This window comes from Plecotus auritus (genome assembly GCF_963455305.1).
Source record: "Plecotus auritus genome assembly, chromosome: 8".
Lineage (NCBI taxonomy): Eukaryota > Metazoa > Chordata > Mammalia > Chiroptera > Vespertilionidae > Plecotus > Plecotus auritus.
This window is the reverse complement of record NC_137782.1, coordinates 172,651,545-172,932,746: the sequence shown is the minus strand read 5'-3', so window position 1 is coordinate 172,932,746 and position 281,202 is coordinate 172,651,545. Positions and strand designations below refer to the sequence as shown.

The window sequence follows — 281,202 nt, the reverse complement described above, 5'->3', positions numbered from 1 at the left end:
GCTGAGGTCGGTTCCTCTTGAAAAGCCCCGGACGAGACCGCCGTCAGCCACACGCAGGAGATGGCAGCATGATGCAGACTGCCTACCGCCCGTCCCCAAACGTGTCCTGAGCGCGTTCCCACAGGACACACGCTCGGACTCCACCTCTGCCCTCCCCTGTTCTGGATCACCATTTCTCTCCCTCCACATGACTGGGCTTTGTCCCCATTTCCAGTCCCTTTCACAGGGACTTAAACACATCATAACCTCCGGGAAGCTGGATGAAGGGGCAGGGCAAGCTTACTGAAATGATGGCTGAACCAGGAGCCAACAGAGCCCAGGGTCAGCTCCGCTCCAGGACACACGGCCTGGCGTTGGCCAGGTTATGACCTTAGTCCCTTAGTCCCTACACATGAAAAACAAGTCCTGGCTGAAGGACAGGTCCTCTGCTCCATTTTCCAGTCTGTATTCTTCCCTACTGTGCGTCTGATACCAGTTCTACCTGCATACAACGATTATGTTCATTGTTCTTACAAACTTACTTTACTGTTGTCTAACCCAATGCCTGGCCTGAGTAACAGCTGCTCTTTTCTTCTCCATGCTTAACGAAAATAAAGACAGGAGACTGCTACCACCGTTTTCTCCTTGCTGGTGTTCAACCTGATCCGCTTTAGTGATTCAGAACACAAACGATATTCACCCCCCGTTAATGGCTGTTTAATGTTATTTAGAAAACACGTTCAAATTAGAATTCAATCTGCATTTCCATACTATCGAGAGAAAAAAACAACACACACCTCCTTTATAAACCCCTTTCCTCCAATAACCTTTGATTACTCAGTCCTTTTACGGCCTTCGTTGGTAGCTTCATTTGCCTGAAAGGCCTCCATGTACTTGCATGCTGGGACTGTTTCCTGCTGCATGCTTAGGACTCGTTCCCAAACCCCTTGTCTATGTAAGCCTACCAGCTTTCTCCTGACGTGCATGTGTAGCCCCGCTCCAACATACACCCAAGTCCACCCACATCTATGTTGTACGGTCCTCCTTCATGTGCTCCTTCCTCATCACAGGTTACCTTTAGCAACTGCCTTTCCGGCATTAAGTCCGCCCTTTCCCACTGAGCGCCAGGAGTTTCTAAGTGTGATCCATTCACTGCCTATCCGCATCATGCTCGGGGGCGGGGGGGGGGGGGGGGGGGAGGGTGCTGACACTCTCCTCCAGAACAGCGATCACAGCCCTGGGCTCCCAGTGTCTGTTACACTATACGCAAGAACCACTGTGTTAGACTCACCTGACTCCCCCTGATATGAGTCATCAATATGAACTAAAGAGATACTTTGAAAAGTATCTTAAAACCAATCATATTCCATTTAACTAATCCATAATATCCTACTGTCTATGACTCTTAAGTAGGAAAAAACAGCTATAAATTTTGTGGGACAATGTAAAAAGATTTTATAGAATGCCTCTTCTAACAGGAGTCAAGTTTTCTTTCACGAAACACTGCTAATATCCAGTTTGTTTTAAGCATGGCATTGTCACCTAATGAGAAGGAAAAAAGCCATGAGAAGTTTGAAGCCAACTCACATCCATCGAATGTGGTTCTTAGACTTTTTTTCGACCAGGTCGATCCCGTCTAAGACATTGGTGATGTCATACACTCTTCGCTTCCGCACTCCCAGTTTTGTTGCAACCTTGTTTAAGTCAAGAATACCCCCAGGAGCATTTCTGACAAGATCCATAAATTTCCGAGTTAAATAAACCAGTGATACATCAAACCGAGGTGTCTTCACTTTTAGAGTTTCTGGGAAACAAAACAAACCCATTTGTAAAATTTTCAATATCATTTCTTTCTAAACTCATTAAAAATAATGTCTTTCCTCTTGGTTAGTAAGCACAGACACCTACAGAGAAATTCTATACACTGATCAAATCAGAGCTAATTTTTATGAAAGATTTATGAAACAGATTTCTCAAACTGGATAAAAATTAGCCTATCCCAGGTAACAAAAGGCTTTAGACCAAGCATGTCAAACTCGCGGCCCACAATGAATATTTTTGCGGTCCAGCCAATATAATGGTATGTAAGAAACGTCTTAATAAAAATTTCGTAACTTTGTTTTTTCAATAATGCCAATTATTTTCAATAAAACTGGAAAAGTGTATTTTCTACTAATGACTGATGACTATAACCGTGTTGCATTCATTTCCCTTACGCGCCTTACGCGCAGGGGCACCATTTCTCTCCACTAACACCAGCAGCGAGTATTTCAGCAGCCGATGGCCACGTCACTAGTCTTGGACTGACTTGTTTGGTGTGCACAACAAGAAATATTTCGCTTTCGGCCAGAACCGGTTTGGCTCAGTGGATAGAGCATCAGCCTGTGGACTGAAAGGTCCTAGGTTCGATTCCGGTCAAGGGCATGTAACTTGGTTGCGGGCACATCCCCAGTGGGGGGTGTGCAGGAGGCAGCTGGTCGATGTTTCTCTCTCATCGATGTTTCTGACTATCTATCACTCTTCCTTCCTCTCTGTAAAAAATCAATAAAATATATTAAAAAAAAAAAAAAAAAAGAAATATTTCGCTTTCGAAGAACAAGAAAAATAGGTTTATTTGCGTGACGCTTATTAATCTGTGCAGTTATCCAGTATCTGGTAAGTTAATGTTCAAGAAAAAATACTAATTTTTATTAAAATGTTCTATTATTTTATGTTAATGATGACTCATTTATCTCAGCCCTTTATACTCTGCATGTCTCTATAGAAATAAACGTACGTTTCTATGAAAATTAAAGCTTTTGTTTTTTTGCGGCCCACAGACACTCAAGCCTTGTTTATTTGGCCCATGTGAGCCTTTGCGTTGGACATGCTTGCTGTACACGTAAAGGAGTATTTGAAGCATGCAACCCGTTCCCACTGGACATGTGAATTGTTAGAGGCTACTGCCACGGTGGCGAGTCTGCATTTGTACCCACGCCACTCTAAGCAAGGAAATCAGAAAGGATTTGTGAATTAATTTTCTCATTTGGCCTTCAAGTTACGGGATTCTTTATAAAGCAAAGGCAGGGACTTGGCATTTTTTACCTGTTTCACAAGATTCTGCACATGCTACGGTGGAACCCTGTCTGCTGAAGTTTTTGAAAGAGCTCAAAAATTAGACTTCTATTAGGATAATTATGCTATACCTTGAGGGAAAGTGGCATACCATCTTTTTTTATATTCACTGCCCTATACTAACAGGTAAGTAAAGGGGGGGGGGATCTCTTTAATTCTCTCACTTACCTACCTAATGTTTTTAGTCTTTTATACACACCTGTCCTTCCACATACCTACATATACGAGTGTGCCAATATAATATAGTTCCTAGAACAAATACAGGCACACAGTTTTCTAGCATGCTCTCTGAACTCAATCCGTGACCCCGACTGGGGGCCGATGCATTTCTGCCCGAAGGCCGTGCGCAGCATGAGGATTGGGGCACCTGTGGGACTCCCACAAGTCAGCTGTGAGAGTGACCCTCGGAGTTCTCATCACAAGGAGAGGTATTTTCTTTTCTTTTAATCACATCCCTGTGAGATGGTGCATGTTAAATAACCCTACTGCACAATCATTTCAATGCAGGTACATCCAACCATCATGCTCTACACTTTAAACTGATGCAGTGACGACGCCAATTGTTTTCAATAAAACTTGAAAAGGGTATTTTCTATTATTGAATGCATGGTATTTCATTCTTTATGGCTGCATCATATTTAATTGCATGGAATATTCGCTTACTAATCCCAACACCGGAAATTCAGATTGTCTACAACTTGATGATTTTGCACAATATCTCCCTGTAGCTAAACTTTTAGACGCATCTTTCCTTTAGATAAGTTACAAGATGTGAAACTGCTGCATAAGAGGGCGTTTTTAAAGGAATTTGATTGTCCTGATAAACCTGCCAGGCAGGCTGTGGATTTTCCCCACTGGAGGCAGTGTGTGAGGCCTTGCCAGAACTGAATGTTATTATTCTCTTCATCTTTCCCAATTTGATACTGAAAAAAAGTCCTTATGGTTTGGTGTGCAGAGGAAATACATTTACAAATCACGAAGCTGTTCTAGTGTGGAGTCTATGAGTTTTCTTTTTCTCTCCTTCCATAGCATACCAGTCAGCGTGCCTCAAAAGAAATATTCATACCACCTCAATCAGAAGCGCCCCATCAGAACCGCTGCAATGGCGCACGCAGCTTAAAGATCACGCGGTTATTCCAAGAACAAAAGCACCTATTTTGTAACATAAATGTCTCCTTTGTGCAGGCCATGCCTATACTTGAGATTAAACAGGCTTAAAAAGAAATTTTAAAAAAAATTTTAAGTATAACTAGAAGGAAGTCACAATTCTACAGCGAACCTTGGAAGATTACAAATTAGAAATTCTAACTTTAAAAAGCATACATTTAGCCCTGGCCGGCTGTGGGTACACTCACTAAAAGGTTGTGGGTTCGATCCTCAGGGGGCATACAAGAGGCAACTGATCAATGTTTCTCTCTCACATGGATGTTTCTCTCTCTATCTCCCCCTCTCCATTCCTCTTTCTCTAAAGTCAATAAAAAATAAACGAAAACAAAATAAAAACCATGCATTTAATTAAACTAGATTACTAGCAAGACATAGTGTTATAAGCTCAGGACAGGTTTCCTATCGTGTTAGTCCTTTTATAGAGAGCAGACCTTAGTTAACACCTCTAAGTTGATCGTGGCTGAAGGGAGATATGGTTAAAAGATCTCCACGCGGAAAGCTCTCCGCCGTGCCGTCTAGTAAAGCACTGGACTGCAATGCCGTGAGCAAGTGCTAGCGAGGTATCCGGTTACTGGAGATGACATAAAGCCGTACCGGGAGGGGGGCTGGGAAGCCTCCTAACAGGGAGGTGCTGGGAACAGAGACTAGAAAGACGAGGGAGGTGCCCTCCCCCTCTGACGGGGACACCGCGACAGAGGACACAGCGCGTTTGGGGACACAGGGAGTCCACCGCAGTGGCGTTAGCGATGGGCGATGGGCGAGCCGCAGGTGCTGGCGCAGGGAAGCGGGAGGCGACCTTCCAGGGCCTTGCCGTTCCCTGCCCATCCCCTACTGCCTTGTTCCTTCCAGGGCTGTGCGGTGGCTTATAACCCTAACACAAGTAGGTAAAACCAAGAGATGGGGAGTCGGGGCCTTCTCTGGAGGTAACAGCATCACTGAGGAGTCAGGCTGAGTGACATCGCAGTCCCATTTCCGTCCTGGAAAAATCCCACGGCGGCAGAGGCTGAGCCTGGGGGCGGGGCCTGCAGAGGCGGCGGTGCCCCCACGTCAGTTTGGGAGAACCTGAACTGCGGGCAGCAGTGCAGCGCGGGGGTTAAGACGGTGGGCTTAAGCCAGAGAGGCCCCCGGGGGGCTGAGCCCTGACTGAGCGAGTTACTTGACCTCTCTGGGCCTCAGGTTCCGCGTCTACACAATGAGTAACAACCCACATCTACGTTCTGAGGGCGGCTGGGACCATCCATGCAAAGAGCTCACTGGGGCCAGGTCTGGTGAGAGCTCAACGAGTGCCAGACAGTTCACGAAGCTGGCGGTGTGGGGCAGAGGGACGAGCACCCCCCAGGGAAAACCCGAAGACCAAGACGGCGAGATGACGGGGCTGAGGAAGACGTCAGGGCTGGCGTTAAGGTTCCTGCCCGGGCGTCATGTATGCATGTGCACCCAATGAGAACAGCACACGTGAAGGGGCAGCGAGGGGTGGGCACTCTATAACCGTTTCCAGGATGGGAGTGAGGGCACCCGGCAGCCCTCCCCTTCCACTGACGGACTGCCCCGGGCAGGAGTCGGAGGCAGAGGCAGGAAGTCCCAGGAGCCAGGAGGAAGGGCCGGCTCCTGCTTCCCGGCCATCGGCTCCTGCTTCCCGGCCATCGCGGGTTCTGCCCCCCGGCCTTTGGGGAAGCGCAGCAGAGCCACGCACCGTGCACAGCACTCAGCCCACATCCTCAGGAAACGCCAAGGGTTACATTTCAGTGCACAGATAATACATCTTATTTAAGGCTCTCATCAACTCATGTACATTTAAAAATAAGTCACTTAAATCATAGTTCAAACTTCAAAACCTAAAAGCTATTCAAGAATCAACTTACTTCTCATGGACACATACTGTACATTATCTTCTAAATTAATCATTATTTTTGATGGCTGGAAAAAAGAAACAAAGAGAAATTTAACTCAGTAACTTAAAGACAACAATGCACACAAACCGCATTTTACTGGAAAACAGATTTTTTTTTCACTCTGGGGTAATAATTTGGGTGTGAGAAAACCGGTCCTTCTTCTAAATTACATCTAGTCTAACTGTAACCACATCTGCCAGTGTCATCGACTTAAATTTCTAAGTAGCTCAAGAGAGAGAGGGAGGAGAAATGATGAGGGAGAGAGGAAATAGATCTGAGAACACGTTACTGAATGCACATCCATTTGTGGTCTCATCAGACACTGAGGAAGAAGCAACAGCAGAACCATCAGGATGCTGCTCTGACTCCGGAAGGCTAGTCGAGGTCAAGGTATGTCTAAGTCAGGAAGCGCTCCCTGGAAGGGGCTCCCACAGGTGGGCCCCGGCCGTTCCCAGGCAGCCGTGCGGTCCTCTCGGTCCGCGTACAAGGAGCAGCACCTCTCCCGACGGGCGACACTGCCCGCACAGCAGCAACGCGGTGTTCAGACGAACAAAGGCTTCCTGTGGGTTCCTGGACAGCCAGGAAGTGGTGGCTCCACATCCACGCGTCGCGGCTTTATCGCTATTTAGAGACCATGGGAGTTTACATAAACCTTCAGACAACGCCGGGCGCACACAGGAGCCCACGTAAGCTGCATGCTTAGAAGGCAGTACAATGAGGTGGCTCCAGGCAGGCTGTGACCAACCAGGGTTAGCTCTTGTCTAAGTGGGAAAACTGGCCCCCAATAGGCGCAGCGAAGCGGAGGTAGTTCTACGAGGTGCTCCCCGAGAAGGGTCAACAGGCTATAATGGATGCACCCCAAGGGACAGGATTCCCAGGGAAGGGGACCCCTGAAGGGCATGCTAGCACCAGACTCAACATGGAAGACCAGGAGAGCACGCTAAGGCGTTTCGACTTTCCGTTATAACCAGTGGAGACTCATCACAGATTTGTGAACAATGAGAAGACAGATTCAAGCTCACGGTTTGGGAACATAAGTATGGGAGGAAAAGCACAAAGGCTGGGGCCGGGGAGCCTGAAGGTGAGCAGCTACAAAGCTCTTAGTTGATGTGTCACAAATTCTTGGCATCACGGCTTCCACATTGTCTGTGACATGATGGCAGCCTCTATTAACAAGTTAACTTGATATGGAGTAATCCCACTGAAATAGGATTATGCTGTAAAATTAACTGAGTGGTAGGATTTAAAGAAAAATGTACACCTGCTGGGGTGTGCAAAATCCATCATCACAAGTCACTTAGCCCCCAGAGCACAGCATGCACCTCACCCCGGGAGACTGGCGCTCTACACCCCGAAAGGCCCCTGTAAGGAAGAAAAAATGGTGACAAGGCGGAGTGGGAGGGGCTGCCACTTGAGCTGAGGAATAACAGAGGCCCCTCTGGGTCACCTGTTTCCTTTTTATTTTGAAACAATCTCGGCCTTCAGAAAAGGTGCCGCAATAGTGCCAAGAACTGCCACCTCCCGCCTTGGCCCGTGTCGCTCAGGGGTACAGCGTCAGCCCAAGCATTGAATGGTCGAGGGCTCAATTCCCAGTCAGGGGCACGTACTTGGGTTCAGGTTCAATCCTGGCTCCAGTCCAGGTTTGACTGGGAGGCAACCCATCGATGTGTCTCTCTCACATCAATGTCTCTCTCTCTCTCTCCCCACCCCTAAAAATCAATGGAAAAAGTATTCTCAGGTGAGGATTGACCCCCCAAAAAATAAGTAAATAAAAAATAAAAAGCCACATCCCTTTCACCCAAATATTCCTTTTTTACACTGACTTTATCCGGTTTTGTCCTGCGTACATGTTTTTTTCTCGGATCATCCGAGGGGAAACTGCAGATGCCGGAAGAATTCCGTGTGCAGCTCCGGGGCATTCCCTTACACACCCACAGTGTAATCACCCACAGTCTGCTCAAGACTAAGCCGTCTGGGAAAAGGGCGTCAGTAGAACCTGGCCTCGGGACACTCGCTGCACTGCGGGAGGAGCATGCGGCTGGCGGCGGGCGGCGGGCATCCTGGCTGTGTGAGCCAGAGCCTCCGCACCGTCACTGCAGCCGTGTGGACGGCGGATGATCACGGTCATCTCTAAGGAGACTGCCGTGCAAAGGTGGACGGTGGCACCTGGTTTTCCCTCGCAGTTCACAGTAAAATGTACTGAGGAAAGGCCTGTTAAACTAAAAAGGAGTGACTTTAGCCCTGACCGGTTTGGCTCAGTGGATAGAGCGTCGGCCTGCGGACTGAAGGGTCCCAGGTTCGATTCCGGTCAAGGGCACGTACCTTGGTTGCGGGCACATCCCCAGTGGGAGGTGTGCAGGAGGCAGCTGATCGATGTTTCTCTCTCATCGATGTTTCTAACTCTCTCTCCCTCTTCTCCCTTCCTCTCTGTAAAAAAATCAATAAAATATATTTAAAAAAAAAAAAAAAAGTAGTGACTTTAAAAATTTTGAGCGTCTCCAGAAGCTAAAAATTCATGACTTCCGAGAAAGACTGAATCTAAGGCGCTGCCAGAACAGCCTAAAGAGGAAGGCGCGGGCATGCCTGCACGCCTTCTGGTTAACACCCCAGGGCGCACCTGTCACACTAAGGTTTTTGAGAGTTCCAGGGGGCCTCACAGACCGCCCCCCCGAAAAGTAGGTGGTTTGTCTTGAAGAAATCTGTGGGTGGGACGCTGATCTACTGAGTGAACCACCAGTTTCCGTTTTTGACAGAATTATGTCAGCCAAAACACTGCCCGCGGGGACTGGAAAGGACAGAGATGGTTCACATTAAAACTGGACACCCACAACTCTTGACAGGAGGCGGCTGAAAAGCTACTCAGCTGCAGGAAGCCTCCGAGGGTGGCACCGAGAGGCCAGAGGTGGAGCAGGGAGCATGACTCCCAGGCCCCGAGACCTAATCAAGAACTCTCCAACATTGAGCGGCTGGGATCAGGAATCGCTCGGACCGGTTCCTGCTCTGTGACTCCCATCTTCCTTATGAACGGGAGGCTGAGCCGCTGTCCTATGTCTGGAGTGTGGGTCAGATGCCTGTGACTTGCGTTTCACGGGCCGAAGAATCTGGAGGGACGACACTTGAGGACCTGCACTGGAAGAACTACACCTGCGGAGCGTGATTCTTAGTCTGCTTCTAGGAGTCTAAAATCGGCTATGTTTTACCTTTCCAGGATCTTTAGAAGGCAGCCCCCAGAGGAATGCTCCCTCACATCTCCATGGAACCTGCCCAGGTGCCACCACAGGTGTTGCTTCTTCCAGTCCTGGCAACCCACCACTGTGGGGGCAGCATCCCTGTTTCTACTCTTTTAAGAAAGTCCCACTGAGAGGTTATTCCGAGGTAACCCCCAGAGGGGATGCCAAGGGAGAGCCAGTGGCAGTCAAACTTCATGACTGGACTACCTAAGAGCTGTCCCTCCCAACCCTCCGATCCCTCTCGCATCTGTCCGGGTCTATCACCTCGCCTGTGAGTGTCCTAGTGGGAACTGAACGGAGGAGGCAGAGGCCTCCAACCGGAAAATCACTAAGGATGACGGTGCACACAGCTCTCCAGGAACCCGCACCTCCTGGGGGGCAAGCCTGCCCATTCCAAGCTGTTTTACTACGGCCCAAGTCCCACATCCAAAGACCTACACTTGTAAATCTGAGATCTCAAAGAAGAAAAAAAACAAATAAAAGGTGAGTTTTAGGGGCTAAAATCTTAAGCATTGCCTCTAAATTGGTTAAAAGTTTCTTTAGACAGATTTTTCTTTGCACCGGTTGTCTGTCTGGGGAATCATGTCCCTTTAAGAGCCCTTTGAAAAATGCCTTTAGCCAAGGCAACTGTGTTCTCCTCCCTCACTTAAATTTCCCTTGTTTTTCAATGTGTGGGCTAAGTTCCACCTCCAACAACACTATTTTCTCCCTTCTCAAAATCCAGTGCCCAAGCCATTTACCCGGAGCGCATCAAACACTCAGCCAGACACATCGCTAACCTTTGCATAGCAATACACTTCTATGCGTTTAATTATTAAATACTTCCGGTCATTAGCCAGCTAAAAAGCACTGAGATAGGTGTGTGCATCAGCATCTTACAGACAGGAACATAAACACTCATACATCAAGCATTTGCCATTTACAGAGTACCTGCTGCACTCTCTCAATGGCTATTTACCGAACCCGTCTGTGAGAGGCACCAATGTGCTGGACGTGTGACAATGAAATGGACAGTCACCCAGGGCCGAGAGCACACGTTTCAAGGGGGAAGCACGCAGGGGGTGCGTGGGGCACACCAGGAGTCGCGCTCACCCAGTGCTGAGCTGTCAGAGAAGCCTTCAGACAAGTACCTATAAATCTAGACCCAAAGAACGGTGGGACATAACAAGAAAAAGTGTGTTAGGAAGAAAAAAACCCAGCTCTTTTGGAAGGGGGAATGTGGCTATGCAAGGGTCCAAAAGAATGAGGAGATGGATAGAAAAACTGGGCAACGCAAACAGGAACGCTGGTTAGGAAGGCGTCGCAACCATCTGAAAAACAGATGATGGCCCGAGTGGCAAGTATTGGTGATTAATTTTAACTAGACTGGAAGACGGAGGGCCTCAGTCTGGAAAAGGCAAGGACGATGCTTCGGTTAGGAGCGTGGGCCATACGGCGAGTGTGTTACCATTTACTTATTCGATGGGATTAGATGGGATATAGCAAACCTGTTGCTTGCCTAGCAAGAAGACAGTGAGTTAAATGTTAGATATATGAGTTTCAAATCTAAGCAGAGATCTCTAGGAGACAGCTGAAAAGCCGTGAGCTGGCTCTGTAGGTCCAGGAGTTACCATGACATGGTAACGGAAATGAACAGTGGGTAAGAACATCTAAGACTTCGAGGGGTGTGCGTCCCTTCTGATATTAAATGCAAAATCGAGTGGTTTATCTACAGTGAGAGCAAAGAGCTTTTATCAGAGTCTCAAAGACGAAGACCAACACTATACAGACGTCATGAGAGTGGTGGCGAATGACTTTCCACGCGAAGAGTGCGTAGGGAGGGTAGAAGACAGCCCTGAACAACACCAACACGGGAGGAATGAGCAGGGCAGTTTGCAAAGGAACACGGGAGAGGCCAGTGGAGCCGATGGGGCACCGAGGTACATGGTGTTCAAGAAGCCATTCCACAGTGAGAGTTTCCAACAGAAACAAGCCGTCAATCATGTCAAAACTGCAGATAAGGAGGGCAACATCCTCTGGAACTAACAATGCTGTCTGCAACCTTGGTTAGAACAGCCCGAGAGCCGGGCGGAGGGCGGAGGGCAGAGGGCAGAGCCCCCCACCCCCACCCCGCCCCGGCAGCTGGTGAAGGTGGTAATGAGAGTTGAGCGGGGTGGGCACAGTGAATGCAAATAATTTTTTTCCAGAAAGTTTGGCTATGAAGGGGAAGAGATGCAGAAGATGGGAGGATAGATCGAATTATGGGAAGGATCTCTAAAGAAGCAGTCAGGAGTTTAGCATCTGGAATCAGACACAGTGAGGTCAAATCCTGGCTTTCCTTCCTACTACCTTACCCTGGGCAAGCCACTTCACACCTCCAGGTCTATTCTGGCAACTGTAAAACAAGAATCACCATCTCTTAGGGCTGCTGCGAGAAACAAAGTAAGACCGTGTCATTACACCACTTGCGTGCACTGAGTCCCCCTTGGGGACTGGGCCTACTGACCAGTTCTGGGAAGGAATCAGCAGAGAAATAGAAAACATGGGGAGAAATGGAAAATGAAGACTTCACCCCAACCCTGAGAACCACGGAGAAAAAAACAACACATCGCATCCAGTCTAGGGCAAGAAGAAAGGAAATTAACCTTTTGCAGGAAAGGAGCCCATTTTTCTCGGCCTGACAGGACGCGAGAGAATTCACTTGCTGAAAGTGGGGTGGGAAAGGTGAGAGTTTCCAACAGAAACAAGTCGTCAAGCTTTTCAATGGTTGCAGTCAGGCAGGAGAAGGGGAGAGGCGGCGGGAGAGAAACACGAGAGCTTGCAGAGGTACCACCGAGGCTGCGGGGCATGCAGGCAAACAGGGCTTTCTAACGCAAAGTTGAGCCATTGTCCCCGCCACCGCTCTGTAGCCCCAAAGGAAATGCCAAGAAGGCCGAGAACACTTGCGGGAGTCCGTGCTCAAAGGAGGCGAGAGGGTTTGGCGAAGGACCGGTTTGGTGTACAGTCTGTCATGGGCGGGAAGCAGAGGGGACCGGGGTGCAGCCGCGGGCCCGGCCCGGGGGGGAAGGGGGGGGGTCCCAATCCAGGAGACGCTCAGACCAGCTTCCCCGCGGAGGGACGGAGGCGGTCGAGCCTGGGACCCGACGACCCCCCCCTCCCCGCTACCCGCGCGGAGCCCCAGGAGCTCGGGACTCGGCCGTCCCGCGGACTCACCAGCAGGCCCTCCACGTTGATGGGGTCTCGGCACCGGCGGCGCACCGTCTCCTCTGCCGGGTCCACGAGCTCGCTGGGCAGCTTGCGCGCCGGCCGCTGCTGACTCATGCTGCCCCGCGGCCGCCCCTCGCCCTCGCCCCCCGCGAGTCTCCCGCCTTCTCCGGGTCGGGCCGCCCGCCGCCCCCCACCCGCGCCGGCCCCAGAGCCAAGCTGGAGCAGCGCCGCGGACTGTTCCGAGGCGCGCCGGGCCGGGCCGCGGTCGGACACGCACTGCCCACGGCCGCGGGGTTACAACGCGGGTTGGAGGAGAGCAGGGTCACCCACGACTCCCTGGGCGCCCAGCCGCCATCTCCCCGCATGCGCAGTGCGCCGCCCCCACTGCGCAGGCGCGCCGCCGCCGGAACGCCCCGCGCGCCAATCCTCTCCCAGATGCCGGAGCCCGCGAAAACCCGGCGGCGGAATCCAGGAGAGGATGGCGAGGGCAAAGGAAGAGGTGGAGCTGGGATCCAGGGGAAGGGAACTGGGCAGGGGGGTGAAGGGTGGGGTTGGAGGGTGAAAGAGGTGGGATTGGGGGGAGCACACAGAAAACAGGGGCCGGGAAACAGCAGTTGTTCCTTGGAATTATTTTATTTTTTTGTTAATCCTCATCTGAGGATATTTTTCCATTGATTTTTAGAGAGTGTGGAAGGGAGGGGGAGACACACAGACAAACATCGATATGAGAGAGACACATCAATTGGTTGCCTCCCAGATGGAGCCTGCAACCGAAGTATGTATGCCCTTGACCTTGACTGGAATCGAACCTGGGACCCTTCAATCTGTAGGCCAATGCTCTATCCATTGAGCCACACTGGCTAGGGAAGTTCCTTGGGATTCTTGACACTAAGGACAATAGGAACTGAAAGTTCTGAGTGGGGCAGAGATGTTAATTTATTATTATTGCTAGAGCCCTGGTGCACGAAATTCGTGCACAGGTAGGGTCCCTAGGCCTGGCCAGCAATCAGGGCCAATCTGTGGGGCCACTGGCAGGGTGATCAGGGAACCCCTGCTGGCAACCAACTTGGCTGGCCTGGGGCCTTGCGGGCAGGGGCAGCTCCTGCATCGAGCGTCTGCCCCCTTGTGGTAAGTTTGCATCATAGCGACAGGTCGTTGCACTGGTCGTTCCGCTGTTCGGTTGATTTGCATATTAGGTTTTGATTGTATAGGATTTAAAAAAAATTGTTTGTATTGTTGAATGTCCCCCATCCCCCGCCCCCACCTTAACCCACCTCCACCCAGCACAGGAGATATTTATCTGAAGTTGGCACAATTTGACTCAATCTCAAATTCCAGGGGAGGAGATGGGTCAAGAGAAACCTTGAGATGTGTTTTCACATCCTGGCTCCTTCTAAATGTACAAGACCTGAAGCAAGTTACTTAATTGCCCTGTGCCTCAGTTTCCTCTTCTGCTAAATGGGAATAATGACAGTACTTACCTCATAGGGTTGTTGTGAGGATTACATGGATTAATGACTATAGGTTACTTAGAGCAGGAACCAGCACACATTTGAAACAGAAAGGCATGGGATGTGGTAGGTACAGGGTGGAGGACAGCATCTGAGCCAGGGGATTCGCTCAGAGCTTTCACTCATGTCGCCTGGGGTGGGGCAGGGGAGCTTCTGGGGGAAGCCGTCTCCCCACTAGACCATAAACTTCTTGAGGTCAGAGGCATTCTCTAATTTTCACTTCTCCAGCATGTAGCACAGTATCTGGCAAATAAAAGTAAATGTTAGCTAAATGAATGACTTGAAATAAAGGATACCCTAGGGCAGTGGTCGGCAAACTCATTCGTCAACAGAGCCAAATATCAACAGTACCACGATTGAAATTTCTTTGGAGAGCCACATTTTTTAAACTTAAACTTCTTCTAACGCCACTTCTTCAACATAGACTCGCCCAGGCCGTGGTATTTTGTGGAAGAGCCACACTCAAGGGGCCAAAGAGCTGCATGTGGCTTGTGAGCCACAGTTTGCCGACCACGGCCCTAGGGGAAGTCTCTAGAAGGTTGGGTTTTGTTGCAGAATGGAGACTTTCCCAGAGCAGTTAAAAGATGCTTTTAGCCCTAACCGGTTTGGCCCAATGGATAGAGTGTTGGCCTGCGGACTGAAGGGTTCCGGGTTCGGTTCTGGTCAAGGGCATGTACCTTGGTTGTGGGCACATCCTCAGTGGGAGGTGTGCAGGAGGCAGCTGATCAATGTTTCTCTCCCATTGATGTTTCTAACTCTCTGTCCCTCTCCCTTCCTCTCTATAAAGAATCAATAAAATATATATTTTTTTTAAAAAAAGAAAAAGATGCTTTTACCACCCGGCCAGCGTGACTCAGCAGTTGAGAATCAGCTTGGTCAGGGCACATGCCTGGGTTGGGGCTCAATCCCTAGTGAGGAGTGTGCAGGAGGTAGCCAATCAATGATTCTCTCTCATCATTGATTTTTCTATCTCTCTCTCTCCCTCTCCTTACCTCTCTGAAAATTCAATAAAAATATATTTAAGGAAAAAAAAAAAAAAGAAGAAGATGCTTTTACCAACCAGAGTTTGGGAGAAGGCAAGCTCTGTAGACCAGGAATGGCTACTTGGAATAAGTGAGGTGTGAATTCAGCATCCGGATTCTGCTAAATGTTCTGCGTGCATTTTTCTCATTCAATTCTTATATCAGAACTGAAAGAGGGGGGTGGGGTTTTTTTGACCAATTTACAGATCAGGAAGATTACAAAAATTATTCCAAGTCCTGGCCAGGAAGTGGCAGAGGCAAGATTTGACACCGAAACGGATTGATTTGCTATGCCGATCCTTGAGAAGGCTCCCGAGAGGTGACTAGATTTTGTGCAGCCAGAAACGGAGTCGGGTGAGTGAAAGTGGGGTGTGGGTCAGGATGGGGGTGGCAGTGGGGAGTCAGGGCACTTACAATACCTGTGACTTGGCAGGAAGTTGATGTGAGTTCACGCCCTGTAAAGCCACGGCTACCTGCTGAGAGGAAGGGGGCGTGGTAGAGTGCAAGATCTGGGAGACCTAGCAGGCACTCAGCAAATATGTATACAGCGATGGTGGTATGGATGGGGGACCGCAGAGGAGACTGACTTGGGAAACGTAAGATTGAGGGGTCACACTGGACATTCATTGCCTGTCTGGCCCATGGCCGTCTCACAGTGGCTGCAGCACACACATCCTCCCACAAGAGCTGGAGGAAGAAGAGGCGTGTGTGGAGGATGGCCGAGGAGAAGGGGTGGCAGAAGGACGGTTCCCCATTAGTTTCCTGTGGGGAGCTGTCTGGGTCATGGAACGTTGGGGCAGGAAGAGATCCTGGAGGCCATTTAGTCAAACCCAGAAGGGAAGGAGGTGACTCGCCTAAGATAGAAAAGATGGTCTTTTCCTTGCCGGATCCGTACACTTTAAAAAAAACACACACACGTATATTTGTATTGATTTCAGAGAGGAAGGGAGAGGGGGAGAGAGAGAGAGAGAGAGAAACATCCATGATGAGAGAGAATCATTGATCTGCTGCCTCCTGCACGCCCCCCACTGGAGATCGAGCCCACACCCCGGGGCGTGTGCCCTTGACCAGAATGGAACCTGGGACCCTTGAGTCCACAGGCCGACGCTCTATCCACTGAGCCAGACCAGGTAGGACCGGATCAGCACACTTTTTATGAAACTGAGAGGACAAGCACTAGCGGGAGAGGAGTGCTGGGGAGAGGGAGGATGCTGAAAGAGGAGGGGGCCTGGATAAAGGAAGAGACAAACCCCGCGGGAGCCAGGCCTGCGTCCACACCGGCCAGTGTCTTCACCTTCAGGACCCCCGGGGTCTGTGTTTGTGAACACGCACATGTGTGTGTTAGAGACAAGGCACGTCCCGTCTGGTGTACCGTCCATCTTCCATGGCGGGAACGGCACGATTTCACGGCGGCTGTTTCCTTCCCACGTCTCAAAGCTCCTGACTCCGCTCCGGCTCCGGTGACTGCAAATGGTTGTAAAATGACATCAAACGGAACAAAGCCGGGCAGTTCACCCTTTGTTCCGAGGTTTTGTTCAGAACCCGACTAGCTTTACGGAGCTGGCGGGAGGATGCTCGCCCGGAAGTTTTCATGGGTCCAGGCGCACGGACCCAGGCTCTCCACTCAGCAACAGGATTTGCCTCCTGCTTGGGATGAAACAAACAAACAAAAAGTGCTCCTGCGGCCACAGGCCCCGCCAGGGCAAACCCCCGGGCAAGCTGTCCCCGACGGCCTGTGGGAGAGCTGCGATGCCCGCCTCAGTGAACCCCAAAGCCACGCCACAAAGGCTGTCAGCTCCATTTCCAGAAGGGCTTTCAGCCCTCCCCCTCCTGGGTCCCATTGTTCCCGGACTGTTTCCACTGCTTCCTAATTCCTTCCTCCTGCATCTCTCCGCCTGCCAGTCACTGTCGAGGGACTCTACGCTGTCACTGTCAAAGGAAACGTTTGGGTAACTTTTTTTTTTTTTAATCCTCACCTGAGGATATTTTTTCCATTGATTTTTAGAGAGAGTGGAAGGGAGGGAGGAGGCGGGAGAGAGAGAGAGAGAGAGAGAGAGAGAGAGAGAGAGAGAGAGAGAGAGATCAGAGAGACACATCCATTGGTTGCCCTGACCGGGGCTGGGGATCGAATCTACAACCAAAGTACATGCCTTTGACCAGGAATCGAACCCGAGACCCTTCCATCTGTGGGCCGACGCTCTGAGCACTGAGCAAACCCGGCTAGGGCTTGAGTAACTCTAAAGCACAGATGTGACCTCATTGCTCCTCCGCTTACGAGTAAAATCTGTCCGGGTACTTTGTAGTCTACCCCCCTGGACACTGGTCACTTGCCTGCCGGGCTGCCGCCCCATCACACTTCTGGAGGTCAGGGGTTGAGTCCCCAGCCCTCAGGAGCCCCTGACCACCTTCTCAGGGGACACGGGTCAGGCCATTCTCCCTGGTCCAGTCACACGAATCTTCCTTCCATCCCTTAAAACCTTTGCTTCACTGCAGTCTTCTCACATGCTGTTTTCTTTGCCCAGAACATTCTTCTTTGGATGTTTCCTCTAGCAAACTCCCCGCTTTAGCCCCCGCCCCCCCCCCCCCAGCCTCCTCCCCGTGGGGTCTGCTAAGCCCCTGGATGGATGTCCTCAATAACATTTCATCGTCAATAGCTATGTTACATTATACATAACAAAACAGAATTCGAAAAAAAAAAAAAAAAAAAAGAACATCTCTACTACGGCTAACCTTGCCATTTAAAGTCTAGGGCAGAACCTGACAGCACAAGATAAAAAGGCAACATTTTGTATCAAGGCTTCTCAGCATACCCTGCCATGGATTCTGTTTTGATTCAGCGTTATCAAATTACTGCTAAGTTTAGCAACTTCTATTTTTCTTTCTGCTTGCATTTTAGGCTGGATGATACTCATTTTTTTTAGTTGTTTTTGTGTGTGTGTTTTGTTTTCTTTTAAATAGTGTAGGGTTGCCGAAACCGGTTTGGCTCTGTGGATAGAGCGTCGGCCTGCGGACTGAAGGGTCCCGGGTTCGATTCCGGTCAAGGGCACATACCTTGGTGGCGGGCACATCCCCAGTAGGAGGTGTGCAGGAGGCAGCTGATCGATGTTTCTCTCTCATCGATGTTTCTAGCTCTCTATCCCTCTCCCTTCCTCTCTGTGGAAAATCAATAAAATATATTTAAAAAAAAACAGTGTAGGGTTTAAAGTCCTTTTATCTGGGAGGAGGGGTACTCTAGAGCCAGCACTGGGAATTCCCAGGAGTTCCGTTGATGGGGGACACACTTCGGAAAACTTGCGCTCAGAGATGCTTGCCCGTCCATCTGACACAGACCCTCAGGGCTCGAGTTTAATTTGTTAAAGATTTTATCACAGCAAAGCGCCATTCGTCATAATTCAGATGAGCCGTTGGAATATTTTCTTTTGTATTTTCTGTATGTAGGGGTATGATTAAAATTCATTTGAATTGTGTTGGGAAAAAAAAGAGAAATAGTCAGCAAACTTGAAATCTTCTGTTTGGTTAGCTAGTTAAACATATCATTTACTTAAATGTGAAGTTAAACTGCCATACCCTCCCCTAAAAGAAAAGAAAGTGGCCAAGTGTTAGACAAGAATCACATTGGTTTCAGACTTAGACTTTTAAAAAGTTTAATGTTTTTACACCTTTGAGAAATGTTGGTCAAAGAAAAGGATACAAACAAAAGCATTTTAATTCATTGTTTGAATAGATAGATTTACATAAACATTGAAAAGTCCCCCATCTCATCCCCATCTTTCAGCATAGAAACATGGATGGGATGTTTTGGGAAAATACTGGGGATTTATTTCTGTACACATAATAAATATGAACAGAGCATCTTCCCAATCAAACTTTTACATACCTTTCATCTTTTCTCATTGGGGTGGGGGCAGTGCTAAACAGTCAGGGTGTGACTATGTTACAACTATATAAACATATATAGAATATATATATATAATGTTTATTTTATTTTTCCATCACCATCTATCCTCTCTATCAACTATATTGTTAAAGAGTTCCATCAAAGTTGAATTCTCACATTCCGTCCGCTTGAATTCTATACAAGCACAATTTAGTCTGTTCGCTCATGTCCTGTTGATTGTTGAATGTTCGACTTATATGTTCACCTCCCATGAACTGCCCCCGTGAAATCTACCTGTTGCACTAACTTTGTTTTGCCCTCCGGCCCTTGCCCTTGTGTATCTGCTCCAGTATTTGATACCCGCCAAGGTGGCATCAGCAGGGCAGGTACAAGCCGGTCTCTCATTGGCTGAAGTAATAGTGCCTGGACTCCCCACCAGGTGGAGCAGTTTCACTTCAGGGAGGCCCTCACAGGGAGCAGCTGGATTTTGGGTGGCCAGTATTCCTTCCTGGTAGAGTGGAGGTGGATTGGGTGCACAGGGGGTGCAGTCAGATTTCAGCGTAAGGTTCCAGGTGAGGAGTCCCCGCATCCTTAGCCACGGAGTTGCTGTTGATCAAGGTGGAGTTTAGTGTCTAGTCCACACAAGCCTAGATACCTCAGCTACGAGGCCTTAGCTTGGGCTCCGGTCCGGTGCAACTGGTATGCTCTTAAGAAGAGGAACCTTGGTCACAGGTACGCTCAGAGGGAAGGCGATGGATGGGAAGCGACACGGGGAGAAGACAGCCGCCTACCACTCAAGGGAAGGAAGAAGCCTGGACAGACCTTCCCTCGCGGCCGCAGGTGGACCCCACCCTGCTGACCTTTGGGCTGGGGGCCCCTAGCCTGCAGACCTCAGAGACAATAGAAGTCAGCTGTTCTAGCCACCCAGTTGGTGGTTCTTTATAACAGCAGCCGGAGCAAGCTGATACACGCACACACGCACCTTTCGGGGTGACTTAAGCCAGCCGGGTTCAAGCATGTACTGTGCCGGGGGAACATCCTCCCCACGGAAAGTGACCGTTACCATAAACTGGGTTACAGTCTGGAGCTATAGCCCTGAGAGAGAATACGCTTTACTCTTAAGCCACTCAGAAGCCCCCTTTTAGAAAAACTCGGGTCATCCTGATAACAAGTGATTCTAATCTACTTGATGTACACAAACGAGGCACCTCAAGGCTTCATCCCAGGCCACCCTGGGACATGTTAGGTGGGTGGTTGTGATGCATGTGACTGCCGGAGGACACGGTCTGTGCCCGGGAAGGAAAGGAAGGAGACTGTGCACATGTAGGTACATGTGTGACTGGGTAAAGCAAACATAGATACATATGCAAACGTGGGAGAGGCGTTTGTATCTGGGTGCAGACGTGTGAAAAATGCGTGCATGTTACGAAGAAAACAGTAGGAGTAGAGTTGTGCCTGCCAGAAACAGAAACACGGGTGCAAGGGGCATGCATATGTGAAGGGGAGAAATGTTGATGTGACAAAGTGTGTGTGTGAAGCACACACATAGACACGGAAGGGGGACACGTGTATGAGGACAAGGGCACGTGTGTGAGTCTTTAGAATCATGCCGGCCCTGACCGGTTTGGCTCAGTGGATAGAGCATCGGCCTGTGGACTGAAAGGTCCCGGGTTTGATTCCGGTCAAGGGCATGTACCTTGGTTGTGGGCACATCCCCAGTGGGGAGTGTGCAGGAGGCAGCTAATCAATGTTTCTCTCTCATCGATGTTTTTAACTCTCTATCCCTCTCCCTTCCTCTCTGTAAAAAATCAATAAAATATATTTTTTAAAAAAATTTATAGAATCATGCCGGTCAAAGACGCAAACGCGCCCAGGAGCCATGTCTGATCGCCTGCCTGCCCCGGGGCCCCTTCGGGAGCCCTGGCATCCTGAGTGAGTGGGTGGAGAGCCACAGCGCCTGCTACGTCCAGGTTGGCCACAGAGGTTTCAGTTTGCTCCCATTCTTGTCAACATTTAAACTAGCTTGATTTTCCTCACTTAAGAACATATCTTGAAGTTACTTTTTCAAGTTTTGGTTCAAGTTCAGTTGAGACATGAAATAAGCCCTCGCTGGTTTGGCTCAGTGGATAGAGCATCCCGGGTTCGATTCCGGTCAAAGGCACATGCCGGGGTGTGGGCTCGATCCCCAGTAGGGGGCATGCAGGAGGCAGCCAATCAATGATTCTCTCTCATCATTGATGTTTCTCTCTCTCTCTCCCTCTCCCTTCCTCTCTGAAACCAATAAAAATGAATAAAAAAATCTTAAAAAACAAAAGACATAAAATTAGTGGGTCAGCTTCAGTGCAGGAAAAGCAAATCTAATCGTTATATATGTGTCCTCATGCTTAAATCAATGGCTAGAAGCAAAAGGATGATTCATTAAGCAGGAAAACATACACAACTTTTAGAAATTGAATCTCATTTCTTGTCTAGTTAATGCTTAATTGGTAGGAGTCTATTCATTTCTAAGATTTGTTATAGATATTAAAAAACAGAATTAAATGGCTTCCCCAAAGCCATTGTATTAAGTAGCTAAGGTAGAGGGCATCTTTCTAGAATTGTTTTCCTAGTAGTAACATTATACTCACTTTGATTCTTAGGTTGAGCCCAATTACATTTTTGTGTTTATTAACAGTGACTTCCTTTTTAGTGTTGGTTTCAAGGAAAGAAATAACCCATGTTCTGTAGAATTTTATAATTTGATAAAATGTCCGCTGTCAAAATGTGAGGGGGGGCGGGTAAGAGCATTTCTTACAGTGAATACTGGTATAGCAGTTGCACGAACTTAAACCACAGAACAAACAGATTGGTGACTGTTAACTCAACATAGCTACCTCTACATGAGTGCACAGGAGTCGTTGAAAAAAAAATGGGCTATGCCCTAGAAACACGAATGCAGTTTCAGGAGTGTTCGCTGCAGCCATGTTTATAACCATGAGAAACTGGATCAACTCAAATGTCCATCAGATGAAGGTACCTAGAAATGGGGCCATACTCACCCCATTGGAATACTAGCTGGTAGTGAGAATGAATAAAGGGGAGCTCTGTGTATGATTAGATGGATATTACATTGTACTGAGCGAAACAGAAGGACTGGTTGCAGAACAAAACACCAGGATGATAACACACAGAAAGTTGTAAAGCTGGTAACAACGCTGTACGTAGTCTATGAACACGTTATGTAGTCATGGCATCAAAACATGGATGGGATGTTTTGGAAGAATACTGTGGGTGGGGGGTGGGGGAGGGCGGGGAACAAAGCATTGGGATCAGGGAGGGCTGTCTAGGGACTGTGACTGTATTGCGATTTATTTCTCACACGAACATCTCAAGCAAGCATGGCTGCGTGTCAGGACCGGCTGGTTCGTAGGCACACATGGGCTCATGCTGTGACCCTCCCTGCTTAGGTGTGTTTGGAGTCTTTCCTTAGGAGAAAAGGAAAATGCTGGTGTTGCCCATCATAGCACGGGAGACGTGCAGAGATTGGTTCGGGCACTGTTTGCCCCGAGGACTTGTGCCTTGGCACTTGCTGGGGGCTATACCCTCATTCAACCTTGACGGTCTCCAGGGACACTGTTAGGTCCATGGCCACCCCGGGGGTCGTGGGAGGGAGTGGCTGCGAGGGACAGGGTTGGCTAACTGACTAGTTCTGCACCTCCTGCAGGTTCCTGAAACCATCACTTTCCTTAGAGAGAAAGAAAGCCGTCTCTGAGTTTTACTGCTGCCCCGTGCCCACGGCTCGGGACCACCTCAGCACCAGTGACCAGCGAGGTCTGCAAACACTTCTTTGAGGTGGGTCCTTCTTCGTTCCTTCCTTCGTTCGTTCTTCTGATCAACACGAGGTCTAGGGATATTTGCCTGGGTCCCATACCCAGGTGCCCGTGTTTCCGGAATCTTCCTCCTTCTCTGCTAGCCTCACGCAGGCCCCTTCGCGGGCCGCTCCCGGACCTGGGCAGTTTGGGGACCCGGTTTCCCAGCCCGCGCCCTTGGAGCCGGTCCTCAGCCGGGAGGGAGTGGGCGCGGGCTGCCAGGGTCCTGCGGGGCGCCCCGCACGGCGAGCGGCCGGGACCTTTGGCGTGGGGTCGGTGGGAGGCTTGGGCTCCTCTCCGGTGCCTCCCAGACCTGCGTGTCCCCTCTGGGCGTGTGGGTCCCAATGGCAAAAGGACCTCTGTTCTCCGAGGTTCTTCCAACTTCTGCCCACACTCCCTCCGCCGCTAAGTCCCTGCGGCTGGAGGGGCTCCCAGCTGCGCCCCGCGGGAATGTCTGGGGGGTGTGCACGGGGGCGACACGGGGCTCCGGGGGAGGGGACGGAAGAGGGGCCCGGGGGGGGGTGCGGAAGAGGGGCCCTTGGCGCAGAACCGGGAAGGAAAGGACACCTGGCACCTCGGGTGCGGAGTTGGGCATTTCCTCGAGGTGGGCGCACGGACAGCGCCAGGGGGCCGCCAGCTGACCGCAGACCGGCCTTGGCTGGGGCGCGGAGACCCGGGGACAGGGTGGGGCCAGCGCGGGCCAGAGTCACCCTGGGGCGCCACCCCAGGGAGAGGGCGTGGGGGCTCGGCGCCGCCCGCGTTACCCCCACCCCCCACCCCCTTCGCCCGCCCCCGGCCCCTCCCCCCGCCTGGGTCCCGGGCCCGCGCCGCCACCACCACCCAGATCGGTCCCCGACGCTGGTCCCGGGCGGCCGAGCCCCCCGCCCCTCCTCCGCCGCGGAGCCCCCCGCCCCTCCTCCGCGGCCATCCCGAAGACCCGGAGAGGCGGACTTCGGGGCGGCGGTGTCAGGGGTCGGTTCCTGGCGCGGGCGCGCTCCGCAGATCCGGGTTTGCCGGGCGCCCCCCTCGGCCGAGCCTGGAGCCGAGGTGTGCGGGCGGCGAGGCTGGGCGGGCCTCCCCCTCCGACGGCGCGGGGCGCACGCAGCGGGCAGCGCGCTAGGACAAAGGGCCCAGGTAGGTGCGGAGCCGCCGGCGGGCGGGGGCGCGGGGCTGCTCCGGGGGCGCTGGGCGTGCTTGGCGGCCGGCTCCGGAGCGGGGCCCGGGGGGAACTCGCCCTGCCCAGCCCGCCGGCCTGCGGAGCCCGAACGCGGGGCGCGCGGGACGTGAGCACTTCCCGGGCCGGACCCGTGAGGGAGGCGCGCAAGTTTCAGGGTTCAGCCCCGTGGATACCTGCGGACCTGGGTGCTGCTGCCTCGTGTGTGTGTGTGTGTGTGTGTGTGTGTGTGTGTGCGCGCGCGCGCGCGCGTGAGAAAGGGGAGAGAGAGGGGGAGAGAGAGAGGAGCGCTTGGCACATGGGAAGCAGCGCTCCACCGGTGAGAGCTAATACAAATGACAATGACAGCAATGATCACTATTTGGAGGATGCGCGTGCACGCGTGCGCCTCGGTGTGTTCTGAAGCCCGAGGTGGCAGCTCCATCTCCTAGCCTTTGGGGCCCGGGAGGACACGGGCTTCTTCCCAGGGCGCCCCGGGGACCGTCCTGGAGGGGCGCCTTCCTTTGGACCGGCGGCTGCAGGGCGGTGGGAGCTTAGGAACTGCATCCCGGGGTTGGGTCTTGGGAACAAAGGCTCTTCCCTCCAGTCCTAGAGGGAGCGCGCGCGCGCGGCCGCCGGGCGCCGGGTTCCTGACGGCTGCTGGGCCCTGGCGCTGTCAGCCCTGCGTCTGAGCGCCCGCCGGAGAGAGGACGGCTGGCTGGCGCGCTGACCCTTTTCCTTAATAAACTTTTATTGGGAAAAGGTACGTGTACTTCGGAGCTTGAGAGGTTTCTTGGTATCTCTGTGAAGCAAGAAATGTGTACGTGGAACTTGAATAAAAACTTGTATTCCCGGTGAGATCGTTCTGATTTGGGCATTTCATACTGGGGATTAGTCGTGGGGGGAGGAGGAGGGCCCCTGAGCTTCCTCTTATCCAGGGTGTCCCCAAAAATGTATACACACTTTGAATAGTGATTAATTCCAAGGGGTTAAATCTGAGAAGAAAGAACCATCCATCCAGCTGTCAGCTCTAAAGTGTGTATACATTTGGGGGGAAGACACCCTAGATAAATGTTGTGATAATGTGTCCTGGCGAGCACCACTTTGTAGGAAACAGGTTTTGGAAGTTTTAAAGGCCAATTCAAATTCCACCTCTATTATTATTATTTTTTTTAAATTTCACTCTGGAATATAAAGCTCTGTTTAAAGTATAATTGGCGCTAACTATCTTCTTAGAAAAATCTTAAATCTCTGGGGAGCTTTGAAGGGTTCTTGCTCGCCAAGCTATTGCTTCCAGAGGACCGTTTTTCGGGCTTTTCCAGAAAAGTTTGTTTCTAGGAAACAAAAACCAAATTTCAAATGTGAAACCACTAATCTAAGCACCACCGGCGAGGAGACGTACCTACAGGTCCTTTCAGGCCTAAATCCGGGTTCTCTAGCGTTGACAGTGTGGAATGGGGTGTTTTCCGTTCCGCACAGCCAAGGATGAGGTCTTGTGCTGTTTCTGCCAGAACCAGTATTCTTTATGGAGTAAGAAGTAAGCTCGGGTTAAGCCGAAATTCCATCCTGGCCTTTCTGGTTATTCCAGATGGTTTAGGCGACTTATCTGTGGCTTAAAATGGTTTTAGTTGATGAAAATAGCCAGTTGGACCAATACCTGTAATCTTTTACTGGGTGGGTACTTTGCAGCTACACTTTAAATATCTGAATTTTTGTCGTGTCATTTTTTTTTTTTGTAGGAAAGTTTATAATCTGTCCAAAAAATTCATGCTTAGTATGAAGCTGATCACTCTTTCATGTCGCAAGCGATTTACTGGCCTCTGGCATTGTAGATGGGCACTCCCGTATACCACTTTACTTGACGATGTACTGGCCTCTGGCATTGTAGATGGGCACTCCCGTATACCACTTTACTTGACGCTAGAAACGCCCCTTTAAAGAAATCTGTGTCGGTTCGTGGATTCGATATTTGAATGAGAGAATCCAGGGTGTTCTTTACCCCGCCAGATTATGGGATTCTTGAGGACAGAAATTTGTGCCTTAATTTTGTCTGAATTCCACTAGGGCTCAGCCGAGGCTTGGCACGTCACAGATGTTTAAAATCTTCTTTTTTTGGGGGGGGGGGGGCAGCCTATTTCCAGGACTGTGTGGGAAAGCCGAGTCCTCTCAGAGACGTGCATGACAAACTTGATCCAACAGGTTCCTACTCATTTATTATGGAAAACTGTGGGGACATCCACCAAAGTAGAAAAATATAATGAACTTCTTTGCCACCGTCACTCAGCTTCAGAAATTGTCAACGTTTTGTCAGTTTTGTTTCTTCTAACTTCTCTCTCTCCACGCTGCAGCTCTACTGGGTTTCTTTGTAAGTTCAAGACATGGTATTCCATACCCCTTAGTTTTTGACCATGAGTTTACCTCGCAATCGATGAAAAGGGTGTGTCTTGGGGGGGCTCAGCAGGAGGTGGGTTTGCCTGGAGGCTGTGTGACCTGAGAGTGAGTTAGGGAACCTGCCTCACGCAGCCTCTGTTTTGACCTTGAGAGGCTTCAGCCGTGGGCTGGATCCGCCCGTTTGGCTGTTCTATCCGGCCGCGGAGCCGAAAGAGTGGAGGGTTCTCTTGCTCTCCCCTCCGCTCCTTTACTTTGAATTTATATTAGTTCACACAAACACTCCATCCATGCTTTTGTTCCGGCCCTCCGGTCCAGTTTAAGAACCCATTGTGCCCCTCGAGTCAAAAAGTTTGCCCACCCCTGGGCTAGGTTCTCACCTCTGGGCTCAGGTTGTCATCTGTCCACCCGAGAGGGTGGCCTAGGTAAGCGATTAGCTTCCTTCTTACTTTAACTTTGTTCAAGCATAAGGTCTACCGTTCCGTCTAGGGCGGCCGTTCTCCGATGAGAGCTCCTGGACCCCCACCGTCAGCATCACCAGGAAACTTGTACCAAGTGCAGATTCTCAGGCTCCTTCCAGCCTGACCCAGCAGCTTGCGGGGAGGGGTGGCCAGGACTCTGCCGTTGAACCCGCCCTCCAGGTAACTCTGATGAGCAGCCGTGCTTGAGAACCACTAACCTGTGAGGGTAGCCAGGAGGTCTATAAACTCTCAAAACAAACACAGAAACGAAAGCCTGCTGGAAATGGTGTGTTTACCTGTTTACCGACGCCCAGGTCTGTAAATCTTGATCAATGGCAGACTTCTTCCCTGTGTGCAGGCTGGTATTAACCGTGGAGTGACTGGGATCTTTGCTTGACCAGGAACCCTGATGACTAGTTACATGTTCTAGACCAGGGGTGGGCAAACTCATTAGTCCACAGAGCCAGATATCAACAGGACAACGATTGAAATGTCTTTTGAGAACCAAATTTTTTAAGCTTAAACTTCTTCTAACGCCACTTCTTCAAAATAGACTCACCCAGGCCGTGGTATTTTGTGGAAGAGCCACACTCAAGGGGCCAAAGAGCCGCATGTGGCTCGCGAGCCGCAGTTTGCCGACCACGGTTCTAGACTCAAACAGATCTTACCATTTGTCACAGCGTGGATGGACCTAGAGGGTATTAAGCTAAGTGAAATACACTGAGTGGCCAGATTATGATGATCTCTGAACGCATAATCATCTGGCCACTCAGTGTACGTCTCTTGAGTACCTCATTTATTTGATATCAAAGACACTATAAATCGTGCACCTGATCAGTTTTCCCCTTGGCGCTGGCTGATAGAAAGCTCAGGGCAAAGAGGTGGTTGATCTCCAGCCAACGTCTAGAATACTTTTGGTACCCATTTGAGATACAAACACACTGAGTGGCCAGATTATTATGTGTTCAGAGATCATCATAATCTGGCCACTCCGTGTAAGTCAGACAGAGAATGACAAACGCCGTATGATTTCACTTATATGTGGAATCTAAAGAACAAAATAAACCAACAAACGAAATAGAAACAGATTCGTAGATACAGGGAACAGACTGGCAGCTGTTGGGGCTGGGGTGGGGGTGGCTGAAAAAGATGTATGGAAAGACATTGTGAGATGAACTATTTCTGAATAGGGAGCGATATGGAGAGGGAATTTTCATTGGAGAGGTCGGTGGAGAACCCCTTTGGGTGATACGCCGCAGTTGTCACTACATGTTTATTTGTTGGAAGTCTGATCTGCCCCTGGAGCATGGCAGGGGCTGGAGGGATCCAGGGCTTTTGTTCACCATTGAGCCTCCCCTCCCTCCCACCCAGCACCATGGCTGGCCCATAGTACGTGCTCAGTAAATATCTGAGGGATGAAGGAGCTTTGGTTCTTCAGGGAACCGACAGAACTCTGGGTAGAGAGCCACGCCTCACCATTAGAGGACAATGAAGGGTTCTATTTTGAGGTCTTGACGCCAAATGTGGGAGACGCCGAGCCAAGAGGTCAGCTAGTTGTATATCTGTCCAATAAAAGCATCTGTTTCGCGCTTAGCCATGCCTCAGACTCCGGGGGGAAGTAGGGAAGGAAATGCAAGAGGAGAATAAAGCAAGGCGCGCAACCGGGCGCGTTTTCCGTGGATTCACACCTGCCGTTCATTCCACTGTCTTCAGGTCCAAGCGATCGCCGCGTAAGAGTGATCACAGCTATCACTGCTTGGGCCTTTACCGCATGGTCTCTCTGTGCATCGGTGCTGGGTGCAGCCTGTCCTCTGCTTTTCACGGTGGCGCTGTGATGCACGGAACGGTGGCCCCGTTTTACAGACTAGTGTCGCCAACGGGGTCTTCTGTCCACGATTTGGTCACCGTGGAAGGGAACAAAAATGCCTTGTTAGGCCCTAGTCGGCTTGGCTCAGCGGATAGAGCGTCGGCCTGTGGACTGAAAGGTCCCTGGTTCGATTCCGGTCAAGGGCACATACGGTACCTGGGTTGTGGGCTCGATCCCCAGAAGGGGGTGTGCAGGAGGCAGCCAATCCATGATTCCCTCTCATTATTGATGTTTCTCTCTCTCTCTCCCTCTCCCTTCCTCTCTGTAAATCAATAAAGTATATATTAAAAAAAAAAGATGAACTTAAAAAAAAAAAAACTAAATAAAAAAAGCCTCATTGGAATTTTTATTTTTATTTTTGTTCATCTTCACCCGAGGATATTTTCTCATTGGTTTTTAGGGAGAGTGGAAGAGGGAGGGACAGACAGAGAGAAACATATTCATTGGTTGCCTCCTGCACGTGCCCTGACCAGGGCCCGGGCCCGGGAGGAGTCTGCATCCAAGGTACGTGTTCTTGACCGGAATCGAACCCGAGACCCTTTGGTCTGCAGGCCGACGCTCTATCCACTGAGTGGAACCGGCCAGGGCCTCGTTGGGATTTTTAACCCCTCGGTTTATATTGATCTGAGGTCATTTACGTGGAACAGGCTCAGACCAGGCCCTTGGGTGCTCCCTGCCAATCTCCGTTAATGTCGTATGAAGCTGGCCAGTTCCCAGGGGCTTTCTCCTGGGAGACAAGGGCAAGGGGGCAGCAGCGAGCCTTCCCCAGCCCTGTCCCCGCTCGGATGCCTGGTGAACAAAGCGAGGAGCACCTAGCTCGCGAACATTTTCAGCTGTGTGTGTTCTTTCTGGAAAGTTTTGTAGTGTTATGTTTTGCGTTTGAGTCTGGGATCCATTTGGAGTTGACTGTTGTATAAAGTGTACAATTTAAGTCACGGTCCGTTTCTTCGCCTGTGGGTGTTCAATTGTTCCAGCACCAAGAAGGCGACCCTCCCTCCATCGAATTGCTTTTGCATTGATTTCTTATAAGATGTTAAGAATTGGTGCTTTTTATTAACAAGGATGAAACAAGGAGCTCATGCGTGTGAGTCAAATATATTGGGCCATAAAAGTGCCTAAGGCCTAGCCGGTGTGGCTCAGTGGACAGAGCGTCGGCCTCCAGACCGAAGGGTCCTGGGTTCGATTCCGGTCAAGGGCACGTACTTCGGTTTCAGGCTCCTCCCCGGCCTGGGCCCTGGTCAGGGTGCGTGCAGGAGACAACCCATCCATGTGTTTCTCTCACATCAGCATTCCTCTCTTCTTTCCCTCTCTCTTCCACTCTCTAAAAATCAATGGGAACATATCCTTCAGTAAACTGGAGTTGCTATGTAGCCAATTCTAGGCATCTGGAGGCCCATAGCCTGTTCAGCTGCCGATGCTGAAGGTCAGGACCTGGTGGCAGCTAGGTGGGGGTGCAGGCCAGGGCTCAGGGGATCTGAGGGGGGTGGGCGGTGGGAGGCCGAGCACCTGTGGCCTTTTCCTGCTGCTCTGCAGCGGGGCAGCCTTCCTCTCCAGGCAGGGGTGGTGACAGTGGGCGCCTGGGTCAAGCTGGGGCACACTGACCTTGGGTGGCGTTGACCTTGTGGTGGGCATAGGCATGACCTGGTCAGGCTCCCACTTTGTCTCCGGACAGCTGCGGCCCTGCTGACCTCTGGCTGATGGCAGCTGTCAGCTCCTGTGAGGCCCCCGCCCCATCCCCCACCGCTCGGCTTTCAGTGTCCGGCCGGTTGGGTTAAAATCTGTGCACAGAACACACAGGACTCCAGCGCAATTTTGGAAGCGTGGGCTTACGTTTTTAGAAATCATCGTTATTTTAAAAGGTGTTTATTTTACACAAACGTGTTTCTTGGAGAAAAAGTAGATAGCACCGTTACATTGACCTGGAATCCCCGTAGCCTGAGATAATCCCTGTAAACACTTCATTCTCACTTGAGCTGGGCCGGGAAGACCCAAAGCTGGTTTGAAAAAAAAATAAAAAAGGTCCTCTCATTGGCCGAGTGTGGATTGAGGCTCTGGCCCCGCTGACCGCTGACCGGGCGGCCCATGAGGCCCGGGGCCGTGTGGGTGCGGAGGTCAGCCTGGGAACCCCGCAGGGCCACACGATGGGCGGCTGGGCCAGGCCTGCCCGGACGAGCTTTTGTTTCCCCTCCTGCAGTCCAGGCTGAGGGCTGAGGACATCAAAGACGTGTCCAAACACTGTTATCTGGCCCTGTCCTTTGCCCCGACTGTGTCCGGGTCTCCCCACAGGGAACACTGGAGAGCAGAACTCCCATCATGCTGTTCACGCCGGGCAAGAGCCAGTCAATAACATTTGCGTTAACCATTTCCACCAGGCCCCTGTCTTCTTCTGGGGAAAATGTATTCACTTATCTGATAAAAAAGATTAGAAAGCATTTTTTTTTTTCCGAGTTAAAACATTATATGTGTTAACTGCAGAAAACACACAACACAGAAAAATTCAAAACAAAAGACTATAATTCCTCTCCCTAGAAATAACCATTGAAGCATTTGGGGGAAGTTCTTGACTTATAAAAAAATACTATCATCCTGGCACACTGTTTCCCTGTAGGTGTGCTAGGAACCTTTATCCATGCCATTACTCTAAAAATTGGACTATGCGAAGTTTGATACCTGCAGAATATTCTATCTTATATCTTCCCAGGGGTCCTCAAACTTTTTAAACAGGGGGCCAGTTCACTGTCCCTCAGACCGTTGGAGGGCCGGACTATAGTTTAAAAAAACAACTATGAACAAATTCCTATGCGCACTGCGGGCCCGGGACGCGTCGGCTGCTAAGCAGGACAGGCAGCGGCACCCGGCGGGCCGGATCAATGTCCTCGGGCCGCATGTGGCCCTCGGGCCGTAGTTTGAGGACGCCTGCTACGCAATTTCTTTACAATATAGAATTGTTAACCTTTTTTAAAAAAATTCTCACCTGAGGACACGCTTTCATGGACTGCTAGAGAGAGAGAAACTTCAAAGTGAGAGAGAAACATTGATCGGTTGCCTTCTGTATGTGCCCCAACTGGGGTGGAACCCACAACCTAGTTATGTGCCCTGACCAGAAATCAAACCCACAACCTTCTGGTGTACTAGACCACTCTCTAACCAGCTGAGCCACATGGCCAGGGCACAGCTGTTTCCTTTTAAAAAATCAAAATGGTATTGTTGCCCTTCCTGGTTAGTAAAGACATTTTTTTTTGTTGTTTTGTTTTTTGCTGCAAAAGCTTTATTGTTTCACTTGGTCCAATGCAGGGGTCCTCAAACTTTTTAAACAGGGGGCCAGTTCACTGTCCCTCAGACAGTTGGAGGGCCGGACTATAGTTTAAAAAAAAAACTATGAACAAATTCCTATGCGCACTGCAGGCCCGGGACGCGTCGGCTGCTAAGCAGGACAGGCAGCGGCACCCGGCGGGCCGGATCAATGTCCTCGGCGGGCCGCCTGTGGCCCGCGGGCCGTAGTTTGAGGACCCCTGGTCCAATGCATGGGAGGGGGCTTCAGGGGTGCAGAGGGGCCTCTCAGGCCTGGGGCTCCACAGGCTCCTGGTGGCGCTGGAGGGCGAGCCTTTCGAAGAGACACGGGCCCCCGCCCAGCCGGGGCCCCAGCCTGCGGAGCTGAGGCCGGTGTCGCCCATCTTCTTGATGAGTTTCACCTCCTCGCCCCGGAAGTGGTTCCCCAGGAAGTCACTGGGCTGAGGGTCTGCGCCGGTGGAACCCGGGCCTGCAGCTCCACAAGGGCCTGGGTCAGGCTCCTCTCCAAGGCCAGGGCGGCCTCCACGGCATCCTGAGCTTTGCCCACCCATCTTGGGAGGCTCAGCGCGCCCCGGAGAGAATGCGGTTTTAAGAGACGCTCAGCGCCCTCACGCTTCTCTGCCACCTCGCGAGGCAGCGGCCCACGCCGGCCCCGGAGAGCCACGTCGTCCCGGTGGAGATAGAAGCCCAGGGAGAGGTAGGCGTGGAGCCCCAGAGGCAGGTGGCCCGGCGGTGACCGCAGCCTCCACCTGGGGGATGATTCTGACGGATTTGGGAGCTCATGGCTGTTCGGCAAAAAGGCGTTAAGGCAGGAAAAAAGGCGTGTTGGCTGGCCCCGGAGGTGGTCCTGCAGGTGGGGACTGGGTGCCGCGCAGGACAGGGGCCCGAGGCAAAACACGGTTGAAGCAAGAGACAGACCCGGGACCGCTGAGGGCATGGCCAAGAGTTCTGACCGTACCAACTAAAGACGTTGTCAATAAAGTCACCGGCCTGCTAGCAGGAACCTTTCAAAAGTATCGGTGAAGTCAGAGACTGTTACTTCCTGGCCTGAACCTGAACTGAGGATGAGTTGGTGGGAGCTGCAAGGCCGTGGGGGAGGGAGGTTTGCCCCGACCGGGTCCCCGCCTGAGCATCGTGGGCTCAGCGCGTGTGGCGAGCGCCTTTGGGAGTGGGGGTCTGGAGGTGTGTGGGCTGGTGGGCAGCAGTTGGAGGGGGGTGTGGGGTGGGAGTGGGGTGTGGTCAGGTCAGCGGGCTGCCTCCCAACTCCGTCTTTTCAAGGTGCCTCTGAAAACGTGCTGTTTCTGCGACGCTGCCTTCAGCCTCTGAATGCAAAAGCGGGTGGAGCTGGCGGGCAGGACCGTGGCCTCCAGCTCCCTCTGGGGCCTCCAGCTTCCTCCGCGGGCGCTCAGGTGCCCTCCGGGGCCTCCAGCTCCCTCCGGGGCCTCCAGCTCCCTCCTGCGCTCAGTGCCCTCCGGGGCCTCCAGCTTCCTCCGCGGGCGCTCAGTGCCCTCCGGGGCCTCCGGTCCAGATGCACCCCGAGGACTGGGCGCGAGTTGTGCGCTTTTCCAGGCAGCAGCCGTGATTGGTATCGCCATGGTGCCTTCCCTAAAGCAACTCGTTGTCTTGCAAGAATTTGAGGTGCTGAGGACCAGGGATGGGGCGACCTCCCTCCTCTCCCCTCTCCACACCCTGCCCCCTGGGAAGTCCGGCAGAGGGAGCCCTGGCCTTCTAAGAATCCTCTCTCTGTCCACATTGTTCTCTGACCCCTGCCCTCTCCCCTGTGTGAAACTCACTGTCCACGCTGCAACACTGCGGGGAGAGAGAGCGTTAAGTGTGAGCACCATGGACGCAGGCAGGCCCTAAGGCCTTGATGGCAGAGTGGGGGGGACGCACTCCGCGCCCCAGCGCTGCGCACGGTGGCCCGAAGCACCTGATAGGCGCCTGCTGCGTTCCATGGCAGCTGGACAGAGACCAGCGCCGCCTCTTCCTTTGCTGTGGGGACCCCCAGGGCTCTGCTGTGGGGACCCCCAGGGCTCTGGCTCCAGCTCCGTCCACGAGTCAAGGGACCAAGCGAGAGGGTCGGGCATTCACAGGGGCTGCAACGCAGTGGAGATTTTTCTGGTTCTCCATTCATTCGCCGGAAGAGCCCCGTCTTCTTCTTCCCTCTGCCTGTGGGTGCGTGTGCATGTATGTGTGTGCGGTGGGCGGGTGGAGGTGGCGGCCACCTTCTCGGCCCCTGAGAGAGGGCAGAGGTGAGTGACGGGCTTGGTCTCTGGGCACCGGGGTCTTCTCAAGGCAGTCAGGTGGATGTATACTAGTAGTTCACGACCCGTGTCCGTGCCCTCACCTCCGGGGCCACTTGGGAGATGAAATTCATTGAATCCTGCATGTCACGCGGGGAGGCGTGTGTGCCCACACGAGCCTGGGTTGCCTGTGGTATGCTTAAAAAGAAATAAGCACCGAAACCGGTGTGGCTCAGTGGATAGAGCGTCGGCCTGCGGACTGAAAGGTCCCAGGTTCGATTCCGGTCAAGGGCACGTACCTTGGTTGCGGGCACATCCCCAGTGGGAGGTGTGCAAGAGGCAGCTGGTCGATGTTTCTCTCTCATCGATGTTTCTAGCTCTCTATCCCTCTCCTCTCTCTTCCTCTCTGTGAAAAATTAATAATAAAATATATTAAAAAAAAAAAAAAGAAAGAAGCGCCCTAACCGGTTTGGCTCAGTGGATAGAGCGTCGGCCTGCGAACTCAAGGGTCCCAGGTTCGATTCCGGCCAAGGGCATGTACCTTGGTTGCGGGCACATCCCCAGTGGGAGGTGTGCAGGAGGCAGCTGATCGATGTTTCTCTCTCATCGATGTTTCTAGCTCTCTATCCTTCTCCCTTCCTCTCTGTTAAAAATCAATGACATATATTAAAAAAAAAAAAAAAAGAAAGAAAGAAGCATTTCCCTGTGGCCACGGACGTGCGCAGTGCATCATGGACGTGTCAGGACACGTGTTTGGAGAATAGAACGTGACTGTGTGCCGTGGGTTTTCTCAGAGTTTTGGTCCCTGTGGTTGGCAGGATGGAAGCGGGATTCCGTCACCGCGGTCCACGGGCTGCCCCAGGAGCCTCGCTCCCAGTGGGGTTTCCTCACCTGGAGAAAGGGGGGACGAGACTGGTCCCCGTTCAGCGAGACCCTTCTCTGTAGCCCAGCAGGAATGTCGCAGCCACGCTGGGCCATCCGCATGCTTCCCTCGGTGCTCGCTCTCTTGCTCGCTCGCTCGGAGTCGGTGCTGGGGTGTCCTGGCCCTGAGGCGCGAGGTTGGGGAAGGGGGAGGGTGTGTACTACGCAGGCGCTTAGCACCCAGCGGAGCCAGGGCGGGACCGGCCAGGCTGTGCACACAGCTCCTGGGGATGGGGCCTGTGTGCGTGGCCCAAGGGCACCCAGCCACTTTGTCATCAGGGGGGCCGGTTATGAGAGCCTGGGCCCGCGCATCAAAGCCCCTCTCCCCGCCATCGCTCTCCTTGGCAGCCTTTCCGCACCCCTCCCCGGACCAGCGGCGTCCTGTGAATTAGATGATGAGAGACGCGCTGTGGCAAATGGAGAACATGAGAGGTGTGGCTGGTGTAGTTGTTCTTTTTCGTTAGACCAGATGCCTCTGCGGTTGGTGAGGAATTGGAGGTGGCTCTTCCCGAAGGTGGTAGAGCCCTCCCGCTCTCTCCTTCTCTCGTTTGGTAAACGTTGGTTAAGCTTCGACGTTGTGATGTGTGCTGGGGAGGAGGGAAGGGTAGGGCCTGGGCTGGCAGTTTGCGTGGCTCTGGAAGGGGTCCACGCACCGTCACTGCAGGGGTGAGGAGGAACCCCCTTGGGTGGCAGGGACCCAGAGAGCTTCCTGCGTGGAGGTCCCTCTTGACAGGGACACAGTTTGGGCAGAGTCTCCTTTTCAAACTTTAATGGTGAAAAACTGTGTTCGGTATTTTAAGAACAGCAACACGTGGACAGTTTTATCTATTACTCCTTCCCCTCCGCCCCTCGCCCCCAACAGTTTTCTTTTCCCTGATGGATTATTTTATTTTATTTATTTATTTAAAAAATATATTTTATTGGTTTTTTACAGAGAGGAAGGGAGAGGGATAGAGCGTTAGAAACATCGATGAGAGAGAAACACCGATCAGCTGCCTCCTGCACACTCCCTACTGGGTATGTGCCTGCAACCATGGTACATGCCCTTGACTGGAATCAAACCTGGGACCATTGAGTCTGCAGGCCGATGCTCGGACCACTGAGCCAAACCGGTTAGGGCGCTGATGGATTATTTTAAAGCAAATTTCTGATACACTGCTTCATCCTAACACTTGGTGTGTATCTCCTTTCGGGCATCCCCTTTTAAGAAACATAGTAACAATACCATCATCACGTTCAAATAGAACATTCATAACGATTCCTTTAAAAAAATATTTATATTGATTTCAGAGAGGGAGAGAGAGATAGAAACATTAATGATGAGAGAGAATCATTGATTAGCTGCCTCCTGCATGCCCCCTATTGGGGATCGAGCCCACAACCCGGGCATGTGCCCTTGACCGGAATTGAACCCTGAACCCTTCAGTCCGCAGTCCAACGCTTTATGCACTGAGCCAAACCAGCTAGGGCCATAATAATTCCTTTTTATCCCAAATATCCAGTTAGTGTTCAGTTTTCCCTGATCAAGCATGTCAGACTTGTGGCCCGCAGGCCGCATGCGGCCCACAATGAATATTTTTGCGGCCCAGCCAATATAATGGTATGTAAGAAACATTTTAATAAAAATTTTGTAACTTAATTTTTACAATATAGTGTTATACATAATCCTATCTAATAAAAGAGTAATATGCAAATTAACCATCACTCCGCTACACCCACAAGTCACGCCCACCAGCCAATCAGGAGCAAGTATGGAAATTAATCCAACCAAGATGACTGCGGCCACAGAGCGAGCAGGAGGCTTGGGTTTCCCTGGCAATGGAGGAAGCCAAGCTTTCCGCACACCCTGGCCGGCCCAGGCCTCCACTCAAGGCTACAAAGTTTTAATTATAGAAGATAAATAAATCCCAACAAAACTGGCAGCAGCCACGGAGCTGGAGAGAGCAGGAGGCTTGGGTTTCCCCGGCGATGGAGGAAGCCAAACTTCCTGGCTTGCCTTGGCCTGTGCTCAAGGCTACAAAGTTTCAATTATAGAAGATAAATAAATCCCAACAAAAATGGCTGCAGCCATGGAGCAAGCAGGAGGCTTGGCTCTGCTCAAGGCTACAAAGTTTCAATTGTGGAAGATAAATAAATCCCAGATACCAGGGCCTCTGCTTCGGTCGCCGGGGGCGGGGGGGAGTGGCCGGCCTGCAAACCACCACAGGCCCCTCGCCCAGGCCGCCCCACACCCCAAGGGAACCCCCACCCTGATCCGGGACACCCTTCAGGGCAAACCAGCTGGCCCCACCTGTGCACCAGGCCTCTATCCTATCTAATAAAAGAGTAATATGCAAATTTACCATCACTCCAACACACAAGATGGCTGCCCCCATGTGGTCAAAGATGGCTGCCCCCATGTGGACACAAGATGGTCACCACAAGATGGCCAGCAGGGGAGGGCAGTTGGGAGGGACCAGGCCTGCAGGGGAGGGCAGTTAGGGGTGACCAGGCCTGCAGGGGAGGGCAGTTAGGGGAAAACAGGCTGGCAGGGGAGCAGTTAGACATCAATCAGGCTGGCAGGGGAGTGGTTAGGGGGTGATCAGGCTGGCAGGTAGAAGTGGTTAGGGGCAATCAGGAAGGCAGGCAGGCAAGCAGTTGGGAGCCAGCAGTCCTGGATTGTGAGAGGGATGTCCGACTGCCCGTTTAGGCCCAATCCTATCATGGCTGGTTTATTTGCGTGACACACACCCCCGTGCACGAATTTCGTGCACCGGGCCTCTAGTTATTAATAATGAACTACAACGTTCACCAATGACTGATTACTATAATCATGTTGCATTCATCTCCCTTACGTGCCTTACCTGCAGGCGCACCAATTTCTCTCCACTAATACCAGCAGCGAATATTATAGCAGCCGATGGCCACGTCATTAGTCTTGGACTGACTTGTTTGGTGTGCGCAGCAGACAATATTTTCCTTTCAGAGGAAAAATAGGTTTATTTGGGTGACGCTTATTAATTTGTGCAGTTATACAGTGTCTGGTAAGTTAATGATCAATAAAAATATTAATTTTTATTAAAATGTTCTATTTTATGTTAACAATTACTCATTTATTTCAGCCCTTTGCATTCAGCATGTGTCTACTGAAATAAACCTACGTTTCTATGAAAATTGAAGCTTTGGTTTTTTGTGCGGCCCACAGACACTCAAGCCTGTGTATTCGGCCCGTGTGAGCCTTTGAGTTGGACACGCTTGCCCCTGCCCCGGATTCTTCATTAGCGTGTTTTTGCGGTTGGGTTGTTTGTTGGAGTCAGGATCCAAACAAGGTCTGCGTGTTGCATTTTATTGCTACATCTCTTACAGCATTTTGGGTTTTTGGATCCACAACAGTCCCCCCTCTCTGCCCCCCATTTATTTGTTGAAAACACCAGGTCATTGGTCTCCTGCTGTTTCCAGCCTTCTGGATTGCACCCCTGGGCTGTGTTTGCCGTTGTCAGCCAGTCGGGAGTTTGCTGTAGAGCAGGGGTGGGCAAACTTTTTGACTCGAGGGCCACAATGGGTTCTTAAACTGGACCGGAGGGCCGGAACAAAAGCATGGATGGAGTGTTTGTGTGAACTAATATAAATTCAAAGTAAAGGAGTGGAGGGGAGAGCAAGAGAACCGGATAGAACAGCCGGATCCGGCCCGCGGGCCGTAGTTTGCCCAAGGCTGGTGTAGACACAACAGACAGCCACTGCCGCGATCCCTGAATTCACCTGGATGGCGGGGTCCGCCCCATCAGCTGCCCCGGAGCCTCTTTGTCATCCTTCAAGGTCCACTTCCTTCGGGAAGCCCTCCCTGATCTCCTTAGCTGACAGGATTTCTTCCATTTTCTAAGCTTCTGTAACCCTGGGTTGGAGTTTTATTCGGACTCAGCAGAAACTTAAATGGACCGGATCACTCCCTTTCCTGATCATTCTAGTTAATCGAGGGTTCTCAGTCTTGTTTTTTAAAAAAATAACAGCTAGCCAGCTGGTGTGGCTCAGTGATTGAGCATTGCGACCTATGAACCAGGAGGTCATAGTTTGATTCTCGGTCAGGGCACATTCCCGGGTTGTGGGCTGGATCCTCAGTAGGGGGCGTGCAGGAGGCAGCCGACCCATGATTCTCTCTCATCACTGATGTTTCTATCTCTCTCTCCCTTTCCCTTCTTCTCTGAAATCAATAAAAAATATATTAAAAAAACAAAACAAAACAGCGGTGTCCTTACAATAATTCCCACGTAGCCAGTACCCAGTGTTTATGGAGTGCTTTCCCAGGCCTGGCCTCCCTGCATGCTGCGAGGGGCGTGTTGACCTGGCTTGGCGTGTCCAGTTGCACTCACGTGCCTGCGGTAGGACTGGTGGCGGCAGCATAATTTCTGGTTTCATTCCACTATTGTTTCCTGAATAATATGGCCTGTGCCAGGGGCTGTCGGGCTGCCAGGTCCCCGTTACTGCCCTTAGGAGAGCAGATAGCGAGGGGAGGAGGCATCTCCCACTCACTGCAACAGAACGGGAGCTGGATGAGTGGGGATGGTGGGATGGGTGGGGATGGTGGGATGGGTGGGGATGAGTGGGGATGGGTGGGGATGGGTGGGGATGGTGGGATGGGTGGGGATGGGTGGGGATGGGTGGGGATGAGTGGGGATGGGTGGGATGGGTGGGATGGGTGGGATGGTTGGGATGAGTGGGGATGGGTGGGATGGGTGGGATGGGTGGGATGAGTGGGGATGGGTGGGATGGGTGGGATGGGTGGGGATGGGTGGGATGGGTGGGGATGAGTGGGGATGGTGGGATGGGTGGGGATGGGTGGGGATGGGTGGGATGGGTGGGATGGGTGGGATGGTTGGGATGAGTGGGGATGGGTGGGATGGGTGGGATGGGTGGGATGAGTGGGGATGAGTGGGGATGGGTGGGATGGGTGGGATGGGTGGGATGGTTGGGATGAGTGGGGATGGGTGGGATGGGTGGGATGGGTGGGATGAGTGGGGATGAGTGGGGATGGGTGGGATGGGTGGGATGGTTGGGATGAGTGGGGATGGGTGGGATGGGTGGGATGGGTGGGATGAGTGGGGATGGGTGGGATGGGTGGGGATGGTGGGATGGGTGGGATGGGTGGGGATGGGTGGGATGGTGGGGATGGGTGGGGATGGGTGGGATGGGTGGGGATGGGTGGGATGGTAGGGATGGGTGGGGATGGGTGGGATGGGTGGGGACGGGTGGGGACGGGTGGGGACGGGTGGGGATGGGTGGGGATGAGTGGGGATGGTGGGATGGGTGGGATGAGTGGGGATGAGTGGGGATGGGTGGGATGGGTGGGGATGAGTGGGGATGGGTGGGGATGGGTGGGGATGAGTGGGGATGGGTGGGGATGGGTGGGGATGAGTGGGGATGGTGGGATGGGTGGGGATGAGTGGGGATGAGTGGGGATGGTGGGATGGGTGGGGATGAGTGGGGATGAGTGGGGATGGTGGGATGGGTGGGGATGAGTGGGGATGAGTGGGGATGGGTGGGATGGGTGGGACGGGTGGGGATGGTGGGATGGGTGGGGATGAGTGGGGATGAGTGGGGATGAGTGAGGATGAGTGGTGATGAGTGGGGATGGGTGGGATGGGTGGGGATGGGTGGGGATGAGTGGGGATGGGTGGGATGAGTGGGGATGGGTGGGATGAGTGAGGATGGGTGGGGATGAGTGGGGATGGGTGGGATGGGTGGGGATGGGTGGGATGAGTGGGGATGGGTGGGGATGAGTGGGGATGGGTGGGGATGGGTGGGATGGGTGGGGATGGGTGGGATGAGTGGGGATGGGTGGGACGGGTGGGGAGGGATGGGTGGGATGAGTGAGGATGGGTGGGGATGGGTGGGGATGGGTGGGGATGGGTGGGGACGGGTGGGATGAGTGAGGATGGGTGGGATGGGTGGGATGGGTGGGGACCAGTGGGTAGAGAGTTGGGTTTATCCAACAGAAAATGATGGGAAGTGGCTGGTGTCCCCAGGCCCCAGGGGTTGGGAGGCGAGCGATCCCCACTGAAGGCGGGATGTCTGTGGGCCAGAGACCGTGGGAGGCGTGTTCGCCTGCAGTTCTCATTTAACCCAAATGCTTCTCTTGTGTGGATGTTCCCGTGTTCCCGTTTATATACGGGCGAACCAGGGCTCAGTGAAAACAGGCGCTTTCCCAGCTTAGCGACTGTGTTGTTGAACTTGGAATTCCCCTGTCGGGCACTGTGACTCCAAACCTACCCCCGTCTCACTACACGGCCTTGCTAACGTGCACCACGGGCCACCTCCTTATTTCTGTTATCTGCTGTGAGTGTTGTGTCTTCCGGCGCTACTGCTACCTACCCACTCCGGGGGCGGGGAGGGGATGGGCCCCCAGCAATGCTTGTCTAGGAAGAGGGGGCGGTGCTGACTGCAGAGGGCCCCTGGAGGGAAAGAACTGGAATGAACTCTGGAGATGCCACGGGGCTACAGGAATGCCACTCAGGTGTGGGAGGTCACACGCTGAGTCCAGGGACCAGGGGACCCTCGGGAGTCTTTGATGAGCCAGTCTGTACAGCCCCTCTCTATGCGGAGCTCATGGCTGCCTCCCCTTTGTTATGGTTCTTACCATGGGTTGACTTGGTGATTGGCACTTTGCCCTGCTAGACTGTGAGTTCCTCTGAAGCTGAGAGCAGGTGCCCTCCAGCTCTGTATCCCCAGTGCCTAGCACGGTGCTTGGCACAGAGTGGGTACTTAAGAGATGTTGGTTGAATCCATCCATCTACCTGCCCAACCACCTACCAGTCCATCCGACCATCCATTTATTCACCATCCATCCATCCATTTATCTGTCCATCTGTCCATCCATCCATTTATCCACCATCTGTCTGTCTATCCATCTATCCATCTATCCATCTATCCATCTACCCATCCAAACCTTCATCCATCCATTTATCCACCATCCATCCACCCACCCATCTGTCCCCCCACTCATCCACCTACCCACACATCCATCCATCCATCCATCCATCCATCCATCCATCCATCCACCCACCTGCCTGCTCATCTGTCCTTCTCCCCATCTGCTCACTCAGGCCTCCGAGCGGCACCGAGGGCCTGGTGTTAGGGCCAGTGCTGCAGACACAGAGATCGAGTCAGATGCAGATCTGGCTCCTGACAGCTCCGAAGCTAGGAGCAATGAGAAGAAAATGTGGCAAATAAAAAAAAAAATAACGGAATGAAAAATTACTGTTCCCAAGCCCGTGACTCTAAGAAGATATTTTTTTCTTTATCTTAAACGAAGTGGATCTGAACGAGGCCACCTCGCACTGTGGCGCTTCCCTGGGTCTTGGCCCCTCTGAGATTCCCTGGCACCATCTGGCGCTTCCTCTGCGGGGAGCCCTTTGAGGGGGGATGCTCCCCACGGGGCTGCGTGCGGAGGGCAGGGCAGGGGGCACTGACCTGGCGGCTTCCAGGTGAACGCTGCCTGAAAGGACCCAGCAGATGTTCTCCGGGCACAGCGATCCTCCACCAGCCCCTCCTCTGGGAGCAGGGGTGACGGCACATTGACCTGCGAGCGGAGGCTAATTCCGTTGACATTATTCTCGATTCAGTTTTGTGACACGCTTCAGACCCCTGAGGGGCAGCGTTCACTCATTCACCTTCTCCAGCCGCCGTGGTGACTTCCTTTTGCGAGAATTTATCCTACGAATAGAAATCTATGCATGGACCCAATATATTTTTATTGATTTCAGAGAGGAAGGGAGAGGGGGAGAGAGAGAGGAACATCCATGATGAGAGAGAATCATGCATTGGCTGCCTCCTGCACGTCCCCCCACACTGGGGATTGAGCCTGCAACCCTGGCGTGTGCCCTGACTGGGAATCGAACCCTGACCTCCTGGTTCCTAGGTCGGCGCTCAGCCACGGGGCCACAGGGCCAGGCTGGTGCTTGCGTTCTTAAGCATTCAGCCTGTCCCCTCCTCTGTGAGTAGCTGAGCTGAGTGCTGGGTGTACCGTGGAGCCCCCACACTAACCCAGCGAGGGGTGAGTTCATGTGGATTCTTCTTAGAAGAGAACTGATTCTATTCAAGGGGAAGAAAAGTTTGGCATATCAGAGTCCCTACAATTTGGGAAGATGAAGCCATTGTGTCCTAATCAGCCCTCTGTCTTTGCATGTTTACCTTGATTTGAAACGCTTTCTCGCGACAGACTCAAATATTTCACGTCTGTTCAGAGTTTCTCCTTAAAGAAGCGAGGGCAAGGAAAGCAACCGCAGCTACAGGAGGCCCTGCTTTCATTGTCTTCCTAAGATGGAACTTGAGCTTATTCAAAATAAATGGTAACCTGTAAGCAAGCCTCCTTGCAAATTTATTGGACAATCGTATAAAATGCACATAACGCGGACCGCGTCTCGTCCGCTGCTTTGTGCCGTCTGTCCAAGTTTTCCGTGTCCTGTTACTTTGAAAACGAAGAGCTGCTTGGCCTTGGGATGGCACAGCGGAAGCGGAACGTGGGTCGCTGGGAGCCTTCACGCATGTGGGCTTCTGGAATGAGTGTTTTCCTCCGGCACAGCCAGCAGCATCTTTTCCGTGACTCAGAGATCGTAACCGTCCTTGGGGCCTGAGGGACATTCCTCCGCGTGTTTGGCGGGCGTGTCCCAGGCAGGGATCCCAAGGTGCTGATTCACACTCAGGCCAGAAGGACCGAGGACCCGGAATAGCCCTGGAGCGGCAGCGGGTCACTCTCCCTCCTGCTTCTTATCCCAGAGGACTCACCGGGGCGCCACCTCCACACGCCCCCAGGAGGCCCCGCTGCTGCTTCGCCCCTGGCGGGCTGTGCACGACCTCACTGTGTTTTGGGGTCTCTGTCACTCGCCCCGGTCCCACCTCGTCTGGTTCAAAGTGCCTGGCACAGATTGGAGGCTCTCTGAGTAGATATTCGGGCAAGTCTTTTCTTGGGGTTCATGCAGGCTCAGCCCAGGAACTCTTTATTCACAGAAAAGGAGAGCAATTTAGTGCATCCGAGGAACCCCACCACACACACACACACACACACACACACACACACACACACAAACACACACCCCGGTAACATTGCATTTAAATTTGCCAGTGGAGCCCTAGCCAGTTTGGCTCAGTGGATAGAGCGTTGGCCTGTGGACTGAAGGGTCCTGGGTTCGATTCCGGTGAAGGGCAGGTACCTTCATTGCATGCTCCTCCCCGGCCTGGGCCCTGGTCAGGGCTTGTGCAGGAGGCAACCAATCGATGTATTTCTCTCACATCGCTATTTCTTTTTTTTGATGTATTTTATTGATTTTTTTACAGAGATGAAGGGAGAGGGATAGAGAGTTAGAAACATCGATGAGAGAGAAACATCGATGAGCTGCCCCCTGCACACCCTCTACTGGGGATGTGCCCACAACCAAGGTACATGCCCTTGACCGGAATCGAACCCGGGACCCTTGAGTCCACAGGCTGATGCTCTATCCACTGAACCAAACTGATTAGGGCACACATCGACATTTCTTTCTCTGTCTTTCTCTCTTCCACTCTCTCTAAAAATCAATGGAAGAAAATCCCCGGGTGAGGGTTAAAAAAAAAAAAAATTGCCAATGGAAATTTGTACTCCTAATGAGTAAACACCCAAATATGAAATTCACCCTTCTCTCTTCTCCATCTTCTCAGTAGAAGGTGTTAGCTGTGGAAGGCAATTCGGGCGTGACTGACGAGGCGTGGTGAAGACTCACAGAAGGAAAGAGCTTGTTGCGGGGTGTGTAGGGGGTGGGCTGGTCAGGGTCAGGGTCAGAGGCGGGTGTCACAGCCCAGCAGCCTGAGCGGCGTCAGCAACAGATGACAGGAGGCCGGGTGGCAGCACAGGCAGAGCGGAGGCTCTGGCTCTTGAGGACAAAGCCAAGGTCAGCCTGTGGGTCCGGCAGACATCTCAGAGGGAGGTGGCTGTGACATGCAGGTCTGGTCTGGCTCAGGAGCCAGGGGTCTGGGTCGAGCAGGACAGAGGCCACCTTGCCCATGTCAGGCCAGTGTCCAGCGTCCAGAAGACTAGACGGGACATGAAGACAGGTGGAGAGGTCCCAGGCGTGGGGTCCTGATAGCTTTTAGCCTCGCGGGCGGGCATGTGCCACCCTTCCCCGGGAGAGCGCGCCCTCCGAGGGCTGTAAAACAGCACGTTGGTATTTTTGCATCTGCCTCTCCGTGTACCATGTCCGGTCTGAACATCCTCTTCTCCCCAGAAGGTCAGCATGACCTCGCCGTCTGGGGCGGATTTGGCCTTGGTGTGTTTTGGTCTTATCATCACTTTTCGTGCTGTGCTTTCCAGAGCACGTCCCTCATCTCGGCACTGGCTGAACCGACCCCGCACTCGGTGCGGCCCCTGCTTGACCCCTGACTGACGGAACCCGGCTCTGGTTCAGGAGAGCAACGTGCCAGGCGGAGCCCTCCATTTCCCGGGCTCCTCTGGAGTGGAGGGAGCCCTCCGACCACGTTCTGGCCAGTGTTTTGTAAGCAGAAGTCATTTGGGGGGGGGCGGGGGGGCTTCTGGGAAAACAGTTGCCCAGCCACACATGGCCCCCTGGTAGAGAGGGGCCATGACCCGTTGGCCTCTGCCATCTGCCTCCTCCAGTCGGGAGTAGGGACTGCCATTGCCCCTTCGAGGCAGAAGCAGCTTGGGTCCTGGATGTCAAGCTCAGGTTGCCTGCCGGGCCCTGGGCTCCTCCCTGCAAGCTTGTTACCCGGGAGGGATGAGTCCCTGTCGGGCTCAAGCACAGGGCTGGGTTTCTGTAACACGCAACCACAGGTGATTGTCGATGAACGAGGTGAGCTCACACCGACACGGCTCCGTCCGTTCACACGGGACCCTCTCGCCGGGGGAAACTTGGGAAGCTGGTGGGCTGGATGCTTGGCACGACTCTGCCTGGGCTTTTCTGTGGCTCATTCATTCAGGCCGGAAGTGACAGTGGAGACAGTGGCTCGGGCCCTCAGCTGGAGTGCAGCTCGGGGGACACTGGCTCCCCGTTCGGCCCCCAGTGGGGTTTTCATTCCCCCCCCGCCCCCCGGGAGTGTTCACCTGCAGTAGCTGAGGGCTGCTGAAGAGCCTACCTCGCCCTGACCCGGGTTGGATGGGTGCCCTGCCCGCCAGGGCGTGGCGGAGTCGGTCTGTGCGACTCCTGTGCTCTGCTCCTCCCATCTGTTCTGTATCACGCTGCCCCGAATGGACTCGAGTTCGATGGAATGTCATGATTATAACCCCACCCCCCCATTCATTCCTACAAATTGCATGTGCCCATTTAAAAAAAAAATTTTTTTTTTTAATTGATTTCAGAGAGAAAGGGAGAGGGAGAGACAGAAACATCAAGGATGAGAGACAATCATTGATTGGCTGCCTCCTGCACGCCCCACACTGGGGATCGAGGCCGCATGTGGCCTGACAGGAATCGAACCGTGATCTCCTGGTTCATAGGTGGACACTCAACCCCTGAGCCACACCGGCTGGGCTGCAGGTGACCACTTGTAAAAATACATAGAAAAATACAGAAACTTAGAAAGAAAAAAAAAGTCTCTAATTCCATTTCCCCAAACACCACTGTTCACATTTGAGTGTATTTCCTTCCAGTCTTTTTTCAATGCAGCTACAGAAGTTACAATTATGTCAGGTGCTGAGGATGTGAGGGACCCAGCTTTCTGTCCCCGCTTCCCCTGATATTGGCCGTGCGCTTTGCTGTTTGAACGGGTCGTACTAAATATGTGGAAACTGTCCTGGGGAATGAGTCAGCCTTGGCAGGAGTAAAGTCAGGAATGCTCATTTATTCCCGGAGAGCTTAGCACAGCCCGGTGATGCTGGGTCATTCCTTCTCTTTAATCTCTTACTTCTTGAAAATGAACCTGACCCGCGAGCACTCTGTCGATAAACACCCTCATGCTACTTATTTTTGTACGAGGTCGAGGTCCCCGGGGGCAGCAGATGGCGAGAGAGGCTTCTGGGAGCTCGGTCTTGGGGGTGAGCACGAAAACCCCGCCGCCGTGTCTCGTAAATGAGAGACGGGACGGGGCGCTCAGGGCCTCCTGGAGAGCCTTGCTTCTGAAGGGCAGAGCTGATAACGGCCTCGCTCTGGGCAGGAGCCACGGTCCTTATCTTCTCCGAAGCCTTTGTTTTTGTTTTAAGGTTCACCGCAAACGTTAGCAGCGCAAAGGAAAAAAAAAAAAAAAAAAAAAAGCAGGAACTGGGTCATTCTGACCCAGAAACCAACCAAAATACTTCTAATTACCGTAGCGGCCAGCGATGAATCATACTGGGCGAGCTCGCTGCCTTGCCCTCAGATGTGTTTGTAACCAGACTCATTGTGCGGTCGCCAGCGAAGCGTTTGCTCAGCGTGTTTGGGTTTGGAGGAGGAGGGGGCGGGTAGGGTCTGCGGGGCTGTGCCAGCGCCGTGGGAAGGGGGGCTTCGTGTTGTCGGGGGGGAGGGGGCTCACGCCTCCTTGGAGCAGGGCTGGGGCTCCGTCATTGCCAGCACGAGGCGGGTACCCGTAAAACCTGCCCTTGGCTGAGGGCCTGCCGTGGGCCAGGTGTCTGTCTGTAAGCCTCCCTGCAGCCTTGTGAGATCGGCATTATTATCTGCCTTCTGCTGAGGAGAGGCTCTGGGCAGCTCCGTTGCTCACATACTGGGTGTGCGGAGGGCACCAGCAAACGCTGAGTGAGCGAGGGAGCGCCAACCCCAAGCCAAGGGCCGGGGGAGACAGCAGGAGGGAACCTGGCCGGGGGAGCCACCAGCGTGGGTCCCAAAAGGAAGAGGTGTTGTGTTTCCCGGTTGTGCAGTTTTGTGATTTTTGTTGCTGTCAATCCTCACCTGAGGACATGTTCCCACTGCTTTTCCCAGAGCGTGGCAGGGAGGGCGGGGGAGAGAGGAACACGGATGTGTCTTAAGAGAGACACGTGGCACGCGCCCCAGTGCGGGGCAGGGAGCAAACCCACAACCCGGATGTGCGCTTTGCACCGGGAATTGAACCTGGGATCCTTCGGTGCATGGGCTGGCGCTCTAACCACTGAGCAACACCAGCCAGGGCTCACGTTTGCAGTTTTTAAGCTCCAAATTCACATGGCAGTCAGGGAGGGGATGTCAATGTAGGCACATAACACAAGACTCAGCCGAGGGAGTAGGTGTCTGAATAGCATAGAGATCAGCCTGACTGGTCCTCAAAAAAAAAAAAGAAAGAAAGGCCCTGACCGGTTTGGCTCAGTGGATGGAGCGTCGGCCTGTGGACTGAAAGGTCCCAGGTTCGATTCCGGTCAAGGGCATGTACCTTGGTTGCGGGCACATCCCCAGTAGGAGGTGTGCAGGAGGCAGCTGATGGATGTTTCTAACTCTCTATCCCTCTCCCTTCCTCTCTGTAAAAAAGAAATAAAATACATTATGAAAAAAAGAAGAAGAAGAAGAAAAAGGTAAATGGAAAATATATATGAAGTGCTAGCTACTGTGCTAACGGCTCCGCTACCTTATCTCATTTCATTGTCACACACCCCCCTCGAGAAAGCCTTGCTATCTCTGTTTATGGAGGAGGAGGCTGAAGCTCCAAGAGTCAGGGTGCCTGACCCAGGGTCCCCCAGCCGACAGGTGGGTGCGGGGCCGGGGTGGTACGCCGGGCACCAGCCCCTCGGCCTCCCTAGGCCTCCGCCGCTTTCTAGTAAAGAAAAGCCGGGGATGGAGATTTCATTATTTACCAACTGGCCCTGCCCCCGAAGGAGAGTCCGGCTCAGCCAGTGCAGCGAGAAGGCCAAGCAGGAGATGCAAATTGGGGGGGGGGGTCACTAGAAAGAACATTCTTGGGGTGACTGAGGTGCTCTGTCGGGCCTCTCGGCTTCTTCTGGGCCCTTCGCCCGCATTTGTCACAAGTTCTCCCTCGGGTCCTGCTTTGCCAATTTTCTCCTCCGGCTGAGGACAACCTGTGTCAGTTTAAAAAGTCAGCCAATTACAGGGAAGATAAGAGAAGCAGGAACAGAATCCTGAATTCTTCTGCTTAGAGGCCATCACCATAGACAGCGTTTCCATCTCCTTTAGACGATGTATTTGTTGATGTGCAGGTTGGACGTTTAGTAGTGATGGTTGTTACTCTTATCGTGACCCATGTAGTAAAGACTGTGTCTGTGCCGTTCACTGGTCCAAGCACCCTAGGTATAGTAATTCATGGAATTCACACAACAACCCTTAGAAACAGATCCTTGGACCGCTTTTTAACAGACTGGGGAAACTGAGGCACATCAAGATTTTTAAATAAGTTGCCGAAGGTCGGACGTCCAGTAAGCCAGAATTCGAACCCAAGCCTGGGTCCGGAGCCCGTTCTCTTAAAAACTCTGCTGCTTTCTCTCCCCGCTCTCTCTCTGTATGTACATCTATGTACTGTATAATAAAGCATCATATATCACATCACATATCCGTATATTTGTGTATTTTTAGCTCTATAGTTCCATAATAATTTACAATCTTTTCCCAGCTGAATGTTATAGCCTAAGTCTGGGTCATTTAAAAGCTGTTGGTGGCCCATCCGGCGGGGCTCAGTGGTTGAGCGTCAACCGATGAACCAGGAGGTCACGGTTCGATTCCGGTCAGGACACGTGCCTGGGTTGCGAGCTCGATCCCCAGTGTGGGGCGTGCAGGAGGCAGCCGATCCATGATTCTCTCTCATCATTGATGTTTTAATCCAGGGGTCCTCAAACTACGGCCCGCGGGCCACATGCAGCCCGCCGAGGACATTGATCCGGCCCGCCGGGTGCCGCTGCCTGTCCTGCTTAGCAGCCGACTCGTCCCGGGCCCACAGTGCACATAGGAATTTGTTCATAGTTTTTTTTTTTTTTTTTTTTTAATAATTTTATTGATTTGTTACAGAGAGGAAGGAAGAGGGATAGAGAGTTAGAAACATCGATGGGAGAGAAACATTGATCAGCTGCCTCCTGCACACCCCCTACTGGGGACATGCCCGCAACCAAGGTACATGCCCTTGACCGGAATCGAACCTGGGACCCTTCAGTCCGCAGGCCGACGCTCTATCCACTGAGCCAAACCGGTCAGGGCCATAGTTTTTTTTTTTTAACTATACTCCGGCCCTCCAACGGTCTGAGGGACAGTGAACTGGCCCCCTGTTTAAAAAGTTTGAGGAATCTCTCTCTCTCTCTCCCTTCCTCTCTGGAAAAAAAATAAAATAAAAAGAATAACCCAGTCGTTGACTTTTGTCACAAGGGGTGGATGACATGGAACCCCTGGGTCCTAACCACGTCATCTCTGCAGGCAAAGGCAAGACCCTGGCGAGAAGGTGCCAATCAGAGGGGAAGGTCTCCAGCTCCAGGGGGCTCCTGTTATTTTCTTTCCTTTTCCCACTGGGATTTGAGCAGGATCCCTGGATTTGTAAGCGCTCACGGCAACAGGAACGAGTCGGACGCTCTGGACCACGCCGTGTCTGCCTGATTTAAGTGAAAGGCGTGTAGGAACGGGCATCTGTGGCTCTCAGGGGTGTTTCCCTGGGCATTCACAGAGGGGGATCCCTTTAGGGGGCACGCTGCCCCCCCCACACACACACCCGGTCAGCCGCACGCCTGCGGTCCTCCGGGGGCAGCCGAGCGGGCTGCCCGTGTCCGGTGGCAAAGCCCCGCTCTTGCCTGGCCCTTTGTTCTCCGCTCAGGAGTACACAGCCGCCTCCGAGCACAGAACTTTCCCGTTTGCAAAGACTCGCTGTAACTGCTGGCGGGGAGGCCGACAGACCGCAATGTACCTGCGTGGGGAGCACTCTGACCCAGCAAAGCGCTTCGGTGCGAACAGGATGGGAACCGTGGCATTGGCCATCTGACCTGCGGGAGCCCGAGGCGGATGCAGCTCGACGTGGAAGGTCCGCTGCTGACCTTTTTTTTTTTTTTGCTTTTTTCTCTCCTGGCTGTCGTAGCCTCGGTTGCAGACACGGGCTTTGAAGCCTTTCGCCAGGCGGCTTGGCTGCCTCTGCTTCCCCGGGCACGGGCTGGGCAGCCGGGGTGCCAGGGCAGCCGAGCACTCGGCACCTTTCTCCGTGTGATGGAGGGTCACCTCTGCCCACGCTCCCACGCCGCCGGCTCGTGGCTGGCAGGGGCATGGGCTGCCTGAAGTGACCAGGTACCGTGCATGGGACTGGGCAGCGGGGCACCCGTGTCGGGGGTGGAGAGGTTTGTGCTGGCTTTTTGCTTCGTGATAAGGACGGCGTCGGCCTGCGCGAAGCGGAATAACCGCAAAGCGTCTGCTTTTGGGAAGGTGCCGGGGGCAGCAAGCCGAGGGGATCCACTTAGTGAGTTAGTTTCCGTACGTCTCGGGGTTGCAATGTATCCGAGGGGGTTGGGAAGGGCGTGTTTTGCACACAGCGAACACGTGCGGCCATGGCATGGTCATACGTGATGTGCGGAGAAGGGCAGCACGCGGGGTCCTGCCTGGTTGGTTCCGGAGGGAAGTTTCTCAGGAGGTGTTTCTCCCCCGAACGTCTTCCCTGGCTTCCTCCCTTCGCTCACTGTCTCACCCGGTGAGGCTGCCATGGGGAGAGGTGACCAAGACACGCTTTGTAGTTCTGTCCAGAGACCCGAGGGCACTCGCAGGAAGTGCAGCTCCGTGCTGGGAACAGCTGTCTGGGGGTGACCCCAGGCCGGGCCCGCTCCGTTGGAGAGATAAGCGGTTGGACAGAAGTCCAGCCTTCGGCCTGGCTGTCCGTCCGTCCCTCCTTACTTCCTTCCCTCCTTTCCTCCCTCCCTCCTTCCTCCTTCCCTCCCTCCCTCCCCCCTCCTGTGAGTTTATGAGCTCCTGGGGGGAACCTGGGAGGAATCTACATAAAAAGCCGCTTCCTGCCCAGGGGCCATCACAGGGTTTATAGGAGACCCTCCTGCCGTGGATGTGTTTATGGCCACGTCATATATTCAGGCTCAGGCCCACCGCCCTGCTGGCCCAGCGGCTGCTGAAGCTGAGGAGGAGGCAGAAAACGCTGCCTTCAGCCGGTGTGGCTTTTGTTTTCTGAAACTCTGGACTCCTCCTCAGAAATCCGCCTCCCTCTGTTCTTCGGTGCTGGCTGGAGGGTCCTTGGGTTGCGCTGTAGGGACTGAGGGGGAAGGAACGGGGTTAGTGGCGGCTCCGATCGGAGGGAGTTTGGGGTGTCCGGGTGGGGCTGTGTGGCCTTGGCCGTGGCCGGGAAGGTCAGGTACCTGCCTGTGAGGCCCTGGAAGGTGAGGGCGACCCGGGAAGGGACGTCTTCCAGGGGTGGGGGGTGGGTGGGGGGCTCGGAGGATGCGAGGACAGGGGTGTTTTGGACGGGATTCAGGAGGCAGATGGCAAACGGGAGGGGAGGGTTTTCTCTCTCATGAACTTGAACTCCCGCCTTTGACTCCGGAGTCCCCCCCTTTCTTCTCTGCATGGCCACGTCTCCAGGCGAGGGGGAGAGGACAGAGGATAAGACCAGTGGGGACCCGAGCGAGCGAGCAAGGCGAGGCGTCGCGCCCAGGAGAGCTCAGCCAGAGCTGGTGGCTGGAGGGGCGGATGCTGTGCCCGGAGCTCCTCGGCCAGCCGCTGTGTCAGACCTTCATTCTGGGCTGCTGTGTCCCCTTGGGTCGCATGCCCTGCAGGACAGGCCCTCCTTCGGAAGTTAGGTGACCTGCTCTGTACCAGGCCTGCTCCAAGCCCTCCTGGCTCCACGGGGAGTCTGAACTGGCGCCATCCCCGCTCCCCCACATCCACCTGTGCTCTGTGCTCCCATCCCATAATGGGTGCCACTCTGGGGCAAGCCGGGGTGCTCCGTCCCCCTTCTGCCCCGAAGACCCTTTCTTCTTTCCAGCTGCAAACTCCCAGATTCACCTCCTCCTGGAGGCCCTCCGAGATTGCCTGGAGGCAGGACCTCCGCCCTGCCCTCCCCGCCCCCTCCAACTCCTGTCTCTACTGGAGGCTGCCTCTTGCCGGCTCAGACAGTGACCACACTTTACTTGGCGCTGCCTCGTTCACCTGCCTTCCTACCTGCCTGCGGGTTTCTTCGGCTCAGGGACCCTGTCTGTCTCACTCTCACCCTTAGCTCCAAGCAGGAACGAAATCTCTGCCGTGCGTCCAAACTAGATTCCTTAACTTTGTTTAAGGCGAAACCAGGAACCTGGAGGGGGAAGTCTCTGTTTTTCACAGAGGAGGCACAGTACAGGCCAGAAGGGATCTACCTGTGGCTCGGGGCAGACCCCACTGGGTGAACTTGGCCCTGAGACCCTGAAGGCTCAGGTGCGTCTTCTCTTCCAGCCTGGCGTAGCCCAGGGGTGGTCAGTGGGAGGTCATTGGCGGGGTCCTTGGCCGTCCCCGCCAGATCCGCTGTCCATGAGGAACCGTCCTGGGCTCTGTGGGGAATGGAGGTGGGAGACACAGACACGGTCTGTGGCCTTAGGGTGGACAAGGCAGAGCCCAGTGAGGTGCCAGCGTGGTGCTGGGGTTCGGGGCGAAGAGGGGGCATGAATTTTCCTTAAGGTCAGGCAGGAGAGGGACAGGCACCCGTGGGCCATGGTGGAGCAGGTGTCCATGGAGAAAGAGCGCAGGGCACATCTTGTACCCCGATGCTTGTAGGAAGGGCTCCCCTCTGCTCCCCCCGCAGACCTTGGGGAGTTCAGGGGGTCCCGGGGCAGGGTGGCATCCGCGAATCCGCTTTCTGGTGCACTCCTTAAGGCAGCTGGGAATGTAGTTATTTCCACTGGAGTACAATGCCTGGCATTCAGTCACGACCTCTGGCTCGCATTTAGAAGTTGGAATTAGGATCAGGTAGTCCCACTTTTTGAGAGGGGAGGCTAGGGGTGATGGACGTCTCTGCGTGCCAGCCGCCCTCCATGTGTCCCTCCCTTTACCCCTCACTGCAGCTCCGGAAGGCGGTGCTTACTAGTGTGGTTTTACAGATGAGGAAACGGCAGCACAGAGAGGTTAGGTCACTTGCCTAAGGCCACACAGCTTGAGAGAAGGATAGCCCTGAGTTCAGCCCCTCTTGGCCTCCTTCACAGTCCATGCAGTTTACCACCTAGCAGGGGGACTGTGGAGGAAATGGGGTGCTGGTGACAGACCGGGGCCTTGTCTTAGACAGAGGTGCCTCCCTGCCTGACTGATAAAAGGACAGGAAAAGAGTCGCGGCTCAGAGTGACCTGGACACATCGCCGCTGTGAGTGTCTGCGAGCCTTTTAAGATAAGGGGGATCTCGGGCGACCCTTTTGATATTCTAGTCTTTAGAAAAGAAAGACAGAAGAAGGGCGGGGGAGTCACTTCAAGGAGAGGCGGGAGCTCGGATATCTCCGGGAATGGGCTGGCAGCGGAGTCTCCTCTTTAATCTCGGGGGGAGGGGGAGGGGGTGGGCTGTGGGGCTGATGGGGGGACACTGTCCAGGCCGGCCTGGCCCAGCCCCTGCCTGTGTGTTTGCCGGCTCCCTCCTCCCCTCCCTCTGGCTGACGGCTCTTCAGGCGACATTCTCAGCACGCGCTTGGCGTTCTCTGTTGTCTGGAAATGTCCTTTCCCATGGGCCAGCCTTCGGCAAACTACGGCCCGCGGGCCGGATCCGGCTGTTCTATCCGGTTCTCTTGCTCTCCCCTCCGCTCCTTTACTTTGAATTTGTATTAGTTCACACAAACACTCCATCCATGCTTTCGTTCCGGCCCTCCGGTCCAGTTTAAGAACCCATGGTGGCCCTCGAGTCAAAAAGTTTGCCCACCCCTGCCATGGGCTCTTCCTTTATTTCCCGAGGCTTCACGTTCTCATCCCCGCAGCCCCCCTTTCTGTAAGGCACCGCTAAGAAAGAAGCGAAGACAATCCTTTTTCTAAGCAAAGGTTCTAGCGTGGCCAGGCAAGCGGACATCGTGCAGACAACCGCCACCTTAACGCATGCTCCCTTTCCGAAGCCAGCGGCTTCCCCGAGGGCAAAGGTCCCCCTGCCTCAGGGTCATCCCTGGACGTTCTAAAAAACGGCACCCCAAGGTGCGACCTCGGGCAGGCCCCCCGGCCTCTCGGTTCCCCAGGGTGCGGAAGGAGAACCGTGCCGTTGCTGTGTTAGTGCTGTGATGGAAACGAAATGAAATGACAAACAGCCACAGTCCGAGAGGCGTGGGCACACGGCGGCCCTCCGGAATGGGAGCTGTTATCTTGACGGTCACGTCACGTGCCCCGCGCGCTCTGTCGCTAAAGGAAGTAATAAAGATGTGAGACAGCCCTAGCCAGTGTGGCTCAGTGGATAGAGCGTCGGCCTGCGGACTGAAGGGTCCCGGGTTCAATTCCGGTCAAGGGCATGTACCTTGGTTGCGGGCACATCCCCAGTGGGGAGTGTGCAGGAGGCAGCTGATCGATGTTTCTCTCTCATCGATGTTTCTGACTCTCTATCCCTCTCCCTTCCTCTCTGTGAAATATCAATAAAATATATTAAAAAAAAAAAAAAAAAAAGATGTGAAGCAAGCGCTTTGACATCCCAGGCTCGGCTCTTCGCCTGCCGTCACCGGGAAGTTGGCGCATAGTAAGTACCAAGCAATTACCGGGGTTCTTAGCTTCCTGTGCAAGCTCAGGTCTTCTCTATCTGTGTATATTTATTTATTTACTTTAAAAAATATATTAACTTCAGAGAGGAAGGGAGAGGGAGAGAGAAACATCAATGACGAGATGCCCCCAACTGGGGATGGAGTCCACAACCGGGGCGTGTGCCCTTGACTGGAATCGAACCCGTGACCCTTCAGTCCACAGGCTGATGCTCTAGCCCAGGGGGTGGGCAAACTTTTTGACTCGAGGGCCACAATGGGTTCTTAAACTGGACCGGAGGGCCGGAACAAAAGTATGGATGGAGTGTTTGTGTGAACTAATATAAATTCAAAGTAAACATCATTACATAAAAGGGTACGGTCTTTTTTTTTGTTTTTATTTCAATAGTTTTATTCATTTCAAACATTTTAACAAGAAGAATATAAACACTAATTATTATAATTTGAAACTTCAAAAAATGGAGGAATCATAGCACAATAACATACCTTATATTGAAGATGGCAAAGGCAAAATAAAATTGCCTAACAAAGGAAAGGTACAAAAGCCTTTCAAATTAAACTTAAATATAATAAAATAACTTAAAACTAAACAAATAGAAAAGGACAAAATGTGTAAACAGTAAATTAAACATTTTCTTTAGTGCAACTTCCAAATTACGCCCGGGACGTAGATGTAGATGGCAATGTAGACTGGGTTGAAAGGTTTTTGGTCTTTAAAACATCCACTTCAGTGGGAACAGTGTTGTTGGTCTCCTTTTCAGCTAATGCTCTGATCCTGTGCTCTCCAGGGGCGTGTCTCCCTCCATCACCACGATAACGTGTCTCCGCATTCCCAGGGTGATGTCGGGGGACGCGTCCGCGGGCATTACAAGGAGCCTCTGGAAGATGGAGAGGTTGTTCCTTCTACTGAATGGGGATATAAATCCGCCCACTCAGAAGAAGGAGCTGCGGCCGTGTTTCCCGACGTTGCCATGTGAACACTGCTGCTGGTGAAGGAGCGGAGGGGAGAGCAAGAGAACCCTCCGCTCTCTCGGCTCCGCGGGCCGGATAGAACAGCCCAACGGGCCGGATCCGGCCCGCGGGCCGTAGTTTGCCCACGGCTGCTCTAGCCACTGAGCCAAAACAGCCGGGGCTCTGTATGTTTATTGATTTGTAAATGGTACACAGGGACCACAGTGTGTAGACTATACGTCTTTACATTATAAAACATACCCTGAAAAATAATTAAAATGGTTCGCGAACGTAGATATGAACAGAGGTTTTGCTGCTTGCTCTTTGGGGCTCCCTTTGGCTGGATGCTGTGCTGTGTGAGTCCTGGAGTCGGTCTGCCGGGGGATGTGGTTCTGTGAGTCCAGGCAGAACCTTCCACAGCGATTGCAGGATTTTCGGGGCTCCCCGAGAAACGACGAGGACTCTGCCCACGAGGCAGGCCCGTGGCGGCTGTGTGCGCCTGCTCGGGCTCAGAGGCAGCTTCGGGGACGCTGCCTTTCGGAAGGTTAACGCCCCACGTTCTGTGAGATGGCAGTGCCCCGTCCAGGAGAAGGGAACGGGGATACCGATTTATAAACCTTCACCGGGGGCGTCTGAGCGGTTATATCTGCCAGTGTAAGCTTCCCAACATCACCTTTCAGGGGAGATTCTTTGGGGATGGGCTTTCTGTGCCAGACCAGGCACCAGCGGTGTGCCATTCGGGAGGCCCACAGCCCCTCTGAGCTTTGGTTTCTTCTTCCAATACATAGGGGTAACGGCGGGACAGAAATCACGCAGACAGGACTGCTGCAGGGTTAAGGGAGAGGAGGTGTGGGGATGCCCCGCAGGGGCCGTCCTGTGCTCTGAGGCTGAGGTTCTCCAAGACCTCCGGTCGCTGTGCTCCTGAGATTCTGTCTGTCCATCGTTCGTTTTTATCCTGCATTTCATTTATTTTAAACCATAACCTTCAGTTCTTAATAAATGTAACTATGCACTGTCTAAAAAGACATGCTATTGTATTCTATTCCATTCCATTCTATTCCATTCCATTCCATTCTATTCCATTCCATTCCATTCTATGCTATTCCATTCCATTCTATGCTATTCCATTCCATGCTATTCTATTCCATTCCGTGCTATGCTATTCCATTCCATTCTATGCTATTCCATTCCATTCCATTCCATTCGATGCTATTCCATTCCATTCTATGCTATTCCATTCCATTCTATGCTATTCCATTCCATTCTGTGCTATTCTATTCCATTCCATTCTATGCTATTTCATTCCATTCCATTCCATTCTATGCTATTCCATTCCATTCCACTCCATTCCATTCCATTCCATTCCATTCCATTCCTTCCATTCCATGCTATTCTATGTTATTGTATGCTGTGCTATTCTATGATTTAAGATGAAAAGCAGCAGCCCCTTCTGTCAGCTGTGAGGTGCTGGGCAGCTGGCCTCTCTCGGGAGCACCTCCTTTCTGTTGGGGCTCATTCCTGGAGCGATCCTCCCACAGCGTGGTCCCCCAGGCTGTGCGGGGGGAGGGGAGGGCCGACCGGGGCTGAGCTCGGGGCTGAGCTCGGGAATGACCGTGCCGGCCCGGCCGGAAGCGTCTCATGGTTCCCACTGGCTTTAGCTGGAAGAGGGAAGGCTCGGGTGCAATAGAGGCAGAGAATCCCGGGGAGGGAGGGAGGCCAGCCCTTGCACCTCCAGGAGGGACGCAGCGCTCTGGGAGGGCGCCGGCCGCCCCTGTCCTGAAATTGCTCTGCCCCCAACCGAACCAGGACCGGGGAATTTCTCCCCTGCGCCTTGAGTCCAAGGGACGTGCGAGAGAGCGCCTGGCTCGCGATGCTCGCAACCTGTGCTGCGGCGCCTGGCTCGCTGTCAACGAACCGGAAGCTTCTCTCCGGTGATCACATCGGAGCTGGTCTCCTGGGCGGCTGCTGTTTAAGGCCAATGCTGCTTTGAAAGTCAGCCGTCAAGTAGACAAGAAATATACAAGGACTGTTCATTTCCCCCAGGAGATTTGAATAATGTAGCTGCTTTCATCCTCGAAGAGGGTTGATACATCTCTTTTCTATTTTTCTATATATTTATTTATTTATTGAAATACATGTTTATTGATCTCAGAGAGGAAGGGAGAGGGAGAGAGAGATAGAAGCATCCATGATGAGAGAGCGTCATGGGTTGGCTGCCACCTGCATGCCTTCTGCTGGGGATGGAGCCCGCCACCCCGGCATGTGCCCTGACCGGGAATCGAACAGGGGCCTCTTGGTGCGTGGGTCAATGCTTAGCCCCTGAGCCACGCCCCTAGGCTCTTTTCTCCTATCGGTAGTATATTTGTAAAAACCCATCACGTGTCCTCCTAAAAGAACCCCTTGGCACACTTAAAGAATTCCTAAGACTACAATCCTGATTATAAGCCAATACAAATTAGAGAGAAACAGTACGAGGCTGACCCCCTCCTCCCCATGTCGTGACTGCTCAGAAATGGAATATATGCTCTGGATCATGATCAGATCAAAGAGGGAATCGGAACGGAGGTCACAGTGCCGGAGAAGAAGGGGAAAGGAGAGGACTTCGCACTAACCCTCCATGCCATAGCAAAACGCGTCCCCCGGGGAAATGGGCGGCTGTGAACGCCTTCATGACTAAAGAAGGACGATGGGAAATGAAGACGACGCTCAAGTCATCATTGTAAGAAGTTTGCAGCCCTAACCGGTTTGGCTCAGTGGATAGAGCGTCGGCCTGCGGACTGAAGGGTCCCAGGTTCGATTCCGGTCAAGGGCATGTACCTTGGTTGCGGTCACATCCCCAGTGGGAGGTGTGCAGGAGGCAGCTGATCGATGTTTCTCTCTCGTCGATGTTTCTAACTGTCTCTCCCTCTCCCTTCCTCTCTGTAAAAAATCAATAAAATATATTAAAAAAAAAAAAAGAAGTTTGCAAAAAGCACAAGAAATTCAACCCAAAGGAATTGGAGAGAGGGTAAGGGACACAACAGCTGGATTCCACGACACGGGATTTCCCCACACGGGAAACGTGAGGGAGGAACGTAGATTTCAGTGGCGGTTCTGGGCCAGGACCGACAGTTAGAGCTTTATCCGCACGCATGGCCCCGGAGAAATGTGTGAGCGAAAACCTGCCCCTCACGCATGGACTCGGATGCAGCCGTTCAAGCGGTTTTCCAGGCGGCTGGTAAGAGGATGGGGCGAGATGCTTACGTCCAGTGAAGAAAGCACCAGACATTGTGGTGTGGGACGACCAGGGCCGTGTGAGCACCAGCGAAGGCCCACCGCCCTCGCCTCCCCCAGTTCCGAAGGGAATTCAGTCCGGGGAGAACACATCGGGATAGGAACGACATACTGACGCTGGCCGCAAGGCAGGGGACCCCGACTACACGGTGCTGACCGGGAGAAGCCCCTCACGGAAGACCACGCACTCTCCAGAGCAGGCACGTCTACGGAGACAGAGAGTAAAGCAGCCGTCGCCTGGGGCTGCAGGGGTGCGGTTCGGGGAGTTTGGGAGTGACAGTAAAGGGTACGAGGTTTCTTTTCGGAGCGATGAAATGGTCTAAAATGGATGACGCGGCCCTGGCCGGTTCGGCTCGGCGGATAGAACGTCGGCCTGCGGACCAAAGGGTCCTGGGTTCGATTCCCGTCAAGGGCACCTATCTTGGTTGCAGGCTCCTCCCCAGCCCGGGCCCTGCTTGGTGCTCATGCAGGAGACAACCAATGATGTGTTTCTCTCACATCGATGTTTCTCTCTGTCTTGCCTTCTCTCTTCCACTCTCCCTAAACACCAGTGGGAAAATATCCTCGGGTGAGGATTAAATAAATAAATAAGGAGATAAAATGGATGATGTGATGGCTGCACTGAGAACACGCCATGGACCTGTGACTTGTGCCCATGCAGGGGTGAAGGGCATGATATGTGAATTATATCTGAACTAAGCCGCTACCCAAAATAAAAAAAAAAAAACAACCACCCGCAGATCACAGTGCTTGTCTCGGGAAGTGGAAATACCTGTGACTTTCCTTGCTTCCCACCCTCCTTTGTGACTTCCGGATTTCCAGATAGAATCCTGCGTCACTTGTGTAATAAACCATAAACCAAACACCCAAAACCATTTTAGAGGAGGAACGTGATTCATCGGCCCCCGTTAGCCGCCAAGACAATGCCAGGAAGCCTGTGGCCATCTCCTGGGCAGCCAGGGTGGGCTGAGTCACCCCGCCGGGGCCGGTGGTCACGGATCACCGGTGGTCACCGGTGGTCACCGATGGTCAGCCGCCGTCACACACGGTGGCACGGGCCTTTCCTCTGCGAGTCCAGGAAAATAAAGCCTCATTGATCTGGGGTCCCTCAGGGGCAGGGTCACAACTCGGGGGGAAATGCTGGGGTCTGGGAACCCCGAAGGGCTGGGAGCCCACTTCCAGGCAAATCCTCTAAGAGGTGTTGGAGGCTGCCCCCCGCCCCCCCGCTCCCGCCCCACCCCACCCAGCGCTAAATTACCGAGAGCTGTGGCTTATATAACTTCCTGTAATTGCCCCAGGGCTGGCGGTGGCTGAGGCCCCAGACCCATCCCCTCCTCCTCTTTGCTGAGCAGGGGGTGGGATGGGGTGGGGAGGTAGGGGGGTTGCCTTCTGCTTTGGGGCTTGGTGGGCCCGGTCCGTGTTTCTAACCGAAACTGCACACATGCCGTTTTGAACAGAAGCCGCCAGCGTCCTCTCCCGGGAAGATGGGGAACGCGTACGCGGGGCAGCCGAAGAGCATGCGGTTCGAGGAGGTGCTGCACAACTCCATCGAGGCCTCGCTGCGCTCCAGCAGCCTGGTGCCCCGGCCCGTCTTCTCGCAGCTCTACCTGGAGGCGGAGCAGCAGCTTTCCGCCCTGGAAGGTACGGTCTCCGGTCTCCTCCTGGCTGTGGTCTCCGGGCTGTGCGAGCCCCGCGCCCTCTCCCCTCCGCTCCCTGTGAGTCCGGCAGAAAAGACTTGTTGGGAGGGGGACGTGGCACGTGCGTTCTCACTCCGCTCACGCCGAGGGGAGGTTGCGGCCGGAGGTTGCAGCGAGTGAAATCAGGGCTGAGCGGAGGGAGGGCGAGGGCACGTTCGAGTTGGGGTGACTTAGGAAAAGGGTTGGGTCAGAAATGTTCACGTGCTTCTGACCCTCAGCCGCCCTCCCCGCTTTGTCCCGGTGAGGCGTAGCCATCTCTTGGCAAAGCCGTCCGGGCAGTTTCTGGGGCGGCAGCAGGGAGGAGTGAGTCCGCTGGAAACGTTAAAAACCGAGAGGACACCTTTGTGGGTGTCACGTGTGGCAGGAATAACGACATGATCTCCAGGCCCGCCCCCGACAACGTTGCCCAGAGGATAAAGGGGTGGCATTTTCCCGTCGTGAGTTTGCATTTTGACAGCTGGGTGGTGTTGTGGCAAAAGAGACCCCACAGCAATCCGTAGCAGGAGACAGTCCCTGTAATGAAAGTTCTTTCTGCCATTTATGTCCTTCACCTGAAGTTACCTGCAGACTTCCCTGAGCGACTGAAGTGACCCGGGGCTGTGGTTTAAAACCACCGTCAGTGAGCTAATGGGATAAGAAAGCGTGCCGTGTGCCAGGTCCTGCGTTGGGCTGGTCATGACGTGTGTGTGTGTGTCAGTGTGCATGTGGACATGTGTGTGAATGTGTGCGTGTGTGTGCACGTGGACGTGTGTGTGTGTCAGTGTGCATGTGAACATGTGTGTGAATGTGTGCGTGTGTGTGCACGTGGACGTGTGTGTGTGTCAGTGTGCATGTGGACCTGTGTGTGAATGTGTGTGTGTGCACGTGGACGTGTGTATGTGTCAGTGTGCATGTGAACCTGTGTGTGAATGTGTGCGTGTGTGTGCACGTGGACGTGTGTGTGTGTCAGTGTGCATGTGGACCTGTGTGTGAATGTGTGTGTGTGTGTGCACGTGGACGTGTGTATGTGTCAGTGTGCATGTGAACCTGTGTGTGAATGTGTGCGTGTGTGTGCATGCAGACGTGTGTGTGTGTGGGGGGGAGGGGGCGGGATCAGGCAGGTGGAGGGCTGCATGTAGGGAACAGTGGGGCACGGGTCTGCTGTGATCCCTGAGGCCTCCTTAGCCCAGCGGGAGGGGTCCCCGTGTCCCCCTTTAACACGTCCTCACTGGATTCGCCTTGTGGGGAGCAGCTAAGCGCCTGAGGGAACTGGACCTGGGTCTGAGAGAAACCAGATTGCGGTCAGAAGCATGAAGTAGGAGGACCGTGAGTTCCCTTGTGTTCACATGGGAAGTACGGCCAGCGTCTGGCAGGGGACGCGTTCCTGAGACACATGGGAGACGAGACATCACGGGAGAATGTCTTACAGACTGTGTTTGCCCAGCGGAAAGGCTTGGGACGCACACACGCGGGAGACGGTCGCCCTTAGCTTCTCGCAGCCGCGGAAGGCTTTGCTGCTCATGGTGACCTGATGAGAGCCATAATGACCAATACTGTGGTACCTTGGAAGGGCGCCTTCACCTCCACCGGCGGAAGGAATTGAATCCCGGGATTTGGGAAGACGGACGGATGGTTTGCTTGATGTTTTGGAGGATGCTCACGTGGGGAGAGAGAGGAGGGTCCCCTCAGCTTCCTTTATGTCTAAGACCTCCACCGACCCTCGTGGCCTCTGACGGGAGGCCGCCCCCCGAACGTTCTAACTGCTCGGGGTGCCCCATTTGCCCACTGGGTGCTGGGCAGGTGACACTGTCCAGGGACGGTTACGAGCCCCCCCCACGCCCCTCAGTGCCCCGTGTTGAGTGCTGAAGGCTCCCACCAGCTGTTGGCCCCTGGTTCTGCCCTCCCGTTGGCATGAAGACCAGAGCGGCCTCCGGCTCTTCCCATCTGCCCGGCCGGTGGGAGAGATGCCTGTCTCCCCGTCAGGGCCTCTTATCTTGTCGCCGGCCTTCCTCAGGCGACAGCATTATGACCCCCCACCCCCTTGCTCAGGCAGCGTCTCCTGTTTATGCCGGTGATTTGGTGGGTACTTGGTTCTCCAGTGAGGGGTCTTACCGCCTCCTTCTAGGGGAAACCCCCTTGATGTGTTACTTATTTATTTTTATCTTTTAATATTATTATTAATGTCAGAGAGAAAGGGGGAGAGAGAGGGAGATAGAAATATCAATGATGAGAATCATTGATCAGCTGCCTCTTACACGTAGCCCCTACTGGGGAGCGAGCCCACAACCCGGGCATGTGCCCCTGGCCGGAATCGAACCCGGGACCCTTCAGGCGAGGCTCCATCCACTGAGCCAAACCAGCTAGGGCGTTATTTATTTTTTAAAAAGAAAGACCAACCCAACTAAAGACACACCACCCCAGCATTTTGAGGAACGTATTTGTTAAAGAAAATGCAGGTACATTTCTGTTGGCCCCCCGCCCTGAAGGTCACGCAGGTTTTCTCGTGGGAAGAGAATAGTATTGGGGTGCTCACCGGAACAGCAGCGGCCCCCGGAGCCCAGGGCGGCCTGGGGACCTCTGGCTCCTGTCACAGTTCCCGTGCGAAGGTCCCCTCCCCTTGGCTGCGTCTGGCGCCATTCGAGCTCCCCTCCGCCCCCCTGCTCCCGGAGACCTGGGTAAACAGTCTGGGTTCTCCCTCCCGCTTCCGCTTCCGCTTCCGAGGTCTCCTCGGCTGGTCCCTGGCTGACTCATCCCATCAAAGGCCCCCCGGATGCCTCGCGTGGACCTTTGACCCTTAATCCCGCTCCCTTGGAGACTGGATTTGGAGCGCTTTCTTTGGCCTTCTGCGGCTTAAGACCCTCCTCTCCCTTGCTTTCTGAGGGTCTGAATTCCTGTGCTTTCTGGCTGAGCAGAATAATGTGCAGACTCCTGGGCATGCCCTCGCGCTCCCGAGACGTTCTCCCCTTTTCACCCCGGTCCTCAGCTCCGTGCCAGCCCCGCCCCCCGCCTCTGGGTCACCGGCTCAGCGCGGTCTGGATTTTGCACTAGAGCGTGCGTTCTCTGCCACCCGCGCTGTAGGTGGCGAAGGCCTGTGTGAGTGCCCACGGTGGGCTGTGCCGTGTGGCTGGCGCCTGGGGCCTGGGGTCTGGGTGTGACGCTATACCTTCTGCTCAGACATCCCCCCACTTTCCTCCCCCTCCCCCTCCCCCCGCCTGCATTTAATGGCAGGAAGGAAACGTCAGTGAGTGCTGCCCCCTGCGTCCGCCCCCCTCCCGCCCCCCCCCCCCCCCCGTCAGCTTTCCACGCTCTTCCCGCCACCTCCGTGTCCTCTCAGCGACACCAGGGATCTTGCTTCCCTCCTGCTGGGACCGTTCCAAGGCCATGGGTCGGAGCTGGCTTGCCTCTCGTCCCTCAGGCACCTTTGAAATGGTGGCCAGCCCTAGCTGGTGTGGCTCAATGGGTAGAGCGTCAGCCTGCGGACTGAAGGGTCCCAGGTTCGATTCTGGGTTGCAGGCTCGGTCCCCAGTAAGGGGCGTGCAGGGGGCAGCCAATCAATGATTCTCTCTCATCATTGATGTTTCTTTCTTTTTTTAAAAAAAATATATTTTATTGAATTTTTTACAGAGAGGAAGGGAGAGGGATAGAGAGCCAGAAACATCGATGAGAGAGAAACATCAATCAGCTGCCTCCTGCACACCTCCCACTGGGGATGTGCCCGCAACCAAGGTATATGCCCCTGACCGGAATCGAACCTGGGACCCTCCAGTCCCCAGGCCGACGCTCTATCCACTGAGCCAAACCGGTCAGGGCCATCATTGATGTTTCCATCTCTCTCTCCCTTTTTCTCTAAAATCAATAAAATGTATTTAAAAAATAAAAAAAATAGTGGCCACGGGGAGGCGCTGTTGCCTGTACCTGTGCAAGTACATCACATCTCGAGTATTCCGAGGGCCTCATTTCCCCCACGGAGCCGCTCCCAGCTCCGAGGGACCTCGCTTTAGGGTCGCAGGCTCCGACGCCTAGAGTGGTTAAGTCACTTTCCCGCAGCCACTCGGACGGTGGCAAACCCAAGTCCCATACCTGGAGTTTCCCGATTCCCAGCCCCATCTCTTCCCGCGGCACACGCTTTCATCACTGACCTAGATCCGCTGAACCCCCGGCTGGCTGCAGGGCGTGAGAGCCGAGCAGAGAAAAGCAGGAGGAACGGCCGCCGAGAAGCCAGCAGGAAGAGAGGACGGGAAACCGTGAAGGAGAAACCGCCGTCTCCTGGTGGAGGGCACTGAAGGGCATTTGCAGGGACCCCGCTTCAGGAACCGTCGGCGTGCTCTTTATTAAGTGACGTTTAAAGACAAGTCGGGAAACATTTGTTTTACCCAAAATATCTGTTAAGTGAGAAGGACTGTATTTCAACGGTCCTTCATGGACTTGAACGCACCCCTTTCTTTAGCGACGCTTTGGTAAGTGAGGCGTCGCTGTGCACGCTCAGAGCAGGTGGAGGTGCCGCCTGAGGCTGGGCGCCCACCCCCGCCCGGATAACAGAGGTGAGGGAGGGTGCCCCCTGCCCTCCAGGAGCTGAGAGTCCGCGGGGAGTGACAAGCTCACGCGCAGGGAGCCGGGAGCCGGGGCATTTCCGTGGCTAATTCCTGGCTCGCCGGCAGTTCCTCCGCTGACATTCCTCCCCCAAATACTAGCTCCCTACACAGAGCCGCCTGCTCCCGGCGGGCTGTCCTGAACCGATGGCACCGTGTGGGTGTGGCCAGTTGGTGTTTGTATTTCTAGTGATGATGCCTGCGCTCGCCCTGGGTAAATACTAACACCTGTCACCCGCTCCTGCTGTGCGGGCGGGTCACGCCGGCCTGCATCCCGCCCGCCCGAGTGCAGCTGCTGGGAAGCTCCCGAGGGCGCCTGACTCCGGGGACAGCTGCCTGGCTCCTTAGCATGTCACTGAGCAGCTGTGGGCCAGTGTGGGTCTCCGCAGTGGCCTTGTCTGTAAAATGGTCTGTTTGTGTGGCTTTTTAAAAAAATATTTTTATTGATTTCAGAGAGAAAGGGGGGGGGGAGAGAGAGAGAGAGAGAGAGAGAATCATTGATTGGCTAGCAGGGGTGGGCAAACTTTTTGACTCGAGGGCCACCATGGGTTCTTAAACTGGACCGGAGGGCCGGAACAAAAGCATGGATGGAGTGTTTGTGTGAACTAATATAAATTCAAAGTAAAGGAGCGGAGGGGAGAGCAAGAGAACCGTCGCTCTTTCGGCTCCGCGGGCCGGATAGAACAGCCGAACGGGCTGGATCTGGCCCGTGGGCCGTAGTTTGCCCACGGCTGGGCTATATAGGCTGCCTTGCACACCCTCCACTGGGGTGTGCCCTGACCTGGAATCAAACCTTAACCTCCTGGTTCATAGGTTGATGCTCAGCCACAGAGCCACGCCGGCCGGGCTAAAATGGTCTGTTTTAACACCACTGCGCCTCCCACTCGGATATTCTTGGGGTGCCCGCCGTGTACAGGTTTCACGCTCTGTCCTTTTCAACCCTTTATATACGGGCTGAACCCCGGTGCGTGTGCAGACGCGTGCAACCCTCGTGGGTGGGAAGAGACGTGACCCTGAATCGGAGGTCACGAGACCGGGCCCCGGGCCTGAGTCTGTGACCCTGGGACCGTCATGGGCCTGAGCGAGCCTCCGCCTTCCCTCTGAAGACAGCGGCCATCCCGGCCCACGGCGCGGTGTGAGGACTGGGCAGTTACTCAGTAGCGACACCTGCTGGATACTCACCTCTGCCTGTCCCCCTCCCCTCTCCCCTTCCAGGTGGTAGCCGAGCTGACAATGAGGAAGAAGAAGAAGAGGGGGATGGGGGCCTGGAGCCGAGCTGTCCCCCAAACCCCTACCAGATCCACCCTCCTCCCGAAGGATGCTGCACCACGGACGGTGAGCTGCCAGCCCTGCCCGGCGGTGCCCCGCGTCCGCGGCTGTCCCCGTGCCCACGGCCCCCAGCGGGCAGTGGCTGGGTGCTCTCCCTCCGGTACCTGCAGGCCCTGTGGGCTCGGCCACGCTCACAGCCTCTCAGCCGCTATTGGGACGTTACGAGTGGATTCAGATCCCGGAGGTCATTTTTCTACATTAGTTTTTTTAAAAAATGAACATATATTTCCCCCACTCAGGTGCTTAGCTCGGCACTGATTGGTAGGAATAAACTCACATCTATCGGTATTTTACTGTTGAAAAAGCAGACATTGCGTCATCTGAGGAGCCCTGTAAACTCCTCAGTGACGCGAATCCCTGCCGCTGTGAGGCGCTGCGGCTCGGGGGTGCCGGGTGGGGGACCGCTTGGGGCTCAGGGACACCCGGATAAGCTCCCGGCTCTGGCGCTGGCCAGACCCCCTGTGAGCTCATCCGTCCTAGCCTCAGACAGTTACGAGGTGTCACCGGTTAGTGATTAGTCAGTTAATTCGTTACAACCGCTGAGCTCTGCTCTGCAAATACGGAACTGAAGGTACGAGAGCTCCCTTGTTGATGGAGCGTCCCAGGAGGCAGCCACTTCACACATGATGTGGAAGGTGCTGGTAGGGTGGGCTGGGCAAGCAGGGGTGGGGTGCGTGGGAGCAGAGGAGAGGTTCCTGACACAGGCAGGGAGGGCTTCCTGGAGGAGGTGGCCCCCCATCTGGGTTTTGGAGAATTCGCAGGAGTTAGCCGGGAGGCTGTAATAGGTGTGGGGGCATCGGGGACCTTCCAGGCAGAGGAACAGCATGTGCAAAGGCCCAGCAGGGTGAGCAGATAGCCAACTCGGGGCACTGCTAGCAGTGTATTTGCGTAGGAGCCTGAGGGCAGGCAGGGCTGGAGGAGTGATTGGGTGGGTGATTGGGCCCTGCACAGCCTGCCTGTGGGCCTGTGGGTGCAGGATGGCCCACGGGGGCGGGAATCGGCCCTCCCAGGGGCAGCTCCTCCAGGGAAAGGGAGGCCAACCCCGTGGCTCTTTGAGAAGTAGTACGTCCAGCGTCCAGGTGCTCACAGGCCAGCGAGTAAGGAAGAAAACGGTGGACTCTCCATTGGAGGTCATGAGAGCGATTTTCAGAGCATTTCCAAGAACATGCAGTGAACACACCGACTGCCCACAGCCGGTCCCCCAGCTCTTCAGGAGCCAGGGGCCCCTCCACACAGCAGGACGGGCCCAGGGCCTGGGGGTGAAGACCCCGCTGGGCGCTCGGCCTCAGTCTCAGGGCTTCCCCACGAGGATGAAGGGGAGCTGATCCAGCCCCATGGCCCACCTCCCAGCAGCCTTGAGCCAACCATGTACGCTCCCTGAGCCTCGATGTCCATCTTGTCACACTGGGGCAGAAGCACTTCCCCACAGGGGCCCACGGCCTCTTTGCCGCTTACCGGCCGGGTGCCACACACAGTAGGCCCGCAGATGTCCCGACGCTGCCTCCCGCCCGGGGCAGAGGGAGCCCTCGGAGACGGTGCGTTGTAAACGGTGAAGCAGGTGCGCCGGGGAGAGTCTTCTCAGGGTGCTGCGAAGGCCGTGGCATCGTCGGGGTTCACATACTCTCATGGTCTCGCTCGGAAACCAGCGATAGAAGCAGCGTCTGGGATCAGGGTGAACAAGCTAAGCAAGGACGACCCTGGAAGGGGCCCCTCCAGAAAACTCAGCTGGTTCCTTCTCCTTCCTTTTGCCCCAGACAATTTTGGACACTTATTTATTAAACTAGAGGCCCGGTGCACGGATTCGTGCACCGGTGGGATCCCTCAGCCTGGCCTGCTCCCTCTTGCAAATCTGAAACCCGTAGTCTGACATCCCCCAAGGGATGTAGTAGTGCTCGAAGCGGCAGGCGGCTCCCCACTCATCCTGGCCTTGCTGCGCCTGCCTCCGCTCAGTAGCACTGCCCCGGAGGCGGAAGAGGCTCGTGCTGCCCCAGCTGCACTCGCCAGCCATGAGCCCCACTTCTGGCACCCTTGGGTCAGCTGAGCTGCACCCCTGCTGTGGGAGCACACTGACCCCCAGGGGGCAACTCCTATATCGAGCGCCTGCCCCCTGGTGGTCAGGGCGCGTCATAGCGACCAGTTGGTCGGTCGCTTAGGATTTTATATATATAGATAGGAGCGATGCAGGGATGGGCAGAAGTAGGTTTCCAGTTGTGAGAATGTGAAACAGTTGATTTTTGTGTTACTGATTAATTCTTGCCTTACCACCGTGGTCAGCAAACTGTGGCTTGCGAGCCACATGCGGCTCTTTGGCCCCTTGAATGTGGCTCTTCCACAAAGTACCACGGCCTGGGCGTGTCTATTTTGAAGAAGCGGCGTTAGAAGAAGTTTAAGTTTAAAAAATGTGGCTCTCAAAAGAAATTTCAATCGTTGTGCTGTTGATATTTGGCTCTGTTGACGAATGAGTTTGCCGACCACTGCCATACCACTGTAAATCTACTTCTGCCCTCCCCTATATTTAGAAGCTCTTAAGTACAAGATGTTCCAAGGGTATAGAGTAAAAGTCTATGCTGAGTGTCCCCTGAGCCCCGGGCCCCCGGATCTGTCCCCCCGAGGCCACCACTGTCCCCAGGACCTCACCCCTTATTCCTGCCTCTCACCTGTCCTCACACACGTAAAATGCAGGGTGTGAAAATATCAGATCACTTGCCATTTCTTGCGGGTTTATCTTGTATATATTGAAAAAATAATACTATCCCATCTGGGTGCATCTGACACCGTTTTATTTTATTTTTTGTTGTTAATCCTCACCCGAGGACATTTTTTTTCATTAATTTTCAGAGAGAGTGGAAGGGACGGGGAGAGACAGAGAGAGAAACATCGATGTGAGAGAGACACATCGATTGGTTGCCGGGGATGGAGCCTACAACCCAGGTACGTGCCCTTGACTGGAATCGAACCTGAGGCCCTTCCGTCTGCAGGCCGACACTCTGTCCACGGAGCCAAACCTGCTCTTGTATACACTCTAATTTACCATCGTTTGTCTGCAGTGTTTCCTATCGAGCTTCCCTTGTGCGGTAATTATATGGTGACACCGACCATCCTAAGAGCGTGGGGCTAAGGGGCATCCGTAACCACGGGGGTGATTCCATCTCTCGGGGTTGATCTCAAAGCCGACCACCCCCAGAGGTGGAGGTTGGTCCCGACAAGGCCCAGGATGCCCTCCTCCCTCTGTCCGGGCGGTCCTGGCCCCGGAGCCCTCGGCACACCTGTCCCTTCCCCCTAGGGTTCTGCCAGGCGGGGAAGGACCTGCGTCTCGTCTCCATCTGCAGCGAGCCCATCGACGTCCCTGCTGGCTTCCTCCTCGTGGGGGCCAAGGCCCCCAGCCTGCCCGGCCACCTGCTGGTGTGCGCCGTGGACAGAAGGTTCCTGCCGGACGACAACGGCCACAATGCGCTCCTCGGTAAGCTTCTCCTCTGCCCTCCTCCTCGCTCCGGCTCCGTCCGCACGGCGGGCGGGCACGGGGGGTCTTGGTGGGGCGGATGGACCACCTCTGGGGACTCGTCAGCATGTCACACACCTGCTTATGTCTTCCAGTGGACGATCTCTTTGTGGAATGGAGTGGAAATGAGATTTGTTTTATTTATGTATTATTTATTTTCATTGATTTCAGAGAGAGTAGAAGGGGGAGAGAGAGACATAGAACCATCAATGATGAGAGAGAATCATGGATCGGCTGCCTCCCGCACGGCCCCCACCAAGGATCGAGCCCAAAACCCGGGCATGTGCCCTGACTGGGAGTTGAACCATGGCCTCCTGGTTCATAGGGTGATGCTCAACCACTGAGCCACCCTGGGGACATTTTTTTTTAAAATATATTTTATTGATTTTTTACAGAGAGGAAGGGAGAGGGATAGAGAGTCAGAAACATCGATGAGGGAGAAACATCGATCAGCTGCCTCCTGCACACCTCCCACTGGGGATGTGCCTGCAACCAAGGTACATGCCCCCGACCAGAATCCAACCCGGGACCTTTCAGTCCGCAGGCCGACGCTCTATCCACTGAGCCAAACCGGTTTCGGCCCTGGGGACATTTTTGATGGTGTCTCAGATTTAATATATGACTACCTTGTTTTAAAATATGACTACCTTCCTGTAGAAACTTCATCATTTCGTTTCCTTTTTTTTTTTTTTTTAAAACCTGTATTCGTGAAACCTCGCCTGAGTGCCTACCTATGTCAGGAATGGGACCCAAACTCTGTCCCAGGCCCTCCCAGAAGCGATCGGCGTGAGGCAGGGGAACAAGGCTGAGTGTGTGCTCCTGCCTCCAGAACCTACATATCCGGGCACCCTCCGCCCATCTCTCCTCTGGCCTGCCTCCTCTGGCACCTCTCGACAGGTGTCCCTCTCCTCCTGGTTTTGGAGGTCGGCTTGGACCTGTTAATGAACTTGCCCCAGGGCACATGAGAAAAGCAACAGGGGCAGGATTCGAACTCGCTCTTCCTGCCTCCAAATTCTACACTTTTGTGAACGACCACACCTCCCGGTCCCGTCTCCCGGTCCCGTCTCCTGGTCTAGGTCAGCAGGGGGGACACTGGGGCTTTGATCTTTCAACCAACCACTGGCTCACGGAGGCCCCGACGCCCGGGCAGAGTTGAGGCCCAGCTTACCGAGCCTGGCTCTCCTGGTTCCCACATTTACCGAGCTCTTACGGTGTGCCAGGCTCTGCGCTCAGCACACTCCCCCATCAGGGGAGACCGGGCCCAGGGAGCTGGGTTCCAGTCCTGCGTGTGACCACAGTGTCCTCCCCCACAAGGGGAGAGGAGATGCCCGCTCCTCTCCTGACCCCTCCCTCCGCAGCGTGACCCCTTCGCCCGGCCCTGGGTTTTCCCGGGAGGAGAAGCTGGGTAATGATCTATCTATTCCAGACATAGCCTCGGGGACAGCTTCACTGTAGGAGCCAGCTGGATTGTGGGAGTTTATGGGAAACTGTCTGGGTTCATTCCCTTCCCAATTTCTCGTGTACCTTCCGTGTGCACAGTATTTAAACGTCCCGTTTGTGCTGGGCGGGTGAGCGCACTTCGGGGGATATCGGCTGAGCACATTTTCTGTGTGAGGCCTGTGCTGCGGAGGAAAGGGTCAGGAGGGAAGAGGGAGGATCGACCCAGAGAAGGAAACGGAATGACTCCCGCCCGGAGGGTGGGGGCGGGGGGACACGGCCACCTGTGAACGCTGAAGCCAGGCCCATGAATGCTGACTGGAGGGACAGACGGCCCTGGGACAGTGGACGCCAGGGAGAGAGAAAGTGGAATCCAACTCTCTCCTTGGGCAGGTTCATGGGCTTGTGGTAACTAGTTCTCGGAAACGAGAAAAACCCCAGGAAATTCACTCTTCCAAAGCCGTTCCGGGGTGGTGGATGGTGTCTCAGATTTAATTGCTTCTGAGGCCACTGGGGATGGAACGTGCGGGGAGCCCCGTGGTGTGTGTGTGGGGGGGCAGCGTTGGATCAGGCGGTGGCAGCCGCCCGGACCCCACCCGTCTGCAACCGGAAAGGAATTGTGAGGGCAGTAAACCCCCGAGGGTCTGCGAGGTGGAGACCAGGATCTTTCAGTCCGTTCACCACCAGCCCCGGAACAGCTCCTGCCCCTCAGGCGGCGGGCGAGCGGAGGAAGTGGTGTCTTTGTTAATTGCTCGCCAAAAAGCCCTCGGCGGTGGGTCCCAGGGGCCGGTGGGTAGTAACCTCGGCTTTCTTCTTTTAGAGGAACTTTATGCTCTCAGCTTGCACACTCCACACTGTGCAGGTTTCCTGCAATTAGCCCTGATGTCTGCACAGGGCCGGCGGCCCAGCCCTCCGGGGCGCGGCTCCAGGCTTTGTAGTGGCCATAAAACGGAACTGCAGGTCATCTTGGGGGAAGCAATAGCTCGGCACCCCTCTCCCGCCCATAATTGATAATGGAGAGAGTCTGTTTCAGGGACCGAATCAACAGGGATTTTTGTCTGAGAAAGTGGAGAGGTTACAATCCAGGTGTGTATTTCAGTTTTTGTTGGTTTGTTTTTTTTTTGACGGTAATTCATCTAAATTGGCTGATGGCTGAGGCAGTGTAGCAGGGGTCCTCAAACTTTTTAAACAGGGGGCCGGTTCACTGTCCCTCAGACCGTTGGAGGGCCGGACTATAGTTTAAAAAAAAAACTATGAACAAATTCCTATGCGCACTGCGGGCCCGGGATGAGTCGGCTGCTAAGCAGGACAGGCAGCGGTACCCGGCGGGCCGGATAAATGTCCTCGGCGGGCCGCATGTGGCCCGCGGGCCGTAGTTTGAGGATGCCTGGTGTAGAGAGAAGAAAACTGTAAGTGGAATGTTCATTTTTTAGATGGGGGGAAGTGGTTTTTTGTTCATTCAGCAGGCAGGTATTTACGCATTTTTGGAATGTGTAACCCGAACGGAAGGTGGGCCGGACGTTCAGCCTGGGCCGCAGAGACAAGTCAGACCCGGTCCTTCTCCGGGGTCCTTCTCTGGGGGCTCGGCGTCTGCTGGGAGACGCCAGGCAGCCGGACTCAGAGGCCCGCTCCCACCACGGAGGCACAGCTCACACAGATCTCTGCAGCCAGGGTTGCAGCGTGGCGGGGATTGCTAAGGGCGCACAGCTCCCTGTGATGGGAAAGCCGTCTCGGGGATGTGGTGTTGGAGTTGGGCCCTGAGAAATGAGTCACATTTTGCCCGATTAGTGTGGCTCAGCAGTTAGAGCGTCAACCCAGAAACCAAGAGGTCTCGGGTTCGATTCCCGGTCAGAGCACATGCCCGGGTTGTGGGCTTGATCCCCATCAGGGGGCGTGCAGAAGGCAGCCGGTAGATGATTCTCTCTTATCATTGATGTTTCTATCTCCCTCTCCCTTTCTCTAAAAACTCAATAAAAACGTATTTTAAAAAAAGAGAATCAGATTTTGCCAACTGGAGAAGAATACTAACAGCAGCTACTTGATGGAGACTTACCCTGTATGGAACCCAGCGGGTGGGTGCGCTCTTATCCAGCCTGTATTTGTGAGGAAACAAAGGCGCAGAGAGGTTAACCGATTTGCTCAGGGTCACCCAGCTAGTAAACGGCTGCCCCGAATTTGAACCCAGATGACCTTGCTTCTGGAGGTTTAAGCAGGTCCTAGAGGGCAAAGGGCACGTCAGGCAGAGGGACGCGGTGCGTGAAGGAGCGTGGCTGCTGGAGAGGTGGGGAGGACTCGGGTGGCCCCAGCAGGGGCTGCAGCGTGGGGCCAGCGGGGTCCTGCGAGGAGAGGTACCCAGGCAGCCGTTTTCAAACTACAGGGTTGGACGGGAGAGGGAGCAGTCGAATGTGTCTGTCTCTCGTCGTTAGCAGCTTCTCGCACGTGGCCAGCCCTGTTTCACGTATTACTCTTCCTTCCGCTCGACTTTCCAAGCTGTTCGGAGGCAAATCCCAGACACCGTGCCAGTCCATCTGTACACGGTTCAAAAGGGACCTCTAACAGATAAGGGCTTTTTTTGTTGGAACTCCAATGACATCATCGGACCCCCCCTCACTCCCAAGTTCGACACTGATTCCTTAGTAATCTCAAATCACCAGCGTGCTCGGATTTCGTGTTATAACATTTTCACAGTTTGGTTTTCAACACTGAGATCCAAAGGAGAGTGTCCCAAAGCACGTGGTGGCTCTGTCTCCCAGGTCCCTCTGGTTTATTTTCTCTCTTCATTTACACACCCGTCCTTCCTCGTTTCCCCCTCACAGTTTATATTGTGAAGAAACATCGGGAGGGTTCGAATCGGGCGATGACCACGTTTCAATCTGCATTTGAGAAAGATCTCTTGGAGGTCACACGAATAGTTGGTTTTCATGAAAAGAGAAACGGAGGCAGGGGTATCATTGGTCGTGAGCCTGTCGCAGGATTCCAGGTCATTCCTGATGGTTGGAACCTCCGAGTGTGGTACCGTCAAGCTCTCTGGGTTTGTCCCAGGCGGGCCTCCTGCCGTTAGCCGTGTGCTCAGAGACCACCCTCCCTGTCAGAAGGAAGCCGCTGTGGATGCTTCAAAGAAGAATCCTGTAACTGTCGTTCTGGAAGGAAGCATAGGGTTCGTGGAGCCCTCACCTTCCCTTTCATGGCTGGGAAATTGGGACCTGGAGAGAGTGAGCCACTTCCCCCGTATCTCTCGGCACTGTGAGGGCCTGGGGCGGGTCAGACTTGAGTCTCCTGACCTGACCCATCTGAGCTCTGCTCTCTAATACAGCTGTGCCTGTCCAAGGGAGAGGAAGAAGAAATGACACTTTGCTGAGCACCTACTATGTGCTGAACACATAGTAGGCACTTTGCCCTCCTCATGCCCTTCAAGATGGATTTTTGTGGGGACATGCCATAGCAGAATGGTTCAGTCCTAACTCTCACACTGTCCTACTCCTCCCCGCCATGGGTGAGTTAACTTTCTCTCTCTGCTGGATTTCCTCATCTGTAAACTGGGCAGTCTGAGAATCGTTTTATAGTGCTTCTGGAGGTGTAAGTGAGAACATTCATCATGCCAAATGCTTGGCTCAGTGCGTGGCGCCTGGTCAGCGTGCAATCAATGTTTGCTGTTCTCCTCTTGCTTACAGACGAGAAACCCAATGTGCAGAGACGTTAACCTGCCCAGAGTCACAGGCGTAGGGAGTCAGGATTTGCACCCTGGCTCATGCTCCACAGCAGGGAAGGGGGAGAGGACGGACGCTTTCTCTCCAGCAGAAGGGAGAGCCTGGCTTGGTGGCCGCACACACAGGCACCCGTTCAGGATCTGCCTGTTCAACAGATGCCGCCCACCGCTGCTCAACACAGCACCACCGGACCCGCGGGGAAGATCGCGGCGGGCCGCCGTGTGTGGTCAAGAGCGGTTCGTCGTTCTGGGCTGTTTCCCGTGCACAGTACACGGAAGGACTGAGTTCTCTCGGCCTGGGTATTTGTGCCGGGCAGGAATTTGGGGATTCGTGTTCTACGGCGTGCTTTCTAGGGTAGGCCTGTCTTCTAAGGTTATCCTAGGCTTCCGGGTCCGAAGGGAGAGTTCCAAAGAGAGGGCGTGCTGTATTCTCCCTCATGAGAACGTTTATTGCCTTTCAGACAATTCCTTGAAAGAGTAGAATGCTGGTATGTGTTCAGCTGGGGTGGTTGAAGCCATGTCCCGTCTCCCGGGCCCGGTTGGTAAGCCGGCCTGTGGTTCTCTTGGTTGGCCCTCCCCGGCCCAGGGTCAGCAGATTCTCCTGACCAGAAAGCGCCTGCCAGCGCCGGGGGGTCACCGCCCTGCCGCCTCCCTAGACGCTTCCTGTACCAGGAAGACCGAGGCTGCCACTTTCATTTCGGGACCGCAGAGGGGCGTGCTTGTGGCCTGCGGTTCCATCCCTGCTTCCGAAATGGCCCACGGCCCACAGTGCTCCTGGGACCGAGGCCTCCAGTCTGTTTCTGGACAGGAAGGCAGTGCTGGCCTCGGCAAATGGCTCTTCGCATCCTCCGTCTCTCGGCTCTGTTTCTCGTTCCCCCATCATTTCAGCACTCGGGTCAGAATCCCTTCCAGGGAGCGTGGGAGGTTTGGAAGGTTTCTCAGGGCCTTCATCTTCGATGGCAGCTGAGCTGTGTGTCTCAGGGTTCCCACATCGGAGACAAAAGGCTCAATACACGTGTTTGACGATCACGTTAGAGTGTGTGCGGAAATGGTCCAGGGTTCGCTCGTATGGTTACCTTGTTTCCAGTCTCCTTGCTTCCTCCAGTATTTACTGACGATCTGCCACACGCCGAGCACGCGTCTGTGCACATACACTTATGTACGCAGATGCAGCTCACACCCCCACGCCTTCACGCTGTGACCCTTGGGGTAGTTATGGGGAAAAGACAGGGATCGCAATAACTATACCACTGCGGAAGGCGTCGCAAGGCTGAGCATACAAAGAGCCTGTGGGGTCCGGAGAGCGGGGAGGCAGCCCTGTGGGACAGGGGCGATGCCTGGAGGAGTGGGCGTTGGAGCGGAGTGTTGAGTGATGGGCAGAGGGCACGCAGGTGGGGCTTACCGGAGGAAGAGCAGGTGGCCGGAGGCAGGTGCGTGGGGGGGGGGGGGAGCGGGCAGGGGGAGTCCGTCGGAGTGGGGCCAGCCCAAGATGACGGGGACCTTCACCCCTCATGAGGGATGCGCTGGTGGCTGGTCAGAGTTTCCGGGAACGGTGTGTGATGTGAGGACTTTGCAGGGCCGTGGGCGGGGGGCGGGGGGGGGGGAGGTTCACCGTGTGTCTCCCTCCAGGATTCTCTGGGAATTGTGTTGGCTGTGGCAAGAAAGGCTTCTGCTACTTCACGGAATTCTCCAACCACATCAACCTGAAGCTGACCACGCAGCCCAAGAAGCAGAAGCACTTGAAGTGTTACCTGGTCCGCAACGCGCAGGGGGCGCTGACCCAGGGACCCCTCATCTGCTGGAAAGGCTCAGGTGAGCGAGGGTTCGGCTCCGAGGGGTGGGGTGGCGGGCCTCGGTGCCTGTCAGTGGCAGGCACGATCGCGGGCCAGAGGTTGGATTGTGGAATTAAAACGCCACTTAGCACGACGGGTAGTCAGTGTATAGCAGGCGTCCTCAAACGACGGCCCGCGGGCCACATGCGGCCCGCCGAGGACATGTATCCGGCCCACCGGGTGCCGCTGCCTGTCCTGCTTAGCAGCCGACGCGTCCCGGGCCCGCAGTGCGCATAGGAATTTGTACATAGTTTTTTTTTTATTTTTTTTATTTTTATTTTTTAAATATATTTTTGATTGATATTTCACAGAGAGGAAGGGAGAGGGATAGAGAGCCAGAAACATCGATGAGAGAGAAACACCGATCAGCTGCCTCCTGCACACCTCCCACTGGGGATGTGCCCGCAACCAAGGTACATGCCCTTGACCGGAATCGAACCCGGGACCTTTCAGTCTGCAGGCCGACGCTCTATCCACTGAGCCAAACCGGTTTCGGCCATAGTTTTTTTTTTTTAAACTACAGTCCGGCCCTCCCACGGTCTGAGGGACAGTGAACTGGCCCCCTGTTTAAAAAGTTTGAGGACCCCTGGACAGTGTCGGCCTAACAGTGTGGGCCGTTTATAGTACATCTAAAAAACAGGTTTGTGTTGACTAGAGAGGACCTGGGTCATGTCTCTCTCTTCCCCAAACGCTCACCCTTGTCCTCCCCGCTGACAGTCGGTGTCCCTCAGCTGGGGGTCACGGCCCTGTCTTGTCCCGTAGAGTTCCGAGGCCGGCAGACTCCCGCCGGCCCTTGCTCCAGCTCCCTCTTCCCGCCGCTGCCGGACAGCTCCGGGCCCCCGGCTGCCTTCTCCAGCGAGCCCAGTCCTGGGACGAACCCCAGCGCCCCTGTGGGGGCACAGCCGGCAGGTGAGACGACGGAGCGGCCCGAGGAGCCCCCCCCCACCGTGTGGCTGCCTGGTTATGCAGCCAGCCCTTCAGGGTGCATCGGGGCTGCTGTGTTCCCTTTCTCTGCAACGCCTTTGCCGTTCACCTTGAACTTGGAATCGTTTTCAGCACGGACTGCTCTGCGTTTCACTGGGAAAGGCGTTCTGCGTGCCTGTCAGCCACGTCACCTGACCCCTTGTTGGTGGGTGGAGGGACCCCTCTGCACCCCGTTTGCAGCATAGACTTGCTGTGTCCGGGCACTGAGTCGGGGCTGGACCTGGGAGGGGCAGGCGAGACCAGACAGCGCCCTTTGGCGTGTGCCCAGTGTGCCCCCCGCCCTGTGCGTAGCTCCTCGAACCCCAGCCAGCCCCTGCACGCAGGCTTCCCCGTTCCCCGCTGTGCTGACTGGGCAGTCGAGGCTCCTCGGTGCTGGCCTAGGACCTCCCGGGCAGCAGGGGGCAGAGTGAGGTGAGGCCTGACAGCAGGTGGACCTGGTTGGGTTGGGCATCGAACACCCCGTGTCAGAGCCAGGCAGCTCCCTCCTCACTGGGCGATTGGGGGCGACTCGTTTCAAGTCGTGGCGTCTCTGTTTCCTCATCTGCGAAGTCAGGGGAGTCTTTGCCGTCTCATTCGCAGGGTGGCTGTGAGAATTAGCCAGATTGCAGGGACAGCAGATTCAGACGCGATGTCTGTAAACTCACGTCACCCTCACACGGCTCTGCTGTGACCCCCATCTTACCCATGGGGGAGTTGACACCAGGCAGGTTGAGGAGGGCTCCCGGGTAGTGCCGTGAGCCTCGGGGAGCAGGACCCACGACGGCCCCCGGAATTGTCCTCACACCCGGGAGCCCCAGCCCCTGAGCCCCCGGACCTCGGCGCCCGCAGGCCTGACGCTGGAGGGTGAAGGAGAGGGTAGAGGAAGCTGGACAGCCTCAGGCCCAGCTCTGGATTCACGGAGCCCCACGGGCCACCCCTGTCCCTCCGGCCCTTCCAGCAGGGAGTGCTCACTGCAGGAGCGTGTGCATGTGTGTGCACGTGTGTGCACATGTACATGTGTGTGTTTTCTCAGAGGGACAGAATCACTGTGTCAGGAGTCATACCTCCCGAGGGGGCTCGCCAGTGAAAAGCTAGTTTGAGAAAATGGAAGGACAGTGTGATTTCCAGCTCGCTGGGGGCGCCGAGCGTGGGTGGGCTGACCTGTGCTCTTCTCTCTCTCTCTCTCTCTCTCTCTCTCTCTCTCTCTCTCTCTCTCTCTCTCTCTCACAGGCCCGGGCTCCGACGCCCCCTCCCTGCCCGCAGCGGCGGGCCCCGTGGTGTTCAATGGCAAGGACTCCCCACAGCAGCAGCAGCAGCAGCAGCTGGCGAAGGGCAAGCTGCCGGCCGGGCCCCGGCCCTCGGCACTAGGTAGCGGTGCCCGCCCAGGGGTCTGCCCTTCTCTGGGTCAGGGCTTTGCGGGGGGATGAAGAACTGTGTCACCCAGAATGCCAAGTTACACCCCGCCCCCCCCGGAGACACTGAGTACCAGGGGACAGCTGCTGGGGACATCCCTGGGGAGACTGCATGGGCTGGAGGCATTGGGTGTGAGGCCCAAGGGGGAGTGTCTGCAGCTCCTCCGCCCGGAGCCCGAGCCCAGCCCTTCGCTGTTGGGGGCAGGCCTTCCTGTGGTTGGGTTAACCCTCGCCAGAGGGTGTTATTTCCCGGTGATTTTTAGAAAGGGTGGAAGGGAGAGGGAGACTGAGGGAAACATGGATGCGAGAGAGACACATGGATGGGTTGCCTCCCACATGCACCCTGATGGGGGCCCGGGGATCGAGTCTGCAACTGAGGTTCATGACCTTGATCGGACTCGAACCTGGGACCCTTCTTCGGTCCTTGGGCCGACGCTCCAACCACTGAGCCAAACCGGCCAGGGCTCAGTGCCGTTTTTAGAGGCGCTGGCTCCTGGGTCTTTGCGGGAGCTCTGTCCTTGACACGGGAGGACAGAGGTCGGGGAGTCGGCGCTGCGGCCTCAACACAGCGAGACCCGGAGCTGCCTCGGAGGCTGCAGTGTGCACGGAGCCCCCTGTTTGAAAGCTCCTTGTAAACAGAGGACTTTATGTTTTTAACTCTTTATTCACTTTTTAAGAAATGTTTTCTTGATTTTTAGAGAGAGAGGCAGGGAGAAAGAGAGAGAGAATCACCGATTGGCTGCCTCCTGCACCCTCCTAATGGGGATTGAGCCCGAGCCCCGACCGGGAATGGAACCGTGGCCTCCTGGTTCACGGGCCGACCCTCAGCTGCTGAGCCACAGCAGCTGGGCTTTTTACCCACTTTTTACAAATGCATTTCCTGTCCGTCTAAAGAAGGGGTGAGAGGCATTTCAGATCCCTTTCCTGAGACTGTAAGGCAGTCCGTCTCCAGCTGCCGTGAGCTTGGGCGGCCGCTTGTGAAGGAGGCGTTTTCTCACTCTCCGGAGATCTTTCGAGACGGGATTCTCCGCGGGGGCCCAGGCGCGGCCCTAGCAGGGCCCAGGCGTGGGCAGGTGGATCAGGCCCCAGCTGGCTCTGCCCGCTCCTCCTCAGGCCACGCGTAGAGGAACGGCACTCTGAACAGCGGTTCATCTCCTCTGGAGATGCCTTAGCGTCCTCAAACTACGGCCCGCGGGCCACATGCGGCCCGCCGAGGACATTGATCCGGCCCGCCGGGTGCCGCTGCCTGTCCTGCTTAGCAGCCGACGCGTCCCGGGCCCGCAGTGCGCATAGGAATTTGTTCATAGTTTTTTTTTTTAAACTATAGTCCAGCCCTCCAACGGTCTGAGGGACAGTGAACTGGCCCCCTGTTTAAAAAGTTTGAGGACGCCTGGAGCCTTAGACTCACCAGGACCTGCCCCCGCCCCCCTCCAGGTGCCAGGGTCTGGTTTCCTTGGGATGGGGCTGCAACAGGTGTGGAGGGTTCTAGAAGTTTCCCAGGTGTGTTTATGCAGTCAGGACTGAATGTATAGCTCTAAAGGTAGGCGGAATTTTGCATCCGAAAATTCTTGATGTTGTGACTAACCCACGAACAGAGCGTGAGTCACGGACATGCTGTCACCAAGGGCGGGCAGGGTGACTCATTGCCAGCAGTGGGTACCAGCCGCTGCGGCCCTTGATTTTTTTTAGTCTGAAATTAGCTTTCAAGACTGGGCGGGGGAGAGGAGCACCGGTGGATCGGTACCGCCCCCAAGTGGTGAAGTGCGGTGGTGGCCTGAATGTGTGGCCGCTCCTCGTGTGAGAGGCTGCGAAGTGGGTCTCCGAGGCACCACTGATGGGGCCCCGACTCTGTGCCTTACATATATTCTCTTTCTCAAAAAAATGTATTTTTATTGCTTTCAGAGTGGAAGGGAGAGGGAGAGAGAGATAAGAAACATCAATGATGGGAGAGAATCGTTAATGGGTTGCCTCCTGCTTGATTGGGGATTGAGCCCACAACTTGGCACGTGCCCTGATTAGAAATCGAACTGTGACCTCCTGGTTCATAGGTCGACGCTCAACCCCTGAGCCACCACGGCTGGGCCACATAGATCCTCTTTAGTCCTGATCAAAGCACCTTGCAAGGGTAGGTTTTTTCCCCCCTTTTAAAGGCGAAGGAGCTACGGCTCCCGGTTACAGTTCACGCCCCCGCACAGCTTTGGAGTGAAACATTCACAGGATGCGTCCTGAGGCCTAGTGATGTCAATAGATGCCGAAACCCATTGCAAACTGTGACTTTAAAAAATATAAGTGAGTGTTCTGTGAGTCAGGGGGGCTGTTTTATTGAAGCCCCCCCACCTCTGCCCGTGACAGCCTAACCCTCCCTCTGAATGTTGTCTAGGTATCTTCTCAAACTCAGGGCCCCCCAAAAAGCGCCACAAGGGGTGGTCTCCGGAGTCTCCCTCAGCTGCGGACGGCGGCTACCCCCAGGGTGGGGGGAACAGAGCTAAGTACGGTGAGTGACAGGAGCCTTGCCCCAAATCAAGGCTCGGGCACCAGCTGGTGGCGTGTGAGTGCGTGTGGGTCTGTGGTTTGTGTGCTGGTGAGGGATTCTAGGGAGGCTGACTTGGGTCCAGCCAAAGGCTCTCCTGCCGAGTATCTGAGTCGCTAACAAAGCCTAGGATCGGATCCCTGCACGTAGTGAGTCCCCTGACCCCAAAGGAATTTACAAAGGAGCTCGCCTGTCACCTGTGAGGGCTATCGAAGAGGAGATGGGGTCATTTGGCGGGAAAGGTTGGACCAAGTGACCTTAAAGGTGCTTTTGGCCCCAGAAATTTGGGATTTCAAGACTCGGGTGCTCCCGTGGGTGGAGGGGGGTGGTAAGGGTCAGGTTGTAGCAGATGTGGTGGCCGGCCTGACCTTGGTCTGGGGGGGGTGGTGTGGATGCCTTGTCTGTGTCTTCCTAATACTCGGTGTGCTTCCAGAGAGCGCGGGCGTGGCCTGCATGCCCCCGGTCGGCTTGGTGGGACCAGCCTCCGTCACCTTTCCCGTCGTGACCTCCGGGGAGCCGGTGTCCGTTCCCGAGAACTTGCTGAAAATATGCAAGGCCAAGCCGGTGATATTTAAAGGCAAGTGCGGCGTGCGGCGTGCAGCGTGCGGCGGGGGTGGGGCGGCTGGAGGGAGGCACGAGGAACAGGCCACATCCGGGCCGCGCTGCGGGCCGCCTCCCAGGATGTCCTCCCGAGAGCACGCGGACACTCCTGCCAGGCGCCAGCCGGGAGAGAGCCTCAGTTTCCCCCACAGGCCAGCGCCCTGCTCCGCTCCGCTCCGGGGGTCCACTTGCTTGTCCACTTGTCCTTTCCTCCCTTCACTCCCTCGGCCTCCCTGAGCTCCTGCCGCATGATGAGCGTCCAGTTAGAGGTGGACCCTCAGCCTCTGCTGATGGAAGGGGCCAGGGGCCCGGTCTGGGATGGTCTGTGGGTGCCGAGGCTGTTGGTGTTTCTGACGGTGAAGTCTGACTCGGGCTGGGCAAGGACAGCCATGGTCACCACGGGGAAGCATGACACCACACTAGATTTCATCTCTGTTTTGTGTCTCTGGGCTAATGGATGGCTGCTACGTGGAGGTCGATTTGGGGCGCACCCGAAGAGACCACTTTTTCTAATGAAGTGGGAGGCCTTGAAGTGTGAGGACTTGTTTGATGGTGGCACCCACTGCTGGCATCTATGAACACATGCATGCACATCCACACATGTCCACACATACCCCCCCACACACGCATTCACATGTGCACAGTCAGGTCCTTCTTCAGTGCATGAATACTGTGTTTGGTGTCATGCTTGCAGGAATAGAGGAGAGGGGGTGGTAGGAAAGTGGGAGGGGTATCTTACTGCTAAGAAATAAGAGCGGGCATTCTGTTCATTCTCCTGAAAACTGAAAGTGGCCAGGGTATTCAGGAAGAAGAGGGCACGTGTGGGTTTTGAACGGGGCCCCGTTGGCCAACCAAATGCAGGCCAGCATTTTGTCGCCTGGCTGTGTTCTCTGCCTGGCCGTGTTCTCTGCATGGCTGTGTTCTCTGCCTGGCCGTGTTCTGTGCCTGGCCGTGTTCTCTGCCTGGCCGTGTTCTGTGCATGGCCGTGTTCTCTGCATGGCCGTGTTCTGTGCCTGGCCGTGTTCTGTGCCTGGCCGTGTTCTGTGCATGGCCGTGTTCTCTGCCTGGCCGTGTTCTCCGCATGGCCGTGTTCTCCGCATGGCCGTGTTCTCTGCATGGCCGTGTTCTGTGCCTGGCTGTGTTCTCTGCACGGCTGTGTTCTTTGCCTGGCTGTGTTCTCTGCATAGCCGTGTTCTCTGCCTGGCCGTGTTCTCCACATGGCCGTGTTCTGTGCCTGGCCGTGTTCTCTGCATGGCTGTGTTCACTGCATGGCCATGTGTGTCTGTGGTGGCCCCGAGGACACCCTGACAGGGAAATGGAGCAAGGCAGGCGCGGGGCGTGTTGGTGTGGGCAGGGCTGGGGGGTGGGGGGCCTGGCTGTGCCCGAGGCCCGCTGACCGGCCGGAGCTGCTGTTCCTCCACAGGCCACGGGAACTTCCCCTACCTCTGCGGGAACCTGAACGACGTGGTGGTGAGCCCGCTCCTGTACACGTGCTACCAGAACTCCCAGTCCATCTCCAGAGCCTACGAGCAGTACGGGGCCCCCGCCATGCAGCCCATCTCGGAGGAGATGCAGCTGCTGCTCACTGTCTACTACCTGGTCCAGCTGGGTGAGTCCCTCCCCGCCCGGCCCGCGGGGACCTCTGAGGAGCGATCGCTGCAGGGGGGATGCGCCCACGCCCGCATCGCTGACCTCCCTGGCGCCCTCCCTGGCTGGTGGAGGTGGAATCCAGGGAAGGTGCTGCAGATGCGACCAGGGACTGCAGTCGTCACTGCCCTGGGGGCTGGGAACGGCTTGAAATAGGTCAAAATCTACGGCGATAATTAGAAAAGATTTACCTGCCGAGCGGAGTGGAGTGAAGACTAATGATGACCGTTGGGTGTGGGCACCCTTGAGGGGCGGAGTCTGACCGTGGGGACCGACACCATACTGGGGCGGGTGAGAGAAGCGTGGCAGGGTGGCCTCACCCTAACCTTGCTGGTGGAGGAGTGTGGGGGGGGGGGAGTGATTCTGGAAGGGATGGGGGCTCGGGAGATCCAACAGCTAATCCAAGGAAATGTTGCCACAGCCCAGCGAGTGGGTGGCGGGACCCCCATTGTTTCAGATCCGGAATCTCGGTTGTAGGGGAGCTCAGGGCTCCGCAGCCGCGGCTGGATGGGGACGGGTCTTCTCAGTAGAAACGTGGTGTTCTTCCCCCCCCCCCCTCCGCTCACCCAGACATGAAACTTGGACATGTAAACCAGAAAATACCGGTAGGAAACCAGTGTTGAGTGTAGTCAATCTCACTGGTCACCCAAGAGATGCAAGTGAATGAATCAGACAAGTAAAATGTTTCTCCATTAAATGATGGACAACAACTCGAGTGATGGCGCCCCTGGAGCTCAGGGGGCAGTGAAACGGGTGTTGCCCTGCGCCAGGAGCCTGGCGGTGAGCTGACACAGTGAGACCATCTCCAGCCTGGCGGCCTGCAGTAATCCTATACGCTCACGTCTGAGGATTTAGGCTGAAGACGTCAGCTCTATAGCAGTGGGTCCCACAGGGGGGCAATGTGATTAAAAAAAAATATTTTTATTGATCTCAGAGAGGAAAGGAGAGGGTGATAGAAACATCAATGATGAGAGAGAATCATTGATCGGCTGCCTCCTGCACGACCCCTACTGGGGATCGAGCCTGGAACCCAGGCATGTGCTCTTGACTGGAATCGAACCCGGGACCCTTCAGGCTGCAGGCCGACGCTCTATCCACTGAGCCAAACCACTTAGGGCGGCAATTTGCTTTTTAAGGGGGGCAATTTGAGAATGAGTTACTATGAGTGATTTTTTTTGCATTTCTTATGGTTCTAGGGGCCTCATATACAGTATATAAATATATATTGTGACTTATTTATGCATTTCAGTTCTCTATACGTTCTGAAACTTTATTTGCTATTTTTTTATCACTTCATATTATTATTATTTTTTTAAACAATTTTCTAGTGATGTCTTCCTCAGCACTTCCACTGTCCTTTCGTTCTTTATTTTTCTCTCTCATGGATGCCATGCTCTTTGGAAGCGTGTTTAGACCAAGTTCACGGCCTGTTAGGCTTCCTCCACGTGAATAGGAGTCACTTTTTGAATAATGAGAGTTAGGTGTCTCAGAGGGGGGCATCCGGATGTTAGAGATGCTCAGGAGGGGCTTGGCCAGAAGAAGGCTGGGAACCACTGCTCTGTGCAGACAGGTGCGCACTGCAGATTTGTTTGTGAAGGCGATTCTCTGGAGGCAATGACAGGATGGACAGTAGAGGCATTGCTAAGTAGGTGCAGGTGCCTCCCTGTCATGGAACAGCACCTGCCCACTGTCACCTGCCTACTGTCACCTACACATTGTCACCTGCCCAGTCAGCTGCCCACTGTCACCTACACATTGTCACCTGCCCAGTCAGCTCCCCACTGTCAGCTGCCCACTGTCACCTGCCCACTAGCACCTGCCCACTGTCAGCTGCCTCTGTCAGCTGCCCACTGTCACCTGCCTACTGTCACCTGCCCACTGTCACCTGCCCACTGTTAGCTGCCCACTGTCACCTGCCCACTGTCAGCTGCCCACTGTCACCTGCCCACTGTCACCTGCCCACTGTTAGCTGCCCACTGTCACCTGCCCACGGTCACCTGCCCACTGTCAGTGCTCTTTTTGAAGATGGTCAGCAGCGTGGACATGATTACGGTGGGCTGGGAGGGAGAGGGGACTAGCTCTGAGGTTGTACACCCACAGCCCTCACAGCTGTTAAACCTGCCCGAGGAGGGAACACCCTGAGAAACATACAAAAAGCTGTGGTTCTGTTAGGGCGGTGAGGTTATGGCTGCCCTTCTCGCCTCCCTGTTTCCCAGCCGTCTGCCATAGGAGGCAACATAAATAATTCAGGTTAAGTTGTTTTTAAATGAGCTTAGGCACATTTCCCCAGAATTGCCCTTGTATTTGTATGAAACCTCCACGTGGGGCGTGTGGGGTGGTGCTGAACGAGGCCTCCACGTGGGGCGTGTGGGGTGGTGCTGAACGAGGCCTCCACGTGGGGCGTGTGGGGGTGGGCGCTGAACGAGGCCTCCACGTGGGGCGTGTGGGACGGGCGCTGAACAGGACCTCCACGTGGGGCGTGTGGGGGCGGGAGCTGAATGAGGCCTCCACGTGGGGCGTGTGGGGGCGGGAGCTGAACAGGACCTCCACGTGGGGCGTGTGGGGGCGGGCGCTGAATGAGGCCTCCACGTGGGGCGTGTGGGGGCGGGAGCTGAATAAGACCTCCACGTGGGGTGTGTGGGGGCGGGAGCTGAACGAGGCCTCCACGTGGGGCGTGTGGGATGGGAGCTGAACGAGGCCTCCACGTGGGGCGTGTGGGGGCGGGAGCTGAACAGGACCTCCACGTGGGGCGTGTGGGGGCGGGCGCTGAATGAGGCCTCCACGTGGGGCGTGTGGGGGCGGGAGCTGAATAAGACCTCCACGTGGGGTGTGTGGGGGCGGGAGCTGAACGAGGCCTCCACGTGGGGCGTGTGGGATGGGAGCTGAACGAGGCCTCCACGTGGGGCGTGTGGGGGCGGGAGCTGAACGAGGCCTCCACGTGGGACACGTGGGGCGGGAGCTGAACGAGGCCTCCACGTGGGGCGTGTGGGGGCGGGAGCTGAACAAGACCTCCACGTGGGGTGTGTGGGGGCGGGAGCTGAACGAGGCCTCCACGTGGGGCGTGTGGGATGGGAGCTGAACGAGGCCTCCACGTGGGGCGTGTGGGGGCGGGAGCTGAACGAGGCCTCCACGTGGGACACGTGGGGCGGGAGCTGAACGAGGCCTCCACGTGGGGTGTGTGGGGGGTGGGTGCTGAACAAGACCTCCACGTGGGGCGTGTGGGGGTGGGCGCTGAATGAGGCCTCCACGTGGGGCGTGTGGGGGCGGGAGCTGAACGAGGCCTCCACGTGGGGCGTGTGGGGGCGGGAGCTGAACGAGGCCTCCACGTGGGGTGGGCGCTGAAGCCTCTTCCGCCCGCCCGGTGTTGCCAGCTGCGGACCAGGTGCCCCTGATGGAGGACCTGGAGCAGATCTTCCTGCGCTCGTGGCGCGAGTCACACCTGATGGAGATCCGACAGTACCAGCCGGCGCCGCCGCAGCCCTGCCCGCCCGCGCCCGGCCCCGCGGCGCCCGTCACCTCGGCGCAGCTGCCCTGGCTGGCCGGCCTGGCCGCCAGCTCCTGCAACGACAGCGTGCACATCATCGAGTGCACCTACTCCCTGGCCGAGGGCCTCTCCGAGATGTTCCGGCTGCTGGTCGAGGGCAAGCTGGCCAAGACCAACTACGTGGTGATCATCTGCGCCTGCCGGAGCGCCGCCATCGACTCCTGCATCGCCGTCACCGGTGAGGCCCTCCCGCCCTCTGTGCCGCCCTGGCCCGGACGCCGCAGCGGCTGGGCAGGAACAGGGGCTCTTAGCCGGGCGGGCTGGGGGTCGAGGGATAGAGACACAGGCCCAGACCCGCCCCGGGACCTCCCGTGCCGATGCGAAGCGGAGGGGCCACGAGAGCTGCTGTTTTCCAGGGAAGTACCAAGCCCGGGTGCTGTCCGAGAGCCTCCTCACCCCGGCCGAGTACCAGAAGGAGGTCAGCTACGAGCTGGTCACCGGGAAGGTGGACTCCCTGGGGGCCTTCTTCAGCACCCTCTGTCCAGGTGGGCTTGTGGGGAGGCAGCTGCAAGGCACGAGGGGATCAGACAGATTAAACAAAGATGCGGGTGGGGGGGGGTCATCGGGGAGCCCGCCCCTCCTGACCTGCCGGGGCATCCCTTGATCCAGACGTGGGGCGGGGCCTCTGGCTTGTGCATCAACACTTCTGGCCTCGGCTGGCAGGGTTCCTGGCGTGGTCCTGGCCGGCATCTTGCTCACTGGCTGTGGGTTCTCCTGGGCATTGCGGTTTCTGTCTTTTGGGGCCCAGGAGGGCGTTGAGCCTGTAGCTCTCTACCTGTCTCTGCAGGGCTCCTACTTGGCTGCCCCCCCCCCCCCCCATTGCTGCAGCCTCTCCCAGGAGCCGGTGTCCCCTGTGCCACACGCGGCGGGTTCTGTGCGTGCGTGCCCTTCTCTGTCCTTTACTTGGCTGCTCCCCCTTGCGCCCCCCCAGAGTCCCGGAATCCTTCACGGGCCCCTCCTCCGGATGGGCTGGGCCCCTTCCCTCTGTCCTTCCGTCGTAGTCCCTCTGTCCTGGCACCTGCCTGTTCCCGTGTAATTTCCTTTCTAGGCTTGCCTTCTCCCTGCTCCCCTGGGCCCCCTTTTTATAACTTTAAAACCTCACTGAGGATATTTTCCCATTGATTTTGAGAGAGAGGGACAGAGAGAAACACTGGCTTTCACTAGAGACACGCCTCCGTGAGGGCCCCCCAGGGACAGAGAGTGAGGGCCCCCCAGGGGCGGGGAGCGAGGGCCCCCCAGGACAGAACACTGAGCCAAACCGGTCAGGTCTCCTTGAATCTGGGTGTTGGCTAAGTGTCCCGAGGTGGAAAGCCCATGCCTGCTGTTCCTTCTGTTTTGGGCAGAGGGCGACATTGACATTTTGCTGGACAAATTTCATCAGGAGCATCAAGGCCGCATTTCTTCCTCGCCCACGGCCGCCTCTGTCACCAAATCCATGTCCCTGGATGTCGGCGGGGTCCCGGCATGCACGAGTGAGTGTGGGAGGGGGAGCTGGCGGCCAGGGCCCCCCTTCTCCCCCGCCCCCCCCCCCCCCCCCCCCCGCCATCTCCCAGGCAACAATCAAGTGACGTTAGAAGCACACCCAGAGGGCTGGGCTTCCCCTTAGCATCCAAGTAGACCTAATACCAAGCTTTAATGTTAGTCTTCAGTGATGGAGGCCACGTACCCCGAAAGGTGCACTTCCTGACTCTTCCTGAGACGGCCCCTTTCTCTGTGTTGAGCCTCACCTTATCCACGATTGCTAAGATATTTATTCTTGTTACGTCCCGGGGAGCCGCCATCCTTCCTTCCTGCACACTTGCAGCCTCTTCCAAAGCCCAAACTCGGCGCCGCTTCCCTAGGTGCCACTCCCGCCCTCTGGGTAGAGAGGTCACGGCCTCGGGGCTCCGGGCTGTTGGTCCTGGGACGAGGAAGCCGGGGCAGGTGTGTGCAGTGCCCCTGGTGGTGAACGGCCCTGTGACCCTGCGCTCCGGACGGGCGCGCTGTCCGCTCCCTGGCGGCGGTCCCGGGCCGTGGCCACGGGCCCCCAGGCCCCTCACCTTTGCGGGCTCGGGCTCCAGGTTCCAGGCGGGAGCCGCAGCACATCCGGCCCTTCCAGCTGGCCGTGGCCCAGAAGCTCCTCTCGCACGTGTGCTCCATCGCGGATTCCAGCACCCAGAACCTGGACCTGGGGTCCTTTGAGAAGGTGGACTTCCTGATCTGCATCCCGCCCTCGGAGGTGACCTACCAGCAGACCCTGTTCCACGTCTGGCACTCGGGTACGGGGCCTCTCGGGGTGGGGGGAGGGGGGCGCGGGTGGAGCTGGGTGTCTGCGTGGGGAAGCTTCAACCTGCGAAAGTTCAGGTTGGGGTTTGAACACCGGTCTTTGTGTCTAAAGCGGACGGGGCAGGAAGTGTCACCCCCGTTTTGTAGGTCATGTAACCGAGGCTGAGAGAGAGAGACTCGCCCGGGAGTTTATACTCGGGGAAAGGGAGAAGCGTGACGGGCTTTCACCCTGCCCCACGCAGGCCTGTGACCTGCGTGTCCGTGTCCTGCCTGAATGTGCTTCCCCTGTGCTTTCGAGGGAACGGAGCACGAAATACACGGAGAGTCACGGTGGTGGCCCTAGGGCCCGAGGCAGGCGGGGGGAGCTGGTTTTGCTGTGGTGGGGCCTTCTCTTCCCCTCCCTCCTGCTACTGTGACTGGTGCCTGGAGCCGCTGCGCCAGGAAGCAGCTCTGCCGGGGGGGCCCCCCGGGCGGGCTGCTGGGGACACCGGGCTGTCAGCAGGCTGCCTCTGGGCCCGCCCTGCACAGGCATTCGTGGAGGAGCCAGCCCCCCATGTCTCGGGCACCCCTGTGGCCTCGGGGCCGAGCACAGTGCCGGCGGCGCTCACGGCTCTCTGCTGAGGGGGTGAAGCCTGGGACGGCGCTGGTGACCCGCTTGCTGGCGTGTGCTCGCCGTGTGCAGGGGTTCTGCTGGAGCTCGGCTTGGACAAGGAGCACGTGACCAGGCAGCGGGTGGAGCAGTACGTCCTGAAGCTGGACGCCGAGGCGCAGGCGCGGTTCAAGGTCTTCCTGCAAAACTCCTTCCAGAACCCGCACACGCTCTTCGTCCTCATCCATGACCACGCCCACTGGGACCTCGTGAGGTGAGGGGGGCTCTGGGCTGACGCGTTCCTCCTCTGGGGTGACCCACGTGGCTGACACTTGGGACGGGGGGCACGGCCTTCCGAAGATGAGCGCCGCCGGGGCTCGGCGCCCGGAGGCAGATGCGTGGATGTCTCAGAACCTTAGAGGTGGACGTTAGCCCCGGGGCATGCCGTGTAGCCTCCGAAAGGGGCCATTATGGAAACTGAGGCTAGAGAGGGGAGCATCCGCTCAGCGTCCAGGGCCCGGGGGGCGGCGGGCGGTGCTTGCGGCAGAGCCGGCCTGGAACGAAGGCCCTCGCGCGACAGTCATTTAAAACATTTATTGCCTGGTCATGGCGGAGCCATACGCTTCGATGGTCGGCAGCGTTGGGGGGCTAGTTATAAATTCACCCAACGGCTCCATCCTGGTACAATTACGGGTCAGCCTCAGCCGTTGCGCTTACTGCCCCGTCTTCTCCCTCAGTAGCGCCGTCCATAATCTCTACTCCCCGAGCGACCCGTCGGTGGGACTGGTGGACAGACTGCTCAACTGCCGGGAGGTGAAGGAGGCCCCCAACATCGTGACCCTGCACGTGACTTCCTTCCCGTACGCGCTGCAGACGCAGCACACCCTCATCAGCCCCTACAACGAGATCCACTGGCCGGCCTCCTGCAGCGCCGTGAGTGCCGGCCGCGGCCCGGGGTCGCTTGCGGGGACCCTGGCGTTGGGAGGACGTCTCTTCAGTAAAGATCTTGATTAACTAGGCTGCCTGGGTCACGTGGATCCCAGCTCCTTCAATCTTTTTTAAAAAAAATATTTTATTGATTTCTTACAGAGAGGAAAGGGAGAGGCTAGATAGAAACATCGATGAGAGAGAAACGTCGATCAGCTGCCTCCTGCACACCTCCCACTGGGGATGTGCCTGCAACCCAGGTACATGCCCTTGACCGGAATCGAACCCGGGACCCTTCGGTCCGCAGGCCGACGCTCTATCCACCGAGCCAAACCGGTCAGGGCTCCTTGAATCTTTTTTAAAAAATGTCTTAATTGATATCGGAGAGGAAGAGCGAGAGAAACATGAGAGAGAACCACCTCTCTGTGGCCTCCTGCATGCCCCCTGCTGGGGATCGAGCCCACAACCCGGGCATGTGCCCTGACTGGGAATTGAACGGTGACCTCCTGGTTCACGGGTCGATGCTCAACCGGGTCGGCTACTTTGTCGTTTTAACAAAGCTCTCCCCAGCGTTGCTCTGCTCTGAAGTTGGAGAAGCTCTGATGTTAGTTTGGGGGAGTTTTATGCCAGTGCGAGTAAAAGTGGTTAGATAAGTACCTTTCTTCCGTTGACTTCAGTAGCAGTGGAAAGGAGAGTTGACTTGGCTGTTCCCAAAACCAGTTTGAATTGTGGGAAAGAAGCAGTCTTAAGCATGAGAGTTGCATGTTACACAGTAAGGCTGGATTCCTTCTTGACACGCACGCTGGGGCCGAATGAATGGAAGGTTCCGAGCGACGGGGCCGCTCCGTCCTTCAGGCGGGGAGTGCCCTGGGCTCCGGTGTGCAGGGGAAGCAATGACGTCTCACCCGGGGGCTGCGGGTGAGCCCCGGGGAGGGAGGTCCAGGTGACCGGCCAGGCGGTCTGTGCTCTCAGCCCGTGACCCCTCCGTCTTACACGTGTGATGTCTGCGTGACGGCTCCTCTCCGTTGCAGGGCGCGGACTTGTATCCTGAGGACAGGAAGTACTTCGGGCTGTCAGAGTTCATCGAGTCGACCCTGTCGGGGCACAGCCTGCCCTTGCTGCGATACGACAGCTCCTTCGAGGCCATGGTCACCGCCCTGGGGAAAAGGTACCGTCTCCACGTTCCTCAGACGCCCGGTCGGCAAGGGCGCGTGGAGGCGGGAGCAGCTAGGGTGTTCCAGGGAGGGGTCCGCCTCCCGCCCTCCCCAGTGACCCAGTGTCTCCGGCAAAGGGCCCTGGGTTACGTCTTGTCCTGCGTTCGGGGCCAGTGGTGTGTCTGTCTCGCTAAGGAGAAAGGAGGAGGAAAAGGGGAGCGATGGGCAGGGAGGCCGTCAGCGATGCCGCTGCAGGCGAGCTGCCCCCCCCCCCTCCCGTGGGCGCGTGGCGTGGCGAGGAGCCTGACTCTGTGGGTCGGGAAGTTACTTTATCTTTGCTCCCAAGGCCCTCCGTCAGGGGGCTCAGTCCAGCTAAGTGGACTCGTACGCGCATCCGTGTAAACTGTGTGTCCGTCGCTGCTCCTGCTGAGACGGGGACGGGTTCTGGGGTGTGTTTCGTTGTGGGGGAGGGCTCACCTTCTTTGGGTGGAGACTCACGTGGTAACCGTGGCTTCTGACGCAAGACTGGCATTCCTGGTCTGACGGGATGTGTTCTGATTTGTGTGTTTTTGTGTGTGTGTGGTTTATTTTTTATGTTTTATTTTTAGAGAGAGGAGAGGGAGAGAGAGATGGAAGTATCAAAGAGAAAGAATCATGGATTGGCTGCCTCCCGCCCCACACTGGGGATCGAGCCTGCGACCTGGGCATGTGCCCTGACCGGAAATCGAACCGGGGACCTCTGGGTTCATGGGTCGATGCTCCACCACTGAGCCACACCAGCCGGGCGTAGGAGCTGATTTGTAACTCCCTCTCTAACTGATCCTGTTTTGTTGCATCTCTGTGAACCGTGGACTTACTGTACTTGAAGGGAACGTACTGACGTGCCTTCAGGACGATCCCCCCAAATCGGGGCACTGGGAGCGGCGCTCACACACGGTTTTTTTTGTTTTTTTTTAAAATATATTTTATTGATTTTTTACAGAGAGGAAGGAAGAGTGATAGTCAGAAACATCGATGAGAGAGAAACATCGACCAGCTGCCTCACATCGATCAGCTGCCTCCTGCACACCCCCCACTGGGGATGTGCCCGCAACCAAATTACATGCCCTTGACCGGAATCGAACCCGGGACCTTTCAGTCCGCAGGCCGACGCTCTATCCACTGAGCCAAACCGGTTTTGGCGTCACACACGGGTTTGATGGCTGGTGCTTCTCCCACTTCCAGGGGGAGCCTGGGGCAAGCGCCCTGACTGAGGAGACTTAGAGCTCGCTGACGTGAGGCGAAGTGGGCATCTATGTTATCCCTCCCCTGAGCCCGTGTTCCCTGAGCAGCCAGAGAGCACCCGCAGCGGCCACCTGTCCTGTGTCCCCAGCTGGACACGCAGAGCAGCTCACGATCTCGCCCCTAAGCAAGGCCGCTGGGCCAGGCTCCGCAGCAGCCGCACAGGGACGCCCGCACGTTTGAAGCCTGGGCGCTGCGGGTGGTGCGGGGTGCTAGTGTGCCGAGCGAAGGTGTCCCAGCCCCGAGCCACCTGGCCGCCCCGAGTGGCCGGTGTTCGCTGCGCCCTGCGTGGCCGGTGGCGGCTGCGGGCGGCTCACGCGGGTGCGTCTCCGCAGGTTCCCGCGCCTGCACAGCGCCGTGATCCGCACCTTCGTCCTGGTGCAGCACTACGCGGCCGCCATGATGGCCGTGCGCGGCCTCTCGCAGATGAAGAACTACACGTCGGTGGAGACGCTGGAGATCACCCAGAACCTCATCAACGCGCCCCAGCAGTGCCCCTGCGGCCACGGGCTCATGGTCCTGCTGCGCGTGCCCTGCTCGCCGCTGGCGGCCGTGGCCTACGAGCGCCTGGCCCACGTGCGGGCGCGGCTGGCGCTGGAGCAGCGCTTCGAGATCATCCTGGGCAGCCCCAGCTCGGGCCTCACCGTCGGGAAGCACTTCGTGAAGCAGCTCAAGGTGGCGCTGTGTCGGGACGGAGGGGCGACGAGGCTGGGGTCGCGGGGGGCGGGGCCTGGTGTCTGAGGGGCGGGAGGCTGGGTGGGGACCAGCTCCTTAGCGCGAGCCCATCGGGCCTCTCCGCACCTGCCTCCCCTCCAGCTCCCTCCCTCCCTGCATCCTTCAGTCCAGAGGCACCGGATTATCGGGCCACCCCTCCCTGCTCCCCCAAAACACAGTCTCGCTGTTTTAAGCTTCCAAACTGTGGCCCGCTCTTCTTTCTTCTGGTGGCATTTCTTCTTTGCTTAGCTAGTGTCTGTCGCCGGCCGGACTCAATCAGCATCTTTTCCGCCCTCCCCCCATACCTGGGGCCCACCCTCATACCTGGGGCCCTCCCCCCATACCTGGAACCCTCCCCCCTCTCCCACACCTGGGGCCCTCCCCCACACCTGGGGCCCTCCCCCCATACCTGGAACCCTCCCCCTCCCCCACACCTGGGGCCCTCCCCCATACCTGGGGCCCTCCCCCATACCTGGGGCCCTCCCCCCATACCTGGGGCCCTCCCCCCATACCTGGAACCCTCCCCCTCCCCCACACCTGGGGCCCTCCCCCACACCTGGGGCCCTCCCCCACACCTGGGGCCCTCCCCCCATACCTGGGGCCCTCCCCCCATACCTGGGGCCCTCCCCCCATACCTGGGACCCTCCCCCCTTCCCCACACCTGGGGCTCTCCCCCATACCTGGGGCCCTCCCCCCTCCCCCCCTCCCCCTCTTCCCCACACTTGGGGCCCTCTCCCCCCTCCCCCACACCTGGGGCCGGCTTGGTGTTCCCTGTCTGTCACCTGGCTCTTCCCCCAGGCGATGGAGGGCAGGAACTACCCCCAGAGGCCGCAGTCTCCCAAACCTAGCACAGTGTCGGGCTTATGGTAGCTTCTCGCTGAACCGACAGGCGATGGAAATGGCAGAACAAGCGTTAGACTACGGGGACAGGAGCAGGCGGGGACCAGGAATGAGAGGCACAGCCCCAGGCTGAGAACCAGTAGTGACAGTAGACACACAGGGTCGTGCCGCCTCCCAAGGACCCGGAGCAGGTGTCCTCGGCAGCTCACGTGCGTGCCAGGCAGCGCGCCGTGGCGGGAGCACGGTGGAGGAGCAGTGACCTTCCGCTTTGCAGTACCGGGAGCGTCCCTCCCCACCCAAGGACCCGTGCAGGGCTTCACGTCCGCAGCAGGCCATCGGGGTGCCCCTAGGCTGGGCCGTGGGGGTCAGGGTCTCAGTTCCCGTTTCTGCCGAACGGTCTGCAGGTGTGGCAGAACATCGAGGATGCCGAGTGGCGGCCTCAGACTTACCTGGAGTTGGAGGGCCTGCCTTGCATCCTCATCTTCAGTGGAATGGACCCGCACGGGGAGTCCTTACCCAGGTGAGTGGGGGAGCCTTGCAATGTGTCTGGGCCCTGGGACGCTCTCCCTGGTTCTCTGACAGACACCGTTTGTGCCTGTGGGGGCGGGGCGGGGGCGCTGGGTGGGGCCCTGCAGCTGGAGACAGGATTTAATGCCTCTTGGTCTCTCCCCATGGCAGGGGGAGGGCGGTCACCGTCTGTTAGGGGTGGCCGGTCCATTGAGGGCAGTATGGGGTCATCTCGGGGGCCTGGTCACTCCTCCCCTTTCCCACTGTGTCTAGGCTGCAGGGGTAGCGGTCCCTCCTGATTCAGGAGGTGCCCTGGGAAAGGGGAGGAGCCGTTCTTCCAGCCCCCAGGGCTGACTGTCTCAGGCTGTGGTGCCCGGCCATCGCCGCCCCCACTGGGCGTCTCCCGGGTCTCCACACAGACGGGCAGGCACTCGGGGCAGAGGGCACCGCCTTCAGGAAGGCAGTTGCTGGAATGGGTGGTGACAGGCTGGCTGGCTTCCCCCCCCCCCCCTGCAAATATATGTTTATTGATTTCAGAGAGGAAGAGAGAGAAAAACATCACTGATGAGAGAGAATCATGGATCGGCTGCCTCCTGCACGCCCCCTACCGGGGATAGAGCCCACAACTCAGGCATTTGCCCTTGACCAGAATCGAGCCCGGGACCCTTCCGTCCGCAGGCCGGTGCTCTATCCACTGAGCCACACCAGCCAGGGCCAGGTTGGCTTTTAAAGACGTGCTTCACACCCACAGGGCAAGGCAGGGGGTCGTGCTCGGGCCTTGCACATCTTTGCTTGTGTGACAGCAGTGGGAGCTGCAGCCTGGGCCGCTGCACAGCAGGTGCCCCGGACACTTGCAGCTGCACCGGCCGCGCCGTCGTGGCGGCGAAGGCTCGCAGGAATGCCATGCTTTTCCGTGTGCCCCCGTGCTGGCCCCGGGGAAGGCAGGCGCTGGTCCCGTGCGCCGATTCCCTTCGAGGCGCCTGCCTGCGGAGGCCCTGCATGGACCCCTCGTGTTGCCTCTAGGTCTCTCAGGTACTGTGACCTGCGCCTGATCAACTCCTCCTGCTTGGTGCGCACGGCGCTGGAGCAGGAGCTGGGCCTGGCCGCGTACTTTGTGAGCAGCGAGGGGCCCCCGGAGAGGGGGCCGCGGAGCGAGGGCTTGGAGAGCGACGCAGAGAAGCCAAGCAGCACGGACAACGAGGATGAGGAGCTGGTGACGGAAGGTCGGCCTCTGCGTCTACCCTTGGGGGCGGCCTGCGCTGGTCTTAGACAGCTGCCCCCATTCCACGTGGCCCTGGGGCCGGTCTGCTGGCCAGCAGCCCTGCGGGAGAGCTATCTAGAGAAGGAAATGAATTCAGCTTCCCCCCACTTTTTTGGTGGTGTAAGAAAATAGAAGTCCAAATAGGTTCTTCCTAGCTCTAGAATTGTTTTTGTTTTTTTTTTAAAGAAGTTCACACCCTGGCCAGTTTGGCTCAGTGGATAGAGCGTCAGCCTGGGGAGCGAAGGGTCCCCGGTTCGATTCTGATCAAGGGCACATGCCTGGGTCGCATGCTTGATCCCCACTAGGGGGCGTGCAGGAGGCAGCCGATCAATGATTCTCTCTCATCGATGTTTCTATCTCCCTCCCTCTCCCTTCCTCTCTGAAATCAATAAAAATATATTAAAAAAAAAAGTTCACTCCTTTAAAAATATATTTATTTTAGAGAGAAAGGGAGAGGGAGAGAGAGATCAATGATGAGAGAGAATCATGGATCGGCTGCCTCCTGCATGCCCCACACTGGGGATTGAGTCTGCCACCCAGGCATGTGGCCTGACTGGGAATCGAATTGTGACCTCCTGGTTCTTAGGGCGATGCTCAACCACTTAGCCACACTGGCCTGGCCCTAGCCCTAGCTTTAGAATTGTTAATGTGTAGGAAGAAGAATTGCGGTGTCGTAGGGTTCAAGTTCACGCTCTGTCTGAATTGCTGCCTGGGATAAGGTTCACTTGCTTATTTCCTCTGTGGGCCAACCTGACAGCATGGGTCCATGACAGATTTACGAATGCAGGCCAGTGTCCTGGCCAGACGTGAACATCTGACCCCAGCATTTCAGAGGACACAGAGCAGGGCATTCGGCTGCAGCCCACGGGATCCCGAGAACAAGCACAAAGCTGTTCATAAGAAATGCAGAGCGCTGGCGGGTGTGGTGTCGGGGCGGGACGGGGCGGGGTCGGAGACCGGGGCTCCTGGTCCTCCTCCACCTGCGACCTGCGTGACCTTGGACAGGGCCTGTGGCCAGTCCTCGCCTGCGAGTGCTCGTCGGTAAGATGGGCTTTAGGGGCCGGCCCGGCAGCCCGCCTCCCTGTGCTGTGGCAGACTCACACGCAGGAGCGTGACCCTCTACGGCGGTGCCTCGACCTCCCTGCGATGCGTCCCTGGCATCCCACCACGCCCAGCGTCAGTCCCACTGCTCCCTCCTCGCCACCCTCCAGCCCACGCGCCACACCCAGCCTTCGGGGCTCCCCAGCCGAGCTCGGCTCTTGTCCCCCCAGGCCCCACGGGCGCTTTTCCGGCTGCTCAGAGTTCCTCCCCTCTGCTTTCCCCGGAGACCCTGCTGGCCCTGCAGGACTCGGGGCGGGGTCACCTCTCCCTTCCTCTCCCCTCCTGCCTCTGTCCTGCGTGGGAGCCTGGCCGGGGCTCCCAGCCCCTCTCCCTGCCCGTCTAGGCCAGTGGTCGGCAAACTCATTAGTCAGCAGAGCCAAATATCAACAGGACAACGATTGAAATTTCTTTGGAGAGCCAAATTTTTTAAACGTAAACTTCTTCTAACGCCTCTTCTTCAAAATAGACTCGCCCAGGCCGTGGTATTTTGTGGAAGAGCCACACTCAAGGGGCCAAAGAGCCGCATGTGGCTCTCGAGCCGCGGTTTGCCGACCACTGGTCTAGGCCATCTTGTAGCTGCCCGCCCTGCCCCTCCCGCCTCCTGTCCTGTCCGCGCAGTCAGAGGCGGCGGGGAAGGTGGTGGGTGGACGGGTGGATGGATAGTGGGTGGGGAGAGAGGAGAGGTGTGAATGGACTTTGCGAAGCGCTGGGGACCGTGTGGGCTGACGATGACGGGCGTTTTCCGTGTGTGTGTGTGTGTGTGTGTGTGTGTGTGGACACAGGCTCCACCGCGGAGAAGAGGAGCCCCGTGAAGAGGGAGCGGTCCGGCTCCCGGGACTCGGCCTCCTCCGGCTGCTCTTCCAAGGCGTCCGGTAGGTCCCGGCGGGAGAGCCCGCCGCTGGGCTGTTTGGAGATTTCAGACATGGATGGCGAGAGCCTGGATCTCCCCTAGAACTGGGAAGGGGAGACTTGGAAGAACCGGGCTTTCGGGGGGGGGGGAGGGGGCCCTGGGGCTGGGAGGAGTTGGGCAGGACCCGAGGCTCGGTGGCTCCAGGAGGTGGCTCCTTGCCCGGACGCCGTGGGCCTGTCCCCAGCGAGGGGCCTGTGTGGGTGGTGGCAGAGGGCCCCGCCCTCGGGCTCCAGGTTTGGAGAATCGGGAGAGAGGAGCAAGGTGGCGTGTTCTCGTGGAGTCCGGAGTGCGGGGAGGGAGACGCGGACTCGCTGGGGAGAAGCCGGCCGGCCCAGGGCTTCTCAGACCGAGGGGGCCAGATGCACACGGGCGGAGGGAGGGGAGTGTGGATAAAACCCCCAGAGTCTCTGCCCTCAGGGTCGTCTGAGTCTCTGGGAGCAGGCGGGACCCACACACAGTAGCACAAGCGTTTCCCGAGAGCCTGCTGATGTCTGAATCGGGGTATTAAAAATAGGTTATGCTAGTACATAGGTGCTCCCGAAGAATCCCCGGTTCCTGTCAGCCATGCTGTGCTTTTTAGAGAGGGAGGGAGGGAGGGAGGGAGGGAGGGAGGGAGGGAGGGAGAGAGAGAGAGAGAGAGAGAGAGAGAGAGAGAGAACCTGCTGAGTCCCGTGCGGCTCGCTGCCACTCCAGCTGGAAGCAGCCGTGTGGTGCATGGACCTGGGTTGAGCGTTGAGGGTGAGGGCTTTGCAGCTGGACCGGGCGAGGCAGGGGATGCAAAGGCCTCTGAGATGGGGGGGCGGGCTGGGGGCTGCGGGCCAGCTCCCACCCTGTCTCTCTGCAGATCTTGGGTTTGTTGAGGACAGAAGGGTTATGTCTAACCGGACACGGAGTTTCATTGACAAAAATTCCCCGTGATTGTCAAGTGAAGGGAGGGAGTGCCGCAGCCACAGGCGGCCGGCAGGTCTCGGGAAGGGTCATTTCCTGTGTGGCCGACGGGGTCATCTCTCCCCAGGCTCGGCGCTCGGTGGCGAGACCTCGGCTCCGCCCGGGGGGGCCCTTCAGGGGGAGCAGGCCCGATCCCCGCAGCCCTGCGGCCCTTCAGAGGACACACAGAGGCTCTGGGCCACCCAGGGGCCGGCCCCCCAGCCCGACTCCGGCCGGCAGACCAGCCAGAGGAGCGTCCAGGTGGCGGTCCCCTCGCCGCGCCAGCTCCCCGCCGCGGGCGCGTCCTCCTCGCCCCCGGGGCCGGCCGCGGGCGCGTCCTCCTCGCCCCCGGGGCCGGCCGCGGGCGTGCTGGTGCGACAGGCCTCCCAGTGCTCCCTGGCCAAGGCCCGCCGGCAGCCGCCCGTCGTCTTCCTGCCCAAGCTGGTGTACGACATGGTCACGTCCACCGACAGCAGCGGCCTGCCCAAGGCCGCCTCGCTCCTGCCCTCCCCCTCGGTCGTGTGGGCCAGCTCCTTCCGGCCCCTGCTCAGCAAGACCATGACGTCCACGGAGCAGTCCCTGTACTACCGGCAGTGGACGGTGCCGCGGCCCAGCCACATGGACTACGGGAACCGCGCCGAGGGCTGCGTGGACGGCTTCCACCCGCGCAGGCTGCTGCTCAGCGGGCCCCCGCAGGTGAGGGCCCCCGCAGGTGAGGGCACCCACCTCGGCCTGGACCCGGGGCGTGGGGGTCTGTGCTCAGGCCCAGCGGCAGCGTAGGGCGGATAGCACCCCCTTATGCACATCTTGCCATCCTCACGGCGGAAGCTTCTGTGAGGGCCCCACGGGGGCAGTGGACGGGGGTCAGGGCCCGGCGACTTCCGTCCTCTCACCTCCGTTTCCTCCACAGGATGCGGGGGGTGGACGGGTCCTCGGGGTGCCTCTCGGGCCTTCCAACCGCGGTTCGGCATTTCCCACGTCCCTTCCCTGGGCCCTGTGGCCCGTCTGTGGGATCTGCGCTCTCACACGGGAGGATGTGGGGGGCACCGAACCGGGAGGCAGGAGGTTGTCAGGGTCCCAGCCTTGTAGGGGACCTGGCAGGCACCCCTTGAACCAGCTGTGACCCACATAAACCCACGACCAATTGTGCACTCGCCTGGCGCTCGCCTGAGGGGCAGGGACTCTGTGATGCAACAAGAAGGAGAAGGAAGGAGAGGAGACTTTCTTTCTTTCTCTTTCCGGGCTCAGGGGAGATGCGAACTTGCTAGGTCTCGCGGGACGGATTCTGTTTTCTTGCCATAGACCAGGGGTGGGCAAACTTTTTTTTTTTTAATTCATTTATTTATTTTACAGAGAGGAAGGGAGAGAAATAGAGAGTTAGAAACATCGATGAGAGAGAAACATCGATCAGCTGCCTTCTGCACACCTCCTACTGGGGATGTGCCCGCAACCCAGGTTTATGCCCTTGACCGGAATCGAACCTGGGACCTTTCAGTCCGCAGGCTGACGCTCTATCCACTGAGCCAAACCAGTTAGGGCGGTGGGCAAACTTTGACTCGAGGGCCACAATGGGTTCTTAAACTGGACCGGAGGGCTGGAACAAAAGCATGGATGGAGTGTTTGTGTGAACTAATAGAAATTCAAAGTAAAGGAGCGGAGGGGAGAGCAAGAGAACCGGATAGAACAGCCGGATCCGGCCCGCGGGCCGTAGTTCGCCCACGGCTGCCATAGACGTATCGATGAAGACAAGACTAGCGTTTGCAGTTGTGCGAGACTGAAGAAATGATGCTTTATATTGGCAGTTTCTTTTCTCTGAAGCAGCCTTTCTTCAGCTTATGCCCAAGTCCTATTGCCAGCGGCTTAAACAAATGCCGCCGTTAAAGCCGGAGACCCCTTTGCCATGGTTTATACCCAGGCAGGCCCCCTTCGTTAGCCCCATTGCCCCTCGACTGTCTCTGCACCCGCCCTTCTCTTGCTTTAATTAGGCGAGACCTTTAAAAGGGGGAGGTGCCTCCTCGGCCAGTGTGGCTCAGTGGATAGAGCGTTGGCCTACGGATTGAAGGGTCCCGGGTTCGATTCCGGTCAAGGGCATATACCTCGGTTGCAGGCTCCTCCCCGGGCTGGACCCTGGTTGGGGCGCGTGCCGGAGGCAGCCAGTCGATGTGTTTCTCTCACATGGATGTTTCTCTCTGTCTTTCCCTCTCTCAAAATCAATGGGAAAATATCCCCAGTGAGAATTTAAAAAAAGTTATAAAAAAGGGAGGTGCCTGCCCTAACCAGTTTGGCTCAGTGGATAGAGCGTTGGCCTGCGGACTGAGGGGTCCCGGGTTCGATTCCGGTCAAGGGCATGTACCTTGGTTGCGGGCACATCCCAGGTGGAGGTGTGCAGGAGGCAGCTGATCAATGTGTCTCTCTCATCGATGTTTCTAACTCTCTATCCCTCTCCCTTCCTCTCTGTAAAAAAATCAATAAAATACATTAAAAAAAAAAGGGAGGTGCCATGAGGCGTGGCGGGTGCTCCTGGCGCGGAGACGGGGTGCACTGACTGGGGCGCCAACCCCCTCGTGCTCGCAGATCGGGAAGACGGGCGCTTACCTGCAGTTCCTCAGCATCCTGTCCCGGATGCTCATCCGGCTGACGGAGGTGGACGTGTACGACGAGGAAGAGATCAATGTCGGTGAGTGTCAGCCTCGCGCCGTCATGGGCGGGACGCTCCGGTCCTCCGTGGGTCCGGGCGGAGCTGGGGGGCCTGGGACGCAGATGGGATGCAGGCGGGCGATCGGGGCCTTCAGCACAGTTTCCGTTCCTACGTGGTCTGACTCCTGGTGTCCAGCTGGCTTTTCCCCCGCTGGACTTTGTTCCCCTGTGGCGGGAAGCTGACAAGTGGCCGTTAGGGGTCCGATGGCCCGGTGGTCCTAACAGGTGCAGTCGAGGATCAGTCATCCTTAGGAGAGGGGGTCCCCCGTGTCCTCACGCAGCACTGCTGCGGATGCTCTCGACCAGGGGTGGGCAAACTTTTTGACTCGAGGGCCACAATGGGTTCTTAAACTGGACCGGAGGGCCGGAACAAAAGCATGGATGGAGTGTTTGTGTGAACTAATATAAATTCAAAGTAAAGGAGCGGAGGGGAGAGCAAGAGAACCGGATAGAACAGCCGGATCCGGCCCGTGGGCCGTAGTTTGCCCACGGCTGCTCTCGACCGTGCTTCCGTGTGGGGGGGCGTTCGGAACCACAGAAGCCCAGGCAGCCGGGTCTCTCCTTCGCCTCTGGGTTTCCCGCCGTCCCCATAGGGTGGACCGTGGTTCCCGTGAAAACCCGCCGTGTTTCAGGTGTGTTTCTGCCGCCGCCTTTCTTGGAGAGAACGAGAACGAAGCCGGGACTTGACGCCGCTCTCTGTCCCCGTCTGGTCACGTGTCCCCCGTGTCTCTCCCGACCCCCTAGACCTCCGAGAGGAATCCGAGTGGCGCTACCTCCAGCGCAGCGACCCCTGGCCGGACCTGGAGCTCTTCAGGAAGCTGCCTTTCGACTACACGGTCCATGACCCCAAGTACGAAGACGCCAGCCTCATCTGCTCACACCACCAGAGCGCCAAGAGCGAAGGTCGGGCTCCATGTGTCTCCCGGGGCCTGGACGTGGCCTCTGAAAGGGAGAGGCCGCACACGTGAGGGATGCGCTCAGTTGCCTAGCACAGCGTGGAGGCCGCACCTCCCGCGGCAGGGAGGCCTCTTAGGGGACCAGGAAGGACGACGGACGCTCAGCGAGCGCTGGGAACGCTGAGGACATGGGCTGGGCTGTGTCCCGGTCAGGATGTCCTGAAGCTCTTGGTTAAGAGCGGATAAAAGACGTGTATCTTTCTGTGGTTAATCCTCACCTGAGGATATTTTTCCATTAGTTTTAGAATGGAAGGGAGAGGGAGAGAGAGAGAGAGAAACATCAACATGAGAGAGAGACATCGATGGGTTGTCTCCTGCAGGCACCCTGACCAGGGCCGGGCATCGAACCTGCAACCGAGGTACGTGCCCTTGCCCGGAATCGAACCCCGGACCCTTCAGTCTGTACAGTCTGTAGGCCGATGCTCCATCCACTGAGCCAGACTGGCTGGGGTGACACGTATCTTTATGGGATTGGGATTGTGGTGACAAAATGCTCGCCTTCCCTCTGCTCCCTCGGTCTCTTGTTCTCCCCCTCCTGCCGCAGGGACCTCTGACCGTCACCGTGTTGTCACCTGTGGTGGTTCAGTGTGGAGAGCGGCCACAGTGTTTGGACAGGTTCAAGCCTCGGACTGATGAGAGGGCACAGTCCTCTCCTGGCAAAGCCACGGGCAGGTCCCAGTGTGGAGGGCAGAGCCTCCCAGCACCATGACAGCCAACAGCTGGAGCTGTCAGCTTGACCCTGTGGTCCGAACACGTGGCCCCACGTGCCTGAGTGACGTGGGCTTGATAGAGTTCAGGTGCACGTAGTTGAGTAGGATCGAAACCCACGAGAATGTTGTAAACCTCCTGACCACGCCCTTCCTTTGCCTCGTGGCATCTGCTGTGAAATAAAGACACGGCTTGTCGTCCGCGGCGCCGTCGCTAGCTCTCCGTCAGAGAGGACAGCGTCCCCCCCAGACCCAGCTTCATTCTGTCTGTCTTTTCTCAATCCCTCACCGCCCCTTCAGGCTCACCGAACCTGGCTGAGCTGGCGCGGCCCATAAGGTGCCCTGGGGCTGAGGAGGCCATGGCCGTGCCAGCTCGCCACAGTTCAGGGTCCCCATCAGCTGACACAGTGTTAGTGGCCGGTGTGATTGTAGACACGGACGGGAAAGCCTGGGGAATGCAGTGGGAGGAGAATCGTCACCAGAGGCCATCAGACGAGAATGTTCTCTCCATGGTTCTCAGGCAGACCACTCTCTGTCCCTGGGGGGCCTCCCTCTCTGTCCCTGGGGGGCCCTCACTCTGTCCCTGGGGGGCCCTCCCACTCTGTCCCTGGGGGCCCTCCCTCTCAGTCCCTGGGGGGCCCTCCCACTCTGTCCCTGGGGGGCCCTCCCACTCTGTCCCGGGGGGGCCCTCCCACTCTGTCCCGGGGGGGCCCTCCCACTCTGTCCCGGGGGGCCCTCCCACTCTGTCCCGGGGGGCCCTCCCACTCTGTCCCTGGGGGGCCCTCCCACTCTGTCCCTGGGGGCCCTCCCACTCTGTCCCTGGGGGCCCTCACTCTCTGTCCCTGGGGGCCCTCACTCTCTGTCCCTGGGGGCCCTCACTCTCTGTCCCTGGGGGCCCTCACTCTCAGTCCCGGGGGGCCCTCTCTGTCCCTGGGGGCCCTCACTCTCTGTCCCTGGGGGGCTCTCCCTCTCTGTCCCTGGGGGCCCCTCCAACTCTGTCCCTGGGGGGCCCTCCCTCTCAGTCCCTGGGGGGCCCTCCAACTCTGTCCCTGGGGGGCCCTCCAACTCTGTCCCTGGGGGGCCCTCACTCTCTGTCCCTGGGGGCCCTCACTCTCTGTCCCTGGGGGGCCCTCACTCTCTGTCCCTGGGGGCTCTCAGTCCCTGGGGGGCCCTCTCTGTCCCTGGGGGCCCTCACTCTCTGTCCCTGGGGGCCCTCTCTGTCCCTGGGGGCCCTCACTCTCTGTCCCTGGGGGGCCCTCACTCTCTGTCCCTGGGGGGCCCTCACTCTCTGTCCCTGGGGGCCCTCACTCTCTGTCCCTGGGGGCCCTCACTCTCTGTCCCTGGGGGCCCTCACTCTCTGTCCCTGGGGGCCCTCCCTCTCTGTCCCTGGGGGGCCCTCCCTCTCTGTCCCTGGGGGGCCCTCCCTCTCTGTCCCTGGGGGGCCCTCACTCTCTGTCCCTGGGGGGCCCTCCCAGAGGCGTGTCTCTAATGAAAGCCAGTGCTGGCCTCTTACTCCTGCTAAGTCACTGGAAAGATGGGGCGCTTCCCCGCATTGCAGTCTTTGCGTGTTGCGCTGGCAATCAGTTGTCAGGTAGCGAGTCCTTGAGTAAACGTTGATCCGACATTCACAGGCTCACGTGTAACATGACGAGTGGACAGTCTGTCGTGTGACCCACGGAGACTGTCGTGTCTGAGCCGCCGAGTCCCCTCGGGTCCCGCCGTCTCCCATCCCACAGTAGCGTTTCGGCTCTTGTCCGTGTGAGGGGCGGGGGGGCTCACCTGCCCGTGCGGCTCCGTGACGCTGGGCTTCCCTGCAGACAGGGGGCCGCCCAGGAAGCCCGAGGACCTGTTCGTGCGGCGCCACACGGCACGGATGCGGCTGTCCAAGTATGCGGCCCACAACACCTACCACCACTGCGAGCAGTGCCACCAGTACATGGGCTTCCACCCCCGCTACCAGGTAGGCGCGGGCGCCGGGCACGCCCTGCTTCCCCCGGGCTCGCGCCGTTGTTTCCCTGGTTATGTTTCCATTCCGGAGCGGGAGGTGGAAAGTTCTGGAAGCCTTGCTTCCTGGTCTGCTGGCGTCCTCAGTTCCCATCTGTAATCTGTGACGTGGCTGCCGACCCCGCGGAACGGGCGTTCTCCAGGCTGCACGGGTTCTCGCGGCAAGGCGAGCTGGCTGCAGGGATCCGAATCTGCCTGCGTCCCAGCAGCTTCCGCCGCTCAGGGCAGCCGACTCCCTGAGTGCGTCCTGTGTGCCCGACGCAGACGTGAACGCACTGTCTCCATACGCAAGACTCGGGGTGTGGGACAGAGATGCACATGAGCAACACTGAGCAGCGGGAAGCCGGCAAGGAGAGCGGTGTGGTCAAAACACAGAAATTATGTAGAGAGGAACATGCACGTCACGAGCACCTACTGTGCGCCAGGCAATCTGCAGGGCATTGTTATATCTCAGTACTGCCCAACCTTTTATTTTACTTTATTTTTTTTTTTAATTCTCACCCGAGGATATGTTTTTATTGGTTTTAGAGAGAGAGGAAGGGAGAGACAGAGAGAGAGGAAGGGAGAGACAGAGAGAGAGAGAAACACTGATGAGAGAGAAACATCGATCTGTTGCCTCCCATATGCACCCCGTGTAGTGATGGGACCCACAGCCTAGGTATGCGCCCTGATCAGGAATTGAACCCGCAACCTTTTGGTGTGTGGGATGATGCTCCAGTCATAACTGAGCCACCTGGCCAGGGCCTTCCCAACCTTTCCATGTGGTAGAAAATGTCCTTTGTCCTGGACACTGGGTATATGGATAGGGCCACTGGCCCAGGCCCTGGCTGGCCACCTAAATGGATACACGCCACACCTGTCCATTCAAGGTGCGCGGGTTAGGGAAATGTCCTGTCTAGCTTATTTTTTAAAAAAAATATATATTTTTATTGATTTCAGAGAGGAAGGGCGAGGGAGAGAGAGATAGAAACATCAATGATGAGAGAGAATCATTGAGCACTGCCTCCTGCACGCCCCCTACCGGGGACCGAGCCCACAACCCAGGCATGTGCCCTTGACCGGAATCGAACCCGAGGCCCTTCAGTCCGCAGGCTTACGCTCTACCCATTGAGCAACACCGGCGAGGGCCAGCTTCTTACTTAATCCTCACTGAAACCCCGGAGGCAGTATCTCACGGTTCTATAAGCCAGCGGTCGCCAACCTTTCGACCTCATGGACCACCAGTGGTCCACGCACCACGGTTGCCGACCGCTGCTATCCTAGTGAATGAAGCTCCTGTCCTTGCTCACGGGGAGGAAGAGGAAGGGCTGCCGAGGGCCAGGCAGGCAGGAGGCACGGACACTGGCCCCCTCTGCTCTTTCGCTCGCCTCTCACAGCTCCCCGGGCCCTTTCCTGAAATTTCCTCAGGTGCCTCCCTCCGTGCTCCCTCCCAGGCCACAGTCTCTCCCTCTTCTCTGCTCCCAGAGGGCTCTGTGGTTCTAGACCCGTGGTCGGCAAACTCATTCGTCCACAGAGCCAAATATCAACCGTACAACGATGGACATTTCTTTGGAGAGCCCAATGTTTTAAACTTAAACTTCTTCTAATGCCACTTCTTCCAAATAGACTCGCCCAGGCCGTGCTATTTTGTGGAAGAGCCACCCTCAAGGGGCCAAAGAGCCGCATGTGGCTCGCGAGCCGCGGTTTGCCGACCACGGCCCTAGAGGAACCCCAGGAGGAGTCGAGAGCTGGTGTGCCCGGCCTGCGTCCGCCCTCCCAGCCCGTCATTGCCGGGGGTGCACAGCGCACACTGGCGGGCAGGGCGAGGGGTCCGGGAGGCCCCTCTGGGTGCCGGAGCTGAGGCCCGAGGAGGCATCGCATGGGTTGGGCAGAGCCGGGCTGGGAGGGGTCAGGGTCAGGCCAGCTGTGGCGTGAGGGGAGGGCTCTTTGGCCGAAGTGACTAGAGGCGAGACTGGACTTGGGCCTGGGAGTGAGCCTAAGACCTCCGAATGCCAGTTTTCACAGCCCTGAGGTGGGCCTGCTTCCTACGATCGTTTATGACGGTACAGAGAGGCCGAGGGGTGGGCATAGCGAGACCGGGGTGTACAGGTGTGCGCAGTTCTTACTTTTTTTTTTTTAAATATATTTTATTGATATTTTACAGAGAGGAGGGGAGAGGGATAGAGAGCTAGAAACATCGATGAGAGAGAAACATCGATCAGCTGCCTCCTGCACACCCCCCACTGGGGATGTGCCCACAACCAAGGTACATGCCCTTGACCGGAATCGAACCCAGGACCCTTCAGTCCACAGACCGACGCTCTATCCACTGAGCACACTGGTTTCGGCAATTCTTACTGTTTTATGAACACTCGATGACACGTGCAGTTACATAGGATGGAAAAACACGTTTGTTAGCACAGAACATGGGTCTCCAGGGGGACTGCTTAGCAGATAACCTAGCACCCTGGGTCAGATCCAGAGTCCGGAGGGGTTGGCGCCACGCCCCTGGGTGAAGCGTGCCCAGAATTAGCGACGGGGTCCGGCTTCGGCCGAGCGGGCGTGGCCTCCGGCAGCAAGACCCGGGTGTCCACACCTTGTACGGGCGGCACCCGGCCGTGGGCTCCCCGTGCTGTGGGGCAGAGGTGGCTGTGACCCGCGTTGTCGCAGCCCGGCGGGTCGGGGGTCTTCGGGGAGGTTCCGCCGGACGCTGACGCCGGGCTCTGTCCTCTCCCCCGCACCTCAGCTCTATGAGTCCACCCTGCACGCCTTTGCCTTCTCTTACTCCATGTTAGGAGAGGAGATCCAGCTGCACTTCATCATCCCCAAGTCCAAGGAGCACCACTTCGTCTTCAGCCAGCCCGGAGGCCAGCTGGAGAGCATGCGGCTGCCCCTCGTCACCGACAAGGTACTGGCCTCGGGCCCGGGCGGGGGGGTCCGATCGGTGTGGCTGCCGGGGACCGCGGAGCAGGAGACCCAGAGACCGTAGTTGCCCGATGAGCCCAGGGCAGGTGGGGCCTGGTGGAGGGACCGGGGCGGTCACTGGCCTTGGAGGAGGAGGAGGCTGGGAACGTCAGGGCCTCGGGGTCCCCTGGCGTCAAGTTGGAGCCTTGCTCTGCTGTTTCCGGGCTATTTGAATGTGTCCAGGTCTCTGAGCCTCCGCTTCCCCATCCATTCACCCAGGCCAGTGGTTGGCAAACTGCGGCTCGCGAGCCACATGCGGCTCTTGGGCCCCTTGAGTGTGGCTCTTCCACAAAATACCACGGCCTGGGCGAGTCTATTTTGAAGAAGTGGCGTTAGAAGAAGTTTAAGTTTAAAAAATGTGGCTCTCCAAAGAAATTTCAGTCGTTGTCCTGTGGATATTTGGCTCGGTTGACTCATGAGTTTGCCGACCCCTGGCCCAGGCGATCGTAGCTCTTGCAAAAGCTTGCGGGGAGAGTTACAGGCGTCAGGGACATAAGGCGCCGGCCCAGCTGGAAGAGGTGCTGAGCGGACGGTCGTGGCGCCCACTCTGCTCTTGGGTGCTCTCCGCTAGGAAGCACCCAGCCAGGCCAGGTGGTAGGAGAGCATGGCCCCATTACCAACTCCAACAGTTACTGACTCGTGGCCGGTCCCGTTTCGCCATCTGTCCTCCTCTCCTCCTCCGCCTTCCTGTGTTATCGGGAAGCCAAGCGCAGACATCACGTCCTTTCACCCATAACCCTTCAGTGTGTATCTCTGAAGCCTGCGTTGCCTCTTGGGACGCGATGGCTCTTACCCGCCCATCATCTCTGGGACCGCCCTCCTGGAGACGCTCCTCCAGGGGTGATTGGCCAGTTCCAGCTGTCAATCTCAGCAGCCCTGCTGCCCTTTCACCGCCCGGTCACTGCAAGCTGGGTGTGGATGCCGAGGGCCGGAAGCCGGGCGGGGGGGGGGGGGGGGGGGGCTGTACCCAGCCTTCCGACCCTCATATCAAGCACTGAAAGCATCTGTAAAGCACCCAAGAGGCCTTCATTGCGTGGAGTCTCCCGCCCCGTGGGCTGGGGTCGGGTGCGCAGTGGGCAAGGATTTATTTTCACCCCCGTTTCCACCGACTTACGTCCGTGAGCACAGCCGTGAGCACAGCGCCGTCACAGCTCAGTGGCTGCCGTCACAGCTCCGTGGCTGTGCTTAGAGGAAGGACTTCTGCGGGAGCAGAGCTCCTGCGAGGGAAAGGCGGAGACCCCGGGTTCTCTGTAGCAAGATGCACAGCCGAGGGTGTAACTCGCCAGGCGGTGTGGGTCGGTGATGGGGACTGAGGTCACACAGGAACAGCCTGGGCTCCAAGCACCAGATGCGCTGCTCCGGGGAAAGGGGAAGGAATGGAGGCAGCTGACAGATGCCAGTCAGGTTGGGTTGCTTAACTGTTTCCAAACCACGTTTACTTACCAGCAGCTGTGAGCCCGTGGGCTGGGAATCTGGACTTCGTGCAGGTTCAGCTGGGCTGAGCGCACTCGTGTGTCTACCGTTGGCTCCCAGGAGGGCTGGGGCTGGCCGGCGAGGGTGGCCTCTGTGGGCGGCCCTCTGCTCCACGTGGTCGCTGCCCCTGCAGCAGGCTGGCCCTGGCTTGTTCCTGGGAGGGTTCAGAGAGAGGGCGGAATGTGCCCGCCTTGGCAGCCAGGCTCAGAACTGGTGCCCCATCACTTAAAAAAAAATTCATTTTTTCATTGATTTCAGAGAGGAAGGGAAGCGGGAGAGAGACATAGAAACATCAATGATGAGAGAGAACCATTGATCGGCTGCCTCCTGCACGCCCCCTACTGGTGACTGAGCCCACAACCTAGGCCTGTGCCCTGCCTGGAAATCGAACCGTGACCTCCTGGTTCAAAGGTTGCCGGTCCACCACTGAGTCACACCAACGGGGCTGGTGCAACCATCATTTTTACTGCGTTTTATCCGTAAAAGCAAGTCCCAGGGCTGAGCTGGATTCAAGGAGGACGGGATGGACGTTTCAAAGGGAGGGGGAATGACGGTGACCACGTTTAGAAACACGTTCCCTCCTTCTGCTTCTACGCCCCAGAGCCACGAGTATATAAAAAGCCCGACCTTCACCCCGACCACCGGCCGTCACGAGCACGGACTCTTCAACCTGTACCACGCGATGGATGGCGCCAGCCACTTGCACGTGCTGGTCGTCAAGGAGTATGAGATGCCCGTTTATAAGAAGTACTGGCCCAACCACATCATGCTGGTGCTGCCGAGCATCTTCAACAGCGCTGGCGTGGGTAGGCTCCTCTCGCGCCCCCCTCGGTGGCGTCCCGGGAACCGAGACCCAAGAAAATGTTCTAGAACTGGCAGAGTTCAGCATTTGTCACCAAGCTTGTTGGCTTAAAAAAATGAATTTTTTATATGTGTGTGTGTGTGTGTGTGTATAAAATATATGTGTGCGTATATATATATATATATACATATATAATAAAAAATTAATTATATATATATATATATATATATATATATAGATAGATTGACTTCAGAGCGGTGGGGAGAGGGAGAGAGAGACACATCAATGATGAGAGAGAATCATTGATCGGCTGTGGGGTGCTGAGGGCCTGGGGCGGGGGTGGGGGTGGGCTGGATGGGGTCGATGAGGGATAAAAGAGCACATATTTAATACTTTCGACAATAAAGATTTAAAAAGAGAAAGAGCCCTAGCCGGTTTGGCTCAGTGGATAGAGTGTAGGCCTGTGGACTGAAGGGTCCCAGGTTCGATTCTGGTCAAGGGCACATGCCCAGATTTTGGGCTCATCAACAATTCTCTCTCATCACTGATGTTTCTGTCTCTCTCTTTCCTTTCCTCTCTGAAATAAAAGCATATTAAAAAATAAATACAAAAATAAAGTAAAAAAAAAAAAAAGAAAAGCAAGGATAAACAGACAGATGTATATGCAAATGGGAAAGGTGTGTTTTCTCCCCTAGAATTTCCTCTCCCAAATCAACAGCGAGGAGGGAGTGGACGAGGGATGCAGGCGAGGGCCGTGGGGACTGGCTGGTCTGGGGGTGGGGCCTCGGTGAGCAGTGCTCCCTCCGCCCAGGCCTGTGCTGGGGGGGTGTCCGGCGGGACCGGGGGTCAGCGGTGGCTTTGCCGTTGCAGGCGCCGCCCACTTCCTGATCAAGGAGCTGTCCTACCACAACCTGGAGCTGGAGCGGAACCGGCAGGAGGAGCTGGGGATCAAGCCGCAGGACATCTGGCCCTTCATCGTGATTTCCGACGACTCCTGCGTCATGTGGAACGTGGTGGACGTGGACGGTGGCGGGGAGAGAAGCAGGTGAGCGCCTCCCACACCTATAGCGAGACAGATGCGCGCTCTCTCCAGCGGGGACCCCCTCCACCCCGCGAGGACCCGGAGGGCACAGAGAGCCTGGCATGTAGGGGACAGAGCCCTGGACGCAGCCGACTCCCGCTCTAAGCTTTACTTTGAGTTCAGAAAGTTTGTAAAAAGCGTCATTGACGTATAATACACACAGGAAACCACACCATATACAGTATATTCAATATAAAATGTGAACAGAAAGAAGAATATACACGTGCAGACATTTTCACAAGCTGAACACCTGCGTTGAACCAACTCCCTTGTGAGCAAGGGGACCCTCTCCGGCCCCAGAACTCCTCCGGGGGTCTCCAGGCCCTCCTCCCTCCCCCAGCCTAACTCCTCACGCCCGTAATATTTTTAAAAATACATTTTAATTGATTTTAGAGAGGAAGAGAGAGGGAGAGGGAGATAGAAACATCCACGATGAGTGAGAATCATTGATTGGCTGCCTCCTCCCCCCCCCCCCCCACACTGCCACACACACACACTGGGGATCAAGCCCATAACCCGGGCACGTGCCCTGACCAGAATTGAACCCGGGACCATCCGCAGGCCGACGCTCTGCCCACTGAGCCAAACCGGCTAGAGCACTTCTGATGATTTTTGGCCAACATTAGGTCAGTTCACCTCCTTCGTGTGACATCCTGATGCAGGGGTCCTCAAACTTTTTAAACAGGGGGCCAGTTCCCTGTCCCTCAGACTGTTGGAGGGCCGGACCATAGTTTAAAAAAAAAACTATGAACAAATTCCTATGCGCACTGTGGGCCCGGGACGCGTCGGCTGCTAAGCAGGACAGGCAGCGGCACCCGGCGGGCCGGATCCATGTCCTCGGCGGGCCGCATGTGGCCCGCGGGCCATAGTTTGAGGACACCCGTGACCTAATGGAACGCCTTCAATCACTGTTTCCTGGAACAGCGTCGCCAACCGGAGGCCCGTGGACCCCTGGTGGTCCGTGAGGTCTGAAGGGTTGGCGACCACTGTTCTGGAAGAAACGTTCTCTGTGTGACGGGGCGGCATGGGACCTAGGAGAATGGTGATGTGCTTTGCTTTCCACATTCTCGCCCTCCCTCTCCCGCGGCACGAGCTGGGCCGGGGGCCGGGATGGGGAGAGCCGAGCGTTCCTTCTGTCCTCCTGGGTTTCACTCCGTCGCCGCCGCAGTTCACGTCCCAGAGCGGCAGACCCAGCGGGGCCCTTAGCGAGATCAGTGTAAGCCCCGCAGGTGGGGAGTAGGAAGCGGAGGCGCAGAAAGTTGGGCAACTCGCCTGGGTCCTTGTGGGCATGACCTGCGTCCCTGACTCTCAGCCCTGGAGCCCCCCCCTCCCCCCCCCACCCCGGGCATCAGTGCCTCTCACTGCCCTCACAGGCCTCGGATACGCCCTGGGGCTGGGAGGTGGACAGGTTGCCACTCTCTCTCGTGCAACCACAGTGGAACCCGCTCTTTCCCACCATCTTCCCTTCACACCTGCAAACCGGGAGGCGAGGTGGTTCGCAGGATGGGGACGTGTGGGCTTTGGAGGAGCCGTTAAAGCCAGGCTCCGTGGAGTGACCCCGTGTCCGTCGCTCGGAGCCTCCTTGTCCTCCTCTGTGAAATGGGCGGGGGCTTGCCCAGGCCACAGGGGGGCTGCTGGGAGGATGGGAGATGAGGAAGGTGGTGCTTAGCCTGGCGCTGGCCCTCCGCGCGGCCCTGGTGGGTCCCGCCGCCCGGGGTGTCGGCCGCGGGAGAGCACGTCCTGGCTGGCCCGTCCAGAGGGCCTTGCCCGTGTTTGCACGTCAGCCCCGGGATGTCCCTGTCCGTCCCGAGCAGAGAGTTCTCCTGGTCGGAAAGGAACGTCTCTCTGAAGCACATCATGCAGCACATCGAGGCGGCCCCCAACATCACCCACTACGCCCTCATCGGCATGCGCAAGTGGTCCAGCAAGGCCGGCGGCCGCGCCGTGCGCGAGCCCTTCTCCCGCTGCCACGTCCACGACTTCATCGTCCTGAACGTGGACCTGACCCAGAACGTGCAGTACAACCAGAACCGGTGAGCGCCTGCCCCACTGCCGCCCAGCTCCACCCCCAGCCCTCCAGCCCTCCCCCCTCCTCCCTCCCCCTCCTCCCTCCTCCCTCCTCCCTCCTCCCTCCTCCCTCCTCCCTCTTCCCCCTTCCCCTCCCCCCTCCCCCTCCCCCCTCCTCCCTCCCCCCTCCTCCCTCCCCCCTCCTCCCACCTCCCTCCTCCCTCCTCCCTCCTCCCTCTTCCCCCTTCCCCTCCCCCCTCCCCCTCCCCCCTCCCCCCTCCCCCCTCCTCCCTCCTTCCTTCCTCCCTCCTCCCTCCTCCCTCCTCCCTCCTCCCTCCTCCCTCCTGGAGGGGCAGCCAGGCCTGGCCGATAGCCACTCCTCGGCTGCCCTGTAGGCCACGGAGCCAGAGGCCTCCCACCCATAGCACCAGCCTGGCCCCTGCTGTCAGCTTTAACATAGGTATTTTTATTGATTTCAGAGAGGAAGGGAGAGGGGGAGAGAGAGAGAGGAACATCAATGAGCCCCACACTGGGGATCCAGCCTGCAACCCGGGCATGTGCCCTGACCAGGAATCAAACCGGGACCACCTGGTTCCTAGGTTGACGCTCATTCTTCCTTCCTTCCTTCCTTCCTTCCTTCCTTCCTTCCTTCCTTCCTTCCTTCCTTCCTTCCTCCCTCCCTCCCTCCCTCCCTCCCTCCCTCCCTCCCTCCCATCCATCCTTCCTTCCTTCCTTCCTTCCTTCCTTCCTCCCTCCCTCCCTCCCTCCCCCCCTCCCTCCCATCCTTCCTTCCTTTCTTCCTTCCTTCCTCCCTCCCTCCCTCCCTCCCTCCCTCCCTCCCTTCCTCCCTTCCTCCCTCCCTCCCTCCCTCCCATCCTTCCTTCCTTCCTTCCTCCCTCCCTCCCTCCCTCCCTCCCTCCCTCCCTCCCTCCCTCCCTCCCTCCCGTCGTATAATCCTGTGGTGGGGAGACTTGCATACGCCATTCAGCTTCCTCCGTGGATTCCCATGGCGCTTTACGTAGGGACTGGCCGTGTGCAGCGTGTCCTTCCTCCTGCTGTTTGGCCTCCTTGGTCACAGCTCTCGGGACCCTTCGCACCGAAGGACGCCGTGAAGTCCTTTCCTTACGTGGCTTCCACGTGTCCCGCCACAGAGGCGCTCAGCGGAGCCCGGTGGCCGACGCCCTGGCCCAGTCACCCAATCACCGCGTCGCGTGTCCCTGGGCCAGGCGGGGGCACACCTGAGGCGCCCGTGTGGGAGGGGCTTGGGGGCCAGGCGCCCTGCCAGGGGTCTGCGTTCTGCCACTTGCCGGCTTTGCAGGAGCCGCGTTTTCCTCAGCTGAACCAGTGGCTGATTTTTTTTTTTTTTTTTTTTTTTGGTCGAGGGAGGTTTGTTCTTTTCAACAGACGGACGGACGGACGGAAGGGTTTGCCAGGTGCTCCCAGGGGCCCGTGCGTGCGCAGGTGGCAGTCCTCCTGCCGGGTGCGCCTGCGGGACGCCCGCCGCTCCTGGGCCCGCACGTGGCAGCCGGCGGGCCCGTTTGCTGGCCTCTGCCCTCCGGGAGGGGGGTCCGTAGGGGGGGCCGCGCCTGCCCCTCCCCGTCGCCCCGGTGGCAGGCACACATGCCACAGCCTGGGGGGGTGAGGGCCCCCCCTCCCGTGCGACCGGCCCCCTCCTCTGGCTCCGACAGGTTCCTGTGCGACGACGTGGACTTCAACCTGCGGGTGCACAGCGCCGGCCTGCTGCTGTGCCGCTTCAACCGCTTCAGCGTCATGAAGAAGCAGATGGCGGTGGGCGGCCACCGGGCCTTCCACATCACCGCCAAGGTGCGTGGCCGTGGGCCGTGGCCGTGGGCCGGGCGCTTTGGAAACCAGCTTTTCCTTCCATTCCCTCGGGAGCATTCTTTATTAGGTGTTTTATCTTTAGTCCTCGTCTGAGCGCAGTCTTATTTTCCCGCGTTAGGGATCATATGGTGCATTGGTTATAGAGAGGAAAGCTAATGAAATACTCGTGTTTTTTTTTTGTTTTTTTTTTAATATATTTTATTGATATTTTACAGAGAGGAAGGGAGAGGGATAGAGAGTTAGAAACATCGATGAGAGAGAAACATCGATCAGCTGCCTCCTGCACACCTCCCACTGGGGATGTGCCCGCAACCAAGGCACACGCCCTTGACCGGAATCGAACCCGGGACCCCTCCGTCCGCAGGCCGACGCTCTATCCACTGAGCCAAACCGGTTTCGGCGAAATACTCGTTTTCACGGTTTACTCCCTCAGTGTTGGCTGGGCGCGCAGTCCTTCCCCCGGGAGCCGGGCGCCTCGCGCCGAGAGGGATGTTAAGTAAATACGGGGCGAAGTGCCCAGGTGATGAGCACCCCGGGGCGACGCCTGTGTCACGGGGAGACCTCACCTCGCCGGGGGCGGGGGTGGCATCTGTGTGCGTGTCCCCGGGGAGGGGACGTTAAGGTGGAGACCTGGAAAAGGAGCGAGCGGTGTGTCCCGGCTCAGGGAGAGCCCGGGTGACGAGGCTGCGGGGGGAGCAAGGAGGTCAGCGCGGAGGAAGCGCCAAGGCCGGAGGGGAGCGTGGCGGAGACGAGCTGGAGACGTGGGCAGGGCCTCACTGCCGCGGGAACCTCCAGACTCCCCTGTAGGGGCAGTGACAGCTCATCGTCGGGTGTCCAGCAGTGACCCAATGGTTTTCTTGCTGTCCCCGGCCTCTCAGGCAGGGAGGACCTGCTGGCGAGGGAGGAAGACATGGTGGGCTCGACGGGGCGGTCGGGAGGAAGGGCAGTGGGGGCGGGTGGGATCTGGGGGTCTGGGGAGGCTGGCCGTGCCCCGGGTTTGATCCCTGGATTTGGAAAAATGTCCCCAAGGCCCATGGATTCTCTGTACTTTTTTTTTTTTTTTAAATATATTTTATTGATTTTTTACAGAGAGGAAGAGAGAGGGATAGAGAGTTAGAAACATCGATGAGAGAGAAACATCGATCAGCTGCCTCCTGCACACCTCCTACTGGGGATGTGCCTGCAACCAAGGTACATGCCCTTGACCGGAATCGAACCTGGGACCTTTCAGTCCGCAGACCAACCCTCTATCCACTGAGCCAAACCGGTTAGGGCTCTCTGTACTTTTTCCCCGACCAGACGGCCAACGTCCTACGTGGCAAGGTCAATGTCGACGATTTTTTACTGATCACGTCGATCGGTTGTCACCTGCCCCCTTGGGTAGAACCTGATGTTTCTTTTTCTTTTTTTTAAAAAATATATTTTATTGATATTTTACAGAGAGGAAGGGAGAGGGATAGAGAGCCAGAAACATCGATGAGAGAGAAACATCCATTAGCTGCCTCCTACACACCCCCAACCGGGGACGTGCCTGCAACCACGGTACATGCCCTTGACTGGAATCGAACCCGGGACCCTTCAGTCTGCAGGCCGACGCTCTATCCACTGAGCCACACCGGCTAGGGCGAACCTGATGTTTCTTTCTTACAGAGAACCTGATTGTCCACGTCGGTGGGCTCTCGGCTCGCGGCACTGCCGTGGGGCCCCTCTTCCATGGCGGGGCCGCCGGCCCGGGTCCCCCCAGCCTGGCAGCCTCGGGAGGGCCTTCTCGGCCGGGGCGGCCGGGCGTGCTGACGCCCCTCCTCCCCACGCAGGTGTCTGACAGCCCCGTGGCCGTCGTGCCCGCCCAGTACATCTGCGCGCCCGACAGCAAGCACCCGGCGCTGGCGGCCCCCGCGCAGCTCCTGCTGGAGCGGTTCCTGCAGCACCACAGCCACCGCTTCTTCCCGCTGTCCCTGCGGAACCACGGCCACCCCGTGCTGCTGGTCGACTGCTACCTGAACCTCGGGTCCCAGGTAACCCTCGGCGCGCCCGCTGCCCCGTCCCCCCGGGAAGCGCCTCTGACAGAGGCTCCAGGGCTCGGGATGCACTCGGCACCTGCGTCTCGGGTGTACCCCCTTCACAGCTGGTGAAACAGGCTGAGAGGGTGTTTTCTTCATAACCCAATAAAAGTTTATCTTATTAGAATCAGGAGCGTCCTTTCCCCCCGGGCAGCCTGACCAGTCCCATCGCAATAAGAACAGTGTGTGCACAGCACAGGGGCCTCTGCACCAGGTTCCGGCATCAGGAACCTTCCATCGGTTTTGCACGCGGGTTGTCCCGCCAGCCCGCTCCTCCCGTCTTCCGGGCCCTCTGCACCCAGGATTTGCAGCTGAAGGAATGGGTCCTGTCGAGTACTTCTCTCGCTTGCACCAAGTTTCAGGTCCTCCAGTGCTGACCCGTGTTTTACACTGCAGGTGCAGCCGTTTCAAATCAAGCCCGTCCGTCTCAGATCTGGTATACGTGTGTTCATGTATCCACAGGAGAGCATGTGAATGGTTTGCCCCAGTATAATACGCTAGGAATCAAGCCCAACGCTGATGCCAACACATTTCTTTAAAAAAAATATATGCATGTATTTTTTTTACTGATTTCAGAGAGGGAGAGAGAGAAACAGGAGTGATGAGAGAGAATCATTGATCAGCTGCCTCCTGCATGCCCTCTGCTGGGTGTCAAACCCATAACCCGTGCCTGTGCCCTGACTGGGAATCCAACCATGACCTCCTGGTCGATGCTCAACCACTGAGCCGTACTGGCTGGGTGCCAAAACATTCCCGATTCTCCGATGAGTTAATGCATAGATAAATCCGGATAAATCTCTTGGAATTGAGTTTGAGGCTGTAGGTTTGGAAATAACACAAACGATATTGTTTCTGATCCCCCAAAACCTTGAGCTTGGCCGAGTGGTTGGCGTGTCAGCTGCGAAGCCGTGGCGTGACGTGGCTGAGCAGGTCACGGAGAGCAGTGTCCCCTTGGCTGTTTTCCAGATCTCCGTGTGCTACGTAAGCTCCAGGCCCCACTCCCTGAACGTCAGCTGCTCCGACTCCACGTTCAGCGGGCTCCTGCTCTACCTCTGTGACTCCTTCGTGGGGGCCAGCTTTCTGAAAAAGTTCCATTTCCTGAAAGGTAAGCTCCCATCCCCTGCTTACCCAGACCCTGACTTGAATGCTTGTCACCTGCTGCCTCTGAGGATGGTCGTAGTCCTTCCCCAGTGGGTGCACGGAGGCTCAGAGAGGGACTGAAACCGCCAGGAACATCCAGGAAGGTGGGGGCGGGGTTCCGGGCCGTGCTCCCCCCTCCCCCCCCCCCCCCCCCGCTGCACCCCCTGACCTGTTTGGGTGGAGATGAGATGCATCCTTTTTTTTAGGCAAAAGGCAGAAATGTGTTCCTTTTCAATGTATATTCTTTTTTAAAAAGATGTTTTTTTATTGATTTCAGAGAGGAAGGGAGAGGGAGAGAGAGACACATCAATGATGAGAGAGAATCATGGATCGGCTGCCTCCTGCACGCCCCCTACTGGGGATCAAGCCCACAACCCGGGCATGTGCCCTGACTGGGAATCGAACCGTGACCTCCTGGTTCATAGGGCGACGCTGAACCACGGAGCCACATGGCCGGGCACAGTGCAGATCCCTAACACCCGCCCCAGGTCCCCACAGATGTCTGTTCCTCTGGGAAGGCGAGTTCCTCTTCCTCGTCTTGGGACACGGATGCTTCTGACGCGAATCTTTCTCCTGCTGCAGTTGGTTTCTTGCGAGAGCGTTCAGAGCGGCAGCCGTTCATGCCGTCTGACTTTAAAACGACATCCCGCCCAGCCGAGGGCCCTGACCGATGTGCTTTTCCTCGGTTGCCCTTCACGCTGACCTTGTCCAGCAGGTGTTCCCTGAGCCCTGGGTAGCGAGGGGCTTACAGCCATATCTGCCCTTGGCAGTCTCTGCCCTTGGGGAACAGTTTGTCTACGGGAGGGCAGGCCATGTAGGAGGCAGGTAGGCAGGTAGGTGGCAGAGAGACAGCCAGAGCTACGGAGTGAATGGACATGCATGATGTCTTGATTGTGCTCGGATTCGAGAGGAGGGAAAACGCACCTGGTGGGCGGGTGGGGACAGGTGGGAGCTGGTCGCCTCGAGTGGGAGAAGAAGGTGGTAGGGAGGCCGCTGAGAGCTTGGTTTGCATCCGGCCAGTCTCTGTCCAGTTCTCCTTCTCTCTTCCCCTCGTCGCCAGCATTCCCTCCGCCTCCATGTTATCTCACCGGCCGATCGCCTCGCCGTGGGTGTCTTGCTGAGATTGGGAGGCATTCCCAAAGAAACGAGGCCCTTGCACATCTGCCCCCCCACCTTCCAAGCGCAGCCTCTTTCTGCGAGCCGGCAGGGTCCAGACCAGCCGTGGGCAAACTACGGCCCGCGGGCCGGATCCGGCTGTTCTATCCGGTTCTCTTGCTCTCCCCTCCGCTCCTTTACTTTGAATTTATATTAGTTCACACAAACACTCCATCCATGCTTTTGTTCCGGCCCTCCGGTCCAGTTGAAGAACCCATGGTGGCCCTCGAGTCAAAAAGTTTGCCCACCCCTGGTCCAGACGGTAGGTTTCCGCGGGATAAACTCACCGTTCGTCTTCACACGCCTCCCTCTGCCGTTCCGTGCAGGGGCGACCTTGTGCGTGATCTGTCAGGACCGCAACTCGCTGCGCCAGACCGTGGTCCGCCTGGAGCTGGAAGACGAGTGGCAGTTCCGCCTGCGCGACGAGTTCCAGACCGCCAACGCCAAGGAGGACCGGCCGCTCTTCTTTCTGACGGGGCGACACATCTGAGGGAGACGCCCGCAGGGTTTCTGGCAAGAGGGGAGCCTTCGGAACCTCGTGCTGTTTGAGGCTAAAGGGAGAATTAGTGCCACGGGGTGTTTGAACAGAAACGGGCCCCCCGACACTGTCTGGCAAGTCCCCCGTGGCGCCCCCAAAGCCCAGGGCTGATGGGGACTCACGAGAGGGACGGGCATCGGTGGGTGGCGGGCGTCGGCGACGCGCACCCCCCCTCCCGGGTCCGGGCCAGCGGCGTCGCCCTGGGCTGCGTCCAAGCCCATCTCGTGAAGAACAAAGTGTCGCCTCCTGTCATGCCATCCATGTGCTTCCGTGGGGGAACTTGGCGTTTCTCTTAGTTCCAAATGTCTTGGATTATCTTACAGAGGTGCCAGTGTTCAGACAACGGGCATGATGTGAGCCGCGTAGGCTTCCTCACCGTCTACTACAAAGCAATATTTTGAAAAAAAAAACGCTTTCGCCGTAAAAGCTGGGTCGCCGAATAAGAATTGTGTCCTTGCCTAGAAGTTCGCTTTCTAAAAAGCCCAAAGGTACCCACTTGAATCAAGTAAAACAAATGGTTTTACTTCAGAGCAAATACGAGTCTATTCAGATAGTCTAGGGCAGTGGTCGGCAAACTCATTGGTCAATAGAGCCAAGTATCAACAGGACAACGATGGAAATGTCTTCTGAGAGCCAAATTTTTTAAACTTAAACTGCTTCTAATGCCACTTCTTCAACATAGACTCGCCCAGGCCGTGGTATTTTGTGGAAGAGCCACCCTCAAGGGGCCAAAGAGCCGCATGTGGCTCGCGAGCCGCAGTTTGCCGACCACTGGTATAGGGTAGACGCCCTATCTCTTGGGGCAAAAGGGAGGAGAAGCTTTTTTCTTTAAAAGATTGCAGGAAGGGAATTGGGTTACAGAGGCGGGTTGACCGTAAGAAATGGGATCCGCCTTTCAAAGGAAAGAAGACGAAATGGTTTACATGAAACAGTAAACACCCCCGAAGGGATACACACACAGCTTGGTACGAACTAGCCTTCTGACCATGATTTTTTGAAGCTCAGTGTTCAGTTCCTTAAACAGCTTGGCTTTTCTCATGAATGCTGGGTCGCTGACCCGAGAGGCAGGGGCACAGACAGATGACAGTAGGGATGTTCCATGATACACTTTCACTTATCTGCCAGAATGTTTTTTAAAAAAATACTTTGATTTTTAGAGAGAGAGGCAGGGAGTCGGGTGCGAGTGCCCCCCCCCCCCACCCCAACCACGACCCGCGTGGTTCAGGTTCAGGGTTCGGGCTCTGGAGGAGGCCACACGCAAATGAAAGAGACTAGAAAATATTAATTTGGAAATATTGGGGGCCAGGCGGGAGCCCAACTCAAGGGGAAGGACTTCACCCCACCCTGGCCTTGCGATCCCTTTTATTAAGACTATGGGATACACCCATAGCCTTTAGACAGGCAATTCCAATAATAGCCAATCAGCAAGCATTTACATAAAACTAGAAGGTGGAGGTTGCTTCAGCTACCATTGTCTCAACTAGACAGTGGGTGGTTGGCTCTGACCTTTCAGAGCTTCAAGGTTGACCAGCCTTGCAGGCTCCTTGTCCACACCTCTGCTAGTGAGGACAATGGGCGGCTTCCGACAGTAGAGGGGAGAGAAACATCAATGTGAGAACAGGGATCGAGCCTGCAACCTGGGCATGTGCCCTGACCGGGAATGGAACCGGCAACCTCTCGCTGCATGGGAAGATGCCCAACCGGCTGAGCCCCACAGGCCAGGCCAGGCCAGGCGTTGGGCCACAGTGATGATCTTGATGGACCCTTCCCACAGCCGGTGTGGGTGGGTGGGATTACTCTCCCATTTGAAAGAGGAGACAGTTGAGGTGCGGAGACTGCACAGCCCCGGAGAGGAGCGTAAGTCCCACTGCTGGACTCGGGTCCCCCGAGTCCGTCTTCCCCGCACCACCCCGCCCTTGGAGCGGCCCGTCACCGCAGGAGACGCATGACGACACTGAAAAGCCAATCCTAGAACGCGTTGTCCTCTGTCTCGGGCTTTTATAAGCACTCTCACGGATAACGGGTCAAGAAGACGTTATTTTACAAGATGATGCCAAAGAATGAATGCCAACCCTTTCTCCCCTAGGAAATAACCCACGAGTGTAAAAGATTTAGAGCAACGTTTATGAAATCATCCCCTTGTACCTGTCATTATTCCTATTTTGGAATAAAAACATACCTTCTTTAGTTACATTTGTCTTTTGTACATAAGCAACGTTGTGCTGTTCCCCCCATTTTATTAATTTAAACTAAAAAAACAACAAAAAACCCCACCCCAAACGAATATCCTTGTTGGTTCCAGTCTTACAAATAAAACTTGTGCGTTTGTTTCTTGGTGCGGGTATGGACATCCTTTTGAGAGGAAGCTGTGTGGCCAGTGCTTTCCAGGGCTGCCTGCTTAACAACCGAACAGCATGACAGAAAAGACAGTTTTGGAAAGGAAATGAGACTAACCCCACACGGGTGGGGCAGAGTAACATGAGGAGGAGTCACTGAGAGAGAAAAGGCAGGTGGACATGGAGGGAGCGGTGGCTGAACATGTATGAAGGAGCGTGCCACGCAGGACGGTGGCTTTTGGGGTGCTCTGAGCTCCCCTGTGGCTAAAGCTGAAAGGGGACCCGGGGCTTTTGTTAGGAGGTTCATGGGAAATACAGTAGGCTTTTCCTGCCACACTCCCCACACTCCACCGGCTGAGGCAGAGCGTGGCCAGCGGTGTGTCTAGACTAGAGAATATATAGCTCAGGGTGGGGAGGAGACAGGTTTTCCATGACAAGTTTTGTATTTAATATTTTTTGACTTATAAAATCTGTATCTTTACAGTCTCCCCAGGTAATTCTTTTTTTTTTTAATCCTTAGGATATTTTTTCATTGATTTTTAGGGAGAGTGGAAGAGAGAGGGAAAGAAAGAAACATTGATGTGAGAGAAACACATCGATTGGTTGCCTCCTGCATGCTCCCCGACCAGGGCCCAGGCCAGGGAGGAGCCTGCAACCGAGGTATGTGCCCTTGACCCAAATTGAACCCTGGACCCTTCAGGCCGATGCTCTAGCCACTGAGTCAAACCGGCTAGGGCTCCCCAGGTCATTCTTACACCCAGTAACGTTTGGCCACCACTCCCGTAAGAGTGGGAAGAGCACAGACTTTGAGTTCATTTTAAATTCTGGACTTCTGATGACACTTCACCTCGCCTGGAAAACGGAGGCCCAATTTTCTGGGTGGCCTGAGAATTAGAGGTGAAAACATAGGGGGTCTGCTCCCTTCTCCCCCTAATCTGGATGAAAACCTGGACTATGGCGGGAGTCACTAGCACGAGGTGCAAGGCAGGCTCTGGCACCCCCTCCATAGCCTTCAGTTCCTGCTTCTGCCCCACGCTGACAGTCATGGGAGGGGCCAGGCCAGGCCAAGCGAGGTGCCTGGAGGAGGACAGCAGGGGGCTGGCATGCAGGGGCTGGCACAGGGCAGGCAGCACTTAGTGCTTGTGCCAGCCACGCTGTGCACCATGGCATAGGTGTACACCATGAAGCAGTATGTGCAGCAGCCCAGGTTTCCAGAGACCCAGGGGTAGTGTAACCACATGAAGTTGTAGTTCCATGGGCACTCTGACCATCACCATCATCATTGCCATCACCATCATCACCTCACCACCATCGCCATCATCATTATCATCACCATCATCACCTCACCACCATTGCCATCATCATCACCATCATCATCACCATCACCAGCATCATTATTGCCATCATCTTCATCATCATTATCACCATCACCATCATCATCTCCATCATCACCATCATTGCCATCATCACCATCACCATCATCGCCATCATCACCATCATCATCATCATTGCTGTCATCATTATCATTACCATCATCATCATCGCCATCATCAGTGCCATCACCATCATCATCATCGCCATCATCACCATCACTGTCATTGCCATCATATCATCACCACCATTATCATCACCATCGCCATCACTATCATCATCACTGTCACCATCATCACTATCACTATCATCGCCATCATCATCACCACCATCATCATCTTCATCACTATCATCATTGTCGCCATTACCATCACCATCATCATCACCATTATCATCGCCATCACTATCATCATCATTGTTGCCATCATCACTATCATTGCCATCATCATTATCCTCAGCAGCAGCAGCAGCAGTGTAGAGCAGGGCCGAGCATGGGGTAGCTCAGCTGCCTTGGGGCCGTGTCCACAGCTTCAGCACCATGGATGTGGACAGCGCATTGCTCCCAGCCTAGTGCCAAGATGAGCAAATGGAGCTTGGTGCCCAGAGGGCATGCCCACATCAGCTGGAAGTCCAGGTTCATCTCCAGGCTGGGCTGGGCTGGGCTGGGGTTGGGCCCACCTTGGGCTGCTGGTCTCCGTCCCCCTGCCTCAGCCTACACTCCCTTCTTCTCAGGGCCTGGAGACCGGGGAGATCCCCGAGGGTGCCCCGAGCAAACGCAAGCTCACACATGTTTGCAGCAGACTCGTTTACAACTGCCAAAACCTGCAGGCAGCCCAGATGTCCTTCGGCAGGTGGATGGGTAAATGCACTGTGGTCCTTCCGCACAGTGGAAGATGGTTCGGCATCGAAAAGAGATGAACTCTTGAGCCGTGAAAAGACATGGAGCTGGGACAGGTGGCAAGGTGAGCACAGGATTGTCAGGGCGGTGAAGCTACTCTGCAAGGTACTCCAACGATGGACCTATGTCATTAGACAGTTGTCAAAACCGTAGAATGGCCCGGCCATGTGGCTCAGGGGTTGAGCATCTACCTATGAACCAGGAGGTCACGGATCGATTCCCGATGAGGGCACAAGCCCGGGTTGCGGGCTTGATCTCCCATAGGGGCTGTGCAGGAGGCAGCCGATCCATGATTCTCATCATTCATGTTTCAATCTCTCTCTCCCTCTCCCTTCCGCTGTGAAATCAATAAAAATGTATGTTTTAGAAGGCCATAGAGTATACAGGATGAGGAGCGAGGCCTAGTGTAGACTATGGGCTTGGGGTGATAATGACGTGTCAATGTCAGTTCATCGGTTGTAACAAATGGGCCACTCTGGTGTGGGATGTTGATGGTGAGGAAGATTGTCTAGGTGTGGGATCAGGGACATATGGGAACTCTCCTTTCAGCTCAATTTTTCTGTGAACTTGAACTGCTCCAAACAAGCCACTAGTAAAAAACACACAAAACATTTTGTTTATTAATTGAAAAAGAACCTGATGTGACTTTTTCCCATGCTGTGTCCTCCCCACGATGTGAGGCACTGTTGGAACTGAGGGTGAGTCGGGCCTGGATCCTGTTCCGAGGCCCCTGAGGCGGCTGGGATGCTGAGTCATGAACCCAGGGACCTCCCCTCAGAGATGCTGAGTCATGAACCCAGGGAGCTCCTCAGTTGGGATGCTGAGTCATGGACACAGGGAGCTCCTCAGTTGGGATGCTGAGTCATGGACACAGGGAGCTCCTCAGTTGGGATGCTGAGTCATGGACACAGGGAGCTCCTCAGTTGGGATGCTGAGTCAGGAACTCAGGAAGCTCCCCTCAGGGATGCTGAGTCATGAACCCAGGGAGCTCCTCAGTTGGGATGTTGAGTCATGAACTCAGGGAGCTCCCCTCAGAGATGCTGAGTCATGAACCCAGGGAGCTCCTCAGTTGGGATGCTGAGTCATGAACTCAGGGAGCTCCCCTCAGAGATGCTGAGTCATGAACCCAGGGAGCTCCTCAGTTGGGATGCTGAGTCATGGACACAGGGAGCTCCTCAGTTGGGATGCTGAGTCAGGAACTCAGGAAGCTCCCCTCAGGGATGCTGAGTCATGAACCCAGGGAGCTCCTCAGTTGGGATGCTGAGTCATGGACACAGGGAACTCCTCAGTTGGGATGCTGAGTCATGAACTCAGGGAGCTCCCCTCAGAGATGCTGAGTCATGAACCCAGGGAGCTCCTCAGTTGGGATGCTGAGTCATGGACACAGGGCTCTCCCCATCACTCTACATCTAAGGGGAGTGGGCAGGGAGGCCTCTGAGCCCCACCCCTCCGGCCAGGTGAACCTCTCTGAGCCTGTTTCCGCTTCTGGGGGATGGTGACCCTCGCCTTGAGAATGGGAGAGGAAAAGCACGGGCACGTGGAAGGCATCGGAAACGCCCGGCCAACCGCATCCTCTCCCGGAAAGGCCAGAGGATGGCGCGGCCATCACGGTGCAGAGGTCAGGGAGGCTCGGGAGGAGTCTCACCCGGGCCCGGGGAAGCGGGCACGTGGGAAAAGGAAGCGAGGAGGGGAGAGGCATTCTGGGAAGAGGCCATCGCATGAGTGAAGGTTTAGAAAGGGCAAACCCCAAAGTGCTCTTGGGGGCTCCCAGGGGACTCCCAGGCTCTGTGCTGGGAGCCTGGGGGGAGGGGCCCCCTGTGGGCTCCCAGCCGGGGACACTGGGCGGGAGTGTATCAGGGGAAGGTCAGCCTGGTCCCACGGTCCCCCGGGGCGGGGACACACTCCTCGGGAGCCCTGTTGTAGGGAAAGGTGGGGAGTCTGCAGCTGACGGGAACCCGAAGTAAAACGGAGGCTCAGTTTTGCTGTCTGTGAAATGGAGCTACGACAGCCTGCCTCAACGCGATTGCGAGGATTCCTAGCTGCTACCGCTGCGTGAAGGTCCGATAGGCGCCAGGCATGGGGCCAAGGTGCAAGGCCTCAAGTATCCCCACAACACCCCTCTGAGAGGGAGACTATTTTTATCCCCGTGTTTCCCAGATAAGGAAGCCAGGGCTCCTGAGGCTGAGTGACCTGCCCCGAGTCAGGACGGCTTCTAAAGGTCAGAGTCAGACCGAGAGCCCAGGTCTGTGTGACTCGGACTCAGAGATCCACTCACCGGGCAGCTTCTGGGGGCCTGTCATCGCTCACATCCCGTCCCGTCCCCGTGTGTCCCAGCACCTAGTGCCGGCTCTCGGCAGCCCTGCGCAGCGGCAGGAGGCGGGTCAGCCAACCGACTGCCCGCCAGCCCCATCTCCTGCCCCACCTCCAGCACACGTTGCCCTCAGGGCTGTGAAACCACTGCCGGCCCAGGGCTCCGAGCCCTGCTCCCCTCTCTGTCCCCCTCCCGGCTGCACGGAGACGCCGGCTCTGCCGTGATCAGAGCAGCTACCCCTGTGCCCGTCCTGGCCTCCACCCGGTTTCTGGCTGAACGCTGAGCACGGCAGGGTATCACCACTCAGTCCTGTCACTGGCGGGTCATGAGGTTCTTAAAATATCTTGACAGGACGAATTAAGAACAGCAAGAGTGGTGGTGACACAGCTCAGCAGAAGTGTCTTAATGTGCTGTGTTCTCCCTGGCACCTCAGGCCGAGCGGGGCATCTGACTGTGGGAGCTGGTCCAGGGGGTGGGGTGGGCACCCAGCGGCGAGGCTGTGCCTGTTGGTCCCTCCTGGCACTCCCTGCGCTTCTCCAGGTGAGGAAGGCGGGGCGCCTGTGTGGCCAGGACCGTGGCATCGTGACGGAGGCCGGGGATCAAGTACTTCTGTGCCCCTCACTAGATGCAGGACCTGGGAAGCCACTGGCCCCGCACCTGCAAAGGGAGAGAGTCAGAGCCATTGTGTGAGTGACACACGGATGTCGCTCATGTTTCCCGGCACTTCTCTCACGACCTGAGCCGGGGAGGGGGTGTCTGTGGGGTCTGTGGTCAGGGCCCCTCTCAAGGGAGGAGACACCCATGGTGAAACCTGGGAAGGCCTGGCTGGGGAGGGCGTGGAGGCCGAGGGAGGGGGCTTCTCTGAGCCAGCGGGTAGCAGGTAGCATTGGAGGACCTCAGGAGGCAGTGCCCGTCCCAGGTTGCAGGGACTCGAGCTGGGGCGGGTCTCCATGGTGAGAGCTGTAAGGAGCTGACCTGTCACTCCACCTGTCCTCTCTCTGGCCCCTCCTCCTTCACCCGCCCCCATGCTTAGATTCCAATATTCCGAGCCCCCTCCTTCCCCGCCATGTGCTCCGGGTACCACCCTGACTCTCTCTGGGTGAGACTGCAAAGCGTCCCCCGCTCTGTCCCTGTCCAATGAGATCGGAGCCGCTGCACCCCCTCTGGCAGCGCCCTCTGCCCTGCTATGTGCCTCCCTCCCACCGGCGGCCGGTCCCTCGACACCCCGGCACCCCGGCTCCTCACCCTGAGTCCCGACTCCCGGCGGGATGGGAGCCGCTGGCCTGCACAGCTGCGGAAGCCAGCCTGGCCCCGCGTCGCTGCTTCCCGCGTTGGGACCCAGGGCCGGTTCCTCAAGCTCCTGTTTTTGACCCGTAACCTTAGAGCTGCTGTGCGCGTTAGATGCCAGCACGCGGCGGCTTAACTGCTGAGCTCCCGGGGCGGGAAGCCTGGAAACCCGGAGCTGCGTGATGACGGAGGCCGCTGAGCGCCGGGAGGTGACGGTGGTGGCCCACTGCCCCCCGGGTCCCTGACTTCCCGAGGGGGTGGAGGCAGCTCGGGGGAACAGAGAGGCTCCCCCAGAGCCTTGGTGTGCTCTCCGCACAGCCTTTTGCGAGGTGTCCTGCCCCCAGCACACGTGGTCTCCCCCTTCTCCCATCAAATCCCCTCTGGGCTGAATCCCAGCTCTGACCTTCAGGGCTGCGTGACCTTGGGGAGTCCTCCGTCTCCAAGGCTGACGCAGAGTGCCTCCCCCAGCCCGCGAGGACGGACTGACGCCGGCCAGCAGGGGTCATGCCCGCCCGCCTCCTCGCCCCTCGCCCACGGACACGGGCCCCGCGGCCCCTGCACGCTTTGGGGACCGGGGTGTCTCCGTGTGGTGAGCGAGCCCGTCCCAGGTGGGCGAGGCCCTGCAATCCAACACTCTGCTCCCTGCGCCTTGTGACTTGGCCGGGCTCCTGGGCCTAAGGCAGCGCCTGCCCCGGGCAGTGTCTCGCCTGGCCTCCTGCTCCCCGAGGGTGCCACCAGCCACCGCGCAGCAGCGTCCCCCCCAGAGCTCGGCGTGGTGGTGAGGGGGCGGCCGGCGTCCCGAGGGCCGGCCATGGAGGAGAGGGACGACGCCAGCGGCTCCAGCTGGGAGTCCCCGCCCGACAAGAGCCCCCCGGACTCGGACTCGCCGTGGTCGTGGGTAAGGGCTGCGCGGCCCCTGCGAGCGGCCGTCCCCCCAGAGGGGTGCCCGTGGGCCCCCGGGGCTGTCTGTGCTGAGAGGTGTCCTTTAGGGTCCGTGCGTTCAGAGTTCCTCCCGAAAGTGGGGGACAGCTGCTGCCCTGGCACCTGTTCCGGAGGCTGCGTTTATAGAGGTTTTAGAACTCTTCAGGCATCAAAGAGGCTTTTCTTTGCTTTGGGTAGAAAACACGTAGTGCTGCTTTGACCCCCGAGACGGGGCACGGGCGTGTGGAGGGCCTCCTGCTCCCCAGGCCTGGGCCGGGACCTCGCACTGTCTGCGCGGGTGGAGGAGGGGCTCCGAGCGGAGTGTCTCTGAGTGCTGTGTGCGCTGTGTGGTGTGTGCCGTGTGCTGTGTGTGCTGTGTGTGCTGTGTGTGCTGTGCGCTGTGTGTGCTGTGTGCCGTGTGCTGTGTGTGCTGTGTGTGCTGTGTGCCGTGTGCGGTGTGTGCTGTGTGTGCTGTGTGCTGTGTGTCCTGTGTGTAATGTGTGTGCTATGTCCTGTGTGTGCTGTGTGTGCTGTGTGTGCTGTGTGTGCTGTGTGCTGTGTGTGCTGTGTGTGCTATGTGTGCTGTGTGTGCTGTGTGTGCTGTGTGTGCTGTGTGCTGTGTGTGCTGTGTGTGCTGTGTGCTGTGTGTGCTGTGTGTGTGTGTGCTGTGTGTGCTGTGTGCTGTGTGTGCTGTGTGTGCTGTGTGTGCTGTGTGCTGTGTGTGCTGTGTGTGCTGTGTGCTGTGTGTGCTGTGTGTGCTGTGTGTGCTGTGTGTGCTGTGTGCTGTGTGTGCTGTGTGTACTGTGTGCTGTGTGTGCTGTGTGTGCTGTGTGTGCTGTGTGCTGTGTGTGCTGTGTGTGCTGTGTGTGCTGTGTGTGCTATGTACCATGGCCTCCACTGGACGCCGAGCCAGCGGCTGTGCCGTCCTGCCTGTGTAGCCCTCATCCTAGAGTCTAGAGTCGCTGGGGCTCTTGGATGGGGTGGGTGAGAAGGTTGTTCAGAAGGAGTTGTTTTCATGTGAGCCCCAACGCAGGAGCAGGGGTGTTCAGGTGACACGCGTGGATTTGGGTGCTGGGGGGGGGGCCTGGGCTGGAACTCGGGCCTTGCTGTTTCTTCCCACGGCCAGGGGTCTGGCTGCGTGAGCACACGTGTGGAACCCTGGGCCCCTGGGGGCCTGGGCCCCTGGGCCCCCCGCCTCTGGGCCTCCTCGGCAGAAGGCTGGGCTGGCACCCGGGTTCCGAAGGTCGCGTGCCGGGAGCAGAGAGTGTGTGCCACGCACGGGGCAGATGGAGCCTCCTGGCTGCGGCCCCCGTCCCTTCACTCAGGGCTGCTTGCTGCTGGTGCTCGGGCCGAGATGCTGTGGGCGCCGGGGGGAGCAGGGGGCCACCCGAAGTCCCAGGTTAAGACCTTCACTGGCCCTTGTGCGGCCCCCCGGTGGCCCGGATGCCCCGCTGTGTGACCGGTGACTTTCTTCCCGGGGAGGCAGGCCTCCGTGGCAGGAGGATGCAGGGGAGGCAGAGGCTGGGGCTGCGGGGCTGGTCCCTGAGGGTGCCTGCCCCGGGCACGGGGCCCCCAGGGGCTGGGACCTTGGGCTCGGCTCGGGCTGGTGCCCACGTCTGGAAGAATCTGAGCAGTCGTGCTGAAGGCGGCTGTCCAGTGGGGATCCTGGGAGCCTGACCAGCCACTGCAAGGGGAGAGCCGGCCTCGGGACCAGCCCTTGAGGACAGAGGAGCCTGGCCCAGAGGGGTCTCCAGCAAAACAGCACGGAACACAGCGCGGGAAACTGAGGCAGAGGCCCAGGGGGACTGACTGCGGTGCGGGAGAGTGGGATGGAGGCTGCGGCGGCTGTGGCCAGGAGCCGGCCGGGCCGGCTGCTTCCGGGAGGAGGAAAGTGGCCGGGCCATGGTGGGGTGCCTCGTCCTGGCGCGGGCGAGGGCAGCTGGCGGCACTGTGCGCCCTCAGAGGCACCTGTTATGTTGGCACCGTCACCTGGGACACCGGCCACCGCCGTTCCAAGAGCCTGTGGGCTTGACCTCCAAGCCCTAAGTGTGTGCAGAGCCCCGTGGGGTGTGCAGAGATGGGGAGACCTGGTCCCCACCTGTGGGAGGTCAAGGCACAATGTGAGTGGGTGGGCCTGCCCCCCACCAGCTGCTAAGCTCACGGGGGTGCGGTCAGGATCCGATCTCCGGGCCAGGGAGGGCGTGTTCGAGAAGCTGGCCTTGGAGGCCGCCTTGGGGAGGGGAGGGTTGCAACAGTCCCCGGGGCGGAGCCTTCGAGGCGGAGGGCTCAACCTGAGCAGAGTGGCTCTGAGGGGACAGGCTGTTCCCGTGAGTGCCGTCTGCAGGGTTTCTCCTCGGCCGCTTGGCATTTTATTTCTCCCGAGCTGGAGCCCGCGGGGTGACGTTCACCGTGGCCAGGTGTCCAGCCCGTGACGGAAAGCGAGCACCCTGGGCCCAACGGGGAGGCCGCAGAGCGAAGGCCGGGCCTGGCCTCCAGCCCTAGTTGTGCCGCGTGCAAGCTTTGCTTTGCCGGAGGCTTAGCGTTCTCCTCTGTAAAATGGGCTCGCAGCACCCGATGATGTCCCGCTGGCAGGCACTCGGTAAATGGTGGCTGTTATTAGTAAAAACACTACACCTGAATAAAAAAAAAAAAAAAAGGCAGCCCACTGGTACGGGTTGGACTGTAACATGAGGAGGAGGAGGAGGAGGAGGAGGAGGAGGAGGAGGATCATTTCACACGGACCACTGGTCTAGGCACGGTGCCTCGGCTCCCGGGGCACAAGTCCAGCTGTGCTCCACTCAGCCTGCCGCCTGAGGCCCGCGGGACAGTCCGAGGGGGGATCCTGCTGGCACCTGTCCATCCAGATGCCCAGAGGGGCCCTGACCAGGATTTTCGGCACCTGTCCTCCCCAGCACGGAACCTTGCTACCAAGGACAATATGCAGGCACCTCCCCGTAGGTGACATAACCATGGGGCAACTGGCGAAGATGCCAAGATGGTGAGCGTGCTGCCGTCCCTTTGCGAGCTTCCTTTTCCCACATCAGCCACCTCCTGGCCAACCCCGCCGTCCCTCTCCCCTTCACCAGGGCTGGAAACCCCTGTGGGGCGGTGCGGGGGGGGGGGGGGGCGCGGGGAGGACTCTCCTTCAGGCCGTTCAACTCTGGAATCACTGGCTGGACTTCTTTTTGGAACAACATGGAGTGACAGTCTCCAGGCCTCCGACGGGTGGGCGGGGCGGCGAGGACCCTGTCCCCCCACCTTATCACCTGCGGCAGGCCCGGCCATGTCCTCCTTGACCCCATAAGAGGGCGGGGAGCCTTGAACAGCTGTCCTTTGGCCCCTCTGTTCTGTGCTCAGAAATACCCCCTAGAGGGCGCTGTCCCACTGGGACAGCCACCCTTGGGCGGGATCACGCCCCTCCGCTCCCGGGAAGTGGAGGACAAATGAAAAGTGAAGGAATCCGTAGAGCACTTCAGCCAACAGTCATGTCGACACCCTCCGGGGGATCCTCTTCGGCTAAGGACAAGGTGATTGGGACGCAAAGGTGTTCAAAAGAAAGGGACAGGGGCGTCTTCCATGCCTTGACCGAGGCAGAGAGCGAGGTTATTAATAGCCATCTGGCCGACGCGTCCCGTTCTCGGCGGAGCGAGATGGGATCAGGTTTCTGGGTGTTCTGTCCCATCAGAAGCGCCCAGTGGGGGAGAGGTCACCAGCCAGGAAGCGAAAGACCAGTCTTTCACGCGGAGTGTCGTACAGCTGTCTTGTGTAACGGGATTTTGCAAACATAGGAGTGATTCCCAGTTTACCGACAGTTCAAAGGGCTTTCAAAAATGACAAGCGTCCGGGTTCGTGATGATTTGTGTTGTTCCCTGAGTGCTTTCTAGGTGCCTGGTGCCCCAGGACGCACTGGCCCGTGAGTCTTCTCTGTCCTGATGAGCCCCAGGCGCACCCAGAGGAGCTTAGCGAGCGCACCTCACTGGCTGGAGGGCTCATGAGTAGCGATGAAGCCATGGTCCCCGCACAGTCCTCCTGCTTCCAAAAACCTTGCTCTCCGCACCGGAAACGCTGCCTCGAGCGTTTGTAGGGGTGCACGCGAACCTTTCCGGGAGCCCCTTCTCGCAGCCTGCGTCTGCTTAGCCCCGCGGCTCAGGGGCAGAGACTTGGGTCCCCAGCAGGGACCATCCCACTTGGATGATGGCCATTTCCAGCTGGTCCTCATACTCGATGCCTCTTCTAAGGGTGATGGTGGGGGGCGGGGGGGTGGGTGGACGTAGCAGGAGAGACGCTGTTCTCTATGAGTCCCGCCCTTGCAAACTTTTTGAATGCAAGAGGACTTGATGGCATATGGGATCCTTACTGCTGGATCGGAAGGGGCCTTGGGCTGGCCGTGTAATGGGGCCTCGCACTCAGAGCTGGTCCTGTGGGAGCCCTCGTTGTCGCTCTCAGCCCCCAACATCAGAATCAGTCACGCAGTTTCCAAGCGATGCAAGCTACGCAGGCAGGCATCACGGCCCTACCAGGAGGCATACGGTTCCCTCTTTGAGCCCTAGCGTCCCTGTCTTAGATGTCCCTCCGCCGGTAGACCTGGCCAAGCCCTCTGCTCCTGTAACTCTGGGATGCAGTATATTGATTGTGTTACCTCTGGAAATCTGACCATAACTCATGAACATCTTTCTATGTCAACCCAACATTGATAGAATGGCTGAGGAGGAAAGAGCTAGAATAGGGCCAGGGGCAGGAAATCACCCGCCCAAGCCCATGTCCACACCCCACAGGAATGTTCGCTTAGCTAGCTGAACTTATTACGGTGTTACCCAACCCACGCTGCCCAGCCAGCCCCCTAGGGCATGCTGGGAGATGTTATCAAATGCCTTGTCGAAACCATCACGGACGCATGCCTGTGCACGCCTCGTGCCTGGGCACACGTGCGTGTGCCCGGAATGGCTCTGACCTGAGAACCTGATTCTTCTATGACAGTGAATGGGTTTCCTTGGCCAGAGCTGCTCCTTCGGCCTTCTGGCGCCTACCACTTTCTGACAGTTACCGATGTCCCCGGCTTTCCAACGCTAAAAGCCATACCCGCGTGGGGGCCTGCGGGGTTGAGTTCACGTGGTGACCCCGCCCTCCACGGAACCGCGCCTTCCGGGGCATCCCCAGAGAACGCTGGCATCCTCACTCGCCCAGGATTCCGAATCGTTTCACTTCCGGTGAAAATGCCGGGGGACAGTCCGGCCCATTGTCTTCTTCCTTTGGCTCTGGCCTGCGTGAGCTCCCTCATCTGTAGCCCGGGCTGCCGTGAGGGTTCAGCGAGGTGACACAGTGCATCCCAGATGCCAGGCCACCTGGCGGAGGGAGCGTCCCCCTCCCCCTCCCCCACGCCCTCCCTCCCCCTTGTGCGCGGAGCCCTCATGCTGCTCAGTTTTTGCTCTTCTCAGGAGGCTTTTCTGTGATAAAAAGAAAAGAAAGAGCCATGTTTAGCTCAGCGTTCACTTACATTTTACCGTCACTGTTACAGAGGCTATAGGCTGCCCCCCTTGCTTGAGCCCCGTGATGGAGAGAGGGAAAGATTTTGCTCCGCCCCTGAGATCTTGGGCTTGCGTTGCAGCCTGAGAGGTGCACGGGATTGAGACCAGCGAAAGCACAGTTTTATCGTGGGTCAGCGGCCGGCCTTCCTCATGTCCTTCAGGTCACCCTCCAGGGCTTTCTGGGTACCTCTGTCCAGCTGTGGACAGGTTGTTGTGACAGATACACACGGTAGGTGGAGCTAGAGAGTCAGAGGTGGAAAAGGCAGAGAGCTCGTGGGGGGCGGGGGCGGGGGGAGGGTTAGGAAGGTCAGGCGGGCAGTGGTCTTTGGAAAGGGCTCTGCATCAGGATCCCTGAGCACCGTCTCCTTTTTCAAATTCTGTGGCATCCCAGATCCTATCCCTACGGAGTCAGATTTCTGGCCCTGAGCCGTGGGCACGTTCAGCCAGTGGCCAGTGTGACTCCGTGGTGCAGCTGTGGGACAGGTGATGTAGGGATTCTGGGATGACCTAGAGGTGACCCAGGCGCTCCACTGAGCGATGGGCCGCAGGGTGAGCAGGTCTGAACCTGGAGTCCTGTGCTATTCAGAGTGCGGTCCGGTCCTCCGCGAGCAGCAGCGTCAGCGCAGCCTGGGAGCCAATCAGAAATGCAGGGGCTCAGGCCCCACCCAGAACCTGCGTTGTTAACCAGCGCCCCCGACTCAGGCCCTGTGTGCTCCCCAGGCCCGCCTCCCGGCTGCTTCTGGAAAGAACTACACGTCCCGGAAGTCTAGCCCAGCTCCTGCATTTGCAGCAGCCCTGAGTCTATGGGGCTGGAGCTGCGCGCCTGGGGGCCTGGGGCCGGGGGCCGGGGGCAGGGACAGGAAGGAGCCCCCTCCCGCCACGCTGGGCTAACCCGGGGGTGGGCGTTGGCCCCTGCTCCCCTGCTTTGGCCTGAAAGCCTCCAGTCCTGTTGCCTCCCAGCGAGAGGATTCTCAGAGCTTGCTGACCCTTGGGGGCTCCCTGGCTCCTTCCTCGCCTGCCATTGGTACTGGCTCTGCCTGGCCCGGAGGGGAGAGGCACCTCTCATGGAGGGCGGGTGGAGGAGAGCTGGGTCAGCTGCCTCTGAGGCTGAACACCTGCCTCACATCTAATCCGTCAGCCTTGCTGGCGTGGGATCCCGAGAGCCTGGGCACCAAACCCCCCACCTCCCCCGCCCTGTGTCCCTCCCCACCTCCCCTCTCACTCCTCCTCCTCCCATCAGGCTGGGATCAAGCCCCACCCCCAGGTCCCTGCAGCAATGCGGGGGGCGGTGCAGGAGTGGGGGACGGAGAGGGCAGGCCCAACCCCTCATGCTGGCTGTTGGCCGGTTTCCCAGTGGGTCCCAGCGTTGTTTATGAACCTGCCTGGGCTGTGAGTGGGCCAGTGGTGGCCAGACAGGGACCCTGGTTCAGGACTGACGGTGTTGTCCTTTGCTCTCAAGCACGGGACAACCTTTCCCTCCAGTGCCTCCCCCACCCCACCCCCCCTCAGCCAGGTGCCGACTCCCCAGGGGGTGGGGTCCGTTGTCTCCGCTGGCTCAGCCAGTGGGCACAGGGGGCGAGCCTGGAGGACGGGGCACACCGTGTCCTGCAGAGTCTGGGCTCCTGGGCCACCACCCCTCCCGCCTGCCTGGCTCTGCCACCTGGCCCGGGCCCAGCTTCCCCGCTGCTTCTCAGGAGACCAGCTTTCGTAGAAGGAACTGGATGTACCGGAGGCCAAAGGGCTCTCGCTGGGTTCTTTATGGAAAAGTCCTCCCTGGAGCCAGGGCTGCTGGGACTGGCTCCCGGGCCACCCGCCTCTTCTGAGAAACGCAAGAACACGCACGTGGCTCTCACGTCCTCAGAGGCAGCGGTAGTTCTCCGTGCTCCGGGTTGGTGAAACCCGCCTCCTTGTGAGTCCATGGGTCAGGGCCTGACTTTTACATTGCCCAGCGCTGGGCCTGCCGTCTTGGGAGCTGCGGGGGAGGCTGAGCAGGGGCTGGCCAGCTGGACAGAGGGGGCCGTGCCATTCCGAGGGGAAGGCGCAGGCATGCCCGCTGTGTGGCCTTGGGAAATCACTCAGGCTTTCTGAAATCCAGCTTCTCCAGTAAAAAGCAGATGGCAATACCCACAATGTTTAGAGAAGAAGGACAGGCGCTGACTATGTACCTGGCACATAGTAGGTGTGCGTTGTTACTCCACACTGAGGAAGACGCGCGGTGGCCTTCCGTCTGCCTCGGCCTACAGGGTGAAATTCCTCCAATCAGCTCCTAACGGCCACCACGCCTCAGGGGTGACTGGGGGGCTGGGCGCGTGGTGTCCAGGGCTCAGCGTCACCTGCAGTCAAGGGTTCGGGATCCCCGGGAGTCTGCCCAAGTGCAGAAGCACAGCCCTGCCGCCAGAGCTGGACCGGCCTCGGGCAGGTGCACGATGCCCGGGGCATTGTGGGTAGGCTGAGTCTCAGGGCTGCCCGGAATCTTGGCATGCGTGGTCCTCATGGCCTCTGCCATCCTGCCCTCCCTCCCACTGTGCTCTCCCTCTGTCCTGGCCCGCGGCCACACCTTCAGGCCCTCCTCATGGGCTGTGGCAGGAGCCTCAGTGCCTCCTCCCTGCCCCTCTGCAGGCAAATCGGACAGAGGAGAGCAAAGGCCTTGGGGTTGAACAGACCTGGTCGGGTCTCACCTTGGCCACTTCCACAGCCGTGGATTCCGTGGACGTGGCCAACCAATGATTCTCTCGCTCGTCAGTGTTTCTTGCTCTCTATCCCTCTCCCTTCCTCGCTCTCTAAATTCAATAAAAAGATACGTATATATATATGTTAAAAGTGGTGTTTAGGATATTTACAAGGCTGTGTGCGACCCTTACCGCTATCGAATTCCAGAACGTCTTCATTCATTCATTGCTCGTGTTTCCGTTTTTCAGATTCCCATGATGAGAGACCCCGGATGGATTCGGAGTGTGTGGTCCTCCAACATTAACGTAAGTAAAGCTGCTGTGAACGTCCTAACGATATCGTGACATTTCAAGAGGCGAGAAAAGACTCTTAGACAAACGGTGGGTTATGGCCACGGGCAGTGCCGGCCACGCCAGGACCGGCCATCCAGCTCCGGCTGCAGCTCTTTCCTCAGGGGGTGGTCAGCCCCAGATGGGGCCAAGGACATTTCAATCCGTTTCTGATCTCTCTCCCTGCGATCCGTCCTCCCCCAGGCATGGGTACGGCCAACATGAGGGGTTCATATCAGTGCCCATGACGCTGCTGCCTCGCCGTGTACTGTCACATGTATCTGATAAGATGTGTGCAGCCGCCCACAGACCCTCAAGGTCCTTTAGCAGATCCCGCCTCTGCCTCCTGTAGCCACTGGTTCCTCCTGCCGCATTCTCACTGCCCGGGGCCGGTCCCCAAGCCTGAGCCAGGCCCTTCGGGTCATCTCTGTGACTGTGCTGGGGGCTTTGATCTCTGCTTTGCCCACGGACGCTGTCTTTTGGGATCTCCCTAGACCCCAAGTTCAGCAGCCCAGGGGCCACGCCCACCCCTCACGCCCGTCCCAGCTTCCAGGGGTGGGCAAACTTTTTGACTCGAGGGCCACAATGGGTTCTTCAACTGGACCGGAGGGCCGGAACAAAAGCATGGATGGAGTGTTTGTGTGAACTAATATAAATTCAAAGTAAAGGAGCAGAGGGGAGAGCAAGAGAACTGGATAGAACAGCTGGATCCGGCCCGCGGGCCGTAGTTTGCCCACGGCTGGGACTCTCCTCACGGGTCTGTCTGTCTGAGCCTCCGCTGTGTGGGAGAGGTATTTGCTGGAGCCCCCGAGTGGTCCCAGCCCACATAGCCAGCTCCTCTCTCCTAGACCAGTGGTCGGCAAACTCATGAGTCAACAGAGCCAAATATCAACAGTACAACGATTGAAATTTCTTTTGAGAGCCAAATTTTTTAAACTTAAACTTATTCTAACGCCACTTCTTCAAAACAGACTCGCCCAGGCCGTGGTATTTTGTGGAAGAGCCACACTCAAGGGGCCAAAGAGCCGCGTGTGGCTCGCGAGCCGCGGTTTGCCGACCACGGGGCTAGGGCATGCGCCTGGCCCTGGATCCAGACTTTTAGAGTCACCGACATCATACAACTGGCTACACCCCATGCCCCTTGAACCTGAGACATGCGCCGGTGGAGGATAGCTGTGAGGTCATAAGTTTGGGGTGGAGAGTTTCAAGAAAGGACTTGGGGGATGGCCCAGGGACAAGGTGATAAAGCCTGGACACGTGTCCCTCTGTGGCCCGTCCCACGCCGTGGGGGTGTAGAACAAAAGCAACAACTCTTACGCTTTGTTCTTGAAGAGCTCACGGTCTGCGGGGACCCTGGAACGGGGTGAGGAGCAAGGTTTTTTTTGGGGGGGACTCAGGAGACCTCGTGCAGTGCCGGCCAGAGCGGGGTTCTGTTCTGTGATGAGACCAGAGGCCCCACTTGAACGAGTGAAACAGGCCGCTGAGGAAGGCCTGGCCCGGGGACTCCGTGAGGAGCAGAAATTCCATATCCGGGGGGACTGGCAGGGACGGGGCCCAATCAGAGGTCAGGAATGCTGGCCAGCGGGCAGTTAGTGGCTGTTGAGCCTGGAGTGGGGGAGCCATCTCCACAGAGGAGACAAGGGCCACCAAGTCCTGGGAAGCGGGAAGCGGGGAGCCGTAAGCGAGCATCTCCCGCAGGTAGGAGAGCAGGGCAGCCGGAGGGGGTCTGAGGCTGCTTCCCGTGGCCAAGCCCCCCGTCTCCAGACGGAGGCGGTTTGGAGGTGGGGGATGCTGGAGCCCAGGGCCACCAGGTTCCCAGCCCCAGCCTTGGCCCGTGGCCATGGTATACAGTGAGGCAGGCGGGGAAGGCCCTCGATGGAGCTCATCTGGGGACAAGACAGGAGGCCCCGGGGCGGGCAGGGGAGGCGGGAGGTTTCTGCTTAGGGGGCGAAATGACAAATGGTCACCATCTACGCAGGAGAACGGGGTAGGAGTCCAGGCTCTGCTCACAGCTCTGCCACTTCGAGTGGGTGTGTCATGGGCATGTCGGCTGGCTTCTTTGAGCTCCGTCTAGTACAGGGGTGGGCAAACCTTTGACTCGAGGGCCACGATGGGTTCTTAAACTGGACCGGAGGGCCGGAACAAAAGCATGGATGGAGTGCTTGTGTGAACTAATATAAATTCAAAGGAAAGGAGCGGAGGGGAGAGCAAGAGAACCGGATAGAACAGCCGGATCTGGCCCGTGGGCCGTAGTTTGCCCACGGCTGGTCTAGTACGTGACGTCTAGTAGTGCCCCTGTGTACGTGAGCCCCGTTTAGCGCCTCCTGTGTACGTGAGCCCCGTTTAGCGCCTCCTGTGTACGTGAGCCCCGTTTAGCGCCTCCTGTATATGGGAGCCCCGTTTAGCGCCTCCTGTATATGGGAGCCCCGTTTAGCGCCTCCTGTATATGGGAGCCCATCCAGCCGGCAGTGTGAAGGGCTTGCTGTCCGCCACCGGGCTCTGTGGGGTTTGTAACTCAGCTCGGTGGGGTGGGAGGGTTAGAAACAACTTCAGAAACATGCCCCCAGGAGAAGGGGAGAGTCATGCAGTCTTGAAAAGGCCAAAGGTAGGCAGGCGTGGAGGGTGGGGCATGTGGGAGACGGACATAGAGGAGGAGGAGGAGGAGGAGGAGGAGGAGGAGGAGGAGGAGGAGGAGGGGGAGGGAGGAGGAGGAGGAGGAGGAGAGGGAGGAGGAGGAGGAGGGGGAGGAGGAGGAGGAGGGGGGAGGAGGAGGAGGAGAGGGGAGGAGGAGGAGGAGGGGGAGGAGGAGGAGGAGGGGGAGGAGGAGGAGGAGGGGGAGGAGGAGGAGGAGGGGGAGGAGGAGGAGGAGGGGGAGGAGGAGGAGGAGGGGGAGGAGGAGGAGGAGGGGGAGGAGGAGGAGGGGGAGGAGGAGGAGGAGGGGGAGGAGGAGGAGGAGGGGGAGGAGGAGGAGGAAGAGGAGGAGGAGGAGGGGGAGGAGGAGGAGGAGGGGGAGGAGGAGGAGGAGGGGAAAGAGGAGGAGGAGGAGGAGGAGGAGGAGGAGGGGGAGAAGGCAGGCGCTGATGACAGGGGCCTTGTCCTCCTTCCTAAGGACCTAAGGGGAGGAGGTAGCAGAGGGGGCGGGAGGGCGTTCAGCAGGCCATGCCCCCTGAGATCCACACCTGTGAGGGCACAGCTGTGGGCGGTGTGAGGGGGCGCGGAGACAGGAGCTCACCGTGGGCCTGATGGAGCTGGAAGTGCCGTGGTCCATCCGCATGGAGGCGTCCAGGAGGTCGCTGGGTGTGTGGTCTGGAGCTGGGGGCCGAGGTCTGGCCTGGAGACTCTGAACTGGGTGCGGGTGGGCAGGGGAGCCGTGCCACTGAAGGGGGCGACGTCACATGGGGAGAGTGTATGGCACAGGAGGTGGGCCTCGAATCGGAACCTATCGAAGCATCTGATCGTTTTATTTATTTATTTATTTAAATAGGTTTTTATTGACTTTTAGAGAGAGAGGAAGGGAGAGAGAGAGAAACATTGATGAGAGAGGAAGGTCATCCATCGCCTGCCTCCTGCACGGCCCCCGCTGGGGATCCAGCCCACAACCCGGGCACGTGCCCTGACCGCGAGTCGACCCGGTGACCACTTGGGTCCTGGGTGGACGCTCCACTGCTGAGCTACACCGGCCTGGGCCGTATTATGCTCTTACCCCTACAAGGTAGGTTCCTACATTCCCAAAGTGCTCGGCAATGAGAAAACCACACATGAGGGGGAAGTAAAGCAGGACCCCAGTGAGACTCGGCATCTCCCTCCGCCTCCGTCTCTCTGTCTGTCTCTCTCCTCGTTCCGTGGCGGATGCGCTGGGCACCGGGACTCGGGGGGGCGCGGGGGAGAGTGCCATGGCTGGTCTCTCCCCTCAAGGGCTCGCCCAACACGGGGGGAGGCAGAGCGTGTACCGTGACACAGTGACGGCGCCTTAGGGAAGGCGCCAGGGTGGGGGCATGTGTGGGCTTGTTGGTACAGAGGAGCCGGGGCTGATTCTTCGGGGACCCGAGGGATGCCTGGGGGAAGGCTGCTCTGAGGGCCTGGCTCTCGGATGGAAGAATCTGGCCGTGGAATGCAGAGACCCAAAGAAACGCACACTCACCAGCTCACCTGCCCCCGACCTCGCGCACCTGCCTGGATGTGTTCAAGGCAAAAGGCTGGGCTTCCGGGGGGATGGCTGAGCAGTAAAATGTTCACCAAAATGCCTCCGCCAATCTTGCTTGCCAGGGCGTTGGTACAGGTTGTTCCACTGAGCCTGGGCCTCCCTTCCTTCCTGTCGTGTCCGGAGCAGCGTGTGCCTGGACACGCCCCCTCCTCGCCACCTGCTGCTGGGGTCGCGGCCTTGCTAATAAGAGCCACGATTCCCAGAATTCCCCCTGCTCCTGGCCCCTCACTTGGAACCACACTTTGCTTGCTTCTTGTCGTCATGAGGTTTGGCCAAGGCCTGGGTTTTGCGCGCGCAGCCTGCTGGGAGGGCGCCCGCTCGGTAGGGGACGTGAACATGTGTCTCGATGTCCTTCCGGACCCTTTGATCAGCGTGATGCCTGGGTCGGGTTTGTAGAAAATCAACGAGGGAAGCGTGGCTCACAGTTGAAGCCGGTTTCCTCGTCCTACCCCCGTCTGTGTGCGCATCTCCTCGCACATTATCACGCGCACGGAACCTCCGATAGAGGACCCCGCTGAGTCTCACAGACGTCCTGTGCAAACGCCGCCCCCCTCTCGCCCTCGGCCGCGTGGGCATCGCCTCACCCCGTGTTCGTCTGCTCGGTATGAGGCTCTGCCTTTCTCGGCGGGGAGTTTTCCCGGGGGGGGGGGGTGTTTTCCCTAGAAGTTCTGTTGGCCTTTCCTCTTCCTGGTTAGGAGACACAGGTCCGCACTCCTTGCCCCTGTCTTCCTCCCCCGATGTCTCTCTCTCTCCATCTCTCTCTCTCTCTCTCTCTCTTTTACACACACACACACACACACACACACACACACACACACACGGAAAGGGCTGCAGCCCGTTGCAGGCTCCAGGTTCCAGCTTGCTCAGTCTCATTTCCTCTTTGCGTTCACCTTCCACATGGCATTACATAACTTTTCCAGGGAAGATGCCCCTTCCATTGCGAGTCTTTACGTTCTGAAGCTTCCCTGTAATATAATGACCCGCTATCTGCACGTTTGTCTGTTCTGCTCCGCCTGCCCCTGCCCCCTGCCCCCTGCCCCTGCCCCCTGCCCCAGCCTCCTGCCCCCTCCCCCTGCCCCCTGCCCCTGCCCCCTCCCCCTCCCCCGCCCCCTGCCCCCTGCCCCCTGCCTCCGGTGTTCCTTTTTGTCCGGAATGGGTACTGGAGCTGCTGCGTGTGTTGGAGGACATTCGCTGTGTCCTTGCCAGGTGCTCTCCCCTAAAACACGGGTCCCCACGGCCCCGCTCTGCACCGCGTGGGCTGGCGGCGGTGGGCGCGGTCACACACACTGGAGCGCAGTTCATGAGAACGGGAGAGCGCCCGTCGGTTCCTGCCCGGGAACCCCAGGTCTCGCAGAGACACCCCAAGGCCCTTTCTCCTCCGACAGAAACACGGCAGGGACCCACTTCCGCGGCATGAAGCCGAGCAGCCTGTGCGTGCTCACCGGGGCCCTCCTCCTCCTCCTCCTCCTCGGCCCCCGCGTGGCTCGGCCCGGCCCCACGCGGGCTGCGGACAAGCCCGGCTACTGCCCCGAGTTCTCGCTGCACTGCCCGTTCACCATGCTGCCCACGTGCTGGCGCGACAGAGGCTGCAGGAAGGCCAGGAAGTGCTGTTTCTACAACTGCCGGCGCCAGTGTATGGAGCCCTGGTGGAGTCTGGACTGAGGCCGCAGCAGCCCCCGCCCGGCGGGCCTGGGGGTCGGCGCCGGATCGGATACCGGATCGGATACCGGATCTCCACTTCTGCCCTGTTCTCCTCCCCCCCAAGACTCCCTTTCGTCAGCCTCCAGGGCTTAGTAACGTGAAAACAACACAGAAATAAAGCATTATACATTTAAGACAAAAAAGGGGAGCGTTGAAGGACTGTCTCACCCCCCCACTCGCCAATCCCTTCTCCCACGGCCCTGGGCACCTTGTTGGGAATGGCCTGTCCTTGTTTTCTCTTGCTGGGGACACTGTCTGCCCGACCTTGACCTCTTTGGGGACAGAGGCAGCTCTCACTCAGACACCCCCCACTGTGCCTTGCACTCAGACGTGGCTGGTTGCATAAATGAGTTCATTCTTTGGGACATCCTTCTTGCTTCAGTCATGATAAGGGCATCGATATATATTTTTAAATTTTTTTTATTGATTTTTTTTTTTTTTAGAGAGAGAGGAAGGTCAGAGTTGATGCTCCTCTATTCCCCACTCCCCCACTTTCCACTGTGGAGCCCGAGGTCTTGGGGTGACAGGTCTCATGAGTGACCGAGCACAGCCCCAAACCCAGTCTCCAGCTCCCCAGACCACACCCCGTCTAGGACACCCCAGCTCCCAGGAAGGCCTGCGCACCGTCTCCCTGGGCCTGTGTCCTCGCTGTTCTGGGAGGACAGCCCCCGAGCTGGGCGGAGGCCCAAGTCACATTCAGTGTGGAGATCGGGACTGCTGCTCCCCCTCCCCTGGGGACTTGAGTTACCTGACGGGTAGGACCCGCGTCTGGTGCAGGGCAGAGCGGAAACCCAGAAGGATCTTTTGGAACCTGCGTCTTCCCAGAATTCCCCTGTCCCTCTGTCCTCTGGGGGCAGAAGCCCCGGGTGCCGTCTGTGTCCAACGTGGAGCTTGCCCAGGACCAGGTCATTGTGGGCGGGGGGCGGCGGGAGAGGGGGCAGCAGCTGAGCCGTCCAGGGCCAGCCGAAGCTCGTGGCAGCCTTATGAACCCAACCTGACCCCCTCCACACAGACCCCACCTCCTGTGGGTAGCTCAGGCGGGGGCGGGTGGTGCAGTGGTTTTGCGATAGATCCAGCACGTCGCTCTGGAAGACAAAAAGGAGGACCGGGATGGACTCAGCGAGGAACACGAGGCCAGTGAGCTTGTTGGCCGCCTCATGTTCAGAGCCCGCCGCAGCCTTTTGCAGCCAGGGGTCTGGCCGGGAGCTCCCAGGCGCAGACGCGGCCCCGAGGGTCCCTGCCCCGGCCTCCCCTGTCTCCTTAGGGCCTCTGCAGTGAGCACAGACCCACCTCCCTTCCTGCTCAGATCCCCGGGAGCCCACAGGCATATAATCCTGCCCTCGCCTGCCAGCCCTTGCTCCTAGGCCACCATTCCTCCACCTCCCACTCGCCACGCGGGGTTTCCTGTGGCAGGGTGAACAGCCGGGCGATGAGACTCAGAGCCAGCCTCTCCGCTGGCCCATCCCCTTTCAGACACCGAGCCGCTGTGAGGGCGTGCGTGGGGGAGTGGGCAGGGCGTGCGCGGTGGGTGGGCAGGGCGTGCGCGGTGAGTGGGCAGCGGCCTCCAGGCACCGATGGCGTTTGTGCGTGTGGGCTGATGGGCGGAGACCGGGGAAAGGCCTCCCTCTCTCGCAGGCCGGCAGAGCTGCCGCCGTGCAGCCAGCGCCGCAGGGCTGGGGCGGTGCAGAGGGCTGGCGTCCTAGTCCACGGAGGCTGGCAGGGGGCACGTGGGCTGGAGGCTCGCCATCCATTGAGCACACGGGCTCCGTCCCACCCCGCCCCGGGCTCAGTAGAAGACTGCCCTTCTGAAGATGAGGATCACGGCGTAAGAAGCAAGTGACTATTTTAGGTTCCCCCGCCCCCCACCAGTTTCGGTAAGGAGGGGTTGCCATGACCTGGAGAGACCCTAGTGCTGACCCTGGTGCTGAGTGGAATGACCTGCCGATGCTGCAGGTACGGCAGCTCCCACTGCACCCGCGCAGGCAGGCCGCGGGACGTGCTCGGTTTGCACCCGGTTGCCTGACAGGTGCGGTGTTGCCTGATGACAGCTCAACGAGGCCATGTCCCCACGCCAGGCAGTTCCTAGCCCCCGCCCCGCCCGTCACCCTGAGGCTCGGTAGTCACCGCCCATCTACCAAAGTACGCTGAGCTGGAGAAGAGAGAAACGTCCTTTTCCCCGTCAGAGCGTCTTTCTTCTGAGACTCTTCTCGTCAGGAGTCAAAAGCACCCTCCAGAGAGGACGCGGGCGGGGGTCTCAGGTGTTGTCCGCCGGGGAGACCAGGAGAGCTGGCTCCCGCTGTGCCTTTTCCCAAAGAGCCAGCGCGCCCACGGTCCGTCAGCGGGTGTCACTGCGCTGGGCAGCGGGTGGTAGCAGACGTCCTGGTCTCGCCAAGGAAATGGCCCGTGAGAAGAGGGCCCACTCGAACCTAAGCATCTGGGTGAGGACGGCTCAGATGGGCACAGGATGCGCCCCGATATCCAGTCAAGAGTTTGGGCTCCCAGGGTCCCCCCCCCCCAAGCAAAGACTTCTGATGGTAGTCCAGCAGTATTGTCATATTTTAAAAAAATATATGTTTTATTGATTTCAAAGAGAGGAAGGGAGGAGAGAAAGACAGAAACATTGACGTGAGACAGAAACATCGACGGGCTGCCTCCTGCACGCCCCCCCCCCCCCCCCCACCGCGGACGGAGCCCACAACCCGGGTATGTGCCCTGATCCGGAACCAAGCCGTGACCTCCTGGTGCGTGGGATAAGGCTCAGCCCCCGGAGCCACGCTGGCCGGGCAGTATTGTCCTATTTTATAGGATTCCATTCTGACGCTGTGACTTTCCGCCGTTATCACCGTTTCATTTTAGCCGATCACGCAATCATCCAGCCACTGTATCCCGCATCCGTCCTCATCTTCCCCTGCGACGCGGGCATTTGCAAGGGCTCCTGTACGGCGTCCCTTTCTTCAGTCGATGCTTTCTCCGCACCATCTGCGGGGTCGCAGAAACCTCTTCCGAGCAGGCTTCGGAGACGCCGCCCAGCCCTCCTGCTCCGCGAGAAACAGACATGGCGGCTTCCTCCCGCAGCAGGCCTGCCCCTGGTGGGAGTCCAGCTCTCTGCGTTAGACGTTCCTTCCGGTTTGCTTGCTGCGCACGAGGAATCAGGAAGGCAAAACCCGCTGTCGTGGAAGCTCGGGCCAGGCCGTGCTCCCAGCCTTGCGTGGCCCGGCGCTGACCCGCCTCTTCTGAACCCGGGGCTGGCCTCCAACCGGCTCCACAGCAGTCTGCTCCGTCCTCCCTCGCTCCTCCTCTCTCCGTCCTCCCCTGCAGCGGTGGCCCAGGGCTGACATCACAATCTCCATGGAATCATCAGAAGCCTGCCACCCAACAATGAGCGCTTCCCGGCTCCTTAGCAGAGGGCGCGGGTGACAGGAAGCTGGAGGGGAGAAAATGGGAGGGGAGGAGGGGGGTTGAGGGGCAAGATCCGGAGGGGCAAGACGGGGGTGATGGGAGCCAACCATGCCCGTCCCAGCAACAGCCGATAAGCGGGGGGCGAGGCTGCTGAGCACTAGAAAACCAGGAGGAAGAGGAGCGTCCGCCCCATGAGCTGGGCCTCCGTATGCCGTCAGCGGAAGCTCAGTGGGTCCTGCCAGTATGCCCGCCGAATGGGGGAGACCAAGCCTTCTCCCAGCAGCGAAGGTAAAGGATGGGGAGGGGGGAGCGTGGCTCGCTTCCCGTGGCTTCTCCACGGGCAGGCTTCTCAGCTCACTGAAGAATGGCACCCGCGCCTGGGACCTGGGGACATGACCGCCCTATGATATAGCTCTTGGGGGTCTCAGTTCCACCTTCTGTTAACTGGTCTGTTCTCTTCATCGATGAAGAGTAACCCATGGTCTTCTCGTGGAGCCCTTTGAAGTACAATGCTCCATGGTCGGTATTTGTAAAACTCTAATTTATACAGCCCCCCCGCCCCAATATTGGATCTTATTAACATGCGAAATGCAGAGGCAGCGTCGCGCGGGCGTGGGGCACCAGCGTGTGACACCAAGTGTATTTTCAGGGCGCGCCAAGCTGGCGCCGTGTCGGCATCTCCAGAGTCTGATTGCCGTTAGAAGGACGACAGGCAGGAGGGACAGGAGCTTCGATTCCCCAACCAGGACCCCAGGAGCCCCCAGCACCTTGTGAAGTAGGTGAGGCTCGCCTGGGCCCCCTGGCTCCCCTCTTTCCCTTGGTATGTTCCACGCAGCGGGAGGCATTAGTAGTTGTAAGGTTTAATCAGAGATGTAAGACTTAATCTGACCGAAGCCAATAAGTTGACCAAGACAAGCAGGGTAAAAGCGAAAAATCGCGTTTATCGAAAGCTCTCGGGTGAGGTCCCGCGGTCCGAGAGCACAGGCCGGGGGAGTCACACTTTATTCACCGGTGGGCTGCACCGGTGGGCTTAGAGAAAATGAATTCAAATTCTAAGCAAGGCTACAAGCAGAACTTCCCTTTTTATTAAAGAGCCAGCCCTATGTGCACTTAGTGGTTATCTCGCTGCTGGCCTTGAAAACAACACAGTTCTATCCAATTAAAAATGCACCTGGCATGGCATTGAAATTATGGGCATATCTAGTCTCTGGCCTACAAGGTCAGACAGCTTAAGTTTATTTTCCTCATTATTCAAGCAGGCTAGAAAGCAAAGTTTGTAAAGTTCCTGCTTTCCCAGCCCCAGACCTTACAGTAGTGTGTCCTCATGGAACAGAAATCAGCCGTCGAGTGTTTCTAGGAAGTGCCACTTCCTCGAGATTTAAGAGAGCGCGGTTTTCTTCCTGGTGTTGTTTCTCAGTTGGGAACAGGCAGTTGTCAGACTTCTCAGAAGAGCCAGCTCGTGTAGACAGACAGACACCCCTGTGGGGCCCCCGGCCGGGACCAGGCCCGCGGGTGCTGCCTGTGTCTCCCCCACGCCTGTGTGGGGAGGGGCGGTGTTACGGCCGGTGCTGCCCGGGTTCATGGACTCAAAACCGGGTTCCTTTGTAAAGGGGCTGCCCCTTCCTCCGTTCTCCACGGCAGTCGACTCCTGATCATCGCTTGACCCTGTGACTGGATGTCAGACCATTGCAGGAGCCTGGCTGCCGTCCGGCATGGCCTGCCCCTGGCAGGTTGCAGACACAGAAAGATGCCCCCCCCCCCCCCGCCCGGTACCCCCCCGCCAGGCGGCAGGGCTGATATAGCCCAATCCACCCTTGCTTTGTGTTTTTTTTTTTTTTTAAATATATTTTTATTAATTTCAGAGATGAAGGGAGAGGGAGAGAGAGATGGAAACATCAATGATGAGAGAGAATCATTGATCGGCTGCCTCCTGCACGCCCCCTACTGGGGCTCAAGCCCACAACCCTGGCATGTGCCCTTGACCTGGAATCAAACCTGGGACCCTTCAATCCACAGGCTGATGCTCTATCCACTGAGCCAGACAGCTAGGGCTGGGTTCAGGACATTGAATTGAGCGCTCCTCAGTAGAAAGGACCACCTGCTTTTGTTACAGAGAACCGGAATAAATCAAGCAATGCTCGAGAGTTTGGAGTCACCCTTTATTCACCGGTGGGCTTAGAGAAAATGAATTCAAACTCTAAGCAAGGCTACAAGCAGAACTTCCCTTTTTATGAAAGAGCCAGCCCGACGTGCACTTAGTGGTTATCTCGCCGCTGGCCTTGAAAACAACACAGTTCTATCCAATTAAAAAATGCACCTGGCATGGCATTGAGAGTATGGGCATCTCTAGTCTCTGGCCTACAAGGTCAGACAGCTAAGTTTATCTTCCTCATTATTCAAGCAGGCTACAGCAGGCTAGAAAGCAAAGTTATTTTTTTAGAATAAGAGGCCGTCTAAAAAAAAAAAAAAAAAAAAGCAGAGAATTCCAAACAGTAGTTTTACAAAACAGGGGTTAGCCTTCTCACTTTCCTCCAGGAAATCGACGTTAACGCCCCTGAGTGGTAATTCCCTCCTGTGCTAACTTAACTGAGCCAATCAGGTCATCAGCCATTCAGTGACGTCTGTGTGGCCCAGCCCACGTGCGGGCGGCGCCGCGGGCGAAAGAAGCAGAGTATGGATTCATTTTTGCGTTGTTCCACCCGGGAGCCAGCCCCACACGGGAGCCCCACAGCCTGCACGGCTAAGCCCGCTCCACCTGCCTTTATTGTGCCTTTCCGCGTGCTGGGCCGTGAGCACGAACACCTCCTCCCATGCACCCTCCATCTGTCCAGGCTTCCCCATCCCAAAAGCCCAGGCCTGATCCTGTGTGCGCTGTCAGGCTCCTAGGTGTTCACCGTCAATGAAAATAACGACAATTCCCATTGTTGTTGCCATGGGACTTCCCGAGTGGACCGTACATATTGTGCCATGGCCACCAAGTGGTTCAGTTTAAATAATTTATTCCTTCAGACCGTCCTGGGAAAGAGATATTTTCACCTTGGTTTAGAAGGAAAGGGGACTGCGGGTCCGAGAGGCCCCACGTCCTTCCCCTTCAGTCCCAGAACTAGCAAGAAGCAAAGCCGGTCGAAGGGGTCTCCCCTTATAGCCACTGCCCTGGCGCCTCCCAGCAGGTGGGGCTGCCTGCTGCTCTCCCTCTTTACATCAAGTCTGCGGGGCTGGGCAGACTTAGGAGGCCTGGAAGGGAGCTGCCGGGTCTGGCCCCCGGCTCCACCTCCCGCTGTTGAGCATTGTGGCCGGGGTTCCCCAGGTGGAGCAACAGGGGCGGTAAGCAGAACCGGGCGGCACTGGACCAGGGATGGAAAGTGACCTGACGGGAGCCATTCCTATAGCGTGTCAGCGAGCTGGGACTCGCACAGGGTAGGCTGAGAAGATGGCCTGGGCCAGTCAGTCTGACGGCTCTCGAAATTTTGGAGTTAAGGGACTGAAGTGGAAGGTCATGGGAAGGTCATGTGAAGGGGAGAGGTGCATGATGAGCCAGATGTGGCCAGAGTGATGGTGGAGGAGAGTCTGGGAAGAAGCAAGCGGCTGGGAGAGAAGGGGCAGAGCTACCCAAGTGGAGAGAGAGTGAGTGAGAGAGAGCCTCCATAGTCCCAGGCTCCTTTCAGTATATCATGCTCCATTCACACACTCACACACACATGCACACTCACACACATGCACACTCATACACATGCACACTCACATACATGCACACTCATACACACTCACACACATACACACGCACACACATGCACACTCACACATGCACACTCATACACAAGCACACTCACATGCACACACACACACTTACACACACATGCACACATGCACACTCACATACATACAAACACACACACATGCACACACTCACTCTATTTGTGCTGGCTCATATGGGTTCCATTACCTGGACATTTTGGATATAGAAATGATCTGTGGCCCTGGCCATGGGGGCTGGGAGAGGAGAGGGTGGGCTTTGAGGGAGAGAATGGCAGCCAGCCCGGGTCCAGAATGAAGGGAAGTGACGCTTAGCACACGGGTCCTTCAACCTGCCTGCACCCTGCACTGCGGGTGATTGATGCAGACCTAGTCTGGGCCTTGAGAGTTTCCCAGATGGATTTCCCAGATAATTCTAATACCTGACAAGCTTTCGTGGGAAACAGCTTTGGAAGGTGAGGGGCAGGTGGAACGTCCAGCTCCAGAATGATTTAATTTATTCCAAGAACGAAAGAGGATGAGGTCCTGACTTGACGTCTTGGAGTGTAGAGTTACCTTCCTCCATCAACTCCAGGTTCTAGGTCAGTGAGGAAAGAGGTGGTATGTAGGCTCCAGACAGCACGCAAATGTCAGTGCGGATGGCCACTGGCCAGCAACATCTATTTTTCTTTAAAGAAAATATTTTTATTGATTTTAGGAGGAAGGGAGAGGGAGGGAGAGATAGAAACATCAGTGATGAGAGAGAATCACTGATCGGCTGCCTCCTGCACACCCCACACTGGGGACTGAATCTGGAACCGGGGCCTGTGCCCCGACTGGGAACTGACCCGTGACCTCCAGGTTCCTAGGTCGATGCTCAACTAACTGAGCCTCGCCTGTCAGGCTGGGCAGCAACGTGTAAATTCTGTGGTGAACAGTGGCTCTCTCTCTGGGGAGCATACCAGCGCCCTCCCCTCCCCCGCCCCTGTCCCCTCCTCTTCCCTGCGGGCGCCTCACCTTGACCTTCCCCTCACCCTAAGCCGTGCCAACGATGAGCCTATCAGAAAGTTTCCTTCCTGCCCCTCCGCTCTCCTCTGCCCTTTCTCTGGCCTCTGTAACTTGTTTCCTGAGCCCATTTCTTCAGCCGCTCACTTCGGCCTCTGTGACTTTCTGCAGAAACCTTGTCTCATAGTTTGGAAAAGAATTCTGTAGTGAACATAGAACGTATCGGCAAATCCAGTCCTTTCCTGCTCTCCTGTTTGTTTTGCGCGGACAAAGGGTTATATCAGGTAGCATCTCAGATTTTATCTTAACTGGGGATAAAGGTCTATGAGCTGAAAAGTCTGGTAGCCGGACAATTCCCCGGGGGCTGCGATGGACAGGGGCGTGCTGATGTCTCTGTGGGAACCTGGTTTTATTCTGCCGCCAGCTTCTGGCACCGAGTCAGAGACCGCCGCTCTGCGGTGCAGGTTTCCGGGCGGGGGGGGGAGGGGGGTTCCCTCCACCCTCACGTCCTCATCTGCTTCGAAGCACCTCCCCATCTCCACATGCCATCCCATCCCATCGGGACTCAGGGCTCCAACATGGCTTGGCGGCGGGCGGGGTTCATGGACATCCATTCCATAGCAGGTGAATTCCTCCAGTTAAATACAAATACGTTTTCTTCTGGGGTACATCCGTCTAGGACAGTGGTCGGCAAACTCATTAGTCAACAGAGCCAAATATCAACAGTACAACGATTGAAATTTCTTTTGAGAGCCACATTTTTTAAACTTAAACTTCTTCTAACGCCACTTCTTCAAAATAGATTCACCCAGGCCGTGGCATTTTGTGGAAGAGCCACACTCAAGGGGCCAAAGAGCCGCATGTGGCTCGCAAGCCGCAGTTTGCCGACCACGGGTCTAGTATAAGCTCCTATGGCCTTGCCAGCGATGAAAGTATTAGAAAGTTTCATTCCCGCCCCTTCATCTCTCCTCTCCCCTTGCCCCTCCCACCCTGCTCTGTGGTGCGTGGCATCTGTTCCCATCGGGCCATGCTCATGCCACACCCGAGTGTGCCTGTCAACCCTGGGACTGGCACAGACGAGACAAGCGTTCGCTCTCAGGCAGGGCGCTCGGGGGAATGCGGGGGAGGATGGGGGCCGCAGAGCTGCGCTCGGACACACTGACCCCCAGTACACGCCAAGGCCCACAACTCCCACGCACGTGGGCTGGCTTACAGGGACCGGGCTGCTCGGGCCTGGAAGCGGACCAGGAAGAGGGGCCAGGTAATAAGGTAGCAAACACACCTGTCTTGTCCTAGCCTGGCTCCTTACGCATCTTCCCCGTGTGGCCTGAGGAGAGAGGGTGTCCCAGCCACTCTTGATGACAGGGAACACGGGCTGGGAGCCACTGGCCTGGAAGGCGGGGCTCGCTGTGCACCCCTTCGCCCCATCGGAGGCCAGCCAGGGCCTTCCTGCCAACGGCACACGCCAGCCACTCTGCACGTGCTGTTCCCTACGTGCTGTTCCCTGCTCAGGCCCCAAGTTCAGGGGAGCTCCTCCAGAGGCCTTACCCACCCTTGGGTTCACAGCGGGGCGGAGCAGGATGGCGGTTTTTGTGGGATTGGCCATGAGTACCCCTGATTACTGCCCTGACCGTACTCTCCCCGAGGGCAGGCGCCGCTGAGGGCTCCACAGGCCTGGCACAGGGCGGACACCCAGCAAACGGGGATGATTGCAGGAGGGCGAGTGACTGAGCGAGGGATGGCTGGGGGCTGCTCTCCGAGCGAGCGAGACAGAGCAGTGCGACTCCGGCTCTGCTCAGCGCCTGGCCAAGGGCTGGTCCGCGATGCCATCTAATTAATGTCCGCTGGGGTGAATTGGGGTGGGGTGGCTTCCAAGAGCCAGGGTGGCCAACTGTCAGCCTCTCCCCTTTATCTCCCTGCGACTCCTTCCCCTCTTGGATGCCTCAGCCCTAATCTAGGATCCTCACCCTAATGTGGGGGTGGGCCTCTGGGCTTGGGCTCCAGACATGCGCGCTCCCTGGTTTACCCTCCCCCGTCTTCTCCCCGTGGAACCCGGGCCACATCTTCCCCCAGGAGGCTTGCTTTGGTCAGCCAAGCCGGCCGCCAGGCCTCCAGGGGACCCACTCCGCCTCTGGTGGGTTTCCAGGCTGCTCTGTCCCCTGATTTCCATCGGATTCTTGGGGCCCCAGCAAGGGAGCGTCCCTGCTGAAGCCGCCTCATCAGGGGCCCCAGCCAAGCAAGGACTGGCCTTGGATCCGAGCGGATCCCCTCCCTTCCTGGGAGCCAGGCCGCCCTGGGCCTCTGGGGGAATGATTTACTCTTTTTTCCCCTCTTTATTGATTAAGGTATTACATATGTGTCCTTATCGCCCCATTGCCCCCCTCCCCCACTCATGCCCTCACCCCCCTGCTCCTTACTCTTCTTGCTGGGGCATCCTTTCCGCCCGGGGCATTTACAGAGCTGACCACTGGTACCGCCGCAGAGCTGCCAGGAGACCCGTTCACCACACAGCTACCTACACTGTTTCATGGCATGCCGCCCCCCCAACCCCCCCTCCCACCCCCGGTGCAGAGCCCTGTCTACTGTGTAGGCAGTTAATCTGGAAAACTTCAGAACTCCCAGGTGGTAAAGTTACTGTCACTGGCTAAAATGGGGGAAGGTTCCCAGCTAGAATGGGGCGGCTGCCATCACTCCGGTGGCCTTTCATGCCGAGGGGTTGTCATTGCCCAGCCCTCCGCATCTCAGCAATGGGTGCTCTCTGGGTGACCCTCCCAGGAGGGCGGCTGGAGCCGGCTGCACGCGGGGCCAACCCTCAACAAATCTTTCTGGGAATCCCAATGTGTGGGGTTCTAGAATTTGAAACTCTTCCAGGAGGTCAGCAATCGGCCATGTTAACTTACACAATGGCCTCTTCAGTCCTCACAGTGGACCTGTGGGTTGAGCGTCTGCCCCCCCACTTTCCAGATAGTGAAACTGAGCCTGTAGAACCCAGGGTGCTCGCGTTGCTTTGCCCAGGCCCCTCCTCCTTCAGCCCGCAGGGCAGGTTCCCCTCCTCCCTGCTCCTCCTCCTCTGCCAGGTTAGGCTGAAAGCAGCAGGTCCTGGAAGCCACCCTGGCTGAGTCACAGCTCAGACCACCTCTGACCACCTGGTGGCTGACAAACTCCGCAGGGCCCTCCCAGGGGGGCTCCAGACAGGGCGGGGTCAGACGGGAGAGAAGCAATGACCTGTTGTTCCACTTATCTGTGCTTTCATTGATTATTTATGTCCTGACTAGGGGTTGAACCTGCAACCTTGGTGTCCTGGGACAATGCTCTCATCCACTGAGCTACGCGGGCCAGGGCACTATCTAGGCCTCTTAAAATGGTCCACGAGACCCTAAAGGTTTGGTCCCTGTCACCCCTCCAGCTGCCCCCCCAGGAAAGCTACGGTAGGCGGTGCAGGAGGGCTGGCGGCCTCGGCCTTCCTCCTAGCGGGGCTCTACCGCCTCGGGCGGGCGGGCGGGCGGGGCTCTGAAAGCGACACCCGGGCTGGCCCGTGCGTCTGTCGCGAGGCCCCTGGCGGCCACCCGCTCGCAGGCCCCGCCCCCTCGCCCCGCCCCCCCGTCCCCGGCTGCCGTGCTGTCAGCGAGCGCGCCGGGCGGCTGTTTGCATACAAAGGCGGCCACGCGCGCGGCGCCCCGCGGTGAGTAGCAGCCCCCGCGCCGCCGTGGGGCCCGGGCGAGCCCCGCGGAGCCCCGCAGGCGGTGGTCGAGGGAGGGGCCGCAGCCTTGGCGGGGCCGCGGGGCGGAGCGGGGGCGGCGGGGATCGCGGCGCGCGGCCGGCCCCGAGCGGGCGGGGGCGCCGGGCCCACCTGACCGACGCCCCGCGGCCCGCGCTCTGCGCTCTGTCCCCGCGGCCCTGTCGCGGGAAGTGGTTCCGGGAGGGAGGCGGAGACAGCGGCCGGGTTCCATTGACAGGCTCACCGGCATCCTGGCTGCTCCCTCTCAGCGCCTGCGGGGCTGACCTTGAGCGGCTGGTTGGACCGGCGGGGTGGGGTGGGGGCGGGGCGCTCCGGGACCCGGGGGAGCCTGGCCGGGGGGACCCTCGATTGCGATCGCCAAAGGAGAGGCGGTTCTTTCTGTGCAGCGGGCAGCCCGTGCCCTTTGCTCGGGCACTGTCAGGAGAATGTGCCCCGAAGGGTCAAGATGCCTGCTGTGCAGCTGAGGAAACTGAGGCCGCCGCGCCCAAGGTCACGCAGCTGCTGGGAGGCCTTGAGCCGGGCGGGAATCGGGGTCCCCGGGTTGCCAGGCCTCTGTGCACCCTTCCCCGCAGCCTCGGGGCCCTGGGGCTCGTGAGCCCCGTCAGGTGCCCCCCCCCCCCTGCACGTAGTTTTATTTGGGGGGAAAGCCGGGCAATGTAAGGATGGAAAGCAGTGTGTCCCAAATCACTTTAAGGGCCATAGCGCTGGCGTGTAGGTGGCTGGCGAAAGCAGATGCCAGCCCTGTTTTTGACCGCGACGCAGGAAACGTGGACGCGGACGGTGGGCAGTATTAAATCGGAGAGTTTTTAGCACCAGTCGTCTCCCCAGGACGGTAGGAGGTTTTGGAAAAGATGAGCTTGAAAAGGTCATCTTATTTTATTTTATTTTATTGGGGGTATGTATGGCAGCGAAATTTACTGTGAACCTGTGCTCCATAATTCCGGTCCTAGGAATTAAAGTAAGTCACGGAGGAAGGTGTATAGTAATCAAGAAACAAACACACTTCTTCCCCCCGCCCCCACCCCCAGACATGTTGGAAGGTCTAGGGGTTTATGTGTTGGTTCCTTATTTTGCTAACGCTTCACATTTGCCAACATTTGTTTGATTAGCAAGCGTTTTTGTGTGTGGGTGTTTGTCTTGGAGCTTTTATTCCTGCTTACATAGGACCACGTGGCGCAGGCCTGGACAGAGCTCCGGACGGGACGGGACCTGAGCTAGTGGGTCTGAGGCCTGCGCTCCGGTCTAAGTTTGGCCTTAGCTGGCTGTGGGACCCTGGTCCCAGTTACCAAAAAAAAGCAACAACAACCCTCATCTATTCTAGAAAAGACCGGACTGCAGGGGCAAACCTGCTGGATCTCAGCGCACGGGGAGAACTTGGGGGTTCAGGCGAGGGGCCGAAGGATCTCTTGGTTCTTCGGACGGAACGATGTCCCCTGTCCCGCCGGGACGTTGGGTGGGGGCGAATGGACGGGGCGCAGGCTGGCGAGGAGCAGGCTGCTTTTCCACAGCCGGTGGTCACCGCCACATCGCTCAGCCCGCCGACGGAGTTCTGTGATTCCCGCAACAGCTTAGAACGTTCGTGCTGGTGCCGAACGCACGCGGGGGCTCTCCAGAAACAAGCTCCAGGCTGTCAGCCGGGGCTCAGGGCTCCGTGTACCGCCTGCTCCGTGCGCGCGGGCTGACCGCAGGCCCTGTGATCCAGTCACACCTGTTTGCCAGCTGCTTCGGGGACAGGACAGTCCATGCACGCCGTGTACCTCGTTTCCAGGAAGCCCCTCTCTTTTTGAGGAAGCCTTCCTCTGTATGCACGGGTCCCCCTAGGCCAGCAGCATGGGTTCACAAAAGAGACAAGCCGCAAAGGTCATGGGGTCATGGGGCCCCGGCAAGGGAATTTCCTGCTGCTGAGCTCCGCGTGGCGGTGGAGCACAGCCCAATGTGGGGCTGCCTTTGGGCTTCGATTTTTTGGACAAACGGAAATGTGTCACCACCCCGTGGGAATAAAAACGTACCCCCCTAACATGAATGTCTTCATTGGAGCCAGTAGTCTTCTTTGCCCTGTCTTTTTGGGAAGGTGCACTTAAAATAGTTGGAGGGGGTTGATGGGGGGAAAAACGGGGGACATATGTAATATTTTCAACAATAAAGATTAAGAAAACAAGTTGATATGTGCAAAGTTCCGTCAGGCAGGAACTTAATTCCAAGCCCAGCCTTTGCCTGGAGCCAGTTCTGACCAAGGGTTAGCACCTGGCTGTCATTTGTGCAAGCCGTGGTAAAGTTCTTCTTCTTTTTTTTTTTTAAAATATATTTTATTGATTTTTTACAGAGAGGAAGGGAGCGGGACAGAGAGTCAGAAACATCGATGAGAGAGAAACATCGATCAGCTGCCTCTTGCACACCCTCCACTGGGGATGTGCCCGCAACCAAGGTACATGCCCTTGACCGGAATCGAACCTGAGACCTTCCAGTCCGCAGGCCGACGCTCTATCCACTGAGCCAACGCGGTCAGGGCCGTGGTAAAGTTCTTTATTTCCTTATACAGGCCCGGGAGGCTGGGCCACGGGAATGCCATCCCGTTCTGTAGACTGGAAACTGAGGCGCTGCGAGGTTAGTGAGTGACTCGCTGGTGGTCACGGGTTAGTCTGCGGGGGGAGCTGGGATCGGAACACCAGCTGTCTGCCTTCTTACCCCCAAGCTGTGTAGGCAGGACTCTGGACCGGCCAGCTGGTACGCAGCCCTCCAAGCATTCCCGGGGTGGAGTGGGCGAGCGAGTGTCATACCAAAGTCACAAAAGCAGGGCATTCTTTTTGACCAAGACGCACACTTGGACAGAGGGCTCTTCTTGCCTGTGTGTGAAGAGAGGAAGCCAAGCCCTGAGCTCAATTAGAGTCAAATAATGAATAGCCAGAGGATCGGGACTGAGGTGTGGCCACCCTGCGGTTTCGGCGCCTCCATCACCCACCGGCCAGGCCTTTTGTGCTCCTTGGCGGGGGCCTGCGGACACTCGTCACATGGGGCTGTCAGACTGGAGCATTGCAAAAACGCTGGAGGAGCTGAGCGGTCGCCCATCCGACCTTCCTGACCCCCCTTTACCCTCTGGTGTCTCAGTGGGTTCCGTGATGGGGAGACCTTGACACGGAGCGGGTCAGAGGGTTCTGTTCTCTGAGGTCCTTACAACTGAACGTTCAAGTGATACATGCACACGTAGAAAGTGCCAGAAGCCAGCACGGTGGAAACGCACGCGCTGAGGCTCCCCCTTCCCCAGGCCTGGTCCCCGGTGGGCCTGTGAACGAACCTTGTTTGGCGTGGGAATCAGTCCAGGAGTTCTGTGTGGGAACCAGTCCAGGAGTTTTGTGTGCACGTCGGGATATGAGTACATGTCATTCTTAACAAGGGGGTTCACGCTGTAAGTACTTGCGTACTTCCCCCACTCCCCCCCACTCCATGAGTACCTTTTCATGTCAGTTCCTGAGCTACCTCTCCGTTTTTTAAAAACAGTCTCCTAATATCCCATCCTGCGGTGTGGCTGGTCCGTAACTCCCTTAACCAGAGTCCTGGCGATGTTGACGTTGTCCCTGAGTGTCCCTGCCACGGTCCGTGCCCTGATACTGTCTGTATGTGGCTCTTGGAGAATTGCTGGGGTGCGCTAGTAGGTGCTGAGTGACAGCTATTGCCCTGCGGCATCCCCCCCCCGCTGGTACCCCCAACCCTGGGGGTTTCTGAAATGCGTTGAATTTGGGCCACCTGGAAGGCCCCCTTTGATTTGTGTGTGTTAAATTATGAGTAGGGTTGAGTATCTTCCCATGTATCACTGACCAGATGGGTTCCTTCCCTCTTTCCTTCCTTCCTCTCTGAACTCTTTCTATATTTTGCCCGTTTTTCTGTTGGGTGGAGCTGAGGCCATCCTAAACTGACCCTGCTGTTGCCGAGGGGCTGGTGTGGGCAAACGCTGCCGGGTTGTGGAAGCTGTGGCCGGAGCTGTGAATGTTGGCATTCGTTCAAGAAGCCAGTGTTCCTGGCAGTTTGTGAGCCCCGGAGGATTCTGCCAATTGGGGGACGAAATGCTGATATTTTTCTGATGTAACAACTAGGTGAGAAGTGGTGAGCCCTCCATTACCCAACCCTGACCGTGTCAGCAGCCCCGCCCTCCTGGGACCTCGGGGATTGGGGTGGCTCCGGCAGTTGTACTGATTGGCTTCAGCGTGGGGCGCTCCCGCCCTGGTGGGGACCCCGGCCCCGCTCTGTCTGCTCCCTGCACGTCGTCGATTGTTCTGGCGCTCATTTGTGCGGGGTGACAGGGCCCTCTGTCCTGACACACTCACTCAGCACACCTGCCGCTCCCTCCTTCCTGCCGGATCGCCCGCCGGGGAGCAGCCGTGCCCTCCTGGTCCCCAAGCGGAGCTGGGGTGAGCGGGAGCGGCTGGCTTGTCGGACCTGCTTCATTTGGACAGGACTGTGGTGGGGGGACTGCAGGGCCCGGACAGGACTGTGGTGGGGGGACTGCAGGGCCCGGACAGGACTGTGGTGGGGGGACTCCAGCGCCCGCTGGTTTTGCTGCTGCGTCCCTGTGGTCCGGAGGTCTTAGTCTGACCTGCGGGCTTTTTCAAAGCACCTCAAGCTTTTGTGGTGAATTTTCTTATTTTGGACGAGTGTCGCCGGAAGAACCCTGGGGAGCCAAGAAAGGGCCCGCATCCCGAAAGGTATGGCCGGCTTTGCTGCCTGGTTTAAGACGCCCCTCTGGGCGGGACGGTGAACTCAGTGGGCGGAGCGGCTGACGGGTGGGAGGGAGCGGCTTGCCCCCAGCTGTGCTGCCCGCTGTGCTGCCCGCTGTGCTGCCAGGCGCGGGTTGAGAGCAGGTACCTTGACGTTCAGCCTGGTGTTGGTTCCCCTGCATGGCGCTGCCTCTCAGTCATTCTCCCCTTGGTTGGGATGTAAACGTCGTTTGCCGTCCTCACCGGCTGATAAACATCCAGGGGGCTGGGAACACGGACGTCCTCGTTGCCATTAACATAAGCCACAAGGGGAAGATACGCTGTTTGTCAGCCAGTTTCATTTTCATGCAAGTCTCATTGGTCAGGTCACTTTCGGCATTTCCTAGAACATGTTTTTAATGCTTTGGATGGAAACCAGCGCTGACGTCATCGCCGCGCAGGGGAAGGCGATCTGGGCCAGCCCGGGAGCAGTGCGGGTGTGTGCTTTCACTCAGGGTTGATCAGACTCAGATTTGGACCCCAGACCTAGAGACAGACTGGAAGGTGCTCAGAGAACAGCCAGGGGTGGTGGCGTAGCCCGCACCCCATCCTCATGGGGCGGGGCTGGGGCCTGGCCTCGCCCCCCTAGAGTGTTAGGGCCCGGGACAACCCGGAGGGCCGAGGGTGAGCTGTTTCTGGGCTGCTGGAGGATGAGCTGTTTCTGGGCTGACTGTGGGAGAGTCCAGGGGAGCAGACTCATGCCCTTGAGGAACCGTCCACTAGAAGCCAGAGGGCGTAAGTACCCCTGGTGACAGGCTGCTCCCTCCCAGAGCGAATGACTCAGCTTTTTAGGAAGGTTACCGAGGGACCTCGATATTCAGCTGTTCAGTAACTGAGCCAGTTTAGGGATAAGACTCAGCTTCCAGAGGACAGGCATCAGCCTTACCTGGTGTCCAGAGCCAGGCCTGGGCGAGCCCTCGTGTAACCTCTGCTGCTCGACGGGAGGGATGCACGTGTGAGGGGAGGGATGCACACGTGAGGAGAGGGATGCACGTGTGAGGGGAGGGATGCACGCGTGAGGGGAGGGATGCACGCGTGAGGGGAGGGATGCACGCGTGAGGGGAGGGATGCACGCGTGAGGGGAGGGATGCACGCGTGAGGGGGGGATGCACGCGTGAGGGGAGGGATGCACGCGTGAGGGGAGGGATGCACGCGTGAGGGGAGGGATGCACGCGTGAGGGGAGGGATGCACGCGTGAGGGGAGGGATGCACGCGTGAGGGGAGGGATGCACGCGTGAGGGGAGGGATGCGCGCGTGAGGGGAGGGATGCACGCGTGAGGGGAGGGATGCGCGCGTGAGGGGAGGGATGCGCGCGTGAGGGGAGAGGTGGGGATTGGCCAGCTGCTCACCGGTCTCCAGAGGCAATTTCAGACACACAAGGTAGATGGGGATGAAACGAGAGGGCGGAGATTTCAGCCATGAGCGTTCAGGGGTCCTCAAACTTTTTAAACAGGGGGCCAGTTCACTGTCCCTCAGACCGTTGGAGGGCCGGACTATAGTTTAAAAAAAACAACTATGAACAAATTCCTATGCGCACTGCGGGCCCGGGACGCGTCGGCTGCTAAGCAGGACAGGCAGCGGCACCCGGCGGGCCGGATCCATGTCTTCGGCGGGCTGCATGTGGCCCGCGGGCCGTAGTTTGAGGACCCCTGGTTTAGACTTTCCTAGCAACACCTTCCTGCCCTTTTCTTCGTTAACACAAAAGTAACGAGCCCCCCTTCGGCGCTGCAAGGTGCACGGGCTTCCCCCAGGCTCCGAGAGCCGGTGGCGGGAGGCTCGGCCTTGGCAGCGTTCCCCACCCGCACACTTGCCTTACCTGCCTGTGCGGGGCGCAGGGCGGGGCTGTCTGCTGGCCCGGCCCCGCTGGCAAGCTCAGGTCCCTCTGGAGCACGCAGACCAGTTTCCAAACCAGACAGCTGAGGGCAAGGAAGCGCCGCTAGGAAAACGTGCCGCAGTGGGTCGTTCTGGCCTTGTCATGGGGAGTCAGTGTATTTTCATGGACGGAACATGTGCTCTGCTCTCCTGCACTGTATGACTGAGTGTGTGTGTGCGTGCGTGTGCAGCCACATGTGTAGTGCGGGCTGTGAAGGCACACGGGCGGTTTGCCGGATCGCCGCAGTACGGGGCAGGCTCACCTGCATTGGAACGCGCTGGCACCTCTCACCTGCTTTGGGGCCCCGTGCGGGTTACATAACCCAAAGTGCGGGTTCCCGCTCTGCCACCGGGAACACTGCCAGCCTATCCCTTGCGTCCCTGTGATACACAGTGGACAATTTGACCTCGTTGTCCCCATCACCCGGGCAGCGTGCGATCCCACCGGCTGTGACAGTGAACCGTGGGTTTAAAGGTTTAAGGGTGTCTCGCTGGTTCCCGGCGGACGGGATCTCGGCCCGGTGCTGCTGCTAAAGTCGGTGGGTATTGGCTGGCTCCCCGATGCGCTCATTTCACCACAGGCCGGGCCAGGAGGTCGGGCCACCGGTGGCTCTGCACCCTCGGATGGCAGGAAGCAGCAGGCCGCCGCGGGGCAGAGGTGGAGCTGGCATCCAGTCCGGGAGCTCCCGGCTGCCTTACGCCCGGGTCCCAGACGTGTCCGTGAGCACCTGCTGTGCGTGGAGGCGGCACGGAGCGCGTGTCCCCGAGCACCGCCGTGGGTTCGCGGCGAAGCTCTCCAGGAAGTGATGCTCGTTCTGAGGACAGACGCGCAGACGCTTCGACCGCAGACTGAGCAAAGGGGGGGTGTTCGCACCTCGGTCCTAGTGGGGAGCGTTTTGAATGTACCTCCCGAGGGCCCTGACGGGGGACGGCTGATGAAACGTGTAACAAGAGCCCGTCGGAGCCATGACTGAGTCAGACTTCCTAGTCACGTAGCGAGGCGGTGACAGTCCCAGGTCACCGTGGCCCCAGCTTTCCCGGGCAAAGACCCGTCAAGTCCCCCCCTTTCTGCAGGGAGGCCGGGTGAGTGCCCGGCTCCCCATGGCGGGGAGACCACCTCCAGGCCTCCCGCCGGCCCCACAGTTGGTGCAGTTCCTGCTTTTCCGGCTCTTACCCGTTACCTGCCATGGCCTGTTGTTGGCAAGGTGCCTATGAGCCTCCAATTTAAACCGTTTGGAGGGATTTTGGTGGGGGGCATTGTCTTGAGGAGTTTCAGTGGAGAGAATGTTCCCGCTTTTCTTACTCTCTTCTGATTTTTAAATTCTAGTGCTTCCCCCCGTTTCCAGACTTGCCTAACGACTTTGGAGATGGAGGGTGTGCCAGAATCTGTACATCCTTTTTTCTTCATTCTCCCCTTCTGCCCCCCCGCCCCCAATACCAGCCCTTCCTCCCATCCCCTGGGCTTCTGCTTGGGTTGAAGACTTGATTTTTTTTAAAAAAATATGTTTTATTGATTTTCTACAGAGAGGAAGGGAGAGGGATAGAGAGCTAGAAACATCGATGAGAGAGAAACATCGATCAGCTGCCTCCTGCACACCTCCTACTGGGGATGTGCCCGCAACCAAGGTACATGCCCTTGACCGGAATCGAACCTGGGACCCTTCAGTCCGCAGGCCGACGCTCTATCCACTGAGCCAAACCGGTTAGGGCTGAAGACTTGATTTTTTGAAAAAAATATTTTTATTGATTTCAGAGAGGAAGGGAGAGGGAGAGAGAGACATCCATGATGAGAGAGAATCATGGACCGGCTGCCTCCTGCACGCCCCCTACTGAGGCTCGAGCCCGCAACCAGGGCATGTGTCCTGATCGGGAATCAAACCGTGACCTCCTGGTTCATAGGTTGATGCTCAAGCACTGAGCCACGCCAGCTGGTGTCTTGACGTCGTGTTGACCAGGCCCTAGAATCATACGCTTAGAGCCCCACCACAGTCCTTTTTTTTAATAAAATATATTTTATTGATTTTTTACAGAGAGGAAGAGAGAGGGATAGAGATTTAGAAACATCGATGAGAGAGAAACATCGATCAGCTGCCTCCTGCACACCTCCTACTGGGGATGTGCCTACAACCAAGGTACGTGCCCCTGACCGGAATCGAACCTGGGGCCTTTCAGTCTGCAGGCCGACGCTCTATCCACTGAGCCAAACCGGTTAGGGCCCAAATACATTTTTTAACCAAATCATAGTCATCTTCCCCAAATGAGTTCTTGGTTAATACAGTTTTCTTCCTCATCCCCTTAAACTTTGTTTAAATTGTGGTGAAATATACATAACATTGAATTTATTTTCTCAGCCATGTAAACACGCCCAGCTCAGTTCACTTACATTACAAGTATGTTCACGCCACGGCAGCCCTCACTCCGTCCAGGCCCCGACGTTGCTCCTCTCGCGGGAAGCAGCTCTGTCCCCACTGCACCCCGACTCTCCTTCCCCCTCCCCTCGGCCCAGTAATCACTGCTCTTCTTTCCGTGTCTCTGCGCCTGTCTGCCCCAGCGGCCTCCCACGCGAGACCACGCAGCGTCTGCCCTTTTGTGGCTGGCTTCCGTCATTCAGCACCATGTCCTCAGGGTCCACCCGTGGTCAGCATGCGCCAGGGCCCCCTTGCTTTTTGAGGTGGAGGAAGAATTCATTGGGGGTATAGACTACATTTGTCCGTCCTCCCGTCTTTGGACACGTGGCTCATCCCCACCTTTTGGCGATCGGGAATACCGTTGCTGTGAGCATGGGTGTGCAGCCAGCGCTCTGATGTCTTGCTGTCAGTTCTTTTGGACATCCACCCGGAGGTGGAATGGCTAGACCAGGCGTCCTCAAACGACGGCCCGCGGGCCACATGCGGCCCGCCGAGGACATGGATCCGGCCCGCCGGGTGCCGCTGCCTGTCCTGCTTAGCAGCCGACGCGTCCCGGGCCCGCAGTGCGCATAGGAATTTGTTCATAGTTTTATTTTTTAAACTATAGTCCGGCCCTCCAATGGTCTGAGGGACAGTGAACTGGCCCCCTGTTTAAAAAGTTTGAGGACCCCTGGGCTAGACGATATGGCAGCTCTCGTGTTAATTTTTGGAGAACCAGCACCCCGTGCTGTGTTGTGGCTGCACCAGTTTACATTCCCGTCGACCGTGCACGTGGACTCGTCTCTCCACGTCCTCACCAGGGCTTGCTTTTCCTGCTTTTTAGATAGTAGGCGTCCCAGTAGGTGGGGGATGGTGGTATCTCCCTTTAAAAAATTCTCAGTGCTCAGCTAAGGCCGCCCAGGGGTAGAGGCTGAGCGGGAGGGTGGGGGGGTATTGCCAGTGGGGCCATGAACTTGCCGTTGGTTAAGAATTATGGAACAGGTTCTCTGCTTCTCCAGAGGGGTATTTCCAGGGGCCTCCTGGGACCTCCGGGGTGGAGGCGGGCGGGTGACGGGGCAGGCGTGGAGCCCATTCCAGGGAACAGAAAACAAAACGATGCTGGCAGGGCGCCAGATCGGACGCGGAGTCCATGGTTTGCTGGGCTGTAGGCAGCTGGCCTCCCCTGAATTAACTGTGTGTGTGTGTGTGTGTGTGTGTGTGTGTGTGTATCTCTGTTTTCTAGGCTCAGACCATGAATTACGTGGGGCAGCTGGCGGGCCAGGTGTTTGTCACCGTGAAGGAGCTGTACAAGGGCCTGAACCCCGCCACCCTGTCCGGATGCATCGACATCATCGTTGTCCGCCAGCCCAACGGGAGCCTGCAGTGCTCCCCGTTCCACGTCCGCTTCGGCAAGATGGGGGTGCTGCGCTCCCGAGAGAAAGTGGTGAGAGCCGGGGGCCCCGGGACCCCCCGTTCTGTGGCTTCCCATATCCGGAGCTTGTTGTGGGCCCAGATTTTTATCTCTCCGTTGGGTAGGGCTGTTCACTGAGTAGGCGATGAACGCGGATTGTTCTGGTGACTATGGCTGCGTGAACGGCTCCAGGATTCAGTGGCATAAACCAGCTGTTGACTCAGCTCCTGGGTTCTGTGCTCGGGAACTCGGACAGCAGGGCTGACTGTGTCTGCCGTCGCCGTCCACGGCCTCGGCTGGAAAGAGGCTCCAGGCCGGGGCTGGGACCCTCCGGAGACGTGTCACTCACACGACGGGTGGCGCCCCCAGTGGACGTTGCCTTTTTCTCTGACTCAGCCTCTGAAGTCACGTAGCCCCACTTCTGTCGTGTGCTGCTCGTTGAGGCACTCACAAGCCCGCCTGGGCTCCGGTGATGGTGGTGTGGGGTGGGGTGGGGTGCAGACTGTGTTTCCCGATGGGGAAGAGCAGGTAGGGCCAGGCTGACCGACGGCGATCTGGAGTTGTGAGCTCTCTGTGGCGCGTGTGCGATTCAAGTGCATGCGTGTGGAGGCGTGGCCAGGGGAGGTTTGTTTCCTGATGTGGGGACGTGCGTTTCTCTTCCAGGTTGACATAGAAATCAACGGGGAATCTGTGGATTTACACATGAAACTGGGAGATAACGGAGAAGCCTTTTTTGTTCAAGAGATGGATAACGACCAGGTAAGGAAGGCTGGGCGCCAGGGTCACTGCCTAGGTCCGAGCTGGAGCAGCGCGTGCTTCGAGCAGGAGACAGCGGAGTGTGGGCGGAGCACGCTGCCGGCTCCCGACGGTGTGGACGGTGTGGACGGTGTGGACGGTGTGGACGCTGGCAGCAGAGGGAGCAGGCGCGCGTCTGTCCTGGGCGTTGGAGCCGGACGGGCTGGTGTGTGCTGGGTCCACAAGACTCGGCAGTCCCGGCTGCTTCCGTGTGCTCACCGTTGCCAGGGGGACAGAGGAACGAAATCGCCTGGCTTGAACCCTGGCCCAAAGCCTACAAATGGTACTGCTGTCAAACGCAGAGGGCCGGGTGGTCGGATTTTTGTCTAGTGAGTGACCAGATTGCTTTTATTTTCATTACTCTATTTGATTATTATTTTTTTAAAATTCTCACCTGAGGCTCTTTTCCCATTGATTTTTAGAGAGAGTGGAAGAGAGAGGGAAAGACAGACCGAAATACCGATGTGAGAGAAACACATCGATTGGTTGCCTCCTGCACGCGCCCTGACCAGGGCCCAGTCCGTGGAAGAGCCTGCAACCGAGGTACGTGCCCTTGACCGGAATTGAACCCGGGACCCTTCGGTACGAAGGCCGATGTTCTATCTGCTGAGCCGAACCGGCTAGGGCTAATTTTATTATTTTACAATGTCTAACAGCGTTGTTGAGATAATTCTCGTACCATCCAGTTCAGCCATTTCAAGCGCACAGTTCAGTGATTTTTAGTATTGTCACAGATGTGTGCAACTGTTGCCACAGTCAGCTCTAGATCACGGTCATCACCTCCAAAGAAGCTCTGTGCCCTTGCGTTATCACCTCCCCCTCCCCCACCCACTCCCCACCCCCGAGCCCTACGCCACCCCCATCTACTTTCTGTCTCCATCGATTTCCCTCCTCTGAGCTTTCATGTGCATGGGACCCTATAGTATGTGCTCCTTCATGCCTGTCTTCTTTCACTTTCCATAACGTGTTCCAGGTCATCCGTGTTCTAGCATGTGTCGGTACTCTGTTCCCTTGTGCGTCGAATGGCATTCCATTGAATCCACGCACTACCTTTCGTTTGTCCTTTCGTGTCAGCGTTGATGGACACTCGGGCCGTTTTCCCCCTTTGGCTGCTGTACACTCGTGTACGAGTTTTCACATGGACATACGTTTTCATTTCTCCTGGGTGCACACCTGGGAGCGGAATTGCTGGGCCCCATGGTAACTGTTTAACAGTTGAGGACCTGCCAGACTGTTGTCCCAGGCTGCTGCCCCGCTCACCTTCCCGTCAGCAGCACGTGAGCGTCCCCGCGTGTCCGCATTTTCACGTGTACGTGTGATCTGCCTGTGTGACCGCAGCCAGCCTCGGGGCTGGGAAGTGGTATCTCCTTCTGGGTCTGACTTGCTGCAGACCGCCGAGGGCCTTGTTGGCTGGCCTCCCAGGGTGCTGGTGGGTGGGACGGGGCCTGGGGGCCAGAGTGAGTTCTGTCCCAGGCGATGCTCCTTTCTGTCCCCGAGAGGCGGCCACAGACTGGGAGCCGTGTCCTTCCTCACCAGATCGCGGTGGGGCGCCGCCTCCGCTCCGCGCACAGGGGCACCCCTTCCCTTTTCAGCCAGTGGAGCCTCCTTCTCTGCTCTTGGCCCAGTGTCTGTGTTTATTCTGCGTTCGGTCCCGGGAGCAGCCGGGTGAGACGGGCCCGCCCATCCCTTCCAGCCTAGGGCTGCGACTCTCCACACGCGTTTCAAACACTGGGAACCATTACCAGCCAGCCATTAGGTCGACAGGCTGTGAGTGCCTTCCTTCTGGTGGGAAGGGAGGGCCCATGTCTACCTCCCTCACTCCCACCTGCCGGAGGCGCTCTGGCCCGGGCGGGCACCGGGGCGCGGCAGGGGCACTGGCCAGCGGTTCCCTACAAATTATCATTGACAACTTAATTCAGTGCTTATTGAAAAATACACACACACACTCTCTTACACACACACTCTCTTACACACACACTCTCTTACACACACACTCTCTTACATGTGCTCTCTTACACACACACTCTCTTATACACACACTCTCTTACATGTGCTCTCTTACACACTCTCTTACACACACACTCTTACACACTCTTACACACATACTCCCTTACACACACACTCACACACACACACTCTCTTACATGCGCTCTCTTACACACACACTCTCTTACACACACTCTTACACACACACTCTCTTACACACACACACACTCTTACACACACACTCTCTTACACACACACACACACACACTCTCTTACACACACACCCTGACCCACACCGAAATGCAGAATTGAGTCTAGTTCCCAGGGCAATGTGGTGACTCAAAGCCCATTGGTCCCTCTTTACTCTGGAGAGTTCCACAGAGTTGCATCCCGGCGGCCTGAAGTCGCTGAGCACGACCACACTTGGTTACGATGATGGAGAGGTGGATGCAGTGCGAAACGACACTCCGTGAATTACATGTTGACTTCATGCCCTCCTGTGACACCGGGCAGCCACGCCCCCAGGTCACGGGGCGTTCTAACACTGGAGCTCGGTCCTGCTCCTTAGGTCCAAGTGAACGAGCCTCGTTGTAAGCAGGACTTTCTGTCCTTAGGAAGTGATCCCCATGCACCTGGCCACCTCCCCCATCCTGTCGGACGGAGCCTCGCGCATGGAGTGCCAGCTGAAGAGGAACCCCGTGGACCGGGCGCGGGGCCTGGACCCCGGCGCGGCAGCCCCAGGCCTGCCTCCCGGCGAGACCCCCTCCAGCGGCTCCCTGGTGAAGAAGAGAAGGAAGAGGAGGAGGAAGTCCCAGCTGGACAGCCTGAAGAGGGACGACAACTCCAACACGTCGGAAGACGAAGACATGTTCCCCATAGAGATGAGCTCCGACGAGGAGCGGGACCCGATGGACAGCAGCAGGTACATGCCGGTCCACGGAGAACAGGGCCCCTGCAGACCCGGGTGACGTGATTTTTAAATATGTTCTTACAATCCCCCTTCCCGCCCCGTGGATGCATTTAAAAATGGACACGTGCCTTTCTTACGGTCCTGTCGCTTTTAACATTTGACTTCAATCTCTCTCTCTCTCTCTTTTTAACCAGAACTCTTAGTAACGACATACCTCCATTCCAAGAAGACGTTCCCAAGGAAAACCTGCCTCCAGTCACGCCTTATTCTCAGTCATCATCGTACCCTAGTTCCGACAGAGAGTGGTCACCCAACGCCAGGTAAGCTGCCGTGTGCGTGTGCGTGTGTGCGTGTGTGTATGTGCGTGCTCACTTGTCCTGGCCCAGAGGATTTGAAGCCAGTCAGGAGGCATGTCCCGTAGAATAGAAACATAAATAAAGTGGGATTAGTGAGGACGGAAGAAGATGCAGGTTAGAGTAGGAGGTTCAGAGGGGGATTAGCCACGCGTGCAGGCCCTGGGTCAGAGCTGAGGTGCAGCTGTAGTGCTTCGCTCCCCGGGGTGGCGTGGGAAGGGGAAGCACTTGTTAAGGGACACGACGCTAATGGTCATGGGAGGACACAGGGACAGCCCTCCTTGTCTCCCAAGGAAGATTCTCGCAGCGAGGCTGCTTCAGGGGCCACTGAGGCCATTTGGACGACGGCTTCTCCCTCCTCCCCGAGCTCAGTCACCCTGCGGAGTTCAGGGGTGTTTATTTCCTGGAAATGAGCGCTCACGTCGGCTGGACTTCCAGGGTGGGCAGTTTTCAGAGGACGGGAGGGGCAGATCTACATCATGCCACCGCATCATGCCACCGGGGCCCAAAGGGGGCCGTAGCGGCCATCGGGACGAACATTGGTTCTTGGAGAGCCTCAGCACACACTCAGCTACCCGGGACCCCCCACCCCCCCGCACCCACCCGGCATTAAAATCTCACGGCCCAGGGAGCAGTGTTGGGGGAAAATGTCCCAGATGCTCCGGGAGTGGTGCTAGTGAGGAAGAGGCAGAGAAGTAGCCATCTAAGTGATAGTGAATGACAACTTGGCTTATTCTTATTATTTATTGATTATTTTTAGAGAGAGAGAGAGGGAGAGAAACAGCGATGTGAGAGCGAAACATCCATCAGCTGCCTCCTGCACCCCCCTGACCTGAATCGAACTGGCTACCTTTTAGGTTCACAGATGACACCCCCCCCCCCCCCGTCCCCCCCGCCCCGCCCCCCGGGCCAGGCTGTTCTTGCTCTTCATGTGAGATTTACCTCCGGTTTACGGCGGTTGTATGGGCCCCGGAGCTGCAAAGCTTCCTGCCTACGCCTGTTTCCTGCACTCAGCAGCCCTGTTTCACTTTCACCCGTGTGGTGCGTGCGTGACGCAGCACGGTGAGCGGGGGCGCTGAGCTTCAGGTCAGGGGAAATAGACAGGCTGCATCCTGGTTCCCAGCCGGGACTGGGACGATGAATGTCAGTCAACCGGCAGCCAGGGTGGGGCTGGGGGCCCGGGAAGTCCCCTCCCTGAGGTCGGTCTGTCTGTCCCGTCCGACAGCAACATCGTGCTAGCTACAGATGTAAATTAAAACGTTCTGGCAGCCATCCTGGAAGAGTGAAAGGACACTGAGGAAGGGAGCTTCAGTGATGTATTTCATCCGACCCAGTGTATCCAAAATAGCATTTCAGGTAGTCAGTTTCTAAAAACATTATTAATGGGCTGGCCCACATGGCTCAGTGGTTGAGCTTCGACCTGTGAACCAGGAGGCCATGGTTTGATTCCCGGTCAAGGCACACACCCGGGTTGCGGGCTCGATCCCCCCAGTGTGGGGCGTGCAGGCGGTTGCTGTCATCATTGATGTTTCTCTCTCTCTCCCTCTCCCTTCCTCTCTGAAATCAATAAAATATACACTGAGTGGCCAGATTATTATGATCTCTGAACACATAATAATCTGGCCACTCAGTGTATATCCTATATAATAAAAGGCTAATATGCGAATTGTCCCCTCGACCAGGAGTTCGACCAGCAGGCAGGCTGGCCAACCACTCATGTCCCCTCCCCCTGGCCAGGCTGGCCGGACCCCACCCATGCACATATTCATGCACCGGGCCTCTAATACACACACACACACACACACACACACACACACACACAAACACTGAGTGGCCAGATTATTATGCATTCAGGGATCATAATAATCTGGCCACTCAGTGTATTTAAGAACAGTCTTCATGAGATATGTCACATTCTGTGTGTGGTAGGTCTTTGAAGCCGGTGTGTGTCTCACATGGACAGCACCGTTCACGTGCCCAGCCGTCACAGGCAGCCAGTTGCTCTCCTGTCGGACAGTGAGGCGGGTCCCATCCCAGAACCTCAGACATTCTCTCCTGGGGTCCCTGGAGATAACCCCCCCAGAGGGGAACACAGGACTTCAGGAAGAAAATATGGGGGGTGTTTGGACACCAGTGGGTGGAACATACGTTCACTCTTGGTTAATGTTAAGAATTTAGGTGTTTCAGACACAACCCCAAAGAGGTTTCCTCTTCCCCGTTTTCCTCTGCAAGTCCGGGGTGATGGGACCGTGTCAGCTTATGAGGATCCGCCTACTGTCCGATGCAATGGCCAGCTCGGATGAGTGGACACACTTCCATTCATGGGATCGCGTGTGTTCCTTAAGGAGGCAGCCGCAGCACACACAATCAGACCACGTGCCCCAGAGCCGGGAGGAAGCACGCTCTGAGCCGCGGAGAGCAGTCCCTCAGGGGCACGTGGATGAGACAGAAAGGGAGCTGGGCTGCGGGCGGCTTCCCGATTTTGCGGTTCAGAGAGCTCATGCTGATTGCTCAGCGATGTCGACAGAGCTGCTCGGCTGCGGTCAGGGACCTGGGGGGTTCCTCTCGTACCGTGTGACCCCTGACGGTGGTCCTGGGACGGGTAGGAGGTTTGGTTTCCCGTAATTGACCTATGACCTTTTCTCTCTCCATGTGTATGTATCCCCGGCATCCAGTAGCCTGCTGGATTGCAAAAGGACGCCCCCTCACGTGGCGGTGGCGGCCGAGGGCCTGCTCTCGAGCTCCTGCCCTCCACAGTCGTCCGTCCTGCACGCTCCGGAAAGGTAGCGGGCCCTGCCCCACGCGGTGTCTTCCACAACCAGCTCCTCACTAACTCCTCCCCGTCTGTTAACCGCTAACCACAACCACTCGCGCAGAAAAGCGAACATGTTGATCTAACCCTTACAGATCTGTTCTACCGACTAACCACATGCCTGATGATGAACGCACCCCGTTTCTTCTTCTCCTTTCCCTGTCAGCTGATTGGACTCTTTCTGACTCAGCACTAACCTGGGAACTCTCTGGGAATTGTGGTTTAACCGTAGGATTTTCCCAATTCCGCGGCGTGCCTCCGGAGTAGAATAATGAAGTACAATTTGGGACGATGACCTGTTGCTTTGTGTGGAGGGTTGCTCGGCCGGGAGGCTAACACGCTTTCGGTAAAGGACGTTATTGGAGAGGAACGGAGCTTATTATTCACGTTTAAATAGCTCGTAGGGCGCTCTGAGTCGCGGCACCGGCGGGCTGTGTGCACGGCGTTCCTAGAACATTTTGGGGACGAGGACAGGACGGAGCCTACGGTCTGGTCATAGGCTTGTCTTCTCGTGGGGAGCAGTGGTCTCAGGTTTCTGCCCTTATCCCTCGGGGTTGCCCACAGCCCGGCCGGCTGGCAGTCCTGCTTTGTGGAACTAAGGGGTTCACTTTAAAACTTGGGCGAAGGAAGCTACGATTACTTTTTAGATGGGAAACGGCTTTTCCTTTTGAGCAAAGACCCAAATCTCAGGATATGCTTCTTTCAGAAGTCGCGTGTGCAGAAGAAAGGCCGTTTTTAAACGAGGCCAGCTGAGCTGTGAGCCAGCTGATACGCTTAATTGGAACCAGCGGAAACACCCCCCGGTTCCTCTCAGTGGGTCTGAGTCCCTGTGCAGTCGAGCGCGTGTGTGTTGGGTGCAGACCCCTTTGGGGAGGGCTAGGAGGGGCCAGCATCCTCTGTTGTTACCGACGGAGCCGTGGAACTGCAGCTTATTCCCGCCGCTCACACGGGCGAGGTTCTCTGTGGGTCTGCGTGGGCACACCGGACGCCTCGGGGAGCCTGAGGCCTTTGTGCAGGGACCAGGATGTCCGGGTGCTGGAGTAGGGGGGCTCTGGAACTGGGGGTGTTTGCATGCTTCCGGAGCAGAGGCCGGCAGGCGGCCCTCCGCTGGCCACATCGGGCCCCCGTTGCTCTCAGGCCGCCTTCGCGCTCCGATGGCAGAACTGAATAGCCGCGACGGATGGCCTGGCCCACAAGCCTGGAGTGTCCGCTCTCCGGCCTTGCTCAGAAAGTGTGGGAGCCCCTCTGGAGCAGGCTCCGCCGGAAGGGCTGCGCCGAACCCAGTGGCTCAGACAGTTTAGCCCACAGACTTACAAGTCACACCAGCTGCATGTGGTGTCATAGGTACAATGGCAGGGGCCTCCGAACAAGGGTGCAGGTGTGGGTGAGCTCTGGCGAGGGTGGGGCGTCCTCTCCCGGGGCGCCCCGACGAGGCGTGGACGCGGCTGCAGGGCAGGTGCAGAGCAGCGAGGTGGCAGGTGATGACCCTTGACCTCTCCGACGTGTGGCGGCCCAGCATTCCCGCTCCCGGCTCCTCCCTGACGGCGTGTGCTGTGTCCCATTTCATGGGCTCCCACCAGGTGCCATCTCGGGACCCTCACCCCACAGCGACACGCGTGCCGAGGCCTGTGGGCGGGGGCCCGGGAGAGGGAATCAGGCTCTGTGCGCAGAGAGGAGCGGGCAGGAGCCTTGTCCGAAGGGCTTGCCTAACGCGATGCAGGATCGATCCGTGCAGCCAGCGAGGGTTGCGACTGGACACAGCTACGTGTCTGTCATCCGTGAGCTCTCCGTGTCCGGACAGGGAAGCGCGTTCAGACGGGGTGGACTGCACCTCAGCCAGGGGACCCAGCCCGGCAGTGAGAGGCGCCAGGAGACCGGGGTGGGGAGGACGATGGGAAAGGAACCTCGCGGCAGCTTCCTTCCCCGCTTCAGGGAAAAGCGCCGCCTCCCTCGAGAGGGTGCGGTAACAGACAGCAAACGCTCCCGGGGCACGCGCCGCCTGTGCGCAGTGCTGGGCGGGTTCTGTGGAGCGGCTGCGCGCTCCGGCCGGTGACTTGGGCTGCACAGCGGTGGGACTTGGTTCAGGTCTCAAGATGAAAACAGAGAGAACAGACGAGAACAAGCCGCAGCCACTGCGACGCTGGCCCGAGGACGAGGTAGCGGAGGGGCCGGCGAGGAGGAGCCCTCGGGCGTCCTGGCCGGCGTACTGTTCCCTAAAACGCCCGGGGAGGCTCCTGCCGCGGGAGCGGGTCTGTGGCACCGGCGTGTGCGGTCCGGTTGGCACACGATGCGGTTCCCTCTGCCCTGTGCGGACTCGGCCCTGTTCTAAGTGTAGCCTGGAGTGGGCGCGGGTCGGAGGGCCAGGGCTGGGCAGCCGTCGAGCCTGGGCTGGCGATGGGTGCACGGGAGAGGGTGCCAGCGCGTGGGAGGGCGGCCGGCGGTGGGGGAGAGACAGGTCTCTCTTTCCTGTCTCTCTTCGTCTCTCTCTTTCAATCTTCCCTGTTTAACACTGCTTCTCACCCTCTCTGCCTGGCATTGGGTGCACCTCCCGCCTGGACAGCTGTCTGTGGACCCCTGCTGGCCACACACCCCGAAGCCACGCTCCCAGGGCAGCGATTTCCACCCGGGTGCTGAGGGCCTTGACTGTCGTCAGGGCACCGACCCCTTTTCCCTGAAATTGTCAAATAAAAAACGACAACAGCCAACACAGCCACAGCCCTCTGGTATAAAGGAATCAAAGTTACCTATTTTGGGGGTCAGATGGGCAAAAAAGAGAATGTATTTTTGGCTGTGCTGCAGAATTTGAGCAGTTTATGTGCCACGAGAAGAACGAGGTTGAAAATCGCTGTCCTACGGGAGTGGCGGCCTGGGTGCCTTTTCGGGCCGTTGGAGCCGTGGGTACTAAGAAAGGTTCTTCCTGCTTTCATCGTGGGCTTGTGTTTTGTTAAGTCCTTCAGGCTCCCGACCTTCGACACCTAAAAGCGACTCCGAGCTGGTCAGCAAGTCGGCGGACAGGACGGCGCAGAAGAGCAACCTGGAGATGCTGTGGCTCTGGGGGGAGCTGCCCCAGGCGGCCAAAGTGAGTGCCCCCTCCCCTCCCCGCCCCCCAGCGAGCCGGCCCCCCAGCGAGCCGGCCCCCCAGCGAGCCGGCCCCCCAGCGAGCCCGCCCCCCAGCGAGCCCTCTCCACAGCGAGCCCGCCCCACAGCGAGCCCGCCCCACAGCGAGCCCGCCCCACAGCGAGCCCGCCCCCCAGAGAGCCCGCCCCTAAAACTGCCAAACGGACAGTTTTCCTCCCAAGAAACTTTTTCTCACAGGCCAATGTATGTTAAGAATCTAAAATTACTATGTTCCAAGCTGTGTGTGTTTTGCAAAAAGTATTTTAAGGCCCTAGGACAGCCGTGGGCAAACTGTGGCCTGCGGGCCGGATCCGGCTGTTCTATCTGGTTCTCTTGCTCTCCCCTCCGCTCCTTTACTTTGAATTTATATTAGTTCACACAAACACTCCATCCATGCTTTTGTTCCGGCCCTCCAGTCCAGTTTAAGAACTCATTGTGGCCCTCGAGTCAAAAAGTTTGCCCACCCCTGCCCTAGGATGATGCCACAGCCTCTCGTATCCCCAGTAAATGTTTGTGACCCGAACGAGTGTGCGAGGGCGGGGCCTTCCTGTTGAGACTCAGGATGGGCAGCTGTGTGGCGAGCAGGCCGGCTGGGCTGATGCTGGTCCATGTCCTCGGTGGGTTATATTTAGCCGTCGTCACGGGAAGTGCTGATTTCGCCGCCTGCAAATGCAAACTGCTGACCCAGGCGCCCACCCCCCCCGCCCCGCCCCCTGCAAGCCCGCGTCACTGGTTGTCAGGGAGACGGCGTGGACGTGCAGACCCATCGCTTCTGGAAAGCGGGTCCAAGCACAGGCCCCGGAGCACGTCCCTCTGTGCCGGGAGCCGAGCTCAGATGCAGGGCTGAACGCCCGCCCCTCCCCTTTCTAGTGCACAAATCGCTTTGGGGGCGTTTTATTTGGATGAATCTTTCCGTGACTGGAAACTCCTTGCAGCCAGCTGCCAAATTGTCATGCATTCACTCACGTGTGGGGGTGAAATACACACACACACACACACACACACACACACGGAAATGCCCGGATGGGAAGTGCTCAGGTCCATCCATGCATTCCCCACGGTGAGCGTGGCCATGTGACTTGCACCCAGACCCGGGAGCGGGACCCCCTGGAAGCCCCCACCTTTGCAGTGGCTGCTCACGCTGATGCCCCGCAGGGACAGAGCAGATCTTGCCTCCAGCAGCAGAGGTTGGCCTCGCACACTCATCAGGTCACCCGTAACCGTGGCTCTTGTCCTGGCAGCTTCCCCGGTGGCCGCGCTGCCCGTTCTCCTGGCGTCTGGGCTGCTGCCACCTGCTGGCCATTACTAGTCTCACTCTTTCCGCTCGGCAGTTGGTGTCTTAAGTGACAGTTCCTCTGCCTTGGAATGACTGTTCTTGATTTCTGGGCCCTCGGGCAGGCGAGGAAATCGCCAGGTGACCCCGAGCCGGAGCCGGCTAGGCGTGGACAGTGGGCGGATCCTTACCTGGCTGAGTGTGGTTCTTTGTTGACTTGCTTTTTCTGCTTGTGCTCCGACCCCTCCCGCTCCGTCTTGCCTGCCCTTCCATCTAGTCGCCCGCACACAAGATGAAAGACTCCAGCCCGCTGAGCAGCAGGAAGTTCTCGGAGAAGATGCACTTCCAGGCCATTCACAGCGAGCCTCCCGAGGCGTTCAGTGAGCCGTCGCCGACGCCGGCCGAGGCGCCTCCTTCGCAGCCGCGTTCGGAGCAGAGCCAGCCTCAGGCCCAGATGCAGTTCGTGAACGAGGAGGACGTGGAGGCCTTGGGAGCCGCAGGCCCGCCCCTGCCTGCCACCGAGGAGCCCAGAGCCCTCTCCACCATGGCAGCGGCGGCGAGCAAGACGGACTCGCCGTCTAGGAAGAAAGGTGCGTGCGAGGCCGGCTTCCCGCCCCTTCTGTGCACGTGCGCGCTGCCAGCTCCGGTCCTGCCTTCAAAGTTCAAACACGGACCCGTGATGTCCGTCCTGTCCACTCCCTGCCCTTTTGACAGTGGTCGGCAAACCGCGGCTCGCGAGCCACAGGCGGCTCTTTGGCCCCTTGAGTGTGGTTCTTCCACAAAATACCATGGCCTAGGTGAGTCTATTTTGAAGAAGTGGCGTTAGAAGAAGTTTAAGTTTAAAAAATTTGGCTCTCAAAAGAAATTTCAATCATTGTACTGTTGATATTTGGCTCTGTTGACGAATGAGTTTGCCGACCACTGTGTTAGAACTTAGTTGTGGACAGTGAGGTGCGAAGGAGGTCTTGGGGGGCCGTGTGGTGAACCCTCATTTCACAGTCCGGGCCCTTCTGAGCTCCTCTACACACAGGGCTTCAGTGCATTCCCCAGAGGCGCTTGGAGGTCAGAGGTTGGAGGTCAGAGGTCGGGGGTCCCTGGGCGCGGCTCTGACCTGCTCCTTTGCTCCTTTGCCTGCAGACAAACGAAGCCGGCACCTCGGGGCCGATGGCGTCTACCTGGACGACCTCACAGACATGGATCCCGAAGTGGCCGCCCTGTACTTTCCCAAAAAGTAAGCCTTCTTTTTATTCCTCGTGCTGCGTTCGGCCATCCGAATAGGAATCTGTGCGAGCTCACGTTTTCCTCCTGTGTGATCAGAGAGGGAGAAGGGGTGTCCTGACCAGCGCAGCCAGCACGGAGCGGGCTTTCTCTGTGGACAGGGCGGGCGGGCATCTCCAGGCGCCGGCTTTCCGCCGTCGGAGCGGGAAGGAGGCAGGAGGCTGTCTCCCCTGGTGACGCGGAGGGTGCGTGGTGGTCAGTGACCCGCAGCCCAATTCAGTGCAGAGGCAGCAGCTGCGTGGCCCTCTCTCCCCGGGAGGGTCCGTGGCCCGTCCTTAGTTCTCCTGGGATTTGCAGGGAGGGCCAGGTCCACGGAGGGCGAAGCCCAGAGCTGGGGCCTCTGAGGAGTGTGCTTGATCCCCCGTCTCTCCGCGTGGGTGTGTGTGGGGGGGGAATGCAGGAGACGTGGGAGGCAGAAGCGATTGTGCTCTCTGCTCGGAATGCCTTCAGCTGGTCTTCGTTGGGCGAGGTGCTTTGATGAAAAGTCCATCCCAGGATGGAGCCGTTTGCGCCGTGGGGGTCCCGGATTGCGAGTCCTTTCACGTGTGCGTGAGACCCCAGACCGGGAAAATCCTCAGAACACCTTCCCCTCTTCCTCCTTCCAGCGGGGACCCTTCTGGGCTCCCCAAACATGCCGACAACGGAGCCCGGTCAGCCAACCAGTCCCCGCAGTCCGTGGGCAGCTCTGGCGCCGACAGCGGTGTGGAGAGCACCTCGGACGGCCTGAGGGACCTGCCGTCCATCGCCATCTCCCTCTGTGGCGGCCTCAGCGACAACAGGGAGATCACCACAGGTACTGCCGGCACCTCGGAGCTGGTCTTCAGGCCAAGAGCGCCCCCTGGTGGCAGCTGCTCAGAACGCCCGGAGGCCTGGCTGCCAGTCCGGCTGCCTCCTCTGCATTTGGTGAACGACAGACAGCACACGTGACTCACTGTTGCTCACGACCCACATGCTGCTGGCTTGCCCTTGGCGACCTTGGCTTGCCCTTGGTGACCTTGGCTTGCCCTTGGCGACCTTGGGTTCTGGTGTTCACACGTGGCTTCAGGCAGCAGCCAGGCCCCCGGGGTCGCTCGCTGTGCCCGCCGTGTGTGTCCTTGCCCCGTGCCAGTCCTGCGAGGCGTCAGGCCTGCAGCCCCGGGGTGGGGGGGGGCAGTGTTAGGGGACACTGTGCACTGGAGGGGTGGGGGCAGAAACGCTGTGGCTGGAGGAGGGGCCCAGCTGGAGCTGAAGGGTGCTTTCAGGTTGGCGTAGGGGGTGAATGGATCACAGCGTCTATCAGATTCATAAAGGGATGTCCCAGTCCCCGCAGTCACATGGTGAGGTGGCCCAGAATCCCAGCCAGTGCAGCCCGCCATCACCCCTGACATTCCCCGAGGAGACCTGGGAGCTTACTTCCACCCCGCCCCACCTGCACTGTCTCCCCCGCCCCCTGCCCCACCTGCACTGTCTCCTCCCATCCCCGCCCCACCTGCACTGTCTCCCCCGCCCCTGTCCCACCTCCCCTGTCTCCTCCCATCCCCGCCCCACCTGCACTGTCTCCCCCCACCCCCGCCCCACCTCCCCTGTCTCCCCCCACCCCCGCCCCACCTGCACTGTCTCCCCCCACCCCCGCCCCACCTCCCCTGTCTCCCCCCACCCCCGCCCCACCTCCCCTGTCTCCCCCCACCCCCGCCCCACCTCCCCTGTCTCCCCCCACCCCCGCCCCACCTCCCCTGTCTCCCCCCACCCCCGCCCCACCTGCACTGTCTCCCCCCACCCCCGCCCCACCTGCACTGTCTCCCCCGCCCCCCCGCCCCACCTGCACTGTCTCCCCCCACCCCCGCCCCACCTGCACTGTCTCCCCCCACCCCCGCCCCACCTCCCCTGTCTCCCCCCACCCCCGCCCCACCTCCCCTGTCTCCCCCCACCCCCGCCCCACCTCCCCTGTCTCCCCCCACCCCCGCCCCACCTTCCCTGTCTCCCCCCACCCCCGCCCCACCTCCCCTGTCTCCCCCCGCCCCCGTCCCACCTCCCCTGTCTCCTCCCACCACCGCAGTGGTCTGAATTTCTCGCAGGGAACGGGGTGGGTCCTGCACTTCTCCCCTGCCACTCTCAAGCCGCCTTCCTGCCTGGAGACGCCATCCTGGACCCTGTCTCCCTCCTGAGGTCCCTTCACGCTGTATGGATTGCTTCTCACCAGAGGCTGGGGCCCCTTATTCTGGCGCCTGACCCCGCTGATCCATCACCCAGTGATGAACTGAAGGTCGCCTCCTGACCTGGGGCTCCCCGCCAGCTCTGAGCGTGCGGGGCTGGGCCAGCTGCCGGGCCTCACCGGTCCCCTGCCCTTCCTGGGGGTGACATGGTCAGCACCCGCCCGCCGGCATGGAGCGAGCCCTCCTGTGAGGCAGGACCCGTCCTCACAGCCCCCATGGCCACGAGGGAGCTGAGGCTTGGGGAGATGACGCGCTTGCCCAGGGTCCCAGCAAAGCTTGTGACTGTGACTCAGACCTGTCCCTCAGGTGCAGGCTGCGTTCCCACCCCTGCCTGCAAGCGCAGGAGCCCCCTGAGGGCACGTTTCCCCACATCCTCCGCCCCCTGGCTCCCTGCGCTCTCAGACAAGGTGAAGGTCCTGCCCTTCACAGGCGCACGCGAGGACTTCCCGCGCAGGGGCGCACTCGGGCACACAGGGGCGCACAGAGGGGGGCACACAGGGGCGCACACAGGGGCGCACACGGGCGCACACAGGGGCACACACGGGCACACGGGCGCACACGGGCGCACACGGGCACACGGGCGCACACGGGCGCACACAGGGGCACAGGGGCACACACGGGCGCACACAGGGGCGCACACAGAGGCACTCGGGTGCACTCAGGGGCGCACACGGGCGCACACGGGCGCACTCAGGGGCGCACTCAGGGGCGCACTCAGGGGCGCACTCAGGGGCGCACTCAGGGGCTCACACGGGGGGGCACACGGGGGGGCACTCGGGGGGGCACACGGGGGCGCACACAGGGGCGCACACAGGGGCGCACTCAGGGGGGCACACGGGCGCACACAGGGGCGCACACAGGGGCGCACACAGGGGCGCACACAGGGGCGCACTCAGGGGCGCACTCAGGGGCGCACACAGGGGGGCACACGGGGGCACACAGGGGCGCACACAGGGGCGCACTCAGGGGCGCACTCAGGGGCGCACACAGGGGGGCACACAGGGGCGCACACAGGGGCGCACTCGGGCGCACTCAGGGGCGCACACAGGGGCGCACTCAGGGGCGCACACAGGGGCGCACACAGGGGCGCACACAGGGGCGCACACAGGGGCGCACTCAGGGGCGCACACAGGGGCGCACACAGGGGCGCACTCAGGGGCGCACTCAGGGGGGCACACGGGGGCACACAGGGGCGCACACAGGGGCGCACTCAGGGGCGCACACAGGGGCGCACACAGGGGGGCACACAGGGGCGCACACAGGGGCGCACACAGGGGGGCACACAGGGGCGCACACAGGGGCGCACACAGGGGCGCACTCAGGGGCGCACACAGGGGCGCACTCAGGGGCGCACTCAGGGGCGCACACAGGGGCGCACACAGGGGCGCACTCGGGTGCACACGGGGGCGCACTCAGGGGCGCACACACGGGCGCACACGGGGGCGCACAGGGGCGCACTCAGGGGCGCACACAGGGTGGCACACAGGGGCACACAGGGGCGCACTTAGGGGCACACGGGGGCACACAGGGGCGCTCTCAGGCGCACACAGGGTGCACACAGGGGCGCACACAGGGGCGCACACAGGGCGCGGTAAACTCTCAGGAAGCTCCTGGGAGCGCCAGCCAGTGAATAGGCCTGTTCTTTGAACCAGGTTTTTCTTATCTTTCCGCTCTCCCCCATGATTGCTTCCCAGACGCGTTTTTGGAACAAGCCGTGTCGTATCAACAGTTTGTGGACAACCCCGCCCTCATCGACGACCCCAACCTTGTGGTAAAGATCGGGAACAAGTACGTGTCTCCCGAGGCATCTCGGGTTCGGTGTCGGCCTTCCAGCTGGAGACCTGGTCCAGGAGCCATAGATGCTATTCTCTACGTCCGTTGTTTTCTGAGTCTTTGCTCAGCTGTGTGATTGTCAGCTCGCTGTCAGCAGTGACTGGCGCTCTGGCTGGTGGGCTGATGGAGTCGTGGGGGTGGTGCATCCTGATGGTCGCCTGCACTGGGTTTTATGTGGAACGTGTACAGTCGGGGCCTGGGGGACTTCGGCCGTGTGGCCCACGGGGGTGACGGATCGGGCAGCGTGTCCCCCCTGAGAGCCGGGCCTGAGGCGGGGCGGGCACGTGTTTTGTAGATGCTGGCGGACTCCCTAGGGCCCTGGTCGGCAAACTGGCTCGCGAGCCACATGCGGCTCTTTGGCCCCTTGAGTGTGGCTCTTCCACAAAATACCACGGCCTGGGCGAGTCTGTTTTGAAGAAGTGGCGTTAGAAGAAGTTTAAGGTTAAAAAATTAGGCTCTCAAAAGAAATTTCAATCGTTGTCCTGTTGATATCTGGCTCTGTTGACTAACGAGTTTGCCGACCACGGCCCTAGAGGAAGGCGTGGACTCCCTAGATGCCGGCGTGTCAAGCTAGGGGCCCTGTTCGCCTTTTCCCTGAAGCCCGGCAGGCGATGCCACAGGCTCTGCTGCCTGGACAGCTGCTCGCCCCGGGGTGCGGCCACTGCAAGGGGGACATGCGGGGAGGCCGGGATGCGGGCAGCAGCTTGGGCTCTTCATGGACCCAGCTGGAGTTCTAGAACTTTCCACGGCCACGCCTCGTGACATTGGCTTTTAAAAGTTTTTTTAAAAAAATTATATGTTTTTATTGATTTCAGAGTGGAAGGGAGAGGGAGAAAGAGATAAAAAACATGCATGATGAGAGGGAACCATGGATTGGCTGCCTCCTGCATGCCCCGCACTGGGGATGGAGCCTGCAGTCGGGCAGGTCCCGACCGGGAATGTATCTGTGAGCTCCTGGGTCATAGGTGGATGCTCAGCCCCTGAGTGTGCGTGTGTGTGAGACTGTGTTGTGGTCCTTTGACGTGATTTCGTTGCTTCCTGCAGGTATTACAACTGGACCACGGCAGCCCCCCTGCTCCTGGCCATGCAGGCTTTCCAGAAACCTCTGCCAAAGGTGAGCTCGCACCGGAGACAGACAGGGACACCAGAAACGACGGGCGGTTGGAGTTCAGAGTTTATTTAAAGCCACGAAGTTAATTACGTGGGGCTCTTTCGAGGTTCCCACACATCAAGGCCAGGGGTTCGAATCTGCTTCTCTTGCCCCTCAGAGGCCACGGCTTCCCTTGCACCCCACGTGCCCTTAGCTGGTGCTCTGTCTGCTTCGGGGTCAGAGAATCCTGCTGCCTGGGCTCCCCACGGTCTCCTCTGACCTTGGAGAGTGTGTGCTCGCTCCTTGCTTGTGTGTGTGTGTGTGTGTATACACGAGAGTCTGTGAGTGTGTACGAGAGTGTGTGTGATGTGAGAGTGTGTGAGTGTGCATGTGAGTGTGTGTGCGTGTGAGTGTGTGTGAGAATGAGTGTGTGTGAGTGCATGTGAGTGTGTGTGTGTGAGTGCATGTGAGTGTGTGTATGAGTGTGTGTGTGGGTGTGTGTGAGTGCATGTGAGTGTGTGTACGAGAGTGTGAGTGTGAGAGTGTGTGAGTGTGCATGTGAGTGTGTGTGCGTGTGTGTGTGAGAATGAGTGTGTGTGAGTGTGTGTATGAGAGTGTGTGTGAGTGTGTGTGCATTGAGTGTGTGTGAGAGTGTGTGTGTGAGTGACAGTGTGAGTGTGCACACGAGTGTGTGAGTATGAGTGTGTGTGCATGTGAAAGAGTGTGAGAGTGTGTGAGTGTGAGAGAGTGACAGTGTGTGTGCGTGCACGCGAGTGTGTGTGAATGTGAGTGTGAGTGTGTATGTATGAGTGTGTTTGATGAGTCTACGCTTGCTTCGTGTGTGTGTATGTGTGTGTGTGTATGTGTGAGTGTGTGTGTGAGTGTGTGGGGGTGTGTGAGTGTGCATGTGTGTGTTTCTGATAAGTCTATGCTCGCTCCTTCCTTGTGTGTGTGTGTGTGTGTGTGTGTGTGTGTGTGAGAGAGAGAGAGAGAGAGAGAGAGAGAGAGAGGTTGTGTTTGGGGATTTGGGATTTGGGGACTGTGACCTCATCTCTGGGGGACTTTATCTGTGAGCATTCTTCGTGCCCCGGGGGAGGCTTGCTTTCTCGGTGGCTTCGTTTGTCTCACCAGGTTCCTCACAGTGTCCGTGGCCCTGGACACGTGTTTGTGTGACGTAGGTACCTGAGCTCTTACAATTCAATAAGAGCAAAGGTGCAGGCCGTGGAAGTGCTGTTAAAGGGCTTAGTTTACAGACACGGCAATGCACACGCCGGCTAGCCTCGGAGAAAGGCGTCTTTGTGGTGCTCCCCAGCCTCTGTAGGAGCGTGCAGTCGCATTGAGCTCCTTCGTGGCGTTCATCTAACGTAGACTTGCTCCTGTGCGCAGAGCCTGTCCGTCTCCGGCAGATCTCGGGTTTGTGTCCTGTTCGGAGTGGCCGTGCTTGCCCGTTTCCGAAGCCTGTGGAACTGTGCCCGTCTCTTCTAGTGCTTTCCTCGTCTTCGCTCCATCGAGATTTTATCTGGAGCGGGTGGGGGAGGCAGCAGGAACCACGCCACGTTCCCAGCTGGTCATTGAGTTGGGATGCGTTGGTTGCCGGGAGCAGGGACGACGAGTGGGTTTGCATCGCACATCGTGAGACCCCTGAGGCTGGTGGCCCCGGGCTTGACGAATCGGGGTTAGTGTCCCTGGGGTTTCCTTGGCTTTCCCTTCAGGAACACAAGGTGACGGTTCTACGCGTCACCTTCAGCAGCCACATCCAAAGCAGGAGGGATGGAGGCAGAATTCTCCCAGTTCATTGGCCGCAGCTTGGTCACATGATCACCTTCCTGTCGGCTGCTGGCAAGACAGCGATGGCTGTGAACGGGGCAGACCTGTCGGGGTTCATTGTCTGGATTGGAGGCTGCCTTCCCGGAGCGGATTGCAGCCTGATGCTCGAACAGAGTTTGGGGTGTGTCGGCCGGAAAGTAAGAAAGGGGGTGATGCCCCCACGGAGGCAACTGGCAGGGTTGGCCCAGCTGCCCGGTGACCCCGGGACCTTTCTTTCGATGCCTCTTGCCCCCCTGACAGGCAGTTACCACTTTACCGTCTATTGCACTTCCCTGTGAGTTTATCTTTATGTCTGAACGTTGTCTTTAATATAGTTTTAAATACACTTTACTATCGAGTAAGGCTTGTGTCTCCTGACTACTCTCCCGAGAATGGTGGTGGCTATTTCTGTGTGTTTCCCCAATGAACGTGGGTCTCCGCTTGCCTAGGTCTGCAGGAGTCCTGTTAGGCCTGTTTCATTGGGCTCTGACCTTGACGGGTGGATTCGGAGGGGGAGGTCCTCGCCTCTTCACGGGTGGGCTTGTGGGTGAAGAGGGTACGTGCGGTTTGCAGGTCGTGGGGTTTGTGTGCTCAGGGTTTCCTTTGTGGCAGGCGGGGGTGTTTTAAATGATGAAAAGAAGCACACTTCCGGCTAAGGAGTCTTTCCACTTCCCTGCAACCTGTTTGGTTGAAAGACCAAATCTTTCTTTTCATTGCTCGCTGACGTCAGCTACCCGGAGCAGTTCTGTAAGCCAAGGAAGGGAAGTCAGGTAGCATGGACCTTGGGGCTGGAGTTAGCCTCAGGAGATACTTTGTTCTTTGGAACGACTTAGAAAACTATTAGTTATTATTGACTCTCCTCCCCCATCAAACTTCCATGTCTTCAGGGTAAGCGAATGATTTTTTTTTTAACACGAGAGATTTTAAGTGCTAATGCTCAGTTTGTCAGAATGTACACTCGCTAAAACCATCCTGTGCATTTTACCCCATCTGATCAATACGCGCCCTCTAACCATTGCACTTTCCTGTTTTATAATGACCACGTTGGGAGTAACCACCTTATTTACCCAGTGCGCCCCTTTAATCTGGAACCTTGCGGTCTGACCAATCACTAACGATTTCCAATGCTTTCTTTTCTTTTCTGTTGTGTCGCATCTTTCTGTTCTTTGCTCGTTCCTTTGGCATCTTCTTAAGTCTTCATGCTTAAGTTACCTTCATGCGATTTTGGACACCATTAGGTTTTGCTTCTCGAAAATCTTTAACTCGCACGTGGTACGTTGCGTTCCCTCCTGTCTGTCTGTTTGACCCTCCCTCTGCTTTGCCTGTGTCTTTTGGTTTGACTGTGCTGAGTTGATCTTTTTTTGGTTCCGTTATTTATGTTGCCATCCGTTTAAAACAGGCCACGGTGGAAGCTATCATGAGGGATAAGATGCCCAGGAAGGGAGGAAGATGGTGGTTTTCGTGGAGGGGAAGAAATACCACGATCAAGGAGGTAAGCACGGAGCGCCCAGGAGCGTCTGGGGGTAGCTCAGTAAGCTGCAGAGTTTCCCAAGGCCTTCCTCCACAGGCAGACGCAGAAGCCGCCAGCCGAGTTTTCAGGAGCCCGCTCTGCCCCGCCCCGGGGTGGGAGGGCATCACGGAGCGTGCGGAAGCTGGAGGAGAAGGGCCCTGGGTGTGGGGTGGGGGAGGTGGGGGGCGAGCAGAGACCTGGGCTCACCTCCTTCCTCTGCTGCCTCTTAGCTCGGAGACCCTGGTCCAGTCACACTTTTAAAAAAAATGTTTTACTGATTTCAGAGAAGGAGGGAGAGGGAGAGAGAGATAGAAACATCAGTGATGAGAGAGAATCATGGATGGGCTGCCTCTTGCACGCACGCCCCCGGCTCCCCAGAGATCGAGCCCACAGCTGGGGCATGTGCCCTGACCGGGATTTGAACCACGACCTCCTGGTTCAGAGGACGATCCTCAACCCCTGAGCCACGCCGGCTGGGCTGGTCCAGTCACTCTTCATCTGTAAAAGAAGGGATTCCACCTGATAGTGAACCTTTTTTCAGGTTAAATATTTTCCTCTGCGTGTGAGGGTCGTGTCAGTGAGGCGTACTGACGGCTGTGGACTCATGGTCATCAGCCTGTACTTCAGGGGCGTGTCTGGGTGCACGTGGCTTGGCTTCCCATCACTGTAAATGCCTGTCATTGTCCTCAGACCTTTGTCTGCCTCCCACCCTGTTCTCCCATCATTCTCTCTGCTCCCATGCCACGTGTCCCCCTGGCTTTCTCCTGGGGCTCAGCGCGCCCCGCCCCGCCCCGCCCTGCCCCACGAGGGTTCTCAAGGGTTGTCTTGGGGTCTCCTCTCCCACTTTGATTGCCTGCTTTTCCCTGGGCAACCTCACCCGCACCCCCGCGAGGACCTGTTTCCTTTCCAGACCAGACCAGACATTCTTTTATATTCGATGCCTGTTTACCAAAGAGCCAACGAGGTAGACATCTCCCTGCAACCGCTTCAAGACACCCCGAGCCTGCCGTTTTTAATACGGAACTCACCATTTTCCTGCCCGTTCCTTCGGGGGGCCATGTTCAGAACGTGGGGCCGCTGCCCCCCCACAGGCTCCACACTTCCTTTTCCTCACGCTCACATTCAGTGCCTCGCCAGGTCCACCCACTCACCATCCTAGGTCCTTCTCAGACTTTCCAGTTCACTCCTCCTTCCCTCCCACACATCTAGGCCACCGTGGTCTCTCCCAGGACCGCTTCCAGATGAACTGCTGGCATCTGTTCTTGTCCTCTCTTCATTCTTCATGCCGTGATCACATTGTTCTATGGAGGGGACTGGTCCAACTGGTGCTCCTCCCTCCTTAGAGCCTTGTGGTGGATTCCCAGCGTTCTTCTAACGAAGACCCCAGTCCTTAACACGGTCACGGGACTTGGCTACCCCAGTCCCCGCTCCCCCTTTAGCCCCATCTTTGGCATTCTCTCCCCCGTCCTCTGTGCTTAAGCGTCACTGACGGAAAGCACGGTCTACCCCAGGACCTTTGCACGTGGTGTTTCCTCTGCCTGGTTCTGTTAGGGTCCTTCTCGTTCCTCTTCACCGAATTCACTGGCCGATGAGTCTGCTGTGCTGTTCTCCGTTCGCAGAGCCCGGCCTGTGAACTTTTCCTTCATCCGTGACTTTTGTCAGAGTTCGTAATCATACACGTGTTAGTGTGAGCACTGGATGAACGCCTTTTCCCCGCAAGACCCCTCACCCCAGGGCGGCCGAGACCCTGTGCCTTTGATTCCTGGGTGTCCCCGGTGTCCACGTTGGACCCGGAGCAGGGGTTGGGCAGGCACTGGTGGAGGGAACGCTGATTGCCGTTGGAATGCAGTATGAAGAAACCTCAAGGACAACGGTCAGGTTGGAGGTTAGAATAGGAAAAGAACGTCCGTGAGCTCCAGTCCTGTGTCCGTTAGTTCAAAGGGCAAGCGTGGTGGAAGGATCTTCGGAAGATAACGCTGCTCTTCGACATTTTCTGTTAGCACACCCTAGTGTCCTGACTGTCCTGCTATGTCCAAGGGACTAAACAGGTCAGAACAAACACTGTACTTTGGGAGACAAAGCCTGAGGGCCTTTCTAGTCCCCGACGGGAGGGCAGCCAGTTGTAGGATTTAGGCTGAAGGCTGTTTCGAAGACCTGGTGATTGTAGGGTATCCAGTTCCCCACCAGTTTGGGTTGAGGGGAATGCCAGCGCGAAGTAAGGAACAGTGATGACATTAAATATTTCCAAAATAAACGTACTTATTTCAGATCGATAGCTATTTAGGAACCAGTCTAACAAAGGATTGTTAATACTCAGTTACCTGCCTCAACAACTAGATTAAAAATTGCCCGGCCAAAACCGGTTTGGCTCAGTGGATAGAGCGTCAGCCTGCGGACTGAGGGGTCCCGGGTTCGATTCCGGTCAGGGGCATGTAACTTGGTTGCGGGCACATCCCCGGTAGGAGGTGTGCAGGAGGCAGCTGATCGATGTTTCTCTCTCATCGATGTTTCTGACTATCTATCCCTCTTCCTTCCTCTCTGTAAAAAAAATCAATAAAATATATTAAAAAAAAAAATCGCCCGGCATGTTATCACACTAATTATTTGTGTGCTTAGGAAAAGCTAAAGAATGTTTCAAAAGACTTAGAACTCATCCTACGTTGAGATGCTCACCCTGCTGTTATATTTTTTTTATATCAGTTATTTTTTAAATATTAAAAATTAACCTACCCTCTGAGCAAATGGCCACAAACGCGACTGAATTGAACATCCCGTGTCCTCTGACACTCCTGTCCGGCCTCCGACGGCCCGCGGTCCGTGGGGCCTGGCGTCTCCCTCCTCCCTCGCGGCTGTGGGCTGGCGCCGTGTTTACCCACAGCATCGCAGCCTCGTGGCAGCGTGAGGGGTGGCGGTCTCCTCCCGGTTCACAGGCGGGAGGCCAGGCTCTGGGGCTCCGTGACTTGTCCCCGGATCCTACGCAAGAGAAGGGACTGGCCCAGACCCGCAGAATTCCGGAGCGCTCCGGCCCAGCAGAGGAGCATTTGCTATTAGAAGCAGGCAGGCAGTACTGAGAAAGAGCGACCGTGTCTGCTTTCCCCCGAGAAAATATGGTGTGAGAATATCTCAGGCGCGTCTGTCAGCAGTCATGAGGACACGTCCTGAGAGCCCCCGGGTCTCCAGGCAGCCCCCGATAGCGCCTTTGCACAGAGCTACGGCGGTTCTGAAGGTGGCTTGGTGCCCCACACACTGTGGGAAACACTCATCTCTGCTCTCAGCCTCGTTGTGTTCCTCCACGCAGAGGGCTCACGGGGCCCCGTGTGCCCGGGGCAGTGCCGTGGGGGAGGGCCTTGGGCCCTGGCCTGGGCTTACGGGGTGCCCCTCGGGGCCCCCCCAGCTCTGTTCTGGTGCTTCTCTTCGGTGCACCCTGACCTCCTTTCTTCTGCAGGAAAGTAAGCCGGAGCAGGGCCTGGCTGGCGAGAGCCACAGCACCGGGGAGCAGCCGCCGCCGCTCAGCATGGCCACCAGGTACCGTGCCAGGCGGCTTGGGGTGGCAGCGCCTTTCCGGCCCAGGGTCAGGGCACGGGCCTGGCGGGTGCTGCTGGCACCGCGCTCACCGAGCACCACGGCCTTGGACCCGGTGGACCTGGTGGCGGGCCTGGGGTCCAGCGGCTCTGTTGTTGGTTGCGGGACGTGGAGCAACGTGTCAGGTTCCCCAGCAATCAGATGGAGACGGTTGCTCCCTTAGATCTGATTTCCAGACTCAGCGTCAGACTGACGTGGTGGGTCCGGCACTTCTGGGTCCGGCCGTGAGAGAGCAGCGGTGACACTGCTGGCGGCGGCGATGGCCGACAGAGGGGAATCCATTTCCTCCCGAGGAAGCGTGCCTTCCTCTGTGGTCTCCACGCCAGGACCTAGGTTGCTGCCTTTCTGCTTGGCGATGTGGCAGGGGTCCTCAAACTACGGCCCGCGGGCCACATGCGGCCGCCGAGGACATGTATCCGGCCCGCCGGGTGCCGCTGCCTGTCCTGCTTAGCAGCCGACGCGTCCCGGGCCCGCAGTGCGCATAGGAATTTGTTCATAGTTTTTTTTTAAACTATAGTCCGGCCCTCCAACGGTCTGAGGGACAGTGAACTGGCCCCCCGTTTAAAAAGTGTGAGGACCCCTGAGATGTGGGTTCCTGTGAGCCTGGCATCGGGGGCGGTAGATTTAGGTAACGCTGCGCAGCGTTAGCCGAGTTTTGTCTTCGAGTTCATCTGTCTGCGGGGTCGGGGGTAGCTCTGCTGTGCGGGCAGAGCCGTGGCCGCTCATGCGGTGGCTGCTGCGTCTGGACACGGAGAGCGAGGACCGCACCTCCTACCGTCGCCTGCCCGGCCTGGCCGTGCTCCCGCGCTGAGGCAGCGGGAGGGCGCTGCTTACTCAGCGGGCAGGAAACGCTAACCGTTAGTTGAAGGCAAGATGCGCATCCTAATCATTTCGTACCTGGGAGGCCCAGCCCTGCCGCACACGTGGCGGGCGTTTCAGAGCTGTGGCTGAGCGGTCACTGAGCCGGAGTGATGCCCCCAGGATGCCGTTGATTCGTAGGAGAGGTGGGCTTAGCGTTCAAGTCCTCAGACTCCCCCCCGGCCAACGCCGTCCCTTCACCTGTTGATTTCTAAGTTCACGGCTGGAAATGGAACCTGGGTCAGTGGCACGCAGGCCTGATGTCGCCTTTGCTCTGTGGGCCCCGATGACACGTGTTTGAAGGCGACACGCTTTACGTGAGCCTTTTAAAGAAGAGGCACCTGCTCCCACCGGCACCTCCCAGCCCCAGACGGGGCGTCTGGAGGAGCAGGAGCCTTGTTTGCGTTCTGTGCAGACCCCAGCCAGGAGCCTTGCTCCCGGGACGGCCGCTCGGGGACTCCGGGAGGGGGCGAGTCCTCGGTCTTCGCTGGCACCACTGGGGTCCCAGAGTCCCTAATTCCTTGAAATTGTGGGTGTGGAGAGGTAGACCCAGGGAGCTGGTCAGTTGATGTGTAGAAGTTCAGTCTCCAGGCGCCTGTCCCGCGGCCTCGGGGGGGTGGGGGTGGAGTGGGGAGGAGCGGAGAACGCGAGTGTCCTTCCAGGTGAGGGGGTCCGTCCCTGCTTCTCGGGGAGAGGGCCTCTTGGTTCCTCATAGAGCGATGGTAGCTGGTGACAGGACGTGGCTGGGGGAGCAGCCCCTTGAGTGTGAGAGGATGTGTGGGGGGTCAGTGGGCTCGTTGGTGCATGCAGAGCCTCTGGTAAGTGGCCACGCGAGGCGGTGCTCAGGGGAGCCCCGGGCCGCCATGGATTCCGGCCGAAAGCGGTTTTAATGGCCACCCAGACGCATGTCCTCATTGGTGACATCGCTGTGTTCTAGAATGAAGCAGGAGTCGTCCTCCAGCGATGAGGAGCAAGCAGCCGCCAGGCCGTCCAGCGCCCCCCTGCTCCCCCTCCTATCCAACATTGGCTACAAGAAGACCCTGCGGCTCACGTCGGAGCAGCTGGTGAGTGGCTCGGTCCTCTCTGGCCTGTGCATGGCACTGGTCTGTGTGTGGGCCTGGCCTGTGTGTGGGCCTGGCCTGGTGGCGGGCCCTGGCCTGTGCGTGGGCCTGGCCTGTGTGTGGGCCTGGCCTGGTGGCGGGCCCTGGCCTGTGCGTGGGCCTGGCCTGTGCGTGGGCCTGGCCTGTGCGTGGGCCTGGCCTGAGCGTGGCCCTGGCCTGAGCGTGGCCCTGGCCTGTGTGTGGGCCTGGCCTGGTGGCGGGCCCTGGCCTGTGTGTGGGCCTGGCCTGTGTGTGGGCCTGGCCTGTGTGTGGGCCTGGCCTGGTGGCGGGCCCTGGCCTGTGCGTGGGCCTGGCCTGGTGGCGGGCCCTGGCCTGGTGGCGGGCCCTGGCCTGTGTGTGGGCCTGGCCTGGTGGCAGGCCCAGCCGAGGCACAGCCACCCAGACCTGTGCGCGATGGTCTGGGCGTCCCTGGCACCTTGGCATCCCAGAGCCCCTGCTGCCTTTTGGGATCCCGTGTCTCCACCCCGACGCGCACGGTCCAGGCCCGCTCCTCGGTGTCGCCTCCCCTCGCCGGCTCTGACGCAGCCCCGGAGGCTCCTGTTTGACGTGTGGGAGGAGGTGCAGCTAATTCACCCTGAGGTGTGCGTGACGGACCGGCCAGACCAGGGGGTGTGTCCTCTGTGAGAGGCGCACGTTCACCCCCCAGGCCCTGCCAGGAGCCCTCCCGTCTCCGCGGGATGGGAGCGGGAACTGTCAGTGCCCCGGGCAAAGTCTGAGGTCCTTTGTGTACACGTGCCACCGCTGTCCTGTCCCCTTGTCTGCTGGTCGGTGCCTGCACACCACGGAACACCATGCAGCAGTGAGCAGAAGGCCCTCTTACCCTGAGAGGCCGCAGGGAGGGGCCTGGAGAGCATCATGCTGAGCGAAATAAGCCAGTCAGAGAGAGACAGGTATCACACGACCTCACGCACATGTGGCATCTAGTGAACAGAGTAAACTGAGGAACAAAATAGATCCAGAGACATGGACGCCTGGGACAGACTGACCCATCTCAGAGGGAAGGGGGCGGGGAGATTAACCAGAGATCTTATTTGCACACATGCATAACCCATGGAAGACAATAGTGCGGGGAGGCCTGGGCAGGGGGCCGGAGTGGGGAGGAGGGAGTCGGAGTGGGGAGGAGGGGGCAAATGGGGGGAAAAAAGGGGGACATCTGTAACACTTTCAGCAACAAAGGTAATAAAAAAATTCATCTCTTTTCCAAAAACCCCCCAAAACTCCTAACCCTGCTTCTCGCGAAACAAGCCAGAAACCCTCGTCCCGGGCCTCCCCTCAAGAGGACGCGTTGTGTCTTTCAGAAAAGCCTGAAGCTGAAGAACGGCCCCAACGACGTCGTGTTCAGCGTCACCACGCAGTACCAGGGCACGTGCCGCTGCGAGGGCACCATCTACCTGTGGAACTGGGACGACAAGGTGATCATCTCCGATATCGACGGGACCATCACCAGGTAGGTCCGGCCGGCCTTCCCTGTGACCCTGGGTCCGCCGCCGGCCCCTGAGTCCTCCTCCTGTGGCGTCGGGGGCCCGTTCCGCCCAGGGTCCGTGCAGGGGCTGCCCGGGGGTGCCCGCCGCCTGCCGGGGTCCAGCAGCTCCTGTAGGGCTCGCTGGCCGTGCCCGCCGGGGCGGTGGCGCCTCGCCTTGTTCCCGTGGGCGCGGCTGGAAAGCCCTTCTCGCAATCACGCTGATTACGGTCCAGGACCCGATCCTCGCTCAGACGGGAGGGGCCCTTCGCGTGTTAGCATGGCCCCTTCCCGTGAGCGTCCCCTGGGATTAGTGTTGGTCTGTGCCTCCTGGACCCCCCGGCCAGAAAGTGTGGGTCCTGGTGGCATTTTCATGGGGCGTTTCTGGTGCCGTGAGCGGGAACGGAAGTCTTCTCCCTTTTGCGATGCCCTCTCTCTGTTGTTTTTCCCGTTTCTCTCCTTACGTAGGTCAGACACTCTGGGCCACATTTTGCCCACCTTGGGGAAGGACTGGACCCACCAGGGCATTGCGAAGCTGTACCACAAAGTGAGCCAGTAAGTACAGAGCACCCCCTCGCCCCCCACTCCCCCACGCGGAGCCCGGGATGCTGACTGCGGGTGACTGGCCGAGGGGCGTGCCTCAGCCTGGGCGTCAGTGGGGGTGGCGGAGTGACTCCCGAGGTCGGTCCCCAGAGACAAGCAAGGAAGTGATGCTTGAGCCTAGACAGCCCTCGCTCCTTCACCGTCCAGCGGTCACTGCGCGCCGTGGCGTGCGGGCCCTGGGATGGGCTGGGGGACGATGAGGTAGGCGCGGTCTCTGCCTCCTGGTCCCCGTGCGACTCGCTCGTGGGTGAATGGGTCCAGGCCATTTCTTTGGATGTCACATTCGCGATCGCCCAGAGATGTTTAGCGGAAGGGTTTGCAGCCAGAGACCCAGAGGAGCTGCCGCTGAAGTTGGGATTTGACTGTTCCTCTTCCCTGGCTGGCACTGCTGACCTTGAACGGGGGTCCCTCTTAAATGTGAGGCGCTGCCGGCTTGTCTATGGGAACCCGGTCTGGCAGGTCGCCGCTGGCCTAGAGACGCGGAACCCGGGCAGTTCTCCTTGTTGGTTTTTTGCTGAATGTAATGGCTTGTCTGCGGTTAGCCCGTGAGGAATGCGCTGTAGGCTGGTTACACCTGGCTCACAGAGGGTTTTGATGGTAAGAGCTTGCTTGGCTATTGATTAAAAAGGACGGTAGCAGGTACAAAGGGAAGGCATGTGAAGCTCTCTCACACTCAAATACGGCCAATAGAAGGATGTTTCCTAAAATATCCAGGCCACTGAGCGAGCGGGTGCTTTGGGGGCCACATTTGGACGAGAATTGTCTGCGTTCCTGCCTTACTCGGTGTAAGTTTTTGTTCCTGTAACCAGAGGTCAGCGTTTCAGAGTTAGCAGGGGTGAGTGTCACCGTGTCCTCAGGGGGACCAGCCCGCCAGGGGTCTCAGGGGGGAGCCCCCTGCAGCCGGGACACTGAGAAGGGGAGCTGACCATTCCCGGGCTGTCGTCCATCTCCCCTCGGGCCTCGTGGGTTCCTGCGGTCACCACCCCGCCAGTGAGGCGGGGGCCTGTGAACGGGAGGCGTCGGGGCCCCTGGATCCCGGGGTGACAGCGCCAGCTCGCCGTGGACACTCGGCCCTCGCCCCCACTCCCAGCTTGCCATCTCATCGCTGACACGAGGACATAGGCTGGACGCCCCCGAGGTCACTGCGAGCCCAGGCTGGCCTGCCGCCGGGTGTGCGGCTGTGGCAGTGCATGTGCGGACAGCTGGGCGTGGCGCTCCCAGCCACACGTGGGTCAGAACCCGAGCATCTCGCTGAGGTCATCAGCCAGCACGAGCCCCGTGCCCCGGAGCTGTCCTAGGTGCTGAGCGCCTCGCCCCTCACCCCTTGCCCCTCTCCCCTCACCCCTCACCCCTCGCCCCTCGGGGCTGTGACCTCGTCAGAACAGGAGCAGGGCCCCTGCACAGGTCACGGGAGGTGTGGTGAGCAATGTGGAGCTCACAGACATCCCGGGCGGAGACGGTAACTCTGTCTGAAGACGAGGGGTCTAAGGAGGTTCCAGTGGTGCCCTGAGCTGAGGCTGATGGGATGAGTGGGTTTGAGAGGACCGCTCGTGGCAGGCGGCAGCAGCAGTGAGAGGAGGCGGAGACGTGAGCAGGCGGGCGTGGGTCAGGGAGGCCGCCTCCAGCGGGGGCGGGATGTCAGTGAACCGGGAGAGGAGAGTCGGCGGGCACCAGGTCGCAGAGGCCTTGACGCAGCTTTCCGGGGAGCGTGTCCCTGCCGCCCACAGGCGTGTCCGGGAGCCGGTTCCGCTGAGTTCGTGGTGGCCCTGGAAGCAGAGCCCTTGTGTGGTGTGAAATGGATTTGAAAAGCATGTTTTGAATAAAATTAGCATCTCAGACCCCTGCAGGTGGCAGGTTTTGGGACTTTGATGTGAAGAGCAATTACAGAAAGTGATTTTTTTTTTTTAAAAAAAGACACTTCATTCATTAGACAGCTAAAACACAAAGATATTTCAATGTAAAGATGGCTTGATGTGCCAGATAAGCTGAGGTTCCTAGATTCCCTCTGTCTCACAGCGTCCTGCGTCCTGTTTTAAAGGACTCAGTTGTTAAACCATCTGAGAGCAGCCCTCCAGCGTGGGGGCCAGGAGGGGTGGGAAGTGGTGGTTTGTCCTTGCTCATCACAGATTGTTAAAAAAACAAACACATTTTTATTGATTTCAGAGAGGAAGGGAGAGGTAGAGAGAGAGAAACACCAATGATGAGAGGGAATCATCGATCGGCTGCCTCCTGCACGCCCCCTTCTGGGGATCGAGCCCGCAACCAGGGCACGTGCCCTTGACCGGAATCAAACCTGACGCCTTTCTGTCCACAGGTCGATGCTCTGTCCACTGAGCCAAACCAGCTAGGGCTCACCCACAAATATGCACTGAGCGTCTCCCACATGCCGAGCAGTGTTCTGGGCACAGGGTGGCAGCCAGGACCGCGACACAGTCCCACCCTCAGGGAGCCTCAGTGACAGTGACCTGGGGGCCAACAGAGCAAGGATCAGTGGGCCAACAGAGCAAGGATCAGTGCCCGGCAAGGGAGGGTGTGGTGTGTGTTTTATTAAATAGAGGGACAGGGCAGGGCCTCTGAGCAGAGACCTAGGCGGGGGGAGGGAGCAAGCGAGCCGGGCAGATGCGGGGAACAGTGCCCCAGCACAGGGTCCGCACAGGCTGGGTCCAGCGCAGGAGTGAGGGCGGTGGGCTGGAGGACCCGTGAGCACGCCTGTTGGTGAGCCAGGAGCGGGTGGGATTGCAGAGAAGGGCAGGCCCCGGATCTCGGCCTCGTAGGGGATGGCGAAAACTCTGCGTTATGTTTGGGAGAGATGGCAAGGTTTCGGAGGGTTTGGAGCATGCTTGGGTTAAATGTTAAGTTTTAAGTTTTCTCTCTGTGTGGAGACTTGATGAAGGGCAGGGAGATGGGTGGAGGTGTCAGGAGGGCAGGTAAGGGTCCCCACAAGGCTGCCCCCACTTCAGACGCTGCTCGGTCACAGGCGGCCTTGCCGGGGCCTGCGGCAGGGGAACGAGAGAGAGAGAGAGAGAGAGAGCAGTGTGGGCCGAGTGAGCTCAGGCACACAGCTCTTCGAAAGAACTGTGCTACCACGGGGAGCAGAGGTGGGCGTCCGCCGGGGAGGGGGACCGGAGAAGGGGCTTTGGTGGTGGTTTCGGCGTGGCTTGCTTTTAGGCGGAGATGAAAGAGGTTAGAGCGCATGTCAGTGCTGACGGGAATTACCCAGGAGAGAGGGCTGGGCTCAGAGCTGGAGTCAGGCCTGCGGAGTGGCAGGTGGCAGCAGCGGGGCCATTGTCGAGGAGCAGGGGCCGCGCACAGCCTGTGCAGGTGCAGGCAGGCTGGGCAGTTCGGTGCGTTGGACCTCGGTGTCCGTGGGGGTGAAGCAGGGAAACACACCCACCCACTGATGTTCCCTGAGGCTCACAGGAACTGGGGCTGTGCATGCGCTCAGCACATGACGGCGCAGTCGTCCGTGGTCCGACTGGAGACCGCGGCCGCCACGCCTGCGGAGCTTGGCTGCTCCCGTGCGCAGGGAGCGTGCAGACGGGGGTGGAGGGCGGGCACGGCCCCCGTGCGATGGCGCTCAGCGCGCACGCCCTGTCTCTTTCAGGAACGGGTACAAGTTCCTCTACTGCTCTGCGCGGGCCATCGGCATGGCGGACATGACGAGGGGCTACCTGCACTGGGTCAACGAGCGGGGCACGGTGCTGCCCCAGGGGCCCCTGCTGCTGAGCCCCAGCAGCCTCTTCTCCGCCCTGCACAGGTAGGTCGCGCTCCACGCCAGGCCTGCCAGGGCGGCCCTCTCCCCGTCCCTGGAGGGTTGGCAAGAACAGCCCCCCAACGCTCTTCCCAGCCATCTGCCCGCTCCAGTGAGGGTACCGGAAAAGTCACCCCAAAATGCAGGCGGGCCTGCCCGCTCCCTTCACAGTCACCGGGGTGGATGGGCCTGTTCCTGGGCTTGGTGTCGCATGACGGTCCGTGACCTGCCGCCTCCTCTCCCGTGTCTCCACTTGGCAGAGGGATGCTCTCCCCTTTTGGGGGGGGGCGCCCCTCCTGCTCCCTCACCCCTTTCCCTCCCCACATTGTCCCGCCAAGTTACTTAGCAAATCAACCTGCGGTCCATCTAATCGGGGACCTAGGCCGGGCTCCATGGCCCTTGTCCCAGACGCCACCGCTCACCTGGCCCTGTCTCCCGTTTCACCCCCTGGGGGAGTTCCGGTCACTTCATCTTAGTGGACCTGCCGCTGACCACTAGCCGGTCTTTGAGTGCCCTCCCCGCTCCCCTCGGCTGTATTCGAGGCGGCCAAGCCGGGCTCTGGTCTCCCAGGAGGCAAAACCGGCTGAAGTTTGATTGAAGTTACAGCGAGCGAACCTGCAGGTAGATCAGGTCAGGGCGACGCCGGCCTCCTTGGGTCCACCTTCCAGTTCAGTCATGCGGTACACTTCCTCGTTTATTCAGGTCCTCCCTTACAGTTCAGCGTGTAAGTTTCTTAGGAACCGTGCGCTGGCTTTCCCCGGTGAGACTGGCTCCCGCTCTGCTGACCCCTCTCCCCTCTGGATGTGTTGTGAGGGTGTGCAGGCCTCACTGGGGGGTCGGGAGGTATTTTCCTCCCTCCTGCTCTGGCGTTTAGCTCTTTGCTGCTGGATGACTGGTCGAGGTCTGGGGCGAAGTCACGTGTCCCGAGCCTTTTCTCTGGGGGAGACCTGAAAGTAGGGGTTCCCTCCCTGCCTAGTGCTTTCCCGGGAGAGCTGGGCTGGCCCGCACACGTTTAACCTCCGACGACCGGTGTCCTCGGGCCCCGGCATCTTTGGGGGTTAAAGAGAGCCGCCGCTGCTGGAGCGAATCCTCTCACGCTGACCCACCGTGTGTTTGTGTGTTTTGACAGAGAGGTGATTGAAAAGAAGCCGGAAAAGTTTAAAGTCCAGTGTTTGACAGACATCAAAAACCTCTTTTTCCCAAACACAGAGCCGTTTTACGCTGCTTTTGGAAACCGGCCGGCTGTGAGTAGTCGTGGAGGAGGGGGGTGTTGTGGGCTCTGGGAGTCCTGCCCTCTGACAGCAGGCACGGGGGAGGCTGCCGGACCGTGGGAGGCCCCCCCCCAATCTGCCTCCGCCCGAGGCGGGGAGACGACCCAGATCCCACGGCCTCCGGCTCTCCGCGCAGGCGGCTGGCGAGTTTCCGTTCACGGTGTGAAATGAGGGACTAGACCAGGGGTGGGCAAACTTTTTGACTCGAGGGCCACAATGGGTTCTTAAACTGGACCGGAGGGCCGGAACAAAAGCATGGATGGAGTGTTTGTGTGAACTAATATAAATTCAAAGTAAAGGAGTGGAGGGGAGAGCAAGAGAACCCTCCGCTCTTTCGGCTCCGCGGGCCGGACAGAACAGCCGAACGGGCCGGATCCGGCCCGCGGGCCGTAGTTTGCCCACGGCTGGACTAGACACATTAGGTTCGGAACCACTTGCTGAGTGAGTCAAGCAGGAACACGGGCTATGATTACCACTTCCTCCCAGACGGGGACCACGAAGCCAGCCCCCCGCCCGTGGGGCGCGCCGTTTCCAGAGCAGAGCCACCCTGCTTACCCGCGGCTTCGCTCTCCTCTCCGTGGCGTCAGTTGCCGTGATCAGCCGCAGTCCGAAAGCGCTCAGTGGGAAAGTCCAGAAGTAGCTCACAAGTTTTAACGCGCTCACCTTTCTGAGCCTCGAGATGAAATCTCCCGCATCCCGCCCCGTCCCGCCCCGCCCGGGAGGCATCGGTGCTTTGCCCCTGAGGCCAGTCACACAGCCGTCGGGCAATCAGACCGACGGGCGGTATTGCAGTGCTGGGGTCCAGGTCACCCCTATTTTACCGAGTAGTGCCCCATTCACACCACTTTCACTGTTGCCATGGACTGCTGTCCTTGCTCCGTTTCCCTGGGTGGTTATTGTTCCTGTGCCACATCGATGAAGCACACGTGATCACAGGTACGCATGCACAGGAACAGGTGGTCTCTATAGGCTGGGTACCTCCGAGGGTCCAGGCACCCCCTGCGGGCCTGGGAGCGTGTCCTCTGTGGACCAGGGGCCCCGTGCTGTTCCACGCGGGGAAAGCAGCGCTGTGGGACTGGGTGTCGCTGCCCCGTTGGCTGAAAGCTCAGCATTCTAGGCCAGTGGTCGGCAAACGCATCCGTACACAGAGCCAAATATCCACAGCACAACGATGGAAATTTCTTTGGAGAGCCAAATTTTTTAAACTTAAACTTCTAACGCCACTTCTTCAACATAGACTCGCCCAGGCCGTGGTATTTTGTGGAAGAGCCACACTCCAGGGGCCAAAGAGCCGCATGTGGCTCGCGAGCCGCAGTTTGCCGACCACGGTTCTAGAGAATCAAGTCGGGTAGTAGCTTCACAGTAAGAAAATTCTCCTACTTGTGAAGAACACGGGTCAGAACGGCCTTCAGGAATGCTAGGGTGCGGGGGGCTCGCTGGGTGGTCCACTCTAACTCCCTTCCTGCGCAGACCTGCGCGGCGCCCCGAGGGGGGAGAGCTGGTGTAATGTTCACGTCCACTCCTCCCACACGGGCGGGGCCGGGCACAGTGCTGGTTCATGAGGCCGTCGCAGTATTGCCTCCAATCGGAGAGGTCCCGTGTCTGTATTCACAACACACTCCTTTTCCCGACCCTTTCCCCAACGTAGGACGTGTATTCGTACAAGCAAGTAGGAGTGTCTTTGAACCGAATATTCACCGTCAACCCCAAGGGCGAGCTGGTGCAGGAGCACGCCAAGACCAACATCTCCTCGTGAGTCCCGCGCCGGCCAGGGTGATTTAGGGGTGGCCTCTGACCGTTCGCGGTATCCCTTCGGCTGCCTCGGTTTTAATCTTCAATCCCTACAAGGAAAACGGGTTTTCACTCCTCGCATTTTTGCCCAAAACGTAATGTTTGGACAATCTGGATTAAATCATGTCCTCTCTGGGTGGAACATTGAAACCGGCGGTTACATCTGCTCCGGAGTGGAATTGAATGAATTTGAAAACGAGTGGTTTTGATTTGCCAAGTTGGGTCGAAAAGCCTAGAAGGCGAATTAAAAGGGTAACCACATGGGCTGTCACATGACACTGTGTTTAAGGATGAGGCGCATTCTGGCTGAGCGCCGTCTCACAGAATCACTGCTGTGCCATCGTCCGGGTCCCTCCCGGGGTTGCGGTCACGCCGGTTCCCGGAGGCAGAGGGCCGGGTGGGGGCCTGGAACGAGGCAGCCTGGGGGGCTGCAGGCTCTCTCTGGACCTTGCCAGCGCGTTCCGAGGCGGGCCCACCCTGCTGGTGAGCGGTGACCTGCTCCCCGTGGGTACGGCCGCCTCCCATGGCCACAGAACGCGCACGAGTAGGTCTCAGGGCCAGGAGGAGTTTTAAACATGGACTTCAGTCCCCAGGAAAGACAGCCTCTCGCTGTGAAGGGAGATGCTGTGTGTCACGCGAGCTCGATGCTCCTCAGAAGCCCCGGGAGGGCCTTTATTGGACACACACGGTCCTCCTTGTTTAGTAAGGCATCTCCTGCCTCGGAGCAGGCCGCTTCCTCGACAGCGGGGGGGTGTTGGGAAAGCCCCTTTCGGTTCTCAGCAAATGGGCGCTGGAGAGGGACCCGGGGGCCGCGAGGGGCCCCGGTGTGCACAGAGGCCTGGGCTGGTCACGGCGTCTGGTGCGAGGCGCCGGAGCCTGAAAGTGCGTCAGCGCAGCAGCTTGCTGCTCGTGGCACGGGCCGCAGACACGAATGTGCACCGACCTCCTGGGAATGCACAGAAGCGAGGGAGGGGACCGCAGGGAACACGGAGAAGCAGGGCCTCGTTCAAGTCCGTGCTCGGAAAGATGGGCCTGAGCCCGGGCGGGCGAGAGCCGGGCCCCAGGCTCCAAGCAGGAAGGCGGGGGGTGGGGCGGGGCAGGGGAATCCGTTCCCCCAAGACCACGCAGCTGGCACCTGGCAGAGCTGACGGTCCAATCCGTGTCCTCAGCCCCGGGCCCCGCGCTTCCCGTGGTACAGTGGCTCGATTCTCTCCCGTGACGCACACGCGGGAACCCCGCAGGGGCGCCGTGCCTCCACTGCTGACTCCTCTCGTCCTGCTGCCCTGCCTCCGGGGTCCTTCGTGCCACACAGGCCATCGCCTCGCCCGGGGCCTTCTCTCGGTCCCGCTTGGCGCTCCCTGTGGCCTCCTGTTGAGAGCGAGGGTTATTCCAGAGCGCCCCCCGCAGCGTTAGCCCCGGGGTCCGGGCCTCAGGCCCGTGGGTCGCTCCTGGTTTCCGAGCTCGGCGCGGGGGGTGGAGGGGGGGTGTCCCTCGCGGGCGGTGACCTTGTCCGTGTCCTTCCAGGTACGTGAGGCTCTGTGAAGTGGTTGACCACGTCTTCCCGCTGCTGAAGAGGAGCCACTCCTCGGACTTCCCCTGCTCGGACACGTTCAGTAACTTCACCTTCTGGAGAGAGCCGCTGCCCCCGTTCGAGAACCAGGACGTCCACTCCGCCTCGGCCTGAGGCCCGCAGCCGCCTGCGTCAGCCCGGACCGGCGCCCATTAAAGGATGGGTTGTGGGAACCCAGGAGGGAGCCCGGGAGCCGCGTGCGTCATTGCCTGGGCGCAGAGAGCTGGGGTGCACCCTCCTCCCCGCTCCCCGGGGCCGGCGTTTCTAAGTCAAGTACCGGGGTGCATGTGCCGCACGAGGAGTCGGGTGCACTCCCTCGGGCGGGGGGTGCTTTCCTCGCTGGGGCTGAAAGCCAGAGAGCACGCTGCCCTGCCCGCCTGCAGGCGGCCTCGTCACGGGGCAGCGTGTCCCTGTGAAGCCCAGCAGAGCTGGCGCCTGGTCCCGGCCGGGGACGGTGTCCACAAGTCGCCAGGTGCGTGCCACGTGGAGGGGCGCACGTCCCCGTGGTGGCTCCCACCCATCTGCACCCGGTGGTGGGCGGGGGTGGGGGTGGGGGGGCACATGCTGGGTCGTGTGACCGGATCTGGGGTCTCCGAAGGGCTTGGCCCTGTGGGTGGTCCCTTGCAGTATTCGCCGACGGTCTGATTCTAGGTGATAAGCTCGTCTTTGATACTTTGGTTAAAGAGAACCGATGTCACTGGCACCCCCCCCCCCGCCCCCTTTCTGTGGCTCAAGGCTGGACTGTTTATGCCTTAATGCACCTGGCAGGCGTGTTCTCCGGAATGTGCTTTGTCCAGCTCTCGGTAACTGCAATGCCTTAAGCTCGGACCCGAGGGAGTGTTTCGGGGGCCGTAGTTCCCGTCAGGCCGGCCCTCGGCCGCGGCCCCGCGTCCAGCAGGCGGAGCCGGCGTGCGCTGGCCCGGGAGCGGATGCCACGCGGCTGCGATGCTGGCTTCCACGGGAAGCTCTCAAATGAAGCTGCTTGGTTTTAAGGAAATAGTTTCAAGAAGTTAAATTATATTCTTTACGGATATTATTTATTACTTTACTCTGATTGGGTTATTCTTACAAGCGTTTAGCCATAGTCTTTCTACGATAACGGTCACTGATACGTTAAAAAGATACACGTTAGACTGCCCGAAGCCTTACTCTCTTACCTCACCACACCGACCTCTTACTTTCCTTAGCGTTTCCCACTCACGTTCAGGGCACGGCACGGGCATAAGTAACGACTGGAGGGCCATTCTTTAAGCCACTGGGAGGTGGACTCTCTTGTTTATATAAACAAACGCCAGAGAGAACAATTTGAGAAGTCAAAGAATTATTTTGGTAAAGATTTTGCTTTATTTTTTGAAGTATTATTTTTCTAAAGAGCGTTTCCCTCCAGCGGTTGAAGTGCGTTCCTATTTAGATGCTGTTGTTAGAGCCCCAGGAGGCCACACGCGGAGCAGGCGATGGACTTGACTCTTTCTGTGAAAGAGACGCAGAGGTTGCCGCGGCAGGCGGCAGGCGGTGGCTCGGGGACGAGGCCCCTTGGGAACGGCTGTGGCCCCACGGAAAGGCCCTCCCCTTTGCACAGAAGCACACGCGTGCACAGAGCCCCTCGGGGGGCTCGAGACGTGGTGAAACATGGTCCGGCCTGGACCCCTCTGGGTGTGGGCACTAGCGACCTTTAGAAGCTGCACTCATTCTTCAGAGGGTGTTTGGGGTGCACTTGAGCTGCTGTGACCTGAGTCTTGTTCCTCCTCCACCGGAGAGCGAGGCTGGGGGAGAGGGAGCACCCCCTTAGGCACGTGCCGGTGTGAGCGGGTCGCCCGGAGTGTCCGCACCGTGGCACGTGACCCCGAGCACGCGTTCCAGAAAGCTGCCCTCGGATCTGGGTCCGTTCAGAGTGTGACCCTCCGCCCCAGGAGCTGTAACGGTCACACCTGCCGTGGCTGGGGAAAACGAGACTTGCGCGTGGGGGACACGCACGCGCGTGCGCGTGTGGGCTGGTCTGTGTTCACAGCCACAGCGCAGCACCCCGCGGGCGGGCGTGTGCTGAACGCCGCCGGAGCCGCACATCCGGGGCGCCTGCGGAGAGGAGCCCCTCAGGGCCGTCGCCTGGGGCTCCCCCCTGCGGTGCAGAACGCAGGCCTGGTGCCCGGGGAAACGAGGGCCTGCAAAGACTCCCCTCGCAAGTTGGGGTGTGGCTCACGCTCCCCCTGTGCGGTTTAAGCACCTCGTCTGTGCGTGTATGCGCTGGAAATGATGCCAGCATTGTGATACTTCCTTGTGTTGTGCTGGATGCAGAGCTAGAAACTTGTAATAAAAGAGACCCGTGAAAGGCTTCTGAAAGTCAGTGTGAGTTTTATTCCATTTATATTTTGTTACTGATCTCAGAGAGGAGGGGAGAGGGAGGGAGGGAGAGAAACATCAGTGATGAGAGAAAATCATGGATCGGCTGCCTCCTGCACGCCCCCTACTGGGGATCGGGCCTGCACCTCGGGCCTGTGCCCTGACTGGGAATGGAACTGTGACCTGGGTCATAGGTCGATGGTCAACCCCTGAGCCATGCGGGCCAGGCTTGTTTTTCATTTTGGACCAATCCAAGCCCTTGCCTTGTTCACCCACGTCACTTGGCAACCGTCATAATTCCTATGGATTTGTGCCTGGTCCCTATGCCCGAGACAGCCCCGTGACCTCCCTGTGTCCACCCGGGTGCTTTTGGGACAAATGGAAGAGCCGTGGTCCCTGTACGCGTGAAGCTGGCCGCCAGGGCACCGGGCTCGGCTGCCCGTGCGGCCGGATCCAGCGTCCCCCTCCAGCGGCTAGGTGAGCGCTTGTGTGCACGGGAGACAGCAAACCCTCTCCTTCGGCGGCACACCGCAGACTGCCTCCCACACGATTCCCGATGGCGAGCTCTTCCACCTGTAAAAGAGCCTGAACTGTCTGTCGTCTTGGGCCCCGAGATGCCCACGCCCTCCCCGGGGCACCGCTGGGCGATGCTGTCCCCTTTGCATGTGCAGGCAGCTCTTACACGCAGGGAAACGTCCACGGGTGGAATTTCTCCAGGTCTCAGCTACAAACACCTGAATATATAAAAGACTCCTTATCCTGGCTTTCACATTCAACACCCCCTTCCCCCCAGCCTCGCCGTCCCTTTCATCCGAAGCCAAGGAACACTGACCAGTGACCACCGGCTTCGGTCCCTGCAGAAGGCCGTGCGTGAGCCGTGGCGCCACCCGGGGGCGGGAGAAGAGAGGTGCAGGGAGATTAGGCGGGCACCTTTTAACAACAGCAAGGAAGACCTGACTTCTGGGACCTGCGTGTGCTCTTCTAACAGGAGTGCTGTCCCAGCGGCTGCTCCAGGACAGCCACCAGTCTGTCACCTCTTCCTAGCCGCCCTCTGCACAGTCTCCAGACCAGAGGGGCGACGTGAGGGCAGGACTGCCGTTCCTGGGGGCCCGGCCGGCGGGAGGACATCCCTCTCAGGCCTGAACGAAGGGAAAGTCCTTACAATGCCACCGGGGCCTCCTCCCCGCCTCTGGCCCCTCCTCCCGCTCCTGCTGCAGGCAAAGGAGGCAGTGTCACCCCCCTTGCACAAGGGCTTGGTGCCCGGAAGGAAACCAGACAGAAGGTGGCCCTGGCCCAGCCAGTTTGGCTCGGTGGATAGAGCGTCAGCCTGCGGACCAAAGGGGGTCCCGGGCTCAATTCCGGTCAAGGGGGTGGACCTCAGTTGCAGGCTCCTCCCGGCCTGGGCCCTGGTCAGGGGTCGTGCAGGAGGCAATCCATCCATGTGTTTCTCTCTGTCTTTCCCTCTCTCTTCCACTCTCCCTAAAAATCAATGGAAAAATATCCTCGGGGGAGGATGAACAACAAAAAGTTGGCCCTAAAAGTCAGTGTCTCCACATGGCCACCTGGGGGCACACAACATTTGGTTTGGAGGCAAAGCCTTTGAAAACATGATCCAGGCTTGATAGAGGCTCTTTCCGGAGCGGAGCGCGGGCCCTGGACGCCAGCCAGGTGAGAGGTGGGCTCCTGCGGGGGGAGGAGGGAGGGGAGGAGCGCCCTCCCCCGACGGCCTGGGTGCCAAAGGGCCTCCAGCTGGCACCACTCAAGGTCAGCATCACGAACTGGAGAGGAGGAGGGCGGTGCTGGCGGCTGTTTGACATTCAGGCCTAAGGTGGGTGCTCCTCAAAGCGTGTCTGGGGGCCTGCATCCGGCGGCTTGTTAGCAATGCAAGTTCCTGGGCCCAGCCTGGACCTTCCGCATCCACCTGGGTGTGCCCCCCCCCCCCCGCCCCGGTGTGAATACATCCTCCCAGATCCCCGGGCTCGGGTTCCAGAAGGCACACTGAGGCCCGGGTCCTGGTCCCCGGAGCTGCGCGTCCCGGGGCAGCTGGCATCTGACTCCCGGCCTGGCCGGGGCGACAGAATCTGCTGAAGGACGGAGGCCCCCGGAAACGCACGCAGGGGCTCCCCTGAGTCCCCAGGTGTGCTGAGCCCCTGGTGCCCAGCGGCAGGCCCGAGCCACCTTCCCGGGCATCTCCGCAGCAGCAGGTCCTGCCTGGGAAGGAACCTGCCTGCGACGAGGCCGGGCCGGGCAGCCGAGCGCTTGGGAGCCGGAGGACCGGGCTGGGCCCAGCCTTCGATGGCTCTCCCTCCCCACACGGTCGGGGCTGCAGGGGCCGTGCTGTTGCGGGGATCCTCGCGCTGGGGCAGGAAGTCCATTCAGCCTGCATTGCTTTTAATGAGTTCTGCAAGCCAGGGGCCTCTTCCGGTGACTCATTCTGCCTTTTGTGCACCGGAGGTTGCGGCTTTAGGTTTCACTTTGGAGAGTAACCACACCGCTCTTGCTGCTGCTTTCTCCGCTGCTGGAATCCGAGCAAGTCACAGTCATTGCGCAACAAAGAAATGTGCACGCGGGCGGCCAGCCCTGCGTCTGCCCTGATTGTAAAAACATCCTTTTCCGAGACGGGTGACAGAGCCAAGCGCAGGAGGCGCGGTCTGCAGTTTGAAGGAACACGTTCCTTTGGGGACTTCATGTGATTTCCTCGCAGGGAGGCTGGGCAGTTTCGCTTTTGTTCTTTGTCTCCTCGATTCCTATTTCAGGACAATTCTGAAAATACACAGCACGCACGTACCGGGCGAGTGAGGCGGCTGACCTCCGATTCATCGAGAGAGACTTAGTTCCAGGTGAATGTGTGTGTGCTTGCTTGCAGGTAGCACCTTACAAAGGTCACGATGGTGGAGACGGCTTTTATGCAGTGAAATCGCCGTCCTCTGGATTTTCCACGCAATCAGAGTGTGGTCCCCGAGCGGGTGAACTTCTTAGGATCAGACAGACATGTTCAGTGGACAAACACAATGGGACGTTTTCCTCCGGTTTGGATGATATGGTCATCTTCACACATCTTCCTGTGGAACCGAATTATGCTTATACAATTTCACTTAAATACATTCGAACATAAAACAGTGGCCCTTATACAGTTATAAAACCCAAACAGCCCTCGCTGGTGTGGCTCAGTGGGTAGGTGTCAGCCTGCAGACTGAAGGGTCCCAGGTTTGATTCCGGTCAAGGGCACATGCCTGGGTTGCGGGCTCGATTCTCAGTAGCAGGCGTGCAGGAGGCAGCTGATCAATGATCCTTTCTCATCATTGATGTTTCTATCTCTCTCCCTTCCTCTCTGAAATCAATAAAAATATATTTAAAAAAAGTTGTGTGTTGAAGGTGGGCAGGTGCAGGGACAGAAATGCCAGTGTCCTGGGAGAGCACCGGGAAGGAGGGGCGGGTGCATCTGGGGGACGGAGCAGTGGGTGTTATCAGGGTAGAGGGGCACCTCCTGGCGAGGGGGTGCTGCTGGACTCAGTCTGGAGCCATGGCTGGGCTTCATCCAGCCGGGAACAGGGAGAGGCCCAGCGTGTGAGGATGGGGGCCTGATCCCAGGTGGCGGGCATGGATGGGGAGCCTGTAGGGCAGCTCCAATGGGGGAGGCTGAGGCCCAAATCTAGGCCGTACTATGGGGGTGGGGAGAGCCCAGGAATCCAGGATCACTCCCACGTGCCTGCCATGGACACCAGTGCCCAGGGGCGCCCCACCAGAATGACAGCTGTGGCTGATGCTACGAGAAGTACTAGGAACAGAACTGCTGTAGCCGGTGTGGCTCAGTGGATAGAGCATTGGCCTGTGGACCGAAGGGTCCTGGGTCTGATTCCGGTCAAGGGCATGTACCTCGGTTGCAGGCTCCTCCCCGGCCCGGGCCCTGGTGGGGGCTCACGCAGGAGGCAACCAATGGATGTGTTTCTCTCACATGGATGTTTCTGTCTCTCCCTCTCCCTCTCTCTCTAAGAAGCAATGGGAACACATCCTGGGGTGAGGATTAACGACAAGAGGAATGGAGAACCTGCCAGGCCTCAGTGACGGGCTCCCTCCGCCGTGGCTGGACGGTGGGCCTGACGGGAGGGAGGGATGTTTTAAAATCGCGGATGTCCTGCTCGCTTTGGCAGCGCATACACTGAGATTGGAACGATACAGAGAAGATTAGCATGGCCCCTGCGCAAGGATGACATGCAAATTCGTGACGCGTTCCATATTAAAAAAAAATTCAAAAAGAGATCACGGAATGTCTCAGTCCCACCTCAGACCAGCCGGGCCCGTGTCTCTGAGCCTCCAGCTGCCCCCTGGGCTCAGCATGGCTCAGAAGTGCCTACGTTATAACCCACGGGTCCCCAAACTTTTTAAACAGGGGGCCAGTTCACTGTCCCTCAGAACGTTGGAGGGCCGGACTATAGTTTAAAAAAAAAAACTATGAACAAATTCCTGTGCGCACTGCGGGCCCGGGACGCCTCGCTGCTAAGCAGGACAGGCAGCGGCACCCGGCGGGCCGGATACATGTCCTCGGCGGGCCGCATGTGGCCCGCGGGCCGTAGTTTGAGGACCCCTGTCTCTGGTTGTTGCAGATGTGAAGGACCCAGACTGTGGGTCCGGCCACAGCCGTGGCCGCTGGGTTTCATCTATCCTATATAATAAAACCCTAATAGGCAAATCAGCTGAACTGCCGAACAACCAGCGGAACGACCAGTCGCTATGATGCGCATTGACCACCAGGGGGCAGACGCTTAATGCAGGTGCTGCCCCCTGGTGGTCAGTGTTGGCGAGTGCAGTGGCCATGGTGGGCAGAGTGGGGGGGGCCTCTCCTGCCTCCGCCGCAGGTGAGCGGTAAGGAGTGAGGGGTCTCTGACTGCGAGAGGGATGTCTGACTACCAGCTTAGGCCCGATCCCCCTGGCAGGTGGACATCCCCTGAGGGGTCCTGGACTGCAAGAGGGCACAGGCCAGGCTGAGGGACCCCCCACCCCCCGGGTGCACATATTTCGTGCACCGGGCCTCTAGTAAAAAAATAAAGACCCTTTGCATGGGGGAGGCGGGGAGGAGCTGATGGACGAGGGGTATTCCATCTTCTTAACGCAGAGAAGAAACCAACATGGAATGTCAGAAAACCAAAAGCTCAAAGTCAGTGCGGTGACAGGAGGGAGAGGGGACAGGGCCCTCTGGGCAACGGGACTGAGGAGGGGAGAGGCAGAAGGAGCCTCTGACAGGACCAGAGGCTCCAGCGCTGTCAGGTTTGCGGGAAGACAGCAACGCGGGAATGTCGCCATCCGGGGGCGGCCGCCCGCCCGCCCGTCACCCCAACCTCCGAGGTGGAGTCCTCCTGTTGAGAGTGTTCACACCGCGGCCCCCCAGCGACTGGCCAGACGCGCGGCTTTCTGGGGGGGCTGAAACCAAGGACACTTAACTTTTTCAATTATTTTCCCTTTATCCTCCCCCCAGAAATCCCGAAGCCTCAGCCGCGGGTTTGGCTGAGCTCGGAACTGCGGCGCGATCGGGCCCTGTCGCCGTGCGTCCCCAAGGGCCTGGCGTTTGCTTGGGTTTTCTAACTTCCGTGGGGGTTGGGTGGTAGTTTGATGATGTTGTGTTTTTGTTTTGGTTTGTGTAACAGTGAATATGATTTTTAGATCTTGTATAATGAAATGTGTCAACCTTTAGGAGATCAGTATAGCTCAGTGAATCCATGTTTTTTTTAAATAACATTTTTTTTTTTTGAGAGAGAGAGGAAGGGCAAGGGAGAGAGAGAGACATTGATGTGAGAGGGAACCATGGATCAGCTGCCTCCTGCACGCCCCCCACAGGGGACTGAGCTCACAGCCAGGCGTGTGCCCTGCCTGGGAACTGAACCAGTGAACTCTTGGTGCCCAAGGCAATGCCCCATCAACTGAGCCACCCTGGCCAGGGCAGTCTTTGGAAAAATGGGACGTGCAAGAGACTTGGCAGTGGAGTTCCGCTCCTTTGCGGGTACTGACAGGGTTGCATCCTCCCACTGGAGAAACCCCATCCTAAACCCATCCTAAAGCCACGTCCATCACAACCCCTCTCACTAACTGAGCAACATGAGGAATTGGAAAGAAGACTTCCGTTAGATGTCAATTTCTCTGGCCTTCAATTCCCATGTGGAAATTTAAAGACGGGAAGGAATTTACGGTGTCCATGCGGGGACATTCTTCAATGTGTACTCGGGGTCCCTGTGGAGTCCCTCCAGGACTTCCTTAGACAGCATGGCTGGGCTGGTGTGCGATGTGAACTAGAACGGGGGGTGAGGGTGGGGGTGGGGGTGGGGAGGGATTCCAAAGTCGGGGAACATGTGACCTTAGAGACCATTTTATCAACATTCTATTTTTTCCATTTCAGAGCCACACGCGGACTAGCAGTAGGAGTCGAGGCTTCGGGGTCACAGCGTAGGGAGGGGCGTCCCCCTTAGGAGATCAGCTGCACCCCTAGACTCACATGCACAATTGAATCAAGCCCGTGGCTACGTCCCAGGACCTGGTGACAGCAGCCGCCCTCCTGGTTTTGGGGTGCATTTGCTCAGATGGAATAACTTGCGTACCTGTGGGTGCCATGGAACATCCCAGTGCTGTTCCAACAACCGCCGCACTCGCTGACCTTCCTGGGGCTGGCAAAGTCGTCGTCCTCCAAAGCTCTCCTGTTTCATACATGGTCTATCGTCGCGTCACATTTCAGGTGGGTGATGGATTTGACACCCCTCACCCCGTGGCGATATGTACTCTGGGGAGGAGGGTTTTCTATTTAGTCACCCGCCGGGAGAGAGTGAGTCGCCCCGGAGCAGAGAGCAGAAGGTACACTGAGGGCGGGCGGCACACTTTCCTTTATGGTGTGTACCTGCGCACACTCGCCAGGCAGACAGGCTCTCGCTGGGTCTACAACGTAAATTTCTGGTTGTTTCGCAACATCCCGCAAAGCCTCGTTCTGCACAGTCCACCCCGGACTGTCCTTTAATGCCCTTCTGTCTGGGAGGGGGTCATAGAGAGAGAGAGAGGAGGGAGGAAGGAATGACCTGCCCCCCACACAAGGCAAACATGCCTAATTCAGTGCTTAACAGACAACATTGAAAAATACAATGTACAAGACCTACTTAAACGTATGTTGTGCCCTGACCGGTTTGGCTCAGTGGATAGAGCGTCGGCTTGCGGACTGAAGGGTCCCGGGTTCGGTTCCGGTCAAGGGCATGTACCTTGGTTGCGGGCACATCCCCGGTGGGGGGTGTGCAGGAGGCAGCTGATCGATGTTTCTCTCTCATCGATGTTTCTAACTCTCTGTCCCTCTCCCTTCCTCTCTGTAAAAAATCAATATAATATATTTAAAAAAATGTATGTTGTTTTATATAGCCACCAAGTTTAGTCTGCCTGTGACACAGAAATTAATGACGAAGGGCTTCTGATCAGGAGTAACGTGTGCGTGATTAATTGGACAGACCAACAAGCTTGGATTTGAACCCTGATTGGTGCCACCGTTGAAATGAAGGTAACATCATGGCTTGTCATCTTGGAGGGGGACCCAGAGGCGGAAATGCCCCGGGGCCTCTCCTGAGCGCCACCTGCACCCAGGCCGCCGGCCCCACGTTGGCATGTCCCGCTTCCTTCTCAGACGGGCCATGGCGGACAGGTGACAGGGGAGGCGCTCGGCCTCATCCCGCCATCCGCTCAGCCAGCGTCTGGGCCCCCGGAGTTCAGAAAGGGACGATGCCCCAAGCACCACAGAGACTCCAATTCTTGCCTCGGGGAACTGGATCGCCTCCCTGAACCTCCGCTTCCCGCCGTGACCCCACCGCGGGGTCTCTCACCTAACGGGAAGGCAGCCCTCCCAGCGGAGGGGAGGTACACGGAGCATCTGGCTTGATGAGCTGGAAATGTTTGGTGGTTTTTTTTAAAATCCTCACCTGAGGATATTTTCCCACTAATCTGTAGAGAGGGTGGACGGGAGACACACACACACACACACACACACACACACACACACACAGAAACATCCATGTGAGAGAGACACATAGATGGGTTGCTTTCCCACATGCCCTGACCAGGGCCAGGGAACTGAGGTACGTACCCTTGACTGGAATCGAACCCGGGACCCTTCAGCCCACAGGCCGACGCTCTTTCCACGGAGCCTAGGGCAGAGGTGGGAATGTGTTTGTTCCTCTCTTTGCACACATTCCTTCTCTCAGAAACACTGTTTTCCTTTCCTTAGGAGGTGGGTGTGGTTCCCCGCGCCACCAGCAGATGGAGCCCAAGAGCCCCATGCCAGGACCCAGCACCCTGGTCCCCCCCACCCCTACCCCCGGCTTCCTCTCTCTGCCACACTGCAGCCCCTCCAGGCCCTTCCCCTTCACAGTCATCCCAGGTCCCAGGCAGAGAGGCGCGCAGAACACTGTGTCTGTCAGCAGATTCCTGGAAGGTCACGCCGGATGGTGCGTGCTCCTGCGGAGGACTGGAGGGCCCTGTGTTTGTCTCCCGTGAATTGCATCACCGGGCAGCCTCTTGGCGTGATTCCTCAGACGCCTGTGGCTTCCAGCCCTTTCCCCGCTCCTCTGCCTCTGCGTCCTGCCAGGCCCCTCCTGGCCAAGGCAGGATGTTCAGGGGTGGCTGTGGCCAGGGGGGCTGGTCCCGGTCCAGCACTTTCCATGGCCCCTCCCTTTGCCCATCCTGTCCCCCCTCCCAGAGCTGGAACAGACTGTGGTCCTGGGGAGGGGAGACCGGACACTGCTGTGACCCCACGCGAATGCCTCTCAGCCCCGATCCGAGCCCCACATCAGGGAGCCTTGCCCAGCGGGGGAGCGAGCCTCATCTTTGAAGTCTGATTTCACCAGGACCCAGCACCTGGGCGCCCTCCTCTCTCTGACCACACCTGTGCGGCCGGAGGTAGTTCAACCTTTGCCAACTCTTTTTAAAAATTTACTTTATTTATTTAACCTTTACAAACTCTTTAACTAAGGAACTCCCCCCATTGGGTAGCCATTTGTTTTGCTGGTATCCTGGGGTGGTCCCAATTTATTTTATTATTTTATTTATCTTATTTTTTGTTCATCCTCACCGGAGGATATTTTTCCATTGATTTTTAGGGAGAATGGAAAAGAGAGGGAAAGACAGAGAGAAATGTCGATGTGAGCGACACATAGCGATGGGTTGCCTCCTGCACGTGCCCCGACCAGGGCCCCGGTCAGGGAGGAGCCTGCAAGTGAGCTTTGTACCCTTGACCGAAATCGAACCCGGGACCCTTCGGTCCGCAGGCGGATGCTCTATCCACTGAGCCAGACCGGCCAGGGCTAGTCCCAGTTTAACATGCGGACCTGCTGTCCCTGCGCAGGTCCTAGGACCACGGCCTCGATGTTTTGTTGGAGGCGTGTGAGTCAGACCACCCAGAGGCATACAGCATGTGGTCCAACAAAGCCCTCTTCTCCTTACTCACCTCCCTGGCTGAGTGCCGTGCAATGTGAGCTGTTACACGGACAGAGAGAAAGAAAAATAGACCTTGTCTTCAAGGAGCCATTGGGCAAGGAGACCTGAGGAGACAGACACAGGTGGCTGGAGTGAGAGGCGCTGTCGAGTAGAGAGAACACCTGGGTCCAGGCATGGAGAGAGGGAAGCAGAGTGGCTGCTCACCATCGCCCCTAGTGGCCCCGGTGGGGAATTTGTGCTTCCTGCCATCTCTGCTGCTTCAGGCTCTGAGGGTCTGGAGGCCTTGGGTCCTATGACGCCGTTAGAGCCCATGAGAAAATGGATGAAGCTAGCCCGACGGGCGTGGCTCAGTGGTTTTGCATCGACCTATGAACCAGGAGTCACGGTTCGATCCTGGGGTTGTGGGATTGATCCCCAGAGTGGAGTGCGCAGGAGGCAGCCAATCAATGATTCTCATCATTGATGTTTCTATCTGTCTTCCCCTCTTCCTCCTCTCTGAAATCAATAAAATACATATTTTTTAAAAAGAAAATGGATGATGCCACAGTGTTGGGGAGGCTGTGGCGTCTGAAGTAGTTTGGTATAATAGAGAGATCATGGAATGTTCAGTCCGACAGCCGTGGAAGCTCTGTGTCTACCAACCAGGTGGGAAAGACTGACTGTCTGTGTCCCCCCAAATTCCTATGTTGAAGCCGAATCCCCAACCGAATGTGATGGTATCAGGAGGCGGAGCCTTTGGAGGTAATTAGGTCACGAGGGTGCAGCCCTCACGAATGGGGTTAGCGTCCTTATAACAGAGGCTCCAGAGGGCACCGTCCTCTCTGCCAGTGAGGACACAGAGAGAGGAGGGAGCAGTCTGGGGGCCGGCAGGCAGGCCATCACCAGGCAGCGATCTGCTGCTATTTTGATGTTGAACTTCCAGCCTCCAGAACCATGAGAAGTAAGTTTCTGTTTTTTCTACGTTATAGCAGCAGCACGGACTCAGGCGCCAGGCGATTTGGGGAAAAGCGTCGCCCACCCTGAGTTTGTTTTCTCCACCTGTGGTTGTGCTGTGCTTGATTCGCAAGCACATTGCTGGGAAGGAGTGAAAACGCAGCAAATGATGATGAAAACGCGAGTGACACAGGTGCATGGCGGGTTGAGGGTGCAGATGAGACCAGGGCCGGCTGGGAAGACCTCCTGCACAGCTCACGTGCCTGTGGTGTCTGTAAATGCTGTCTGAACACGTATAGGTGAAGGTGGACTTTGCTGAGTGAATGCAGAGCAGAGACAGAATCTGCCCTTTCTTAATTCTTCTGGCTGCTCAAATGATTAAAATGACATAAGACAGGTTAACAGGAGGCAATAATCATATTTAATCATGTATGTGTGTATGGGGGTTCCATAAGAATATGCACCCCAAGAACAGTTGAGATTTAATATTCCATCTTGAGCTAAGGGGGAGGGGGTGGATTGGAACGTCAGAGGGCAGGAAGGCCATTCCCAGGGGGATGGAGAAGCGACTGTTTGGTGAAGGAATGTTTGCTGGGCCAGCTTTGCCAATGGGGCACAGAGAGGCCTTTCACCCAAGGGCCTTGCCAGGTCCCTCTATCCACTCGTCCATGTCACACTGCAGCTCTCTGTGGCATCGCCCTTCTGGGAGCAGGCCCTCCGTTTACTTCTTTTAGGCAGTTAGGGAGTAACGCTGGGGGTCTTATCCGGCATTTAGAAGGGTTCTGGAATCCTGGAGAAGGGGCTGTGCATAAATTAAATAAGAGTCCAGAGACGAAACATAATTTTGAAAGGCATATTGGGGCGGTGTGTGTTGGGCGGAGCAGAGGAGCCTGGCTGAAGAAACCAAGTTCTCCTTGTCTCAGGACCCCTTGCTTTTTATTAACACAAATTGTCCTAAGGCAGGGTGGAGATATACACATCAAAGGGTAGGGTTTCCTACAGAATCCATTGTCATATTGGGGGATTACCTCTGGCTGTTCAGGTGTTTGGCCAGGAGGAGGCAATAATATATAGATTAAGATGCCCCGAGGAGGCAATAATATATAGATTAAGATGCCCTGAGCTGTCTCGCAGCAAACAATCATCCTTTTCAGGTTTGAGGAAATGCCTTTCAGCCATCCCAGATGACTCAGCCCTTGCTGACATGCTGGAATTGGCTTCCAGCAAAGGGGAAGGTCGAAGATTCTTTGTGAATCCCCTTTTTTCTTTAAAAAAAAAAAAAATAAGCAGCTTAAAATAATCAATATACCACAGAAGCATGTTTTGGGGCAGCAAACTCCGCCCCCCCTTCCCAGGCGAGGGTAGCAGAGTGTGTCGGTGACGAGATTTTCCTGGTGACGGTGAGATCCTGGCACTGGGAACCGCATCATGACGATTCTCCCAGGCACACGGGGTTCACTGCCTTTCTCAGGAGGCACGCTGGCACATAAGCGGCTCTTTGCTAACATGCCATGCAACGGGCTGGTCACAAGATCAAGTCTCCCACTCACGACTGGCTACGTCGGAACAGAGACATCAAGGCCGCCGCTCCTAACGGATTCCCCAGCGGCGGCCACAGTTTGGCTTCCTAAACATGACCGAGGGACGGGGTGGTTTTCCTCGAACAGGACTGGGACCCATCGGCCCGCGGCTCTGACGTGCGTGTTCGGGGGCCGCACTCATTCTGGGAGAGAGTAGTGGGAGCAGGTCTTTCACCCTCACCTGCCCAGCACACCTGGGCGGGCTCTCTCTCCAGCTGAAGAGATGACTCTGCTCCTGGTCTAAATGAGATTGTGGGCTGCAACCCTACAACCCCCGGCTCGCCGGCACCCCACATCACCATGAAATGCCCGCTTTATGGGATCCATTCCTCAGGGCGTTGTGAAATAACGAAAAGCATGTTGTGCGACCAAGACACGGTACATTTCAGTGCACCCGGTCCAAATGGCTGCCTGGGCTTTGCAGCTAAGTGCCAATTACTTCGGAACAATGGCGTGAACTGAACTGCTGGTCACTCCAAGCAACATGGCTATTATTCACTGAACGCGGAGCTGGCAGGAGATGGTTCTCATACAGAAAATACATGATGGGGAGTTAGGCAATGGCTCAACTTCTCCAAAGCATGGGTTTAAAAATTCAGGAAGTGGGGGCACCAGCAAATCTCGATTTTAATGGACCTTGACGGAGATCCCAGGGTAATTCTTGGTAAATTAAGAGGTGGTGGTGGTGGTGGTGGTGGGGTGTGTGGGGGGCTGATTACTATTTAAAAAAATATATATTTTATTAATTTTTTACAGAGAGGAAGGGAGAGAGATAGAGAGTTAGAAACATTGATCAGCTGCCTCCTGCACACCTCCTACTGGGAATGTGCCTGCAACCAAGGTACATGCCCTTGACCAGAATCAAACCTGGGACCCTTGAGTCCGCAGGCCGACGCTCTATCCACTGAGCCAAACCAGCCAGGGCGAGGCCCCTTCTTCTTGGCTCGCGCCTGCAGGGGCACCGGCTTTGAGCCTGGCACGGTCTCTCCTGGCACAACGCTGCCGGTTTGAGGCCGGAGGGGGGAGTGGAAGGGAAGAGCGATTGTTTTAGGTTGAATGGCAGCCGAGGGCTCACTCATCTTCTACCTCCGTTCTCACCCCGGATGATCCCCTCAGACTATTAAAAAGGAAAATATCGAAGGTCCTGCTGTGATGATCGCCTTCCCCTTACGTTTCAGTGGACGTTTCAGAGGTTCCTGCCTGCGACTGGAGGTCTGCTGAACGAGGCTTTGGAACGCCGTCCGAAACGGGAAGGCTGGCGGACAGCAAAGGAGAAACGCAGTCGCTCCTAAGTGACTTCCTTGGCTTCTGGCAGTGGGAAAGCTGGCTGACAAGAGGGAATCTTCAAAGAATTAATCACGGACCTGCACGTCCCACACTGCAGCCTCAGCGGAAAGAGCAGAGGACGGAGAAAGTGCTGAGCGTGGGGAGTTCCTGAGGGCCTCCCGCCTCGCAGGGACGGCAAGCCGCGTCAGCATCCCCGAGCGGGACTGTGGTCCTGGGGGACGGTCACTGTGTCCCTGGGGGACGGTCACTGTGGCCCTGGGGGACGGTCACTGTGGTCCTGGGGGACGGTCACTGTGGCCCTGGGGGATGGTCACTGTGGTCCTGGGGGACGGTCACTGTGGCCCTGGGGGATGGTCACTGTGGTCCTGGGGGATGGTCACTGTGGCCCTGGGGGATGGTCACTGTGGTCCTGGGGGACGGTCACTGTGTCCCTGGGGGACGGTCACTGTGGTCCTGGGGGATGGTCACTGTGGCCCTGGGGGATGGTCACTGTGGTCCTGGGGGACGGTCACTGTGTCCCTGGGGGACGGTCACTGTGGTCCTGGGGGATGGTCACTGTGGCCCTGGGGGACGGTCACTGTGTCCCTGGGGGACGGTCACTGTGGTCCTGGGGGATGGTCACTGTGGCCCTGGGGGATGGTCACTGTGGTCCTGGGGGACGGTCACTGTGGTCCTGGGGGATGGTCACTGTGGTCCTGGGGGATGGTCACTGTGTCCCTGGGGGATGGTCACTGTGGCCCTGGGGGATGGTCACTGTGGCCCTGGGGGATGGTCACTGTGTCCCTGGGGGATGGTCACTGTGGCCCTGGGGGATGGTCACTGTGGCCCTGGGGGATGGTCACTGTGGCCCTGGGGGATGGTCACTGTGGCCCTGGGGGATGGTCACTGTGGCCCTGGGGGACGGTCACTGTGTCCCTGGGGGACGGTCACTGTGGTCCTGGGGGACGGTCACTGTGGCCCTGGGGGACGGTCACTGTGGTCCTGGGGGACGGTCACTGTGGCCCTGGGGGACGGTCACTGTGGTCCTGGGGGATGGTCACTGTGGCCCTGGGGGATGGTCACTGTGGTCCTAGGGGACGGTCACTGTGGTCCTGGGGGATGGTCACTGTGGTCCTAGGGGACGGTCACTGTGGTCCTGGGGGATGGTCACTGTGTCCCTGGGGGATGGTCACTGTGGTCCTGGGGGACGGTCACTGTGGCCCTGGGGGACGGTCACTGTGGCCCTGGGGGATGGTCACTGTGGCCCTGGGGGACGGTCACTGTGGTCCTGGGGGACGGTCACTGTGGTCCTGGGGGATGGTCACTGTGGCCCTGGGGGATGGTCACTGTGGTCCTGGGGGACGGTCACTGTGGTCCTGGGGGACGGTCACTGTGGTCCTGGGGGACGGTCACTGTGGTCCTGGGGGATGGTCACTGTGGTCCTAGGGGACGGTCACTGTGGTCCTGGGGGATGGTCACTGTGGTCCTAGGGGACGGTCACTGTGGTCCTGGGGGACGGTCACTGTGGTCCTGGGGGATGGTCACTGTGGCCCTGGGGGACGGTCACTGTGGTCCTGGGGGATGGTCACTGTGGCCCTGGGGGATGGTCACTGTGGTCCTGGGGGATGGTCACTGTGGTCCTAGGGGACGGTCACTGTGGTCCTGGGGGACGGTCACTGTGGCCCTGGGGGATGGTCACTGTGGTCCTGGGGGATGGTCACTGTGGTCCTAGGGGACGGTCACTGTGGCCCTGGGGGACGGTCACTGTAGCCCTGGGGGATGGTCACTGTGGTCCTGGGGGACGGTCACTGTGGTCCTGGGGGATGGTCACTGTGGCCCTGGGGGATGGTCACTGTGGTCCTGGGGGATGGTCACTGTGGTCCTGGGGAATGGTCACTGTGGTCCTGGGGGACGGTCACTGTGGTCCTGGGGGATGGTCACTGTGGCCCTGGGGGATGGTCACTGTGGCCCTGGGGGACGGTCACTGTGGCCCTGGGGGACGGTCACTGTGGCCCTGGGGGACGGTCACTGTGGCCCTGGGGGACGGTCACTGTGGCCCTGGGGGACGGCCAGCATCCCCGGAGCGGGGACTGTGGCCCTGGGGGATGGTCACTGTGGCCCTGGGGGATGGTCACTGTGGCCCTGGGGGATGGTCACTGTGGTCCTAGGGGACGGTCACTGTGGTCCTGGGGGATGGTCACTGTGGCCCTGGGGGATGGTCACTGTGGTCCTGGGGGATGGTGACTGTGGCCCTGGGGGACGGTCACTGTGGCCCTGGGGGATGGTCACTGTGGCCCTGGGGGATGGTCACTGTGGCCCTGGGGGATGGTCACTGTGGTCCTAGGGGACGGTCACTGTGGCCCTGGGGGATGGTGACTGTGGTCCTGGGGGATGGTCACTGTGGCCCTGGGGGATGGTCACTGTGGTCCTGGGGGATGGTCACTGTGGTCCTGGGGGACGGTCACTGTGGTCCTGGGGGATGGTCACTGTGGCCCTGGGGGATGGTCACTGTGGTCCTAGGGGACGGTCACTGTGGCCCTGGGGAATGGTCACTGTGGTCCTGGGGGATGGTCACTGTGGTCCTGGGGGACGGTCACTGTGGCCCTGGGGGACGGTCACTGTGGTCCTGGGGGATGGTCACTGTGGCCCTGGGGGATGGTCACTGTGGTCCTGGGGGATGGTCACTGTGGTCCTGGGGGACGGTCACTGTGGCCCTGGGGGATGGTCACTGTGGCCCTGGGGGACGGTCACTGTGGCCCTGGGGGATGGTCACTGTGGTCCTGGGGGATGGTCACTGTGGTCCTGGGGGACGGTCACTGTGGTCCTGGGGGATGGTCACTGTGGTCCTGGGGGATGGTCACTGTGGTCCTGGGGGATGGTCACTGTGGTTCTGGGGGATGGTCACTGTGGCCCTGGGGGATGGTCACTGTGGTCCTGGGGGATGGTCACTGTGGTCCTGGGGGATGGTCACTGTGGTTCTGGGGGATGGTCACTGTGGCCCTGGGGGACGGTCACTGTGGCCCTGGGGGATGGTCACTGTGTCCCTGGGGGATGGTGACTGTGGCCCTGGGGGACGGTCACTGTGGCCCTGGGGGATGGTGACTGTGGCCCTGGGGGATGGTGACTGTGGCCCTGGGGGATGGTCACTGTGGCCCTGGGGGATGGTCAGCATCCCCGGAGCGGGGACTGTGGCCCTGGGGGATGGTCAGCATCCCCGGAGTGGGACTGTGGCCCTGGGGGATGGTCACTGTGGTCCTGGGGGACGGTCACTGTGGCCCTGGGGGATCGTCACTGTGGCCCTGGGGGACGGTCAGCATCCCCGGAGCGGGGACTGTGGCCCTGGGGGACGAGTCTTTCAAAGGAGCCACACTCTGCAAGAGAGCAGCTTGCCTGCCCCGGGTCCGGTGGGCAGGGCTCTAAGATGGCACGGCCAGTGCCCGGGAGCCACCTTCCAGAACTACAGCGGGCTGCGGAGCCAGGCTGGTGCTTGTCCACCACGTCCTGGTGCTGCCCACGGAGTGCAGCGAGCGTTGACGTCAGCCCATTGCGATGGCTGCGGGCAGGAGAGCACGTTTTTAAAAACACCTTCCTGAGCCCCAGCCTCCGCTCCTCTCCTTCCTAACGTGGTGCACGCTATGCGCAGGTGCACATCGGCAGGGCAGCGTGCAGGAAGGGTTAGGGGCGACTCTGCAGAGAGCACCAGCTTCGGAATCAGGCATAACTGTTTTTTAAAAAATATATTTTATTGATTTCTTACAGAGAGGAAGGGAGAGGGATAGAGAGTTAGAAACATCGATGAGAGAGAAACATCGATCAGCTGCCTCCTGCACACCTCCTACTGGGGATGTGCCCGCAACCAAGGTACATGCCCTTGACCGGAATCGAACCTGGGATCCTTCAGTCCGCAGGCCGACGCTCTATCCACTGAGCCAAACTGGGAAGGGCAGACATAACTGGGTTTGAGCTTGAACTCCACTGTTTGCTTGCTTGCTGACCTTTTATAAATAATTTGGTTCTCCGAGACTCAGTTTTCTCATCTGTGATGTGGTGACAAAGATACTTACCTTGATTGCCATTTTATGTAATACAGTATTTCTAATTACAGTTTATGCTAGTACCCAGCATGTAATAGATGCTGGTACTGCTAATGCTGCTGCTGGTGATGGTGGTGGTTGTCATGGTGATGGTCGTCCTAGTGGTGATGGTGATGGTCGTCATGGTGGTGAACTTTATCAGAAAGATCTAAAAAATATATTTTTCTTGATTTCAGAGAGGAAGGGAGAGGGAGAGAGAGAGAGAAACATCAATGATGAAAGAATCGTTGATCAGCTGCCTCCTGCACACCCCCCACTGGGGATGGAGCCCACAACCTGGGCATATGCCCTTGATTGGAATCAAATTTGAGACCTTTCAGTCCATAGGCCGATGCTCTATCCACGGAGCCAAACCATCTAGGGCTATCAGGAAGATTTAATAAAATCTGACAGATATCTGGACATGTCCCTGGTGGAACTATTGAATTCCATGGATAACAAAAGAACCTTAGGAAACCAGGCAGAAGCCATCCAAAATAGCCCAACATGTACCATGGAAAGACTTCAAGGAGACTTCAGACGTCCTGGGCAACATTGGATAAAGGCAGTCAATGGGACAACGTTTATAAAATCTGGGAGAAAGACTTGTGATTCGAACATTCTATACCCAGCCAAATGGTCCTCTCTCATTTTAATAACATCCGTTTTCCTATTAGAAAAATATGTTCATTGTAGAAAACAAAAACATTCTATTAAAAATGTAAACATCTTCAAAACTCAAAACCCTGTGGAATCTAGATTTTTAAAAATTCCATCTCTCCACCTTTTCATTTGTTCTGCAGATACACGGCGAGACGTCAGGTCTGTGTAAAGGTGACTTATTTGTGCTCATTCTGCGCCGCGGCCCTCCCCACGATGGCTGGAGTTTGGCTCTGTGTTTGCACTACCTGCCGGGCAGAAACATTTGGGTTTGGTTTTGCTCAAAGCGGAATTGAGAAAGCAGTTCGGAATGAACACAAATAGACTTGCGTGCCTGCGGATTTGAGGTTCAGGTGTATCCCTGAGCTTCGAACGGAAAACAGGCAAAGCCAGATGCTTTCCAAATGGAATAAATTCTCAGCCCGTGGGAGTCTGGTGAACCAGAATTGCCGAGGGGTTCGTTTGAAAGAAGGCCTATCCCACGGGCGGGATTGGGCAGACTCAAGGTGTGCGTGTTTGGTTCTTCACCGATGTGTGGGACCCGGGCTTCTCAGGTTGACGTGTACAAATCACCTTGCACAGCCAGGCACCGACTGTTAACCAGTTAAAGAGTGGCGGCCGCTGGTTAAGATAATCACTTAGTAATTGTCTTCATGTCAACGCTGCGTTAAAAAAAAGCGGACGCGTCAAACCAAGAGCTCCAGAAATTAAGCATTCCTTCAAAATCTGGGCCAAGTAATTAATTCTCATATTCAGAGGCTTTGGTGACACATTATCAAGTAATGTAGGCCTCTGGTGAATTATAACTTTTTAATTAACTCATCTCAAGGGTGCTGATGAGTGCTAAGTTATAGCTTCATTTGCATATATCCGAAAGAGGGGAATGGTGTGTCTCCAGAGGCCCGGACAGAGGTCCTCCCCAGATTTGGCCCTCAAGCAGCTGTCCCTCCCCCCAGGCTGTCCTGTGCCCCAGGCCTAAGATTCCCCGGCAGCGTTTACTGATCCTGGCCAGGCAGACAAGTCATGTGGTCACCCCTTCCTTTGCAGGACTTAAGAGAGACCTTTGCCCTCTCCCTCCTTTCCTCTGCCAGCTCCCCTTTCTGCCCCTGGCCGCTCTCGTGGGATCAGAGCCCCATGCTATGCACATGGCTTAGGAGAAAGGTCTTTCAGGCTCCGCCCCGGCCAGCGTTGGTTTAAGTCTTGGCACTGTGAGCTGTTTACCCGATATGTCCTGGGGGGCATTCTCCACCCTCTCTGACCCGCTGTGTCCCCTCCGAGAAAGATGGAGCACAGAAGAGCTACTCTACCAGGTCATGGTAAGAGCTGGAAAGATGACATATGTTCAACCGAATTGCTCTGTTCCTTCAAAGGGACGGGCATTGCATTGCCAGGAACAATGAGACCGTTTCTTTGAACGGGAGAGAAGAGATGAGCTTCTTTCTCTCTTTCCCGACTTCTTCCCGGAAAGGGAGGAAAGCAGCAGAGAGAAGCAGAAAGGGTGCGGGGGTGTGGGGGTGGGGGAAGCAGTGGCAGCCTGGACTCTGTCATCCCCTCCCTGTTCGAGGGCCCCTGGGAGGGCCTGGACGTGTGGCTGGTTTCACCCTGAGAAGTGGTGATGGCAGTGTGTGTGTGGCGGGGAGACACGCCCCGAGGGGAGTGTCAGGGCATTGCCCGAGTCCTGGCCTCACCGCTGTTGGCTGTGTGAGCCTGGGGAACACGCATGGCCTTCCTGAGCCGCGTGTCCTTAGCTGTAGAACTGAGGGCGGTGAGCAACGGCTTTCTTACAAAATAACTGCGGGGTTCCGCTAAGAAAGTGCGTGAAGGTGTTTGTCAGTGCGAGGTGCACGCAGATGGTGCTTGTCGTCGTCCATGGCCCGCCGTCCCGCTCCGTCCCGAAGGGAAGACGGTGCTGCTCCATGCAGCCGTGGTCGCAGGCGTCTTTCCCTCACGCAGCGACCCTGTCATTTCCCACCCCCCCCCCCCCAAGCTTCCAGCTCCCGAGGCACAATCAAGGCCCAGCCTCCTCCGCAGGAGCAAACGGCCCTCCTTGGGGCTGGGCCTGCCACGGGATATTGGGGTGACTCAGGGGACCCTGCTAAGCTGAGTGCCCCCTTGAACTAGGGGATTTAGGGTTGCAAAGTGCAATCAGACCATCTGAGGTTAAAAATTCAGTTTTCTTGACTCAAATTCAAGTTTTTCAAACACTCACCCCTCTTCCCCCCTTTTTTTAAAACCCGAAAGCTCCCAGAAAACCTAGCTAGCTGCTGGGACCTGAGCCGGGCCTCCCGGGGAGGGGGCATTGTGAGGGGCCGCGGGCAGGTGAAGCCGACATGCGGGTTCCATTTGCCCCATGATGCGCACACGGAAGGGTTGAGCAGAGGACAGCTTAGACACGTGGCCTTGGGGTCCCTCCTAAACGCCAAGCAGTCTGGGGAGAGAAGGTGCATGAGAAGAAGCCCTCCTTGTCCCGGGCGGGCGGGCGGAGTGTGTGGCGTGCAGGGGCACAGCCCGCGGCCCCGGTCAGGCCTCCACGGGCTCCTCCCACGCCCTCCTGTCCCCGCGTCTGTCACTCAGCCCCTGAGCCACGGAGGCAGGGGCGCCCATCCTCATCTCAGACACAGCGACTCAGAAGCCAAGGAAACGGGGTGAACTCTTCCGATTCCCGGCCACGCTCGCAGGCCTCTTGTTGTGAAAACAACATTTCACAGGTAAATGGTCAGAGCTGTGAGCTTCTGTTCGTTCCTCCCTTTGTTAACCTGAACTTAATTTTCCTGTAAAGGGTGCTTTGGTTTGCCCTTTAATTGTCAATATGAGATTGGCTCAATCCTTCCCTCCCTCCCTCCCTCCCTCCCTCCCTCCTCTCCTTTGTTGTTAACTGTTTGAATTCTGGCCATGACAAATTCTAAGTTCCAATAGTACTGCTAGCTACATTAAATAAACATTTAAAAATATTTAGGAGAATGTGAGGAGAAAGAGGGGGCTACTTTTATGTTTTTAAAAGTGGGGGGGTCATTTTAAAGTCGGAGCGGCCAGACCAGAAGCGGAATCTCATCGTGCCCTGGACGCTTGGGGGCGGACACCCCTCCATGTGCCCTGGACGCTTGGGGGCGGAGACCCCTCCATGTGCCCTGGACGCATCGGGGCGGAGACCCCTCCATGTGCCCTGGACGCGTCGGGGCGGAGACCCCTCCATGTGCCCTGGACGCTTGGGGGCAGAGACCCCTCCATGCGCCCTGGACGCATCGGGGCGGAGACCCCTCCATGCGCCCTGGACGCCTCGGGGTGGAGACCCCTCCATGCGCCCTGGACGCGTCGGGGTGGAGACCCCTCCATGCGAGATGCCGCACGGTCGTGTAGACGCCGTTCAGACGTACAGCCGGAGGCCCCTCATGACTCCCTCCCAGAGACATGGCCTTCTCCTTCGGGACGCCTGGAGCGACTCCGGACGCCCCGGAGGAGGCCACTGCTCCCGTAAGGGGGATGTGCCCGGATCCGGGGCCGAGCCCTGGTGCTGGCATCCCTCGGAGTACACAGTGCAGTTTTGAGGCGTCTGAATCTTGCACTCACATCAGCTTGCTTAACGAGGCAGTGTGACCTGGTTTTCCCCTCGGTAAGCACGTTGTGACGAAGCCACAAAACGCGTGTGTCTTTCCGTTGTGTCTGGTAGCTGGCTTGCATGGTGGTGTTCTTCCCAACAGGGCAGAGTTTAGGGGGGCTCGGGGGTGTCCAGGCAGGGAACAGACAGCACGAGAGAAAGCTCTCTGAGGCAGAAGCCAGGGAGGCTTGGAAGTGGCTGATGGGGGGTGAGCCCAGAACCTCTCAGCCCGTTGAGACTTGCAGAGTCAAAGAGGAAGAGAAGTGATCCGAAAGGCGGGGGGAGTCACGGGGGACACTGCCCCGGGGGTCCCGAGACGGGGGCTTGTTGGTGGGGTGATGCACTGGCTGGAGGAGAGGTCACTGAGTCTGACCTTCATTTCAGGAGGACATGGGACTTGGCAGAGGCCGGGGAGGCTGATGGCAAGTGTTAGAGAGATGAGTGATATTGACAGTGAGGGAGAGAGGGCGGGGCTGCCTCCTGACCCCTGGGAGGCAGAGGAGATGGAGCTGGGAATGCAAAGTACAAATTGGTGCCAGGATGCAGCATCCAGTTAGGGATGCCGACGGGCATATTGGGAGGTCAAGATCCAAGCCACGGTCGCCTCACCTCTGAGCCTCAGTTTTCAAATATGTAAAATGGGCACAATCACGGCCCCTCCCAGTGTGCTGAGGATACATGCGGTGACGTGCACACCATAGAGGGTTAGTCCAGAGCCAGGGCAGGGGCAGAGCAGGAGGGACATGCGCACAGATTCCGTCCCCCCAGCACCTGGACCAGACAGGTGAACTTGGAAGCAAAGCAAGAGAGGAAGGGGCGTTCTTACGGGGGGAGTCTGGACTCTCGGGCAGAGACTCGAGCTGGGAAAGGCAGAAGTCTGAAGGCGCACGCGGGCCAGTGCGCACAAAGGCTGCGGAGGTTGCCACAGGCTTTCCCTAGTGGAAGGGAGTCAGAGGATCCTGACTGCACTGAGCCCCAGTTCTGACTGCAGTGAACCCCAGTTCCAGGCGAGCCCCTGGGGTCCCACGCTCTTGTGGGGGGAATCTGGACTCTCGGGCGGAGACTCGGGAGCCGGGGAAGGCGGAGGACTGAAAGTGCACACGCGCGCGCGCGCCAGTGCGCACAAAGGCTGCGGAAGTCGCCACAGGCTTTCCCTAGTGGAAGGGAGTCAGAGGATTCTGACTGCACTGAGCCCCAGTTCTGACGGCAGTGAACCCCAGTTCCAGGCGAGCCCCTGGGGACCCACGCTCTTGTGGGGGGAGTCTGGACTCTCGGGCGGAGACTCGGGAGCCGGGGAAGGCGGAGGACCGAAAGCACGCGCGCGTGCCAGTGCGCACAAAGGCTGCGGAGGTTGCCACAGGCTTTCCCTAGTGGAAGGGAATCAGAGGCTCCTGACTGCACTGAGCCCCAGTTCTGACTGCAGTGAACCCCAGTTCCAGGCGAGCCCCTGGGGACCCACGCTCTTGTGGGGGGAGTCTGGACTCTCAGGCGGAGACTCGAGCTGGGGAAGGCGGAGGACTGAAAGCGCACATGCGCGCAAGGGCAAGGCTGACAGGAAGCCAAGACTGAGACTCCACCCCATCCAAGCTGAGCACAGAGGCTATTGCAATTTGGCAAGTCTAATCCTATAAGGCTGTCTCCAGCACCGAACTTCTCCCAGCATAGACACAGCTGATCCTTACAGCCAACTGGCCCGGAGGTCAATTCTTCCCAGTGATACCAACAACAATAAAGACTTAATTACAACAAGGCTGTACACACAGTCCACAAAGGGGTGCACCAAGAGTGTCCACCTCAGGTTAACTGGGGAAGCAGACCCACTGGGCCATATTGGAAACCTAGCACAAATATCTACCTTACCAACTCAGGGAATCAGTGAAAATGCGGGGTCATAGAATCAGATCACAAACAAAAGAAATGGAGGAAAACAAACGACTGGATATAGAATTCAAAACCACGGTTATAAGGCTTTTTAAGAATATCCTAGAAAAGGCCGATAAATATAACGAGACCCTCGAAGATATGAAAAAGGACCAACTAGAAATTAAACATACACTGACTGAAATAAAAAATATTATACAGAGACCCAAAAACAGAATAGAGGAACACAAGAGTCAAGTTAAAGAATTGAAATACAAAGAAGCAAAAAACACTCAACCGAAAAAGCAAAAAGCAAAAAAAAAAAAAAAATCCAAAAAGTTGAAGATAATGTAAGAAGACTCTGGGACAACTTCAAGCGTACCAACATCAGAATTATGGGGGTGCCAGAAGAATACAGAGAGCAAGATACTGAAAACCTATTTGAAGAAATAATGACCGAAAACTTCCCCCACCTGGTGAAAGAAATAGACTTACAAGTCCAGGAAGCACACAGAACCCCAAACAAAAGGAATCCAAAGAGGACCACACCAAGACACATCATAATTAAAATGCCAAGAGCAAAAGACAAAGAGAGAATATTAAAAGCAGCAAGAGAAAAACAGTTAATTACCTACAAGGGAGCACCCATATGACTGTCAGCTGACTTCTCAACAGAAACTATGCAGGCCAGACGGGAGTGGCAAGAAATTTTCAATGTGATGAATAGCAAGAACCTACAACCAAGATTACTCTACCCAGCAAAGCTATCATTCAGAATTGAAGGGCAGATAAAGAGCTTCACAGATAAGAAAAAGCTGAAGGAGTTCATCACCACCAAACCAGTATTATATGAAATGCTGAAAGGTATTCTTAAAGAAGAGGAAGAAGAAAAACGTAAAGAGAAAAATTATGAACAACAAATACATATCTATCAACAAGCGAACCTAAAAATCAAGTGAATTAAAAACCTGAGGAACAGAATAATCTGGTGAATATAATAGAATCAGGGGCATAGAAAGGGAGTGGACTGATAATTCTCAGGGGGAAAGGGGTATGGGGGGGTTCATGAAGAGAATGGACAAAAATCATACACCTATGGATGAGGACAGTGGGGGGGAGGTAAGGGCAGAAGGTGGGGTGGGAACTGGGTGGAGGGGAGCTATGGGGGGAAAAAGGAGAAATAATTGTAATAATCTGAATAAAGATTTATTTAAAAAAAATAAAAAAAAATAAAAATACATGTAGTAAATAAAATAAATAAATAAATAAATAAAATAAAATCCTTTTTCTTGAAAAAAAAAAAAGAGAGGAAGGGGCAGCTCATGGGGGGTGGGGGGGTGAGGGGGTGGGGGGGAGGGAGGCAATCAGGGAGCTTGTGTCAGGGGCTCTCAAAGTCAAGCCCGTTTTGACCTTTAACCCCAGTGTTTGCATTGCTGAATCAGCGCAGCCCTTAGAGTGGAGAGAGATGGCAAGGTCACCTGCTCTCCTCCCGGTGTGCTAGCTGAGCCGCATTGCACGGTGCGGTGGGGAGGCTGCCTGGGTCCCCGGTCACACAGCCTGTGGGAGGAGGGGCGGGCGGGAAACCACAGTGATTTCTGGCCAGCCCGCCTCACTCCGCAGCCCCCCACCAACCTGGCCCTGGCTCCTGGCCTCTGGAGCAGGGAGCCCCGTGCACCCACAGCGGGTTTGCAGCCACCCTCAGTCTGATGTCCTCTGGCTTCACCTCTCCAAGCCCCCAAACCTTTCCAAGGGCCCAGGGGAGTGTCTCCAACCCTAGCCGCTCCCTCTCCCCGCCACGAGGAGGGGGCAGGGCCCTCGGAGCTGCTGGCTGTGTCCCAGCTCAGGACTTTGTTCGCGCCATGAGCAGCCAAGAGCAGAGCGTGGGTGTCCGAAGGACTGGGTTCAAATCTTCCCACTCTCAGGCATGGGGCCCTGGGCTAGTCTCTCCAGCACGATGAGGTTTGGTTTCCTCATTTATAAAACGGGGATGCTAGTTTCAACGCCACTTGAGAGCATGAGTTGGGAGAAGGGAGACACAGCCTAGCACAGTGCTGGCCCGGAGCAGGCTCCAGGGCGTCCTCCTGCCCCTCTCCCTCCACCCCCTGTCTAGTGCTCTGCTTGGCCAGCTGGTCTCTCTGGAGGTGGGTGGGGTCAGACAGGGGGACACTGGTGGCCTATTTTGCAGATGAAGGACCTGGGTCCAGAGAGGTGACCACCCCAGCCAGCTCAGAGACCCAGCTTCCTCCACGTCTTCCTCTGACTCCTCAGCCGGGCGGGGCCATGGCCATATCTGGTACGTATTCGATGACGCGGGGTGGGGCAGGGGACCAGATCTCACATCATGATATCCCGTTGTCTTTGCCAAATTGATGCCCAATTGAGGTCTGAGATCTGAGGCCGCCAGCCTTGTTCACATCTCCTGGGGTACCTGCCTTTCCTCCCATTACGGTTTCTCTTAGCCTCATGCATGCGCCTAACTCTCATCGGAATCTTCTAGACACAGATGTGCTAATTTTCTAATTTGTTATCATACATGAGCCCCTCTTTGGTTCTATTTTACTTTTGATGCCTGAAAACTTGCTCACAGTCTCCTTAGAGGCAGGGACCACGTGGCCTGCTTTCCTTGCGTTTCTTTTCTGAGCGTCCAGCACTTTGCTGAGCTCCCACGAGTCCCGGAAATACGTTGTATTTGCTTTTCCATCTACAAGAGCGATAGTAACTCACATCTGGACATTCGGGAGACGTTCTACCAAAAAGCTCTTTTACCAAATGAAATAATCAAATGCAGTTCGGAGACCCCCAGGACCCACCCAGGGTGGCACAGTTAGCGACGCTGAGGCAGGGTCGTGCGGACCGCAGGACCCCACCGAGCGAGGCGGGAGGTGCACAGCACGGCTGGCACATGCCCGGGTCCTGAGGATGTCACCTCGCTGCTGGGAGAGCCCGCGGCGTCAGCCGGTCCCGGTCAAGGGACCCAGCCAGAGTGATCGTCCGATGGCGTCCTGCAGACGCTGGCCAGCTCTCGTCTCAGGCGGAGAGGCCTGTAGGAAATCGCTGCCGTATGTTAACTTCCTTAAACGAAGCGTTTGGGCTAAAGACACATTTTCCAATTTTGTTGTTGCCTGAGCACAGTATTTATCTCGCCGAGGATTATGGTGAATTCCCCGAATGTCGCATATTTTTTTCACGGTGCGTATGGAACGCGTTAAAAATAGCCTTCCATGCTACGGCTTGCCCCGGAGGAGGGCTTCGCCGCCAGCTTCCACCGACTTCACATCGGCTCCACCCTCCCACCTGCGACCTGAGGGGGCCCGGCCAGGAGGATCCCCGCGAACACCTGGCTCCTCGTCCCAGCAGGTGCGCACCCGGCCTTTGACGAGTGCCGTGTCCCGGGGGGAGAGGTGTCGTCTGCATTCTCCAGGACAGGGGCTGCACTCGCTCTGCTAACCAGAGGGGCCGCGGCGCCCCAGCCCCGGGTCTGTAGAGAGGAGACTGAATTGGGGTCTCAGCTGGCTCTCCCGATGTGAGAGGGATCTGGATCTTCTCTCAGAGATCTTTCATGGCCACAGGGGGCCACAGAGAGTAAAGGTGCTGAGGCAAAGGCAGGAAGTGTCAGGCAGGTCCATCTGTCTGTCCATCCATCCATCAACCCACCCATGCAAGCCCTGGGCGAGGCATATATATTTATACCTGTCCTCACTTCATTCTCACAGAAACCCAGGAGGAAGGTCTTAGCTCCATTGTATCGAAGAGGAAACTGAGGCAGGGGGGTCATACTCAAGGCCACTCCGCTGAGAGGCGCCGGAATGCAAGCCAGAGGCCAAGCTTGGCTCCCGGGCCGGGGCTTCTCATTGGTCCCAGCTGGTTTTCATTCTCTCTGCCTGGGAAGGCCGTGCGCCCAGACCGCAGGCTGCTTCCTCGCGGGCGGTCCTCCCGGATCGGCTCCCTGCGTGGGAAGCCTCCTGTGGGGACGCGGTGTGACCTCTGTCCCTCCCTGGGGGAAAGAGCCTTGCGCGACGCTCCGTCCACCTCCGCCACTCGCTCATCGCGGGCCTGTCCACTTCCCACTGCTTCACAAGGAGGTTGCTCTCGCTTCTCTGCCTCCCGGCGAGGGCAGCCCCGGGGCTCAGAACACAGGTGAGTAAGGTCTTGCGGGCGCCAAGCCGCTGTCCTGACCTCTGACTCCACCTGGGCCCGCTGCCCACCTGCAGACCGGTTCGCGCTCCGGTGGCCCAGCCCCGTGTCCGCACCCCTGCCCACCTGCTCGGAGGCCGGCTCTCTCCGCAGCATCTCCAGGGCTCACCTGGAAACGCCCACGCACGTGATCTTGACCTGCAGCTGCGTGCCCGGGGTGCTGCTAGTGCTTTCTGTTCTGTTTTTGTCATGGTTACAGGAGAACGGAAAGGCGTTTCAGCTCCCCTTAGAGTAGGCCGCCTTTGGTCCATGTGGCTCCAGCCGCCTTTGGTCCATGTGGCTCCAGCGGCCTTTGGTCCATGTGGCTCCAGCGGCCTTTGGTCCATGTGTCCCCCAGCCGCCTTTGGTCCATGTGGCTCCAGCGGCCTTTGGTCCATGTGGCTCCAGCCGCCTTTGGCCCATGTGTCCCCCAGCCGCCTTTGGTCCATGTGGCTCCAGCGGCCTTTGGTCCATGTGGCTCCAGCGGCCTTTGGTCCATGTGTCCCCCAGCCGCCTTTGGTCCATGTGGCTCCAGCGGCCTTTGGTCCATGTGGCTCCAGCCGCCTTTGGCCCATGTGTCCCCCAGCCGCCTTTGGTCCATGTGGCTCCAGCGGCCTTTGGTCCATGTGGCTCCAGCCGCCTTTGGTCCATGTGTCCCCCAGCCGCCTTTGGTCCATGTGTCCCCCAGCGGCCTTTGGTCCATGTGGCTCCAGCGGCCTTTGGTCCATGTGTCCCCCAGCCGCCTTTGGTCCATGTGGCTCCAGCCGCCTTTGGTCCATGTGTCCCCCAGCCGCCTTTGGTCCATGTGGCTCCAGCCGCCTTTGGTCCATGTGGCTCCAGCCGCCTTTGGTCCATGTGTCCCCCAGCCGCCTTTGGCCCATGTGTCCCCCAGCCGCCTTTGGTCCATGTGGCTCCAGCCGCCTTTGGTCCATGTGTCCCCCAGCCGCCTTTGGTCCATGTGGCTCCAGCGGCCTTTGGTCCATGTGGCTCCAGCCGCCTTTGGTCCATGTGTCCCCCAGCCGCCTTTGGTCCATGTGTCCCCCAGCCGCCTTTGGCCCATGTGTCCCCCAGCCGCCTTTGGTCCATGTGGCTCCAGCGGCCTTTGGTCCATGTGGCTCCAGCGGCCTTTGGTCCATGTGTCCCCCAGCCGCCTTTGGTCCATGTGGCTCCAGCCGCCATTGGTCCATGTGTCCCCCAGCCGCCTTTGGTCCATGTGTCCCCCAGCCGCCTTTGGTCCATGTGGCTCCAGCCGCCTTTGGTCCATGTGTCCCCCAGCCGCCTTTGGTCCATGTGGCTCCAGCCGCCTTTGGTCCATGTGGCTCCAGCCGCCTTTGGTCCATGTGGCTCCAGCCGCCTTTGGTCCATGTGGCTACCAGCCGCCTTTGGTCCATGTGACTCCAGCCGTGTTTGGTCCATGTGTCCCCCAGCAGCCTTTGGTCCGTGTGGCTCCAGCCGCCTTTGGTCCGTGTGGCTCCAGCCGCCTTTGGTCCATGTGGCTCCAGCGGCCTTTGGTCCATGTGGCTCCAGCCGCCTTTGGCCCATGTGGCTCCCAGCCGCCTTTGGTCCATGTGGCTCCAGCGGCCTTTGGTCCATGTGGCTCCAGCCGCCTTTGGCCCATGTGTCCCCCAGCCGCCTTTGGTCCATGTGGCTCCAGCGGCCTTTGGTCCATGTGGCTCCAGCCGCCTTTGGTCCATGTGTCCCCCAGCCGCCTTTGGTCCATGTGTCCCCCAGCGGCCTTTGGTCCATGTGGCTCCAGCGGCCTTTGGTCCATGTGTCCCCCAGCCGCCTTTGGTCCATGTGGCTCCAGCCGCCTTTGGTCCATGTGTCCCCCAGCCGCCTTTGGTCCATGTGGCTCCAGCGGCCTTTGGTCCATGTGGCTCCAGCCGCCTTTGGTCCATGTGGCTCCAGCCGCCTTTGGTCCATGTGTCCCCCAGCCGCCTTTGGCCCATGTGTCCCCCAGCCGCCTTTGGTCCATGTGGCTCCAGCCGCCTTTGGTCCATGTGTCCTCCAGCCGCCTTTGGTCCATGTGGCTCCAGCCGCCTTTGGTCCATGTGTCCCCCAGCCGCCTTTGGTCCATGAGGCTCCAGCGGCCTTTGGTCCATGTGGCTCCAGCCGCCTTTGGTCCATGTGTCCCCCAGCCGCCTTTGGTCCATGTGTCCCCCAGCCGCCTTTGGCCCATGTGTCCCCCAGCCGCCTTTGGTCCATGTGGCTCCAGCGGCCTTTGGTCCATGTGGCTCCAGCGGCCTTTGGTCCATGTGTCCCCCAGCCGCCTTTGGTCCATGTGGCTCCAGCCGCCATTGGTCCATGTGTCCCCCAGCCGCCTTTGGTCCATGTGTCCCCCAGCCGCCTTTGGTCCATGTGGCTCCAGCCGCCTTTGGTCCATGTGTCCCCCAGCCGCCTTTGGTCCATGTGGCTCCAGCCGCCTTTGGTCCATGTGGCTCCAGCCGCCTTTGGTCCATGTGGCTCCCAGCCGCCTTTGGTCCATGTGGCTCCAGCCGCCTTTGGTCCATGTGGCTCCAGCCGCCTTTGGTCCATGTGGCTCCCAGCCGCCTTTGGTCCATGTGACTCCAGCCGTGTTTGGTCCATGTGTCCCCCAGCAGCCTTTGGTCCGTGTGGCTCCAGCCGCCTTTGGTCCATGTGGCTCCAGCCCACCCAGCAAACCGCCAGAGCCCTCCCTCACCGCCTCAGCTACAGCGTTGAACCCAGAATCTTTGCTTCGTGGTTCCTTCGCCATAACTCGGCCTGATCCAACCTGATGTTCTTTCCTCCATCATCCCACTCCGTTCACCCCCACCCCCAAATCCAACCCCCGACTCTGTCGGCACACACGGGGGAAAGTCATCGTTACTCCTGCCGTAGATCGAGAGTGGTTGATTCAGGGTTTCCAAGTGGCTTCTCTAGGTCTTTGTTTTGGTCGCAGAAAAGCGAATGTAGTAAACGTAGCTGGAGGGAGGTCTCTGGCGTAGCTGCTGTCTATTGAGTTTGGAAACAAGTACTGATTTAGAGCCCTACGAGATGGAAGATGAGCCGGGAACTCACTTCCAAGGTAACATCTCCATGTAAATGAACTTGAAAAAATAATAATTCCACAAACGATGCCTAACACCTAGTTTGTGTGGCAAAAGAATGAGCCATAGAGGGAAATGTTAAGGCACGAGCAAGTACATGCTCGTATTCAAGCATTAACAGCGTGAAGTCAGCGCATTCTCTCATCTGAGAAGTGTGTGGGTTTTCTGTATTCATTTGTTAGGGCCGCCATCACAAAAGACCGCAGGCCTGGCAGCTTGAGAGGAGTTTATTTTCTCATGACGGGAGGTGGTAAGGCCAAGGTCACGGTGCTGGGCGGGGGGGGGGGGGGGGGGGGGGCTCCCTCCAAGGCCTCTCCTGGGCGTATGGACAGCGCCCCCTGGCTGTCTGTTGGAATGGTTGTCCTCTGCACGCACCCGCCCCTGGTGGTCTCCCTGTGGGTCTGAATCTCTTCCTATAAGGACACCAGTCAGAGTGGAGGAGGGGCCACCCTAAACGCCGCGTTTTAACTTAATCACCCCTTTAAAGGCCCCGCGTTCAAATACAGCCAGTCACGTTCTGACCTGCTGGCGGCTGGGGCTTCCGCATACGGATTGTAAGGGAATATAATTTCCATAACGACCTCCCACATAGGACGATTACAAGGATTAGCGGTAGGAAAAGGACCACATAGAAGAAATTGCTTAAAGAGAAAAGTGACGGGCATTTTTATGCTCCTTAATAAAAAAATCCCACAAGACCCTATTAAGTTTATGTCAGACGTGAACGCAGCTTTAAGAAGTCCCGCCTAGACTCTTTAGACCGTGAGGGTGAGACATTCCCAGCATGCTCTTTTCCGTGGTTGAGCTCTCCAAGGTTGTCCAGGGATGGAGGCACTCCCTCCGCTGCTCTAGTGCGTATTGATGGGGGGAACGTGGCGGTTGGGTACCCTGACAAAGCTGTCCCTCCGAGGCCTGTCCCACCACGCGAAGGGGACAGACAGGCTAGAAAGAGTGTCAGTTCCTTGAGGAAGAATTGGTCTTCATGCAGGAAACCAGAAATGCAAATGTGGCCTCAAAATCCTCTAAGGAAGCCCAGGGGCAAAGTCCCTTTTCCCATCCCAAGTAACATCCCCAGGTTCTGGGGACGAGGACGTGACCATCTTGGGGGGCACCTTCCCACCTACTCCCCCACTATCACAGTGTCTGTGAACGGGTGCAGTTTTTGTTCTGTTCTTTCTCCATTTTCAATTCTTACACCTCGCGTTTCTTTTTCTTGCCTGCGGGGCTACGTGGGGCGTGTAATGCCACGTGGAGCAGTGCCCCCGACATTTCACCCCTACATTCACGTTCGCTGCGAGTGCTTGCCAGGTACTCACCAGGCTGGGAAGATTCTTTATTATTGGCTCGTGATGAGTTTTAAATCGCACAAACCTGTTGGATTTTACAGTGTTTTATCCCCCCGCCCCCGCGAATTGTTGCAGGTTTTTTGAGTTAGAAATAAGTTACCTACTGCCGCACAAACATCCGTTAAAATTCAATACCCATCCTTGATTGGCTCTGGGCTGCCATTGGGCCTGGGCTAGGTCGTTTGGTCGGGGCCACTGGTGGCATCGGGCTGCTCCGTGGGCATGGCACGGTGCGGGGCAACCTCTCTCCCAGCCCGGCGTGGCTGGGGCTGTCAGCCAGGCAGGCTCGGCTGTTCTCCACGCGGCCTCCGCAGGGGGACAGGCAGGTTCCCAGGTGGCCGCGGTGTTCCAGGACAGCGAGCCCGGAGGAGCCTGTGGGAGCGGCCTTTGCTGATTGCCTGTGGGCCAGAGCCAGTCGCATGGCTGATGGCCAGGGGGCTGAGCAGGATCCGCATCCCGGGAGGGGAGGGGGGCTCACAGGGGCATTAAGACAACAACCCGCCACGGGCAGCATTTGGTTTCGGACGATCACAAAGGCCTAGACGGCTCGTGTTGGGGTCCAGTGGCCGCTTCATCACGCACGTTTCCCCACCAGCTCCGTCCTGACCGTCTCCCCTACGCCGTGGCCCTGGAGACAGAGAAACGGGGCTGCTCAGAGGAGGAATGTTGCATAACGGCACTCCCCGGGTTCGGCTTAGCGGTGGGAGGAAACCCTAGGACACCCATTTCCTGCCCGCGCAGCCCCTCTTCCAACACAGAGCTGTTCGGCGTTTGTGGGGCCTGTGGTGACCCCTGCCACCGAGGGCAGACTTCCCAGGACCCTCCGACCTGCGTCCACGTCCCCTCGTGAGCCTCCCCACCACCCCCTCCTCTAAGTGACGGCGCGCCCTCTCCTGATCTTTTGGGGAGCTAACCACCAGCTCTCTTCTCTTTCTGACTCCGCTCGGCCCTCTGCACTTTCCAGCGCTCCGAGGGCGGGTAAAGGTGACACAGTGGGGGCTGGGCTGGGGTGCCCCTCAGGAAGCCTGGGCCCTTCGGGGAACAGACCGGAGGACACCGAGGAGCAGCTGCGGCTTCGTTAAAGTGACTGATGGAGAACTATGGGTGGCGCTTCGCCTCGGGCCAGGTGGCCAAGGAGAAGGGAGGGAGGGACTGAGAGGGTTGGGCGATGCTTCGCAGCCAGGAAGCCTTGGAGGCCACCGGTGAGCAAGCGAGTCAGCCAGTCAGCAGGGACGGGGTCAGGAAAGGGAAGGGGAAGGTCTGGAGGTGGCTCGTTAACATGAGCATGGAGGAAGGGCGCCCCCACTGTGACCTTGAGGGGTTACAGCACCGGGAGAAATCTGCACCCCTTGGGCTCAGACCCCAGGTGGAAGGAGAATCGGGACCTCTGTCCCACTCCTCACCCTGACTACTGACATATTCTGGGTCACAATTCCGCTAACCGAGAAGCAAAAACGAATGTCGGCTCCATACTGATTCCATCTCACATTAGCCTTCGACTAATGGCCCCAGCTGGAAGTCGTTTTTCCTTCCCCGTAGTCTCAAGCTAAGCCAACCCGCCCGGGGGCAGCAGAGGCTGCCTTCCGCCCTGGCCCCTGTGGATCCCCCCACCCCCACCTCTCTGAGTCACATGGATGTGGGACCGGGGTGACCAGAGGTGGCCTTTGCCTCTGCCCGCCAGGACCATTCTCTGCGGCTGGCGTTTCTGTTCTGTTCTCGGGCTGATGGACTGAACGCGTCAGGGCACAGGATGGCTCCCCGCTCACAGGCAGTTCACCAGCTACTGGCCTCGCCCACACAGGGGCCTGCGTGGGGCCACACAGCGTCCGTGTCAGCATCACGTGTGCGCTGTCGACACTCCTTTTCTGGGCCCCGTCACAGCGTCCTGAGCCGGCCTCGGCTGGACTCTGCGTTTTCAGAGGCTCCGCAGTGATGCTCTCTCATGGGCCAAGTCTGGGAGCATTGTAGCCCCAGTGGTCAGGCCTCTCACCTACCTGGGCCTTCCCTTTGTGGTAATGACATGAGGTAACCATGGAAACGGAGCTCTCAGGAGAGACGTGGACAGCCCACCTGGTAGGGGCTGTATCTGTGCTCCTGCGTAGCTCAGACCTACACTCTGAAAACCTCCCTGTGTTGGTCGGCACGTCCTCTGTGCCCCGGGCCTGCTCACTCTGAGGACAGACAGGTGTGTGCTGGTTCTTCAGAGACACAGGACCAAGAGGATCTATAGATTTATGCAGGAGTCCTCAAACTTTTTAAACAGGGTCAGTTCACTGTCCCTCAGACCGTTGGAGGGCCGGACTATAGTTTAAAAAAAAACTATGAACAAATTCCTATGCACACTGCGGGCCCAGGACGAGTCGGCTGCTAAGCAGGACAGGCAGCGGCACCCGGCGGGCCAGATAAATATCCTCGGTGGGCCGCATGTGGCCCGTGGGCCGTAGTTTGAGGACCCCTGAATAGGTACAGATATTGATAGACCAGGTCCATCCACCCATCCATCCACCCACCCACCTATCATTTATGTATTTAACGGTGGAGATTTTAAGGAATTGATTTATGGCAGTGGTTGGTAAACTGTGGCTCGCGAGCCATATGCGGCTCTTTGGCCCCTTGGGTGTGGCTCTTCCACAAAATACCACGGCCTGGGCGAGTCTATTTTGAAGAAGTGGCGTTAGAAGAAGTTTAAGTTTAAAAAATTTGGCTCTCCAAAGAAATTTCAATCGTTGTACTGTTGATATTTGGCTCTGTTGACGAATGAGTTTGCCGGCCACTGATTTATGGGATTGTGGGCGCTGGCAAGTCCCAGATCTGTAGGGTAAGCAGCAGGTTGGAGACCGAGGTAAGAGGCGATGTTGCAATGTGGAGTGTGCAGGCTGGAAGCCAGGCAGACTTTCCATGTTGCCTCGGGAGGCGGAATTCCTTCATCTCTGAGAAACCTCAGTCTTTGCTCTGAAGTTCTTCAGCTGATTGGATGAGGCCCACCCACACCATGGAGGGTGATCGGCTGTCCTCTAATGGCACCGATTTAAACGTGACTCACATCTAGAACATACCTCGGCTGCACCGTCGGGACTGGTGTTTGACCAAGCCACTGGGCACCATCCTGTAGCTAAATTGACACCTAAAATTAATCACAGCCGGTTCGTTTTTAATTGGTTTTTAAAAATCAGCAGTGCCGCCAAAACCGGTTTGGCTCAGTGGATAGAGCATCAGCCTGCGGACTGAAAGGTCCCAGGTTCGATTCCGGACAAGGGCACGTACCTTGGTTGCGGGCACATCCCCAGTAGGAGGTGTGCAGGAGGCAGCTGATCAATGTTTCTTTCTCATCGATGTTTCTAACTCTCTATCCTTCCTTCTTCCTCTCTGTAAAAAATCAATAAAATATATTTAAAAAAAAATCAGCAGTGCCTTCGAGTCCCTGGATTGAACAAAAGTCGCTAAATATATAGGGAAGTTTAAAAACGAAATTCAAAAGTGAAATCAACTTTCTGTCCAAACTGGTCAGAGCAGGAGAAAAGACCCCTGAAGGCTGGCTGTCGCGGCTCCAGGGGCACACCTGGCTGTCGGCATCTGGCCTCAGCAGAGAGCCAGAGCCCACCCGTGCCTCTGAGTCCACCCGTGCTCTGAGCCCACCCGTGCTCTGAGCCCACCCGTGCTCTGAGCCCACCCGTGCCTCTGAGCCCACCCGTGCTCTGAGCCCACCCGTGCTCTGAGCCCACCCGTGCTCTGAGCCCACCTGTGCCTCTGAGCCCACCCGTGCTCTGAGCCCACCCGTGCTCTGAGCCCACCCGTGCCTCTGAGCCCACCCGTGCCTCTTTCCGCTCCAGTCCAGCAGAGTTTTTGAAACCAGACAACCAATGGGTCCGACTGCCTTTCACTACGTGAGCCAATTCAGCAGAGACAGGGCTGAATCATATACGAGTGTTTATTCCAATCCTGCAGGCAGTATGGGAGAGCAGCAGGTCACCCACACATATTTGCTCTCCCCCTCCCCATCAGCCAGCCAGCTGCTTGTATTGGGTAGAAGGACAAAGGTTACATGGGAAGTAGGAATTACAGGCACGGGGCAGCGGGCGAGGGATAATGGTTACAGGCTACAGGCCATGCGGGCTGGGAGGGGGGGTACTGCAAAGGGCGGGCACCTCTGGGACCAGATTGTTTCGGCAACAAGGCTGTTAATCTCTCCGTGATGATAGGCAGTTCTCGGGAAAGGAGGATGGATGGCATCCCGACGTTAACGCCCATGTCTCGGGGCGTACAACGCTCAGCCAGGTGAGAATGTGCTTTCTCTGGTCAGAGCAGAACCGACCACGATGAACATTTCCTGTAACTACAGCTAGTCCCCGCGATTCTGTCCTGCCCCTCACATTCCCGCTCCAGGAGCACTGCTGAGCACACCTCGCCAGGTGGGAAAGCCGAAGCCGCGTTGGCCGGCACGTCGAGGACCGGAGCCCTCGGCCCTGGCAGCCGTGTGCTCGGAGGGCTTTGGAGCGGAGCACTCCTGTTTTCTGACAGCGGCGTGGCGTTCCTGTGAACGCGATCACGGCACATCTTTCTGAGTGCGCGCCGCACCCAATGGCCGTGCAACTTGCCACCTCTTCTAAGTAAACTGCCCGTCTCCCGGCGAAGGCGATGTCTGGACACAGCTCTTACGATTGCAATAGAAAGCCTGCATTTTCTTTCTTTTTTTTTTTTTAATATATTTTATTGATTTTTTACAGAGAGGAAGGGAGAGGGATAGAGAGTCAGAAACATCGATGAGAGAGAAACATCTATCAGCGGCCTCCTGCACACCCCCTATTGGGGATATGCCCGCAACCAAGGTACGTGCCCTTGACCGGAGTCGAACCTGGGACCTTTCAGTCCGCAGGCCGACGCTCTATCCACTGAGCCAAACAGGTCAGGGCAAAGCCTGCATTTTCCTTCTCGGAAATTGTGTTCAGTGGTCTGAGTGGCAGGTCTGGATGCAAAACGAACCTGCCTCTCCAGAGAGCCTTCTGCCCGCCTTGGTGTGGGAGAGCTCCGGGGCTGGGGCAAAGCTGCTGAGGCTCATGTAACACACCAGTGCGTGCCTGCCGGGCAGCAGGACCCGTGTGCTGCCGCTGTCCGGGGCTACGCGAGACCCCGAGCTGCTTCCTCATCATCCGTCCTTAGTCTCTGGTGGACGTGTCTTTGTCCTTCCCTTTCCTTCCTGGGGCAGTGAGCAAGCAAACAGGAACCGCGAACTCAGACCTGTCGTCATTGCTCTCACGCACTTCGCATTTTCTGTCTGATTCCATTCTCCTAACGGTGACAAGTCACCACGGTGCACTGATGCCCCGTTTTACTGACGAGAAAACGACAGAGTGGAGAGAATGAGTAACTTGACTAAGGAGTCCTCTACAGGACCTCCTGCTCCTGAAAGGCCAATGCTGCAGCCCGGCCGGTGTGGCTCAGTGGTTGAGCGTCGACCTAGGAACCGGGAGGTCACGGATTGATTCCTGGTCGGGGCACGTGCCCGGTTGCGGGTTCAGTCCCTAGGGTGGGGCGTGCCGGAGGCAGCCAATCTATGATTCTCTCTCATCATTGATGTTTCTATCTCTCTCCCCATCTCCCTTCCTCTCTGAAACCAACATAAATGTATATTTTTTAAAAGGCTAATGCTGCCTGCTACTTTCTTTCTTTTTTTTTTTATTAAGTTTTTTTATTTTTTTATTTTTTATTTTAATAAATCTTTATTCAGATTATTACAATTGTTTCTCCTTTTTCCCCCCATAGCTCCCCTCCACCCAGTTCCCACCCCACCTTCTGCCCTTACCTCCCCCCCACTGTCCTCATCCATAGGTGTATGATTTTTGTCCAGTCTCTTCATGAACCCCCCACATCTCTTTCCCCCTGAGAATTATCAGTCCACTCCCTTTCTATGCCCCTGATTCTATTATATTTACCAGATTATTCTGTTCCTCAGGTTTTTAATTCACTTGATTTTTAGGTTCACTTGTTGATAGATATGTATTTGTTGTTCATAATTTTTCTCTTAATGTTTTTCTTCTTCCTCTTCTTTAAGAATACCTTTCAGCATTTCATATAATACTGGTTTGGTGGTGATGAACTCCTTCAGCTTTTTCTTATCTGTGAAGCTCTTTATCTGCCCTTCAATTCTGAATGATAGCTTTGCTGGGTAGAGTAATCTTGGTTGTAGGTTCTTGCTATTCATCACATTGAAAATTTCTTGCCACTCCCGTCTGGCCTGCATAGTTTCTGTTGAGAAATCAGCTGACAGTCGTATGGGTGCTCCCTTGTAGGTAGGTAACTGTTTTTCTCTTGCTGCTTTTAATATTCTCTCTTTGTCTTTTGCTCTTGGCATTTTAATTATGATGTGTGTTGGTGTGGTCCTCTTTGGATTCCTTTTGTTTGGGGTTCTGTGCACTTCCTGGACTTGTAAGTCTATTTCTTTCACCAGGTGGGGGAAGTTTTCGGTCATTATTTCTTCAAATAGGTTTTCAGTATCTTGCCCTCTGTCTTCTTCTGGCACCCCCATAATTCGGATGTTGGTATGCTTGAAGTTGTCCCAGAGTCTTCTTACACTATCTTCAACTTTTTGGATTTTTTTTTGCTTTTTGCTTTTTCGGTTGAGTGTTTTTTGCTTCTTTGTATTTCAATTCTTTGACTTGATTTTTGTGTTCCTCTAGTCTGTTTTTGGGTCTCTGTATAATATTTTTTATTTCAGTCAGTGTATGTTTAATTTCTAGTTGGTCCTTTTTCATATCTTCGAGGGTCTCATTATATTTATCGGCCTTTTCTAGGATATTCTTGAAAAGCCTTATAACCGTGGTTTTGAATTCTATATCCAGTCGTTTGTTTTCCTCCATTTCTTTCGTTTGTGATCTGATTCTTTGACGCTGCATTTTCACTGCTTCCCTGAATTGGTAAGGTAGATTTGTGTGCTAGGTTTCCAATATGGCCCAGTGGGTCTGCCTCCCCAGTTAACCTGAGGTGGACACTCTTGGTGCACCCCTTTGTGGACTGTGTGTACAGCCTTGTTGTAATTAAGTCTTGATTGTTGTTGGTATCACTGGGAAGAATTGACCTCCAGGCCAGTTGGCTGTAAGGATCAGCTGTGTCTACGCTGGGAGAAGTTCGGTGCTGGAGACAGCCTTATAGGATTAGACTTGCCAAATTGCAATAGCCTCTGTGCTCAGCTTGGATGGGGTGGAGTCTCAGTCTTGGCTTCCCGTCAGCCTTGCCCTTGCGCGCACGTGCGCGCCTTCAGACCTCTGCCTTCCCCGACTCCCGAGTCTCCGCCCGAGAGTCCAGACTCCCCCCACAAGGGCGTGGGTCCCCAGGGGCTCGCCTGGAACTGGGGTCCAGTGCAGTCAGAACTGGGGCTCAGTGCAGTCAGGAGCCTCTGACTCCCTTCCACTAGGGAAAGCCTGTGGCAACCTCCACAGCCTTTGTGCGCACTGGCACGCGCGCACCTTCAGTCCTCCGCCTTCCCCGGCTCCCGAGTCTCCGCCCGAGAGTCCAGACTCCCCCCACAAGAGCGTGGGTCCCCAGGGGCTCGCCCGGAACTGGGGTTCAGTGCAGTCAGAACTGGGGTTCAGTGCGGTCGGGGGCTTCCTTCCCCCTTCCGCCAGAGAAAGTCAGCCAGGCTCTCAGCCGCCCTTCCTCTCTGCGTGCACAAAGACCCTTTGCCGTACCTCCAATTCTCTGTGAGCTTTTCTCTTTCCTTCTAGTTGTAGAATTTTCACTCAGCCAGCTTTCCTGTGGTTCTGGATGGTGTCCGTTCTGTCTTTTAGTTGTAGTTTTAAAATAGTTGTGCGAGGCAGCAGTTTAGGTGCTTACCTATGCTGCCATCTTGGTTTCTCCTCTCTGCCTGCTACTTTCATTAAGAAAAAAAAAATTGCACACCTCAAGGGAAAGGTTTTGTCTCCGCTGAGTACGTTGGCCTGTTGGTCAGGGTCCTGATGCCTGGGCCCAATTCCAGATGCCCTTTCTCCCAGCCCAGACATGGGGTTCTCCTCATGGGCCGCTCTCCAGGATTGCTGGGTGGGATGTATCAGGACACAGAACGGCCCGTCTTCTCTGGCTCACTCAAGCTCCTGACAGTCACTCACAACACGTGGAACCGAATCACAACCATGTGTTCAGTCTGGTGTGAAAGAGAAAGGCTGGTGGTGTGGCTCCGGCAGGACCCTCCGCCAATGGCCACGCTTGCTCAGAAGCTGCCCCGCCGGAGATATATGCTCTGCAACACGACGTCCTTTCCCGTCACCGCATTCCCGGACAGTGAGAAAGGAGAGATAAAAAGTCACGTTGCCCATCATGACATCACCCAAAGTTCTCTCAGCAGCTTGAGGAGGATGCCGGCCATGGCTGGACCGGCGCGGGAAAGCCAGCTGTGTCCATCCCTTGCCCATCCCAGGTTCAGAGACACAGAGAATCAGGTTGGCAGCTTGCCGCCAGTCACCGTGGGGGTATTTATTTACACACAGGAATCAGCACGTGCTCCTACCCAGGGGCGAGCACCGGGGATGGGCATTGCGTGTTAGGATAGGCTCATCGCTTCTGGGTCTGGCGTTGCCCCAAAAGCAAAGCGGTTGAGGAGCTGGAGGAGTGATGGAAAGAGACAGGTGTCGGACTCAGATGACATGGGTTAGAGCCAGGGGTGGGCAAACTTTTTGACTCGAGGGCCACAATGGGTTCTTAAACTGGACCGGAGGGCCGGAACAAAAGCATGGATGGAGTGTTTGTGTGAACTAATATAAATTCAAAGTAAAGGAGCGGAGGGGAGAGCAAGAGAACCCTCCGCTCTTTTGGCTCCGCGGGCCGGATAGAACAGCTGAATGGGCCGGATCCGGCCCGCGGGCCGTAGTTTACCCACGGCTGGGTTAGACTCACGCTTACCCACGCCCTAGCTGGGACAGGTGGAAGGGGGTTAACCTCCCAAGCCTCCGTTTCCTTCCCTTCCTGCCAACCTTACACGTCCGCGGCCTGAATTGTAATTAACGTCAACTCTCCACCTTCGCCCCTTTGCTGGTGCTCGGAGCGCACTGTTCTGTGACCGAGGACGGCTGAGCCGACCGGTTCAGAGCTAACAGGTCCCTTAGAGGAGTTGGTTTCAAATCCAAGAACGAGCAGAATGAAGGATGAAGCGGGAGGTTTACCTTAGGGAGGAATGAGAAGGGGCCTACTTCCCCTGGCTTCTTCTCAAATTCCTTTCGTTGGCGGCGATGCTGGGTCTCCGTTCAGCAAGCTTGTTTTTTGGGGTCAGCAAGGAGAGAATTCAGAGCCAGTAACCCTAGTGCAAGAGCAAGTTTCTTTAGCAAGCGAGGCAGAAGGACACGGGGAGAGATGAACCCAGTGGGCTACGCCGAGAGCTGCCTTGGCTGTTTAGAGAGGAAGTCGCCGGCAGCAGAGGTGAGCCAGCTGGCTGTGTGGACCCAGGAAACAGTTACTGAGGCCAAAGAAGGGCCCTTGGAGAAAGGAAGCAAAGATACCTGAGTTAGGAAAGAAGCGGGGAGGCGTGGGCATGTTCCAGAGCAGTGGTTCTCAACCTTTCTAATGCCGCGACCCCTTGTTGTGGAGCGAACGTGACTTCACGACCACTGGAGTCCAGACCGAATGAAAATGTAGGGAGCCTTTTAGTAACCGGCCGGCTGACTGCTCTCTGTCCATGCAGCAAGTCCAGAGGGCAGCCCCGACCCTTTGTGTCTGACCGTATTTAAACCCATTCACTACACCCTGTTTTTGCAGCGCACACAGTCTACAACTTAAAACAAAGCAGTTCTGTCCAATTAAAAAATGCACCTGGCTTGGCATTGAGAGTATGGGCATATCTAGTCTCTGGCCTACAAGGTCAGATGGCTAAGTTTATCTTCCTCATTATTCAAGCAGGCTAAAGCAGGCTGGAAAGCAAAGTTAATTTTAGAATAAGAGTCCGAATAAAAAAACAAAACAGTAGAGAATTCCAAACAGTAGTTTTACAAAATAGGGGTTAGCCTTCTCACTCGGAGGAAGCATGCTCAAAAATCCCCACTCTCCAACACCTTTAACACAGTTCCTCATGTGGTGGTGACCCCCAACCATAACATTATTTTCGTTGCTGCTTCATAACTGTAATTTTGCTACGGTTAATGAATCGTCATGTAAATATCTGTGTTTTCCGATGGTCTTAGGCTCTACAGCAGCGGTTCTCAACCTGTGGGTCGCGACAGGGTCGCCTAAGACCATCGGAAAACACAGATATTTACATGACGATTCATTAACCGTAGCATAATTACAGTTAGGAAGCAGCAGCGAAAATAATGTTATGGTTGGGGGTCACCACAACATGAGGAACTGTATGAAAGGGTCGCGGCATTAGGAAGGTTGAGAACCACTGTTCTAGAGAGAGAGAGGGAGAGCAAGAGAGAAACTACTGGGTCCTTTGCCTTAAGGGCTTTTTATCTGTTTCCTACAGGCAGGGATTTTAGGGGAGGTCTTGGAGAAGGATCTCGGTAGAATATTCATCAGCTTTCCAGGGCGTCCCTTCAGGGTGGTATAGGTCAGAGCACGGGGGTCCTTCGCCATTGCTTCTGATCCTCAGGTCAGCCATGGTGTCCTTTCCTCATTGTCCTGAGGGCTTAATGCTTAAGGACGTGGTCCTGCCAGGGAGATGGAGGGAGGCAGGTGAGTCAGGGTGCGGGCTGGGGCCGGTTCGAATCAGCCACCTGACTCATTTTCCCCATCCCGCTTTCCAAGGAATTTTCCCAGCTTCTTCCTAGCCTGCATCACTTTTGGTAATTCTGTGATTCCTAAGCCACCACAAAGCGGTTTCTAAGATGCCTGCGGGGAGGAGGTCTGAGGGGGGAAGCTCTCTGCCTCCCCCTAGTTTTATTTCATTTGGTTACATAATCACCCTAATAGCTGGCTGCTCTCTGCCTGCCAGGCGGTGGTTTCCATGTGTTCGTTCACTGACTCACCCTCCGCCACAGAGCTTTTAAGTGTCAGAGTGAAGATTCACAGCCAGGCAGCCTGGCTCCAGCCCTGAGCTCTCCAGGGCTCTGTCGCTTCTTTTTGTGCAAATTTGCTTTGTCTTCCGAGGGTCCAGGGGAGCTACAGTGAGCGTGCCCCAAACCCCACTCAGCATCGTGCCTCCCGGCCCTGCTCCGACTGCCTTCAGGGTTTCAGGCTACAGCCTCCCACCTCCCCAGAAACCCAAGCGCTGGCCTTGGCCTCTGCGTGTCACGTCAGGCCTCACAATGAAACAGTCCCCAGATATTAGCAATCTGATCTCTCAAACCTCAACCTGTCCCCCTTTCATGCTTTAATTAGCGGCCTTGCAGGGGTTTCCCTGTTAAAGATAAATAATTTAATTTTTAAAAAGACAGATTTTTTCCCCCCATTTTCCTCCTCTCCCCAGGCCCTCACCACACTATTGTCTGTGTCCATGGGTTATGCATATATGTATGCATGTAATTTCTTTGGTTAATCTCTCTCCCCCCTTCTACTCTCACCTTTCCTCTGAGATTCGTCAGTCTGTTCCATGATTCTATGTGTGTGTTTCTATTTTGTCCATCAGTTTATTTGACCTTGATCTGCAGTGGGAAATATATTTTATGTCATGTCCATGACCTAAGACATACTTACACATACACCTACCCCACACAGACACACTCACACAGATACATACACACACACACACACACACACACACAAATTTGCTCTCACATATTTACATAACCACATATAAAAATACAAAACTAAAACAACAGTCTTGCAAAAACAATAATTGCTCTTCCTATATGTTTTCTATTAAGTTTATATTTCATTGTAAAAAGTTAATTGCGACCTGCCAAATTTGTAGACGCCGACCTTCACTTGGAAAACCAGTGAATTAGAAGATTTTTAGTTGCTTTCAAGTCATTGGATCCTTATGTTTCTGCATTTCTTGTAAATGCTATTGGGTTTATCCCATCCATTAATTATCCCAGAAAACATTTCTCAGCATGTGAGATATAAACGCTTAACACCCCCTGGTCATAATATCAGAGGGTATTGTGTTGTAGAATTTGTTAAAAGTGTATTTTATAGTTTGTTTTGTGTGTGTGTTTTGTAACAGGAGACTTTGCTTTTATTCCTCTTATTTACCAGAAATTGTATTAGGGTGATGGTTTCCATATGTATTTTTAAAGTTGCTTGGCAGGGTTAAACATTTATTCTTTAAGTTACAAGGGCATTGTATTCAAATAATGGAACACTCATAAATGTGTTAATTAGGAGAGCAATAGGCTTTGGTTCCCATGTAAATGCACATAATTAAACAGAATTGCATTTTTGCAAACGAAATGTGAAATTTTGGTGGGAAAACTTGGAAGATAAGCACCCTCTAAACCAGGGGTCGGCAAACTCATTAGTCCACAGAGCCAAATATCCACAGGACAACGATTGAAATTTCTCTGGAGAGCCACATTTTTTAAACGTAAACTTCTTCTAACGCCACTTCTTCCAAATAGACTCGCCCAGGCCGTGGTATTTTGTGGAAGAGCCACCCTCAAGGGGCCAAAGAGCTGCATGTGGCTCGCGAGCCGCGGTTTGCCAACCACTGCTCTAAACTAAAGCAAATGCAATCTGTATATGTAAATGAGATTAATTCATTTTAACAGGCAAACGAGAAAAATCAGTGGTTTTTCAAAATCTAGTAATTTGGTAACCATTCGATTCATTAGCCTTTCTGCTTTAAACTTAATTATTCACATGTTGAAGCAGATTAAAGTATAATTTATGGAGAACTCATCCTTAAGTTAATTACAGGCCAGCCTTTCCTCCCACAAATGCAAGGATCGAGGACGAAACTGTAAATGATGACAGTTAGTGCGGGGTGTGGAGCCCTTTGGTCACGGCTCCTTCAGGGTCAGCGTGGGACACGGTGTGGAGTAAGTGGCGGCTGTGAGTGGCACCGGCTATGGGGTCCTCAGTAGAGAAAAACACACAGGTCCCTGTTTATCGAGCGCCTGCTCTACGCCAGGCCTTCGCCAGGCTGCTCCTCGGTAGGACTGCATTCTTACTCCCTAGTTATTGGAGGTAGGTGCTCCTATTATTCTTAACAGACAGATTATGTAACTTTCTCCAAGTAACATAGCATCTACGGGGCAAAGGGCAGGTGAGGTTTGAACTCGGTTCATCTGGTTCTGAAGCCATACATGTCATGACTCTGCCACTGCCCCCTCCCCTCTGCTCGGCACCCCCTTCAGCATCATTTCTGGGAGACGGTAGGTGTCTTTTGCTAAAACAGAACGTGTCAGCCTCGATTTAACACCAGGATAGACAGATGAGTTTCTAAAGGGCTAGCCTTCTTTTTGATTAGTATCTCAACCACGGGAAGAGCGTTTTGCACAAACAACGTGAAAAGGGAAAGCGAAACTCACAGCACCACCATCAGGACCAAGGCATCCTTCTCTGCTGCCGTTGCCGTCGGCCCCTGTGGTACGTGCAGCTGACGTCCTACCACTGACGGAATTTCCTAATGAACTTGGAGTGATGACCCAGCAGCAGCTCATGAGTTAGCCCTGAGGTCGACTTCACGTGACCTTGAGTTCGTTACTGAACTCTTCTGAGAATCAGTTTCCCCGTCCGTAACACGTTCATTCAGGCCAATAGTTATGAAGCATCCACTCTGTGTCAGCCTCAGGCACAGCCGTGAGCAAGGCAGACAACCCCCCCCCCCCCACACTGCTTCACAGGGAAGACGGACCCACAAACAACGTGCAGGTCCGATGATGCGGTGATGCGGGGAGTGGAAGGAGTCGGGGTCACGAGGATGCACGGCAGGAGGTGGATACCATCTGGATCAATGGGCCTTCTGAACGAAGTGATGCTGAAAGTGATGCTGAAAGTGATGCTGAAAGTGATGCTGAAAGTGATGCTGAGGGACCGGTGGGCGATGATATGTAGCCTGTGCTCAGAGGGCCTTTGTGAGCAGTGAGGTAGCATACGTGCACCTACCTCGTGTTGCCTGTAGCTGGTAAGCGAACCAGAAAGGCCCCTCATACATCCTCCAGTCCTTCCTAGGTTTCTCATCTGGTGACCGGCACAGGGCGGGGTGCCTCGGCAGCTGGAGAGCTGGTTAGAAATACGCATGCCTGGGTTTCATCCTCTGAGGATCCCAATTCAGTTGAGAAGCTGGGTCCACGGTTTAAAAGAACCCCCCAGTAATTCTAATCTGCTCTCGCTGCCTTTCCTAAACCCCCATGAGCGGTGGGGAGCTCAGGATCCAGGACCGGCGAGGGGCTTGGCCGAGGCCATGTGGCTAGCAGGTGGCACAGGGATTAGGAGAATCAGACCGGTGGCAGGACAGGCCGAAGGGGTGCTGGAGTTCAGGGCTCGGGGTGTCTGGGATCAGCTCTCCGTTCTTCCCAGCTTCTGCGTTGCCTCTAAGCACCCGAGCTCTGGCAGCAAGGGGCTGATGGGGAGCTGCCTGGCTCGGCCAGGTGTCCAGGGCGGCGCCTGGGCTGGGATGCGGCGTGGGGTCGCGGGACGCCAGAGTGACCGGGGCTGACAGAAGCGGGAAAGCCAGGCTGGGAAATGACCGTGCCATTTCTTCCCCTAATTCAATTCTGCAGCGATATCCGGGATGTCAAATCACTGTGACGACGACGAGATGACAGCGTGGCCACTGTGTCTCCGTCACAGCCTGTTACTGTCAGATGCGCGGGAAGACCCGTAATTGTGGTGACACCCATGAGGACTCTGTCCCCAGCAGCGCCGGGAGCCGCTTGAACAGGGTGTTTCAGTGCGGGTTCCTCCTTCTGCCCCTGCCTGCTGTGCCCACGATGGGTGCGCCAGCACTGCTCAGACCTCGATGGCCACGGTCACGGTCACAGTTATGCTGCAGCCCATCAGCTGGACATGCAGCCCTTCTCCGCCTCGGCTCCCAGCAGCCCCAGGAGCTCGTGTGAGGGGAGAAGGGCTGGTCCATTGAAAAGGACGGCATCTTCTGGACAAGTGCGTGAGTGGCGAGAAGACACAGCAGGCTCCCGGGGTTTCTGGCATAGTTTGTGCCACCAACACTCAGTTCCACCCGGGGCTGGGAGTTTAAGCAGCCAGTCTGTATCGCCTGCTGAATTCACCGAAGCGGAACAGGGCAGGTTGGGGCGAGCTTCAACGGCCCCTTGTCCCACAAGGTGGGTCATGAAGAGCTTCAGGATGGACACGCCCCCTGACTCCGGCTGCCTCTGAGGCGCCACGGGGACCGCTTCCCTCCGAGGCCAGCTCGATTCCACATGGACCCGGCCTCACCCACTCCTCCCCAGCAAACCGCCCACACGCTGGACTGGCACAAGCAGATTTGGAATTTCCACGGTTACCTGACATGGGGAGGACAGGCAAGCGCATGGATTTTTCTTTGAAAGCTGGGATCTTAAAATTTCATCTTTTATGTTGCAAACAGCCAGAGTTGTGCTGGTGTTTCATGAACTATAGCTGATTCCTGCGGTTGCCACACACAGTGTCCACTGGGTAAGGTTTGGTGGTTATTGAGGCGATGCTTTCCCGGCAGGAGGGAAACTGACAATGATCATACGAAGCCCCATGGTAATAAATGGTATTGGTTGTTCTCCCTTCTTGAGTGTGTGAAATGCGTAGCTCACCTGGCGTAGTTTTATGCTTCGAAAAGCACCTTGAAGGCAGGCTGTACAGCCAGGTCACAGAGGAGGAGGATGGACCTCAGGAAGGTCAATGACATTCCCAAGGTCAGAGACCTGGGAAGGGTCAGAATTGCGTAGGACTCAGACCTGTCTGTCTTCACACGCATGCTCTTTAAGAAGAAATGGTAACCAAGCCATTGAGTGGACATTTCTGTAGACAGCGCCTGGGAAGGCACATGGGCATTTCTTTAATGATTGTCAGCTGGACCCAAGGCGACAGGCAAAGCCGAGTCTTGGATACACACTTACCCAAAAGGCAGATGTGTTATCAGCACTGACTCTTACCTTTGCCCAGGTGGCGGGGAGTGTGTTTTGATGTGTAAATCCAGTCCAGCACCAGGAATGCTCGGGCCTACTCAAGAATGCAAATAATCTCCTTTGTCTTGACTTTTGGTGAAACTTCCTGGTATGTGGGGGTATAAAATAAACACACTGCATCAGCTCTGGGTCACTGTCTCTCCAGCAGAAGAGGGCAGTGGTCCCACCCGGCTCTCAGCTTTTTCCTTCCAGTTTGTGTCTTGTCTCTTTCTTTCTTTTCTTTCTCAATCCCCAGCCGCCCCTACTCAGGAACTGGACCCGCTCTCTAGCCGCGCTGGACGCAGAAAGAGAGAAATACCTACACATTTCCGTTTTCAGAACATCCTCAGTTTCGCAATCGTGGAAGCCATGCTTTTCCTGTGATCGTGAAGAAAATCAGCAATTTTATGATGACATTATTTTTCAGGGAAAAATAAACTATTCTCCTCCATTGTCTGTAAATAAGAAACATAAGGCAGCCCAACTTCAAAAGTATTAAAATATAGTTGTTAATACTATGCTTGTCATACTATTTACAGCGCATCTTCCAATGAAAGAAGTGCGGTAAATGGTGCATGTGTCAACGCCCTGGGGCCGAGGGCCTGGGATTTTTGTCTGCAGAGTTCCCTAGGGGGACAGGAAGGGGTCAGGTTTCTGGTGTGAGAGGCCTGGATCCGATTTGTGGTTTAGGGGGTGACCTTGATGGTCCAGGGGAGGATCAGAGTTGGGAGATGGAGGCTGGAGCCAGGGAGGCCCATGCGGTGGAGTGCACAGCCCAGGGGAGAGGTGAGCCCCGGCCCGGGCTACAGTACTGACTTGGAGAGAAGGGGTTGGGTTGGCCGTGGTAAAGCGGTGGGGGGCGGGGGGGGGGGGCTGCATGGGGTGGTGAGTGGAACATGCTGGTGCGCGGGAGGGAGGTGTGTTGGGATGACTGCTCTGTCTCCGGCTGAAGACTGTGGATGGGGTGCCCAGGAGAGGACTGACGTGGGCAGGAGAAAGAAGAGAGCCAGGCCAGGCCGAGCGCTTTCCGAGGAGAAGCCAGACTCCCAGCTACGGCCCTTTCCTCCACCCCCAGAGGAGCAGCGAGGCTTCTGGCCTGACCTCGTGAGCTTGGTCAGTGTGAGTTCATCCTGAGGGCGGGCTTGACCCTTGGTGGGCTAAAAAGTCCTGTCATCATGGTCACAAAGCGGATGGCCAGATGCTTGATTACAGTAAATTTCCAAGGTAAAGATGACCCTCCATGCTCTCTCTTGGACACGTGTGTTCTACTGAAGGCTTTGGCTAGGACCAACCCTGTCCCTTTACTCAAGGGGGGTATCATGAACCCCATTTGTCAGATGGGGAAACAGAGGCTGAGGGAAATGGATTCCTTAAGAATAACATTGCTGTGCGCAAGCAGGTTTAGACTTCCAACCTCACGCTGTTTCTCCTTCACCAGATACTTTCATCTCCTTGCTTGGGCCCAGTATTTCTCCTCCACAGCTACGTCTTGCACAGCATGGAAGGAGGAACAGTGGCTTCTCTAGAAGAATTTTTAGCGGACCAAACTTCCAGTCTTTACAAATAAATGCTTCTGTAGAGGAAAGCCAATCACCATCTTTGTGACCACACACAAGACCGTGTCACCAAGCATAAGAAGGTCATGTGCAGGCTCTCGTAGCTAGAGGCATTGCCAGATAAGGATCTCACACGCGGTGCTTGGGGCAGAGTAGGTCCCCGCATCACTGGTAGTTCTAGTCCCCATCGGGACAGGGACGTGCAGGACGAGAAGAGAAAGTAAGTGAAGAGCTCCTACGGGGCCAGTGGCTGCGTCCAAGATGCTTGGACAGGTCTTCCTAACTGTCCATCTCCGATAGGCTGCCCCTTCGTGGGGAGGGCCAGCCAGGCAGACAGGAAAGCAGCCATCTGTGGGAGCCATCGGTGAGTGCCGACAGGACCTTGGCAGGGAGGCAGGCTGGGATCTGCTCCTACTTTTCTGCGAACCCAGCTTTCCAAACTGCTGTGCACGGGAGGCCTGGGGACGGCTGGGAGGCCTCGTGGGCCCATTTCAGGAGAAACGGAGGCCTCTGGGAGGACCGGGGATGTGTCAGCTGGAGCCAGTGGAGAGGCCTCTGCGGGTCTCATGGCACATGCCACCTCTGCAGGAGGCCTTGCTTGACGGGCGCCTCCCCCCGAACCGCACCGATCTATTTCAGTGATCAGCCATCGGAATCCCACTGGTCTATGGACGGCCCTCTCCGACGAGGAGGATCTCCATGGGGTAGAGACTTCATTGTCTTTGCTCACCATTCTCCCAGTGCCCAGAAGAGAGCCCGGCGCGTGGAAGTGCTTCAGAAGTACATATTTGCTGATCAAGTGATTCAATGAATAAGTGAATAAAAAACTGAATGAATAAATGATGGCAGAGAAGATGGTGAGAAATAGAGAGAAACAGCAGTGAGTGGAAGGAAACCAGTGTTTGTAAGTATGCGGACACGATCCCAGCGTTGATCCCAACCCAAATCAGTTTTGGATCTGGGTCTGGGAAGCTCTGTTGCCTAGAATAATTACAAAGATGAAGTGAGAGGACACCCCAGGTCCCTTACCATCTGCAAAGTGGCCGGCAGAAGGGCTGACCTAATGCGTATCAGCGTCACTGTCTTCCAACTCCGGCAGCACAGCCACATGCCTGCCTCGTGATCAGTGAGCTCCGTGTCGGCGTGCATGTCTGTACCAGCTGCCAAGCCTGGGGTCCGGAGGCAAACGAGGGTCCTCTTCTGCCCTCAGAAAGCATACGGTGCCATTCACGTAGCAACCAACATCGAGCTTGTTCCGAGACAGGCTATGGGTAGCACTGGCCTCATTTCTCCTAATACAGGCACCTACTTACATGGTTGGCTTTTGCTGGTTTGCTTTCAAATCACGAGGCAAGAAGAAAGCTGCCTCCAACTCCTGCCCCTCGGCTCTGCCAGCTCGCCTGTGCCCACCTGGGGGACCTTCTCGAGCTGGACGCCCGGAGCCTGGAGGACTGGCAGCCCATGCTGGCCACATCTCAGTGCTGCCTCCAAGGCCGCCTCGGGTAAGCGCCAGGTCCCGCACAGATCCTGGTCCAACCCCTGCAAAGCACAGGAGCCCGGGGCGGGGGGCTGCTGATCCGGGAGGCGAGATCCAGCAGCGTAACAGCAAAGGAAAACCTCTGCGATGTTTCGTTAGAGAGAAACTAACCCAGGGATCGGACTGAGTTTTCTGGCTTCCTGACTCGTTCCTACTTGGTGGGCGCTTGCAGGCTGTGGTGTCTGCCTGCCCAGCCACAGCGGAGCGTCGAAGCGGTCAGTGCGTGGACACGGGCCAGGCAGATGCCGGGGGACTTGGACCCCCTGAATGCCGAGAGAGGGAACTCTCCACAGCAGGGCCTGGGGGGGGGGGGGGCGGCTCTGCGTAGATTTCTCCTGCTAATCCCACAGCGGCGCTCCATTGTTCGAGTTCTGGCCGCATGCACAGGTCTGGGGATGGAGTTTGCGGAAGGAAGACAGACAACATTTTACTGATCCCAGAAAGTGGAAGGGGGTGGTTCCAAGTGCTTAGGAATCATGCTCTCAGGGTCCAATGCGTCCTACACGTCTCCCTGCCGGTGCCCCCTCCTCTGCCGGGGCTCCCACATGGGGCAGAGGTGTGGTGTCCAGAGGAGGGCAGCTCACTGTGGAGGTGCTGCGGGTGGTGCCCAGCACGGTGCCCACCTGGCAGCCTGCGTGCATCCAAGACTACACGCTCCAGACTCCTTGGTCCCGGCCTGGGTTGGGCTGATGCAGTGTGAGCAGCAGGGACGTTTGTGTGTCTGTAGTTCTGGCTTCCGGGGAGGCAGGCTCTGAGACGGAGCCCGTGGGCCAGAAGTTCAGCTGGGAGTGCCCTTGAGACCCAGACAATTAGAAGGCAGGGACGGAGCAGGACTGGCGGAGGGAGAAGCGAGGCTGCCATGTGTGGGTGCCACGGGCTCGGCTGACCTACACTGAGGCTGGCACGGCTCCTGAGAGTTGTCCTAGGTCGGGGCGAGGAAGCTGGGCTCTATACCCCTGTGCTGTCCTGGAAGGGGTAAGACCTTCAGTGCCAACTCTCTTCAGCCCAGGGAAACCCCCAGGGGCTGCCAGCTGCCCGCGATCTGCCAGCCTTTTCCCAGCAGCAGGGGGACTGTCTCCCTCACTCTTGGTGGAGGATCTGGGTGCCACGTTACAACACCCATGATGTGCGCCACATGCAGTTCTGGTCACAGATCCTTGCACATACAATCCTCACCTCGTTTACCTTCTGAGTGGAGCGGATGCCCAGGACCTAGGGAAGGTTGGAGCCACAGGACGAAAGAGGCCTGGGTCCCTGAGTGACCGCCTGGCGCAAAGCTCCTCAGAATGAGTTGGGCAACAAATAAACCCATGCTGTGTTGAGATTTGGGATTTCGGACTTAGAGCGATTAGCTTACCTTCACACAGGCATGAGGATGGGCTGTTGAGGGATCTCTGGGAAGAATCGGGGCCTGCAGAGCTGCCACTGGGGAGATGGGGATGGGAGGATGTGTAAGCACAGCCCTAAAGAGAAGAATGGGGCTTGCTCCCCCTCATCCTCCCTAGTGCTCAGATGTCCCTGGTAAGGACCCCATGGGCTTTGCATCATGGGCAGCGGAGGCACCAGCCCTGCACTTGGGAGGCCTGGCTTGGACACCCAGACCCACGTCTCGCTAACTGTGTAATCTTGGGCCAGTGATGAAGCCACTGTGGCTCTGGCTGAGGTGGGACGGCTGCAGGCAGGATCCGAGCCGTGGAATCTCAGTGATGAAGGAGGGGGATGGAGGAACACTTCTGAGTGCTCCCTGCTGAGCTACTTTGGTTTATCCCTTCTCATTTTTTTCTGAGCCCCAGATTCCAAAGAGAAGCAGGAGGAAGGAACCCCAAAAGGTCACTTTCATCCTGGTCACCCCACGTGCCTGCAGCCCCGGGCACTTAGTGCGGGCTGATGGGGGTCGAGGCAGGGGCATGCAGACCAAGGATGTTCTTAAAGACCTTGTCCATGTGCAGATGCGCGTGGGTCTGAGGCCATCACGCCAAGGGCATGGAGAGTGGGTCAGGAGGCTGTGAGACAGCAAGAAGTTAGCAGGGAAGGGGATGCTGGTTTCCTTGGGCCGCTGTAGCAAATCACCACCACCTGGGCGGCTTCCAACCGTGTCCCCTCATGGTTCCGGGGCTGCAGGTCTAACGTCCGTCTCACTGAGCCGCAGTGGACATCAGGTGTACGCAGGCCATGCTCCATCTGGAGGCTCTAGGGTAGAATCCATTCCTCATGTCTTCCAGCGTCTGGTGGCTCCAGTACTCCTTGGCTTAGGGCCCCATCGCTCTGATGTCCATCTCCATCATCACATGGTCTCCTCCTCTTCTGTCCCAAACTCCCTCTGCTTCTCTCTGCTAAGGAGACATGGCATTGCATTTAGGACCCACCATGATAATCCAGGGAAAGCACCTCCTCTCAAGATCTTCAGTTTAATCACATCTTCTGCCACATCAAGGAGTGTTTACTGTTTTCCATATAAAGTGTCATGCACTGGTCCAGGGATTAGGATGTGGACATACCCTTTGGGGAGCTGCCATTCAGCCCATTACCCGGTGTGAGGAGGGACCGAGCGCCATGCCAGGGTGAGGAAGGTTCCCGCACGGAGTCGGCTGGAGGCCCTGCCCAGGCGGTCATCCCCTTCCCCGCATCCACTCCAGTGCCTTGAAGGCAACGCAGAGGGACTCACACGCTCCATGGAGGGAGGCGTGCACTCCCGGGACAGAGCCCTGGGCTGGGGGTCCCAGCTCTGGCTTTGCTTCTTCAGGGACCTCTGGGCTGGTCAAACCCCCTCGCTGGCACCATCTCACCTGCTCGGAACCCAGAGACCAGCTGGCGAAGTCCAGCCTCATTTCACAGTGGGGAAACGGGTCTCTGTAAATTGAGCTCCAGGTCTCGCCACTTCATCGGGGCATAGAACCCAACCTCGGCTGTGGTCCAGGGGCAGCTTGAGATCTACCGTAGGTTTGCAGACTGTTCTGGGCAGCCCCACTAGCCACCCCCTGGGCGCAGATGGAGTGGCATGACCCTATGACACAGGGGTCCTCAAACTTTTTAAACAGGGGGCCAGTTCACTGTCCCTCAGACCGTTGGAGGGCCGGACTATAGTTTAAAAAAAAACAAAAAAACTATGAACAAATTCCTATGTGCACTGCGGGCCCGGGACGAGTTGGCTGCTAAGCAGGACAGGCAGCGGCACCCAGCGGGCCAGATAAATGTCCTCGGCGGGCCGCATGTGGCCCGCGGGCCATAGTTTGAGGACCCCTGCTGAATACTCCTCACCTGTGCACCGAGGTACGTACTGTCCCCTGCAAATCTGTGCCATGGATCTTGGAAAGGGCCGGTTAGTATCGACCAAATACAGACGTTACAAGGACACCTATGGCTTTGCTCGGGGGGGAAGGGGGCTGGAATACATTACACAGAAAACATACGAATTCGTCTCTTCTTCCTCTGCCGTCACCTTTCCCTGTGATTTTCTCACACCAGGTGTTCCAATCCCGGAGAGGAAACTTCCTTTCTCGGCGTGACATTTTCAAACGCGTGGCTCCGTCCCCGGCGGAGGATTCTGCAGAAGGTGGTGCCACTCACAGCTCCAACCTGAACCAAGCAGCGCCCAGATTGCTGTTTATGCCGCAATGAATGTATTCAAGTTGCGAGTGTGGCGGAGACTCTGTAGGCGCACCTGCAGCTCAGAGTGAAGTCTGGGTTCTGGGCCGATTCTGAATCCCGCTCCCCCTCCTATCCCCCCACAAAGTAATGTTGGCAGCTTGGGATCAATATCTCCTTCCCATATGTTGCATATCCTCTGTGAAGTGTAACTGAAGACACCCTTGTCAATGGTACTTCTCGGCGGGAATGCGTTCAGAAATTCTGAAAAGGTGATGCGAGCGGGAGGGAAGTGAACATTTGGCTGGCATCGCTGTGTACCCGGGCTGTGCTAGGCACCTTTGCACACGCAAGCTCATGTGATCTGCACACCAGCTCTGTGAGAAAGATGTCAGGCGCACTTTTGCAGAATAGGAGACAGGCTCAGAGAGGTTAAGTTACTCGCCTAAGATCATCCGGTCATGAAATGGTGCGACCGGGATCTGAAGCCAGTGTTGTTGGACTCCAAAGCTCGCTCTCTTGAGTCTGGTCTTGTATTCTGGACACTCCCATCTCTAATCTCCACCTGCCACCTCCAGGCCTCTGATCACTGACAACATGGACTAAGTCTGTGGAGAAACTGAAACTCTGAGACAAGACTTTTTAAAAAAAATCTCCTCACCTGAGGACATGCTTAAGAGGAGGAATGCGGGGGGGGGGGGGTGGGGGGGGGAGGGGGGGGGGAGAGAGAGAGAGAGAGAGAGAGAGAGAGAGAGAGATTAATGTGAGAGAAAAACATCAATCAGTTACCTTTCTTATGTGCCTGATGGGAGATCAAACCCACAACCCCAGTATGTACCCCAACTGGGAATCCAACCCACAACCTTTTGGTGCACAGGACGATGCTCAGTCAGTTGAGCTACTCTGGCCAAGCTGAGACCAGATCTTTTTATCATTATTATTAATTATTTTTCTTTCTTGATTAAGGTATTACATATGTGTCCTTATCCCCCCTTTGCCCCCACCCCCCCACTCATGCCCTCACCCCCCTGGTGTCTGTCCATTGGTTAGGCTTATATGCATGCATACAAGTCCTTTGGTTGATCTCTCCCCCTTACCCCCACCCTCCCCTACCTTCCCTCTGAGGTTTGATGGTCTGATGGATGCTTCTCTGTCTCTGGGTCTGTTTTTGTTCATCAGTTTATGTTGTTCATTATATTCCACAAATGAGTGAGATCATGTGATAACATATTTCTCTCACTGGCTTATTTCGCTTAGCACAATGCTCTCCAGGTCCATCCATGCTGTTGCAAATGGTAAGAATTCCTTCTTTTTTATAGCAGCATAGTATTCCATTGTGTAGATGTACCACAGTTTTTTAATCCACTCATCTGCTGATGGGCAATTAGGCTGTTTCCAAATCTTAGCTATGGTGAATTGTGCTGCTATGAACATAGGGGTGCATATATCCTTTCTGATTGGTGTTTCTGATTTCTTGGGATATATTCCTAGAAGTGGGATCACTGGGTCAAATGGGAGTTCCATTTTTAGTTTTTTGAGAAAATTCCATACTGTTCTCCACAGTGGCTGCACCAGTCTGCATTCCCACCAGCAGTGCACGAGGGTTCCTTTTTCTCCACATCCTCGCCAGCACTTTTGTGGATTTGTTGATGATTGCCATTCTGACAGGTGTGAGATGGTACCGCATTGTCATTTTGATTTGCATCTCTTGGATGATTAGTGACTTTGAGCATGTTTTCATATGTGAGACCAGATCTTGAAAGAACTTCCTTGGCCCAAACTTGCACTTGGACCCCATCCATTTCCTCTTTAGTTAGCCTGCGTCAGTCCCCATTCCCCCCATGTGTAAATGGAAGCAGACTTGGATAGAAGTGTCTGTGACCTTGGACTGGCAGAGATTTAGACTCTATTCTAGGAAACGCATCTCTCTCTCTCCAGGAGGTGAGAGGGGAACAGGCTGTGCCAGGAGAGACGGTTCTTTCCTGGCTGCTCTGATGCCACCTCGGCACCCCTCCAGCCACACTCCCCGGCTGCTTAGGGCTCGCTGCAGTGTTCCTGTCGGGTGAGATTTGGCTCTGTCTCTCCCTCTGCCCATTAATCTTCATTTCAGCTTGTTGCTCTAAAGATACATCTTGAAACATTCAAGAAGCGAAGGAGTTCATCTGTGTCACAGACAGCGTGCCTCAAGGATTGCTATTTCGTCAACCTGGCCAACTTGGATGTCAAAGAATCTACTCGGGGAGGAAATGGCCTTGGAGATTGCCCTTGCCTTTCACTGTGTCTCCCTCCCCACTTCCAAACTTGTCCAGGGCAGCAATAACCCACCTATTATTGTGTTTGTGACCAAGAAGACAGGAATGCCTTCTGTGGCCCTGAGAGCCAGCAATCCTTTGACCTCTTCGTGTGCCAATGACCATGTCCCCAGACAACCCGCCTTGAGCATTCCCACCTGCATGCCATGCTCTTCCTGGGGCCCAGCAAGCTCACTGGCCACCTCCTTGGCGTCCACGCAGCATCATAACCCAGCTCTGGGCCTCTTTAGTCCCAGGACCTACGTTACTTCCGACTCTTGCTCGCTTGTTAAGCTACTGGTCCTTAACTGTCCCCTAATGTTTCCGGTTACTGTTTTTGGGAAGTGCAGATAAAGAAGAGTTTCTGACCAGTGGGAAGTTAGTTGAATGAATAAACATGCTCCAGGAAGTGGGGAACTTCTGGTGGAGAGGAACGAGAATCCCGATTTAGTCCGTTCCCTAATGTCAACTTCCAGGAAAGTGCCTTCATGGGGCCAGAAGAAGGGAGATTCCCATTCATTGATTTCCTACAGTCCAGGTCCCATGTTTGTGCCTTTTGCCGTCTACGTTATTTATATTATCTTGTTTAATTCCTGGCCAGCTGATCCCTTTTTTTGCAGAAAAGGACCCTCAGGCACAAGGAAGGTCGGGGGTGGTGTGAAACTTTCAGAAAGGATCACACATGGAGAGACTAAGATGTTCCAAGAGGTGCGAAGCGTGAGGTGAATGTCCCATGGTTCAAGGTTTAGCTTGGTTACTTGATCAATTCACCAAGACTGTGCTCTGTCTCTTAGGTCAGACCCACATGAGCCACACCCACAGGCTGCTGTAAGAACCCTGCCCGTGTATTACATCAGAATGGGAGACAGTCACCCCAGAGGCCAAAATACTTGCACTGGCCCAAATGGCACCTTCTCTTCTTGTGGGTAAGCTGTGTGGGGAAGTGCATTGTAAGTGGAAGTTTCCCTGGTGAGGATACGTTCAGAATGTGATGGGAAACTATGAAATTTAAATGTCCTATGGCCTTGGGCTCTCATGGCCTCTTCCATCTGTTTTCACCATAGAGCTGAGTTTTCCACAGAGACTGATGAATCTCAGAGAGAAGGCTGGGGTGGGGGCAGAGATTAACCAAAGAACGTATATGCATATATGCATAACCCATGGGCACAGACAATGGTGCAGCAGGCGTGGGGGTAGGGTGGGGTGGAGGGGGTCAATGGGGAAAGAAAGGGGACATCTGTAGTACTTTCAACAGTAAAGGTAAATTTTTTTTTAATATATTTTATTGATTTTTTTACAGAGAGGAAGGAAGAAGGATAGAGAGTCAGAAACATCGATGAGAGAGAAACATCGATCAGCTGCCTCTTGCACACCCCCTACTGGGGATGTGCCCGCAACCAAGTTACATGCCCTTGACCGGAATTGAACCTGGGACCTTTCAGTCTGCAGGCCGACGCTCTATCCACTGAGCCACACCGGTTTTGGCAGTAAAGGTAAATTTTTTAAAAAAGCGAATGGAATCTGTCTTGCTAGGTTTCAGCCTTGCTTGGCACCTGTGACAGGTACCTTTCTCCTTGCTGGTTTTTCCTTTTGGAAGGGCCTGTTTTACCACTGCATGTTGGAAGGTAACTTGTCTGGTTCCACAGATTGAGAACTAGAGGAGAATTTTGCCTCTAATGCACTCTACCTCGAGTCTTACCCAGACTTGATTTAGATGAGTGTAGATGAGATTTTTGAACTTAGAGTTGATGCTGGAAAGGGGTTAAGACTTTTGGGGGTTAAGATGCTGGGGGAGGGGTGGGTGTATTTTGTATGGGAAGAGGACATGCGTTTTGTGGGAGCGGAAGGTGTAGTGCTATGGGCTGCCTTGTGCCTGCTGCTCAAATCCACATGTTGAAGTCTTAACCCCCACCCCCCAGAATGTGGCTACTTTAAAGATAGAGCCTTTGTGGAGGGAATTAAGGTAAACTGAGGTCCCATGGTGGACCTAACCCAATAGGACTAGTGTCCTTATAAGAAGAGGAGATTAGGGCACAGACACAGAAGTTCAGGGGTGACCATGTGAGGACACCTTGAGAAGATAACCATGTGCAAGTCAAGGGGAGAGGCCTCAGCAGAAACTAAGCCTGCCAACACCTTGATCTTGGACTCCTAGCTTCTACAACTGTGAGGAAGTAGAATTCTGTTGTGTAAGCCCCCCTGGTCTGTGTTATTCTGTTTGGGTAGCCTTGGCAAAGTAATATGGTCACCAGTGTCAATTAGATAATTTAGTGCGGAGCAGTGGTGGGGAGCCAGCCACCCCATTTTATTGGCATTATGGAGATAAATCTTGGTTATCTGACCGATTTTTATTATCTCAAAGTCGGTATTGTATAGACCCGACTCTAATCATATGTTCCTTCATCTCTGAATTTCTCATATACAATTACTTTCTCTCAAGTCTATTGCCTTAATAGATTGGGGGATATTTGCTTCTGAGGATCATATATCAAGTCTGTTTCCTTTTACTCAGAGTCTCTCTCTTTCCCTGTAAACAAAATTACACTGTGATTTTAAGTGCAGAAACTCTTGGAAGGAGAGTCTGCTTTGGATTCCAGCAGTTTCCTCTTATTACATTTCATCGCTATTACAGACTTCAGGACTCCTGCTTGAAGGCTGGATTTCAGACACTACCTGGAATGCAACTCCGAAAGGCATCGCAGGGCCAAGGCACTGCCGCTTTGGAGAAATTCCTGAGCTCTCTGCTTCTCTCCAGGAACATTCTAAAGAGTCCTACCTGACAGAGGGAACTTGTCTCCAGTGCTGGGTTTTACATGCCCAGATTCCAACCGTTAAGCCCAAATACGTATGAACAAAGAATGAGGATCCCTGGATCACGTGGCATTTTCTGGCTCAGCGATTAGCACTGAAGAAGAGAAATAACAGTGACAGGCGGAACGAGGATGTGCTGATATTTATTAATAGACCGAAAGATCATCTTAGTGCAGTGATGGCACTGTGGTTCAGGAGCAAAATTTCTCACTCATGTGCTTTTCTGGTAAACCAGGAAACCTTTCTAGTTTCACCTTTTTTATTATAAATCTGAAAAAAATATGGCGGCCAACTCCACAAACGAATGAAGTGCTGTATTGAACACAGTTGACTTTTGTTTTGGTTTTTGGTGATTGAGTATCTTGACTTTAGATCCTATTAGAATAAAAACAATTTCCAGAAAAGTGTAGGAAATCAGAATAGCTATACGCTACATAGAGGAGTTCCCACGATTGCCTAGACTGTTATTTGTTTATCTTTTTTCTCTCTTAAAAGTAGAGCGTTCCCCTGCCCTAGCTGGTTTGGCTCAGTGGATAGAGCATTGGCCTGAGGACTGAAGGGTCCTGGGTTCGATTCCAGTCAAGGGCACATCCCCGGGTTTCGGGCTCCATCCCCAGTGGGGGGCGTGCAGGAGGCAGTCCATTGATGATTCTCTCTCATCATTGATGTTTCTCTCTCTCTCTCCTTCTCCTTTCCTCTCTGAAATCAATAAAAATATATTTAAAAAAGTAGAGTGTTCCCCCAAACTCCTCCTTCCCTCCATCTCCCACCCAAATAAAGCAAATGAGACCATGGTAGATCCTGGTTAACCAGGTTCCAGGAGAGGTGAAGGCGCACGTATTTGTGGTTGATGGTGTATCTGATGGTCAGAGTGCAGGGGACAGAGGAGTCCTGATTCTGTCGATTACTCATTGTGCATCCTTAGCCACCTCATTCGAATGCTGAGCCGTGATGGGGGGATAATAATATCTGCCTCACAAAGTTTCATGTGTATCAAATGAGATAATGGATGGGAATGTACTCCTTAAACCATAACTGGGCGATGCAGATGTTAGTCATTATTTTCAAACAGCATCTGTGACCTCGTTCTGATTGTGGTTCACTGTTGGAGAGAAGAGAATCATAAATGCCTCCCAGCGTATTTGGAGCAAACTTACTCCAGTGACTTTCACCACCAGTGAGCCCATGAAAGGCAAACGCCCTCCTGCCACATAGACTCACTCCAAGGACGATCCTGAGCTTCTAAATTCTGATTTGCCCATTGATTATCAGCAGCATTTCCATCAGCACACTCCATTGTGAAAATCCATCTCAGTGAAAACCCTAGGTTTCCATGGAGCGCCAGCTCCGGGCCCTCCCACCTTGTTCGGCTTAGAGGATAGAAACATTTTTTTGGAACTTCCCGAGGTCAAATATTTCCACCGTTCGCAAGGACCTCGCCTTTGTCACGCAGACACTGTTTCTCGAACAGCTTTGGTGCTAGTTCCCCGGTTCTGTGCGTTTTTTCGTTAGATAGCTTTATATAAGGAAGAGTTTTTATTGCCCAGTTGCCATCTGGAAGAGATTAACCACTCTCAGAAAACCAAGACATTAACCTCCGCCTTACGATATAGCGAATCAGATGGAGTTCTCCAGGGTCGAGTTGTTTTTCCTCCCGAGATGGTCCATTCAGGCATCTTTTCAGGCGATTGCTGTGCCGGTGGACTTCTTGGTTCAGGGAGAATTTTGATGGGACTTAGAGAAAGGGACCCTCCCCTTTCGCCTACCGCGTGGGCCTTGGCCTTTGGTGTGTGGTTTAATTCACACACCTGTTGTGTGTTGCTACATCCATGTCTCACTCTCCACCTCTTAGGTTTGACATCGGAGCATTCGGGGATCTTTCCTCTTGCGTCCCCTCAGTGTGTTATTCGAACATGCACAGCGCCTTGGCTTGCTCCTGGCCGTGTGGTCTAGGGACCCTTCATTAAGCAGTGCTCCCCGCTGTGCTGTGTGGTTCTCAGTTTGCAGGGGCGGGGGTGGTCATCTGAGCAGGAGAAAGGGCGTGAGGTTGGTGTCAGAGACCTGGGTCCCCGTATGGTCTGCCTCTAATTTACATCAGCGCGTTGCCAATGTCTCTAACACTCTCCCAGCCTCCATTTCTTCTTTTTTAAAAAAATTCTATATTTTTATTGATTTCAGAGAGGCAGGGGAGAGGGAGAGAGAGAAACACCAATGATGAGAGAGATTCATGGATTGGCTGCCTCCTGCATGCCCCACACTGGGGATCGAGCCTGCAACCCTGGCCTGTGCCCTGACGGGGACTGGAACGGTGACCTCCTGGCTCACAGGTCAACACTCAACCACCGAGCCATGCCAGCTGGGCAAATAAACATGTGGAGTAACTAAGCCTTCAAGATTTTTTCCAAGTTTACATTTTCCATAGTTATCAAGTATGTGCTCTATGGAAAGAACATGGGCTTCAAACCCCAGCAGACCTGGGCTCTGTATGATTCTGGGAGAAGTTACTAAAATTCTTTAAGCCTCAGTATTCTTTGTCTGTAGAACACAGATGATTGTATTCACCTCAAAATTATAAAGGCTAAGTGGACTTGTGTATATAAAATACTGTGATATAGAAAAGAGATAGTTACGACTATTTCCCTCCTTCTCGCCCCACGATCTCCGAAAACCCCCAGACCCACGCAGACATGGGACCCGAAGCTTTAGGCCTATTTCCGGTGCAGAGGGAAACCTGTCAGACAACGTGCCCACTTTCTCCTGGGAACTCCCGGAGAGGAGAGGGCTGGAGTGCAGATGGTGGAGACTTCTAGTTCACTTCCAGCTCTAAGTCCCCGTGACCCCTAACGGACCTTCCGCGGGGCACCCTTCAAATCTCCTCTAAGGAACTCTTTCAGAAACAATTGGGGATGCATTCTCTGACAAAGAACACGGGGAACATTTATGAGGCAAAGACAGCCTGGGAGATGCAGTACATACAGACAGTAAGGCACTGTGATTTCTGGGGCATTTTGGTGCTTTGTCCAACGGAGCGGATGGAATATTAGAAAAGGAGATTGCTCCTGGGTTGAGGAGACCCCACCGTCACCCCAAGGTGGCCTTCTTCCCTCTAGCAGAAGTCATATTCATGGTAGCTAGGCTCCACTGTAACATGGGAAGGTCAGAAATGACGGCTGCTTTTGGAATGACGGTCTCACCAAAATGCCAAGGTTGACTTCCCCCTCAATGTCCTGCTCCCACAGGGCGGAGTCACAGGACCCTGCCTTCTTCAGGGAGGAGAGCCCCGCCCCCAGAGGTCAGTGGAGGTGGCCCCCCAGTCGGGCAGGGATAGGATGAAATGTAGGAGCAGCAAAGGCAAAGCTCTATATTTCAGTGAAGTGAAAAATTAGTGCATCGCACCAGGGCAACTTGGCAGGCCTGGGGCTCCGCAGGGGGAGCTATTGCAATAAATGTCTGTGTGGTTTGGGGTGACCATGAGCTCTCTATAAACCAACCATGTGACATGGCTGCCAGAAAAGTAAACCCCAAAGTAAACCGCATTATTAGAGGAATGTTGGCTTTCTAAGAGCAATGCCATTTCTCATGTGATTTGTATGATCAAGGCCCTCACTAGAGTGCTGTGTTCAATTACGGGGCTATGGATGAAAAGGCAGTGGGTCATGTTCGCCCAGACAGGCCACTGGGGGCTTGCCCGGGCCAGTCAGTTTGGAATGTGTATTCCCATCTGTTGCTGGGGGCCCTGCTGCTCCTCTCTGGAGACCCTCCAGGGCATCTACACACCTTGTTTGTTGTGCAACAGCATATTCTGTGCATTAAAACAGGTCTGGCTGGTGTGGCTCAGTGATGGAGTGTTGAACTATGAACCAGGAGGTCATGGTTTGATTCTCGGTCAGGGCACATGGCCGGGTTGCGGGCTTGATCCCCAGTGTGGGGCGTGCAGGAGGCAGCTGATCAATGATTCTCATCATTGATGTTTCTATCTCTCCCTCTCCCTTCCTCTGTGAAATCAATAAAAACATATTTTAAAAACAACACACCCAGAGGCACCGAGTCCTCCTTACTCAACTTTGATCCCTGTCACCTGCACAGAAAGATCATTAGTGCTCTCTGCCTATTGGTGGATAAGTGGATTAATGACAAGGTTTTCAAAAGCATTTAATTTTTCCTGAATTCCTTTACAAATACTCACTGAGCTCTACTCTGTTCAGGACACCCTTCATATGTGACCGCCCCGAATGGACCGAGGGTGGATGCTGCCTTAAGGCGTCCTGCGTCTAGCCACTGGCTCCCCTAGGAAGAGTGGCTGAAGGAATGGGGGATATTTAGGGTACAAAGGTCATAGGACGAGCTGGGCAGTGTCCCCAATATTTTAAGAGCTGGGGGGACTCGGGAGCATGTTCAACCTGTGGAACCCCCAGAGGGTGGAGACGGGAGGGCTTTTGAGGGAGGAAGATGTTTAGTCATAAGAACAGCCGGGGGATGGAGCAGTTGGCCTTAGAAATGACCACCTGTGCCGAGTGGCTGACACCTGCGACCAGCATCTGACCAGAGGGATGTCTGCTGAGGAAGAGGAGGAGGGCAGGGCTCTCGGTCTCCTCTGGTCCCAGAGTTGTTGTCCCTGAGAAAGTGGCTTTGCAGGAGGGACAGTTGAGCCGCTTTTGCTGAAAATAAAGCCTGAAGAAGACGTGGAACTCACGGGCTGCATATGGAGAAGCGTTTCTAGGGGCTGCCCCCTAAGACCAAGGATGAGTTTAGTGCCCAGAAAGGGGTGCAGTCCCGGGGACACCTCCTTGGCTTTTGCTCCTCCGACAGATGGAAATCGAATGAGCATGACGCTTTATTGTGGCCAGAGCAGCCCGCGTGCGACATGCCCAGCCCCCGGCCCATCTGCTGTGGGAGCCGCACTGTGAGCTCGCCGCCTCTCGGGCCCTGATGGAACGGATGATCCCCAGGGTCCTCTGTCTCACACGCCAGGCCTTTAGCTTTATGCCCAACCGTGTTCTCTCGGCACAGGAAAGCCACTGGTGGGGGGAAGCGAGGCCTGGTTGTAGATTCACTGGGGTCACAGCAATGCCTTGCCCACACATGGACGCTGTGCTCCGGGAGTTCCAAACGAGACAGGTCCGATGGCTGTCACCTGGCACCTGAAGAGCCGTGGCGCGTTTCGCCTTGGCTGGACATTGGCAAGGCTGTTGTTTATTCTGTCTCGCTAGCCAGATCTCGGAACTTTTTTCACTCCCTGGACTGGTTTCCTGGCGTTTGCTGACACTTGGAAACACATAAAATATGTTCTTGGAGAATGTAGCAGGCATGCTGCAAGAGCTGGGGGGAAACAATGTGGAAGAGATATCTTTGTTTATTTGGAAAAAGAAGTGGGACTTGGAAAAGCGCACGTTCCTTTGAATTTGTGGGTTTGAATGACATATTTGTGCTACAGACCAATGAGTTCTCTTCTATTTTGTAAGTTTTTTGTTTTGTTTTTTTGGCAAAAGTTGTGAGTTGAGTGTGTGTACTTTGAACGCAAAAGCAGTCTCTTATTTTCGCTCCGGTTCCAATGATCGACTCTGATAGGCCCAGAAAAGATGACATTGATAAAAATAGCAAATCGCTTTTGTCCCACCTTTTCAGAAATACACCATCGATGACTTCTGACTGCTGTTTCCTAGAAGGAGGTCAAGGCCCTGGGCAGCCTTGCAAATAGTCACCATCAGGATGGCCAGACTTGCAAATGCCCGCGGCTCCATCTCCGTGGCTCTTCGAAGAAACCGGCCTTGACTTAATAGTAGTAAGAATGGGCACAACCGCCAGCTACTGTTTGTTATACAGATGGCGCCTATTCATTGCATCGAATCTGGAAAACACATCTGACCTAATGGCCAGGATAAGACTGAGTAGCAGAGACTTGGAGAGAAACGTCCATGTCTGACTGCTTTGTGACCGTCTTTTGAGGCCCTGAGAGCAGGCTGTACCCTGGGGGGCTGGAAAGAGGCGAACGTTCCAGTTCTCAATTATCCCCAAATGATATAAAGCTTGGGGCAGGAGATGAGGGCTCAGGAGAGGGACCTTACTCATGTTTTTAACAATTAATTCTTCCAGAACAGACTGGGGTCAGAGGTCAATCTGGCCCAGACTCTGAGGCACAAAGAAGCGTGGTGTGGTTTAGGGGCGGGTGACCTGCATTGTCCGATAGGGTCAGACTGGAAGCCAGGCGCCAGGGATCTGGCCTGGGAAGGATTGGTAGGTGTGCCACCATTTCCCTTCCCTTGACCCAGAATGCTCTGGGTCCTCGCCTGGGCTTGGAGGTAAGGGGGAGGAGGCAGGAGAAGTTCCAGGTGGAAGAGGCCAGCGACACCCAGGAAAGCGGGGCTGTGACAGGGGCGGCCAGGGCATCATGGTGTCAGTAATATATACAAATGTGTAAAACGGAGTTTAAAAAAAAATCGCCCCTATTGGCACCGATCCCATTGTAATGAGCTGGTTATGGGTAATAGCAAGGAGCAAAAGGGAGGCCAGACATTATTGGCATGTCACCTGGGCAGCTCCGCCAGGAAGCTGCAACATCACGCTCCTCAGGATGGGAAGGGGTCCAACAAAGGGGAGATGAACGCATGCGCAGTAAAGTCGGGGTGACACAGGGAAGGTGCCTGTCAGTCAAACCTGGAAGCGGAGATCATTGGCTAGAGGAGGCAGAGCTATTGCAAGTCTGCAAAAATTGGGGGATACATAATCCCCTAGACCAGTGGTCGGCAAACTCATTAGTCAACAGAGCCAAATATCAACAGTACAACGATTGACATTTCTTCTGAGAGCCAAATTTTTTAAACTTAAACTTCTTCTAACGCCACTTCTTCCAAATAGACTCGCCCAGGCCATGGTATTTTGTGGAAGAGCCACACTCAAGGGGCCGAAGAGCCGCATGTGGCTCGCGAGCCGCAGTTTGCCGACCACTGCCCTAGACAAAGGCGTTCTCTTTCTTGGCTCTTGGCGCCGTGTGGCTCTCTTGGATTCGCCCGTGTTCCCTTCATAGCCACGTGGCCTGCAGACCCCACAGGAAATGGACTGATGGCCTGCAGCGGGGACACACACTCGGCTGGCTTAGTGCTGGACGGGATGCTCTCCAACGTGGAAGGAAAACCCTGGGCAATGGCTCTGGTCCTAGCTCTGCTGAAGCCACCGCCACGCTTCTTCTATGGCGGGACAAAGGGAAATGGGACCTTGGAAACTAGGGGTGTAATCCCACAGAAATAAAGCTTTCTGCAGCACCTCAGCCTTCCGTGGGGGCCTCCAGAAATTCTTATTCCAGCGGCACCCCAAGAACCCCACTCTCCCCACAGCAGGTAGGGACAGGGAGCGCGCCCACCAGTAACATCACCACTGAAAGGTGACCACTCTGAGCGTTCTGCTACAGATACATGTTTGGGCTGACATGTACATAAAATGTGCTTTTTCTTGATGTTGCTATGAAAGTTTTCAAGCCTAAAGAAAAGTTGAGAGAATTGCATGGTGAACACCCAGAGAGTCACCATCCAGATCACTTTCCTGGATTTGCTTTAGCGCATGTCTATCCGTCCCTCTGCTGTTCAACAATCCACCCGAATTTCTCATGCATTCCCCCGCAAGATGCAGACAGCAGCACATGTAATCACTAAACACTTCAGAGCTTCACACACACACACACACACACACACACACACACACACACACACACTCACACTCACACAGGCACGATGCTTTTTCATGTAGCATTATATTGTAAGCCTTTTTTCCCCTCACTGAAATTTTTTATGGACGCGTTTCTTACTGGCTATGAAATATTTTTACTGGTGAGCTCTATCACACGTTACTTCAACCACCAGAAGAAAACTTGCCAAGCTCCCCCCATTCCCCTCCTCGCCCCTAGGACACCTGTGCCTATGCTCTCTCTCCTCTCTCTCGTTAGGAACTACTTAGAATAATGTCTGTACTGAGTAGCTGACCAATAAATATGTATTGAATTAATGAATTTAACCAGGCCCACTTTGGGAACAGTCACTGTTTCCAATTTTGCCCATCATCTATGTAAATACCACAAGAAACCTATTTATTTGCAGCTTAAAGTTGTTTCATAAGAATGGGCTTTAAGAAGTGCGGTTATTAAATCAAAGCGTTATGAGCATTTTAAAGACCTTTGCTATGCTTTGCCAGACTGCTCTCTGGAATGCCCTGGAGAGGGCTGCTTGCCCTAGTCTAACGGGGTTGGGCTTTACAAGTATTGCAGCACTTGTTAGTTAGTTAGCTGTAACAGACAAGATGATCTATAAGGGCTTCACTGAAAACAAAAGGTGAGCAGACTGCATCAAGCCGAAAGTCAATGCAGATGTTTGCTGTACTTAGAAAATTAATTCGAGTGATTTCTCTCATCTCCGTTGCAAACGAGTTTCTTTCTTTTTAAAAAATAAATGTAGCCGAAACCGGTTTGGCTCAGTGGATAGAGCGTCGGCCTGCGGACTGAAAGGTCCCGGGTTTGATTCCGGTCAAGGGCATGTACCTGGGTTGTGGGCACATCCTCAGTGGGAGGTGTGCAGGAGGCAGCTGATCGATGTTTCTCTCTCATCGATGTTTCTAGCTCTCTATCCCTCTCCCTTCCTCTCTGTGAAATATCAATAAAATATATTTAAAAAAATAAATGTATTGGGGTGACTTTGGTTAACACAATTGTATAGGTTTCAAGTGCACATTTCTATGGCACACGATCTTCCTATTGCATTGTGTCCATCATCTTCCGTCACATATATTTGACGCCCTTTATCCTTAAGTACCTCCCCATCTTCCACCTTCCCTCAGGTAACCACTGCCGGAGGCTAATTCCAGCATGTCAGCAGGGCTGAATCATCTGGAATGGCTGAGGGCATTTCCCCAAACCTGAAAAGGATGCATAAATGATTGCTTGTTGCCAGACAGCTGAGGGCATTTCAATCTACATGTTATTGCCTCCTACTGGCCAAACACCTGAACAGCCGAAGGCACTTCCCCTAATCTGACAATGGGTTCTGTATACTAAACCTTGGCCTTTGATATATATATATCTACTTTGCCTTTTGTATTAATACAGGGCAAAGGGTCCAGAGAGACAGGAGAACTTGGTTTCTCTAGCTAAGTCTCTGGCTCCCCAAAATGCCTTCCAAAATTATGTTTCATCTCTGGACTCTTGATTAATTTACAGCAGCCCCTTCTCCAGATTCCTGAACCCTTCTAGATGCTGGATTAAGACCCCGGGCAGGTAACCACCATATTATTGTCCGTCTGTGAGTTTTCCTTCACTTGTTTGTTCACTTGTTGTCTTCAGTTTTACATTCTACACAGGAGTGAAGCGATCTGCTTCTTGACTTTTTCTGTCTGGCTTGTTTCACTGCGCATGATATTTTCAAGGACACTCAGGTTGCTTCCACATCGTGGCCACTGTGACGAAGGCTGCAGTGAACACAAGGGTACATATATCTTTAAGAATACATGTTTTCAACATTTTCAGATAGATAGAAGGAGGCATTTGCCATATGGTAACTTTATTAATTTTTTGAGAAACTGCTGTACCCTACTTCTTTTTCCATAGTGGCTGTACCAGTTCCCATTCCTACCAGCAGTGAAGGGGGGTTCCTTTTCCTTCACAACCCCTCCAACCCTTGTTATTATTTGTCTTATTGAACATTGCCATTGTAAGAGCTGTGAGGTGGCATCTCATGGCAGCTTTGATTTGTATTTCCCTAAGAGCGAGTGCAGGTGGGCACCTTTCCATATACCTGTTGGCCCCATTTGTATGTCTTCTTGGGAGAAGTGTCTGTTCAGGTGCTTCGCCCATTTTTTAATTGGGTTGTGTGCTTATTTGTTGGTGAGTGTTATGAGTTCTTTATATAGTTTGGATATTAACCCCTTATGGGAGGCGTTGTTTGCAAATATCTTGTCCCATTCTGTTGGCTGCCTTTTTGTTTCGTCGGTGGGCAAACCAGTTTCAAAAACAGACACCACTTCTCCTACCAGTGGGTTCTTGGTCCGGGTTAATGTGGACTTGCCTGAGTGGGAACATGGGGAGTCCGACCTAGAGTTCCCAGTGACCGATCGAATCTCTTCCTCTGCAGCCTCTTCTAGGTACAGAATGCCCGTTGTTCTCACTCAGCATGAGCAAACCCTATTGCACATGGAGCCCTCTGCCCATGAAAGACATCATAGGCCTAGGGCAGTGCAGCTGGCTGGTCGTGGCCAAGGGAAGTAGGAATCCTGATACGATTTTGAGAAACATCCTCTGGGCCTCAGCATACCAATGAACTTCAATCTCCCTGAAGACCAGAAAACCTCTTCAATCTAACGATCCATTCTCCACGACCTATTCGTGGGAGGCCAGGATAACAGACAACTGAACTCCAAATACAATTTAAAGCACGCATGTCACCGCTTAGATGTGACACCGCTTCCTTTGCCAAACTTCTATTTCCTCTTTCATCTTTCTCCCAAAGCTCTCCAACCACACAATTCAGCTGCGAAGCGAGGCCCCCCCCCTTGCCTTTCCCCTGCTGTACTGTGGTCGAGGTGCTAATTAGCAGGGAGCGTGCCAGCTGGCAGGCAGCCAGGAGGAACAGCAGAGCAGTCGGAAGACCTGCGCAGACCGCCCGTGGGATAACCTGCACCGTGGCAAAACGGAGCCGTGCCTCTGAGGACTCGTGCGTGAAATGGAATTGTTTGCTTATTTGGCGCTGAGCTTTATCAGTTCTTTATATATTTGGGATGTTAACTCCTTATTGGAGGTGTTGTGTCAAATTTCTACCCACGTCCTGGCCTCACACAACTGCTGCTTGGCTTTGTGGCTGTGGGCACATCGCTGACCTTCAGGACTCAGAGTCTTGATCTATAACATGAAGACACTGTTGAGCCTCCACCCTTAAGAGCAATGCCAGGTTGGCATGGGCCCCAGTCTCCTCCCCTCTGAATGGGGAGGTAAGGGTACCGCATTCCCTGGCTCTCCGGGAGGAGTAGGTACCGGCCAAGGGCAGCGGGCTAGGAGGCCATCCTTAGTGGACACCCACTTGGTCAGCCTCTTGGCGATGCTTTTCATTAAACTCTCACGTTGACTCCCTCTGTCATGACTAACTACCTCTGTCCTCATGGATGGGTCAACTGGACGGGCTGGCATTTGGTGGACACTCGGTTCTGTCTGTTATTGTTGGAGAGGACATAAAAAGCCACTCCCAACTATCCCCTTGTTATGAATGTAAACAACATATATTTAAAGCTGGGGGGAGCCCTTGTCTTCTGGTTTTCAACGTCTGTCTTACCTGCCCTATTTCAACCAAGTCACATGGACGTTTGTTATATAACGCACACGCGCGTTCAGTGCACACGGCTTAGGTTACGTAAATCCAAGGGCTGCTGAGCGCTGGGATCTCCAATGAGCGCGAAGACTCACTGCAGCCGGGGGCAGGATGGCTTTGGCTTCACCATTCGCTGAGTTCAGCTTTTAGGAGGCTGTGTTTGCTGTGTCCCTTCAATAATCCAACCGACGCCTAGATTCCAAGCAACCGCTTAGAGATTCCAGCCTCTAAGAATAATAGAAACTTCAATAAAACAGGGCTTAAGCAGAAAGTCCTGGCAAACCCTGAATTCACATTCCATGTGGATGACGTCAGAGGAAGTTGGCCTGGGTGGCCTCTCCCCTGGGCTCCCCGGCCTGCAGCTCGGCGGAGAGGGAAATGACAGAGCCACGGCCGGGATGCATGGAGCCACACACCGCAGTGGGCTTTCTGCGGCCGCGTGCACGGAGCCAGGGGTGGGCTTCTCAGCTACAAAGATGACCTCAGTAGAAAAATGCAAAATAGCCCTAACCGGTTTGGCTCAGTGAATAGAGCGTCGGCCTGCGGAGTGAGGGGTCCCAGGTTCGATTCCGGTCAAGGGCATGTACCTTGGTTGTGGGCACATCCCCAGTGGGGGTGGGGTGCAGGAGGCAGCTGATGGATGTTTCTCTCTCATCGATGTTTCTAACTGTCTATACCTCTCCCTTCTTCTCTGTAAAAAATCAATGAAATATATTTAAAAAAAGAAAAAAAAATGCAAAATAAAAAAATTTCTTGGCTAGTTGAGGTCAAGCTGTGTTTAAGAAGAGTGAATTAAGGTTTAGCTTTCTTCTTGTCAAAGACGGAAATCTCTCTGTGGATAAAAACATCCTGACATATAGTCTCGACTATTTTATCGATTGGTTGAAATCGGAGCAGTAAGGGGGAGAAAGGTTTTGGGGAGCCCTTGGTTGATTCGCATCCTTTAGTCAAAGCACATGCCAGTCATGGGCACACTGTCTCCAAACTGGGTATGGAGATTAGCTTTGCCACATGCTCTTTACTCACATACTAAAATGCAGCCCGGGGCTTCGGTTGAGTTTCTCAACCCCTGTGTGCCTCACATGTTTTCACCTGTAGGATGGGATAAAAGGAGTTGATTGTGATTCTTTTTTATTTTATTTTTTAAAATAAATCTTTATTGTTCAGATTATTACAATTGTTCCTCTTTTTTCCCCCATAGTTCCCCTCCACCTGGTTCCCACCCCACCCTCTGCCCTTACCCCTCCCCACTGTCCTCATCCATAGGTGTACGATTTTTGTCTGGTCTCTTCCAGCACTCCCCACACCCATTTCCCCCCAAGAATTGTCAGCCCACTCCCTTTCTATGCCCCTGATTCTATTATATTCACCAGTTTATTCTGTTCATCAGATTTTTTATTCACTTGATTTTTAGATTCACTTGTTGATAGATATGTATTTGTTGTTCATAATTTTTTTAAAATATATTTCATTGATTTTTTTTTACAGAGAGGAAGGGAGAGAGACAGAGAGCCAGAAACATCGACGAGAGAGAAACATCGATCAGCTGCCTCCTGCACACTCCCCACTGGGTATGCACCCGCAACCAAGGCACATGCCCTCGACCGGAATCAAACCCGGGACCCCTGAGTCTACAGGCCGACGCCCTATCCACTGAGCCAAACCGGCCGGGGCTGTTGTTCATAATTTTTTTTTTAAAATATATTTTATTGATATTTCACAGAGAGGAAGGGAGAGGGATAGAGAGCTAGAAACATCGATGAGAGAGAAACATCGATCAGCTGCCTCCTGCACACCTCCCACTGGGGATGTGCCCGCAACCCAGGTACATGCCCTTGACCGGAATCGAACCCAGGACCTTTCAGTCCGCAGGCCGATGCTCTATCCATTGAGCCAAACCGGTTTCAGCTGTTGTTCATAATTTTTATCTTTACCTTTTTCTTCTTCTTCCTCTTCTTAAAGAATACCTTTCAGCATTTCATATAATACTGGTTTGGCAGTGATGAACTCCTTTAGCTTTTTCTTATCTGTGAAGCTCTTTATCTGACCTTCAATTCTGAATGATAGCTTTGCTGGGTAGAGTAATCTTGGTTGTAGGTTCTTGCTATTCATCACTTTGAATATTTCTTGCCATTCCCATCTGGCCTGTATAGTTTCTGTTGAAAAATCAGCTGACAATCGTGTGGTTGCTCCCTTGCAAGTAACTAACTGTTTTTCTCTTGCTGCTTTTAATATTCTCTCTTTGTCTTTTGCTCTTGGCATTTTAATTATGATGTGTCTTGGTGTGGTCCTCTTTGGATTCCTTTTGTTTTGGGTTCTGTGTGCTTCCTGGACTTGTAAGTCTATTTCTTTCACCAGGTGGGGGAAGTTTTCTGTCATTATTTCTTCAAATAGGTTTTCAGTATCTTGCTCTCTGTCTTCTTCTGACACCCCCATAATTCT

The 281,202-nt window shown here is 56.6% G+C and overlaps 3 protein-coding genes across 13 annotated transcripts in view; 2 read left to right on the top strand and 1 right to left on the bottom strand.

Moving 5' to 3' along the window:
- The window catches only part of E2F6 (E2F transcription factor 6), a 19,593-nt gene extending 6,656 nt beyond the window's left edge, over window positions 1-12,937 (bottom strand). The window contains exons 1-4 of the mRNA XM_080683718.1: window positions 12,575-12,937; window positions 6,123-6,177; window positions 1,567-1,783; window positions 1-16 (exon numbers count right to left, since the gene is read on the bottom strand). The exon at window positions 1-16 is cut by the window's left edge and continues 140 nt beyond it. Of these exons, the coding sequence (XP_080539844.1) occupies window positions 1-16; window positions 1,567-1,783; window positions 6,123-6,177; window positions 12,575-12,682 (396 nt within the window). The 5' untranslated portion in view covers window positions 12,683-12,937. The remainder of the gene's footprint in view (window positions 17-1,566; window positions 1,784-6,122; window positions 6,178-12,574) is intronic.
- A 48,433-nt stretch (window positions 12,938-61,370) lies between these two features.
- GREB1 (growth regulating estrogen receptor binding 1) lies at window positions 61,371-122,483 on the top strand (the record flags this gene model as incomplete). Of its 5 annotated transcripts, none has more annotated exons than XM_080683476.1 (32): window positions 61,371-61,527; window positions 67,367-67,486; window positions 70,764-70,940; window positions 77,752-77,934; window positions 78,717-78,863; window positions 80,148-80,285; window positions 82,710-82,823; window positions 83,293-83,436; window positions 84,883-85,068; window positions 88,478-88,828; window positions 89,007-89,135; window positions 89,994-90,122; window positions 90,711-90,908; window positions 91,598-91,778; window positions 92,242-92,437; window positions 93,463-93,599; window positions 95,202-95,541; window positions 96,825-96,940; window positions 97,951-98,140; window positions 100,047-100,161; window positions 101,215-101,822; window positions 103,701-103,803; window positions 104,568-104,726; window positions 107,304-107,446; window positions 110,216-110,377; window positions 112,508-112,712; window positions 113,579-113,753; window positions 115,604-115,822; window positions 117,485-117,620; window positions 119,453-119,653; window positions 120,665-120,803; window positions 122,320-122,483. In XM_080683476.1, 32 exons carry the CDS (start codon window positions 61,371-61,373, stop codon window positions 122,481-122,483), a joined length of 5,862 nt encoding a protein of 1,953 aa, XP_080539602.1. The 5 variants fall into 5 exon arrangements, with proteins under 5 accessions (XP_080539602.1, XP_080539604.1, XP_080539605.1 ...); XM_080683478.1 differs by having other exon boundaries at window positions 97,951-98,150; window positions 100,072-100,161; XM_080683479.1 differs by having other exon boundaries at window positions 97,951-98,150; window positions 100,072-100,161; window positions 115,601-115,822.
- An 8,784-nt stretch (window positions 122,484-131,267) lies between these two features.
- LPIN1 (lipin 1) lies at window positions 131,268-207,667 on the top strand. Of its 7 annotated transcripts, none has more exons than XM_080684667.1 (22): window positions 131,268-131,632; window positions 140,099-140,155; window positions 168,210-168,410; window positions 169,041-169,136; window positions 171,773-172,080; window positions 172,263-172,388; window positions 175,100-175,204; window positions 178,183-178,312; window positions 179,901-180,213; window positions 180,761-180,854; window positions 181,507-181,694; window positions 184,788-184,881; window positions 185,971-186,040; window positions 189,222-189,314; window positions 192,778-192,857; window positions 194,710-194,836; window positions 196,192-196,340; window positions 196,821-196,907; window positions 200,560-200,712; window positions 201,836-201,950; window positions 203,626-203,729; window positions 205,293-207,667. In XM_080684667.1, exons 1-22 carry the CDS (start codon window positions 131,546-131,548, stop codon window positions 205,450-205,452), a joined length of 2,937 nt encoding a protein of 978 aa, XP_080540793.1. In that variant the 5' UTR covers window positions 131,268-131,545; the 3' UTR covers window positions 205,453-207,667. The 7 variants fall into 7 exon arrangements, with proteins under 7 accessions (XP_080540793.1, XP_080540792.1, XP_080540797.1 ...); XM_080684666.1 differs by having other exon boundaries at window positions 175,097-175,204; XM_080684669.1 differs by lacking the exons at window positions 131,268-131,632; window positions 140,099-140,155 and adding exons at window positions 157,868-157,902; window positions 160,283-160,472 and having other exon boundaries at window positions 175,097-175,204.
- Window positions 207,668-281,202: the final 73,535 nt, after the last annotated feature.

What these genes read in the sequence shown, in the direction of transcription:
- LPIN1 (XM_080684666.1), top strand. Translation starts at nt 131,546, where the DNA reads ATGGAGGAGAGGGACGACGCCAGCGGCTCCAGCTGGGAGTCCCCGCCC. An exon ending in CGGACTCGCCGTGGTCGTGG is followed by an intron (nt 131,633 to 140,098) that starts GTAAGGGCTGCG and finishes TCCGTTTTTCAG; the next exon opens with ATTCCCATGATGAGAGACCC. An exon ending in GCCAAGACCAACATCTCCTC is followed by an intron (nt 203,730 to 205,292) that starts GTGAGTCCCGCG and finishes GTGTCCTTCCAG; the next exon opens with GTACGTGAGGCTCTGTGAAG.